Here is a 282,817-nt window from a genome sequence, read left to right on the forward strand (position 1 = left end):
TCATCTGTCAGATGAATGTGAGGAGCTATCCCAGCCCCTAGGTTCCTTCTAAGATCTTAACTCACAAGGTCTTAAGGCACTGCAAAGTCACAAGACCTTGAGATTTTTAAAACCTCAACTTGTACCCCAACCAGAGCTGAGACATCCTAGCCTGGCTGGGACTTGCTTCCAGAAACTGAATGTTGTAAATCAGCAGGTTTCGACGTCTGGCCATATTGGGCTAGGATTTGCTTTATTGGATGGGATTAGTGATTTAGATCCTCCTAGGCAGAGACAGGCTCTGAGGAGCCAGAGGCTGCCCTATGGGAGCAAGGGCTGCCTGGAAAGCTCCCGTGTCCCAGCCCCCCTGGAGCCCAAGCTCAGGACAGCCCGGAGAGAAGAAGTGAGGCTGTGAATCTGTTGGGATCATTCCATTTCCTGCCCTGATGGAAGAATGAGATAGGAACAAGATAGACTGTGGAAATGAGGGAAGGAGGCAGTTTCCACGTGTATGTCAGAACCACCCTGGAGAGCCGGAAACCCTTGCTCTCTGGCCGGTGCTGTTGCTTGGAACTGAAAGGTCCATTTCCAAAATGACACCCAGCACAAAGGGTCTTCAGCCCAGGACACCAATAAGCACTAGAAGCAGCCACTGCTCGCTTTTGTCACGGGCCTCTAAGTGGGCAGGAAGGATCAAGTCGAGGGAACCGTTTGGAGGGACAGCGTCAGACCTAGGTGACTGGTCACTAGAGGTGAAGGATGGAGGGTGGGACAGCAGAAACGCAGAAGGGCATGGCCTGCGCGGTTCAGCCATGGGGCTCTATGGTTTTAAAGTGCAGCAGGATGGACTAGTTGATTCAACTCAGTCAGTGGGACTTGAGTGCTACATGCTTGGGCCACACAGAGGTGACATTCCACCTGCTTGTTGGGGAGCCTTGGAGGCAGTCTGCTTCAGAGGCTCCAGTGGAGGTCAACAGTGTCCTGGAAGAACAAGAGAGAGAGAGATGGATGGTGATTCAGGACACCTGGCTGGTCCCCATGCTGGGGATGGTGTTTCCTGAGCAGGCTTTGAAGGGTGTGAGAAAGGGCATTCTAGAACAGTGGGTTCTGCAGTTAGCAAGTGTGCAGCCCCGACTGCTTAGGCTGTGTTCTGGAAACCCCAGTAGGTTTACAATGGGAAGTACTCGGCGGGGAGGGAGTGTAGGGGCATGAGTGGTGGAAGACCCCATCTGGGCTCTATCACGGCGGCCTTGCGTGCCTGGCCGGGGAGATTATGTTTTATGTCAGATGTAGTCGTAGCTGTGGAAGGTTTTAGGGCATCGGAGAAGTCTGAACTCCTTTGGGTTTGGGAAGAGGGTTAATGAGTCTGTTGGAAAGAATCTGTAGGATCCTAGGAGTTAGACAGACATGACTCTGAATCTCAGGCTTTTCCAATGACAGCCGGGTGACTTTGGCTAGACCACTTAATCATGAAGAGCCTCAGTATCCCCTGTTGTGAAAGGCCGAGAGTAGAGCTTCCCTCGCAGCAAGGTTTCTCAGCCACAGCACTGTTAATCTTTGGGCCAATGAGCCTTTGTCCTGGGGGCTGCCCTGTGCGTTGTAGGGTGTTGAACAGCATCCCCAGCCTCCATCCCCAAGCTGTGCTAGGCGGAATGTCTCCAGACACTGTCAATACCCAGAACTGCCCCGAAGCAAGAACCACTGCCTTACAGGGTGGTTGGAGGATCGGACACAACCTGAGTGAAGGGCCTAGTACAGAGCCAGGTGGCAAGGGTGCTGAGCTGCTGAGCACACTGTCGGCAGAGGGGAGGCCCCTTGGGAGTCTCACTGTCATAGTCCAGGTGAAACCAGTTAGGAGAGAAGGACGACCCAGCTGGACACGTCTAGGGGTGTGCCCCACAGGGTCTGCCCACCAACAGAAGGAGGAGCATAGGAACCTCCCAAGGTCCTAAACCTGGGTAGCTGGGAGGGCAGAGGTTTGACCCACAGGAGAGGGACCAGTTTAGGATGAAAAGCTGTGGCCTGGCCCCCTTGAGCCCAGGCTGCAGGTGGTCATCGAGGGCACTGCCCAGAGCAGCAGGAGGTGTGGAGCCCAGGGGAGCTGTGTCTGCCAGAGACTGGGGACCTCTGCCCTTCCTTGTGGTTCCTACACCCCCTGAAGCCCAAAGGCTGATTGAACACAAGGCCGCACATGGGGCCTGGAGGAGGAAACTCAAGTGTAGGGCACAAGAGGGAATAAAGGACAATTAGTGGATCTGGTGACCAGACATCCCCAGCTTCTGAGGGAAAGCCACTCAAAGAACCTTGTGGGAACCAGAGCTGCCAGCAATGGATTTTCCTCTTGGGCTGTTCTGTAGCAGATAAGCCAGCACCCCACTGTCCTCAGGCTACCAGAGCCCAGGGCATGCTCCCTGGCATCCCCCGAGGCCATGACATGGGGCAGATGCTGGTGGGCCTGTGGTCCTTGGTGGGGTCTGCTGGTCCTACCCCAGGGGCCCACGGAGGGGAGGCATGTGTGTGTTTTAGGGGGGCACAGGAGGTAAGCTGGTACATCTTTCCTGCCATAGGAGAAGGTCTTCAAGAGCGTGAGAGTTCTGAGTGCAGCTGCTTGTACGGCTAGGTGGCATGTTTCGGTACCTAAAACCTGTTCCCTAAGAAATAACAAACCACCCGTCGGACATCCCCCTTCCTCCCTCCCACAACTTCAAAAGAGAACTTAAAAAAAAAAAAAAAAAGAGAGAAACACCTGAGAGACCAAATAGAGGCCTTACGCCCTCACCAACCCTGTGCCCTGGAGGAGAGAATCCCGTCCTGCATCATCTTCCGCCGGGAGCGCCCGCTCTCAGGAGCGAGCTGGCGTGGCCGCGCAGGGGAGCGTGTGTCTGTGTGTGATGTGCCTTCATGCGTCACTCTATTTATGTTGTTCGCAGCCCAACGGTAGCGGCCAGGGCAAAGTCCCGGGGTCATTTTTGCTACCACCGCCGCCTCCAGTGGCCAGACCTGTGCCCCTTCCTATGCCTGATTCCAAATCCACCAGCACTGCCCCAGACGGCGCCGCCTTGACTCCTCCATCACCTTGTAAGTGGACGATGAAACCGAAACCACAACGCCCAGCGTCCCCAGCCCATCCAAACAGTCTCCACTGCAAAAAGAAAAGCCCCCTCCCTCACTGCCAAAGCCCCCCAACCCAGAGTGCCACGGAGCCTCCCACCCAGACAAGAGCAGAGCTGAGCCCCCCAACCACGGCCTCCTGGGCCTTAGTTGCACCAGCCAGCACCCCACTAGCCCCCCTGCCCGCCCGCTGCTCCCAGCTGGGGCCCCTGGCCCAGGCCCCTTCCGGGGGGCGGGAGAGGGAGCACAGTGGGGCACACAGGCCAGGGGTGCTGGCCAGGGGGGGAGGGGGGAGGGGAGGCACAGCCATGCCATCTTCATGCCTAATTGCTGTTTTTTCATTTTTTGTTTTTTCGTTTTTTGATTTTTTTGTTGTTTCGTTGTGCCCCCCCCCCCACACCAAGAAAATTAAATGTGACCACAAGGCGACGCCACCACCATCCCCTTTTTGCCTTTGCCCCCCTCACCTCCATTCTGGGTCCCTCAGGCCTCTAAAGGTGCAGCAGGCCAGCCCCCGATCCCCTCCCTTCAGCCTTCAGTCTCACATTTGGTTTCTCGTTGTTCCTCTTTTTTTTTCCCCCCCCTTCCCATCCCTCTCCCTTCCCTCAATTTCTTCCCCAGGTTGGATGTTCCAAGGACAAGGAAGGGCTCTGGGCCTTGGCTTACTTCATCTCTTTCTCTCTCTCTCTTTCTTTTTTTTTTTTTTTTTTAAACCGATGACAAATTTTGTCAAAGGGAAGAGAAAAATCTGAGTTGAGAGGCCCAAGCTAGACCCGACGACGCTTGAAGGACAGGAGAGGCGGAGGGTGGGCGGCGTGCCGTCTGTGGGACTGTGGGTGGGGGGTGGGCAGCGCTTCGGGCGCTCTGGGGGCTGGCAGGCCGTGGGCCAGGACTTCGGGACAGCGGCGGAAGGGGTGGCCCATCTCACCACTTTTCTTCGTCTCGCGCTCTCTGTCTCACCTTCTTTTTTCTTGGTTTGAGTTCTTTTCCCCTGTCCATCCTCTTCATGCCATCTTCTCATCTGCATTCGCCACAAGACACGAAGTCATGGTCATGGTCATTGGAGGTGGGCAGGGTGGGAGAGGGGGAGCCAGGCTGCGGGGTGGCTGGGGGCCACTTATGGACAGAATCTGGTGAGCACGGGGTCCCTGGGGTGTATCTGGTGCAGGGGGTGGTGGGGTGGGGGCTCCCAGTTAGCTGTGACACTCCTCGTCCTCTCTGGGGGCATCCTTCCTCCTGGGGGTGCAGCGCCAGTCCCCTCCCATAGGGCTCCAGCCAGACAACCCAAGAAGAGCTCCTGGGTATTTGGCCCATTTGCCCCCCAGACCCTAGAACCGTTGCCCCGGTGCCCAAGCCCTGGGCCTTTGCCAGGCCCTCTGGCCTCCTCCTCGTCTTGTACCTCGGGTCCCAGGGAACAGCAGGACCATAGGACCTGGCTCATCCATCGAAGGAGGAGGATGTGTGCCGGGCCTGAGCCTTGCCACCCCTGTGCCTGAGCCAGCAGCCAGCACCCAGACCCCTCTCTGACCCTGACCCACCCAGCTCAGCCCTCTGTTGGGACCCTTCAGGTTTCCCAAACCACCGGCCCCGTCCTTGGGTCCAGAGTGGTAAGTGGTGTAGCACCCAACTAGGCACCCCAGTTGGAGGGGTGGCCTGGCTGAGATGGCCTTCTCCAAGCAGGATGGGGCCGGTCTGCCAGAACTCCCGCCCTCCCCGGCTCCCTCTTCTCCAGACCCAAGAGGGCCGGTAGGAAAGCGAGGGTATTTGCTTCGGGTGCTCTGGGATGAGGGGTATCCCTGGCCCTGCCTAGTGCCTGTTTAGGGGACAGAAGTGGGCCCATGGGGCCTCAGCTATAGCCTCCAGGGCCATGAAAGAGGATGCCTGGCTGCAACGGAGTGCCAGGGGTGGGGGACTGTGTGCTCCTGGTCCAGTGAGAGGAGGAGGGGGCCCCTCGGGCCTGTCCTTCCCACTGCCAGCTTAAGCCCAGGCAACGTGGTCTAACCTAGTCTCTCCCTCTCTCAGCAGTCCCAAAGGGCAGTGCTTGGGCAGGCTCCAAGTCCTCACGGGGTCTCTCCCTCTCTCCCCTGCTCCCCACAGCATTCGCAACGACAGGCGCCTCCTCTGCCAACCGGTTTGTCAGCATCGGACCCCGGGACGGCAACTTTCTGAACATCCCACAGCAGTCTCAGGTAGGAGGCCCTGCCCACCAGGTGGATGCAGGCAGGGGTGGGGGCATCTTGGTGTCCGGGAGGAGGCAGGGATCCTTGGGGCAGTCCGGGAGAAGAGGCTGGGGCAGGGCTGGAAGGCTCAGGCTTTTGCATGCCCAGCTGAGCCTGCCTCCCCAGGCAGCCCCCAGGCCCCCTGGCTAATCAGCTAATTGGATAATTAGCTCTGACAGCCCTGGCCCTGGGGAAGGCAGCCAAGGACCCAAGGCTAGAGGCGCTCTGGGCCAGGCCTGGTGGAAGCAAAGATGGAAGCAGGAGGCTCCATCCGGAGGAGGACAGGGTCTGCCTTGTTGCTCTCCTTTTGCTCCGGCTGGATGCCCTAGCCCCTGGCCCTCCCCTCTTCCTTGGTTTTGGGTGGGCTGGGTTGGGGGTGGAGGAGGGACAGAAGCGGCCTGGTGGGCCATGTGCCCAGAGACTCTGGCACTGAGGGTAAGGCAGGGCTCAAAGCCGCCCTGGAGGGGCGGCTCCCCCACGTCCTGTGAATCCTGTTAGAGGGGAGGCCAGGCTGCTGGAGCCCCCAGTCCTGCTGCCATCTGCCCCCAGTTCCCACAAGGAAATGCCACCCCTCCAGCCCTCCTGCTGGAGGCCCCTGGACCTGGTTTTGCACAGGCATCTTTGCACACACATGCACGCAGGCCCTCTCCTCCCTGTGCCTGTCCCCAAGAGGCTGGGAATAGCCTGTAGAGCCCAGGGCTCTCAGGGCACAGGGACCAGCCTCCGGAGCAGGGCAGAGGCAGCTTTTACAGTATGAGGCTTCTGGGGAATGGAGGGGAGGGGAGCATGCAAATATCTTTTTCTTTTGCACATTTTACAAAAACACACCCTGTGAGCCCAGGGCCTTGGAGGCTTCCTCAGCCCTGGGAACACCTCTTTCAGCTTCTGCTCCCTCTTTGCTCTGAGGCCCAAGTCCAAAGAAAGTTGGTGGATGGAAGTTTTGTGTGTGTGGATTAAGGTTTTGTTTTTTTCCCTTTTCCTTTCCCTCCCTAAAAAAAAAAAAAAAAAAAAAAAAAAGCCAAAAAACTTTGTCAAACTTCAAACTTCAGAGCTCCCTAGTGGCAAGGAGGGGAGGGGAGGAGAACTTCAACCCCCTCCAGCTTCCCACCCCCTTTCCCCAGAGTCACGTCTGACCCGTCTGGTTTCCAGGAGCAACCAGACATGATGTAACACCCAGATGAACTTGAACTTGGGGGTGTTGAGAAGAAAAACAATGGCTCCGAGCAGGGGCTGGAGCCAGCCCCCTCCGCTCTGTGCCAGGGAGGCCAAGAGAGCCCTGCTGGTAGAGGGCAGGAGGGGGTGCCAGAGGAAGGGACAGCAGGAGGGCCTCCCCTCCTGGCTCTGGGCTGGCACCAGGCGGCAGGGCTCTGGTGCCCCTGCCTGCCCACCCTCCCTCCCGCTGTCCGCCCTGCAGCTCTGACTGTATATGCGCTTGCTCACTCTCGGGGACCACTGCCATGAGCCCTCCCCATTCACCCCATTTCCGCTTCCACATGCTTTCCCTTCTTCACTTTCTCTGCTCACTTTGCTTGGATGTTGGGGCCAACTCAGAATCTGAGGCAAGTTTGGGAAACAGTTTTTCTTCCCCTTGTTCCTACAAGGAGCCTTGGGCCGGGGCCCTGAGCAGGCAGGTGTGTCTGGGGATGGGGGTTGGGGGGCCGGAGTCGGACAAGCCGAGCGAGCGGGGAGCCCTCGGGCCTGGGGGCAGGCAGGCGGCTGCGGCGGGCGCAGGGGGTCCAGTGGGGGGCGGTTTCCACAGTAACCAGTGACTTTAGCTGATCTCTGGAGCACCAGATGGAGAGAGAACAATAGAACGAGGGAAGAAAAGAGAATTTTACCAATTTTGTCATTCCCTGGGCAGCGTTTTTTACTTAGTTTTAATCAATTTTGGACCTGGCTCAGGAAGCAGGGAGGGGTGAGCAGAAAAAGCCGCTCCGTGCTTGCCAGCAGATCCCCCATCTCTGGGACCCGTGGGGAGGCACTGGGGAGTCCCGTCGGAGTTGTCTTTGTCCCTGACTCCAGGCCTGAAACCAGAGTCTTCCTCCTCTGAGGGGAGGGCCCCTCAATCTGAGCACGTCCCCCCGCCCCCCGCCACTGTGCAGCTCAGGAGACCCCAACGGGGCCAGTCTGGGGCCTTGGCTTGGCCTGCCAAGGACATCGAGGCCAAGCAAGTCCTCCCTGCGCTGGTTGTCCCCGGCCTCTTTTCCCTCACAGGAAGGGGGAGGGGCAGGCTCGCAGCCAGGGTGATGGTGTAAGGGTTCTGGTGTAGTCTCCCCTCGGGAAGGTGTGTGTGTGGGGGGGTGTCCCAGAGAACACTAACACCCGAGCCTGCAGGGACAGGGGGCTCACCCGGGCAGCTTCCCTGTTCCTCCGGCCAGGACCGAAGCCTGGGAGCTGGCGGCTGAACCAGCCCTCCCCCAGCCACTCTGAGAATGCCTCAGGCCCAGGTTTCCCCCACACCTTGCTAGGCCCCCATGAGCCTCCATTTGGCCTAAAATCAGTCGATGGGGTTGAACTTCGGGCAGGTGCTCCAGGAGCTCCATCAAAGGAGGGCAGGTCTCCTCTCTGCATGTTGTCCAGTACATGGCAGGAAGTGTAGTATCTCTGCCCACCCAGTAAATGCTAGCAGTGCCCCCAGTCATTGTGGCAACCCCAAACCCCCGTGTTTCCAAATGCCCTCCATCTGCCCTCCTCCATATCCAGTGTGGTAGCCACTGGCCACATGTGGCTGTTTAAAGTAAATAACTAGAGAAAAATTTAGTCCCTTGGTCACACTAGCCATATTTCAAGAGCTTAGAAGCCATGCGTTGTTAGTGGCTACTGCATTGGACAGCACAAATAGAGAATATTTCCGTTGTCCCAGAAGGTTCTAGATGATCTCCGAGGCCCTGTCTTTCTTCTTTTTTCCAGTTTCATTGAGATATAATTGACATACAGCATTGTATAAGTTTAAAGTGTACAACGTAATGACTTGACTTACATACATCACGAAATGACTGCCACGATAGGTTTAGTAAACATCTATGATCTCATATAACCAAGGCCCTTTCTAACTCTAAAGCTTGATGTCTCCATCTCACGGTGGACCATGGCCTGCGGTTCCAAACCAGAGCCTGAGGGCTGTAGGCATAATCTGTGTGACCAAGACAAGTGTTTCAAATATTGGAAAAATTTCACATGAAATTGTCTGGACTTTCAAGCTTCTTTTTTTTTTTTTTTTCAAATTAATAAATTAATTTATTTTTGGCCGTACCACATGGCATGTGGGATCTTAGTTCCCCGACCAGGGATCGAACCCGCACCCCCTGCATTGGAAGCTCAGAGTCTTAACCATTGGACGGCCAGGGAAGCCCCTCAAGCTTCTTTTGAAAATTTGGCTGATCTAGCCACCCTAGGCCCTGACCCTGATGTGGCAGCCTTGGCCACAGCCTTGGAAAGGTGCTGGTGTCCTGGTCACCACAGACCCTGCCTCCCTGTGAACACGCCACACATAGCAGTTAGGAGCATTGAGTCTGAGCTGCCCCCTGCATTTGAGTCCCAGCTTGGCCCTGTGGGCTGTGTGGCCTTGGGCAGTTCAGCCACCCTCTCTTCACCTGGCTTCTGTGCAGGGTTGGAGTAAGGATAGAATGAGTCCGCACCAGGTGCATGCTCTGTAGTTAGCTCTGCTTGGCCTCTGCAGATCTGAGTCTGTGACCCTGAGCCGGAGAGAGGCCCCAAGATGCATTTTCAGGGACCACCCACCACCATTTTGCCCCGAGGGTACCACCAGACATACCCAGGCACTGTAGACCATAGAGGAGAACCCCCCTGCCCCGCCCCTTGGCCATGAGGTGGGGCCAGAGCCTTTTGTGGAGGGTTCTGCCAGGCAGCCCAGTTCCCAGGGGTCCACCCTAGGTGTGTTTTGTACTGAGTGGCTGCCAGAGCCTGTTTGTGGGAAGGCGGCGCCCCCTGCTGGCACCCTGAGGGAAGCGATGCCCACCCGAGGGAGCCTCAGGTCTTCCACAGGGCGTGGTGCCCAGGAGGGTAGAAGATCAAGCCCACTGGGCTACTGATCCCTTCCCCCAGGCCTGGTACTGCTAGGGACTGAAGCCATGTGGTACCCACCCCTCCCCAGACTTTCAGGCTGTGGGACCTTAGCTGAGCTATGCAGATGGGAATTTCTGCTTTTAATCCAAAGAGACAGAAAGAAAACTCAGCAAGAAGCTGGACTACCCCCCACGCCACTCCCCAAACCCCTCTGGGGACAAAAGCTGTAGCCTGGCATCCTCCCCCACCCTCCAGGACCCACACAAAAACCTAAACAATTGGAAACATGGCCAGATCCCAGGTCTGTGCTTGTGCCAGTGCCAGCCACGGGGGTTTACCCGCTGGGCACAGTACCCACGAGAAGGCCAGCTGGACTCTAGCACCGGAGGCAGGGTCTCCTGGGGTGTCAGGATCCCCATAGGAGGGACCGACAGAGTGGGGATGTACCTCTGCACGAGGTGTTGGTGTCCTTGGCTCTGCTGGAGCTGGACCCTCCAGGGGCCTCAGGAACCAGCCTGGAGTCACAGGACCAGGTGGGAGCAAGAAGGGACCTGCCCCTGCTATTCTCAATATCGCCTCTTTTTTCGTCCCATTTCAGTCCTGGTTCCTCTGATAAGATCGACAAAAGAAATGGCAAAATGAAAAGAAGAGGTTCCTCAAAAGGGGGGAGAAGAAATTTTGAGACGTGGAAAAAAATCCCCCAGCCCAGCCCAGCCCCACCGAAAAGCAAAAATTAGACGTCGTCAGCCACTCAGCCCTTCTCTCCTCCAGCCCGGGGACCCCTGCAGGCCCCCAGAAGCAGCTCAGTTCTCGGAGAGCCTCAGAAGAGGTCTCGGTGGAGCTGTGCACCAGCAGCCAAGCAGAAAGAAACATGCAAAACGGACTCTGTCAAGTAGAGGACAGAAAGAAAGGATGCAGAACTGCCTTCCTCCCCCCACATCCCGTCCCGGCCTTCTGGGGAAGGAGCAAAATCCCCAAACAAAGCAACCAGCACAATTCTGAAGGGGCCTGTCCCCCACCCTCACCCTTCCTAGGGGAACCCCACCCTCGACTAGGGCCGGAGCTTCACTAGGGAGCTCAGAGGACCAGCTTGTAAAGATGATGGGGTGCAGATCCAGAGGGCTCTCCCCTCCAGACTCCACCCCCTCCCTCCCTCACTGCCTTTGCCTCTGGCTTCTTCCCCCAGCTGCTCTGGACCGGGTGAGGCAGGGTAGCCTCGCGATGTCCCTCTGCCCCACCCTCGGGCTAGAAGCCCCCCAACCCCGGCTGGGCAGGGGGCATCTCCCGGAGCTAGTTTTGTGCTCCCAGAATGGAGGGTGTTCTACCACCCGACCCTGAGCTGCAGGGGCAGTTCCCCGGGCCCCAAACCCCTCTGTACAGTCCATAGGAAAAGGTCGGAATGCTCTAGACAGCCCATCCCAGCCTGGGACAGGTCCCCTCTTCCCTCCCTCCCAAGGCAGGCCAGGAAGGTCACCGTCCTGACATGCTACACGTGAGGGGAGGTGGGCCCCAGGTTGCCCCCACACCCCAGCCCCGCATGCAGGTGCCCTCGCTCCGCCCCATCGGTCCCTGCCCCTGCCCCTACGCAGACAGCCCTGCTGTGGCCGGGCCGGAGAGTGGAGCAGAAAGGGGACCCCGGAGTCGAGCGAGGAGGACGAGGCAGCCGCCGCTGCCGTTGGCTAAACCGCCACCCGCGCTAGGTAGGCGTCCTGCTTGCCGACTTTCAGTTCCTTTGGAGGGTGTTGGGTGTCGTCCTTTTTCAAAAGTGTTTTGGAGCTTTCTCTGCCTCCCCTTTCCCCCACGCCACCCCCATGGCCACTTCTCTCTGGATTTCAGCTGTAATGTCTTTACTCTTTATTTAGGGGTGGGGCATTCATTGTTTCGGTCTTTTGCTGTTGCAATTGGGAACTCCTCCATTTGAGCAACTTGGGAACAATTTGGTAACACACCACAAGAAGTAGCTCTCCCCTACCACCACCACCACAGCCCCCTCCTCCCCTAAGGGATGGTTGGGGGCCTGTCCAGAGGGTCTTCAGAAGCCCCCCTGGGAGGGAGGGGAGCAAGAGCACGCCCAGCCCGCCTCCAGGGTGTGACTTGGCCCCTCTGGCTTGTCTTTCTGTGCCTTACTCCCTCCTCCCTGCATCTTGGCCCCCTTCTGGAGTCCTTGTGCCTCTCTCTCTCTCTTTCTCTCTCCTTCTTAACTGTATGAAAACACAAAGCACAGGTCAGGATCCTCTGAAAGTCAATCAACCCAACGTTGCACCACATAGGGGTGGGTTATGGGCTTTATTTATTGTGAATCTAGTTTGTGAGGCTGTGGCCCCAAGCAAAGGGAGGGAAGGAGGGGAGGGAGGTGGCTGGAGACGAGAGGAGAGCTCTTACCTGGGGCAAAAGGGGCCAGCTTGAGTGGTGCCTCCTCCCCAGCTGGAAGCCACAAGGTGGCTGGCCCCAGGGGTGGCTTTTGTTGGAAGTTGAGCGAAGCCCCTCCCCCATCCGCGTGCAGCCCTCGAGGAGGACCGGGTCTGAGAAGCAGGGGATAGGGGAATCTGCGGGAGCCTGGGGGTCGTGGGGAGTAGGGCGGGGGGTGGGGGGCCGGGTGGGCCGGGCGTGACGCGCGGTCAAAGTGCAATGATTTTTCAGTTTGGTTGGCTAAACAGGGTCAGAGCTGAGAGGGGAGCAGAAGGGACCCCTGCCCCCCTGCCCGGCCGCACACGCCCCTTCCCTCGAAGACAATCGGGGCCGCGGGCGCGGTGGGTCCTCGGGGGCGGGGGTCTGCGGGGCGCCCGCCCAGGCGAGGTCGGAAGCTGCAGGCCAGCTGGGCCGGGGCGGGAGCGCGCCCTGCAGGGCTGCCGGGGTGGGCACGGGGGTTGGGGGCCGCTCCTTTCCTAAGTGTTGTTGTGAGGGGCAGGCGAGGGGCGACGAGGGCGACAGGAGATGTGGGGACGTGTTAGAAGAGAAAAAACCCACAAAAAATATATATGGGGGAAATGAACTTTTTTTTTTTTTCATTGAACCAAGTGCAATGCATCAGAGAGTTTTCCTATCTTTGTATGTTAAGAGATTAAGAAAAAAAATTCTATTTTTGTTGTAATGTCCTCGCGGCTCTGGGGACGCTAAAAGAACCGGGCCTGCCCCGCCTTGTGCGGGGGTAACGAAAGCTGAGTGTTTTTTCCTTTTTTTTTTTTTTTTTGTTTTTTTTTTTTTTTTTTAAGTCGTTTTCCTGCGTTGACGAGGATGATCTGGGGTTTTTATTTGTTTCGTCGTTCGTTCTCGGTTTCGGTGGGAGGGCTGAAGGAAACGTTCACATTTTAGAATTGAAAAATAAAAAAACAACACCTCGACATTAAAAAACCAACACAAGATCAAAAAGGAAAAGGACGAGAGAAAATTATTTTAAAGATAATTCAACATAAAAACCCTGGTGCTTCTTACATTATAAAGTACGTTTTAAAAAACCCACAAACTATTATACATAAGTTTATGAATCAATTAAATATCCTGCACTTGTTAGGAACACGCATATCCCTTCTTTGTTGAGTTTAACGGAACGGGACAGCGGCGTGCGCCCGGCGGCGGGCTGCTCTGGCCGCGGGTCTCCCCGGGCGCCCCCTCCCCGGGGCCCAGCGCCCCCTCCTCGCCCCATCCCCGTCCGGGCCCGGGGGCGCGGCGGCGGGTCCCCAGCCCCTCCCCCGCAGAGGTCAATGCCAACGAACAAACGTCCCCTCCCTCCCTCTCCAACCCGAGCGTCCTTCTTTGAGCCAGACGCCAACTTGACCCTCACCAGCATTATCAGGAGCGCGCTCAGCAAGTTGGTAGTTTCTCCCCTCCCCCGCCCCCCACCGCTTCCCCGGCGCCCGCGACTCAACATCACCCTCCCACCCCCACCCCGGTCACCCTCCGGGGAGTACGGGGAAGGCTCGACGCTCCAGGACAGGACCAGCCAAGCTGACAGGTCGATTCGCCCAGGCCCGCGCACGCACGCACGCACGCACACGGCCCCGCACACAGCCCCATCCTTACCCTGCAACCAACCCCGTCGACTGCCTTACACACCCGCCCCCGCGCTGGCCGGCCGACCTAGTGCCTTGTTCTCACCCCCGTGCTGGCGGAGCGGACGCCGCGCTCTGGGTCCCAGAGGGGCCGGGTGGCTCAGACGACCCACCACTTCCCCACCCCGACCGTGCTGAACGGACACCCCCCCCCCCGACACACACACACACGAGAGAAAATAAAGGAGCAATAAAGTCACGAGAACTTTCGTCCCCCAATCGAGAGCCCGAGGGGCACCCCAGCCCCGCCTCTGCTCCCACCCACCCACCCTTGGGGCGCCCCCCTCCCCCCGCAAGCCAGCCTGGGCCAGCCCCGCTTCGGCCCCGGGAGATCCGTGCGCCCGACCAGCACCAGCATCGCGGACCGCAAAGGCCGCCCGTCCCGTCAAACAAGTTTCTTCTTAGGCTAAGAAACGCAGTATATACGAGTATCTCTATATATAGTACTAATGGATTTGGTGTGCTTCCCCCTTAGCGTCCCCGTCCCTCCGCTCCTCTTCCTTCAGCCTGGTCTCCCCTTCTCTGCCCTCCACCCCCGTCTCTGCACTGAGATACATAAGAAACAAGGGTAGTTTACTGTCTGTTTTGTTTTCTGGGTTTTCAGTGTCCTAGCGGAATGCAAGTAGGCAGCCAGCCCGTACGTTCCCTCTCCGCCCCGCCCCACCCCAACCCGCCCCCGTCACTGCGCTTCTGTTATACCATCTTTGCCTGACTCTCTCCGGCTTCTCCATTGAATGGCTAATGTGTATGTGAAATAAAGAAATAAAGAAAAACAAAAGCAAGAGCGCCTGAGCCTTCGCTAACGCGATCGTGCGGGACAGTTTCGGGATCGGTGGGGTGGGGCCGCCGCATGGATTCTGCGCCTCCTCCCGCCAGGCCGGCGGCCGCCACCGTCGAGGAGCGCGTATCTCTTGGTCTCCGGGAGGGGGCGCCGGTGAGAAAGGAGTAGGCTCTCCGGTCCCTCCCCACCTCCCTCGGTGACCCCAGCACGTAAAAATGCGGCACCACTTGGGTCCGATGACCGCTCCGATGACGTGTTGGTTCCCGGGCCTCTCCCCCGGGAGGGGTACGCGGACAAGGCCACTTCCAGCGGGCGGTGGGCGATAAAAGGGTCTGCAGGGCCCCTGGGGGCGACGGTCGCCCTTCCAGACCCCCGGGCCCTTTCCCCTGTAGGGGACTCTTCACTGGTCCTTCTTCGGGGGAGTTATCTCCAGAGCAGGCGCTGAGCGTCGTCCGCCCCTTCCTGGACGGCCCTGGGCTGAGTTCCCAGTGCCCTTCGGCTCAGAGGCGACACCGTGGAGGTCATCGCACCTCCGGACTCACAGCCGCTTTTTCTGTCTTGATGGGTCGGCCTGCCCCACCGGGGCTGCCATCGGGGCCGCCTGGGGGCGCGGGCTGCGGGCGCGCCACCACCTCGGCCTTGCGACAAGGCCCGCGGCGGGCGCCGTCGTCCAGGGCTCGGTGCGCCGGCCGTTTGCGGGGCCCTGGAGGGGCGGAGCCTGCGGCCAGAGCCGCTGCCTGGTCGCGCAGCAGCCGCACCAGGAAGCCAATGTATTTCATGGCCAGGCGGAGCACCTCGTTCTTGCTCAGCTTCCGGTCGGGCGGGTGCGTTGGCAGCAGTTTCCTGAGCTCGGCGAAGGCGCCGTTCACGTTCTGCTGCCGCCAGCGCTCCCGACTGTTGGTGAACACGCGCCGGGCCACCTTCTGGGGCTGGTGCCCTGAGGACAGGAGTGGCAGGGTTGGCGCCATGGCCCGGGGGAGGCAGGCACCCCCACCTGCCCTTACTCCAGACTCCCAGCACCCTCATGGGACTTCATCCCCGGCGGGGAGCTGGGCCTTTCTCCACCCAAGGGATACACACGTAGGATCCACGTGTAGCCCTCCTGCCAGTTAGCAGCCCCCGCAGCCCCACCTCTAAGCTGCCTAGACAAGGACTATCACAGGCCCAAGCTACAGACAACTGAAGCCTTCTGTACCTCTGTCTACACCTTGATGTTAAGGGCTGGAATTCTCTAGGGAATGTGGCTGCCGGTCCGGGGAGCTGTCCCTATGGCTCTCATTCTCATTCTGAGAGTTTCTCTCCCAGTGATTGTGGTGCCGTTCATGTCTCAGGTGGCCTTGTGAACTCCTGGCATATCTAAATGGCTGTGGTGTGTGATCATTGCCGTGTGGTTGTGTGGCTAATTCCTGTGTGGCCATGGACCTCAGTGGCTGTGGTTGCGGTCCTGTGACTCTCTCTCTTGTGTGGCTGTTTCCTGTGTGCCTGCGCATGTGCGTGGCTGTCATTTTGAAGCCCCCATGCCATGCTGTGTCTTGCCGCGACCCTTTGTGGCTCGTTGGGTGGCTGTGCTTGTGTGGAACTGGCCATTTTTCTGGGGTTTTGCATGTGGGTGTAACCTGCCTGAGTCCTGAGCCCCTGTGTGGGCTGTCCTGTGTATGTCTGTGTGCGATGTCACATAACCTTTCCCTGCGGAAGGCTATGTGGCAGACGTGGGCCCCAGCAGAGGTGGCTGGGCGAACACAAACCCATACTCACCCTCAGCCAGCTCCAGCTCACAATGGCTTGGTCTCCGCTTCAGCCGGCTGCTAGGGAAGATGCTGAAAGGTCCTGCCGGCCCAATGTAGAGGCTGTAAGGGGTCGTGGGTCACTAATGCCTTGTGGGTAAGGACCCTGACCCCGGATTCCCCCCAGGCCCCAGTCCCCCACTGACCTGTTGAGGAAGGGGTGAGGGTGGTAATGCAGGGCCAGGGGCGCTGGGGCGGTTCCCAGGGTGGAGAGTTGCAGCAGCGGGGGACGGAGGGTGCTTAGTTCCGTGGTGGCCATGGCTGCCCCTGGGGGCCTGGTGTGGCCCAGGCTGATCACTGGCACGCCAGGGGGCAGCCTGGGTGGCGAGGAGCCTCTGTGGCCCACCTCCTCCACCTTTGGGGGCCCAGGCGAGGCGGGCTTTGGGGGCGGGGCAGGCACTGGGCTGGGGGCACACACCATCTTGGCCTTCTCGGTCATGGTGGGGCCCACCTCTGCCTGGGCCTCGGGCGGGCACATGGACCCCGAGGGGGTGCTCACCTGTGGGAGGAAGGAAGCCAGCGGGGAGGGGGGAATCAGAAGCCACCCCCCACCCTTAGCCCAACAGAGCCCTCAAATGGGGGGAAGACTGGAGGGGGTGGCAGTTCAGTGGGCAAAGGCAGATGCAGGGTGGGCCCAGAAACTACCAGGACATGGGAGGGGGTCCAACACAAGGACAGGAGGTGCCCACTGAGGTGCTGGGCAGCACTGAGCTCAGCAATGCTGCTTCTGAGCTGTCTGTGACCCATGAGGCCTTAGTTGTAGAGCCCCTGAGCAAATTTCCCTTCTTCCAGAATCCCCTCTCGCCTGGAGCCTGGAGGGAAGGGCAAGGCAGGGAGCCCATGATGGACCCTTTGACCACAGGGTGCCCCTGTAACCCTCAGATCTGATCCCAAGACCCTTCATGGACACCATGGACCTTGGAATCCCTCCACGATTAACTGACCCTTCACTGATCACTGCCCCCTGGCTGACCATGTGGCCCTCAGCTATAACCCTGAGGCTCTTCCCATTGTCTCCATGTCAGACTCTGAAAGTCCTCCATAATCACTCCAGTGACCACGCCCCCACCCGCTGAAAATGTCCCCTGTGACCCCACTGCTGACATTGACTCCAGATGCTAACCCTACTGCCCAGCACAGTCATGCCCCAATCCTCCCTCTGGCTCTTGTGTCCTCCCCACCCCCCATCAGTATCCACCCCTTTGCACCCTGCTTCCATATCCCTGTTCACTCTTGGCCTCATGGCCTGGCGTGTCCCAGCAATGTCTGGGATTCCTGGCCCCTCTGCCCTGTCTTCCCTAGCTAGGCCTAGTCTCTCACTTAGTGGGCCCCCTAGATGAATGAAGGAAGGAATGAATGAATGAATGTAGGCGGGTCCGGGATCCCCCAATTTCAGGCCCACGCCACTCTTACCCCAGCACTGCTCCGGATGCCTGCTGATGGCCGTGACTCTGTCCTTCAGGTCCAGGATGTGGTTCCGACTTCAGGCAAGGCACCGCCGCCCGCTCGGGCCTCTGCGCTGCGTGCTGCTGGCGGCCGGAGGCCCTGTCTGGGCCGCAGCATCAGGCCGCCCCGCTTCCTTGGCTCCCAAGGGCCACCGCGGCGGCGGTGGCAACAGGGTAGGTCCCTCCAGGGAAAGTGAGCAGCTCCGGGCCGCCTGCCCTCTCCCCGCCCCTGGCGGCCGGGTTTCCTCCCTCTCACCCCTGGCGCAGCGGGCCGGAGGATGCTGGGCCAGTGCAGATAAGGGCCTGGCTGCCTGGCCGCGCCTGATAAGGAGCCGGGCTGACCCCGGAGGAAACCAGCGGGCGGGGATCTCCTAGCGCGGGCCTCAAGTCCCCGCCCCCAGCCGGCACATGCAGGACTGACTGTCACCCCTCAAGGCCTCACCTTCCATCCCCCCAGGCACTGAAGGATCCCAGCCAGGGTGCACACCCCTAGGAGTGAGGTGCCCAGTTGCATGCAGAAGGGACACTGAGGCAGGGATGGATGCAGTGGTCCCTATGTCACTTGGGTCTGTCCTCCAGCTTTGAATACCCCTTGCTGTGTCCGTGCTGATGGGGGTGGAGGAGAGCTCTTTCCGGCCCTGCTGGGGCCTCGTGACCCAGGGGCCCCCTTCTCCTCTCCTCACCCTGCCTGGTTCCTCTTTCTACGGAGTGCCTCCCCGCCTTTCTGCCAACCCCACCCTGGAGTGGGGCACTGACTGGAGGGCAGTTCTGACAGTTTGGCCTTGGGTGTCCAGCCTAAGCAGGTGTCTTGCCCCCCCCCCCCCGGTGCACTATCCACACCACCTTTCCAGGCCCAGGAGGGTGAGGGGAAGTACCACAGCTGGGGGAGATTTCCTCCCATGCCAGAGCTGGCAGAACCTTCTAATAGGTGCCTCCCCAGCAGGTCCCCACAATCCTGGGCCTCCACGTCACAGGATCACATAGCCCCAACTCAGAGGTCCTTGGCCCTCATCCCACAGTGGGGTCCACTTCAGGGTGGACAGTGATAAAGAGGCATTGGGTAAATATCTTGGAATGGTGGTAAAGCTCAAGTTCCTGCTGGGCCTCACAAAGGGAGGGGTGCTGGGTACCACAACATAAGCAGTGACACTGTCAACATAACACTGTCCCTTATCCCCAGCAACCTCCCACCAGGTCAGTCGTACTTTGCCCAGTGCATATCTGGGCGACTGCAGGAGCCCCAGGCAGGCCCTCAGCTGCCCCCCAGCACCGAACTATCGCCCCCCGACTCAGGAATCAGGTGAAGCCCAGGACCCCACAAGCAACCTTCCTACTGTCCCAGGGAAGCAAGAGTACAGTTCTAAACATACGAGTTAACTCTGGTATCCCTACAAGGTGGGTTCTGGAATTAGGTTCATTTTACAGATGGGGATGAAGCAAGGTAAAGGGTGCTTGCAGGGTCCCACAGCTACCACGTGGCAGGGTGGGGATTCTGCCCCAGGCCTCTTCATTAACGCTGCCACCCGCCCCTGCCCTGGGGGGAGGGGTTGCAGCAGGCTGCCGGGTGCCTCAGTGTGCGAGCCCGAGGGGCCGCAGGGCAGGAAGCACCTGGTCTGGAGCGGATGCATGAGGCGCCTGGTTCCGGTCCGGCTTCCGCCACCGGGGCCCTGGCGGGAACTGGGCCAGAGAAACCAGGCGGCGAGGTGGCGGCGGCGGGGGCGCGAGTCCATAAGCGGGCGCGGGGTCTAGAACACCAGCCTGCGCGCGTGCCTGCGTCCAGGGGGCGCGCCCACGCTGGGAGGATGGGAGGAAGGGGAAGGGGGTAAAGGTCCCTGCGGGCGTGAGCGCACGGCTGCCGCCCCGTGGCCACCTCGGGAACGGCAGGCGCCAGCAAATGGGTGGCTAAGCACCTTGCAGGAAGACGATCAGCTCCCCACCTCTCCAATGCAGACAGAACACTCCCGTCAGAAACAATGACAACACTTCATTCGGGCAGGGACAAACACAGCCCAGATGCACAGAGCTCCCCAAGGGAGTCAAACCAGATGGACAGAGGAACAGATCCCAGACAAGCAGCTGAAGAGATGGACAGAGCCCCTCCAGCAGATGGACAGACACACCACAGGCAGCCTCCCCATTCAGACAAATGACAGTCAGGGGAAGGTGAAAAGTCTTTATTGGCTCAGTCTTCGCCTGGACCAGCAGCAGCCCCAGGCCCAAGGGGGTTCTGATCGGGGGCCTCTGGACAGTCAGTGGGGGTGGCTTCAGCAGTGGCCTTGGGTGTCAGGGGGCTATGCGAGTAGCAGCACTGCTCCCCACGCTGGCAGGTGCCCTGGTGGGAGTATGATGGGTGTGAATGAACCGTGGCCCGGAGCTCAGCAGCCTCTGCTGGGTTCCCTCCCTGGATGGGGAGCTCACTCCCACACACTTGCCTGGCCCCAGTTCTCCCAGCCCTGCCTGCCCATTGGCCCAGCCCTGTTGCCAGGAGGCGAACCCATGTGTGCTTCAGTAGGGGCTGGGGGGGCCCCTCACCTCCTTGAACCTCTTGCAGGGAAATGTCTTGAGCTGGGCAGCCCGCTGGGCCAGGTCCTCCTCCGGCTCCTTTCGCTTATTCTGGAGTAGCTTGCGTCTCTCTTCCACAGCTTCGCCTGCCGCCTTGCCTCTGCGTAGGGAGACGAGTAGCGGAGGCTCCGTCTGGCCTCTGTGCCCACTCCCCTCCAGCCAAACCCCACCCCCAACCCACTCTCACTCACCGTGGCCGGGCGCGGGGCCGGGGACCCCAGTTGGCCTCGGGGTTGGCCTGGAAGCGCTTGAGTCCTCGCTGGCGGGAGCTGGGGTTGGCATCGTCCCGGATGGTGAAGTTGGCCTGCAGCCTAGGGAAATGAGGGTGGGGGCTGAAGGGCATCTACCAGGCAGGCAGGCACACACCGCCCAGGCCACCTGCCCACCTCAGTGTAGCTCGACGTACTTTGGGAAAACTGTGTCTGCAGACGTCAGGTTTCTATCATTCATTTAATAAACATTTATCAAGTGCCTACGGTGTGCCTAAAGTCTGCTGCCAGTAAAGCTGACATTCTAATGCACAAGAGAGGCAAGCAATGGGGCAAATCACAAATCAGTAAATTATAATGTGTGAGGGCATGAGATTAAGAGTTTTGGGGAAAAGAGCACGGTAGAGGGAATGGGGAGTCTGGGAGCCATGCAGAGGCCCTGAGGAGGGGCTGTGCCTGGTGAGTTTGGGTGAGGAGGCCAGTGTGGAGTTGGGGGGGCGGGTGGTGGACGAATGAGGGCAGGGAGGTGAGGGGGAGATGGTGCAGGGCCTGCAGATAGAATTGTTTCTAGTGAGTCAGGTGGGAGCCACGGAGGGTTCTGAGCAGAGGAGGGACGGGATCTGACTTGTGCTCACAGGTGCCCTCTGGCTGCTGCGGGGGGAACAGGATGTGGGGGGAGGAGAGCTGCGGGACCAGGGTGAAGGCCACTGCACTGGTCCAGCTGAGCAGTACTGGGGCCAGAATAGGGTGAAGGCAGAAGGGGAGGGAGAGAAGTGGATGGATTCTGGATCTCACTTGAAGAATGAGCATGTGTCTGTGAGGAGAAGGGTCTGTGTCGTCTACTTCCCGTGCCTGCGGGCAGCCGTATCCATGCCATGCCCCTACCTGGGCTCCACACTGAGAATGCGGAATGCCGGACTGGTCTCTGACAGGCGCTCCCGTTTCACCGGACACTCCTTCTCCTGGGAGGCAAAGGTCAGAGGTCAGAGGATGCTGGCACTGACCGTCCCCTGCCTTCCCAATTCCATCTGGTCAGGCCTGGCCTCACCCAGCAGCGCATGATGTCCCAGAGGACCGAGGAGGGAGCGTCCGTCTTCACGGCATTCTTACAGGCGTGGGAGAGGGAGACCCGGAAGCCAGCATGGAGGAGGGCAGACCTGGGGAGCGGGAGGGATTGTGAGGGGGAGGGGAAGGCTGGACCCCAAGGTCGGTGCTGACCTGTGAGTGTGACCCTTGTTTCACAGACTGGCGTGGCTGCACGTCTCCTGGTGACTGCATTGCCTGCATAATGCCGACCACCTTCACAGTAAGACTATCCCCGTGGCCAGGGCTCATGGCTTCCAAGAGCTGTTCTAAGCTCTTGTGCATGAGAAGCCCTAGACCGGGGTTATGTTTGACCTCCATTTTATAGGGGACTCCAGTCCAAGAGGGAGCCGACTTGCCCAAGAGCACCCGGGGGTCAGGCAGAGGCTCCACCCTGCGCCCAGCCTCACCTCAGCTGCAGGAGCCTGGGCGTGCTGCAGCGGATGGTGCTGCTCAGCTGGTCCAGCGTGTAGTAGAGAGGTACATCCAGGAGCTCCTGCGAGAGAGGACGGGATGGGTGTGGGGCGGACCGAGGCACGATGGCTGGGCACCCGCGGGGCCTCCTCCCGGTCACGGCGCGGTCCCCACCTCAGCGACGACGCTCAGGACCCCACGGATCCGCTCGGCGGTGTGGAAGCGGCCAGGGTTGGTGCTCACAGCCTCTAGGACACGGCCCACGAAGTCTAGGTCATGGAGGGGCTCCGCCCACATGGGGCCACCAAGCTATGGACACACAGGGACCAGATAAGCAGGGATCAGGACAGCCAGGACCCCCGCCTCCCCCCTGGCCTTTCCCCCCCGCACCCCCGCCCAGCCCCACCTGGTGTCGCTGCCCACAGTGCTCACACTCTGGGGCCACGGGGGGGCCGCAGGCTGCAGAGAACTTGACCCTGCACAGAGAGGGGTGAGGTCGGGGGTGGTGACCCTGGCTGGGATGCCCCCTTCGCCTTCCTCCCCAGCTCTCCCTTGCTCACCGGCCACCGGAGGCTCCCGATGCCTTCCCAAGGCGCTGGAGGTGGAACGCCCCGCAGCCCACACACTGGAACACCAGCGCCTGCTTGCTGTGGGAGACCAGGGTGGCCACCAGTTCCTGGAATTGCCACCGCACCCCAACTCTTCCCTCAGGCTGACTGGGTCCCCTTTGGGCTCCCCAGGGCAGCCTTCCCTCCCCCCACCCCGGGAAAGGCCCCGTGACCTCCCTCATCCATCACCCTTCCCTGCCCCAGGCTAACCTGGCCGAGGCCTTGACCTTGGCCTGGCCGGTGAAGACGCGAACGAAAATGCGCACGTAGAAGTCGGCACTGATGCTGAGCAGGGGCACCACGAAGCGCTGGTAGCAGTTGGCGTGGAGGTCCAGGCTGTGCAGGACAATCCTCAGGGCCTGGCGTGGGGGGCGGGTGCCAGCCATCAGTCCTGCCCCCGCCGCCACCTCCCCTACAGGGAGCCACACAAGGTGCTCGCAAGTACAGGGTCAGGGCCGGCTCCCCGGGTTCTCAGCCCAGCCCTGAGTGACCCTGGGCAAGTGAGAGCCTCAGTTCCCTCATCTATGAAATCACACCCGTCTGTCTCTTTAAGGCCCTGGCACTAAATGATTAAGGAAGGGACTTCCCTGGCGGTCCAGTGGTTAAGACTCCGTGCTCCCAGTGCGGTGGGCATGGGTTCCATCCCTGGTCGGGGAACTAAGATCCCACGTGCCGTGCAGCACGCCGCCCCCCCCGCCCCAAAATGATTAAGGAAAGCACAGGCCCAGTAAACCAAACCTCTTCCAACTAGCATTCTCAGCATGCCCCATGCTGTGTGATGTGGCACAAGGACCTGCATTCCTCTGGGCAGGATACTGGGTGCTGCGAACTACTGGGGCCTTCTCCTTGCCAGAGGCTGCAGTAAGACTCTGACACGGGAAAGGAGGCAGCATTTTCCAGACTGACCTGACAACAAGGTCCTTAAGGAACAAGGACAAGAGCCCTCCTTTCCCAGCCCCTCAACATAGCCAACCCGACCTTCTTGAATCCCCATAGCAACCTGGTGGGGTCTGGGTCATCATCATACCCATTTCACAGATGCAAAAACAGAGGCCCAGAAAAGGTGAAGTCACTTGCCCAAAGCCACCAGCAAAACTAGGACCTGAACCCAGAGCCAAATGCAAACCTGGAAAAACTGCCTTTAAAAAATAATTTTGTGGGCTTCCCTGGTGGCGCAATGGTTGAGAGTCCGCCTGCCGATGTAGGGCACACAGGTTCGTGCCCCGGTCCGGGAAGATCCCACATGCCGCGGAGCAGCTGGGCCCGTGAGCCATGGCCGCTGAGCCTGCGTGTCCGGAGCCTGTGCTCCACAACGGGAGAGGCCACAACAGTGAGAGGCCCGCGTACCGCAAAAAAAAAAAAAAAAATTTTGTGGACAACCCTGATGGCACAATGGTTAAGAATCTGCCTGCCAATGCAGGAGGCAAGGGTTTGATCCCTGGTCCAGGAGGATCCCACATGCTGCGGAGCAACTAAACCCGTGCACCACAACTACTGAGCCTGCACTCTAGAGACTGCGTGCCACAACTACTGAGCCCATGTGCTGCAACTACTGAAGCCCATGCGCCTAGAGCCCGTGTTTGACAACAAGAGAAGCCACCACGATGAGAAGCCGCGCACCACAACAAAGAGTAGCCCCGGGTCGCCGCAACTAGGGAAAGCCCGCGCACAGCAATGAAGACCCAAAGCAGCCAATAAATAAATAAATAAATAAGAAGCATAAAATTAGAGATAATAATAATAATTTTGTGGGAGTTCCCTGGTGGTCTAGTGGTTAGGATTCCAGGCTTTCACTGCTATGGCCTGGGTTTACTCCCAGGTTGGGCAACTGAGATCCTGTAGGTCATGCAGTGCGGCAAAAAAAAAAAAAAAAAAAAAAAAAAAAAAAGAAAATTGCAAAATTGTTGAAGTAGAAAATACTAGAAAGAATAATGTAATCACCCACTCTTATCCTGGGCAAAACTACTGCCCCACCCCACCCCCAGAGGACCATATTTGGCAGCCATGCTCTCAGGAACTATGCGGGTTAAAGAACGTGCTTGTTGGGACCTCCCTGGTGGCACAGTGGCTGAGACTCCGTGCTCCCAATGCAGGAAGCCCGGGGTCGATTCCTGGTCAGGGAACTAGATCCCACATGCGTGCCGCAACTCAGAGTTCGCATGCCACAGCTAAGGAGCCCGCCTGCTGCAACTAAGACCCAGCACAACCAAAAAAATAAATAAATAGATAAATATTTTTAAAAAAACAAAGAACATGCTTGTCATCGAAATCCTGGGATGGATCTGGCCAAGCAGGTCTGGGGGTGGGAGGAGAGTTGGGAGGCCCCTCACCATCTCGTGGCAGGCCCGGCTCTTGAGGGCCATGGCCCCGTACTTGCTGTAGCACGTCTCCCCACTGTTCCCCGCCAGCACTGCCATGTCTGTGCAGGTCACACACAGCAGCCCTGTGGGGAGGGACCCGGCAGTGAGGACCCTCCAACACCCCAAGCCCTGCTCAGTACATAACCCCCCCCAACCCAACCCCACCCCGCCCTTGCATGAGGCTGGCCTCACCTCCTTCACTCACAGCCTGCACAGCTGCATCCAGGAAGGGGGCGGGGCTGCCATAGGGGTCCAGGTCAATGACATCAAACCGCTCCGACGCCTTCTGATGCTGGTACATCAGCATCCTAGGAGCGAGAGGGTCAGGTCCTCAATCCCCTGCACCAGGGACCCGTGCTGTCCCCTACACACGTTCACTCACACAATGTGATGGTTTTGGCCTGGACTTGGGGGCCAGCTGCACGGCTTCAGATCCTGGCTTATCCATCTGCTAACTATATTAACTTTTCCTTCTTGGGTCTGTCTACCTATCCAACAGCGGCAATAATAATAGGGAATTCCCTGGCGGTCCAGTGGTTAGGACTCCGTGTTTTCACTGCCGAGGGCCTGTGTTCAATCCCTGGTCGGGGAACTAAGATCCCATAAGCCATGCAGCGCGGCCAAAAAAAAAAAAAAAAAAAAAACCCAAAAACAGAAAAACAAGATGGCAATAATAGCCAATACTGATGCAGCACATATTTACCTGACACTGTTTCAAGCGGTTTATAAATGTATTAACTCATCTAATCACACAATCTTCCACAGATTTGAAACTATTGTTGTTCTTTGCAGGTGAGAAAATGCAAATGCTCCTGACCGTGTAAGTGTAATTTATAACTGCAACCCTTCCTTCATCCATCCCTTGTACCCTGTTATTTCACCCCTGCCTCCAGCACTTCTCACCTCTAGTTTACTACACAGTTAATTTATTTGTCATGATTATTGGTTATCATCTGTGTTTCCTATTAGATTCTTTTTTTTTTAAAAAAAAGATTTATTTACTTATTTATTTTTGGCTGCGTCGGGTCTCTGTTGTGGCACGCGGGCTCTTCGTTGGTGCGCGGGCTTCTCTCTAGTTGTGGTGTGAGTGTTTTCTCTCCTCTACTTGTGGCACGCGGGTCGCAGAGTGTGTGGGCTCTGTAGTCTGCGGCATGCGGGCTCTAGTTGAGGCGCGCGAGCTCAGTAGTTGTGGTGCGTGGCCTTAGTTGCCCCGCGGCATGTGGGATCTTAGTTCCCTGACCAGGGATCGAACCCGCGTCCCCTGCGTTGTAAGGTGGATTCTTTGCCACTGGACCACCAGGGAAGTCCCCCTATTAGATTCTAATATGGTCAAGAAAGCAAACATTTTTAATTCATTTATTTTCTGTAAAGGGTCAGGTAGTAAGTATTTTAGGCTTTTTGCGAGACATATGGTCCCTATCACATATTCTTCTTTTTCTAAACCTTTAAAAATGTGAAAAACATTCTTAGATGGCAGGCCATAAAAAAACAGGCGTGGGCCTCGCAGGCTGCAGTTTGCTGACCCCTGCATTATGAACTCCACAAGGTCAGGGATTTTGTCTGTATTGTTTACCCTACCGATGCAGTCCTGACAGGTAGAATGGCTCCTGGGGACTTCCCTAGTGGTGCGGTGGTTAAGAATCCACCTGCCAATGCAGGGGACATGGGTTCGAGCCCTGGTCCAGGAATATCCCACATGCTGCGGAGCCACCAAGCCCGTGCGCCACAACTGCTAAGCCTGTGCTCTAGAGCCCTCGAGCCACAACTACTGGGCCCACGTGACACAACTACTGAAGCCTGCGTGCCTAGAACTCGTGCTCCACAACAAAAGAAGCCACCGCAATGAGAAGCCCGTGCGCCATGACCAAGAGTAGCCCCCGCTCACCGCAACTAGAGAAAGTCCACGCGCAGCAACGAAGACCCAACACAGCCAAAAATAAATAAATAAATTTATTTTTTTAAAGAAAGAATGAAAAAAAAAAAAAGAAAGAATGGTGCCTGGCACTGGATATACACTGGTTCACTTGATTGAATAAAAGTACAAGAAGTTGAGTCTAAAATGGAGACCATAACGGTACTTATTTCCACCTCGGAGCACAAGCCACACAGGTATAATCAGTAACCCCTATAACATACAGCAACCCCTATAAAACTACTGTCCTTGTTTTATAGACAAGGAAACTCGGGCTCTAAGAGGCTAAGGCCACTCCCCCAAGGTCACAGAGCAAGATTATGACACAGCCAGGATTTGACCCCAGGGACCTCTGTTCCAGAAAGCACCTTCAGCAGCTAGCCTCTACTGCCCAGCACCTACCGGGCATCCGCCTGGCTGGGCTGTACAAGGTGGGCCACATCGTTGAGCTGCACATTACGGCGCATGAGATCCACGGCTCGGGCAGAGGCATCATTGGCAACCACGGATCGGAGCCCAGGCACCTCTAGCGCAAAGCGAATGGAACGGAGGCCGGAGGCTGCCAGGCCTTCCAGCACTCGCAGGCCTTCCTGTTGGAGTAAGCAGGGAGCCCCACTCACATCCATGCCTCCATCCTCTGCTGGGCGGCAAGGAGCCCCCCCTCCCAGCTCCTATCCCTCTTCCCCTCCAGGAGCCTTCCTTCTTTTACCACCCACCGGACTCCAGGGCTGCTACCTCCCACGTTCAGGCCCCACCTCGCAGATATCCCGCACGGCAGCTGTTCGAGGTTGGTCTCCCGGGGCCAGGTTTGCACCCTCTTTCACTTCAGCCTTGTCGTCCTCTTGCTCCGACAAGTCCACGACCACCTTTTGCAAATCCTTCTCACCTGGCACCTTGACTGCAGCCATCCAGACGCACGAGTTAGGGGATATAAAAGCGCCATCTGAGAAACCTCCCCCAACTCTTCAGAATACAGAAGATTCAGGGAAGAAAATCTTCCCCGAAGTCCCTGGAGAAAGGCAGAGGAGCAGAGCCCAGGGCCTGCTACACGGCTGGAGTCTTTCTGGAAGGTAAGGGAGAGAAGGGGCGGGGCAACGAGAGAGCCCTGCGTGACACCCCTGCCCACCAGGAGCCTGGACCTCTACTCACTCTGGATTCCTTTGGCCCCAAGCTGAATGCGAGCAAACTCGGTAATCACAGCACATCTGCGGGAAACGGAGAGTCAGCTCACACCCCTTCATCCTCATAGACCCACTGCCCTCTGCCAAGCTGACCCCGGACTCTGCTCACGTCAGGTCCCGGTTGAACTCCTGCACTGGGTTGTAGAAAACTTCGTTTGCGCTGGGGAAGACGATCTTGGCGGCCCCCTCAGTGACCGTCGTCTCCTGAACCTCAGGTGGGCGCTCTTCTCCGCAGGGCTCGGTGCCATTCTCCGTTGCCGCTGGATTTGGCGGCCCTTGGGGCTGCCCCTCCATAAACCGGGCTCTAGAGAAGCTGCGGGCGGAGCGGAGACTCAGGCTTAGCCACAGAACGATCCTCGCACGGGACATCCGCGGGCGCCTCTGCCCGCCAAGCCTAGTTCGGAGGGCGGGGGAGAGAATAGCCAAAGCATCAGAGAGCTGCTTTCCTGGCCGGATGGCCTACACAAGTGTAAAGTAGGGACTAAGGAAACCCTGTGACCTCAGTAAATTGACACCACCCCCCGTCTTTGGAGGACTGTCCCTGAGAAGCCGGAAGGCCTCGAGCGGGCCCACCCATGCTCCGGATCCCTCCCCGCGTCGCCCAGGCCCCCCTCACCTTCTCCTGCGGCACCGAAAACCAAATCGGTCTCGGTGCACGTTTCCCCAGATTAGGACCTGGGCGCCGCCATGTTGGCACAGTGGGAGGGCAGATCATGTGACAGAGTTTAGTCAATCATTGATGCTACCTATAGTGGGCAGCTGGGATCAAAATGCACGGCGGAAAGCGCTGAAAGTGTTGTGTGACGGCCTTAATCACTGCGGCTCCCCTGGGAGGGGATACCACACTAGCCCCATTTCACGGATGAGGAAGGTGAGACTCAGAAAAGGGGCGGTAAGCGGAGAAATCCAACACCTTTTGATCGCCTCCCGTGTGCTGGGTTTTGTAAACACAGTATGTCAGGGCACCCTGCGGGAATAACTCAGACTCTGAAATCAGATTTCCTGCGTTTGAATCCCAGTCCTACCACATGCTCTTGACAAGTTACTTAAACTCTCTGGGCTTCACTTTCCTTACCTGTTAAATAAGAGCCCTAGCTTCCAAGATAGAGCAGAGATTAAACGACAGAATGCCTGGAAAATGTGCAAAGTAGGCGCTCTCACATAGCAAACCCTCAGAAGGTTCTAACCGGTGTAGGAAAGGAGACCGTAGTGTCGGTACTGACTGGTTCCAGCCCCAGCTTGCCTTCCTACTTGTTCTTAATGCTCTCTGCTTATATTTCCCCATTTGCAAAATGGGCAGAAATCTTTAACGTTCGTTATTGAGTTGTGATGAGAATTAAACGAGTTAGTGCAGGTAGAATGCTTAGAATGGAATCTGGCGTCGCATAAGCATAGGACAAGTGTTAACTTTTATTGTTTCTTCTTGGGCCCGGTTTTGAATCCTGGCACCCGCCACCACTTCCTTGCTGTGTGACCTGGAGCAGGTTTCTTCATCTCTCTGTGCCTCCCTTTCTTATTTTCTATAAAGTGTGTGTGTGTGTGTGTTTATAAAATAATTCCTACCTAAAGATACTACTGTGAAGTTTAAACGAGATAATCCCGTAAAGAACCTAAAACAGTTCCTGGCATAATAAACAGCAGATATTATTGTTTGCGTTTTTACAGGAAACTAAAGTTCCGAAAGGCAGAGCGACTTGTTTAAGGTCGCGGGACTAGATGGTGGCGAGGTCGGGACTCGAACTCTGCCGCAGAGCCAAGGTCCAGACGGGGATTCCGAGGGGCCGAGGGAAGAGACTGAGAGAAGGGGCGCGTTCGGCGCTCGGCTGGCCTAGCCTCGGGGGCGGGCACCGGGGGCGGTGCGTGGGCGGGGCCACGGCCGCTCCTCCCCGGCCCGGCGGCGGCGGCGGCGCGCCTTGCGCTCGCTCGGCGCTCGGCTGGGGCGGCCTGGCCCACAATGAATGGCCGCCGCGGCTGCCGCTGCTGCTGAAGCGGAGGCCGCGGAGGCCGCGGAGGCGGACGCCGAGGCCCCGGCGCAGGGGGGCGCGCCCCGGGCCCAGGCTCGGCCCCAGCCGCCGCTGCGGAGCTCGCCGGGAGCCCCCGGAGCGCGGCCACGGCGCAGGTGAGGCGGCCCGCCCCAGGCCCGGTTCCGGCCTCCTTTCGCCGGGACGGCCGGAGGGCATCCGAGGTCCGGCTAAGGGTTGAGGGGGGAGGACATGGGGGCCTCCTCCGACCGGGGAGGAACCTGGTTAGCAGCTTGCACTGTGCCCCGGCCCGAGTGCGGAGAGTCCCGGTCCCCGCGAGCGGCCTTGAGCGTCCAGCCCCGGGCCGGGCCGCGGAGCTTGGGGGCGTCGGGATCAGGCCCAGACCTCCTCCTGTCATTCCACGCGAGAGGGGAGCGAGACCAGGCCCGGGCAGGTGCAGGGGTAGCTGGGGGCCGGGAAGTTGGAGGGAGGGCCGGTGGAGGAAAAGTGAGGAGGCGCCGGGGAGACCGGAGGGGGAGGGGGAGGAGGAGTCGGGCTTTGGGCCGGCCGAATGGGGGAGGAGGGGAGAGTGGCTTGGCCGGAGGGAAACGGCCCCGAGGGGGGGGCGGGGAGGGGCCGGGCTGGCAGGTACAGTCGGGGCGCTGGAGGAGGTGGGTCAGGTTACAGGCCTGGGGGCGGTTGAGGAGAAGCCCAGGATGTGGGGCAGGGTGGGTGTGGGCGGAGTTAGTTCTAGTGGGGGCGGTTAGGAGATCCCTGAAATGTTTGCAGGGGTCACATGAGGTTTCAGTTCGGAGAGTGGGGAGGGGGTGGCGAGGACGTGATACGGAGGCGATCAGGTAGGTTGAGGAACTACTGTAGGAGCTTTGGGAGTCCGGGGGAGGCAGAGCCTTTGCGCTAAGTAGGCTAGTGGGGATGTGGGAGCAGGTCCGGAGAAACTAGTGTGATCAAAAGGCAAGTGCCAAGGTGCACCCCCTCCCCCCTTCCCCGTCCAGGCGTTAGCTTGGGGCCAAATCTGAGGGGTTTCTTCTTTCTCACACCTCATCCCTGCCTGTCTCAGGCTCTGGGTCCCGACATACCCTTTGGGCAAGCCTCTGCTGGCTGCTCCAAGGTGCTAGCCCGCCCACCTGGGCGTTTGTGTGGGCAGCTTGGGAAATCGTCTGGAACACCTAGCTCGGGCATCTTGTTTACCACCCTTTTGTCCACGCCCACCCCATATATATGTAGGGAGGCAGCCCAGCCCCTGTTATCTGAGTATCTTAGGGTCCTAAGATTCTTTCTCCACTTTTTGTGACCAGAGCCTTGAGGCTCAAGCCTAGGGGTTGGGACCTCACTACCTTTCAGGCACCAGCTCTCCGCAGGTGAGTTACTGGGAGGTGAGCATATAAAGCTCTGTTCATTGTGTCTTGAAGGCTCCTGATGGGGGGAAGGCAGGTCACCAAGAAAGGGATCAAACCAGGCACCTACACCCTGGCCCAGGCCTTTGGTGCTCCGGGTCCCAGGGCTCTGCCTCTGCGGTGCTCTTCCTGGGGCAGGCCCTGTGCTGAGCTTGCTGGTTAGATGAGCTCATTGATTGCTCACCACCACCAGGTCAACTTAGGCCTTCTTCATGGTACTGGGGAGGAAGCCGCGACCCCATGACTTGTCCCAGGTCCCACAGCTAGACAGTGGCCGACTGGGATTGACTGATCCTCCGCCCCAGCCCGCAGTCTCCTGGAGCTGGCCTTTTAGGGGCGTGACTGGAAGAGCCCACTGTTCTGGATTCCCTGGTGGGAATTCTCTGTCCAGGACTTTTCTCTTGCCCATCCCTTGCGGACAGTTTTGCTGGTGTCCCAGGGAGCCAGATCAGTGGAAGCTTTTTTCCCAGAGGCAAGGTCATCCCTGTTATAATGGGAGCCAAGAGGTCAGGGGTCACAGAGCTGTGGGCTGGCAGAGGGAGGTGGTTATGAGGATGGAACCTGGCTCTGGAGCTGGATTTTTGCTTTTTTTCCTGGTTTATCTTTCCCTCTGTTTGGTCCCCAGTCAGACCACCCCTGCTTTTGTTCCTTCTCTCTGGGCTAACTGCAAAGCTGTTACCAATGTGTCCTGGGAACGTTGACTTGGGAGCCTCAGTACCTGAAGCAGGAACCACAAACTGCTGGGTCGAGTGGTATCAGCTAGATCTGGGTTTAATGATGGCTTGTCACCTCATTCCCTCCCTTCCCCCAATCTCCTTGTAGTTCCTAGAACTGCCCCCACCTGGGCTCGGCCCTCCTCCCCTCTTTGGCTGGCCTCCTGGTTTTGGGAGGGGTAGAAACTGGGCCAGCAGCCCCATGTAAAGAAGCCTTCCCCCTGCCTGGTTGGGCTGAGGCTGGCTGCCGTGGCGCAGCCTGGGGCCTCGGCCGGGGCTCCGGGCTGGGTACTTAGGATTGGGCACAGCTGCCTCCAGTCATAGAGCTGGAACGGGGGCAGAGACTGGTAGGAGTTGGCCGCTGTGTGTGATGGCAGAGAAGGGGGCAGTGAGTCCGAGCCTGTGCCTGGAGCTGGAGAAAGCACTCTTAATAATTGCTTTTCTGTGAGGATTTAGGGTGCCCAGACCTGGGGCGCCAGAGGAGGCCAAAATAGCCTGGCAGGCAAGAGCAACAAGTTAAGGGACCCTTGGGACAGTTTGATTTCACATGGGTGCCAACTCCCTGCTGGGTCCCGGGGAGCAGCCCTGAAAAGCAGCTCCTAGAACTGCTCTCAGCAACTTCTAGTGAAGGTTAGACAAAGGTTTGTCTGAAGGTGACTGACCTCAGACAAACAAATGATCAAGCTCATTTCTGATATCCCCGCGTTCATGAATATAGTAAAACCAAGTGAAGTGATGGTGCTGGGGTGGGTGGAAAGCATTAGATTTGGGTGGTCAGGGAAGGCTTCCAGGCGAGCTGAGCTCTGAATAATAAGAGATCAGCCTGCTGGTGGGGGAGCTGCGGCAGGGAGGGGCGAATGTTCTAGGCAGACAGGACAACACATTGAAAGCCTTTATTTAGCATGTGCCAGGCTCCTGCTAAGTGCTCTAAACATTTTGTCTTCATGAGGGAAGGACTGAAGGGTGACCCTAGCGTGGAGATAAGAGACCCTTAGTGCCGTTCCCAGAAAAGAAGCGTCTGATCTCAGGGTGTCCTGGATCCCCCCATCACCCCCAGATGCAAGTCCAGACCCCTTGGCCTACATCCAAGGCCTTCTAAAATCTGTTGCCCCGGCCAAGCAGTGGGGAGCCCCAGCAGGTTCTTGCACAGGGCTGCAAGGAAATGAGTTTCGGTCAGTTTGGCAGGACCCGTCATGGAGGTCAGCCTGGAGGCATGGGGTTTGGAGAGGGTTGCGGGTTGGTCCAGGAAAGTCTGACCCGGCTCATCAGTGTCACTGCCAGAGACTGTGGTGGAGGAGGGCCTGCCAGGTTCAGGTGGGGCTTGCAGCATTTGAGGCAAAGGTGAGCCAGCCTTGAAGACACGGAGGTGGTGTTTGCACCAGCCTCTGCTCCTTCTCTTGGGTCCTCCCTGCCTCTCATCACTCCCATCCCTTTCCTGGGTGTCACGCTGCTCTGAGCACTTTCACCCATTTGTAAATCACTTAAGCCTATGCCTAGCATGAGCACGCAGGCCCGCCTCCCTGCCTCTGCTCCTGGGTCCCCTTGGGCAAGAGTGTCATCCCTCTGTCTCCTCCTGAAGAGCCTTCTGAGCCACAGAGGCTGTGAGGTGGGACTGAACAGGTGGCTGTCTCGTTGTGTCCAGTATCTGGTTGTGATCATTGCCCCTGTCTCCTCAGGATAGACAGGATGTGAAGGTCTCAGCATCCTTAGAGATCCGAGGGCCCTCTGTGAGGACCGTGACTGAATTAAGCAGAGGGTGGGTAAAGGTGAGCAAACATGGTGTAGTGGAGAGTCAGATTCCACTGTTAGTGCCACCTTGCTCAGCCAGGAGACCCTGGGCAAACGCTGTGGCCTTGGCGCCTCAGTTTAAGTATTTGATAAGTGGGGACAAGCAGGCATACCTGCACTGCAGTGGTTCTCAACCAGGGGTGATTCTGCCCCCCTCAAGGGATGCTTGGGAAATGTCTGGAGACATTTTTGGTTGTCACAGCTGTCACAGTAGAGGCCAGGAATGCCCCTCAGTATCATATGATGTACAGGGCAGCCTCCACGATAGCGGATGATCTGGCCCCAGTGGCAACAGGGCCTCAGTTGGGGCTCCCCGCTGCGTGGTTATTGGGAGGGTCATGTGAGACGTTGGTGTCTGGGGTGTGATCAGCTGGTGCTGGGAAGGCAGTGCAGGGAGCCCTCAGTAAGTATGGCCTGATAGCTCATGAAATGGCCTAAGGTTCTGGGAGATGGTGAGCGGTATAAGATGCCTCTGCTGCTGTCAGGGAGTTTGCAGTCCTGTGAGGGGCTAGGGGGACAGACAGAAGGGGGAACATAACTAATAATAGCAGCTGAGCACTGACTGCAAAGTCAGCACCAGCCTACCTACCTGTGTTACCTTAAGGTGGTTTAATCCTCAAAACAGCCTTGTGAGGCGGCTGCTTGTTTTATAGTTGGGAAAGACTGACGTGGGGGGTGGTAAGCACTAGTACAGATAAATGTTTTCTGGGAGCGTAGAGGAAGGAAAGCGTAATTCTAAGCGGGGAAGCTTTGTAAGGGATATTTGAGCCTAGTAAAACAGGATTCTGATTCTTTTGTCCTGCCAAGGCCCTGCAGGGTCTCCAAGCACATCTCCACGACCCATCCCCAGTAACGCCCAGCCTCCTTTGTGTTAGCCTCCCCAAGGTCACCTCAGGGCCTTTGCACTTCCCTCCACCCTTTGTGCAGCTGCTGCCCTGCCCCCTTGTCCTTGGGTGTGGAGGCACACCGGGAGTATGAGGTAACTCACAAAGGTGGGCTTGAGGTCAGAGTGGGAAGGGGGTGGGGCCTGGCTGGGTTCTCTTAGGAGCTGCTGCAGGCAGAAGCCAGATTGCTGAGGACTTCGAGGAGAGAGTGGGAGGAGGGAGGGAGGAGAGGCAGCAGGCTGGATTGCTCTTTCCCGGAGGTGGCAGTGAGGGGAGGAAGAGTAGAGAGTAGCTGGGGGAGGCTGGGGGAAAGAAGAAGGCTTCAGGGGGAGCGGGAATAGCAGCACCTAGAACCCTTGGGCTGGGGCCTCAGGTGGGCAGCAGACCCCAACTCGGGTCTCGGCTTCCCTTCTCAGCTCTGGTTTCTCAGTTTTCCCAGTCATGAAATGGGTCTAACTGTGGTGGCCGCCTGCCACAGGGAGCAGCAGGGCCATGCGGAGGATGAGTGCAGCCTGGGCCAGCCATGATCAGGGAGCCCCAACTGCCATTATCTCCTGATTCTTGGACAGGAGCCACGTGGCCTGGATGCCATCCTGGGCCTTGCTCTCCTCATCTGTAAAATGGCAGGAAGACTCATTTCTTCCTCAGAAACTGGTGAGAGGAATAGCTGAGCCCTCGTCGGGTGCTGGTGCACAGTAGGGGCAACTTCCATGCCACCAACCATTGCTAATCCTGTCACCCACTGTGGAGTTAACAGGAGCTTTTCAGGGAAAAAGAAAATGAATTAAATGTGCATGTACCTTAAAAAGATCTGTACAATCGGGTATCGCCTTGTTCTTCACTAGCTAATGTTTGCCTAAACTACCTTCCAGTTCGGCTCCTGCAGAGGGTCCAAATGGCTTTGGGCCAGGAATGCACTCCGAGCAGCCTGGGGGGTGTGCCACTTTCCTGCCCCCAGTTGTCACTCTGACCTCATGCTGAGCTGGGTGAAGGATTGTGGGACTTTCCAGGGGCCTCTGTCCTTCTTACGCTTGGAGTTAGTGGGTTCCCTTAACCAGCTTACATGTCAATGGGCAGCTCACCACTTCCCTGGAAAGTCAGCCAGAAAAGACAGTCCTTGGTGAGGCAGACATAGATCTGCCCCCCAGCCACTGCTGGCTGGGGTACTCGGAGCTCCTTCAAAGAGCTGGCAGTTTCCACCCCTAGGAATTGCACTGCAACACAAGCACCTCCGTTTCAAGCCTGCCGCACCCTAGCGGGATCCGGCAGTAGGACAGCAGTCAGTGGGAATCCCAAGTTCAGTTACATTGAGCCCCAAGTGGGACCCTGACTGCAGGCTAGCCACCTGCTATGGCTGCCAGAGGAGGGTGTCTGTCTGAGCAGCACCCTCTGCGTTGGCCCCGGCGGCCCCCACTGCGGTGCGGGTGGCACCCCTGCCCAGCCTCAGAGACCTCTTCCAAGTCCCACTCTGTTCTAGTCACAGTGCGACTAAAAGGGGAGTGTAGTTGGAAGTAACAAATCATTCATTCATTCCGCTAACAACGATTGTGCGACCACTGTGTGCCTGTCTAGTTGGGGGCAGGGGACATAGTAGTGTGAACCAGACAGGCAGTCGCCCTGCCGTGGTGGAGCTGACACAAAGCCAAGGACACATCTAGTTGGTAGATGGTGGGAAGTGCCAAGGAGGAAAAATGAAGCAGAAGTGGCCGGAGGAATTGGGGTTGGCAAAGGCTGTCTTTGGAAATCTGAGATAGGTGATCAGGGGTGTGACCTGATAGGTGATGAAGGGCTGTGACCATCTTGGGGCCTGCCTTGTAAGAGGTCTGAGAGCAGGCAGTCCTTACTGTGCAGGACCCCCATACACATCGTAGGGGCCCAGGTGGTGAGAACTGGTTTTGAAGAAATCGGAGGTGTGAATCCTAGGCTCTTCACCCAAGCAAGGAGGGCTAGATAGAGCCTGTGTGCACTGCAGCCAGAGCAGGCTTGAGGGGAGAAGGGCTCGGCTGAGGACGCATTGTGTGGGCATCTGGGGTATGTGCAAGTCTGCCGTCCAAGGGGAGGTCCAGGCCAGGGGCTCCATGAGGGAGCTGTGGGGTGAGTAGATGGTGTTTGTTTGGTTTTGGCCACGGCATGCAGGATCTTCCCTGACCAGGGATCAAACCTGTGCCCCCTGCATTGGGAGCATGAAGTCTTAACTTCCCTGGATCTCCAGGGAAGTCCAAGTAGATGGTGTTTTGAGCCTGTCTTAGTCCGCTTGGGTCGCCATAACAAAATACCATAGACTGGGCAGCTTAAACAACAGACATTTTCTCACAGTTCTGGGGGCTGGAAGTCTAAGATGCCAGCGCAGTCAGGTTCTGGTTGGATTCTAGTGTGCTCATGTGGCCCTTAGTGTCTGCGCTTGGAGAGAGAAAGAGAACTCTCTCTTCCTCTTCTTATAAGGACAAAGAGTTCTGTTGCATTAGGGCCCGACCTTTATGACCTCATTTAACCTTAATTACCTTCAAATAAGACCCTGTCTCCAAATACAGCCACACGGGGGATTAGGACTTCAACTTAGAAATTGGGGTGGGCGACACAATTTAGTCCACATCAGAGCCCTGAGACTGGGTGTGATCCCCCAAGGAGAGAAGCAGACTAAAGACTGAGCCCAGAGCCAGCTTTGCCTTCCTCCAGTTTCTGGAAGGGCCGTGCCTGCTTCTCCCTTGGGGCTCTGCACACCTTCCTTGTTCCTTGAGGGCCACGCTCCCAGCCCACCACTGCCCCATTAGATCACCCCCCACCTCCACCCCCTTGTGCCCCCCAGATCTCAGCTCCAGTGTCCCCTCCTCCGGGTGAGGTCAGAGGCGCAGACCTGCAGCTCGTTGATCCGTGTGACCCTGGATGAATGGTCATGTCTCTTCCTGGACCATGAGCTCCGGAGGCAGGGCCTTGTCTTAGTGGTGGCCTGCCTCAGGCTCTGGGCACTTCCTGCCCCAGGCAAGGCGCTTGGCAAATATTTGTTGAGTGACTGTTGAGAGGTCATGGAAACCCTGTGTCGTGCCCTTGCGTCTCGTCAGGAAACCCACTCTCTTCCGGGGCCAGGAGTAGTGATGGAAGGGTCCCCTTGGCCTTGTGTGGGTCTGGGGGCCGCCCCTTCCCTCCAGGGGGATCTGGGCACCCCAGAAGATGTGCCGGCTCATGTGCCAAGTTGTGAGGAGAGAGAATTCAAATACGGTTTTCTGCCCCTGGGGAGATTATAGTCAAGTGGGATTTAATGTTCTCAGAGGTAAGCATAAGGGCCCTGTGGCTTGGGGGTTGCGGGGAGTGCCGAAGAGGGCATCTTCTCCAGTCTGGTGAGTTCTCAGAGCACGGGGCAGCTGAGGGTGAATGAGGAAGATGCGGGTAGTGGGAGGAGAAGGGCGCTCCGGGCAGGGTGCACAGCTTGGGTAAAGGTCTGGCTGAGGGGAACCGTGCAGTACAGGCGAGGGGCTCGGGCTGGTGAGGACAGAACTGTTGGCTGGTTTAGAGAACCGCACCGCCCCCCACCCCCACCCCGGCTCTCCATCCTACCACTTCCCAACCAGCAGGTGACCCAGGCCGAGCGCCAGCTGCTTTCGACCTGTTTCCTCTGGAAGCCTGATCTGGCTCCATGGCTCCTCCCTCACAGCTGGTGTAGGTGAGGGGCAGGACCACCGGCCATTGTTCTTCTGAGTCTGGCAGCCTGGATTGGTGCCACGATCCAGGGGTGGGTCTCTAGTGGTCTCCAGTGGCCTCTTCCACCTCCCCCCACCCCATACCCTGTCCTACTTACAGGGGCAGCGAGGCAGACCTAGCACCCCACTCCCTGTCACTGCAGAGGGTGCGTGCCTGTGCACGGATTGCATCAGCCTTTTGCACAAGTTGTGCCCCCGCCCCCCGCCGCCATTGCTAGTTGAAGGCTTCAAAGCCCTGGGTGCTGGGCTCTGAGGCCCCATGGGGTTCACGAGGCCTGGGGACCCCAGACTGAATGTCAGGTTGGCTCTCGCCCTCGGGAGCCCTCCTCCTTGCATCTCTTTTCCCTCCTGTTGAGAACCTTATCGCCCCCATGCTGAGCGCTCACCACAAAGCCATCCTGCACCAATTCCCGGTGAGGGGTCAGACCCTGAAGTCCAACTGCTTGGGACAGGGCAGGGCGGTGCTGTGATCACCACCCACAAAGTGGGGCCCTGCTAGCCTTCACTGTGGAGTGCTGTGAGCACTTTGGTAGCCTTCCGGAAATGCGTGCAACAGTGTCCGTCACACCGAGCACAGTTAGGAGGACACTTTGCAACGCCCTCCGTAGCCCCAGAAGCATCCACACCCGTATGTGTACTGCCTCAGCCCCCTCCCCCCGTTCCCCCATGCTTCCCCACCCCCACCCCGCAGCTGCCATTTCCCAGACAGGAGCAGTCTATTCCTGCCTTGGTACACTATCTGACACGTTTACAAATATTTATTGACCGCCTCTCTCTGTTCTGATGAGCTAATCATGAGCAAATCTGCCAGCATGCCTGCCCCCTCTGGAGCTGACAGTCTCCTTGCGGAGTACCTACCTACACAACTTTTTTTTGACTGCGCTATGCAGCATGCAGGATCTTAGTTCTCCAACCAGGGATCGAACACGTGCCCCCTGCAGTAGAAGCATGGAGTCTTAACCACTCGACTGCTAGGGAAGTCCCCTGTATACAACTTTTAAAACAATACCGTCTCCCGTAGAGGCTCATTCCTGAGTCACTCACCCGCTTCTCTCTGTCCCCGCCACTGATGCTGGGAATTCTCCCAAAGCTGGTCTGGGCCCAGTCTCCCTTGCTCCGGGCTTCCCATTGCTCACTCTCAGACATTCATCCTCACCAGGCCAGGGCCCACCTGTCCCACACCCTGTGCCGCTTTCCAGCCACACTGGCTCCTTCCTGCCCAGGACTGTTGGTTGCTCTCTCCATCTCCCCATCTTTACCTCGCTCACTCAGTGACACACTCACCCCAACTAAAATCACGCCCTGTGGCTCCTCACTAGACAGTGAGCTACATGTGGGCACAACCAGTCCTCTTCAGGGCTATGTCCCCAGCACCTTGCAGTCCATCGGGTGGGTTGGATGTATACCTCCCCATTTTACACATAAACAAACTGAAGCACAGAGAGGTGAGCGGCTGGCCTGAGGTCATGCAGCTTCAGAGTGGGGCTAGCAGCAGAACCCAGGTCTGAGGGACTCTAGCTCCACCGCATGCATGTCCTGCCTTGGTCCTCCCCCTTGGGGTGTAAGCCTTCCAAGCCAGGGGTCTAGAGCACCCCTCCAGGGACTAGGGGCCAGGCAGCCTCTTCCTTGGCTGCCTCGGCCCTGGTCACTTGGGCCCTAGTACCCGGGGGGTCTTCTGTTTGGCAGCCTGGGGAGGCGGGTCAGGGCTACCAGGGCCCTGGAGGAGGCTCTCTGGGCTCTATCCTTTGCCTCCTCTTGGTGCCTCAGTTTCCCCTACCGCCTCATTCAGAGGCCCAGCTCTGAATGAGGCGGTAGGGGAAACTGAAGCACCAGCTCCTAGCCTGTCCGGCCCTTAGTTTGACCTCCTGGGACGTGCATGCTGCCGTCTAATTAGGATTTCCCTGTCTCTGCCTCCCCCTCCTGATTGCCTTTTTGTTTTTCGCGGTGGCGACAATGATTTTGATGAGGAAGAGGAGGGTACAGCAGAGGGGAATCATGGATTTCAGTGCCCAGACAGATCTGGGGGAGCCAGGACTCACCCTTGCCCTGAAGTGCACCTCTGAGCCCATGGGCGCATGGCCCCTTGTGTTCCTCCAGGTAGCCCTTTCTGAATGAACCTGGGTAGGGCCCAAGTCTTCACTGCATCCCCAATCCTCAGCCCATCGAGGCAGCTTAGAATAGACTGGTTAAAGAAAAAAAACTGAAAGATGCATGAGAGCTAACATGGGAGTGAGAGATGAACAGCTGGGGGCTCTAGTTAGTTCCTGCCTCAGGGCCTTTGCACACACTCTTCACCTTTTTCCTCTTTCTTCTCACCAGCCTGACACTCTGCTCAGGCCTCTCTTCTCACCCATACCTGCCCATTCAGGATGACTGCCCTCCACAACTACAGAATGGCAGGGGACTCAGTTTTACCAATGGGGGCACTTGTAAAGCCATATCTTCCCTCAGAGCCCTTTTATGATTGCCCCCAGAGCATCAGACATGCTGTCCTCACCCGACCAGTTCTTCCTCCTGGGTTGGAACATGCACTGATGGAATAGGCTCTGATGCAGAAGGTCACACGTTTGAGAGGTGCCAGGGCCCCCCAGGTGGTACTTCACAGGTCAGGATGGGGGTGGGCTCCCTGAGCAGGATCTCATGCAGTTCCTTAAATTCACATTTCTTTCTCCACCCACCCCTCAAGCACTTTGGGGTGAATTGTTTGTGTTGTGATTTCACACACTTTATTTTTTTATTTTATTTTATTTTTTAAAATTTATTTATTTTATTTTTGGCTGCGTTGGGTCTTTGTTGCTGTGCGCAGGCTTTCTCTAGTTGAGGCGAGCGGTGGCTTCTCTTGTTGCAGAGCCTGGGCTCTAGGCGCGCAGGCCTCAGTAGTTGTGGTGCACGGGCTTAGTTGCTCCGTGGCATGTGGGATCTTCATGGACCAGGGCTTGAGCCCGTGTCTCCTGCACTGGCAGGCAGGTTCTTAATCACTGCGCTACCAGGGAAGTCCCACACACTTTATTTTAAATATTATTTACTTTTGTAAATAGGCAATACATTCACCAGGTTCAAAATTTAAAAGACCCTAAGATGGAATTCCCTGGCAGTCCAGCGGTTAGGACTCTGAGCTTTCACTGCCAAGGGCCTGGGTTCAATCCCTGGTCAGGGAACTAAGATCCCACAAGCCGTGTAGTGTGGCCAAAAAAAAAAAAAAAAAAAACCCTAAGAATGTACATGGTAAGTCTCATCCCCAGTTCTACACAGAGGACATTAGTCTTATGGTTTCTTTCTTCCTTTTACAGCTTTACTGAGATGCATATACCAAGCAGTTCACCCGTTTAAAGTGTACAGGTTCAGGAGTTTTTAGTATATTCAGAGTTGTGCATCCATCACCACGATTTCTGAACATTTTTCACGAGGGCAAGAAGAAACCCTGCACCTGTTGCTCACACTCCCCTAATCCTCCAAGCACCCCCAGCCCAGGCAACCACTCATCTGCTTTCTGTCTCTTATCGATTTGCCTGTTCTGGACGTTTCATATAAATGGGATTGTATAATATGTGGTCTTTTCGGCTGGCTTCTTGCATTTAGCATAATGTTTTCAGGGTTTATCCAAGTTGTAGCATGTAGCAGTAGTGCATTCCTCTTTATGACTGAGTAGTATTCCATTGTGGATTGACCATATTTTGTTTATCCATTCATCAGTTGATGGACATTTGGGTTGTTTCCACCTTTTGCCTATTGTGAACAGTGCTGCTGTAAACATTCACGTACAGGTGTATGTGTGGATATATGTTTTCATTTCTCAGGAATAATTCCTAGAAGTGGAATTGCTGGGTCATATGGCAACTTCATGTTTAACCATTTGAGGAACGGTTTTCCACAGCAGCTGCACCATTTCACATTCCCACCAGCAGTGTAGGAGGGTTCCGGTTCATTTCTCATCCTCACCAATACTTATCTTTCTTATTCTAGCCAGCCTAGTGGGTGTGGAATGGTGTCTCATCGTGGTTTGGATTTGCATTACCCTGATGACTAGTGATGTTCTCATGCAGTTTCAGGGTTTCTCGAGTGGTCATTCAGTCATTCAGCAAATGGTGATTGAGGGTCACGTGCTCAGCACTGCAAACGCAGTGTGAAAAATCGGATGACTCTGCCTTCTTGGTGTCTCTATGCCTGTTACCCTATGTGTGTAGTGCTAGTGGTGGTTAATGCTCACGGGGGGCTCACTGTGTTATCTCATTTAATATTCAAGCACAGACGTGTAAGTATGCTTTTGCCTTCCTTTCTGCAAAGGGACGGCATAGGCCACCCCGGCCTATAGCTGACTTAGCTGATTTGACAGTCTGTCACAGAGGAAAGGCCATGCTGGGACAGGAGTGGGCGGCACCTGTGATTCTTACAGTCGTGGCAAATTCCACCACGTGGATGTCCACGCTCCCGTGTGTCTCCCTGCAGCGGGCTGAGTCTGCCATCTGACCCTGTCCCTCCGTCTCTCCCTGTCCCCTGTGCAGCTGCCGCCGCCATGGCCCAGACCCTGCAGATGGAGATCCCGAACTTCGGCAACAGCATTCTGGAGTGCCTCAACGAGCAGCGGCTGCAGGGCCTGTACTGTGATGTCTCGGTGGTGGTCAAGGGCCATGCCTTCAAGGCCCACCGGGCCGTGCTGGCCGCCAGCAGCTCCTACTTCCGGGACCTGTTCAACAGCAGCCGGAGTGCGGTGGTGGAGCTGCCGGCGGCTGTGCAGCCCCAGTCCTTCCAGCAGATCCTCAGCTTCTGCTACACGGGCCGGCTGAGCATGAACATGGGCGACCAGTTCCTGCTCATGTACACAGCGGGCTTCCTGCAGATCCAGGAGATCATGGAGAAGGGCACAGAGTTCTTCCTCAAGGTGAGCTCCCCCAGCTGTGACTCCCAGGGCCTGCACGCCGAGGAGGCCCCCTCGTCCGAGCCCCAGAGCCCTGTGGCGCAGACGTCGAGCTGGCCGGCCTGCGGCACCCCACTGCCCCTCGTGTCTCGCGTCAAGACAGAGCAGCAGGAGTCGGACTCTGTGCAGTGCACGCCCGTGGCCAAGAGGCTGTGGGACAGCAGCCAGAAGGAGGCCGGCGGTGGCAGCAGTGGCAACGGCAGCCGCAAGATGGCCAAGTTCTCCACGCCGGACCTGGCCGCCAACCGGCCGCCCCAGCAGGCCCCGGTGGTGGCGGCAGCACAGCCCACCGGAGTGGCGGGGGGGCCCGGGGCCGGGCAGCCGGCGGGGGGCGTGGCAGCAGCGGCAGGCGGAGTGGTGAGTGGGCCCAGCACGTCGGAGCGGACCAGCCCGGGCACCTCAAGCGCTTACACCAGCGACAGCCCCGGCTCTTACCACGAGGAAGATGAGGAGGAGGACGCAGGCGAGGAGGGCACAGACGAGCAGTACCGGCAGATCTGCAATATGTACACCATGTATAGCATGATGAACGTCGGCCAGACCGGTGAGGTGCCCCACCACAACCCCAAGCCTGGCCCCTCGCCCCCGCCCCCGGCCCCGCCCCCAACACACCAATTTCGCCCCCGACAGCCGAGAAGGTGGAGGCCCTCCCTGAGCAGGTGGCCCCCGAGTCCCGGAACCGCATCCGAGTGCGGCAAGATCTGGCGTCTCTCCCTGCTGAGCTCATCAACCAGATCGGCAACCGCTGCCACCCCAAGCTCTACGATGAGGGTGACCCCTCTGAGAAGCTGGAGCTGGTAACAGGTGGGCTGGCCTCACTTGCTCCCTGAATTCCCCCCTCCCCCACCTTGGGCCTCGATGCCCTCTGGGCCAGCAGCCTGCAGCACAGTGCTTAGGAGCCAGGCTCAAGGTACAACCCCAGCCCTGCCGCCCACTGGCTGTGTCCTGGGGCAGCTGACACCTCTTTGCATTGATACAAATCAAAGACTGGCTTGTAGCTTTCCACCCCGGAGGCTGGTGTAAGTGTGGGCCAGCATTGTTGGGAGTAGATCAGTGGCTTCATAGCGTGGTTTGAGGGTTGATCAACACGGTGGTTAAGAATTTGGCCCTCGGACTCAGGGTGTCAGGGTGCGAGCATCTGCTGCCTGTTCTTTCTGATGCTGGTGGTTTTGTGGGCAAGGGCCCCGGCACGTTGGGAGCCCCGTGGACGGTGGCGCCACAGTCTCGGTCCTTTCCTGAGTGTTGAGGAGGACGCCCTAAGTTGAGTGGTTGGGGCGGGGGGCGGGGGGTGGGTGGGGGCTGGGCCGGGGGCGGGGGTTGGGCGAGGGGGGGACATGGCGGTTTGCCCCCCCCACCCTTCCCCCTCGCGCCCCCCCCCCCCCCCACCCCAGGCACCAACGTGTATATCACCAGGGCGCAGCTCATGAACTGCCACGTCAGCGCAGGCACGCGGCACAAGGTCCTGCTGCGGCGCCTCCTGGCCTCCTTCTTTGACCGGTGAGGCCCATGCCAGAGCCCCGATGTGGGGGAGGACGGGGTGCCCCATGCCCCCACCACCACCACCACAGGGGGCCTGACTCCCCTCCCCCATATCCCTCGCCCAGGAACACGCTGGCCAATAGCTGTGGCACCGGCATCCGCTCTTCCAGTAACAACCCCAGCCGCAAACCGCTGGATAGCCGCGTCCTGCACGCTGTCAAGTGTAAGTGTCCACCTTTCTGGAGTCGGGATTGGGGGATGGAGGTCTGGGGCGGGCAGGTGGTCCTTTTCTCTGGTGTTGGCCCTGATGGATGGGTAGGTAGGGTTTGGTATTAAGAAGGATTCTGAGGTTCAGTCTGGGCTTGTTGGGAAGAGGGCTGTGATTGGTTAGAGAGTTCTTGGTTAGAGATTTCTTGAGGGGGTGGGTAGGACACTGAAGGAAAGCCATGAAGCCTATGGGAGGGGGGGTCTCAAACTTATCCTGGTCATCAGAGTGATGAAGTGGCCAGGCCTCAGCCAGTTGTCAGGAGGGAAGTCTAGGTTTTCAAGTGGAATCTCCCAGTTTCTGAATTCTGGCGAATGACCCACATTTTTCAAGAGCACTGGGCCATCCCGCATCAAATCCACACATCCCATACGCATGGCCAAGCTCTGTCAGTCCTGGGCCCACTGATGTGGTGTAGCGTGCTGTCCGCAAGCTCCAAGGGGGGCGTTCAGGGGTGCCATGGTTCCGGGGGGGGTTCAGGAGCAGCGTGGGGGCTGAGTGCCTGTTGGGAGGGTGGGAGGCCCAGGCCACGCTCGGCATGAGCTACCCATTCTGCCCGCACAGACTACTGCCAGAACTTTGCTCCCAACTTCAAGGAGAGCGAGATGAACGCCATCGCAGCCGACATGTGCACCAATGCCCGCCGCGTTGTGAGGAAGAGCTGGATCCCCAAGGTCAAGCCGCTTATGGCCGAGGGTGACGCGTACACCACCTTCATCAGCTACACGGGCAAGATAGAGCCGGACATGATGGGTGTGGAGCACGGCTTCGAGACGGCCAGCCATGACGGCGAGGCCGGCCCCTCGGCCGAGGAGGCCCTCCAGTAACCCCCATCGGACCCTCCCACGGGGCTGTCACACTCCCCCTCCTGTCACACCCGCCCACCATCTTGGTCACGAGCTACTGTCTGTCCTTCCCCAGGACCCGCGGGGGGCACTGCATGCTCCTGGCCCCTCTGCCTCCGCGTCCCACCCCCTGACCCCAATCCGATCAGGGATCCGGGCTGGGAGAGGACGGCAGGTGGTGCGAGGTCTGCGTTGCCTTCTCTAGCACACACTCGTGCACAGTCGGGGGGCTCTTGCTCCCCCTCTCCTAACCCCTAGCAACTGTCTCCCCACTCACCAGGCCAGGCACAGGGAGGGGCTGGCCTGGGGGGCTTGGGAAGACCCCCTTCCCAGGCGCTGGGCCACCTAGCCGGAGCATTCCTCAGCCTCCGCCCCCCACTGCAGCCCCTTGGGGACTCACAGGGGCCCCGGGTTCTCAGGACCCCTCCCGCCACCACCTCCCAGTGCTTCCACGTTTCCAAAAGCGCCTTCCTGTCTCCCTTGTCTGTCCCTGCGCCTGGGGGCTGGGGTAGGCGAGGCCGTGAGGACTGCCCGTTTTACAGCTGAGGAAACTGAGGCTCAGAGAAACTCCATGACCGACCTAAGGTGGCGGGCGGTGGCAGGCCCAGCGCCCTTCTCTTCCCCCACCTGTGCTCAGCCTCTCTTGCCGCCACCAGCCCCCTGGGGCCTGAGAGGGGCAAGTCCTGAGAGGGGGCCCTTGGGGGCAGACCGAGGGTCTCTGAGAATAGGAGAGGTTTCCGGGGCTCGCAGAAGCGTATGGGTGTGCGTGTGTGTGTGTGCGCGTGCGTGTGTAGAAGTTTTGCTTTTAAACAGATGAAGACGTGAGAGGCAGTAGGACCAGGGGTGGAACCCAGGGGAGCAGGCTGGGGGGTGCTGCTGCCTTTCCCTCCCTTCCCCCACCCCCACCCCCCACGGCAGGGCTCCCAGCCCCCACCCCCTGTACATACTTTTTAAAACATTTTTTTAGCTAATGAAATATTGAAGTATAAGATTCCTTTTATTTTTCAAACCAACGGGACCGTGTCTGATGTCCCCTTCGGTCCTCGGGGCTGTGGAAGGCAGGACGGAGTGGGGAGCCAGGGGCAGGCTGAATGTGCGCGTGTGTGTGGATTGGGGGCGCGCGTTGCCGAGGGGGGTGCCCCCCAGGCCCCGCTCTGCCTGGGCTCCCGTGGGTCTGGCCGGCTCACACTTAACCCCAGGGCCTCCCCCCAAGGGCTACATTGCAAGGGTGTCCCTGGTTTGTCCGGTTGGCTGAGTCCAGCTCCTGGCAGGGCCGGGTCCGCTTCATGGTTAAAGATTGTTTGCAGAATCTTCTTTTACCATTCCTCTCTTTCTATCCTTGGCCTAGCTCCACGAGTGGTTTTGTGTTTTTTTTTTGAGTTCTACATGTAAACTCGGAGGGTTCTTTTTGTTTTTTTAACTCCCCCCCCCCCCCGCACCCCTCCCCACACATGCTGGGTGTCCGTTTCTTTGCAATTTCACATTTTTGTCTCTAGCCCTGGTTCTCACCGCCTCTGTCTCCCCCGCAGTCTGACTAGCCCGTTGCTCCCAGCAGCCTCTCTCTTTCCAAAGGCAAGGGGATTACAGGAGGTGGGGTGGTGGCCAGCTGGACCACTGGGATCTGACCTGGAGGCCTGCCCGCCCCCCCCAGGCACCCCTGCCAGCCTGCGGGGAGCGGGTCCTTCCTGACATCTGCTTGCTGCCAGGGGCCGGGGGGTGGGGGTGGGAGTGGGGGTGGGGTCAGACCAGCGGGGCCCTGGCGCTCTGCTTTCCTGGCCCAGCCCCAGTACCTTAGCCCTCAGCCGGTCCGAGTGCGTGGGGGGGAGTCGACAGCCCCAGCTAAAGCACAAGCACCTTAGTCGCACTTCCTCTGCCCCCTCATCCCGGCCTCGACACCCCACCCCAGCGTAGATCCCAAAGCACAACATCCTGGCACTCGGCAAGCTGCCGGGCCGACCAAGGCCGAGGGTGGGCTGGGGCTCCAGCCAGACCCCAAAGGAAGCAGGAGTCCCCGGGCGCTCCCCTCCTTCCAGGCCTCAGCGGGGGCCAGCTCTCTGGGACTGGGGTCTTCTCCCTCCCCACCCCCTTGTCCTGGGCAGGCCCTTGTCCAGCCCCTCCTCGCCTTGTCCTCGCGTGGGGCTTGCCCCGTCCCTCCTCCGAGCCCCTGCAGCACTGGGTTGGGTGGCAGAGCCCTCTTGTTTCAGGGACTCCAGGAGGTGCCCCTGGCTCCCTGGACTGTGTGTATAGGTCTGGGGAGGGGGCGGGGGAGAGGGGCTGGGCAGGGGCGCAGGGGAGGAAACTCCTCACCAGGAGAGCCAAAGACAGGGTTGTGCCTTACCCCAGGAGCCGCCCCTGCGCCCTCCCGCCCTGCCCTCCCCGTTCTTGGGCGGCCTGCTGCTTTTCCTGCTTTCCCTTCCCCTGGCCCTGCCCTGCCCTGAGCTGCATGGACCCCACAACCCCCCCCCCCCCCCCGGGCCGCCCGGAAGGAACATGAATGGAGGATCACCGACCAACGCAAAAAAGACTATGGGGGCCCCCCTCCACCTCCCCCGGCCGCCCATTCACCCACGTCTCTTTCACGCAGGACAGACCACCCGCCCTGTCCGCGTGGAGTGCCAACACCCTCCCTGCCCTGGGCCGAGCCCCTCCTCCCCGGGCCCATAAGTGAGATTGCACATTAACTACTGTAAGAAGAGGAGCCGCACTGGGAAATGTGAACCATGAGAATATCAGTGATACTGATGAGGAGAATAAACTAAACGCCTTTGTAACAGCCCTGCTGCAAGCTGCTCACTGGGGGCGCGGGGTGGTGGGCCCCCCTCCTTCCGCAGAGCGACATCCCCATTCCCCAGGGCTTCACACTGACAAATGCAGTGGGGGCCCGGCTTGGGGTGTGCTCAGAACGGCCATGCCAAACGTCATGCCTCAGAATGTCGGCCTGAGGGGAGGGCCCTCTTTAGGTGGGAAAACAGCTTCCAGCAGCTTCCAGGTTGCCCCAGTATGTACAAACAACACCCTCCCTAGGCTCTTCCTTCACACGTGTGGGCCCTAAATCCTGCATGGGCGTCCCACGGGAGCCCCTCCAAAGCTAGAAGGCCAGCTGCTCCATGGAATTATCTGTATTACAGATCCACTTGCTGCCCTTCCATGGTATTTGACACTCCCAGCCCCAGAAACGTGTCCTGAACGTAAGCCCACACCCTTCGCCCCGTCCCGAGCCACTGCGTCTGGAAGGAGCACTAAAGTCGGGATGGCAAGCCTAAAATCAGCCGGTGGTTGTTTAAAATACCTGGAAGAGGGACTTCCCTGGTGGTCCAGTGGTTAAGACTCTGCGCTTCCACTGCAGGTGGCACGGGTTGGTCAGGGAACTAAGATCCCACATGCTGTGCAGGGTGGCCAAAAAACAAAAAGAACTGGAAGAGCTGTAGGGCCCTGAGGATATGAGTGGGAAAATGTTCTAACAACCGAAACAGGAAAGATGCAACGTGCCCTAGGGTCCCATTGATTCAGAGGTATCTCAAGCAGTGTGGGAAGACTACTGACAGACCTTAGGGATTCCATCAAATCAAAAGATCTTTGCTGGGGAGGTGGACAAGGGGTTTCATCTCCGCCCAGTCCAGGTCTCACCACCCCATGATGATTGGAGGGAGCTCCAGACTTCCTTGGGGCAGATGATTGAGGGTGACTCAATTCACAGGGTGACTTGGGCATGCTTCAGTAAGACCAGCCCCCTCTGGAGTCCTGAAGCCCAGCTTCAACCAACAGAAAGCAGGGGTTTGGGGGAGCCAACAGCAGCATCAACAAAAATCCTCAGGTGACTCTGGTCCAGAGTCACTTCAAGTAACAGGAAGTCTGCCTGTCTTAACATGTAGGCAAGCCCAGGTAGGTGGAAACACTGTCAGACTCCCAGAAGCACATCTTTTTAACCCCAGGAAGACTTAGAACCAAGTGTAGAATGGATCAAGACAACCTGAACCACAGCATTAGTGGTAGTGGTTTTGCATTTAAAAAATAAGTGTGTGTGTGGGGGGGGGGAGAGCAGAATTCCCTGGCGGTCCAGTGGTTAGGGCTCTACGCTTCCACTGCAGGCGGCCTGGGTTCGATCCCTGATCGGGGAATTAAGATCCCAAAAGCCACATGGTGCGACCAAAAAAAAATAATCTGAACATATTTGGTTCTCTTTGACAAATCAGCCTAATGGAATGACAGACATCCTTGTCAGAGCACTTTACAATGTATAAATGAGTGACTGAGAAGGGTGGGCCTGATGCCTGATTACATAATGCTCAAGACGGAAACATGTAAGACAATAAGTTAAGATTCACAGCACTTACAAGTTTACCTGGCTTATAGGAATCATTTCTCCTACTCAGGAAGGCTCTATGGCAAAGCCCTTAAATTTACAAATGCTTTCTTGTTAGAGTGACCAGGTGTACGAGGGAGCCTAGTGGTACTCAGAGGCCCCTTGGAAGTGACAGCTCAGTTCCACAGCTAAGGGACTCACCTACCTACCTTAGACAAAGAACAAGCAAAAGACGTTTAGGCTGAACTTCAAAAGCTCAAGAAGAATCAGTGTTTGGAATTTCGATGGTAATAAAATTATCCATCATGAAATCCAAGAAATAAACCAGAACAGTCTTTTCTGCACCAAATATCAACCATTGAAATCCTTAACACACACATGCACACTTCGCCCCAGCGTGTGCAAGCAGGGGGCTTAGAACAGGAGCTCCCATTCAGGGACAGCCACAAGTTCAGATCGACACATCATACGATACAAATGTATATAACAAAGGCTGGGATTTTATTTCCAAGTTGACACATGTAGAAGGCACACGGGCAAAGCGATGGCTTTGGGGCACGGGAAGGAGAGATGGGGAGGGGCGTGTCTGAGGTCCCCCTACCTCCACCACCCCCTAAGCGCACTTGAGACAGAACCAGTGGTGGGGGCTCCCACCCAGGGCCATGAGGGTCCTACTGGCTCTGGATGAAGCCTTGGGACAGCTCCCCAGGCATGATCCCCCTCCTCCCAGGCGGCAAGGCTCTGCTGAGCCCCCCAGCTGGAGGGACCAGCTTCCTGGGGAGGACCAGGATCAGAGAGAGAAGAACAGGATGAGGGCCAGGAGAAGCACCCCCAGCAGCACCACAATGGCACACCACTGTCGGCGGTCTGGGAGCAAGAGGGTCAGAGTTCACAGAGGGGAGGCAGCACCACCCACAACCCCCTCCCCCCACTGCCGAATTCCCCCCCCCCCCCCCCCCCCCCGCCCCCCCCCCCCCCCCCACCTCCACGGGACTCACCACTGGTCATGTGGGATACTTTGGCCATCTTCCTGAGGACCCCATCCATCCGGGACTGGGTGTGGTCCATCTCATGAGCAAAGGTGTCCAGCATACTGCCGAGATCAGGAGGTAATCAGCCCCTGGAGGGTCTGTGCACACCAGTGCAGCCAGCCAAGGGTTCCTGGCCCACCCCTGGGGTCCTGGCCTCACATGCCCTGCTCATTTAGCTCCTCCCCGACGCGGCCGGACATGTGTTTCAGAACCTGGATACTCCCAGACACCATTTCCAGTTGTTGGTCCTGCTGGTCCATGATCAGCTGCAGGTTGGAGGGGTGGGAACTGCGGTCGGCAGGGAGCCCTGAGCTGCCTGAAGGCTCCTCCAGCCCGGGGCCTCCAGCCACCCACACACACCTGCTGTGTGGCCTGCTGCTCTTCAATGTAGCGAGAGGTGGTTGAGACCACACTGGCGTCCAGCAAGTCGCTGGTTGACTTCAGGGTGGCTGGCTTGCCTGTCAGCATCTGTGGAGGCCAAGACCACAGGCTCAGGGAGGGTCGCCCACTCACGGCAGAGACAGACAAGGTTTGTGGCAAATTTAGATGGTGGTTTGTCAGGAAGGCAGTCTCTGGAGTGGGACGGCCTGGGTTCCTCAGAGCCACCACTTACTAGCAAGGTGACCCCGAGGCCATATCACTTGACTTCCCTGTGCCTCAGTTTCCTCATCTGTAAAATGGGGAGAGCTATAATTCCTGTTTCCTGAGGATGGAATAAGGATTTAATGAATTAATCCAGGGAGAACACTTATTATCCTATAAACACATGTATTTAAGAATTGAACTTTAATACCCAAAGCAGCACACATGGAAGGCATGTGGACCCTGCTATAGGACTCCAAGCTGCTGCAGACCTCAGCCCTCCACCCTCCCAGACCCCATGTGGGTTTAATGGGTGAGGCTGCTGTTTACAACATGCAAGAACGAACACACAACACAGAGGAAAAAGGTGTACAGACAGAGGCAGCAGAGAGAATGCGCACAAAAGGCATGAGTGGGTACACACGTGGGGCACGCACACCCACAGAGGAAAATGGTGTGCATGCACAAGGCAGGTGGGGATCCACTCAGAGGTCAAGTTCAGAGAGGTCAAGTGCATACACAGATTAAAAAGGTAAGCATCAAATCCTGAAAACAGTAACACAGAGAGCTAAAAAAAAAAAAAAAAAGAAAGGAGATAGGCCACCCACCCCCCCCGACAGGAAACCAGTATAGACCCACAGGAGAAGGCAGAAGAGATTATACACACAGAAGGAGCTCACATCCAGAAAGAGCAGGCGGGTAGACAGCATGGAGACAACTGTGCACAGAGATGAGCACTGACACAGAGGGTGGCTTGCACTCCAAGGGGAGGGTCACCCCGAGAGACAGGGGGTGAGGATACTGGGTCGGGATGCCTTTACCTCTCTATTATTCCTCTCCATGAAGGCTATGGCTGCGGGGCTGACCATATGGTCCTTCATTTCCTAGGGGTAAGGACAGCATCAGAGAGTAATGATACCCCAACCTCCCCACCCTCACCCCACTGGAAACTCTCTTCACCTGGACTGCTTCCCGCATCCTCTCCACAAACACCTTTCTCTCCTGCAGGTCTCCAGCTGGGAGCTTGAACTTGCCTGGGTTGGCTTCCACTATGCGTAAGCCGCGAGTCAAGAGTCAAGGCCAGAGCCCGACAGAACGCCCTCCTCTGCCTCAAAGCCCTCAAACACCTCCTAGGTGTCCAGCCTCCCCGAGGGCTGGCTCCCACGGCCCACTGCCACTACAATGGGTTCTCCCATGCCGCCCTCCAACCCCCCCCCCCCCCCCCCAGGATATCGATGGTCTCCTCCAGGTCCTCGAGGTCCCACTCGATGCTGCGCAGGCCATTCCGCAGCTCATTGGTCGTCCAGTCCAGCTCCTCGCGTCCGACCGCCGCGCCCTCATGCAGAAGCTCGCACCACCGCTGGTAAAGCCCGCGGGCCGTGTTCACCGCCTTCTGCACCTCGCTGCGGGCAGGGGCACAGCGGGCGCGGCTGGGGGCAGGCGGTCCTCCCTCCCACCACTGCGCCCCCAAACGAGCTGGGGACTCAGGAGACCCTCATATCCCACTGCGTACCCCTCCCACACGGCCACGGGGCGATCCCGACGGCGGTGCCCAGAATGCCTGACATGCTCCGTATGGCACGCGGGCACTGGCTGGCAGGGGGACAGCACACCCTCTGTCCTCCCCCATCGCTGTCACTCACCCTCGGACTACAAAAAACGGATCTTCGAGCGACATGTCACGCCCCTCACCCGCCCGAAGGCAAGCCCCCTCCCCTCTCGGCCTGGGAAGCTGGTTCCCTCCAAGAGGTGCAAAACGAGCCGTCACCCCCGCCCCCGTCACGTGACCACTGCCATCATTGAGAGCTGGGCCGCCAGGAGAGAAAGAGAGGCCTTGGCAGCCCGAAGTGCGGAAACATCCGCTCTCTCTTTCGCCATCTTGGTTGTGGGCAGAGACGGCTTCCTGTCTGCACGTACCGCCCCTTCGCGTCCTGGTCCCCGGAGGTGTCCTAGTTCCGTCTGGCTGGGTTCGACTCAGAGCTCCAAATCCCTCGGTTCGAGACCCAACCTCTCGGATTGTTGCTGCGCAACCTGTTTCCCTTCCGGGCAATGTAAATAATAATAGTCTCCTTTAAATCAGGAGAGATTATGGCTGGGGAAGGGGCTCAATCTGTAGATCATCTTCATGGGCTCCCTGAGCCTGCACCTAGATCCTGTCCTAGGAGATGGGAGATGAGAGATGGTCCCAGCCCAGGGTCGGGAGTGGCAGGTTTGGTAAGGAGTATTGGGAGAGGTGGTATCCCCACCTTCCCGCGGGGGCAGGGTGAAGTGTGGGGAGTTCTGCTGGACTCTCTCCTCCTCTTTTTTCCTGCGGAGGAGGGACGCCTCGAGATCGCCCTAGGGCGGGTTGGCCGCGAGTGGGGGCCCGGAGATGCTTCTGGGGGGTGAGGTCTTTCTGGGTGCGAGCCTGGGGGTGCGGGAGTGGGTGTGGTGGTGGCTCTGAGGATGGTCTGCAGGGAAATCCTCTGCTTGTGAGGAGGGGTCAGGAATGTCTGGAGAGGGACTCATAGGGTCGCCACCTGTGTGACAGAGCCCTTCTGTGTAGGGTCTCCGGGAAAGCACTTTTTTTATGGGGGCGGGAGGCAGCTGTCGGCTGAGTGGGGTCCTGATCTCTGGAGCGGGATGTCTGAAGAAGTCCTCGGAGGGTCGCCCCCGTTGTGTGTCAGAGATAGCGTCTGGGCTGGGGATGTCATTGTGGAGTTTCGTGGGGGGGGGGAGGATGGCGGTGTCCTCAGCAGGTTGCCGTAGTATGTGGCAGGATCGTTGAATGGGGACAGTTTTGGGAGAAGTCTTTTAGAAGAGAGAATAATTGTTGTTTTCATGTGCCGGGGTTGGGAGTGGGGGACATGAGCATGCTCCAAATGTGAACGAGAAGAGCAATTTTTTGGCGGAGGGGCAGGAATACATGAGAGGGGGCCTGGCAGGGTGTCCATGGGGGGGAGGGGCGGGGACAGGAATGTAGTGGTCCTCAGGGAGTAGCTGCTTGTGTTGGCAAGGTCTTTGTGTAGGTCTCTGGGAGATGGCGTCAGTGTGAGCCCTGAGGTGGCCCCTACCTGCCGGCAGGGGGCTTTCCGGAGGGGCGTCACACCTTCCTGGACTCCGGAGGGAAGGAAGCGAAAGTTTCTTCTCGCTCTCCGCGGGCCCACCCCTGGACGCCGCTCCTGAAAGCGGGGGCTCCAACCAGCTCTAGCGGCTGGGAGAGGGAGAGCGGAGGGGGCCTGCCAGGAGGGTAAGGCACCACCCACGCCCGCCCGCTGGCCCGGAAAAAGCCGGCTGAAGTCTTGTATAGAGATCCTGGCCCCAGTCCTTATATGGGCAGCCGGAAGCGGCTAGCGCGCATGCCCTACGTCATTACTTCCAAATATAGTTGTGGAAGTCTGGCAGATCTAGTGGCGGGAAGGTTCGCGCACCAGTGCGGGGGTGTGTGTGTGTGTGTGGCGGGGGAAGCCTCCCCTTAAAGGGCCCGCACCACGAGTGAATGGAGCTGTTCGAACAATTCTGCATTTTCTGAGGAACTGGAATTAGGTTTTCTTGGAACTGTAGTGCGTAGCGGAAGGTGGGGCCGATGTTTTCTATCTATCTGCTCTATCAGTGCGTGGCTCAGTTTCTAGGTCCTATCCCAACTCCGCCTCCCGGGAAGCAGAGGCGGAGAACGTCTGCGTCGTTTGGGGGACCGCAGCCACATGTTCACTCGGGCTGTGTTGCGGCCGGGTCCTCCGCCTTACGAGCTCCACGCCCATCGTGGATTTCGTGCCAACGGAAACTGGGGTGGCGGAGGGGGGATGCTCAAAGAGGAGCGCAGAGATGGCAGCCTGGGCTGCGCTTGTGTCTGCAGACGTCCGCCGCCCGTGTAGTGGGCAACTTTGCCCTAGAGCCAGCCAGCGTGTCCCGCTTTCTTAACTGCTTCCAAACGAGGGGAGTGACGGGGGCTGGCGGACGCTGGAGAGACAGGAGAGCTTCAGGTTCCAGTGGTCCCCTTTCACCGCCGTGGCTCATTTATTCGTTTAGCAAATATTGGACGAGTCATTCTGCCTCGGTTTCCTCACCTGAAGAAATAAGATATAACTACCCTCCGCGGAGTGGAGGTGAGAGATCAATGAGATGTTTGTGAAAGGAAAGCCTTTAGCGCCTGGCACGTAGTAAGAGCTTAGTAAGTGTAAGCATCGTTATTGATTAAAAAAAACAAAAACAAGACATTAATTAGGCGCCTGGTAGATGCTAGGCACAGTTCCCACGGGGGATCAAACAAGACATTAATTAGGCGCCTGGTAGATGCTAGGCACAGTTCCCACGGGGGATGTATCAGTTAGAACCCAAGTCTTCCCGGGTGCGAAGGGAAACGTGCTGCCTACGACCCGCAGGGGTCTCCAGATGCAACCCTTGGGTGGACCCTGAGCCCCACCCACGGCGCCTGTCCCCTGGGCCCGCGCGCGGGTGCAGTGGGGGGCCCTGAAGAAGCAGACCACCCCGAGAGCTCAGCTTGGGCTGGGGAACGCTCCTCCTCACACGGGTTCGAGTCCCTTTTCTTTGCTCGGTAAATTCCACCCTGTCGCTTTAAGGAGTCTTTCGCCTCAGAGCTGTGGAAAGCCCGGATGCGACTTTCTGATTGGGCGGGGCGTCTCAGTGACTTCACTTGAGGTACAAAAGGGCCCGGGTGGCGGGCGCCGGGGTAGAGCGTCCTGGCAGCGTCTCGGCGTGGGTTGGCTTGTACAGAGAGGCGTGAACGAGCGCCTTGTCCAGTGTGCACCTGCCACCTGCCCTGCCCAGCCGCGTGTCCCCGCCGCCTTTGCCCCTCAGTCAAGCAGCTATGGAAGTGCAGAAGGAGGCGCAACGCATCATGACCCTGTCGGTGTGGAAGATGTACCATTCGCGCATGCAGCGCGGTGGCCTGCGGCTGCACCGGAGTCTGCAGCTGTCGCTGGTCATGCGCAGCGCCCGGGAGCTCTACCTCTCGGCCAAGGTGGAAGCCCAGGAGCCCGAGGTGCCCTTGCCGCCCGCCCGCTCCCCTGACCCTTGCCTGCACCCGCCGCGGGAAGCGGAAGCCGCAGCAGAGGTAGCGCCCTGCGACGGTGAGCAGCCCTCTCCGGAACCCATGGACACGCAGGAGACACCAAGAGCGGAGGAGACCCCTGCCCGCAGTGCCCAGCGCCCCGCCAAAGTCAGCCGCAAGCGGCGGAGCTGCAGCCTGAGCGACGGTGGGGACGCTGCACTGGTCCCGAGTAAGAAAGCCCGCCTAGAAGAAGAGGAGGAGGAGGAAAGGCACTCTTCGGACGTCCTTGATCGCCTGCAGCCCCCTCCGGCGCAAGCGGAGGGCGCATTCCCCAACCTGGCGCGTGTCCTGCAGAGGCGCTTCTCCGGCCTCCTGAACTGCAGCCCCGCCGCGCCCCCGACGGCGCCGCCGGCGTGCGAGGCGAAGCCGGCTTGCCGCCCGGCGGACAATATGCTGAACGTGCTGGTGCGGGCCGTGGTGGCCTTCTGAGGGTCCGTGAGCGGCGCTACCAGAGCCCAGAGCGCGGGCCGAACCGTCGGCCAGAGTGAGCAGACCCAAGGCGAGGCCCACCCCCGGGGGAGCGCCCGTGGAAACCGTGGAGAGGGGCAGCCGCCCTGGCTGCCGAGATGCCCTGAGAGGGACTCTACCCACGGGGTGCCGTCGCCACCTGTGTGCAGCGGCGACACCAAGAAACCTGAGCCGGGGGCGCGGGCGTCTTCCCCCAGACCTGCCGCGCCCACAGGTGCTGTCTTAACGGACTGGGATATGGACCTTACGCTCTCCTTCTGGGACTTGGAGAAGGGAGCTTTGGTTCTTTAAACTCCTCAGGGTCGTACTTTATTTTTTACTGGGGGCTGTGCTGCCCTTTCAAGGTTTTTCAATAGTTGGTGTTTGCGTTTCCAACCTCAGAGAATTCCAGGCACTTCCCTTCCCCCTCCAGTGACATACTTGTGCAAGCGGTCATCGTTGCGTCATGGGCAGACGTGGGGAGCTTCCTGTTGTCTTGCGTGGGTGTGAGGCCTGGGAGGAGGATCTGGGGTGTGGACGCCCAGGGGAATGGGAGGAGGGCGGCCTGAGTCACTTCGCCTCCGCGTGGTGTGGGTTATTGCCCCGAGCCCCTACGCCTTCGGGGGCAGAGGGCAGATCAAATTTCAGGTTAAAATTTTTCTCATCTGGTGTGTGAGAGGTGGGAATATGTTGACAGTCTCAAGCTTGAGCCTCCCTCAGACCTACAGACACAATCAACCCAGACGTTCCTGGTATGAATCACGGAAATGGGGGGAGGGGGTTGTTCAGAGCGCTGTAAAGCTGAGCTGGGATCAGTTGCTGGTGAGACTGGGCCAGTTTTGGGGGAGGGGGGGTTCTGTTTACCTTTACTGTGGTGGATTCTGTTAACTCCATCTGTCTGGCCTTTTTGCTAGAAATGCCAGATAGGAAAATAAAGACCATTTGAAGAAAAAGTCTGTGGAGCCCGTCTGGTTTTCTTCCCTGGTGGGGGAGGGGCAGGGTTAAGGGGTCAGGAGCTGGCTGGCGGCTTGCTGGGGCCCCAGAAACCGGTCTGACCGGCTACCACGTGGGCAGAGTGGGCGGGAAGGGGCCGGGCGCCTTTTCTTTGCCAGAGCACTGAGTGCTGATTGCCTGGTGCTCTGACCTTTCCTTAACCCTCTCACGTTTGGGGGTTCCTTGGACATTCTCCTGTATTTCTGGCTGGGTCAGAGTGCTTTCCGAGTTCAGACGTTTGGGGGATACTTTGGGTACTGTGCCCGCAGCAGAGTCGGGGGACCACACCTCCTTTGGAGACTTGAAGGATGTCTCCCAACAGTCCTCCCTCCCCCCCCCCCACTTGATTAACTGAATCAGCAGGGATCCCACAACTGGGGTGGAACTGAGGTGAGCTTTGGAGCACACTTTATGCCCAGTTCCAGTCCCTGGCGGTATAACTGTGGTTCAGGCTAGGAGGTGTGCTCCCAGCCTCAGTTTCCTCATCTGCAAAGTGGGCCTCAACAGCTTCCCTGCGAGGCTGTGGGTTTAGAAATTCCCGTGGGAGCGCTTGTTTGCTTTGGCCCCACCCCATCCCCAGGTTAGCCCCCCAGAGAGGAGGAACCCCTCACAATTTCCCCAGTGCTGGTTTAGGAGAGCGGCTGTAGATGTTGCACTGAGGCTGGGGGGTGGGGGGTGGGGGCTGTTGGGAGGACAAAGGAGCCGCAGGTGCGGGCGGTGAGGGCGGCGGGAGGCGCCGGGAAAGCTCCCGCCCCGCCTCCAGACAGCAGGCTCCGCCACGGCTGGCCTCCCGAGACCCGGGGGACCTGACCTCGAGGGTTGAGGGAGGAGGGCGCGGGGGAGGGGAGGCCCCGCCCCCGAATGCCCGCCCCTGGCTCCCCTCCTGCGTCGTTCACTCATCGCACTCCCTCCTCCCTGCCTCCCTCAGGGCCCCTCAGGGGAATCTCGCCTCCACCGCAGCCCGTTTCCCTCCCGGGAAATGTGAAAGACTTTAGTGCCTCCCACTCGGGGGACCGACCCACAGCTCCGCAGTGGGATGCTGGGGGACTGGAGCCCCACACCCCTCGCGGTAGCTCAATGCGTCCGCTTGGGGTCAACTCCCTCGAGAACCTGGCCCGGCCCCGGGAAGTCCCTGGCGGCTGGGGAGGGGCATCTCTGCGCATCCTGTCGCAGGAACCGCCGGGCGCTTCCTTCCACGGGAAGCTGCTTGGCCGACCCCCGCCCCCGCCCGGGCCGCCTGGGGGTTTCCGGTACTCGGTCACTGGGGGCTGAGGGCTGGAGGTGATGCTGTGGGAGACAGGCTAAGTGCCCCTCACATACATCCGCTTAACGTATACCCTTCCCCAAGACCCCATTTCACCCATCAGAAGAGACAAAATTGAAAATTTGTCACAACAGTCGACACTGATGAGCCATGGACTTTCCACGCCATTACATGGCATTGGATTATTGAGACAAGCCCTCTGGGGAATAATCGATTGGACAATAGCTGTGAAAACTAAAACTGTCACAGATCTCATAGCCCGTGGATCCCCACGGAACCTCAGGCCTGGAAAAAGAGGTTCCAGAAGGGTATTCACTACAGCATTGTCCAAAATTGGCACAAATTGGGGACTTCCTTGGTGGCGCAGTGGTTAAGAATCCTCCTGCCAATGCAGGGGACATGAGTTCGAGCCCTGGTCCAGAAAGATCCCACATGCTACGGAGCCACTAAGCCCATGTGCTACAACTACTGAGCCTGCACTCTAGAGCCTGTGAGCCACAACTACTGAGCCCGCGAGCCACAACTACTGAAGCCTGCGTGCCTAGAGCCCGTGCTCTGCCACAAGAGAAAGCACCACAATGAGAAGGCTGCTAACCGCAACTAGAGAAAGCCCGCTCGCAGCAATGAAGAACCAACACAGCCAAAAATAAATAAATTTATAAAAAAGCACATACAGCAGATATTCACTACTATATATAAAATAAACAGCAAGGACCTACTGTATGGCACAGGAAACTATATTCATATCTTGTAATAACCTATAATGGAAAAGAATTTGAAAAAGAATATATATCTAGGGACTTCCCTGGCGGTCCAGTGGTTAAGACTTCGCCTTCCAATTCAGGGGATGTGGGTTCGATCCCTGGTTGGAGAGCTAAGATCCCACATGCCTCAGGGCCAAAAAAACCCCCATAAAACAGAAGAAATATTGTAACAAATTCAATGAAGACTTAAAAAAAAAAAGGTCCATCTATCTATGTCTATATATATCTCTGAATCACTTTGCTGTACACCTGAAACAAACACAACATGGTAAATCAACTATACTTCAATTTAAAAAAAGTTGTTTGTTTTGAAAAAAATAATAAAAGCACATACAGCAATCAAGTACACGTATATGTATGGGAAAGTGTGTACAGACACTGTGCTAAGCCCAGAGAGCTGGAAGAATGGTTCCTCATCCAGTAGCTCAGTGTGAACGAGAGCTCCCCTCCCAGCTTGAGTCTGGTCTAATGCTAATGATTTGACAGGGTTGATTCTTCCTGCTTTCAGGCCCCCACACTCACACTCCCACCTCACCTGTGGTTCCTGCCTCAGGCCCTGGGTCCATCTCTGTCTATACTCACCCTTAGGTAGGCTTATTCAGTCTTAAGGCCCTAACTGCTACCTCTATGCTGACTCCCAAATTTTGCTCTCCATCCTGGACCTCCCCCCAACCTCCAGACTTGTCTGGCCAAGTCCTCTCTCTCTGTCTCCCCTTGAGGCTCTAAGGTATTCCAAACCTAGCAGGACCTAAAAAGGATTCTTGCTGCTTCCTGCCAGCCTTTCACCGGAGGAGGAATCTTCCTTGACTTCCTTTTTCTCCTTCCTTCATACCCTGTCCAGTCGCAGGTGCTGTCAACTTGACTATTCATCCCACTCCAAGCTTTTCCCCATCCTCATGGCTCCCACCTTGCTGTGAGCTGCCTTCACCTCTCACCTGGGTGAGGGCAGTGGCTTCCTCCCTGCCCTTGACGCCCACAGTCTATTCTATGCAGCAGCTGCACTGATCTTATAAAAATGCAAACAGGATCATTTCACTATCCCAGCTTTCCTCTGCTTCATCTACACTGGCCTCCTTTTTGCTTGGAGAACAGGACAGGTGTGTTCCAACCCCAGGACCTTTGCACCTGCTGTTCCTTCTGCCTGCAATGCTCTTCTCCCAGACATCCACAAGTCCATCCTCACTTTCTGCTGAAATGTCACCTCCCTGGGGAGGCCTTCTTTGGCTACCTGATCTAAAATAGCACCCCACTCTGCTACCTACTCCTTTACCCTGTTCAGCCTTCTTTAGAGCACTGCTCACCTCCTGAAAGGATGTATTTAAGTTCTATTTAGCATCCATGGCCCCATATAAATGTCAATTCCATGAATGCCCAGCCCAGTCCTGAGTAAGTGAATGAGGTTGGCTGGGGTAAGCAGGTGCTAAACGCTTAATATTTATTATCTCATTAATCAGTGGCTTCCCATGGCTCTTAGAATTGAATTTCCCAAACTTCAGGCAGTTGAGGGTCAGGATTTTTGTCATATCTGCTAACAACAGTACTATTATTTAAGTAATAGATATTTTAAACTTAACCCACTTGTCAATCACTCACCATACTTAGAAGGTAACAGTGTATAAAAGTTACAATTAAAATGAAACACTGTCATAAGACCCTGCTGAAACAGTAGCCAATGTTAGGTTCCAGACAGCTTCCTTTGTTACAAAGGAAGATTAGAAAGGTTAAAGACACATTATTGCCAAAGACGATCCTTAGACTAGCTGAAAAGGGAGAGACTCTGAGGGATTCGTTACATTATTTAAATAACATTGAATCACTTTGCCCACTGTCCCAGAGTTAGGAAAATTCTGCTTCTGGAAGAGGGACAAAACCCCTACGACTGTCTGAAAGACTCTGCTTGATCTGTGCCCAGCCCATCTCTGGCTAATCTTGCATCATTCTCTGGCCACACTGATCTGCTTTTTGTTCCTTATATTTCCACAATCTTTCCAGCCACAGGGCCTTTGTATATGCTATTATCTGCTAAGAGTCTTTTCTCTTCCCTATTTACCTAGTTAAGTCAGCTTAGCTCAAGGGCAAATCATCAGGGAACTTACCTTTCTGCCCTCCGTTTTTAGCCTAAGACCCCTATATTTATTGCTGTTCTGATCAGGAACTACTTTGTAGTAGTAGTAGTAGTAGTAGTAGTAATAGTAGTGGTAGTGGTAGTGGTGGTAGCAGTAGTATTTATCACAACTGCAATGTTACATTTCTTTCTGGGTCTGTCTCCTTTTCTAGCTTGTGGCCTCCATCAGGGCAGAGATGAATCTAGTAGATGCTTACTAAGTGTTTTTTGTGAGTGAATGATGTATTTGCTACTTTCCTTTGAGGTCGGTCCTTTTAATGTCCACTTTTCACAGACTGGGAAACCGAGGTCCAGAGAAGATTGTCCTGCAGGAGAGCAAATACGGGACAGGTCTAGTGGTGTCCCCCCCCACCATCAAGATATTCGCTCACCACGCCCACCCCCACCCCCGCCTCCTCCACTGTGTGGGACCCAAGGAACAGATGCCCCAGTTCGGACTCCGCTGAGCTGGGAAAGGGCCGGTCCACAGGTCGAGACCAGCCCAGAAGCGGCTCCCAGGCCGGCTTACCCGGTTTCAGGAACCTGAGAGACGTCCACCCGCCCGCGGCGGTAAAACGCAGGCCTCGTCCAGATTGCTAGTGGCGCAGGGCGGGGACTTGATCTAGGCTGGGAAATTTAAGTCCGAGGCTGGGCCCTCTGGGTGGGTAACGTAGCCAGGGCGCGGGGCGGGGTTATCTGGGTGTCAATCACAGACGGGGGGCGGGATATGCAAATTTACCCGCTTTGCACTCCTTTCTGGGCCCCGCCCCCGCGCGCTGCACCGAGCTAAGTACTTCCTAGAGCTCCAGGTGTTGGTCTGTGACCCCGGCTCCGCCCCCTCGCCCCCAAACTGGTCCCTTCCGGATTCCGCCCAGACCTTCGGCGCTTGCCTCCCCCTCCCGCCCCAGCGCGCCCTGCGGTTGTAGGGGCGGGGTTTAGGTGCGGGGCGGGGTTTAGGCGCCGAGCAGGAAGGCAGAGGTCGAGCAGGGGGTTCCTGGGGCTGGGCGTCGGCTCGGAATCAGGTAAATGGCATAGAAAAGCTGAAGGGAAATGGGGGTTGCCAGAGTTTGAGGCTCATGCTACCCGCCCTTGGCGTGGGGGCTGCTGAAACCCTCCCCCCATGTATGTTTAGGGGAGCCCAGAACCCCACACCGGTGTCTAGGGGAACCCAGAACCTCCACAGCAGTGTGTAGTGGAGCTCAGATCCGCACACCTGTGTTCGGGGGAGCCCAGACCTTCCCCACCTGTGTCCGGGACTGCTCTCACTAGGGTATTTCATATCTGTTTTCTGAGGCTCAGCCTAGAGGGGTGTTTTGCCCACCTGTGTCCGGGGAGCTAAGGTCACCCCAAATTTGTGTCCAGGCGAGCTGAGCCTAGGGCCTAAGGCCCTCCACCTTATGTCCAGGCCCGAACCCTCTCCAAGGCCAGCTCCCTGCCTGCCCCTTTCTTGCAGCCCCTCTCAGCAGAAATTCCCCTGGGTCCCTACCTCGCCGCCCCTCCCTGCCCTTTTAGTTCTCGCTGCCTTCCAGCCTCCTGGCCCAATCGGCTTCAGATCAGCGCCCCCTCCCCAGCACATTGTTGACTCTCACTTAAGAAGTTATCTCAGCGTTCAGTCTCGCCACCCTCCCTCCTGTACCTAGGTAGCTACCCGGGGGCCCCCTGGGGTCCTGCCTTCTCCGCCCACCCCCACTGGCACCAATTAATTTCCCCCTCAACCTGTCCACTCACATCTGGTTGCCAGCTGCTCACCCTCACCCTGCTTGCCCCCCAGGGTCTCCCAGGGAATTGCTCGCAGCTCTCTGCCTCCTTTGGCCCCCCAAATCCAGGCCACCCCGCCAAAGCACAGCACCCACTCCCCAGCCCCCCGCAATCCGAGTCTGCTAATCAGAAAAAGCCGGCGGTTAGTGCCTGCAAGAGAGATGTGAAATCAGACGGAGGAGGGGTGCGGTGTGAAACTTTCTAACCCAGAGATGCTGGGGGTGGGAGGGGTGGGGGGCAAATGGGTGGAGGGAGGCAGAAGCTTAAGTTGTACTTAAAGAATTGAGATCAAAGCCTTCCGGCTTCCAGATGGGGACTGTGGGGGAGGGCTGCACCATCCCCCCGCCAGGGGCGGATGAGGCTGAGCCCCCCTTCCTCGGAAACCCCCCGAGACTCTGCGGTGACAGCTGTGCCCCAGCCCGCGCCCGGCGGGTTTCCTTTTCCTGTGCTGGCTCTCCTGACTGGCTGGCCTGCAGTATGGCGACACCGGCCCGGCCCTTTTGAAGGAGCTCCCTGGAGGGTCTTCCTGGACGAGGGGGAGGGGGCCAGCTGGAGAACAATGGGCTTCTGTGGCTGCAGGACGCCAGGCACTTCCTGTTAACTCTTCACTCGGGGCCCAGCTGCAGAGGGGGGAGCAAGGCGAGGGGAATGACAAAACCAGCAAATGCACAGCTTTTTCTCTTGTTCCACGACTTGTTTGTGAAAGTACCTGGAAATGGTGAGATGAATGCAGACCTTGTCCTCCTCAATGGAGTCACAGGGCCTGTTTCTTTTCCCCTCTGTTGCTGAGGGTTGTACCATCAGGGGACGGGGCATGGCTAGAAATCCCGGGATCTCTGGGGCTGGGCTGGGCTGGGCCGGGCAGGGGACTCAGGTGTCCCAGGTGAGTCCAAAGTACAGCTATGTTTGCCAAGCACGGTTGATCTAACTGTCCTGCCGGGCGAGCTGGAGGTTGCGCTCCCCCTGAGCCATTCCCTTGGTAGTCTGGGCCTCAGTTTCCCTCAGTTTGGGAAGTTCTCCCAAGGGATTGAGCAGAGCACAGGGTGGTCCTAGGGGGCCAGGGTGAGCTGAGCGGGGAGTCTTGGAAATGCTCTGCTCTTCCTTGGAGCCCTGGAAAGACATGTTGGGGAATTAGCCGCTGTGTTAATTGAGGCTTCGTGCAAAGTCCTGTGTGTTTACAGAGCTAACCTGAGAAGCACCCTCAGAAGATTCTGTGAGACTCTGAAGGGCCCCTGAAGACTCAGCATTCAACCCCAGGGGCTGCCGGTTAGAGACCAGATCACATGCCCTGTTCTTAGAAGAGACAGTGTATTTATACTTACTGCCAGCCAGGTGCTTTGCTGGGCTCGTTCCACATATTCACTTAGTTAACCCCGCCCCAAGCCTGGGTCAGAATTAAAGTAGGCGCTTTCACTAGCACCATTTTACGGATGAGGGAGTTGAGGCACAGAGAAGACGTGTCTACTAAAACAGAGTCCATTGTTTTTCTTTCTCTCCTGGATTTGGGGGCAGAGGATGGGGTGGGTGGGTAGCGATCTTTCTCCAGACCAGTGGACTTTTGCTTGTGTATACCCAGCACCTTATCATAGATAAGGAAAGAGAGCTCAGGGTGGTGAGATCCATGGTCCAGGTCCTCTGGCCACCACCGGGCGTCCTTTTCTCTCGTGCATCCTGGGCTAGCCACCCACTAGCTTCGCCCACCAGCTTCCTCCTTCAGCGTTTGCAGACCCACTTGCTGGGTGATTCTGTACTGTCTTTTCTCCTGTTTCCTCTGGTGAAAACATCCCCAGAGGCCAATCTGTGCGTGCTCAGCCCAGGGGCTTGATGAGGACAAAGTTGGGTTTGGGTTTTAGTTTTTGTTGCTTTTTGTTTTGGGTGATCATTATTAACTGAGCAAATCCAAACCGCCCACACTGCTAGACCAGAAAGGCTGCTGCTGGGCCCCCTTGCAGGTGTCTGGAACAAGAAATGGCTCACTGCTTCACCCTTTAGACCCGGTGGTGGGGCGAGGGAAGGCTGGGAGGGCCATCAGAGGCCACCTGCCATGTTAGGGGTGTGTTAGAGGCCGCAGGAGTCTGGGCCTCAGCCCATGGGCCCCAGGCCAGCCCACTGCCAACCAGCCTCCACCTGAGTACCGCCCCCCCCACCCCGCCTCCACCGCCACTCCGCTCCCCTGCTGTGGCCCGCCCTTCCGGAATGAAACTTGTCCTGGCTTGGAGCCACCAGGAAGGCCAAAGCAAGCCTGCAATTACTGCCGGGGCCCTGCCGGCTGTGGCTCGGAGGCTCAGCATGGGGCGGGGGTGGAGCTCCTCCCCGTCGGGCCGTGTGCCTGGAGTGGTGGTTCAAGTCTGCAGCTTCTACCCCCAGGTAGTTCCCTGCTGGCTTCTGGCTACCCAGGGATATTGTCTTGTAAACAGGTACTCGGATTTTCAAAGTACTCTCCTGTTGTTTGGGACAAGGCATTACCTTCCGAGAGGGGTGGGTATGAAACCAGTTCCTTTTTTTTTTTTCCCATGCCCTGGGGCTTGCTGGATCCTAGTTCCCCGACCAGGGATCGAACCCGTGCCCCCTGCAGTGGAAGCACGGAGTCCTAACCACTGGCCTGCCAGGGAATTCCCTCTGAGGGAGAAACTGAGGCTGTGAGAAGGGGCTTACCCCAGGATCTCCAGAACCTTCCTTTTAGGAAGGGGGGGCTTCCCCTCTCCTGGCTTTGCGTCTCTGGCTGCTGCTGCGGAGATGAGGCTACGGAGGAGGGAATGTGCAAGAGAGGGCCTCTGGGGACTGCAGTCAGCGGGCACTAATGTGTCTGTCTCTGCAGCCTGGGCGTCCTTCTGTCTCCCGTGACCCCCCTCCCTTATCCCCAGGCTTGTCCCTTTTTCTCACGACTTTCTGGACATCTGTGGGCGGTGCATACTTGTTGCCCAATCTCCCAGTGATTCCACTGTGGCTAAAGCCAGCTCTGTCCCTGGAGGCTGGAACCAGGGTGCACCCCCAGGGCCACATGTCCCAAGCTTGGACCTGGGTTTCTGGTCAGACTGGGCGAGTGGGCAGGCAGGCTGGGTCTTCTCGGCTCTGGGAAATTCTCTGCCCACCCTCTGAATGGCCCAGGTTCCCTCTGATTGTCCTGGATTACCCTAGTGTACCTGTCCCTGCTCTTGGTGAATCTCCCTCCTTGCAGCTACCCTATATGTTCTAGAAAGCTAGGGAAGGATCCTCAGAACCATCGTCCTGCCAGCCACCCACCAGATGGGCCAGGTCTCAGGCATGCTCCCTGCTCTGTGCTCAAGGCCAGCATGATTCTTCCCCCAAACCTTCTCCAATTCATATCGCAACAGAGCCCGTCCTGTCCCGTTGCCATGGCATCTGTGGTACCCAGAAGCCAGATGGTCTTATGTTCCCTAATGCCCCTTCCAGGCTCAGGCACTTCTGAGCTCTGTGAGAGTTTACTCTGTACCCCTAAATCCCCCCCACCACACCGAGGCTGTGTGCCCCAGTAGTCTCCCCCCATGACTCTGAGACAGGTAGTGATAGCACTTGTCTGAATTTCGGATTTGAACTCGGGTCTGTGGGAGCCTTGGAGCCTAAGGTCTTAAGAATGACAATCATCATAGCAGCTGTTGCTTCCTAGTGAGGCACTTTACCTATGGAGTCCTCAACGCAAAGATTTATTACCTTATCCTCATTTCACATTGTTGAAACTGAGGCCCAGGGAGGCTGGATAGCTTGCCTGCTCTATATAGTCTTTACAGCGAAAAAGTGCACGGGCCTCTCACTGTTGTGGCCTCTCCTGCTGCGGAGCACAGGCTCCGGATGCGCAGGCTCAGCGGCCACGGCTCACAGGCCCAGCCTCTCTGCGGCATGTGGGATCTTCCCAGACCGGGGCACGAACCCGTGTCCGCTGCATCGGCAGGCGGACTCTCAACCACTGCGCCACCAGGGAAGCCCAGTGCCAGTTTCTTGACTCTTGACATTTGGGGCTGGATCGTTCTCTGTTGGGGGTGGGAGCTCTGCCTTGTGCATCTCAGGATGTTGAGCTGTAGTCCTGGCCTCCATCCACTAGTGTTACCTGAAAACTGGGATCACCTCTAGGAGGGTGTCAAGGTAAAGATTGGGAGAAGGAAGGATTTATTATTTGCAGCAGGTAAGGAGAATACCAGAGATCTTTCCTAAAGCAGTGTCTCTCTGAACAGCAAAACTGGGGAAGTTTTAAGTAAGGGTACGTGTATATTTAGGACGGGGCTTGAGCAGAGGAGAATTCAACATAGAATTGGGGCAAAGGTAGATGGAGTCCAAGCTTTACTTGATTGAAGTCAGAAGGGTCAACAACATCATTCTATCCTCCACCCGGGTCGGGGCCTTAGTTTCTGCAGAACTCAAAGACCTGTATCAGATTGTTATGTATATCCCTTCAGGAGGAGCTAGGTCTCTATTTTATTGCTGAAATATTGTTTCTTGACTACTTTTCCTGTGTTCCTGCATTCCCTCGCTTCCCTTAAGGTCACTGATTACTGAGACCCGTTCAAGGGCAAGCGTGGTGGCCAGGCTTAGATCACAAAGTGGCTTAGGCCAGAAATGGCTTCACTTATGTCAAGAAAGCCATGTCTGGTTCTCTTTCTTTGGGGACCCCCTACCCTATCTACTTACACTAGGTATCAGAGCGCCTCTTCCTACAGTCATGGCAACAAATAATGTCCCCAGATGTGGCTTTAATTTGGTGTGGGGTGTGGGGCAGCCTCACCACCTGCCTTTGACTGCCCTGACTCTCCACATAGGTGCCCGCCTGAAAAATCTCTGTGTGTGTGTGTGTGTGTGTGTGTGTGTGTCTTTTCCCCAAAACAGGCATGGAGTTCTGGGGATGGAGGTGATTGGTAGGTTCTGGCATCTTAGGGAGGGGTCAGTGGGGCTGTCATTCTAGGCCATGTCCCCTTTTCCTGGTGGGAGGCATGCAGGTTCCCCAGGCCCTGGCAGGTGGAGACAGGCAGCCCTTTTCTTCCTTCCTGGTTCCCAGGGGTGGGTGATAGTGGCAGAGGCAACCCAGGAGCCAGAGGGTATGGGGAGCCACGACCTGGCCTCCGGATTTACTGGGCGGGTGCCCGGGTGTGTGCTCTGAGACCCAAGGGCCCTTGTGGGTGTGGAGGAAAAACCAGAGGCTAAAGTAGGTCTCCCCCACCTGCCTGCCTGCCACCCTTACATCCCACCCAGCCCTGGCTCCAGGCCAGCAACTGCCAGGATAGTGACTCAGAGCTGCAGAGCCCAGGAGAGAAATAGAATGCAGGGTGGAGTGTCCCCCTCATCCTCAACCTTCCCAGCATCCCCGTTAAGACCAGGACCCTTGAGGGGTCTGCATTTTACTCTCCCTGCGTGACACTGCCATCCCCCTTCCCAGCCCCCCACAGTGGGATTTTTTTTTTTTCTTGGCACCATGCTACGGCAGGAAGACAGAAATGAGTGTGGGGCATGGAATGTCTGAGGTTGCAATGTATTTAGGCCAGGATGAGAGAGAGTGTGTGCTGGGGAGCGGTCCATAAAAACTAACCACCCTATAGTTTGGGCTGCTCTCACCTTTCGAAACAGACCCCATTCTGTCTATGGGTTGTGTATCTCTCTCAATAAATCTCCTTACCTGTCACTTTGCCTCTTGCTGAACTCCTTCTGCGATGAGATGTAAAGAATAAGTCCTGAGACCGGGTGTGCTATTTCAATTAAAAGACAGTGGGTTTGAGTGTCAGCCTGTGGGTTCAAGTCCCAGTCTGAGTTCTGGCCGAGTTCGAGTCTCATCTGAGGTGCGTTTGGGTTCGAGTCCCAGTCTGAGTTGTGCAGTTTCACGATAAGGGATAGAGTGGAGTTGTGACAGAGACCCACCCCCCTCCCAACCCGGACATATTTCCTGAACTGCCTCTTGCTTGCTGGTATCTGGATTGTACAGATGGGGGCCTTTCCATCAGGGTCGGGGAGACAGGCAATATTTGATACTCAAGTGCACTGGTAAGCTCAGAAAAAAGAAAATACAATGGGGTTACAAGAGAAGGAGAGAGTGCTGGGGGGAGAGCGGAGTGGTGGCTAATTTAGAAAGATGGTCAGTGGCACAGTTGAATGTTCTTCCCATCCCAGGCCTGGAAGGGAGGTCTACGTGTGTTGCTGCAAAGACCCCCTCATCTGGTCTCTGCCAACCTGTTCCTCCTGGGCAGCCGGGGGCCCCGGGAGTGCTTAGCGGATTTCTGGCTTCTGACTGTGGCCATGATGAAGTGACCTGGTGTCCCAGGGGTCAGGGCAGTGTCTCAGGGCAGTTTAACTTGGGGATTTGGAAGGTGCTTGATGTGGAGGGGGGAAGAGAAGAGGGAAGCTGTCCCCAGCTGTCACCTGCCACCCTGCTTATAGCCACTCTGTGCTGACGGCCAGATGCAAGTCAGTGCCAGACTCCTATACATTTCCTTTTTTTTTTTTTTGATAATAACTTGGACTTTATTAAAATTAATGCTGGGGGAAAGGCAGTGTTAAGAGAAAAAAGACCAGCTACAGATTAGGAGAAAATGTTTGCAAAACAAGCATTTGATAAGTGACTGATATCCAAAACATACAAAACCAGAACAAAACAACACAAAACCAAAACCAAAACCAAAACAGAAAAACCCTCTTAAAACTCCACAATGTAAAACAACAATAAGATACCACTACACATGTATTAGAATGGCCACAACTGGGAACGCTGACAGCATGGAATGCTGGTGAGGATGCAGAGCAAGAGGAATTCTCATTCACTGAGTCCTGTACATTTCTTCCTGACCCTTTCCACATAAGCTTGTCAAAGGGCTCATCCTGCCCTGTCTGCTTCCTCTGCCCCTTTCTCCTGGGTTACTCCCACCCTGGCATTTGTAGTGTGGGCCTGGCAGGGAGTGGGCCTTGCAGGATGGTGGACACACATGACCTAGGGCACGTTGTGGGGGGATGCTGCCTCTACCCCACAGGCTGGCCTCACCTTCTGGGCAGCTGTCTCGGGGGAACCCCAGCACCCTGTTCCTTCTGTTCGTTAAAGCTGGACTTTGAAGGTTGAGACCTTTCCAGAAAACCACTTGGGTCCCTAGAGTTCAGGAAGGAGGAGCCTACATTCCTCTCCATTTTTCTGGGCTCACCGGACCACCGTCCCATCGCAGCTGCTGCATTTAAGGCCGTCACCCTAGCCAGTCAACTTCTCTTAACAAAAACTGCAGTGCTCCCAGGAAAGTTTCATCTAAATCTTGATTCATTGCTTCATTCCACACACCTCTAATGAGCTCATCCTGCAAACCATCGAAGACTGGGTGCAGAATTGGCCCGCCACTGGGATGTCTTTGCTATATCGTTAAGTAAAAAAGCAAGTCGTCATCCCCCAAATAATTGAAAACATTCATACAAATCCTTTTACACACATGTTCATAGCAGCACTGTTTACCATCGCCAAAAGGTGGAAACAATTGTCCATCAATGGATGAAGGGATTAACAAAAAGTGGTCCATCCATATGATGGAATATTTTATTCAGCCTTAAAAAGAATGAAGCACTGATACATGCTACAACATGGACGAACCTCAAAAACATTAAGCTCAGTGAAAGAAAAGGTCACGTATTGTATGACTTTGTTTTATATGAAATTTATGGAATAGGCAAATCCAGAGACAGAAAGTAGATGAGTGGTTGCCAGGAGCTGGGAAGAGGGGATAAGGAGTGACTGCATAATGTACCTGAAGTCTCCTTGTGGGGTGATGAAAATATTATGGAACTGGATAAGATGGTTGCAAAACATTGTGAATGTACATGGACCCCAGTGTTGATAGCAGCACTATTTACAATAGCCAAGACATGGAAGCAACCTAAATGTCCATCCACAGATGAATGGACAAAGAAGATGTGGTACATATATACAATGGAATATTACTCAGCCATAAAAAAGAATGAAATAATGCCATTTGCAGCAACATGGATGGACCTAGAGATTATCATACTAAGTGAAGTAAGTCAGACAGAGAAAGACAAATACCATATAATATTACTTATATATGGAATCTAAAATATGACACAAATGAACGTATCTACAAAACAGAAACAGACAGACACAGAGAACAGACTTGTGGTTGCCAAGGGGGATGGGGGTGTGGAGGAGGGATGGATTGGGAGTTTGGGATTAGCAGATGCAAACTATTATATATAAAATGGATAAACAACAAGGTCCTACTATATAGCACAGGGAACTATATGCAATATCCTGTGATAAACCGTAATGGAAAAGAATATGAAAAAGAATGTGTATATATATATATATATATAACTGAATCACTTTGCTGTACAGCAGAAATTAACACAACATTGTAAATCAACTATACTTCAAAAAAATGTGAATGTACTAAATGCCACCAAATCGTAGAGTTTATTACTTTTTAAAAAAAATTTATTTATTTTTGGCTGCGTTGGGTCTTCGTTGCTGCGTGTGGGCTTTCTCTAGTTGCAGCGAGCTGGGGCTACTCTTCACTGCGGTGTGCGGGCTTCTCATTGTGGTGGCTTATCTTGTTGCGGAGCACAGGCCCTAGAGCGCAGACTCAGTAGTTGTGGCGCACGGGCTTAGTTGCTCCGTGGCATGGGGGATCTTTCTGGACCAGGGATCACACCTGTGTACCCTGCATTGGCAGGCGGATTCTTAACCACTGTGCCACCAAGGAAGTCCCTGTACAGTTTAGAATGATGGCTACTGGTTGGGAATTCTCTGGCAGTCAAAAAAAAAAGAAGAAAAAAAAAATAAAGAAGGAAAGAAAGAAAGGAAATGGTTCCTAGTTAATTTTATGTTCTGTGAATTTTACCTCAACTTAAAAAAAAAAAAAAAAAAGCAAGTCACCAAAGGTAAGTATTGCATGCTTCTGCTTTGTCTTTAAATAAAAGGACTTACAAGGCTGTGGGGTGGGAGGCAGTGCCATCCAGGAGTGAAGGAAAGAGGCTGCCCAGTATCAGTCCCCTTCTCCTACCAGTCCTCAAGGCTTTGCGCCTCCCAGCCAAGTCTGCACAAGTGGATGTGGCCTCCGGTCTGTGGGAAGGGTGGCTGCTTTGTGCCTGGCCATCGGAGGGGCTCAGGAACAGTGAACTCTCAGGATGGTGGTGAGAACAGAGTCCCAATATAGACCAGATGGCTAACAGTGGTCACCCAGGCAGGAAGGCACTGGGTGGCCACATTGTTCATGAGCCCATTGGGTCAACACAGGGGTGGCTGGGGAAAGAGGCCAGTTGTTATCCACAGACTCCTATCCATTTGATTATTAAAATCCTCTTCTGCTAAGGCCACCCTTCAGTGAATGTCTTAGTCTGTTCAGGCTTCTCTAACAGACATACCATAGACTGGGTGTCTTATAAACAGCTATTTATTTCTCACAGTTTTGAAGGCTGGAAGTCCAAGATCAAGGTGCTGGCAGATGTGGTGTCTGGTGAGAGCTAACTTCCTGGTTCATAGATGGCATCTTCTTGCTGTGTCCTCACATGGCAGAAGGGACCAGGGAGCTCTCCGGGGTCTCTTTATAAGGACACTGAATCTCATTCAGGAGGGACCCACCCTCATGATCTAATTCCCTTCCAAAGACCCCACCTTCTAATACCATCACCTTGGGGGGTAGGATTTTAACATATGAATTTGTTTGGGGGGGGACACAAACAATCAGAACATAGCAGTGAGCATTGACATGGGATACCTCACACTTATTGCCCATTCAGAGAAGCCTGTTTGCAGATCTCTTCCCCAGACTTCATCATGAATTTTCCAATCATCTTCTTTTCAAGTCCCTGATCCTCCAGCCAAACCACTGGCTCCAGCCTCCGAATCAGCATAAGATCACACATCTGGCCATTTCTCCTTCCAGGTAAAATGAACAACAAAACCTGGTGCACTGCTCACAGTTCTGCCCACTGGGATTCCCTTCACTACTGTCCTTCAGGGGTGTCCCAGAGAGGGGCTGTAGTGCTGCAGCTGTTCAGTTTCAGGGGGTGTCTGCAGATCATGCAGAACCATCTGTAAACCAGGCCTGAATTCTTTTCCTTAACTGATGGTAGGGACCTCCCCAGGAAGCCATAGGTGCAGCATGAGAGAGAGCAGGTAGCAGGGCTCTGTACCATGTGACCTTTTGCTTAAACAGTGCAGTTTTATATTACCCCTATAATAATTTTTGAAAACCTGCATACTCACTACTGTGGTCTGACTGTTTGTGTCTCCCCCCACCCCCAATGTGTATGTTGAAATCCTACCCCCCAAGGTGATAGTATTAGGAGGTGGGGCCTTTGGAAGGGAATTAGGTCATGAGGGTGGGTCCCTCATGAATAGGATTAGTGCCCTTATAAAGATAACCAAGACTCCCTGATATACACTATTAGAAGCGACAGATGTGGGGCAAGAGATCGTGCTAGAACCATCCACAGCATGGTGGCTAAATGCAGTCTGCTGTCTGTTTCTGCACAGCCTGTGAGTTAAGAATGGCCTTTTCTTTTCCTTCCTTCCTCCCTCCCTCCCTCTTCCTTCCTTCCTTCCTTTCTTTCTTTCTTTTTCCTTTCTTTCTCTTTTCCTTCCTTCCTCCCTCCCTCCCTCCCTCCCTCTCTCTCTCTTCCCTCCCTCCTTCCCTCCCTCCCTCCCTCCCTCCCTCCCTCCCTTCCTTCCTTCCTTCCTTCCTTCCTACCTTCCTTCCTTCCTTCTTTCATTTTTGACCATGCCTCACGGCATGCAGTATCTTAGTTCCCTGACCAGGGATTGAGCCCATGCCCCCTGCAGTGGAAGCATGGAGTCTTAACCACTGGACCGCCAGGGAAGTCCCCAGGCCTTTTCATTTATAAATGGCTGGAAAAAATTTTCACGACTTGAAAATTATCTGCAATTCAAATTTTAGTGTCCAAGGGATTGGGGGGATAGAACAGATGTTGTTGAAGGGCATAAACTTGCAATGAGTAGTAAATAAGTCCTAGAGTTCCACAGATGCACAGAAGAGTAAATATAGACAACAGTCTTGTATTATAATCATCAGACTTGCTAAGAGACTAGCAATTTAATTATTCCCACCACTAAAAAGAAATAATGATGTAACGTCATAGAGGTGCTTATTATGGATACAATGGCAATCATATTACAATATCTAAATCAGTTACAATATATAAATGTGTCAACTGTTGGACACCTTAAATTTACACAGTGTTATATGGCAAATATATTTCAATTAAAGTCAGAGTTCATAAATAAAGTTTTATTGACACACAGCTGTGCTCATTCATTTACCTATTATCTAGGGCTGCTTTTACACTACGAGGCAGAGTTGAGTCATCGCAACAGAGACTGCCTGGCCCTCAGAGCAGAAAATATTTCCTGTCTGGCCCTTTCCAGATGTTTGCAGACCCCTGCTCTAAGGAGCCTAAGACCTGAATGTTACCTGATGCTGACTCGGGGCTTCCTGGGATGTTTCCTGGTTGGCACAGCAAAGAGGTGGGTGGGAGTTGGAGTTGGAGGGGAGTGAGGACATGCAGAAGACTCTGATGATTAACACTGGGGAGGGGACGATGAGGATTCCCCCGGGTGGAGGGGACACTTGAGCCTTCAATGTGGAGTGGGATTGAGCACTGAGATGGGCAGGCTGGTGGGGGCACAGCAGGAGCAGAGACAGGAAGGCCAGACCTGTCTCAAGTAATGGCCTCACCCTGGGCTGATGGATGGGATAGAACCATCCCATTAACCACCCGCCATCTAACCAGTCACAGGGTCCCATCTCCTGTCTCCGTGTTTCTCCCTTCCCTCTGTTTTTCCCTGCCCCGCCCTGGTGCCATCGTCTGTCATTGCCTTGGGTTCCGGGATGTGCCCCACCTCCCTTCTCTGGTCTCCCTGCCCCAATCATCTCTTTTCTCAGCGTAGCCAGTGAACTTTCCTTTCCTTTCCTTTTTTTTTTTTTTAAATTGAGGCAAAATAAATAACATAAAATACCATTTTTTTATTTTTCTTTTTGGCTTGCGCCATGTGGCTTGCAAGATTTTTTTTTTTTTTTTTGCGGTACACGGGGCTCACTGTTGTGACCTCTCCCGTTGCAGAGCACAGGCTCCGGATGCGCAGGCTCAGAGGCCATGGCTCACGGGCCCCAGCCGCTCCGTGGCATGTGGGATCCTCCCGGACCGGGGCACGAACCCGTGTCTCCTGCATCGGCAGGCGGACTCTCAACCACTGCGCCACCAGGGAAGCCATTGCAAGATCTTAATTCCCTGACCAGATATTGAACTCAGGCCCCCAGCAGTGAAAGTGCCAAGTCCTAACCACTGGCCTGTCAGGGGATTCCAAACCATTTTATTATTTATTTATCTATTTACGTTTTTATTTTTCGGCCATGCTGCGCAGCTTGCAGGATCTTAGTTCCCTCGACTAGGGATATTATTTTTCCTCCACCAGGGACTGAACCCGAGCCCTCCACAGTGAAAGCGTGGAGTCCTAACCACCTGACCGCCAGGGAATTCCCCAAACCATTTTAAAGTGTACAGTTCCCTGGCATTTAGGACGTTCACAATGTTGTGCAATTATCACCACCACCCATCTCCAGAACATTTCCATCACCTCAAGAAACACTGTACCCATTAGCCGCCATACCCATTCCACCTCCCCTAGCCCATGGCAACCACCAATCGTCGTTTTCTGTTTCTATGGATTTCCCTCTTCTGGACACTTCATATCAATGGAATCATACACTATGTAGTCTTTTGTGTCTAGCGTCTTCCAGTTAGTTTGTTTTTGAGATTCATCCACGTTGTAGTATGTATCGAAACTTTGATCAGTTTCTGAATGAACACTCGATTGTATGGATATACCACAATTTGTTTATCCATTCATTTGCTGATGGACATGTGGGTTGTTTTCACCTTAACCCATGACATAAATACACCTAACATAAACTTTACCATTTTGATAATTTTTTAAACTTTTTTAAATTGTGGTAAAATGTACATAAGATTTACCATTTTAACCGTTTTTAAGTGAAAGTTTAGTGGTTTTACATACATTTACATATTGTCACCCAACCATCACCGCCATCCATCTCTGGAACTTTTTCATCATTCCAAACTGAAACTCTGTCCCTGGGAATTCCCTGGTGGTCCAGTGGTTAAGACTCCATGCTTCCACTGCAAGGGGCACGGGTTCAATCCCTGGTTGGGGAACTAAGGTCCTGCAAGCCGTGAAATGCTGCCAAACAAACAAAAAAACCCCACCAACCAACCAACAACCAACAACAAACAAACAAAAAAACCCAAACCAGGGCTTCCCTGGTGGCACAGTTGTTGAGAGTCCGCCTGCCGATGCAGCGGACACGGATTCGTGCCCGGGTCCGGGAAGATCCCACATGCCGCAGAGCGGCTGGGCCCGAGCCATGGCTGCTGAGCCTGCGTGTCCGGAGCCTGTGCTCCGCAACGGGAGAGGCCACAACAGTGAGAGGCCCGCAAACCACACACACACAAAAAAAAAACAAAAAAAAACCCCAAACCAAACTCTGTCCCCATTAAACAATAACTCCTCACTCCCCTCACACCAGCACCTGGTAACCACTGTTCTTTCTCTCTCTAAGTCAGTGAGTTTTTACAAATGGAAGTCTGAGCACGCCAGCTCTCCTGAGCCTTCAGAGGCTCCCTTCTGTTCTCAGAATAAAGACCAAGTAGTCCCAAGGAGGATGTACATGGCACCTTGGTCTTCTCAATTTGCTCCTACTCAGAACTTCTTTCCCTGCGTGGAATGTCCCCACCCCTCCCCCTTCTCCCACTAGACCCTTGTCCTTCAGGCCTTGTGTATATTTTCCCTTCCCCTTCTGAGGAAGGTCAGCCTCTCTGCAGTGCTCTGGGCTGTTCCTTCACAGCACACATCCCAGTTGTCATTCATTATTTCCCTGCTTTTTCTTTTTGGTTTGTCGATGTAGTTTTGTCGATGTGCCCTTTGCCTCCTCCATCTGACTGGGAGTCCGTGAGGATGTGACAGTGCCCATCTTACTCTCCACCGTGCATTCTCAGCTCCTGACCTGCGCCTGGCACCTAATCGGTGCCCTATGTACAGTTGAAGGACTGGCAGAAAGTCCCCGCAAGGGAAGGGGGGATGGGCTGTGGCAGGAGGTGGACATCTCGAGCTCCGGATGGTGTGGGGAGCTTGGGCTGCAGGTGGGCTGCATGAGCAGAGAGCCCAGGGAAAGGGGGGCGCTGGCTGGTTGGGGGCTGCAGTTACCCTGATGGAGGAGGGAGGGTCTGCCCAAGTGAAGCAGTGGGTGTGGAGAGCTGGGCGACTGGGCACAAGTGCAAGCTGGAAGCGTGATCAGGTGGAGGTGAGGCTGAGGGACAGGTGAATGATGCTGTTGCATGGGTGGCTGTCCTGCATGCACATTCAGAGCCTGGGGAGGCCAGCCTGGGGCTGGAGCCCTGCTAAGGGCTGGCAGCCTGTGTCCCACAGTGTCCATGTGTCCCCCCACCCCCCCCCCCCCCCCCAGGTATGCTCCTGGAGCGGGCTTGACCTGCCTCAGCTGGAGGCATCTGCACAATCTGCAATTTCCAGCACCCAGTTCCGGCCAAGGAGAGGGACCTTTATAAAGTCAGACTTGGCTTTCCCCCAACTGGCTGGCCTCCTTATCCCTGATTCTAAATGCCAGCTTGTCACAGTGTGTCTGCACGCAAGCAGGAGCCTTCATCTCTAGGGGCGGTGGTTGGGGGGATGTTTGCTGTGCTAGGGGCAGCATGGGGGTGGTATCTCTTAACAAGCTGGTGGCCATTTCCCACCCTTCCACCCGCCCCATGGTTCTTTTTATAGCTCACATTTACAGAAAGCCTAAACATCTGAGCCTGGGCCTCGTGACAGCAGGCTGTTTGAGGCTGCAAGGGAAGGGGCGAGAAGGCAGAGAGGCGGGGGTGTCTGAGCCCAGCGTGGAGGACGGCTGGCTGGGTCAGGGGCGGCTGCTGGCTTCCTTCCATCAGCCCCAGAGTCTCAGATGGTGCTGAGCTATATTTAAAGGCTGCTTTCTCTGCCTCCACTGATGAATGAGTCAGAAGGAGGGCTGGTGTGGCCCCAAGGCTTGGCCGGGTCCACCCTGAGAAGCTGGGAGCAAACTCCTCAAGAAATAATCCTGTAGCAGCCCCAACAGGGTCCCTACTGACCTGGCATCTCCTTGTTCAGGCCACCCTCCCCATCCCTGCCCCAGCTGTGCACCAGGTGAGAAGCCCAATGAATGACCCCTGACTTAGGGGTACCCACAGGCAGCTGAGGACCAGTGATGGCTCCCTGGGCTTATGCAGTGGCCTCTGTAGCCAGGTAACTCCTGCAGGATTCCCAAGGCATCCTCTTCCTCTGGACGTGCACTGTTATGTTTTCTTGCTTTTATAGCATCACCATGTGCCACTGTGGTTGGCACTGCATGCACACACAGTGCCAGGTAGCCCCGAGGCGCCTGCACACACATGTCCTCCTTACCTTACTCCTATTTTATTGATTAGAAGGCTGAGTCCAGGGTTGGGATGTATCTTAGTCCATCTGGGTTGCTATAACAAAATGCCATAGACCAGAAGGCTTATAAACAACAGACATTTATTCTTTACAGTTCTGGAGGCTGGAACATCCAAGACCAAGGTGCCATCAGGTCTGGTGTCCAGTGAGGGCTTCGTGGTTCACAGATGGTGTCATTTTGCTGTGTCCTCACATGGCAGAAAGGGCAAGTGAGTGCTCTGGGTTTCCTTTGATAAGGGCACTAATACCACTCATGAGGGCTCCACCCTCATGAGCTGATCACCCCAAAGGCCCCACCTCTTAATACCATCACATTTTCTTTTTAAATTGGAGTATAGTTGCTTTACAATATTGTGTTAATTTATACTGTACAGAAAAGTGAAGCTATACGTATACATATATCCCCTCTTTTTTGGATTTCCTTCTCATTTAGGTCATCACAGAGCATTGAGTAGAGTTCTCTGTGCTATACAGTAGGTTCTCATTAGTTATCTATTTTATACATAGTATCAATAGTGTGTATATGTCAATCCCAATCTCCCAATTCATCCCACCCCCCCTTCCCCCTTGGTATCCATACATTTGTTCTCTATGTCTGTGTCTATATTTCTGCTTTGTAAATAAGATCATCTATACTAATTTTTTCAGATTCCACATATATGCCTTAGTATATGATGTTTGTTTTTCTCTTTCTGACTTAATTCACTCTGATGACAGTCTCTAGGTCCATCTATGTCTCTACAAATGACCCAATTTTGTTCCTTTTTATGTCTGAGTAATATTCCATTGTATATATGTACTGCATCTTCTTTATCCATTCCTCTGTTGCTTCCGTGTCCTGGCTATTGTAAATAGTGCTGCAATGAACATTGGGGTGCATGTGTCTTTTTGAATTATGCTTTTCTCTGGGTGTATGCCCAGTAGCGGGATTGCTGGATCATATGGTAGTTCTATTTTTAGTTTTTTAAAAATACTGTTTTCCATAGTGGCTATATCAATTTACATTCCTACCAGCAATGCATGAGGGTTCCCTTTTCTCCACACTCTCTCCAGCATTTATTGTTTGTAGATTTTTTGATGATGGCCATTCTGACTGTTGTGAGGGGATACCTCATTTTTGATTTGCATTTCTCTAATAATTAGTGATGTTGAGCATCTTTTCATGTGTTTGTTGGCCATCTGTATGTCTTCTTTGGAGAAATGTCTTTTAGGTCTTCTGCCCATTTTTTGATTGGACTGTTTGTTATTTTGATATTAAGCTGCACGAGCTGTTTATATATTTTGGAGATTAATCCTTTGTCAGTTGCTTCATCCGCCCTCATGACCTGATCACCCCAAAGGCCCCACCTCCTAATACCATCACATTGATAGTTAGGGCTTCAACATATGAATTTTGTGGGAGCACAAACATTCAGACCATAGCAGGATGTGTGTGTATGTGTGTAGGTGGCAGAGCAGGGATCGGAGGATGGTCTGTCTAACCCTACCATGCAGATGTCACCTACTTACCCCAGTGCTGAGGCCCACAGATGAGTGAGATCCTGCACTTGGACACTAGTGGGCAGTGGTGGGGGTGACCCCCCCTTCCCCTGCCAGGCACAACAGAGCTGGAGAATGATGTCAGGAGCGTGAGATAGACCTGTGCTGTCCAGGATGGTCGCCAGGAGCCACACGTGGCTATCGAGTGCTTGAAAGGTGCTGATCTGACTGGAGATGTGCTCTGAGTGAAAAACACATGCTGGGTTTCAAAAACTCAGCACGAAAAAACAATGTAAAAGATCACAATAATATTCATATTGGTTACATATTGAAATGATTATATTTTGGCTATGTTGTATTATTATTATTATTATTTTTTTTTGTGGTACGCGGGCCTCTCACTGTTGCGGCCTCTCCCTTAGCGGAGCACAGGCTCCGGACGCGCAGGCTCAGCGGCCGGGGCTCACGGGCCCAGCCGCTCCGCGGCACGTGGGATCTTCCCAGACCGGGGCACGAACCCGTGTCCCCTGCATCGGCAGGCGGACTCTCAACCACTGCGCCACCAGGGAAGCCCTATGTTGTATTATTAAATAAACATATCACTCAAAATAATTTCCAGGACTTCCCTGGTGGCACAGTGGTTAAGTATCGCCTGCCAATGAAGGGGGCACGGGTTCGAGCCCTGGTCCGGAAAGATCCCACATGCCGTGGAGCAACTTAGCCCGTGTACCACAACTACTGAGCCTGCGCTCTAGAGCCCGCGAGCCACAACTACCGAGCCCGCGTGCCACAACTACTGGAGGTCGCGTGCCTAGAGCCTGTGCTCTGCAACAAGAGAAGCCACCGCAATAAGAAGCCCACGAATCGCAATGAAGAGTAGCCCCCACTCGCCACAAGTAGAGAAAGCCCGTGCGCAGCAGCAAAGACCCAACGCAGCCAAAAGTAAATAAATTAAAAAAAAATAATAAATAAAAAAACAAGGAATGGAGTTGTGACACATGTTATGACATGGGTGAACCTTGAAAACATTATGCTGAGTGAAAGAAGCCAGATTGAAAGGTCACATATTGTGTAATCCCATTTATGTGAAATGTCCAGAAGGGGCAAATCCACAGAGATAGAAAGTAGATTAGTGGTGGCCAGGGGCTGAGGAAGGGAGATTGGAGAGTGACTGCTAATGGGGATGGATTTTATCTTGGGGTGATAAAAATATATTGAAATTAGCTAGAGGTGGTGGTTGCACAACATTGTGAAGGTACTAAATGCTGAAGAATTGTCCACTTTAAAGTGTTAATTTCATATTATGTGAATCTCGAATCTCTCTGCAATTTTAAAAAAACTAAAAAACTTCACTTGTTCCATTTTTACTTCCTTTAATGTGGTGACTAGAAAACCCAAGTGTGACTCATTTTAAATTGCCGTTGGACATGGCTGGTCTAGATCACCGTGCCTTCAGGGGAATCAAATCACACCTGTACTCTCTGCTCAGGGGGTGAAAACCCCCAGGACCACTGCTGACCTGGAGCAGGGCAGGGAAGAGCTATAGTCCTGGGGGCTGAGGAGAGGGGGAAGGGAGCTGTGACTGTCCATCCCTGTCCACCAGGGGACTTTTTTTTTTTTTTTTTTTTTGCGGTACGCGGGCCTCTCACTGCTAGGGTCTCTCCCGTCGCGGAGCACAGGCTCCGGACGCGCAGGCCCAGAGGCCATGGCTCACGGGCCCAGCCGCTCCGCGGCACGCGGGATCCTCCCAGACCGGGGCATGAACCCCCGTCCCCTGCATCGGCAGGCGGACTCGCAACCACTGCGCCACCAGGGAAGCCCCACCAGGGGACTTTTGATGTATTTTTCAGATAGTGAGGCACATGACCTTGCTCTCCCTGGCTGGCCAGAGGAATGGAGGACTGAGGTTGGTGCAATACTCTGAACCACCTTGAACTTTTGACACCTGAAGTTCAAAGACCTGGAGACTGTTCCTGTTGCTTGGTGGTTTGGTGGTTTATACCCCCAGCAGTCCTGGTGGGCAGGGAGGTGTCACCTGGGAGTGGGTTTAGGATGACATGACAGCAGAACCAGAAAAGAGGGCACAGCATGGAGGAGACAAGAGGTAACTAGGTTCCAACCGGCAGGGTCATGTCATGTCCAGGGCTGACTGGAGGGAAACCAAGGGGATGAGGGTTCAAGGTCTACCCTTTTCCACCCATGTGACCTTGGGCAAAGGATCGAACATTTCTAGACTCTCAACTTTTTATCTGAAAGTGCCTCCCTCATTTCCTCCTATCCAGTCCCTCCTCTCACAGCGCTCCCAGAAGCATCTCTTCTGGCTTCCCTCTCCAGTGGGCTCTTCCTGCGAAAAGTGGAGCCAGAAACTTAGCGGCTCACAGGGTCTTCAGCTTCAGCCAGCTTTAGCTGGCTTGGATACTGGGTCCCCCTGAACCATCTGCTCCGTTCTGAGTAGTCGTTAGAAAGTTCTTTCAATAGAGCGCCCTGCCGTTTACTTGCGTGATGTCCCGCAGGTCCTCTTTCTGACCTTGGAGCAGGGAGTAGGGGCGCTCTCACGCTCTCTTCTGGCTCCACTTCCGCGTTCGCGGACCGCCCCCCCCCACCCCGCTCCTAGTTACAGCGGTCACGCGCTCGGCCATTCCCCATCTGGCCTCTAGGTGGCGCTGCCTGCCTGCTTGGTGCACCTTGACTGGTCCAGCCTGTGCAACCTCAGCTCAACCAACGCCTCCTGGGCGCTCCCACGGACCAGGAGCTGAGGACATGTCCTTGAACAAGACCCAGGCCTTGGTTTGGGGGGGAACACAGTCTCATTTGGTTGTCCAGTGGATTGATTATTATTAGGTAGTCTTTGATTGACCTGGGAGATCTGGAGATCAGAGAAAGCACTTTTTGCAGGAGAAGGCGTCTGGATGCCTTTAAAAACTGTTTCCTGATTACAAAAGCGATCGTGTGTATTTGTAGAATTAATTAAGAACAGTACCAAAGTCTGCACTCCCTCCATTGAGGGCCTTCCCCACCCTCTTCAGAGATAAACAAAACGGTCCACAGCTGGCTGTGTACGTCTCTGGATCATTTTCTACTGAGCAAATGGGGTCTTGGAGGATACTTCCTCGATGGTGAATTCTTTCTCCTGTTTAAGAGCTGGAGCAGGGTGGATGAGGGGGAGGGTGTGGGGAGGAGCTGGGCCTGTGGGGAATTGTCTGCGAGGTGGGGAGGAAGGTGGGAGCTCTGGGCAGCTTGCAGGGCCCGAGGTGGTGGGCCTGATGGGGAGATTGCAGGAGGGCCCGGGCCTCCATTCTGAACAGGGACAGGAGACCCCATGAAAAATGGGTGGCATTTTTGGCAGATGGGGCTATCATGGCAGATCGAGGGCAGGGGTGGGATGATTTTGGTTCTGTGTCCATCCCCTCTACAGACTCTCCTCCAGCCAGCAGCCCACCTCCCCCCCCCCCCCCCCCTTTTTTTTTTTTTTGTGTTCCGCGGGCCTCTCACTGTTGTGGTCCCTCCCGTTGCGGAGCACAGGCTCCGGACGCGCAGGCTCAGCGGCCATGGCTCACGGGCCCAGCCGCTCCGCGGCATGTGGGATCTTCCTGGACCGGGGCACGAACACATGTCCCCTGCATCGGCAGGCGGACTCTCAATGACTGCGCCACCAGGGAAGCCCCATAAGTTTGTTTTCTACATCTGTGACTCAATTTCTGTTTTGTAAATAGGTTCATTTGTACCAATTAAAAATTTTTATTTATTTATTTTTTTGGCTGCATTGGGTCTTCATTGCTGCACGTGGGCTTTCTCTACTTGCGACGAGCAGGGGCTACTCTTCGTTGCGGTGCACGGGCTTCTCACTGCGGTAGCTTCTCTTGCTGTGGAGCACGGGCCTCTAGGCACTCAGGCTTCATTAGTTGCAGCGTGCAGGCTTCAGTAGTTGCAGCACGCAGACTCAGTAGTTGTGCCTTGTGGGCTCTGGAGCGCGTGTTCAGTAGTTGTGGCATATGGGCTCAGTTGCTCTGTGGCATGTGGGATCTTCCTGGACCAGAGCTCGAACCGGTGTCCCCTGCATTGGCAGGCAGATTCTTAACCACTGCGCCACCAGGGAAGTCCCTGTACCATTGTTTTAGATTCCTCATACAAGTGATATCATATGATATTTGTCTTTCTCTGTCTGACTTACTTCACTCAGTCTGACAATCTCTAAGTCCATCCATGTCGCTGCAAATGGCATTATTTCATTCTTTTTTATGGCTGAGCAATATTCCATTGTATATACCTACCACACCTTTGTTGTCCACTCTTCTGTTGATGGACATTTAGGTTGCTTCCGTGTGCTGGCTATTGTAAATAGTGCTGCAATGAACATTGGGGCAGCAGCCCTCTTCTGCTCATCCTCTGCAGCATCCCCACCAGGCCTTCAGCAGGTGTTTGGCTTAGTCTGTTCAGGTGCTAAGAATATCATGGACTCGTGGCTTATAAACAACATTCATTTACTTCTTGCAGTTCCAGAGGCTAGGAGTCCGAGATCAATTGGATCCAGTGAGAACCCACTTCTTGGTTCATAGATGGCTCTCTTCTCTCTGTGTCTTCGCATGGGGGTCTCTCTGAGGTCTCTTTTATAAGGGCACTAATCCCATTCATGAGGGCTCCACCCTCATGACCTAACCACCTCCCAAAGCCCCACCTTTTAATACTATTACATTGGAGATTAGGTTTTAACAGATAACTTTGGGGGGACACAAACGTTCAATCTATAGCATCAGCCAGCATTGGCAAGGGAGTGGGTGACTCCTGATCATAGTAACTGTGTACAGGAGACACAGGCTCAGGGTGAAGTCAGCTCCTGTAGGACACACAATGGGTGAGAGAACCAGGGGTCAAACGCTTCCTTGTCTGGCTGTGTCCCACACTTTGTTCATTCACGAGCACCATCTCAGGTTTTCCAAATCTACTTTACTGCTTGTATTACTGTCACTGGTTGAATAGTATCCTTCTGGAATCCATGTCCACCTAGAACCTCAGAATGGGACTGGGATGTTTCCTGACATCGAACGTGTGGGTTTTTTTCCCCATGCTAAACCAATTCTCTGACACTAACTGGATGTCCAACAAATCATTTAGTACTGACACTATTTTCCTGGAGCTAACATCACAAGTTAAAGGGCTCAGTCCCACAGAGCACCCTCACTTCAGACACAAGTCCCAAGTCTCGGGCCACCTGTACTTCTGACCCACTGGCTCTAAATCAGGGGTTCCCAAGACCCCCTTCTCAGGTTCGTTAATTTGCTAGCATGGCTCACAGAACTCAGGAAGGCATTTTTGATGTTTACTGGTTTATCATAAAGAAATGAACAGCCAGATGAAGAGGTTTACAGGGCAAGACCTGGGAGGGTCCTGAGAGCAGAAGCTTCTGTCCCCATGGAGCTGGGCTGTGCCACTCGCTGGGCATGGGGATGCTTTTGCCAACTCAGAAGCTCTCCATACGTCTCCAGCCCCGACTCCCCAAACCCTTTTTCCTTTGTTAAAATGTTAGATAAGTCCCTGAGTCTAATTGCTCTCTGAGTTTCACTACTTTTCTGTGAACTTCCATGCATGTAAATATTAATAAAAATTGTGTACCTTTTCTTCCATGAATCTGTCATTTGTTGGTTTAATTCACAGACCCTAGTCACTGAATCTAAGGAGGTAGAGGAAAAGTTTTGCCTCCTTGACACAGTAGTGGGCCCCCATTTTACAGACAGGACTTGAGGCTCAGGTAGCAATTGGAGGCTGTGGATTGTAGGGAAGGGGCAGTGATTCCTTGAAGCCCCAAGGACACATCTGAAATGGAGCCTGGATTTTTTGGATCTCTATGAAGGGAGCTGCCCAGGGCATTTGTGCGGCATGCCTTGCTCTCAGAGTTTCTGTTTCCTTGCCCCTTCTTCAGCCTTCCATAGGATGCAGCTCAGATCAGGGACCAAAGGGATGTGAGACCACAGCCTAAGCCCCACTCTGCCTCTTCATCCTCTAATCCTCCCACTTTGTGTCTCCTGGGCAACTTACACTCGCTCCAGCCTAAATGTGTGGGCTGTGGACGCCTGAGGTTCAGCCTCCCAGCATTCATCCAGAGCCTTGCCCTTTGGGTCCAGAGGTGTGGGGGGCTTGGGCAGTGGGTCTCATTCCCTGGTGGACAGGTGGCTGCAGCTTCCCTGGCTCCTGAGGGAATTGCATGCATCTACCTGTTCCTGAATTGCCCCAGCACCCCAGGAGGGGGACCTTTGCCAGAGACCAGCCTTGCCTTGGGCAGGCAGCTGGTCTAGAAGTCTGCGGGGGTTGTGACTGGGCAAGCTGCCTGGTTAGGAAGCTAAAACCCTCTTTAGTTTCTTATTCCACTGGTCTCTTCTTAGGTGCCATTATTATAGGGGGAGCTCTGCCCGTCCTGCCGTTTGGAGCCCCTTAGCCTTCTCTAGCCGAGTTCAGCTCAAGGCTTGGGGTCTGGAGCAAGTCCTTCTGGAACTTTCTTCTTTGATGTTATAGTAATAATGGCCATAGCAAAAAATCGCTTACTATGGGCCAGATATCATTTGTTCTGAGAACAGCAGTTCTCAAAGGGGTCCAGAAACTTGGGGGTTACTGAGACCCTTCCAGGGGGACCCATCAGGCTGAATTATTTTTTTTTTGGCTGTGCTCCACGGCATGCGGGATCTTAGTTCCCCGACCAGGGATCAAACCCATGCCTCCTGCAGTGGAAGTGTGGAGTCCTAACCAGTGGACTGCCAGGGAATTCCCATGAACTATTTTTATAATATTAAGATGTCCTTTGCCTCTCTCACTTTCATTCTCTCACAGGTGTATGGTGGAGTTTCCAGGGGAGATTGGCTATTGCAACAGGTGGAATGCAGAATCAGATATGAGAATCCAGCTGCTTTCTGTTCAGTCAACATTAATGGGAGGCAAACATGTAAAACAATGCCTCTCTTTTTATGGCATGTTTTTGTTTTGAATGTGATTATTTTTCATTAAAAATGTTATTCGTTATCATTAGTAGGTTTATTGTTGATTGTAATTGAAAAGCTAATAAATAAGATGAATGGATAAAGAAGATGTGGCACATATATACAATGGAATATTACTCAGCCATAAAAAGGAACGAAATTGGGTTATTGTAATGAGGTGGATGGACCTAGAGTCTGTCATACAGAGTGAAGTAAGTCAGAAAGAGAAAAACAAATATCATATGTTAACACATACATACGGAATCTAAAAAAAATGGTACTGATGAACCTAGTGGCAGGGCAGGAATAAAGACACAGACGTAGAGAACGGACTTGAGGACACTGGGGGGAAGGGGAAGCTGGAACGAAGTGAGAGAGTGACATGGACATATATACACTACCAAACGTAAAATGGATTGCTAGTGGGAAGCAGCAGCATAGCACAGCTCAATGCTTTGTGACGACCTAAGGGGGTGAGATAGGGAGGGTGGGAGGGAAGCTCAGGAGGGAGGGGATATATGTATACATATAGCTGATTCACTTTGTTGTACAGCAGAAACTAACACAACATTGTAAAGCAATTATACTTCAATAAAGATGTAAAAAAAAGAAAGCTAATAAATAGTTTAAAAAAGTCTCAGTTTAAATTTCTAAATGGCAAATATCGGTAGCTATAACCCATATAAACAGATACGCTTTGGGATCCTCAATATATTTTTTAAAGAATGGAAAGGGGTGCTGGACTTCCCTGGTGGCGCAGTGCTTAAGGATCTGCCTGCCAATGCAGGGGACATGGGTTTGATCCCTGGTCTGGGAAGATCCCACATACCGCGGAGCAACTAAGCCGGTTCACCGAAACTACTGAAACCCACGTGCTCTAGGGCCCCGTGCTCCACAACAAGAGAAGCCACCGCAATGAGAAGCCCGTGCACCCCAAAAAAGAGTAGCCCCTGCTTGCAGCAACTAGAGAAAGCCCACATGCAGCAACGAAGAACGCAGCCAAAAAAAGAAAAAAAAAAAAAAAAAAAAGAAAAAAAAGAAAGAAAAGAAAGGGGTGCTGAGACAAACATTTGAGAACTGCTGATGTAGAAGAGTGGTCCAATCCAGCCCTATGCCTGTTTTTATAAATAAAGTTTTATTGGAACACAGCCACACCCACTCGTTAACATAAGGCTGCTTTTCTGGTGCAATGTCAGAGTGGAAGAGTTGAGATAGAGGCCATTTGGGCAACAAAGTTGAAAATATTTACTCTCTGTTCCTTCAAAATAAGAAGTTTGCTGATGACTGACGTAGAATAATGCATTTAATCATCACAAACAGTTCTATTACTAGTTCCCACTTACAGATGGGAAAAACAGAGGCACAGACAGGTTAAGTCATTTTCTTAAGGTCACACAGCCAGGGGCTTGGTACCCCTTCTTCTGGTACCCCAGTGTTCCTTGAGAACGATCCCTCTCTCCTTATCTGCGGGTTTTCTGCAATTCTCTGAAGCCCCTTCTTGGGAGAAGCGGGAGCTGCCTTTTCAGACCAAAGAAAGGCCTTTCACCTCAACTTGAACACGGGGTATAACTGGCCTTTTGCTCGCCTGAGTCATTAGTCTGACCTCCTAATTTTACTAACTACAGTTCTGTGGCTATAGACTATATTCACAGAACCATTCACAGAATAGGCAGGGAGGTGAGGCCCTGGGGGTGGGGGCAGCGGGGTTGGGGGGTCCTCTACCACCTTCATCTTTGGGGCCAGCTTCTGGAAGCCTGGAGTGGGACTGTCTCAGCAGGCGCATTGTGGCCTGATGGAAAGACATGTTGGGTGGGGCTGAAGGTGGAGGGAGGGCAGACTGTCAATCCCCTCATAAGAAGCCCATCCCCACCTCTACCTCTGATATGCTGCCTTCACCTTGAACCGGCCATGACCATCTTTTGCCACCTATGGGCTGCTCTGAACTCTGATCTCTAGGATTCCCCAATGACTGCGGGTAACTTAGGGGCATCTCAAGAAAGTCTGTGAAATGGGATACAGCTTGGGGTGGAGCCCATCAGAAGCAGCTTCTTGGGTGCAGGTAGGTGGGGTGAGAGTGCCAGAGGCCTCAGGAAGGGCTCACCTCCCACTGGGGGAAAACTCCCTGGGCACAGGGTGTCTGAGCTGGGTTTCCAGGTACCTCCTCCAGGGTGCTTCCAATAGGAGTTTTGCTAATATGTGGGGCCTCAAATGTACTCACTGGGGTCTCACTTGCCAGATCATGTAGGATGGTCATCCAGGAAGGCTTATCATCCAGGATGGTTGCTTTAGGTACAACCTGGCCTGCAGAAGCAGCAGCAGGCAGACTGTGGAACCCCCGGAGGGCTGCGGGTAGAGGCATGGGCTGGTCAGTGTCTTTTTTTTTTTTTTTTTTTTGTGGTACACGGGCCTCTCATTGTTGTGGCCTCTCCCGTTGGGGAGCACAGGCTCCGGACGCGCAGGCTCAGCAGCCATGGCTCACGGGCCCAGCCGCTCCGCGGCATGTGGGATCTTTCCGGACCGGGGCACGAACCCATGTCCCCTGCATCGGCAGGCGGACTCTCAACCACTGCGCCACCAGGGAAGCCCTGGTCAGTGTCTTTGGCTTTAACTTTCTTGCAAAGAGTGCTGGCTGGGGAGCTACAGCTTTCTCATCCTTAGCCACTTTCAAAGCGCCTCCTTCCATGGTTTCCCCAAAGAGACCTGGGGAGTACTTTGCAGAGAATATAAAGACCATTCCAATCCAGAAGCCCTTTGATTCAACTTTTTTTTATTATTTTTTTTTTCTTTTTGAATGTCATGCAATAATTCACAGTCCCAAGCCCACAGTTTTCAAACAAGGTAGGAAAAAGGAAAAAAGAAGCAAAGGAAATCGGTGGTGTTTTTTTTTTTTTCTTTTTTCTTTTGTTATTTCAAGCAGGACCAAATGTCAGAAAAAAATGCTTCTTTTCTCAATCATTAATTTTTTTGTCCTTTTAAAATCGTTTATTTTTTTTAAATTGATTTCTGCAGGCAGTTATAGTAGGGTTTGGTATAACCAGCAAGCACTCCTGTGTGTGTCTGAGAACGTGTGTGGGGTATGAGTGTGTCTGGTGGAGGTCTGTGTGGGACGCTGGGTTTCCTCTTCGCTTCCGGCTTCTCGCCACACACGGGCCACCAGCTCGCGTTCACCAGGGAAAGGAAAGATTCAGTTGAGATGATAAAACTCATCAATAGAGGCAATTTTTTTCTCCCCGTTTTTCTTTTAAAAATGTTTTTTTTTTTTTTTTTTTAATTTCCATTTTCCCCAAGGTTCTCCAAAAATGGCTGAGTTAATTAGAATCCCTTGGCTGTGTGGTTTGTCTGCCCCCGAGGGACCCCGTCGTGGGGGGTCGGGGCTGGGTGGGGGGCGCAGTAGCAGCCCAGGAGCGGCTTGTCCGGCTGAGGGTCTTTGCGGGACACCCTGGTGTGTCCTGGCCCTGGGGACTCCCTCCAGAGGCCGGGGCCGTCCAGCTGGTCCTCTCCTGGGCCCTCCCGGGCCTCCCCCCGTGTGCTGGGCAGGTGGCAGCGAGGTGGCCCCGCGGCCGGTGCGGCTCCTCCCCGGGGGGGCGTGTGCGTGGGGTGCGTGGGGGGGGCCGGGCGGGCGCGGGTGCCACCTCGCCCGGGCTTAGCACCAGTCGTCGTCGTCGGTCTCGCTGTAGGTTTCGTGCAGGCCTTTCCGGGAGCCCGGCCCACGGGGCCTCGCCAGTCCGTGGGCCGGGTAGTAGCCGTTGGGGAGTCGCCGGCCGTGCCTGGAAGGCGAGGCGCAGGCCGGGCCAGCGGCCCGGGGAGTCCTGGGCGAGCACGCGTGGCGCGCGGGGGGCGGCGCGTCGTAGGCGGCGACCCGGGGCTCCTCCCCGCCGCCGCCGCCGCCGCCGCCGCCGCCGCCGCCGCTGCCCAGGCCGTCGGGCTCGTCGTAGTCGGAGCCCCGGTAGTAACCGTGGTGCCGGGGGACCGGGGGCCCCTCGGTCGCGTGCGCGCCGGACGCCGGCCACCGCGCCCCGCCGTGGCGACACGCTCTGGGGGACTCGCTCCTGGCCATGCCCGGGACCCGCCGCTCCATCGTTGGCGAGCGGCTGCTGCCGTGGCCCCCCGTGGGCGGCCGCTCCCCGGCCAGGGGCTCAGCCGCGGGGCCCGGGTACCTCCGCGGGCCGCTGGGGGCCGCCCGGCTTGGCCGCACCGCCGGCTGCTGCTGCTGCTGCTGTTGCTGCGGGGGACCCGAGCCGCCGGCCTTACGGATCACGGGGGAATAGGACACGTGTGGCCGGGGGGTGGAGGGGGTCTGGGGGAGCTGGCGGCGTCCCCGCCGCGGAGTGCTGGTACCAGATGTTGAGGGGGCTGGGCTTCCACTTACGGAACTACTGCCCTACACGAAAATTGAAACAAAGGAAATCAAAAAAAAAGATACACCAAAATCAACCAGGAGACGGGAGGAGACACAGAGGACGGGAGGGTGAGGACCGAAGGAAAACCAAAGGACAGGAGAGGCACCGGGAGGAGAGGGGGACACAGGACATTCGAATGGAAAAAAAAAGGAGAAAAGCAACAGCCACAGGGAGGATGAGGGCAGGAAGAGGCGAGGAGGACGAGGGTGGGGGGGGGGAGTGGGAGAGACAAGGAGGGAGGGGGAAGTCGAAAACCAACACAACAAAGTGAAAAGAGAAATGAGAAATGGAGTTTTGTAAGTTTGGGGGTTAAAATAGCAGAAGTTTAAAAAATTACTCACAGGCGTCCAGAGGACAGAAATCATAATCGAAACAACAACAGAAAAAAAACGGAAGCCGGGTTAAAGGAAAGCAAAAGGCAGCGGGGCAGCCAGCATGGTCATGAGTTGTAAAGACTACGCTGGCCAGAAACTCAAAACGTGATCCACAACCAAAGAGGAAGCAGCTGCGGGCAGGGAGAGGGTGGCAGGCGGGCAGGGAGGCTGGGGGTGCAGAGTGGGGAGCCAGAGTGGCAGGGGGCAGTGTTCACCCCTGCCCGAGCCCAACCCCCTGGCTTGGGGAGCCCACTCCATGGTGGACAGGGTCAGAGGTCACAGCAGCAGTGGGGACCCTGCCCAGAGTGGCTGTAGGGTGTAGGCCCCCTCCTCTCCCGGGTCCCAGGGGCTCGGCTCAGGGGTACCTCCTGCCACACCCACCTGCCGGTGTGCCATGTGCTCTCGGCCCTCACTGGGTGAGCGGGACCAGCGCTGGTCCCGGGCCCGGGTCCGGCCGTGGTCAGGCCGCTCCTGGGCGTAGCGCTCCTTGTCTGGGGGCGGGGGGTGATGGTGGTGGTGGTGGTGATGGTGCTGCCGATGCTTCCGGTCCTTGGGCCGGCCCCGCTCCTGGTCTCGTTCCTTTGATGGCAGGTCCCCAGACTGGGTGGTCATGCTCAGGTCTGTCCCCAAGCCTGGGCCAGACGGGGTCAGACAGATAGACAGATGGCTTTGAGGGAGGGGTGGCATGGTCTGTGCACATGGGAGGCTGCCAAGGGGCTCTAGAGAGGGGCACCTTCCCCTGGACCCCCCTGGACCAAGGACGGCCTGGTGGGTGCTGGGAGGGGGGTCGGTCCCCAGGTTCTGAGCAGCAGCTGTTACAGCTTGGTCCCTTTGGTCTCGTCCAAGCCTTTCTGTCTTTTCTCCTTCAGTGTCTACCCCACTCTGCCTTCTGTCCTATCTCCCCTCCTCTGTCCCCTTATACAGCCTCCGGTCCCTGGGCCCTGCAGGGCGACCCACCTGTGTCCACGTCCGTGTAGCGGCCCAAGGAGCGCTCGGAGGCGCGGTGGCTGCGGTCTCTGCGCCGCTGGTGGTGCCGCTGGTTCTCTTCGGGGGGCACCCTCTCCAGGGAGTAGTCGTCCAGGCGCCGGGCCTTGGGGCCCAGCACGGAGGCCGAGCGCTTCATGGGGCTGGTGTCTGAGATGGTCTGGGGGGGACAGGCCGGCAGACGGGGTCAGCGGCTGGCACCAGGGAGTCCCGGTCTGTCCTGCCCCATCGGCCACCAGTGACTGTGGTGTGACCGTCCAGGGCGGGGTCGGGGTGGGGGCGACCGTGGGCCTCAGGTCCTGATCAACCAGAGCTCCAGGACTCCTCTGTCACCCCCCAGGCTCATCCTGGGTTCTGGCCAGGAGGCCCCATTCTATACACCTCCTGCTGGGACAGGCAGGCCGACCGAAGGGCAGAGCTTCCCCCATTCCAAGTGCAAAGCTGGGAGCCCCGGGCCGGCGCTCGCCCTGCCTGCTCTCCAGGGCGGGTGAGGAGCCTCTGCCTCTCCTCGCTGTCAGGCCTACACGCCCAGGGCCAGGCACCCAGCTCACCGTCCTCCTTGGCCAACTGGGCCTGGACTTCTCTGACCACCTGAGTCTGGCCTCCGTAAGGAGCCCTTGAGGGGCTGCCCTGGCATTTGAGGCCCCGAGGGACCTGCTCTCCTCATCCTTGGCCTGCAGCCTGGGGGCCTGCATGTGCTGCACCCACTGGGTCCAGCTGGGTTCTCTGTGGCTCGGAGAGGAGAGGAGGAAGACGGGGCAGACATTGCCCAGGGCCCGGCCCAGCTAAGGGGGCAGCGGTACTGCCTGAGGAAAGAGTTTTAAGGAACACAGGGCTGCGGGACCAGAGGTTCAGGGGTGGTGTTAGGGGAAAGAGCCCCTGAGAAAGTGGGCCAGGCAGGGCTGCAGGTCAGACTCCTTGGAACGTTGGACCCCCTGGCTTGGGGGCTCTGAAGAGAAGGGGGTGGTGGAGGGGGAGGGAGGAGGGGGGCAGGGCAGGGTCACTCCTCCAGGGCACACGTGGGGCACACAGAGAACACAACACATGAGGATGGGGCTCCACAGGGGGGAAGGGGGAGGGGGTGCAGTCTGCAAAGAAAGGGTGGGGTCCGAGGACAGGGAGAGATGACAGGACTCCCACGAGGGGGGGTGGGCGGGAAGAGGGGGCCGGAGCCCAGCTGGGCGGCGGGCGGGCGCGGTACATACACTGAGGTTATTCCCACGTGGCCGGCCCCTTCTCCTCTGTCACAGCCCCACGGGATGGTGCACACAGAAAAAACAGAAAGAAGGAAATAAATATAAAAGCTGAGAGGGAGAGTGGAGAGGTGGTAGATGGAAGAGATGCCAGGGCCGGGGAGAGGAACCTGAGGGGGAGGAGAAGGGGGAGGGAGTGAGAGGTTAAAGTCCCCGGTGGTGTGTGGGCGACCCCAGGCCCAGCCGGCAGTCCTCCCATGAGCACAGAGGAGACAGACAGGAGACACCACAGACAGATGGCAAAGGCACGAGACCGACAGATGGGACGGCGTGGCTGCAGGCCCCTGGCCCTGAGCTTTGCCTCATGCAATGTGCCCCAGCCTTGGCTCTGCTGACACTCAAAGCTTTGGGGAGGGGTGGCCGTCGGCTGGCTTGTCCCACCCGTCTCCTGGGGCCCAGCAGCTCAGTCCTGCTGGGTGGGTGGGTGGGTGGGAGTGGGGGCCCGTCAGGATGGGGCTGGGTAGCCACATGCAGGGTGAGTGCCTCCCGCCCAAGTTCCCAGCAGTCAGAGGCCAGGCCCCTGGGTGACCCTGGCCCAGCCAGGCACAGCACAGCCTCCCACCCCGTGCAGATGTCACGGCACAGCACACGGGCAGCCCGCCACCGTCAGACATGCCGCCCCGCCTCTCAGGCTGGGTGGGCAGCCAGCCATGCTTCTGGCTCTGGCCCCTCTGGCCCCATGGGCCTGGGGCAGTGGGACACCCCCCCCCCCAACCCCCCGCCCACCCGAGCCCTGCAGCTGGGTAAAGCAGCCACACGCAGGCACACATCGGGCGCGCACACACCTGCTCCTCCCCAGCGGCCCCCACAGAGACCAGACAGAGAGACGAACCCCAGCTGCCCCCGGGCCCACCCCAGACTCCGCCACCAGGTCCTAGGACCCACCAAGTTCCCCAGAGCGTGCGTGTATACGAGCACACACACCCGGGTATGTGCGAGCGCGTGTGCGGAGCGTGCGTGTATACGAGCACACACACCCGGGTATGCGCGAGCGTGTGTGCGTGTGCGTATGTGTGTGCATGAGTGTATGTTCTTGATTGCTCTCACTTGGGCCAGACACACCACCTCCCACACCCCCTCTGCAACCTCCACGTCCTGCTGCCTCAAGTACCCCCAAACGGGGCAGAGACAGACCACCTGGCGGTGGCCACGGTACCCTGCCCCAGGGGAACCCCCCCCCCTCTCAGCCCTCCGTCAAGGAGGAGCTAAGAGGACCAGGGCCTCCAGGGGCTCCAGGTGTGGCCTGTAGGGGCAGTGGGGCCTGCACACTGCTGCCGAGGGTGCAGGACGCCCGCCCAGCCCTGGGTCCCTGGGCTCCATGGGGAAGCAGAGATTCCAGAGGCCAAGTGCAGCCCCCAGCGTGGTGGGTGAAAGCCCTCACCTGGTTCTCGGCGGGGAGGCGGGGCATGGAGGTGGCCCGGGCCTGGCCCTCCATGGGGAGGTAGTGCTCACTGTCGGAGTAGCCGTCTCTGCCCATCTCTCGCATCTCCACAGACTGCGGGGCAGATGGCGAGGCCGGGTGAGCCCCAGGGCCTGACACGTGGACCCCGGGGGTGGCCCGGTGTGTGCGGAGCTGCAGGTGGGGGGGCCCAGACCCCTCCTTCTTGTCCTGCCCGGGCCTGGGAGCCATGGGGGCGTGGGGGGCTATGGAGGCACCTGAGAGTTGGGCTGGCTATTGGGCATGTCCGTGGGGGGTCCTCGCTCCGGGCTCCACGTGCCCGTCTTCTGGAACATCTCCTGGGCCCGCTGGGTCACCCAGGATGGGCTTTCCTTCATGCCGCTTTCGTGAGCTATCCTGTGTGGGGCACAGAGACCAGGGTGGTGGTGGGCACTCCGGGGGCTTTCACACCCGACCGGCACCCCCGTTCCCCTGCCTCCTGGCCAGAGGGACACTCACAGGCCTCCTCCTGGGTCCAGCTGGGTGGAGGGGAGGGCATTCTGGCCGGGCGCCCCCTCCTGTGTTGGAGATGGGGGTTCCATGCGCTGGAACATGAGAGGTGTCCGGTTCTGGGGAAGCAGAGAGCAGTGTGTGTGCACAGGGGACAGGTGGAGGAGGGCGCCCCAGGCTCAGGCTCTGGTCAGGGCTGCAGCGGTGAGGCTATGCTTAGCCCACCCCTGGGGTGAAATCCCAGGAGTCATTCTTGACATGCCCCCCCACCCCAAAACGCACACACACTCAAGTCTGATCCATCAGCTAGTCCTCAAGACTCTTCCTTCCAAATCCATCCATAACTGGATCACTTCTTACCACTCCACAGCCCACATCCTGGTCCGGCCTCATCAGTTCCGGCCTGGACCAGTGCAGTTGCCTCCTCTCAGGTCTCCCAGCTCCAGCCCTTACCCCCCACGGCCACTAGAGGGCACCTGGGAACACCTGCATGAAGTCACTTCCCTCCTCTACTGAGGAGCCCCCATGGCTCCCACATCACTCTGAGCAAAAGTCAAAGGCCCACTAGGCCCTGCATAATCTGTCCTGTCACCTCCCCACCCTTGTCTCCTCCCACTGCCTCTTGCACACTCTGTTCCACCATATCGACTTCCTTGCTGTTCCCTGAACTCAAACTCATGGTCCTGCCTCAGGGCCTTTGCACTGGCTGTGCCCTCTGCCTGAAACACTCTCCCCCTAGGTATCTGCCTGGCTCCCTCTCCTCTTCCTTCAAGTCTTTCCTCAGATGTCACTTCCTCAGCGAGGCCTCCGCTGACTACCCCTTTCAAATCACATTCCCTCCCCTGCCCCCGATTTTTCCCATGGTACTTAGCATTTTCTGCAATGCTATGTAATTTAATCGTCTGTCATTGTTGGCATTCCCCCAACTGGAAAGTCTGCTCCACAGGGATTCTGGTCTGCTTTGCTCACAGATGCACCCCCAGAGCTGAGAACCATGCCCGGCACACAGTAGGTGTCCAATGAGTGTTGATGGAGCAGATGAGTTAATCCAGGCTACGTCTCCTTGGCACTGTCCTACGTCTCAGTGACCTGCCTTGGAGCCTGGCCTCATCCCACTGCTCTGGTTGGTCCTCATGGTGACAAGGAAGCCACTGTCTCCCAGCCTGGATGCCCCCAGAGCGATGGACATAGCAGGGCAGGGCCATCAGGGCTGGGGCCATACCTGCTCCTCGCGCATGGCCTGCAGCTTCTTGGCCTTGCTTTGCCGGTAGTACTCCATGATCATCATGGCTGCATAGATCTTCCCCACCGTCAGGTCCGTGGCTGGGGGCACAGGGTGAGCTCACTGTGGGTGGGGGCCCCTGTGTGCACCAGCCCTGCCGTCCCTGGACCTCCTTTTTCCCTCCCCCTCCGTCCTGGTGGGACAGAGCCTGAGGCCAGGCCGGGCCTGGCTCTTACACTTGTGAGGGGTGACCAGCAGGTCCAGCGTCTTCTGGGACAGGTTGGGCCAGATGGCCATCATCTCCTTCCGCAGCTCAGCGTCCATCTGTTGTTTGTCGGCTCCGCCTGTGGGTGGGCACAGAGAGGCATCAGCCGGCCTCTGGGGCAGCCGCAAAGCCAGTGGTTCCTGTTGACCCAAGCTCTGGGGTCCTGGTTCCCAGCGGGCCTGACCCAGAGAAGTATAGTCCTCAGCAGGGCCAGGGCCTTCGAAAGACCATGCGGGGGACAGTCCAGCTTCCTGAGGGGCCAACCTGGTTCCCACTTACCAGCTGCGTGACCTGGGTGTTAGTCTATTGTGCCGTGCCTCAGTTTCCCCATCTTCAAAATGGGGGTGACGGCAATACTACCCGCCTCACTGCGTTGTTTGAAGATCAAAATAGTTAATGTACAGCATTAGGACGGTGTCTGCTGTAGGGAGCCTGGGGTAAGCCTCAGGGAGCAGTCCTGATAGAGGACGTTCTCCCTCTACCGAGTATCCCCTCCTGTGAATGTTGACCTTGGACAGAGCCAAGCCCTGGCCCCTCACTCCAGCCATGGTGGTCATTAAGGTTCTTTAGCAGCCATTCCTGGTCCCTCCTGCCCGAGTGCACGGGAGTGTGGCCCTTCCTGGCCCCTGGGGTTGACCAGGGCCATGGGATGAGTTCTTGCCCGTAAGGTGTGAGCAGGGTGAGGCCCCGCTTTGGGCATTAAATGGGCAGTGCAGGCCCCTCCTGAGTTCTCATTCCCTCTGTCGCAGCGGCTGGTAATGTTGGGGACAGTGGTTGCCCCCTCACGCCTGGTCCCTGAGTGACTGACGCACAGAAGCCCCTGCTGACCCCGGAAGTTCCCACATAATGGAAGTGGGAAGCGAATCTTTGTTGGTTCAGGACCTTGGGGCTGTTTGTTACAGAGCACATCCTCATCCATTCTAACTGATACACCAGCTTGGCCCTTGCTTCTACTCCTGTTTCACAGCCCCAAACGGGGGCTATTCTAAACATTTACCAGCTGGTAGGAGAGGGACATTGATGACAGAGCTAGAGCAAGGGCCTGAAGGATCCCTGCTGGACCAAATATTAACCCTGTGGTTGCTGGATTATGGGAGGAGATCTAGGGGAAGGGCAGGAGCCGGCTGCCAGCCAGTAGAGAACTACTGCAGTGTTTAACAACCATCCATGGGGGCCTGTGGCTGAGTAGCTGGACCGCCCAGACAGCCTCAACATCCCCCTTTGCCTCCATTCCCTGTCCACCTCTTGTCGCCCAGCATCTGCCGTCTTTGTCCCTCCTTCTCCCACTCCTCCATTTCCTGGGCCCAGCCCGGAGCTCCCTCTGGAACCCCTGCCCAGCTTCTCCTTCTCAGCAGATGTGGGTCAAAGCACAGACATCTGCCAGGCACTCCGTGGACCTTTCACTCATCTTCCCCCGTGTGACTCTGGAGACGGATGTCTTTATTTTGAGAAAAATCCTTCAGAAGGGCGTTTTTGCAAGTCAAGCTCAGATCCTGTTCCAGAGTGATGATATGGAGGCGGTGGGGAGCTGAACTGCCTGGACCAGTGTAATCGCTTCTGCCAGGTCGCCTTGCTCCTCCCACAGCCACCAGAGGGCGCCCAGGGACACCTGCATCAGTCACCTGCCTCGTCTGCTCAGAGCCCTTCAAGGCTCTCACCTCACCCAGGGTGATCCCCCGAGTCCACAAGGCCCTGCATGATCCGCCCTCATCTCCTCTACTTTCCCCCTTGCTCACTCTGTTCCAACCACACCAACCTCCTCGTTGCTCAGCAAACACGCCAAGCACCGTCCTGCCTCAGGGTCTTTGCATGGGTTGTTTCCTCTGCCAGGATGGTTCTTTCTACAAATATCTATGTGGTTCCCTCCCTCACCTCCTTCAGGTCCCTGCCCAAACCCTTTATCAAAGAGGTCTTCTAGCTGCCTCCCAACCTAAAACAGCTGCCCCTCCTTCGATGCCCTTTTCCTGCTTTATTTCTCTGGTCTTTTATCATCTCATGCTATTGTTCACCACATCACCACTAGGGGGCACGGTCCACGGTCTGGTCTCTCTTTTCGCTGCTGGTGGTTGCAGGGTCTAATGATACAAGGGACTGTGGTCACTGGAGCCGACCTGCATGGGTGTAGGGGTGATTGGTGGGCCTGGACACAGGTTGGGAAGTTGTGGAAGATCCTTGGGAAAATCATCTGTGTAGCTGGGTTCTCAACATACTTGACACCAACCTATGACAGTTTTATTTTTTTCCTCTAGGGAAGCAGTTGGAATTAATAGCTAAGTCTCGTGTCCACTGTAGCTAAGTGAGGTGCCTGGGGTCTCTGTGGGTCCTTCTCAGAGACACGGGAAGGGAAACAAGAGAACATGACATTCTTGTGAAAAGTCACTTTCTCCTTACAGCTTACATGTTTCCTGTTTCTAGTGAAGAAAAGGAAGATACCTATTGTTATGAACTGAATTGTGTCCCCCCCCCCCCCCGCCAGATTCATGTTGAAGCCCTAACCCCCAGTGTAACGGCATTTGGAGATGAGGTCTTTAAGGAAGTAACTAAAGTTACATGAGGTCATGAGGGTGGTCCCTGATTCAATAGGACTGGTGTCCTTATAAGAAGAGAGAGATAGACACCAGGGATGCACATGCACAAAGGGAAGGCCATGTGAGGACACAGCAAGAAGGCGGCCACCTGCAAGCTGAGGAGAGAGGCCTCAGGAGAAACCAAACCCTCTGGCACCTGAATCTTGGACATCCAGTCTCCAGAACTGTGAGGAAATAAATTTCTGTTGTTTATGCACTCAGCCTCTGATATTTTGTTATGGTGGCCAGAGCTGATTAAGATACCTGATCTTGGCATCTGAATTAGGTAAGGCCAAGGTTTCTCACCCTGTCAGCACTGTCGACACTTGAGGCTCCATCATTCTTGGTTGTGGGGTCGTCCTGTGCATTGCAGGACTTACACTTACCCCAGTCCTGACAACAAAGCCTGTCCCCAGACACTCCCAGGTGTCCCCTGGTGGATAAAACTGCTTCCAGTTGAGAACCACCTTAGACTCTTTCTGCTTTAATTCACTGGGAGATCTTGCATTCAGGACTGTCGTTCACATTTAAAGAAAGGGAAAGTCCTTAGGGGATTTCAAGGTGGCCCTCCCCTGGGGTCATGAGATCTGCTCAAGGCCACATCTCAGGTTCACTCCTCCTCCAGGTACAGAATTGTTAACACCGGGGTTCCCAGGGACAGAGGGCTCCCTGGTATTCAGGCATCAGTCCCCCACAAACCAGCTGTGTCCCAGAGTTTATCGTCCGAAGGGTCCTCCCCTCTCCCACATCACTCTGCACCCCTCTGGTGAACGTTCTCTGTTGCAGAGTCTGTTCCGTGCACGCTGAGACATTCAAGCAGATACACACCAGATACCGTGAGCACCAGCCCTCTCCCAGTTGCGACAACCCAAACTGTCTCCAGACATTGCCAATGTCCTCTGGGGGCAGAATTATGCCTGGCTGAGAACCCCTGACTTAGGGTTTAACCCCTGACCTGGATCCACAACCTCTGACCCTGCTCTTTCTTTTCCATAACATGTCCCGCTTTTGAACACGTTACATATCTACTTATTTATCATTGACTGTTTATTTGTTGCCTCTTTCCCCACAGCCCCACAAGGGCCAGAGGTTCGTCTGTCTTTCACTGCCCCATCCCACGTGCCAAGGACAGAGCCAGGCACACAGCGGGTGCCCAGTGGATGTTCTCATTCAATGAGCTGATAATGCAGGCAGGTCAGAGCCCTTCAGCTCCCACCAGGCCACCCCAGAACCTTCCAGGCCATTGCAGAACCCACCTCCAGACAGAGCCTGGTCTTTGAGGGTATTAAAGGACGAGACGGTGGCCTTTTGGCTGGTCAGCCACGTGGAGCCCTGAAGGAGAGTCCAGGCTGGCCCGGGCTCAGGGAATGCTGGACAGCTGTGGAGATTCTGCTACTGGCTGGCTGAGGCCTGTCTCTTCTCCACACAACCCTCCACTGCTGTCCACAGCTGTTAGCACGCAGGCGGCACAGTGTTTATAAAGCTCTCCCTGCAGGCTCTCAGCAGAAGCCAGAACGTTAGCTTGAGGCTGGGGAGTTTTAAAAAAACTTTTATTTTATATTGTAGTCTTTTTTTTTTGTCCACGCCGAGTGGCTTGTGGGATCCCCAACCAGGGATCAAACCCCAGGGCCCTGGCAGTGAGAGCGTCAAGTCTTAACCACTGGAGCAACAGAGAATTCCCTGGAGTAGTTGATTAACAATGTTGTGTTAGTTTCAGATATACAGCAAAGTGATTCAGTTATACATATACATGTATCTATTCTTTTTCAAGTTCTTTTCCCAATTAGGTTATCACAGAGTATTGAGCAGAGTTCCCTGTGCTATGTTGTTGGTTATCAATTTTTAATATAGCAGTGTGTATATGTCAGTGAGGCTGGGGATTTTGGATTTTGATGTGTTAACTGGGTTTACGTTCGTTCAGGTAGGTGGCTGGCTCTGTCCTCATCACCTTCTGGTTGGGGTGGGGAACAGGAAGGCAGTGGGGGATGAAGGGACACAGCCCAAGCCCCTCGGGGGAGGTTTCAGGGATCCAGACACAACGTCTAGAAGAAAAAGAAACATGACGACAGAGGATTTTTTCCCCAGGCAAGAATGAGATCCTTCTGGGAGGAGAGAACAGAGGGGTGAGTGGGAAGGAGAAACAGACAGAGAAGAGGAAGGACAGACACAGAAGGGACACAGATAAGACAGATAAGGAGACACAGAAGGAGACACAGAAGGAGACAGATAAGCAGAGGGACCTGCTCTCTTTCTCTCCCAGCTAAGATGGGCCTCACAATTTTTGAAGAATCGCTGAGGTTAACCCACTCCTCCATGTTACCCCCTGCCTGCTGGAAAGGAACTCAGTGTGTTTAGAAGCAAATTCAGTGTTGAAAAAAAGTGTGTTGTACTCTCAGCTGGCCTGAGACGTGATTCTGTTGAAATGGCTGTGATTGTCAGCACTGTCAGAACTGTTGTCCCCAAGCTCTCGGCTGAACTTCCTTGACTCCAGAGCTGTGCCCCATGGAACTTTGGGAGGTGAGAGGACGGGGAGGGGTCCCTGGCTCACAGATGCTGGGGGCGTGACCCTCTGGGAGCTGAGTAGGGTCTGGGGTATGAGTGACAATGACAGCCAAGTGGCAGGCACATCCCCGGAGTCCTTGAAATCCTCACGTGGGGAATCTGGTGAGTGTCCTAAAGGCTGGACTTGCTAAAGTCCACAGAAGGGGTTCTTTTTTTTAATATATATGTTTGTTTTATTTTTGGCTGCGTTGGGTCTTTGTTGCTGCGTGCAGGCTTTCTCTAGTTGTGGTGAGTGGGGGCTACTCTTCGTTGTGGTGCATGGGCTTCTTGTTGCGGTGGCTTCTCTTGTTGCGGAGCACGGGCTCTAGAGCACAGGCTCAGTAGTTGTGGCTCACGGGCTTAGTTGCTCCGCGGCATGTGGGATCTTCCCGGACCAGGGCTTGAACCCATGTCCCCTGCATTGGCAGGCGGATTCTTAACCACTGCACCACCAGGGAAGTCCCACAGAAGGGGTTCTGTGCCATAAGAGACAACTCAGCAGGTCTGGGTTGTCCAAACCTTGCACATTCCAAAGGAATGACTGGTTCTTTTTTTTTTTTTTTTTTTGTGGTACGCGGACCTCTCACTGTTGTGGCCTCTCCCGCTGCGGAGCACAGGCTCCGGACGCGCAGGCTCAGCGGCCATGGCTCACGGGCCCAGCCGCTCCGCGGCACGTGGGATCCTCCCGGACCGGGGCACGAACCCGTGTCTCCTGCATCGGCAGGCGGACTCTCAACCACTGCGCCACCAGGGAAGCCCCAGGAATGCCTGGTTCTTGACCAGCTCCTGGAAGATAATGTCTAAGTCCTAGAGTGTCCTGCCTGATAAGAGTGTTTTTGTTTACCTAGGGGCCTTGGGCCAGGCCAGATGGTTTATCCTAGCAATGTGATTTATGGTGGAGGCCTTGAGTCACGTGGTATCAGCGTGACCTATAGAGGGGCTGGAGGCTGAGCAACTAAGGTCAGCCAGGCTTACAACGACCAACTCCCAATAAACACGCTAGACACCAAAGTTCAGGTGGGCTTGGATGGCTGGCAACACTGCATACATGTTGTTACACATCATTGCTGGGAGAAGTAAGCAGTGTGCATGTGACGCCACTGGAAGGGAGTGGGAGCTCCCTCTTGGTCTCTCCCGGACCCTGCTTCATGTGCCTGTTTCCTTTGCAGATCTTAATCTGTATCGTTTTGCTGTAATAAGCCATAACGGTTAGCAAAACAGTTCTGAGTCCTTCTAGCGAATCACTGAGCCCAGGTCTTGGGTTATCTTCAGACCCCTGAACACAGGTCCCCAGAGGGAAACAGCAGCTGGGATTCAAAGGCATTATGTACCAAGAGTAGGTGCACTGTTAGACCCATTTTACAGAACTGTGGCAGGCAGAAATCTAAAGTTGCTCCTTCTTTCCCAGCAAAATTCTGGTTATTCAATCAAATGCTTGGGACTTCCCTGGTGGTGCAGTGGTTAAGAATCCGCCTGCCAATGCAGGGGACACGGGTTCAATCCCTGGTCTGGGAAGATCCCACATGCCACGGAGCAACTAAGCCACAACTACTGAGCCTGCGTGCTACGACTACTGAAGCTTGCATGCTCTAGAACCTGCGTGCCAAAACTACTGAGCCCCCATGCTGCAACTACTGAAGCCTGTGTGCTGCAACTACTGAGCCCACGTGCTGTAACTACTGAAGCCCGTTTGCCTAGAGCCCATGCTCCGCCACAGGAGAAGCCGCCACAATGAGTAGCCCACGCACTGCAATGAAGAGTAGCCCCCACTCGCTGCAACTAGAGAAAGCCCACAGGCAGCAACGAAGACCCAACGCAGCCAAAAAAAAAAAAAAAATTAAATCAAATACTAGTCTAGGGACTGCTATGAAAGGACTCTGCAAATGTAATTAAAGTCCCAAGTCAGCTGACTGTAAGCTGATCTGGGTGGGTCTGACCTAATCAGGTGATCCCTCTAAAAGCAGACCATTTTCTTTTCTTTCTTTTTTTTTTTTTTTGCGGTACGCGGGCCTCTCACTGTTGTGGCCTCTCCTGTTGCAGAGCACAGGCTCCGGACGCGCAGGCTCAGCGGCCATGGCTCACGGGCCCAGCCGCTCCGCGGCATGTGGGGTCTTCCTGGACCGGGGCACGAACCCGTGTCCCCTGCATTGGCAGGCAGACTCTTAACCACTGTGCCACCAGGGAAGCCCCAGACCATTTTCTTGGCAGCAGAAGAAGTTAGAGCGATTTGGAGCACATAAAGAATTAGATACATCCCTGGGAGCTAAGTGTAACCTCTGGCTAAAAGCCAGAAATGAAACAGGGACCTCAGTCCTACAGCCACAAGGAACTGAATTCTGCTAACATCTAAAGGAGCTTTGGAGTAAATTTTTCCTTGGAACTTCCAGAGAAGCTCTAGAGAAGGTGGCCTTGCCACCTTGATTTTGGCCTTGTGAGACCCTGAACGGAGAGCCCAGTTGAGTCCACCTGGACTTCTGACCTACCTAACTGTGAGCTAATAAGTAGGTGTGTTTTAAGCTGTTAAATTTGTGGTCGTTTGTTACACAGCATAGCTAGCTAATACATGCGCTGAGGCTCAGAGAGGGTGAAGTCTTTTGCCAAGGTTTACAGTTGAGGACAGGGAAGGTGGGTGGGCAAGGTAAGTCCACTTTCCCACGTGATTACAAGATAGCTGCTGCCCACACTTCTGCCTCCTCACCTCCCTGGGTTGGAACCTCCACCAGCTTCAACCATGCTGATGAGCAAACAGTCTGGGGCAGGCAGTGCCACAACGTGGACAGAACCTGGGCCCCCGCTGGTCATGTGACAGATGCTTGGCGAGTCTGGACCACTTGCCTCTGACTTGTTGCATGAGAAAGAAACTTACACTGTGTGGAGACAAGTGGCACTTACGCTGTCCCCTGAGTCTCGGCCTCACTCCTGATTCTCTCTCACTCCATTTGGGGGCACCTCTGCTCTCTCTACCTTCATCTGCATGTTTCCTGGCTCTCATAATGTCTGTCCTCAACGTGCCCCGCCCCTTCACTGGGCACTGTCCCACTGGAAGCTGCTGGTCTCCTTCCCCGAATGTCCCCACTCCGAGCAATTTCCAGTCTTGTCTCCTTCTCCCCCTCTTCTCCCCAGGGCCCTGGAAAGAACATGTGTCCCTAAAGTGCAGTCTTCCTTCCTCATAGCCTCCCAGGGGCTTCAGCTGGGTGGAGTCCTGGCCTCTCTCTTCAGCCCCTGATTCCCAACCCTCTTCTGGACGATGGACACAGCCCTCCACCAGTTACTCTCCCAACTTCCTTCTCACTGGTGACGCATGTGCTGCTCTCTCTCCCTGCTGTCCCGTCAGCTGTCAAGTCACATCCACTCTACCGCCAGGCCTCAGAAACCCACTCCAGGCAGGAGGACCATGACCCCCTCCGCCAGAGCTGCCCTGGTCAAAGTGACCAGTGGTGACCCGGCACAGGATCCGCTAGTCACTCTTGGTCCTCATCTTCCTTAGCTGCTGGGCAGCACCTGACACACTGGCGACGCCTTGTAAGAGCCTGAGTTGCCTTGGTCTCCACCCACCTGCCTGGCCACCTTTAATGCTGGGGTGGCCCCAAGCTCAGTCTTCGGGGGTCTGTCCATCCACTCATCCCCTTGGAGAGCTCGTCCAGTCTCCTGGCTTAAAAGCTGCCAGCATCTGACGCCTCCTGACGCTACATCTTCAACACAGCCAGGAAGACTCATCCCCTCACTTCCTTCAGAACCTTCTCGGGGGGCCTCCACCAGAAGTGTAAGTTGGAGAGCCTCCTGCCTAGCCACCATCTTCATGTGTCACCTCCAACACCAACCTCCTGCCCTCCCTTTGCCCCAAACCTGCCCCTGCCATCTCTTCTGTCTCAGGGCACGGCAGCTCCACCCTTCACGCACCGGGGCCCCAGCCCCTGGGGGTGGCCTCGTTGCCTCTTTCCCTCACACCCCACATTCCATGCATGAGCATCTGGTCCTCCTGACTCCCAGGAAATATCCAGAATCTGAATATTCCATATCCCCTCCTTCCGAGCCGCCATCCTGTGTTCACATGAGTTATATCAGGCCTCCTCCTAGCTTCTCTCCACTGTGGTTAGAAGGAGTAGGTGCCTCGTCTGCTCTCGAGGCTGCTTGGTACCCCCATGAGTAGAGCGCAAGTCAGTTCAACGTAGCCCCCGGTGGGGGGAGGGGCTCTGCACCCGCCGGTCCCTCTGTCTGGAGCGCTTCCCCCCCAGGTATCCACGTGACTCCTTCACAACCTCGCTGGGGAGGCCTCCCCCCCGCTGGAAGTGTAACCTGCATTCTCCAGGTTTAGAGCGGCGTCTGGCACACAGGAGGGAAGCTCTCAGGATTTGCTGAGCAGGCGAATGGCTCAGCCCTCCGAGGCCCTGGCTCCGCCCACCCTGCCCCACCTCTCTGCTCCCGTCCCTGCCCTTACCCTTGGCGATCTTGATATCCAGGGCTGTGCGGATCAGAGCCATGAGGGTAGAATTGAAGTGCACGGTGTTGTCATCGGCAACAGGCAGATCCATCCGCAGGAGCCTCTACAGAAAACCAAAGGCAAGGGCAGTCATTCCCAGGCACCCCTCCCGGATCCCGTGAGCCAGACCCACCCTACCCAGGGAGCCCCAGGAAGAACTCTGAAGGCAGCGGCTAGGGTGCCCCCCACCCTCAGGTTACCTGTCCCGGTGTTCCATTTCCTGATTGCCCTCGCTGGCTCCCTCAGGGAGGGCACTGGGGGCTCTCCTATGCTGCGGAGCCCCTGCCCGTTCCTCGCCCGCCTGCTGGACCCTAGGGCTGGCATTTCCAGGGTTGGCCCACATCCTTGCCCTGCCCCAGAGTTCTTCTGGACAGCTCCGTTCCATTCTGACCCCAAAGAAGAAGAGTACAAGCCAGATCGCAGCAGACATGCAGCAGCCAGGCAGAGGGGTCCATTGCCGCAGCCGCCGGGGGCGCCGCTGGCTCTCCACCCCCAACCCCTGGCTCGGCCCAGACCAGACCAGATGGCCACAGGCCGCATCATTCCTCCGAGAAGCGGCAGGCAGGCGACTCCCCCTGCTGATGGGGCGGGCCCCTCGCGCAGCACATGCAGCGAGGCCATGACACACAGAACAGCGGACAGGGGCGCATGCAGACGGAATCTCGAGACTCATTCATAGCTCCGTGGAAAGTGTATCTCAGGGGCATTTCCGGATCTTGGCTCTCTGTGCAATGGCAGGGGGAAGGGGTGAGGGAGGTGTTCCCATGGCCCAGGGAAGAAAAGATTCCCTGTATCCCAGGCAGGGGCTCTGTCCCCCATGCTTGGTGGCGTGGGAGAGGATGCTGGGCTAGCGTGCACCAGCCCAGGCTGAGGTGGCACGGAGATGGAGACTGATGTTCACTAGAGGATTCAGACACGGGTCAGCAGGAAACACAGAGTTGGAGATGGCAAAGGGGATGGCAGACTCAGAGCCGAGCACAAGAGATGGGTTGAGGCAGGGTGGGGAGGGAGATGGTAGACAGAGAAACACATACACACTGGGCCACTGTGCACAGCTGTGCAGGCTGTGCACTGCACAAAGGGCTCCCCATCTTAGAAATCATGGACTTGTGTATTTAAATGACAACTTCCCAGCTGATAGTGGAAAAGTGTCTTGCTCTCCCCACACTGGTGGATTCCAATTGTTTTCCCACAAAGTGTTCTGTGCAAAGGACGTTCATTTCAAATGTGCACAAAGGTGCCTTACGGACCCGTGGCAGCCCTGCACAGAGACCAGGAAGGGAAGGGCACTCTCTCCCTCTCTCTTGCACACGCTCACACACACACCCACACTCGGCCAAGGAGAGACCAAGAGAAGGACAAAAGAAAATTAGAGAAGCGACAGGTACATGGTAGTAAGGCTGGTGGGGCCATCTCCTGGTCTCGCCTGGGAAGAAGGAGTTCATGGAGGGAAGAGGACGAGGAATGAGGTTGTGGGGAGGTGGTTACATGAGGCAGGAAGAAATGGGATGGACAGAGGGGAGGGAGGACTCTTGTAGACAGAGGAGGCCAAGGTGGATGGGTGAATGGAATGATGGGACCATTTTTTTTGGGGGGGGAGGGGCTGACTGTAAAGGTCATCTCTGAACTTCTAGTGGATGAGTTAGGGGGAACAGAGCATCTGTCCTTGGGTGCCAAGGGAGATTCCGGGACGGGGTCTAGAGGGGTGGCCCGGCCCAGCCGCCTGGCGGCTCCTTCAGACAGCATGCACCACCCCCCCGGTCGGCCATGGTGCCTGCCCGCCCCAGGCCCCCGCCAAGGCAGCGTGCATGGCCTGCGTCAGGGTGCCACGGTCCAGGGGTCCAGCTGCGGCCCGCCTGCCCACTCTGGAACAATGGAGAGGCATGTTGGGGTGTCTTGGAGGGAGATGGGTGGCTTAAGGACAGGAAGACTGGGGAAGCAACTCCAGGGGGGAGGCGGGGGAGGAGAGGCTCTGGGTGCTCCCCGGGAAATCTTGGATCCCCCAAGGCCCTAGGTCAGAGATCAGCTTCAGGTGTGTGTGTGTGACCGTGAGACCTGGGGGCTCAAGATACAAAAGATGGGGTCCAAGCCCCTCCCTGCAAGGCACCTGCCCAGGTCTGGGCATGGGGGCCGCTCTGGGCTCATTGGCGACCCCCACCTCCCAAAGGGTGTCCAATTTGGTTCCTGGGGGACCAGGTGCGAGGGGACCTGGGGCTCCCCTCACCCTCCCCCCGGCGTGTCGGCCATAATAGAGTCTCAAAACACCAAGACACACTGATCAGAAAGGACGGACACAGTATACTGCTTAGAATCAAGGGATGGTCATGATTCATTTACTCAAGGAGGAAAGGGGAAAAAAAGGAAAAAAGAAAAAGAAAAAAAAGAACAGTAATGCTGGAAAAAGAGACTCGGCTGGTTGTTCCTGGTCAGCACTGAAAAATCCCCAGTGCCCGGACATTGGTGGTCGGCAAGGGTTAGACTACCTTGTAAGCTACTCTGGCCGGACACTTCTTCCCCAGACCCAGGGGCGGAGACATGTGTCTCAGCATCTGATACATGTCCGGGTAAGGCATGCGGCCCCTGGCAGCACCGAAAACAAAAACGGGGGTGGGAACGGAGAACCAAAAGAAGGGTGGGTGGAGGGAGGGGAAGAAAAGGAAGGAAAAAAAAAAAAAAAAAAAAAAAAAAAAAAAAAAAACCAAAAAAGCAAAACAAAAAAATCACACGAGCCGAAAAAATAGAGAGAGAAAGATGCAGAGAATGATAAAATAGGTATTTCAAATAAATGGAAAAGAGGAGGGAAAAAATGGAAGAGGTAATTAAAAAAAAGATTATTTCACTGCTTACGAGCAGGGAGAGAGAGAGAGAGAAGAGAAAAGTCAGATTCACTTTTGACTCTGGGCTATGGTTCTGGTGGAATGTGGACGGAAGTGGGGGCTTCTCACTTGGAAGCAACGCTTTGGTTCAGTGTCATTTAAAAAACTGGGTCAAGTTCTCTGGTTTGGCTGAGGCTGGTCTCTGAGGGGGCCTAGATGGGGAAGAGGGGCCAGGGCAGTGGAAGGAGGGCTGGGGGCTTTGGGAGGTGAAGGGTGGAGGAGGGGAGAGTGGAGGAGATGGTGGTGGGGGGGTCAATGCAAAGTTACAGTCCCCCCGGATGTGTCTGATTTGGGGTGCCGTTGAGACCCCGGGATGGGCAGCTTCAGCTAAGAGCAAGCAGAAATGGCTGAAGGGAACGGAGAGATATATGTTCCATGCTTCGTCAAGTCTATGTGACTGCATTCTGTTGGCTAAGTTTTCTAGTTTAGTGCAAAAGAGAGAGATGGCTCTGTTTTTTAGATTATATATAAATATATATATATATATATATGAAATATATATATTGAAGAACCCCAAGCCACACTCATTCCATGGATGCTAGCAGGTTTTAGTGGAAATCAAACCTTGCAAGCAACCCTATGAGGACATTTCTTGCCTAAGCCGAGAGGGGGAGATATTACGCGCAATAAACTGTACATATCCTTATAATGAATCCGACCGCTGAAAGGAGAAGAGAGGGGATTAGTGGAGGCACGGGGTTAAGCTGCGTTCACACTGGCTCCCCGTGCACACAGTGAGGTCATGATGCCAGGGGCTGGGGACCCCCTGGCTTAGAGTAGGGGAGATGTGGGATGAGTGAAGGTCCCTGAGATGTTCCCAGACACTCACAGACCCTGGGGCAGAGGGTTTCATTTGGAGTGGGTTGGGAGCTCTGGGCTGGGGGAACCTCCCCCAGGGCTCTCTGTGTCTCCCTCTTCCACAATCTGGATGGGCTACACTGGGGGCTGGGGGGGCTCGTGGAATAGAGGACAGGGGGACAGCATCCAACTGCTGTGACCTAAAATCAAAAGAGGAAGAGTTAGGAACCAGCTGAAAGTCAAGCCCCAGCCCCGCAGCTCACCCCAGCCTCTTGGTCTCATGGAGGGTTGTCCGGGGCTGAAAGAATGGCAAGGATCGACTCCACCCCACCTTCTTCGTGAGGCTCCCCTCTAGTGTTCAGGCTGCTGAGGGCCCCCATTTAATGCTTTCTCAGGCCCCAAGCTCAGCCTGAACTAGAATCCTCAGTTTGTGGTTGGTGGGCTCTGAGCATCAGGATGGCACCTCTGAGCATCCTGCAAGGGCTTGGCGTTGAGCGGGCACTCAATACACTTGAGCAGGGTGGAAACCACCCTTGGAAACCATCACCTGTCAACCAGGAGGGGGCACTCTTGTGCCTACGGAGATGGGAGAGCTCACTCCCTTCGTGACCATGAAGATGCAAGGACCACCAAGGTTCTGTGCCCTCTCCCCTGGCCTTGTGCGACCACCTGCTCCAGGGTCCTGGGATCGCAATGGGAGCTGGGTTCCACCACTCTGATCTTGCAGCCAATTCTGTCTGCCAAGGGTACTAAACCAGCCCTTCTCCCCATACTGCCAGGAGAAATGAGGCTGAGAGGCCTCTGGCTTCCTTCCTGGGGCCTGGATAACTTGTCCTCACCATCTGGAAGCCTCACAGTGGCGGGGGCAGGAGAGACTCATAGGAGGTGAACTCATGGTGGATCCCCTCCCTTGTCTCCCAGAAAACCTGGGGTTTGGGCAGCAGTGGTACCCAAATCATTTAATCCAGGATGTGTGAGGGTGCTGATTCTCATCTTTTTTTTTTTCTAGACGGATCCTCCTGAAATCCCTGCTGGCTCTCCAGGGAGCCAACACCCCAAGGTCTGGATCCTGACCTAGACTGTGCTCCAGTGCCACAGAAAGGTGGGTGATGTGGCTGGAGGATTTGGGGTGACTGCTTACCACGCTGCGGGGTCGTACTCGGCCCAGACACGCACGTACTCATCCAGGTGGTGGGGACCCAGGATGGAGGAATCTCGGGTGAGGTACTCAAAGTTGTCCATGATGACAGCAACAAAAAGGTTCAGCATCTGTGGGGACCCCAGGGGCCAAGATGGGGTGGGGGAGAGGGAGACACATCCAAACACATATACACAGAGGCCCAGAGGGAGAGAGGGAGGGAGATAAAAATGGGAAAAGGTAGTCAGAGAAAGAGATGGGGGAGATAGAGGAAAGACACATGCCCACAGAAGGAGCCCAGAGACAGAGAGATGGAGAAATGGAGATGGGGGAGAGAGACAGAGACAGAGATAAAGATGGAGACAGAGAAAGATACAAAGAGATAAAGACCAACAGTGATGGACAGAGACAATCAGAGAGAGAGGTAGAGAGGCTGTGTTAAATAGAGGCCAACACCAAGGGGACCACCATGGCCCCAGATCCTCCCACACCTGATCCCCAATGGGCCAGAACCCTGTCATGTTTCCATCCTCAGCATAAAGTAAGCACTCAGCAAATATTTCTTCGATGGATGGATGGATGAATTTTCCTGCATTTGTCTACATCTTGTAGCACCTTGTCATGTGCTCTTCTAGCCTTTAGCACATGGGGTGCTTGCATCAGTCTTGCCTTCAGGCCTTAGTAAATGTTGCTCCCTCAGTGGACATCATTTTTCTCCCTTTGGATAATAGCATCTGGGGAAACCCCTGCCCTTATACTTAGATGCTGTTGTTGGGTGTGGCTGGCTTCACAGGTGGTGGTCACATGACCTTGTGATTGGTTAGGGAGGGGCACATTACCCAAGGTGGCCAATGAGAGCCTTCCTTGGGATTTTTGCTGGCACTCTGGCAGCCATCTTTCCTTTATAGGGAGAAAGTTTGAGAATAAAGCCAGTGTGAAGGAGGACAGCAAAAAGGACAGGGTCTGCTATTGCCTGGATCCAGTCTCATTTGGACTTTTCAGTTATATCAGTTAGTGAACTGCATATTTCACTTGTCAGTTTCGGTTGAATTTCTGTTACTTGCAACCAATTTGATCAATACATGGTCTAAGCCCTGCCCACAGTCCCTGAGGGCCACTCTTTGAAATCTTCCTTCCTTCAGTCTGAGTCTCCCCTATCAAAGCACATATCAGATTGTATTGCTACTGTCTCCTGACTTGTCTGCCCAACACCCCTGCAAACTGAGAGAAATATGTTCTCTCCCTATATCCCCAGGGCCTAGTATAAGGCCCGGCACACAGTAGGTATTAAGCAAATGTGTAGAAGTAAGCATAGTAGGTGTTAATAAATGACCTGTAATTCTAGGTGTCCCTAACTTTCGTGACTCTGTTTCTTTTATATACATCGTTATTGGAGTATAATTGCTTCACAGTGCTGTGCTAGGTTCTGTTGTACGACAAAGTGAATCAGCCATATGCATATATATATCCCCATATCCCCTCCCTCTTGAGCTTCCCTTCCACCCTCCTTATCTCACCCTCCTAGGTGGTCACAAAGCACCGAGCTGATCTCCCTGGCTATGCAGCTGCTTCCCACTAGCTATCTATTTTACATTTGGTAGTGTATATATGTCCATGCTACTCTCACTTCGCCCCAGCTTCCCCTCCCCGCCGTGTCCTCAAGCCCCTTCTCTATGTCTGCTAGTGACTCTATTTTTAATTCATCATTTTGTGATATTGATTGAGCACCTGCTGTGGGCCAGTCACTGTCCTAGGTGTTGGGGATGCAGCAGTGAACTAAACAAAAATTCCTGCCTAGGAAGGGCTGATGATCAAGGGTTGTAGATATCTTCTAGGGTGCCTGCCCTTCCCAGATGGGATGTAGTATAAGACTGTGTCAAGTCTTATACTACAAGGGTGGTCATTTGACCAGGAGCTAGGATGGCCCATTCAGACTCTCTTCTGGGAATTTGGAACTGGGCAAGGGACCGTCTAGGTCAATGGCTGTTGACATTAGACTTGGAAGGTGTGTTGCTGTGAGACTTAGGCTGCAAGTCTCTCAGTGTGAGACCGACTGCTGGTCTGAAGAGGGTGGATGTGTTGGGCTTTGGCTGACGGACGCTGGTCCTTGGGTTGAGTTCTGAAAATAACATCTTCCACACTCCCTGGGCAGCTTACATCCTGCCAGTAGGAGCCATGGTTAGGGGGCCAGCCTGGGGAGGAGAGAGAAGGAGGAGAGGAGCTTCCTTCTGCTTCCCACGTGGGTCTGTGCTGTGGGTTGAACTGTGTGCCCCCAAAAGATATGTTCAAATCCTGGCCCCCTGTGCCTGTGAATGTGACCTTGTTTGAAAAAAAGGGTCAAGTTAAGATGAGATCATACTGGATTAAGGTCGGCTAAATTCAATATGACTGCTGTCCTCATAAGAGGGAAATCTGGACACAGACACACACGGAGAAGACCATGTGATGACAGAGGCAGTGATTGGAGTGATGCTGCCACAGACTAAGGAACACCACCTGTGGCCACCAGAAGCTGGAAGAGGCCAGGAAGGATCCTATCCTAGAGGCTCTGGAGGGATCATGACCCTGCCAACACTGTGGTCAGACTCTTAGCCTCCAGAACTGTGAGAGGATACATTTTGGTTGTTTTAAGCCACCACGTTTGTGGTTCTTTGTGACAGCAGCCACAGGAAACTGTCTTCAGTTGTCCAGGGGCAGCAGACAGCTAGGGTGCCAGCACTCCCTCAGGGGTTCCAGGGGCAGCTGGGTTGGTTAGTAACACCTTCTTTTCCTTTTAATACCCCAGCCCTGGCCTTCCTGCAGTTGTTAATCCCTGGTGACTTCAGTGTTCTCTGTTTGCTCTTTCAAGCCTGTGTAGCCAGTGCCTATATTAAATCCCCTCTGCTTGAAATACTTAGATAGTTCTTCTGACTGTGCTCAAACTGCTCCAGGAAGAGTGGAGAACAAAAAACATTTGCTGAGATGAGGGCCCAGAGAGAGTGAGAGAGGAAGAGAGAGCAGGATGGAGGTTCCTGATAGATATAGTCATTCCTCCTTGTTTCAATCCTGCAGTGCTATATAGTCTCTGGTCCTAGGAGGGTCCTCGTCTTGACAAACTTATCTTTTACTAGTGAAAACCCATTCAATTTTTTTGCAAAGCCCCACAGCTCCCAGAGAATGTTTATGTGGCTGACTTTTTCCTGCCTCCTGATCGTACAGAGGAAGGCACCCACCTTTCAGAGGACAGATGGGAGTCTCCCACAGCTCAGCTAGATGGGTCCTGGGGCCAGCTCTGAGCTCCATTAGTTTTTCCCTCAGCATACCCAGTGGGTCTCAGATGGGGGAGATTCTGCTCCCTCCCCCAGGGGACACTTGATAATGGCTGGAGACATTTTTGGTTGTCACAACTGGGAGGGTAGTGGGGCATGTGCTACTGGCATCTAGTGGATCAAGGCCAGGGATACTGTCAAACATCCTAGCATGCACAGAACAACCTCCATCAGAGAATGACGCAGATCCCGATGTCAACAGTGTCGAGGGTGAGGAACAGTGGTTAACCTAATCCTGGGCTGGCCCAGGCTTGGAGGGAGAAAGTGTGCAACACAGCCACATTCTATAGCATCCACACCCCTGAGAGGGAGCCAGGTCTAGGGAGCCCACCCACACATGTCCACAGACTCACCAGAAATGAGCAGAGGAAGATGAAGGAAACGAAGTAAAAATAGGCAAATTCATTGCCGCACTCATGAGTCAGGATGCCAGAGTTCTTATCACAGGGTTTACCGCTGAGGCAGGAAAGCATGATGTTGTGCCAAGCCTCTCCAGTGGCACTCCTGAGGACAGAGAGGGGGCATCAGGGACCTGGGCACCCATCTCTGGGCACCAGCACCACCACCCCCTGCCCCCCAAGGGAGGCAGAGCATTGAGGTTAAACACTTAAGCTCTGGAGCTGGACTGGTGTTGGTTCAAGTCCCAGGTAAATCACTTTTTTCCTCTTGGAGCTCAGAGAGGGGGATTCTCATCCTTGGCTGCTGTGTATTAAAGCCCAAGGAGAATGTTTTTTAAAAATGCTGATGCCAATGGCCCACTCCCACAGACTTGGATTTAACTGGTTTGGGATGTGGCCTGGAGACATAGGTATGTTTCAAAAGCTTCCCTCTCTCTAGGTGATTGTCATTTCTTATTTCTTTCTCAGGTTACTCTGCTCCAGGCACACTGGTCTCCTTGCTGTCCTCCAACATGAGAGCTATGCTCCTGCCTCAGGGCCTTTGCACTTGCTGTACCCTCTACCCTTCCCCAGATATCCACATGGCTCCCTCTCTCAACTATTTCTCTCAAATATCACCCTCCTCAAGGGAGGTGTGACCTATCAGCCTTCCTTTTTTTTTTTTTTTTCAGTTGTTACTTGAGAAAAAAATTTCGTTTGACAAAAATATACATAAATTTAATAATTTTAAGCATTTAAGTGTATAATTCAATGGCAATAAGCACATTTACAGTGCCATGCAACCGTCACCGCTATCCACCTCCAGAACCTTTTGATCATCCCAAACTGAAAAATTGTACCCCATTAAACAATAACTCCCTCTTATTCCCCTCTCCCAGCCCCTGACAATATGGATTCTAGTATTTTCCCCTAAGAATTTGCCCATTTTGGGTACCTCATGTGAGTGGAATCACACATTATTTGTTCTTTTGTGCCTCTGTGTCCCTCTTAATCTTGAATTTTATCTCCTTCTAGAATCCGCTATAATCTGATTATTGATTGTCTGCCTCCCCCATGGGAATAGAAGCACCCAGAGGGCAGAGAATGTTGTCTCCGTTTTGTTCCCAGTACTTACAGCAGCGCCTGGCACACAATAGGTGCTCAATAAACCTCTGATGAATGAATGAAGGAACCCTAAGTGCAGCCAGGATTAAGAATCAAGCCTCAGAGTCTATAAGCCTTTTTCCTCATCTGTCAGGTGTGGTTGCCAAGACTCTCTAGACGGGATGCTCAGGAGGATTCAGTGAGATAATGCCTGAAAATGCCTTCATGTTTACGTCCCAGGGCCTTCAGCTCCTGCCCGGCCAGGGTCCCTTGGCCCCCCACGCCCACTCCAAACCTCAGTGGAACAGAAGGTTGAGGGCATGCCCCCCCCCACCACCAGAAGAGAAGGATGAAAGTGTGCCCCCCTCTCACCGGAAGAGAAGCATGAGGGCCTGGAAGAAGGTCCGGAAGTTATTGTGCTCAGTGATTTGGAATTCATCCTCGTCACTGTCCTCATCCTCTACGTCGATGCCGATGTTGCCAAACACCTGGGGAATTAGATGGTGATGACTAGGGGTGGCCACGCCCCCTAGTGGCTCCGGGAAAACTCCACTCAACCTTCAGGGCTGCCTCTCTGAACTGGGCTCCCTTAACCCACCCCCACCTAAGGGCGGTGGCCCTCCTTGGGAGTGCTCTGGGAACGTTAGGGGGGCTGGCACGCACCTGCATCCCAATGATGGCGTAGATGAAGAAAAGCATGGCAATCAGCAGACAGACATAGGGCAGGGCCTGGTGGGAAGGAAGGCAATTAAGAATAGTGCTGGGGGCCCCTTATCCACACTGTTTCCTTCATTTGTCCCAGTTCTCCACCCCCATGGGGTGGCTGCATGCTGTGCCCCAGTGGTGTCAGGGTTGGTGGGCCTCTTTGGTGGCTCTGGCAGATTCCCCTTGGAGCTCTCACGACACACCAGGGCAGGAAGTTAGACAAGACCCCTGCCTATAACACATTCTCAGCGAGGTGTATCATAGAGGCATTTCCCCCTGGTCTATAGATTCAGCCAGAGCAGGTCAGGGTGGGGGGATCCTGATTTTTCTTCTCAGCCCTGGGCTGGAGGCAGGGCCAGGGGCTCACCTTGAAGGACTGCACAAAGGTCCAGAGAAGAATCCGGATGGTGTAACCCTGACGGAGGAGTTTGATGAGCCGGGCCGCTCGGAAGAGGCGCAGGAAGCTCAGGTTGATGAAGTTATTCTGGGGAGACGGAGAAAGAGGGGTGACCATCCACCCACCCCCAGGGGCTCAGAGCTGTCACCACTCACAGAGGCCCCTACATGAAGCCAACCAACAGGAAAAAGCAAGCCAGACCCCAAATAAGGAGCGAGAGGAGAGAAAGCACTATTAATGCAATGGTGCGGAGGAAAAAACTCGAAAAAAACGAAGTGGGGTGTGGGGAAGAGAAAGGGTGAGAAGGGAGGAAAAGGCATCAACTCAAAGGCATAAACCCTCCCTGCCAGCCCCACCCTCAACGGGGAAAGGAAAGAAAAAGGAAGGAAGAGAAAGGAATGTGGGTGGGTCGGGTCGGGGAAGAAATAACAAAAGAACAAGGAAAAGAAAATATATCCGAGTCATCCAATCAGGAAAAAAATCCGAGATGGTTTTTGTTTCTCCCAACAACCAAATGCACTGAGACAATAGGACACAAGCGGGTCAAGTCGCCGAATCCATCACACGTGTACGATGCACAAACACCAGGGAGGGGTGGGGGCAGTCAGCACGCTCAGGCCTGGTGGACATGTGTGGGTTCCGAGGGCATGTTACGCTCCGGGCCAGAAATGCATCTGTCGTGGGACTCGCCGGGCACCCTGCCCTGCCCTGCTGAGCTGCCCACCCTCTCCTGCCCGCCCTGACCTCACCCCACGGCCAAGAGGAGCAGTGGCTCAAGCCAATTGGAGAAGCGGAAGAGCATCTTTTCTTACCCCCTTGGCGAGCGGGAATGGGGAGGACGGGAGGGAGCTGGGGCTGTTCGGCTGCAGGGCGAGTCCTCGCTGCCCGCTGAGTCGGAGAAGATGCATTTGGGGCCCTTTCCCCCCTTTCAGGGATGGCTTCTCAGCTTCTGGAGCTGGGTGGAGTAGCACGGGACCAGGCCTGCAGGAAGCAGGAAGTACGCAGCGCCCGTGGGTGGGTGAGCACGCCATCAGCCCGGGCCCACCGAGGGGCCGGTGCTGGGGGCCGGGAGGTGGGGCTGTCCCTGCCCCCAGGACCTCCCTGGGTGGACCCTGCCTCTGCTCAAAGGCCCCCTATCTAGTCACTGCCTCTACCTCCTCCCTCCCGAGCCAGAAGAACCCCAGGTAGGGGTAGGGGTGGGGAGACAGCGATGGAGACGGTGGGTCTTACGTGACTGTCCAGGGGCTTGTCTGCTGGGGCCTCTGGTGGGGTACTGGAGGCTAGAAGTCACGAATGGGCCAAATCTGGCCAACGAAACTATGTTGTGGGGCCTGAGCCATTTTCCTTTAGAAATTAAAAATAGCTCCTAGTGTTTAAAAGTCAGATTTTGCCCCCACATCTGGCTTTCAGGCAACCCTGAGGCTGCCTCCACGGGTAGCAGCTACTTGAGGCACAGATGTGGCTGCCCGCCGTGAAGCGGGCCACGTCTCCTCCAGTTTGCCAAGGTTCCCACATACTAGAAACGGAACCGGTTTCCTGGCTTACGGCATCTGCTTTGTCCCCAGAGGCATCTGAGTTTGAGACTCCTGCTTCAGGTAGGCATGGAAACCACCACTGATTGGTGGGTTGGAGGCAAAGGGGCCTTAAGGGGACTTGGAGGAGTGCTAGATACAGGCCACGTAGCAACGTTGAAACTGGCCTAGCTCTCACCCAGCAAAGGGCACAGGGGTGATCGTACAGGTTGCCCCAACAGTCACAGCACCACTGTCGGTCTCAAGCGTTTGGACAGTGAATTATATGGGCATCCTGTTTGGTGGTTCCTGAGGGCTTCCCAGCCACTGGATCTAGCCAGCTCTGACCTGGGAGCTGAGAGACACAGAGAGGGGTGTCAAGGAATTTCTGAGGTTGGCAGGAGGCCTCTGGGTTTTCTGGAAAAGTCTAGGGTGCTCTCTGGGACACATCAGTTGACCCTTAGGCCTCTAGGATGGGGGAGGGGTGTGGGGATCCTACCCTGACCACATTTGGGCCTAACCACTGTGAGAATCTCTCAAGCACCTCGAATCAACCCCCAGACTCAGCTTGGGTGACAGTCACCCTCCGTGCCCTGTTGACCTGACTCCCAGCCCTGCTTGGCCACCCAGCTCCATCTGGGGACAGGGCCGATGGCCCAGGTGTCCCCAGTCCCCTCCCGTCCATCCCCAGAGTACAAGCCATCCCTTCATGGGGCGGGGCATAACATGTGGACTCATGCAAAGTCAGGCGGGCCCTGGAAGCAGCCTCTGGGGGCTCGGGGCAGAGCGGGGCGGTAGGGACTGCTACCATGCAGGAGAAAGAAGGGGGGTTTGCAGGGAGACGCGTGCAGAGAGCATGCTGCCCTTCTTGGGGCCAGGGAGACAGGAGACACACGGGGGAAGTAGGGGTGGAAATGAAAGAGGTGACAGGGCAGGGGAAGGTTCTAGTCTGCCCTCATCCCCCCCCCATCTCTTCCTGGGTTTGCATAGAGTCCTTCAAGTGCTCCTAGGACTTCTGACTTTCTTCCTAGCTTCCATCTTTTTGTCCACAGCCAGGAAGGAATAGCTGTCCTCTCCTCCAACCCTGCCCAGTGCTTCCTGGTTCTAGGCTGAAGGGGAGTGATGTGGGCCTTGGAAGGCTTGCTGTGTTCAGGGGTGCGAGTACTCAGAAGGACATGGAGACCACCCTCCTGAGGGCTCCAGAGAAGTCCTGCACTCGCAGACCCCACCTCCAGCCCAGATGTTGCCTCTGCACTCCAGACCCATTAACCCACTGCCCACCTGACTTCTTCTGGGGTGCCCTTCAGGGCACTTCAAGCCCACTGTGCCCACACTTGTGCTATTCCCCTAACCTGGCCCTCTCCTGGCATTCCCTAACTTCCATCTCCCAGTTCAAGCCAGACTCAAGTCCTCCAGGCACCTCTCTCCCCCCCGAACCCAGACCCAACCCTTCTCCAGGTCCTGGAGAGATCCCTGCTCAGATGGCCAGTCCTCACGTTGCTCCTGCTTCCTCTGCTGTCATCTCTCCTTGGGATTCCTGGTGCTCACTTCCAGCCCAGCCTGCCGCCTACCCACTCCCTGCTCTGCAGCTGCAGGGTCCGGTCTAACCGCACCTCCGATCACGCCTCCCCTGCTTCAAATCCTCCCAGGCTCCCACAACAAGGCCCCAAGGTCCTGTCCCCTTCTGCCGTCTTCACTTTCTCTGGGTCAGCCTTCCTCTGCTCTTTGCTCCAGCCACACCCTCTCACTGGCAGACCCTGACCCCTGTGTGCTCCGACCTGCCACAGGACTTTTGCACCTGCTATCCCGGGCCTCAAATGCCCTTTTCTCCCCCTCTCCACCTTGTTCACGCTGCTCATCCTTCAGCTTGCAACACAGTTACAATTTCAAGTGGGTTTCAGGGGTTATTTGACCAATGCCTGCCTCCCCCCGCCTGACTGTAGGTGACACAGGGGGTGGGGACAGTGATGGTGTCCCCTTCTGCCCAACCCTCCATCTGTGGCACCGAATTGGGGCTCATTAAATGTTTGGTGGATGAATGTCTTGTGTATGGCTAGCAGGGGAGGGATCCCGGTGCAAAGATGCCATTGCGGGTCCTTCAAAGGGGCTCAGAGGATGGTGGGGGAGGGGCAGAGGCAGGTGGGAGTAAGGAGTAAGAGAGTAAGGAGTGTGCAAGTGTGCAGAGAGCCGAATAAGTGAGGCGAGGGAGGGATGGACACGGTGCATCCAGGGTGTGGGTGTGGGTTTGCAGGGTGGATGGATATAACAGAAGGGAGGGATAGTGTGTGCATGTGTGTGTGTGTGTGTGTGTGTCAGGGGGTGGGGGAGGATCAAGAGAGGGAGATTGCAAGAGCAAAAAAAGAGAAAGGGAGACAGAGAGACAGAGACAGAGAGAAAGAGGGAATGAGAGTCAGAGACTGAACAGGAAAGAGGAGAGAGCACGTGTGTTTAGTGACCGTGTCTGGGTGGGGGGCGGGGAACAGGAGTGCATGCAGATCAGGGCTCCAGGAGAGGGCGTCAGCCGGCCGGTCCATCTGGAAGCAGCCAGACCTGAGTCCCGGCCGTTCAGCCAGAACCGGTTCTGGCCATTCTGAGTCCCCCTCATTTGAGCGTCTTTGCCTGCACCTTGCAAGGCCCTCAGACCTCCTCCATCGGACTTGGAGATTTACGTCGCTGCTGGTCAAGCCCGAAGAGCTCGTGGGTTTGGAATGGGGTGAGGACTGTTGGAGCTTTCCTGGGGCCCCGGGATCCATGGAGTTAACCAGGGACAGGAGTGGTGTGAGAGAGTGCCTGATGGCTCTGAGTACAGGGCTGTGTGTAAGGAATGGGGTGGGAGACTCAGCCAGCCAACCTGTCCTGTTGGAGGTGTTGCATGGGGCAAACCCATCCTTTTCTCTGCAGAAGACACAAGCCAACCCAAACAGAAAACCCTAATTCAGAACCCAATACCAACCAGAGGAAGAGAGGTTGCAGGAACAAGGAGGGGGGGCAGGTCGGGAGGGTTTGGAGAGATGGACAGACATACGGGGGTGGGGATAGGGGAGTGCATCAGGCAGTCCAAGTTTAGAAAGCCCAGGGCGTGACATGCAGTGCTGATGCGAGAAGATGCGTTCACAGTTAATGTAAGGCATTTAGACTTCAGAAAGAAGTAAGACCAACCGGATTCTAGATGCAGATGTTGAAGATGGAAGGGGAGCAGGCGGGCAGGGGCAGTTGGGGAGGCGTGTTCAGCGTTTTTTAGGTTGATTTGTAACCAGTGCCAAAAAAACCAATGGGTTTCGGTTCCCGGGCGGGGAGTGGGGGTGGTGGTGGTGGGTTGGGAGATAGTCATTGGTGTATGAACACACAGACCACGTCATGGATGAACAAATGAATTTCATAGTGCATTTTGATTGGATGAGTTTTTCAGACGGCGTTGTGCCAATATACAGTTTAAAGAGCAGGCATGAAAAGAGACAAGACAAGAAACACAGTCATTATCCATCGCACGCAGGGCAAACCCACGTCACCCCAGCCACTTGTGGGTGGCAGCTGAGGCCCGGTGGGCCTCACACCCTCTCCCCCTCCCCCGAAACCCTGGGGCCTTGCCCTCCCTATGGTCTGGCTCCCCTCGCCTCAGCCTGGCTGAGCTCTGTCTGGCCTCAGACTCAGTGGGCTTACCTGGGAGGCAGAAAGGGGCTGCTGAAGGCTCCTTGCCTAGCAGGGCAAACCTTCCCCACCTCCAGGTCAGGTGTTTATCCTCCTAAAAGGGTCCAAATGCCCACCCTCTAGCTTTCCCGCCAAATGATTATAATTCAGGGCTGAGGGGCTGCCTAACAAACTGCAATCCAAGTACATGCACAGTCATAACAGCAACAGCAATAATAATCACCACTATTCGTGAACTAATTCCTGGCAGGTTCTGTGCCAAGCACTTTACGTCAATCGCTCTGATTTGCTCAAAGTTGCCATCTCTTGCCCTGGAATGTCAGCCTCCTGGGGGCAGGCTGTTTTGTCTGTTTTGCTCTGTTCCCGGCACCTCTAACAATGCCTGGCATACAGCAGGTGCTTAATGCATGCTTCTATGACTGCATGAATGAATGTGAGGCTTGCAAGGGTCTGATGAGGTTGGTTATGAAGGTTAGTCCCAAATACAGGACGAGAAGAGGGAATACAAGTTACCCGGGGTCAAACAGCTCATAGGGGAGGGCTGTTTGACTACTGCAACAGTCCTGATATCCCTGAAGTGGATTCCGTGCCCCATTCTCCTGCCCTCCCATATCTTGCAGCCAGGAGAAAAAGCCGTTGGGGTCCAGTCCTACAGATCTCTTACTGGCAACTAGAGCTTCGATCAACTTCCTCTACCTGCCCGACTGGGGTGGTGGGTCACCCTTCTCACCTCTTGACCCAGAGGGATATTGGTTCAAAGCCGTCTTGTCTTCAGCTGTATGGCAAGATACTTTGACTGCCAGGAAGCTCCAGATCTCTTAGAAACTTAGGACAGAAGATGAGGTCTAAGCTCTGGCCCTCTGCCAGGGGACAGTGGCCAGGTGGGGGCAACCCCAATGGGGATAGCCCACAGCTGGGCATGACCTCTCTAGAGGAAGGTGTCAGGGGCGAGACGGGGGAAGGGGGAACTTCTGGTTCACTGAAGATGAAGGCAAAGAATTGTGGCCAAGATACCACTCGGGTGGGGGTATGGGGGATGCGTCAGAGAATGGCCCCTCTTCTGCATAGCTTCCCAATCCTATCAGGCTTCCAGGATAGAAGAGTGGGCCAATTGATCCCTTTGCTGCTGGGGGCTCAGTTAGGGACACCCCAGGGAACACCAGTGTGCCCTCAGGAGTCACCAGGTCTGGCTGCACGACTTGAAGTAGGTCCCTCATTCTCCTCAGCATTGAGCGTCAGTTTCCTCATCTGTGAAATGGGGCAACACCCTCTTCTTCGGGCCCCACCCCACCCAGATCTATCCTCTGCCCTCCTCTGCCTGTTCTGAGCATCATCCTGGCTCTCTGGCCTTCTGGCTCCTTTCTGGCCGGTCTTGGCCAATGGAAGTGGCTGGCAGGAAATAGAGGGTGGGAGGAGAGCAAGATAGGGGTGTTTCTCCCCCGATGCTGCATGCCAGCTTTGGCGCTGTCTCTGGCAGGAGCTCTGTCCCTCCATGTTCACAGCTCCCACCAGGCGGCCCCTCTCTGAGTTCGGCACCTGGGCAGGTAACAGCTCCCCACGGTGGTTGGGCGCTGGGCCCCTTCCCCTCCACTCTGTGACTAGTCTCTGCTTTGGGGTCCCTTCAGTGGAACCCTCTAAAGGAATTCTTCTTTATGCTGAGCCCCCGACCTGTACTACGAGCCAATCCACGTAAAGCGCTTGGCACAGTGCCTGGCCGTCCCTGTCAGCTTTTATTATCGTTGTTATGACAAGGTTGTTACCACCCCTGGCCCTTGGCTCTGACCCTCTGCCCTTTTGCTTCGCCTGTGAGGACCTCCTATCCTCCCCACAGCCTCCTGAGGGCCCTCAAGCCTAGGCTCACTGGCAAATGGCCAGGGAGGGGGTGTGAGGCAGGAGCTCTGGGACCTGTGTCTTCCAGACGATGTGGCCCTGTGAGGGGCCACCACGGCGAGGTCCAGAGACCTGCCCCCCTCCACGTTGGGAACCTCCCAGGCCTGGGGATAGAGGAAGACACATGTCCCAGGGACCCTCCTAAGGTCCTGGGAATCGTGTCCCCCCGTTAACCCAAGGGCCGTGGCTCCCTCCTCCCCGTGAGCCAGAACGTGGTTAGTTCAAGCAGAATGGACTTGAAGCTGGTTCCCTCTGGGCCCCCAACACTGTGTGGTGTTTGGGGGGTGGGGCTCAGCCTTGGGATCCTTTAAGTGTCTCAGTTTTCTCAATGAGCTCATCCACATTATTGAATCATAAGTCGGTAGCCAAGAGGCAGGGAAGTTCACGTTGCAGCGCTAGCCCCAGGGCGGTGGTTTCGGACATCCCCGTCTCCCCATGTCACCCTCTTGAGGGGCTGCCCTTGCTCCCAGGGGCCCCAATTCTCCCTCTTTGGTCATGGTCAAGCGCTGGCTTGAGCCAGCTGTGGCTGTCGGGACCCACTGCTTCTTGATGACCTCTTCCTCGCCCCTCCCAGCCCAGCCAGGAACTGCCCAGAGAGAAGCCGGCGGGAAACTTACCCCAAACTCGGTCACCAGGATGTCGGTGATGCTGCCCAGAACAGTCACAAAGTCGAAGATGTTCCAGGCATCGCGGAAATAATTCTAGAACGGGGACCCACAAAATAGAGATGCCAACATAGGGCTCCATGGCTGACCCCCAAGTCCAGCCTGGGGGGCCCGTTAGGGGCACAGCTGCAGACCAGTCAAGTGCCCGGGACAGTTACAGTCGTTCAAACAGCAAAATGTTGCTGGATGGGCTTCTCAGTATCATCTGTTCTGAGTCCCCCCTCCCTGGGACCCCCAAGCCTTCCCACGGCTCGCTTGACCCCAGAGGGGGGTCTCCGGGTGCCGCGTCAGCTCTATTGTGGGGGAGGGCTGCCTTTCTGGGCTGTGCCCTGTTTCTCCAACAGTTCCAAGGGCTCTCTGAGACCTCAGATGCTTCCTAAATGACGTCACTGGGATCCTCACGAAGACTCTCGGAAGGAAGGTTTATCACCCATTTTATACAAGGCGACTGGGGCTCAGAGAGCAAAGATGCTCACCTCAGGCAGCACAGAGGTGAAGAGTCAGGATTTGAACCCAGGTCTGGGCAAGCCCAGAGTCTATGGACAGGACCCTGCTGAATCAAGACCGTGCTTATAGCACCCTTGCTAAGACAGCAGCCTCTGGGTTCACGTGCCAGCTCTGCTACCATCCAGCTGTGTGGCTGTGGGTCAGTGACTTAACCTCTCTGTGCCTCCATTTCCTAATCTGGAGAAGGGGGATAGGAACAAGGGTGCAGAGGCCTTCTGGGCATACACGAGGCTACACTTCCTGGCCCCCTTGTGGTTAGATAAGGTTGTGTATCTAGTTACAGCCGATGGGTTGTGAACAGAGGCAGCATGAGTCACTTTCTGGCCAGCGCGGGACCCGCCAGAACTCTCTTAACCCTGGACCTGGTGACCAGTAATGTTCCAGATGACGGCTGCTCAGTGAGCCCGGGTCTCTGAGTAAACCCTTTGTTGACTGGAGCAACAAAGCTGTGTTTGTTACCACAGCTTAACTTGAGCTATCCTGACTGGTATATCCCTGGGCTGGGTTCTGGCTCAAGTGGGACACACAGGTATAGCATGCTGTTGTTAAAATACTGAAATATTGGGACTTCCTGGTGACGCGGTGGTTAAGACTCCACGCTCCCAATGCAGGGGGCCTGGGTTCAATTCCTGGTCAGGGAATTAGATCCAACATGCATGCCGCAACTAAGAGTTTGCATGCCACAACTAAGGAGCCTGCCTGCCACAACTAAGACCCAGTGCAACCAAATAAATCCATAAATATTAAAAAAAAATACTGAAATATTTCACAGTTTGAGCCCACAACGAGGAGCACCCCTGCCTGGATCTAAGGGTCTGGTTCAAATAGACGGCCCTTCCCTCAAGGCTTGGTGGGACCCAGGCTAAACACAGGCCTTCCCAGCAACCTCACAAAAGCAGAGGCCAGCTCGGGGCTTGGGCCCCATTATGAGCAGTCATCTTCTCCCCTGAGTATCTGACCCGGCGGCAGCCCCTCTGCCTCACAGAGAAGGACACAGGCTTTGCATCTGTGCTTCCCAGGATCAAATTCTTTCAGCACGTAGGAATCAAATGTCCTGGGAGTTGGACTGCTTGGGCCTCAGGGCCCTCTTCCGGAAGATAAAGGTATAACAACAATCTGATAATGAATGTGAGTCACTGACTGTGGGGTTCGGTATATAGTAGGTGCTCAATAAATGGATGTTGTTTTATGGTTGTCTAAAAGGAGTTCAGGTTCCACTGGCACTTTTGGTATTTTAACAGGTGCGGCTGGGGCCCTACCCATATCCTCTCATATTTTGACTGTGTACCTTTGTTACTCTGCCCAGGGGCTTTCTCTAGCTGCATAAGGGAATTAACAGCTCCTCTGGGAGCAGCCCTCGACTATGACTGATGGGCACTGGAGGATAAATACTCCAGCTCCCCACCATGGGTGACATGACCTGAGTAAGTGCTCTCTGCTGCACCCCAGAGGTCCTCCGTGGAACTGCATCCCAGTTATACCCATAGGGAAGCTGCTCACCAACACACCCTGTGCGGGCTGCCTTCCCTTCTCTGTCTCACACCCTCTTTCCCCTTCGGGGCTTCCTGGAGTCACCTCCCAGATAAATTCCTTGCATTCAAGTTTGTCTCAGGCTCTACCTCTAGGGGAGCACAAACGAGGACAACTTTATAGGTGTTGTGTTTGGCTACAGGCCTCAAGCCCCTGGATAGCCCCCCTATCATTTAAACTCCACATGGGGAACTTGGGGCTTCATGTAAAACTGAAGGGGGAGGCATAGTGCAGAACCCTGCAGGATTGTCAGGGGTGGAGGAGATGGAGTCCCAGCCCCTGGCAGAATGCATCACTTCACCACCAGAACATTGACTGGGAATGAAAAAAAATTACAAGACAGCTGCATTGGGCAGGGCTTGTGCCTGGGCTCATGCTCACACCCCCCTCAGCCCTGGGAGGCTGGATGTGTCGTTCTCCCATCTTGTAGATGTATACGTAGGAGCAAATAGGCCAAGTGCCTTGCTTGCGGTCACATAGCTAGAAAGGGTCTGAGGCAGGATTCATACCCAGGCATGGGTACTCGAGAGCCTGAGTTCTTCCCGGTACATGTTCTGTGACCTGTTCTGGGTCACACAGCCCATAGGTGGCATCCCCAGGACTGGAACTCTGAGTTGGTGCAATTGCCCTGACGGCAGGGTGCCTCCCCATGCCTGGCTGGTCCTCAGTGCAGGGCCCAATGGCCCAGCCTGTATGTTGGGTTCCCCTGGGTGTCCTCATGAAAAATACAGATTCAGGGGCTTCCCTGGTGGCGCAGTGGTTGAAAGTCTGCCTGCCAGTGCAGGGGACGTGGGTTCGAGCCCTGGTCTGGGAGGATCCCACGTGCCGTGGAGCAACTGGGCCCGTGAGCCTCAACTACAGAGCCTGCACGTCTGGGGCCTGTGCTCCGCAACGAGAGGCCGCGACAGTGAGAGGCCCGCGCACCGCGATGAAGAGTGGCCCCTGCTCGCCACAACTGGAGAAAGCCCTCGCACAGAAACGAAGACCCAACACAGCCAAAAATAATAAATAAATTAATTAATTAAAAAAAAAAGCTGATGCGGCCACCGATAAAATAAAAATAAATTAAAAAAAATACAGATTCAGGGGCTCCCACCCCACCAAATGAATAAGGATCTCCTGAGGTGGGTCTGGGGCATCATTCAACTTTAAATGCTTCTGATGGGTTGCAGGCTTGGTAGCCACTGCTTTGGAGGAGAAAGGTCAGGTGATGAACTTTATTGGAACACTTTCTGGTATTTATTGAGTGCTCGCAACATGTCAGGCTTGGACCTTCAGTCTCCAGACACACATTATGTGCATTTGGTGTTTGCAAGAGCTCTTTCGAGGGAGAGGCAGAGGATGGGCCTTTCTTGCAAAGGAGGAGAGAGAGGTGAGGTGACATAGCCTGGATATGATTGGACTCGAGGTCTCTCTGGTGCCAAAGCCGACAGCTTTCACCACCTTGGGAAGCCGAGGTATGACCCCAGTCTCGGTCTGACACCACGGGCTGTAGGTCATTCTCTTCAGAGAGGTGGGCTAAGCGTATCCTCACGTCCTTCACAGTCAGGCCTCTGTATCCGCGGGTCCCACATCTGTGGATTCAACCAATTGCCAATCACATTGGTTGACTCCGTGGATGCAGACCCTGTGGATATGGAGGCCTGACTTACCTGCAACCTCTGGGATGCGATATGAGAACATCTGATTTTTATCAGTGACACAGATCATATTGGTAATCCTGCGGGGGTTTGCTGTCTACTTTCAGGATGGAAGGAAAAGCAAAAGTCCAGTTAGCAGCTGGTGAAAAGTAAAGACGGAATTTTTTTCACCTCTTACTTCCTGGGCTCCCTCACCCCACCCTACATCCATAGATCCCTTAGGGGGTCAATGGGCCTCGGGTGAAGACGCTTGCATTAGTGGGAGGCGAAATCAAGTTAGTAGGTCATGAACTGCATTAAAAAAGGAGGGGCGTGACTTCCCTGGTGGTCCAGTGGTTAAGACTCTGCGTTTCCACTGCAGGGGGTGTGGGTTTGATCCCTGGTCGGGGAACTAAGATCCCCACATGCTGTGCGGCCGGGGAGGAAAAAAAAAGTGGCGGGGGGGACATGGAATGAAGGAGATAGACAACTTCAGCGTATAGGGCATGTGCTAAGGGGAGATACAGATTCTGTGAATATTTCATTTTGGTTGTCTGTTTGTACGTCTGAGTACTGGGCTCCACTGCAAAATGTATTTCTTACTGCGATTGTGGCTAGAACAGTTTGAATGCTATGGACTTGCCTGTCTGAATCTCAGTTTCCTTATCTGCAAAATGAATCATTACCTGTCTCATCGCATCATTTAATCATCGATATGTGCCTGACACAGAGTTTGGAATCTGTGCACATTGGAGGGATGCTCAAGTCACCATGGGGGTCGGGGGCAGAGGGACCAGGTGGGGAGACCACCACCCAGCACCCAGTGCCCCTCTGGGCTTTCCCTTAACCCACAGCTCTAGCTCCAAGGCTGGACTTACCAGAATCCCAAAAGCCATGACTTTGAGAACACATTCCAGAGAGAAGAGGGAAGTGAAGACAATGTTGAATACCCTCAGGGCATTTTCATAAGCAACAGAGGCCCCGTAGAACTAGAGAAGAAAGGAAGTAGAGCAGTGGGGTCAGTGGGCACAGTGTCGAGGACCAGGGCTGGGGTGGCTTCGTGGCTGCCCTTTCCCCGGGGCAGGCAGGACTCGGACACTTGGTTTCCCTATTGATGTACTGTGGAGCCAGCCCGGGCCCCAGGCAAGCTCTTCACTGGCTGGGCTACTCTTTTCAGGTCAAAACAAAAATTCCTTTCTTGAGTCCTATCTTAGCAGCTGAGATCGCGGGAGAGCCTGGCCCTATCGATGGGCCTCCTGATGGGATGCAGGATGTCTACAGCATCCTCTTTGCAGTCATTTCTTTTTTTCTTTCCAGATGTCTTTTTAAATTATTACCTGCACACTCCTATGAGACCACTTCCCAGACCAAGACGTAGAACATTTCCAGCACCCTTCCCAAAAGTTTTCTTGCACCCCTTCCCAGTTGATAGCCCCCGCCCCCCGCCAGAGGTAACCGCTCTTCTGACTCCTTATGACTCTTGCCCACACTAATCAGATTTGAACCGATAACCTTTACATCTAACTACCAGGTTACAGGAAATCCAGCAGATGGAGGAAACCAATGCACCCAGAGGTGGGACAGTTTTCATTCAGCTCATCTGGTTTCCTCAAAAAGTTAACAGCGCGGGGTGGTGGGTGGGGTGGGGGAGGGTCAGAGGACAGAGATTTAAAAACGAAAAACTGGAGACCGTGTGTAGCCATTTAGATCTTGACTCAAAATACAACTCACTGTAAAAGACGTTTTGGGGACAATTCAATACGGATCTTACGGTGTTAACACTAAGCTTGTCAGGCATAAGCACATGTAGGAAAATGTTCTGATTACTTTGGAAAGCGCACTGAAGAATTTAAGTGTGAAATAGTGTGGTGTCTATCATTTAAAACACTTTAAAAAATAGATGAAGTGTCCAGAATAGGTACATCCGTAGAACACAGATTAGTGGTTGCCAGGGGCTGGGGGAAGGGGGATAGGGAGTCACTGGTAATGGGGATGGGTTTCCTTTTGGGGTGATGGAAATGTTCCGGAAACAGATAGGGGTGGTGGTTGCACAGCATCGTCAATGTACCAAATGCCACTGAATTGTACACTTTAAAGGGTTAACGGTAGGTTATGTGAATTTCATCTCAATTTTTAAAAAATGAGAAAAAAAAAATAGATGAAGCAAACGTAGCAGAATGTTCCAGATGGGTAACTCTGGGTGATGGAGACTGGGTATTCACAAGCGCCTGGATACTCAGGATGTGGTCCAGGGACCTGCAGCATCCGCATCACCGAGATGCTGGTTAGAACTGTGGAGTCCCAGACCCACCCAGACCTGCTGAACCAGAATCTGCATTTTCACAAGATGCCCAGCTGATCTGTGAGCAGTTTGAGAAGGGCTGTGCTGTTCTATCTTTCTGTCTTCTGTTTGTTTGAAACTGTTACGTTCCTAACAATGAAAAGACAAAGCACTTGCTTATGGAGATGAATTTTCAGGTGAATACAGGCACCGCTTTTTTACCAATTCAAAAAATCAACAGCTAAATTTGTTGAGTGTTTTTAAGAATTGAGAAATGTGCTAACGTCTTTGCAGAAGCTTTCTTATTCAATCCTAATCCCCACAGGGGGCAAGGAACGTGCTATTATTATCCTTCCCATTTTATTGACAGGGAAACTGAGGCCCTGAGATGCCACTGGTCACTAGTGCAAGGTTAAATGGTGAATTAAATGGCAGAGCTGGGCTCACATTCAGGCTTTTGGTCTTCAAAGCACAGGGTGAGAGGTTTTGACTTTTCACCCTGAAGAGGCTCCACGGCCCCGAGGCTCGCAGGGTCTTTACCTGCTCTTCCCTCCTCATTTCTTTCATCAAACATTTATCAAGGGGCTCTTGTTCCCTCTGAGTTAGGCCCTCTCTGAGCCCCTGAAATTCAGGGGTGATCAGTACTTGTCTGGCCCCTCGGAGCTCACAGGCAGGTGGTAGACTATCAGGCAACCCAACACTGATATCGTGGCACGTGAGATAACAGACAGGATGCTTGCAAACACCTCATGCGGTCCTGGGAGGTCAGGGAAGGCTTCCTAGAGGAAGGGCTCTGCAGGGGCAGCTGGAAGGGGCTGGCCAGACAAAGTGGTGGGAACCGTGTGTCAGGCAGAGGGCACAGCAGGAACAGGGGCTTGCTGGTGACACAGAGTGCCGTCTGCCTGGGAAACTCGTAGCCGGTTCTGTTTTGCGTGGGGCAGGGGCGCGGTGCGGATTAAGCGGTGCCTGGGGGGAGGGGGGACTCACCTTCATCATGAGCACGATGGTGTTGAGGGCGATCATGGCCATGATGGTGTACTCGAAAGGCGGGGACACCACGAACTGCCACATACGGTACTGGAAACTCTGCTTGTTCTGGGGCATATGTCGGGTCAGGGGTTTAGCGCTGATGGCGAAGTCAATGCAGGCCCTCTGCGGGACAGAGCACAGCGGTGTGAGGGCCTGAGGCAGGAGAGAGGCGGCTGGACACCCAGCACCCCCCATCTCATTCGATGCAGCTCTTCTGCACGTCTGCCTGGATGTCTGCCTCTCTTGCCCACCCCACACCCCCCATAAGCTCCTCGCCGTGAATGTTTTCTTGTGCTGACACTCCCCCATGATCTCATTGAATCCCCTTAGCAAACATGACCAATGGGTACTATCAGTAGCCCGCACTTTGCAGGTGAGGAAAATAAAGGCTCAGAGAGGTTAAGCCTGACGTGGCACAGCTGCCTAGTGGGCGAACCTTGAATTTCAACCAGAGTCTGACATTGAAGCCTAACCATTCTTTTTAAAAATTTTATTGACGTATAGTTGATTTAAAATGCTGTGTTAATTTCTGCTATCCAGCAAAGCAATTCAGTTGCTTTTTTCATATTTTTTTCTATTATGGTTTATCACAGGATATTCAGTATAGTTCTCTGTGCTATACAGTAGGACCTTGTTGTTTATCCATCCTATATATAATAGGATTCCTCTGCTAATCCCAAACTCCCAATCCTTCCCTCCGCACCCCACCCCCGGCTCTTGGCAGCCACAAGTCTGTTCTCTATGTCAATGAGTCTGTTTCTGTTTCATAGATACATTCATTTGTGTCATCTTTTAGATTCCACATAAAGTGATACCATATGGTATTTGTCTTTCTCCTTCTGACTTGCTTCGCTTAGTATGATAATCTCTAGGTCCATCCACGTTGTGAAGCTTAACCATTCTTTCTTACCGACTATTTTGCTTCTCCTTCTCTTTGAGGGAAGGAGACAGGGAGGAATAAAAATTATTTAGTCTTAGAGGCCAACAAAGCAGAGGAAGAATGCATTCTAGGTCCTCCACCTAGCTTGGATGATTCTAGAGAAGCAAAGGGTCACGCGTATACTCTCTGGTGGACTGGATTTTCATTCGTAAATATTCACCACCCCTCCCTGGGGGAGATTATACTTCCCTGCCCCACTGACATCAGACATGTGACTAGCTCTGGCTAATGAAATGTGAGAAGTGACACATGTCACTTCAGGGCACAAGCCACAAGACTTGGACCATGGTTTGCCATTCTCTCTTTTTTATCTGAAGCATCTTAAAGGGGAACCAGAATAAAGATGACATGGAGCAGAGCCACCTGGACATGCAGTCCAATTCCTTTGTGGATATCTGGCATTGAGATGTGAGGGCTGCTTGTTACCGTATCATAACCTAGTCCAAACTGACTGATACATACACAACTTCTCTCTGATGTGTTTTCCTCTGGAAACCCCATGAAGGGCTGCCCTTCATGCAGGCTGGATTCTGCTCGGAGAATGCTGCTGTTCCCTCCCCAGATGCCCGCAGAAGCTGGTTCCTCTGTATGTGTGCATGTGTGATGGGGGGGGGGGTGTCAGTTTTTAAGTGGGGATGTAAGTGGGAAGTGGTACCTCATTTTTCTCCAGGCTGTATTCCTCCATCATTTTGTCCCCCTGCTCCTGGAAGGTGATGATGATCAAGGCCACAAAGATATTGACAAAGAAGAAGGGGAACACCACAAAGTAGACAACGTAGAAGATGGACATCTCCATGCGGTACCCAGGGCTGGGACCCTGGTTCTCAAAGGTGGCATCCACGGAGTGCTTGAGGACCCTGTGAGGACCGGGGTGGGGAGAGGGGGGAAAGTGAGACAGGGGAACAGAAATGGAGGAAAATATTAAGAGGAAACAGAAAAGAAATGAAGAGTCGTCACTGATTTCTGACTGCAGTCACCGTGGTTACTTTATGAAGCTGTAATCTTCCCACCTCTTTTGCCTGTGGGGAGTGTTGACAGCAATGTCAGTTACTTCTACTGCCCTGTATGGAGGGCCTGTTACGTGCCAGAAATGATGTTCAACATTTTATTCATTTTCTCAGCAACCTTCTCAGGGAGGTTATTACCGGCTCCGTTTTGCACACAAGGAAACTGAGGTTCGGCTGTAGATCACCCACTCAGATGTGGCCAAGGTGGGATTTGAAACTAGGTTTGTGGTGATGAATGGGAGTGAGTAGGGGGTCACGGAGGTGGGCGTGTGTGTGTGTGTGTGTGTGAATATTTAAGCACAGGTGGTCGTGGGAGCCGAGGAGGGGTAATGAGGATGCACCTGGAAGTGGGTGTGTGCACGGCTGCTCTGTACCTTTGCACACATCACTCACTGCTCCAGCGCTCTGCCTCTAAGGGGCACCATTCATCCTGCAGACCTGATAGATTTGTGTATTAATGGTGACAGCTTTTTGGCAGGTGGCCATAAAGTGCCTTTTTGGAGCAAGATCATTAAGTACATTGCAACGCTTTTCTGACAGATGGAAGTCAAGTCTGTTGAGGAAGGGGTGTCTTTAAAAAATTCGCTCAAAGGTGCCTGAAGGGCTAGCGCCGGCCCCGCGCATGTGGATACTGAGCGTGTGCATGGGTGATCAGACAGGCGTGTGTCGGTTGGGGTGTTTGCTGAGCGAGGGAGGGAGGTGAGGATGCTGAAGGTACCCACTGGAATCTACCAAACCTTCAACCTGCATGCAGCCGAGACCTCTGGAGACACTTGCCAGGGGCACAAATTCAGCGGGTGTCAAACCCCTCAGTAATCGAGATAAATAATATTTCACTGTAATATTTAGTATTGCCTGCAACATGTTAAAAAGTCACAAGAAATGCCCCAAAGCCCCTGATGAACAAAATCTCAAAAATTTGAAATTTGAGGCCTTCCTTAGCAATCCAGGGGTTGAGACTCATGCTTCCAATTCGGGGGGCACAGGTTTGATCTCTGGTTGGGGAACTAAGATCCCACATGCCACGCACCGTGGCCAACCCCCCCCTCCGCAAAAAAAAACACCCCCCAAACAAAAAAAAACTTAAAAAAGAATTAAAGTTTGGACTTGCACAAGTCAGTCTCACCCGTGTCACCCCAGTCTTAGCCCTGTCTGGGATAGATTGGTCCTGTGGTCAAACCGACTTGGAAAATGCCAGGTTCCCAGGCCCTGGCTTGGAGGTTTTTGTTCGCCAGCACCGGAAGGGTTAAGAGGATGCGACCGCATGTGTACGTACATGCGGCCTTTCCGTAAATTAGAAACGGTGCCTGTTCTGGGAGCACACAGCCCCGTACACTCAAGGGGTTGGCAAGCCAAGCGACCGCTGGATTTCTGCCCCGAGAAGCCCAACCACACCACATACGGCCGACACTGTTCTGCTGACGTCTTGCATCTTGCATTGTCCCCACTTCTGGAAGCCAGGAGCAAACCCCTCCCTCCCTCAGACCTTTCTCAGCACTGGACCCTTTCTTGGACCCTTTCCTCTCCTGCTCACTGGAGGGCCCCCGAGCTCCTCCTGGGGGGCTTTCTGACTGGACCACTTACTGTGGCCAGCCTTCTCCCGTGGACACGGTGAAGAGGGTCAGCAGAGCCCATAGCACGTTGTCATAATGGAACTCATACTTCTTCCACTCTCGGTCCCGCGCCTTCACCTCGTTCTTCTCATAGAGGAGGTACTTGCCACTGTCACAGAAAGTGGTGACCATTAGTAAATGGAGGGACGCCCGTATTTGGCCACCAGACAGACGGGAAAGGGGGAGGAAGAGGGGCTCACCAGCCCATGCTGCTTCCCACAGCCCAGGAAGCCCGTTTCTCCCTGGAGCTCGTGTGCATTCATTTGGAGGTAAATCCACAGATGATGCCACAGCCCTGTGTCCAGTGGGAGAGCCAACTCAGAACCTTGTATCCTTTTCCAACTGGAACACTTCTAGACCCAAGGGTGGGAGCCTCAGGCTTGGGGGGGGGAAGTTGAGAGCAGGGAGGGAGACAGGCACATTTCTGGGTTCATCAGGCCAAGGGGGGCAGCCGCTCGCTCTTCCTTCTCAGGGTAGGAAACAAAGGTTAGCCCCAGACTCCTAGCCCAATGCCCGGGATCCTTCCAAATCCAGGAACCAGCCACCAGAATAACCACCGGCTGCCCTTTGGTGCATAGTAATTGTTGATACTAGTGACAAAAGCAATACTGACTGAGCGCTTGGTCAGTGAGAGGCGCAGCACTTTCCTGGACTGAGTCCAGAACTTTCCATCATGAGGATGACCCAAAGATGGGGGGGATTTCAGATCCACAGTCCCTTAGCCACAATTCCAAACTCCAGAGAGCTCTGAAAACCAAACATTTTTTCCTAATCCGGCGGTTGGCAAGTTCCAGCCTGCAGACCAGATCTGGATCTGGCCCACAAGCTAAGCAATGGTTGTTTACAGTTTTAAATGGTTGAAACTAAAAGAATTCATTCATGACAGATAAAAATGATAAGCAATTCAAGCTTTAGTTTCCAGAAAGAAAGTTTGATTGGAACACAACCATGCCTATTGTCCGCGGCTGCTTTGGAGTTGCATTAGGTGCAACGGAAAGTGTATGCAAAGTCAAAGACAGTTACTCTCTGGCCCTTGACAGACAAAGTCTGCCCATCTCTGATCTAACGCGTTTGGCAACAAAACCTGACCCAATTGCATGTGAGTCTCTTTGGACTTGTTATTTATCCCGTTTGGTGCAAATAGTTGTATGTTCCCAGGCAGAAATATTGCATTTGATCACAGGGCTGCCTTAATTTAACTGTGTTGTGTGCTGTGTGGGACATGCACCCCAGAGTATTTCTAAAAATCTCAAAGTATTCTGAATTTTGAAACACATCTGCCTATAAAGGTTTCATACAAGGGAACCGAGATGTGTATTAATATCCCCTACTTGACAAAGGTGGCAACTCAAAAGTTAAGCAACCAGCTTATGGCTCATCCTGAAGTCATGGGTCAGAGGCTCCTATTCCAAAACTGTCTTTCTTTCTACTTACAGATTCAAGCTGGTTGTAATCGGGTCACCCCCAACGCCCAACACCTCAGTTTCCAAGCCCAGGATGAAATGGAGAGGACCCTATGGTCCTTCCCCCTCCACGTCCTTAGCCTGCCTTTTGTCTATGCAAAAACTTTAGCCAAAGAATGAGTTTAATTAGAAAAGTGAGAAAATGCAGAAGCAAAGGAAAACAGTCAAAGGAGACCAAATAATAATAGTTTAGTCACTAAGCATAGTCAAGGACCTTTAGTTCCTTCTCAAGAGCTATAGATAATATTCTGAGCCATATCCTTTGATCTGTCTCATAGATACTGAAACCCCACCAGGTAGAAGAAGTCAACTACATGATGACCAGACTGTAGCCATGACAAAAGCTGCCACAATTCTGAGAATTGGCCTCAAGGAAATGGGAAAAATCTGACCCTGGAACTGAAGATTGACTGTACTTTTTAAAACAATCAAGATGACGCTGATCAGACCACCACATGACCAATTTTAAGATGACTGTCAGGGCTTCCCTGGTGGTGCAGTGGTTAAGGATCCGCCTGCCAATACAGGGGACACGGGTTCGAGCCCTGGTCCGGGAAGATCCCACATGCCGTGGAGCAACTAAGCCCGTGAGCCACAACTACTGAGCCTGCGCTCTAGAGCCCACGTGCCAAAACCACTGAAGCCCACGCGCCTAGAGCCCGTGCTCCGCAACAAGAGAAGCCACGGCAATGAGAAGCCCGCGCACCGCAACGAAGAGTAGCCCCCGCTCGCCGCAACTAGGGAAAGCCACGCACAGCAACGAAGACCCAACACAGCCAAAGATAAATGAATAAAATAAATAAATTAAAAAAAAAAAAAACAGTTGACTGTCACAGTTGACCGTGCTGTTTCTACATGTAGCTCCCTCTCTCCATCTATAAAAACTTTTGTCCACTGGTTGTCAGCGCGGGGGGAAGTTGGCCTCTGGACGAGAGTCTGCCCTCCCTGCACCCCCCCCCCCCCCGCCCCGCCCGCAGTTGCTGGCAAAATAAAGCAAACGTTCCTTTCTACCAACTTTGCCTCTTTAGTGGCTTTTGAGCGGCGAGCAGCCGGACCCCACTTTCGGTTACAAAGAGACTGGTGCATCTGGCCGCCCCCTACCTGCCAGCCCCCATGGGGATGCCTAGGAGAGCCAAGACTCACCGGCAATCTTTCTCAAACTCCTTGGACTCATCGGTGCAGTGGAAGAACTTGCCCTTGAACAGCTGCACGGCCACCACGGCAAAGATGAACATGAAGAGCATGTAGACGATAAGGATGTTGAAGACGTTCTTGAGTGAGTTCACAACGCAGTCAAACACGGCCTGGCGGGTGGGGTGGAAGGGACAGCGTGAGGGGCTGGGAACAAGCATGGCCTCCACCTCCAGCCGCTCATCACACCCAAGTATTGTCATTAGTCCTATTTTACGGGCAAGGACGTGATCCAAGTTCCTCGGTTAAGGCCACGCGGTTCTGAGAAATGTTGGGGCTCGGCCCGATTCTGAGTTTTTATGCATCGAAACCCCCCCAATTTTAAGCCCTGGGAAATGGGGCCGCTTCTCCGAGCTTCTCCAAGGTAAGCTCATGGCTCTTCAGGGCAAGAGGAAAGGTCCTCGATGGAGATGTCATTTCCTGTTCATTCTGTGTCCCTGCTTCACGTCACTCCCCTCCCCATAATCTGGAGTTGTGGTCCCCTCCCTTTTGCCCACTGATCACTTGGGGGCGCTCTGGATTTGCGAGCTGACTTCACGTGCCCTGCGTAAGATGGAATCCTTCCGTCCTCCTCTAGAGAAGGCAGGGGTCCCAGTCTGCCGGCTTCCCCTGGGGGAGAGAGTGCATAGCTTTCATGGGGCTTTCAAAGGGGGCTGTGACCCAGAAAATGGCAAAGAGCCCCTGAACCGACTACTTCTGGGTTCCACATATCTCAATGCAAGCAAGCTTTCCCGTCCAGAGGGCGGCCACATTTCCTCTTTGAATATTTATCAACAAAAAGGGGGCATTCGAATCATTATTTCCCAAATCATGGGGGAGGGCACACCACCGGTGATATCAGACGTACTTTTAGGTCCTACAGGAGCCCAAGACCAAGTAACACTGAATCACGTGGTAGCAAAGTTATTTTCTCTCTAATGCTTTCAATCCTCTTGAGTGAAGGAGAAAGTCTTCCTTAGTTGTTACTGTGTTAACACCTAACATTTATACTTTTCCTTTTTTTTTTGGCCGCGCCATGCGGCATGCAGGATCTTAGGTCCCTGGCCAGGGATGGACCCTGTGCCCCCTGCATTGGGAACACAGGGAAGTCCCTGTACTTTTCCTTTTTAACCAAGAAAGAGCAAGTATCCATGCTCAAAGCCTTTGTCAGGCAATTATTTTGGGGTAGATTTTAATAACAGTTATCTTATATTTTGAACAGATATTTAGTTTTACCTTCTGTTAACAGTGGGTTTTGGTTTTCCAACTTAAGAAACTTGACAAGCATTTCCTTTTAAAATAAATCCACTCAGGTAAAAAATAAAGTGACTTAAAGCAACGTATTAAGAAAGAAATAATACAGGTGCTCCTCAGGTGCATCATAAATTGAAAAGGGGTGTTTGAATGACTAGATTTCATTTCCTTCCTTCCTTTTTTTTTTTTTTTTTAAACAACAAGCTTTTGGGAAATTCTGGTTCATGCTATTTTTTTCAAGTTTCATTTATTTATTTATTTATTTATTTATTTGCGGTACGCGGGCCTCTCACTGTTGTGGCCTCTCCCGTTGCGGAGCACAGGCTCCGGACGCGCAGGCTCAGTGGCCATGGCTCACGGGCCCAGCCGCTCTGCGGCATGTGGGATCCTCCCGGACCGGGGCACGAACCCGTGTCCCCTGCATCGGCAGGCGGACTCTCAACCACTGCGCCACCAGGGAAGCCCCTATTTATTTTTTAAAATTGAAGTATAGTTGCTTTACACTGTTGTGTTAGTTTCTGCTGTACAGCAAAGTGAATCAGCCATACGTATACATATATCCCGTCTTTTTTGGATTTCCTTCCCATTTAGGTCATCACAGAGCACCGAGTAGAGTTCCCTGTGCTAAACAGTAGGTTCTTATTAGTTATCTATTTTATACGTAGTAGTGTATATATGTCAATCCCAATCTCCCAGTCCATCCCACCCCGCCCCCCCCTTTCCCCCTTGGTATCCATACGCTTGTTCTCTATATGTCTGTCTCTATTTCTGCTTTGCAAATAGTTCATCTACACTATTTTTTCTAGATACCACATATATGCATTAATATACAATATTTGTTTTTCTCTTTCTGACTTACTTCATGCTATTTTGGAACAGGAGATATTGGACCCTAGAATAGGCAGGGGAAAAGTTAAAGGTTATGTGGGACCAGAAACCTAGTTTCCTGCTTCCCAGAATAGGGTTATGCCCTGTTTTATCCACATGATGCCTTCATGGGAATTAAGAAAAGGGATCTCAACTTTGCAAGAGACATTTCATATATTGGAAAATTACCATGATATACAGATTTTGTTCCATTAACTCACTTTACTGCCATCTACTGGAGAGTTGTAGTAATAAGTATATCCATATATAATGGCTGTGCTGTTAGCAGCATCCCTTTCAACGTAGTGTCCTTGAGCAGTGTGAAACCTGCTCAACTGTACGTGGCAACCCTGATAGATCTTCCACATACCCCAATCTCACCTTGAGCTTTGGCAACCGCTTGATGGTTTTAAGAGGTCGTAGCACCCGAAGGACTCGGAGGGATTTAATCGTGTTGATGTCCTTTCCTTTGCTATTGCCACTGTGGAGGGATGTTAGAATGGGGAGAAGGGAAAAGAGGGAGCCAAGGTCAGGCTGGGTGGTGGGTGGTCCACAGCCCCAAGTGGCCCCACCCTCCCAGGCTTAGGAGTCTGGGGTGGGCCTGGCATAGCCATGTCCTTCCCGGAGAAGAGTAGTCAGCTCCCCTGCTACATCTGGGCTCAAGAGCTAGTGAGTAGATGGCCCTTTGTGGTTTTGGTCTCAGGGTTTGTTGCGGGCCCTGGCTGAGCCTGTACAGCTGCATGGGGTGGCTCTTGGATCCAGCATGAGGAAGTTGGCTGCCCCCTGTGTGCTCTCTTTGGAGGTGGTCTTAGTGAGCTTTTAGAAAATGGGATTCCTCCCTCTTCCAACAGGATGTAGGAAATGCTTAAAGTGGCCTTTAAACCAGAGCTCCCTTCCCCCACCCCCTGCCCCAATATTCCCTGAGCCCACAGGAGCGGAAGGAACCAGAACATCAGATGTCGAATCTCTGCCTCATTCTTTCAGGGTATCTGAGCTCAGACTGCTGCATAGGGGTTCAGTCCAGGGTCTACTGGGCCTGAGTCTTAGCACTGCAGATGTCATGACACCCTTAGCCAACCATGATTCAAGCGCCCCCAAAAGGAAGGCATTGGGTGTGGCCATCAAAGGCTTGTGATTAATGGAACTCACCACCCACCCAGCTGCCCAAGCCAGAAACCCAACACTCGTGTTCAGCTTCCTGCCCTCCATCCTCATCCCCAATGGGTGACCCTCCTACACATGGCACCATCATAGGTCAGACCCCATCATCCACCTCCCCACTTCCCCCCCCCCCCCACTCCCTGTCTCTCTCTTCTTCCATCTTTTCTGCACACAGTGGCCAAAACCAATGACCATGTCACTCTCCTACTCCGACTCCTTCTGGAGCAGCTGAATTCCTAGAAGTGCAAACCCCTAGCTCGGCATTCAAGGCTCTTAGGAATCGAGTCCAACTTACCTTTCTGTTTGCATTCCCATTGATTACTACACAACCCAAGCCCCAGCCACATTCTTTCACTTCTGTTCCCTCTGCTAGAAATGCCCTTCCTCCACTTCTTCATTCACAGAACGATGCAGCCCTCAAAGGCCAAGGTAAATGTCCCTTCATCTGACAGCCTCCACTGACTGCCTCTGGGCTCTGCCAGGCCCCAGTGCTGTTTCAGAATCACCTTTGTTCCTGTCATTGGCTTCTGGCTTTAGACAGAAAACTCTTCAAAGGTGAAACTGTGATTTCTTCTCCTATGTGTTCATTTTCCCTTTAACCTTGGTTCTTGTCTCTGCCCCCAGCATGTGCCTGGTGTGTAGTTTCAGGACACATGTGACTGGATCCGGATCAGAGGTCTTTGGGGGCCAGTTAGCAAACATCTCCCTACAGTTCCCTTGGGTCATGAGTAGAGCTGCCCCAGAGACACCCACCGTGGTGTGCCCAGGTACAAAAATATTCTTCGTGACATTTGCTTTTTTTAGGGTTCCTTTTTCTCATCTTTCAGAGAAAAGAGAATTGGACTTTAACCTGCCAGCCACAACCGTGCTCCAGGATTCAGCAGTCTGAACATGGGATTTTCTTTTCTAAACCAAAGTCATCAATCATTAGTATCTCAAGGCTGTGCACCCAAAGTATGAGACACACATCAGGAGAGTCACTGAGATATTTTCAGGCAGATCACGAACACAATTAAGGAACGGGATCACACAGGGAAACAGCTATGTTTTCTTCATGTTATCTTTCAGGCCTCCCGTTGTGGTCAGAGAGGAAGTTTCTGCTATGTGTTCATAGGTCTTTAATGCCTCCCTAACACGAATTTCCCTTTTAACAAAGAACCCAGCTTGAATGTAACAACTTGTCACGCAACTGTTTCATTCTTGTTGGATTCACTTTTGCAGTTGCCTGTTCTAACTGAGGTTAACAATACTGGTTGTAAGGGGATGGCATAAAGTGTTCTAGCAAAACTAAAATGAAGTTTAGACTATGTGTTGGTGGAAAAAACGTCAAGGAAGTGGACATCTAGGTTGTATGTGGAACGGGCTAAAATCTTCATGGGCCAAACTGCTAACATTTGGGAACACACCTCCTGGGGCACATCTACTCATCTAAAAATGACTCCACGGGCATTCTGGGGGTCTCTCTCCTAGGAGGCATTTCTCCCTGGGGAGAGGCTGAGAACAATCCTGTTTGTTGAGACACCGAGGAGAGTGTTCCTGGCAGTTTGGCCCCTGAGCACGCAGGAATGGCTTGACCAAGGTGTTCTTACAGAAAACAACCCGATTTTCAAATCACTTTGCTGAGAGTGTAGATCTCCTGTTGGGGGTGGGGGGTTACTTACTCCTCTTCAAGCCCAAGCCCTGGTTGTTTGGACTGTCCACGCTTCTCCCATCTGGGAAGCTGGACATTCACTCCCCTGATAACTCCCCATCCGGCTCGTCTGCCCTATTGAAATAAGACCATGGGGAGACCCCCTTCCACGCCCTTTATGTTCTCTTCCAAGAACTGGGCTAAATGGTGGGTCCTGATGAGAGGCAGTGGCCAAGACCCCTCCAGGCTCCTGCCCCTTGGGGAGCAGGCTGAGGGGACTCTGGTCACTGCAGGCGACAGGACGGTGGCAATGACACAAGGCTACAGAAGCAGGCCCAGAACCAGTGCGGCTGCATCAGAGCACAGAGAACGAGACAGAACGAGAGAGAGAGAGAGAGAGAGAGAGAGAGAGAGAGAGAGAGAGAGAGAGGCACTTTACCGTGTACTGCTCCTGGTGACGTGGCGTCGGAGGGAGAGACAGATCGTAAGCGGCCTCAGAAGAAAGAACACAGAACACACACATACGTGCACACACACCTGGGCACTCCCCTGCCCTGCCTGGGCACCAGGAGGGGCCGCCTTAGGCTCGTGGCCCTGGATGGTATCCATCCTTCCATCTGGAAGACGCTTGTTCCGTCCCCTGCCTTTGGCTGGCCCCCGGCACTGCCCAACAGCACCAAGACAGCCCAATTTCCAAGTAGCAGGACAGCCCCAAATTATCAACTACCAAAGGCAAATTCGCCACTGAAGGTCCCTGCCAAGAGCTGGAGAAAAACCCTTTTTTTAGAAATTTTTAGAATGTCTTTTTTTTGGCCACGCCTCGCAGTACGCGGGATCTTAGTTCCCCGACCGCGGCCCCTGCATCAGAAGTATGGAGTCTTAACCACTGGACTGCCAGGGAAGTCGTTTAGAATGTCTTGCAGGGGGTGAGCTTTGGAGTTAGGGGGACCTGGGTTTGACTCCCAGCACTGCCCTTAATTATCGTTCTCATCTGTAAAACAGACCTTTGGGGGGGCTGATGCTTGATACCCAGTAACTACGGCTTTGGCTTTACCCCCTAAGTTATGAAGGAGAAGGGGGGCAGCTAAGAGTTCCAATTTGGGATGAAATTAAGGGGCAACTCTCAAGAGCCTTCTGGAAAAATGTGGGCCTGGGGGAAGCTCTCTGCATCTGGCAGTGGCCCCTTGTACAACTCATCTTTGGAATCAAGGGTCAGTCTCATTTTGACCCTCCAACCATGACTGGAGATCAAGGTGCAAGAAACTTGATTGCCATGAGAACAGTGGAAGCCCTACTGCCAAGCAGGTTCTCTACATAATATCCCACCTGCCACCCCCTTTTGAAGTTAGTGACGTTTCTAAAAACATAATGGGTCTTACAAATATTCCCAACTGGATTTTTCCCCCCCCGCTACCTTTCGCTTTACCTCAGTGGCTTTCAAAGCTTAACATATCTAGGAATTGTTGCATAGATAGAATTGTATAGATTCTCCTTTTTGGATTATTGAGGAATTTTTCAGTGACAGTGATTTCTGCCCAGCCTGATGGATGATGTTAGGTGTAATATGTGAGGCTTCTGAATGTCACTGCATCTGTCTGTGGCAAGGTGGTACCATTATACCCATTTTCCAGATGAGGAAGCTGAGGCTCAGAGAGGGAAAGTGACTTGTCCAAGGTCACACAGCCGGGGGAAGTGGCAGACTGAGACTCAAACCCAGGTTTGTGTGTCTTGCACGCGAATCTTCTTTCGATTTCATTACACACACACAAAAGAATGCCTTCACGGGTAGGGGCTGTTTTGAGGATGGGATAAAAAAAAAAAAGGCAGCCCGGGGGCTCCTTCTTTGGCTTCCTGGCAGTTGGGTTCCTGAGCACGCAGGAGTGGCTTGATCAAGGTGCTCTGCCAGCCGTGCGGGCCCGCTTTGAGGGAGGAGTGGCAGCCCCAGATGGACTCTTGGCAGTGAGGGCAGGGTCATGATTTGCCAGCTGCTGAGAAAGGTCAGTTGGCTACCCCGTTGCATGGGCACAGAGCGTGATGTCAAGTGTGGTGACTCATGAAATGGTGTGTTAATGGTGGTCGCATGGACACAGCACACAGTCAGTAGATGGAGCAGGACACACGCACACAGATATTTGGGGGAGGTGCAGGAGGGGTGGAAACCATCGGGAGAGCTTCGACACATCCCTTGGAGGACCACGGGGATCATTTCCCCACGTCCGAGACGGGGCCACAGTCACAGCACTGCCGAATCCTTGCCTCCTCATTCTGCTGACTTGTGAAAGTCTCCATGTTCAGTGCTGGGAGATGGGCAGCAACCCTCAATCTGACAGCTGACTGCCCTCCACAATCTCTCTGGTCGTCAGTTTCCTCATGTACAAAAAGGTAATAATAAGAGAACTTCCTGCGTGGGGTTGTAAAGATTAAGTAAATGGAAGCTGTTACTATCATTACCCAGTCAGGTTTGTCAAAGTTACGGGGAAACTGAGGCACAGAGAGGTTCAGGGACTTGCACATCTAGAGAGAAACCGGACAGCCTTGCTGGAACCTTTTCCTAACACCATCAGGTTCCTTTAACACTTGTTGGGGTTCTCAACCTTGTCTATGAGGAGACAGGCACATAGGACAGATAATGTGAGTTAAAAGAACAGAAAGAAAAGAAGCAAAGGACTCTGGGATTGGACACTCAAGTGGAGACTCTCAGAGCAACACCTACTCCTGCCAATGTGACCTCCGTCTGGTAACAAGGAAAGACAATAAGGAAAGTCCTTGTAGGGCGAGAGACCTTCTCAGGTAAGAGAGGCCAGAAACCTGAAGGCAGAGGGAGGACTCTGAAACTTTTCTGGGGAAAAATGTAGCAGCCTGGGTGTGGGGCCCCTTCTCTGGCTTTCTGGCAGATTGGCCTAAGGCATGCAGGTGCATGCCAGTTGTGCCTGGCCTGTGGCCCTGCCCTGGAAGAGGAGTGGCAGTGACAGATAGGTTCTTGGAAGTGAGGTGGGGAGGGTGTGGCAGGGGTGGGGTCTCAGGGTCTACCTCTTCCATCCCTGTGACCATCACATAAAAGCGCTCCCCGGGTGGTCAGCTCTTCTAAAACCCCAAGAGAGTCCCCAACACTTGTCAGGACCCCACTGGCAAAATCTCACACACCCCAGTTCCTGCAAGGTCCACGAGCTCACTGGGACTCCTAGGGATGACCTGAAATCCCTGTCCAGACCCTTTCCTCGCATAGGAATTGAAAAAAACAATTGGAAACGGGGATTTTCAATGGCATTAACTGGCTGGCTTCATGCCTGTAGCAACTTCATAAAACCAGCTTCACAGGTTGACTCTACAAATACGCTGCTAAATTTCTCTGAGCTGGAGGTTCATTTTGAATATGCCCTTGTATAACTTTATATTTAAAACAAAAACTCAAAGATTAAAAAACAAAATCAGCTCCCTGTGGCAGATTCTTTGGCAGATGCAAAGAACCATTTTGCTCGATTCTGGGTGGAAAAACAATTTTGTTTTCGCAGATTAGGTTTGCTTAAAGTTGAGCCTAATTGCAGCTCCAGGGGAACTGTGGCCCATCGTCGCAAAAGCTCTACGGTTTGAAAGGCTTGTTCCCAGGTCTTTCGAAGGCCACACTTTTCCCAAATCGGGAGGCCAAATGAGGGATGGAGATGGGACAGGGCAACAGTGGGGGCCCCCTCTTCAGCACTGAAGCTTGTTGGCTCCCACAGAGGTCTGGAAGGAAAGTGTCAAGGATGAACTGATGGGCAGCAGACACTACCTCTATTGTACTACACCCAGTGGTGGCCACGGAGGGCAAAACCCACCACCCAGAGCACAGCTGGCAAAGGGGGGTGTTGTGTGTGGAGAGATAGATGTGGTCTCTTTCTGAGCTCTGGGGGACCTGGGGGCTGCTGGGCAGACGTCATCCTGGAGGGCTGGAGGAAGTGTGGGAGGGATGCTTGCCTGCACTTGCCTTCCCTGGACATGAAGACCACCCCAGGTCAGAACATGGTGGGGACTGGGTTTTTGATGCCAGAGCAAATGGCAGAGTGTCTGCCTTCTCCAGGCCATGGGGCCCAGGTTAGGCAGAAGGTCAAGGCGAAGGACAGGATGGAGGGGAGAGAGAGAGAAAAGAGTCTGGAGGAGAGGGAGAGGGAGAAGGAGAGGGGAAGGGGGAGGGGAGACGGGAGGAGGGAGGGGAAGGGGAGGTGGAGAGAGAGAGAGAGAGACAGAGAGGGAGTCAGAGAGGGAAGGAGAGAGAAAAGGGGAAAGATAAAGAAGGAGAAAGACAGAAACAGGAGCAAGGGAGGGAAGGGGATTTGAGATGGATTCACTCCAGGATGAGGGCAGTCAAATGTTTTGGCTTTTCAGAATCGAAACTTTCTCAGGACCTAGCATGGTGCCTGACTGACACCTTGTAGAAGTTGCTCACATAACTGATGGACAGAGGGAGGAGCATAGTTCATTACATTCTCATATACACAGTGTATTACCTTTTAGAATCTTTTTTGGGGAAAGAAATTTGTGCTACCTTGATAAGAAACAAATTGTATCTTGTTTGTATTTTATACATCTCCTAATTCCAATGAGGTAGGTTTTTTTTTTCATTTTTTATTAGTCAGCATTCTGTGAAATTTCTGTGTTAAATCCTGTGCTCACTTACCTATTGAGGTTCAGTGCTTCTTATTGATTTGTAATTGCTTTTTATATCTGAAGGCCATGGATACCTCGTCTTATTTGTGGTAATCTTTCTCCTCTAATTTCCTGTGCACTTTGATTGTTATTAGTATTAAACCTACAGGACATCTTAATGAAAATGTAGCCAAACTTCTTGAAGTTTTGAGATGATCTCTTCCATCGTTCTAATGATCAAATACTCAATTACTTAAAAAAGTGGGAGAGAGAGGAGGAAGAGTGGAAGAGGGACAGAGGAAGAAAGAGAGAAAAGGAGAGGGGGTGGAAAAGAGCAGACACAGAAAGAGGAGGAGAAAGTAGAAGACAAAGAGAAAGGGGGTGGGAAGTCTGGCCAGAGTCAGAAATACATTCAGCTTCCTGACCTTCATGGTACATCTCCACCAGCTCAGAGGCATCCAGAAACTCTGGAGATTTCTTGCTCTTCTGACACAACTTGATCTCATTGTGTTCCCAGGGGAGGATCTGAGAATGGCCCAGTTTAGCCCTTAAATTGGAAACGGGCCACCACACTGGCCTCCTGAAAAACCAAGTCCTCATTGTTTGGTCAGGTGGGCCATTCAAGGGCTCTTCCAGGTCTGCTGAGAAGGGGCCCAGGAGGCAGAGGCAAAGGGGAAGCCCCTGATTTCTCATTGTGTAGGTGAGGTGGGTCTGAATCCCTTTGAGACTTTTCTTTCTGGGGATGGTCCACTGTGATGGGCACAGACAGGGTCCCTAAGAAGATTTGTTTCTGGATTAGGGGCTGATTAGGGTTTTTCCATCCTGCCCCAAGCGTCTACAAGTTGAGGAATGTACTGCTAAGTTTGCTACCAGGGCCCTAAGAGCTAATGGCTACTCAGCCCTCGGACGCCATCTTGGAATCGCATCTTGGAACGGCTACTAAGCCTTTGGGCGCCATCTTGGAATGACTGCTGAGCCCTCAGGTGCCATCTTAAAAGGGCTGCCCAGAATTCGGGTGCCATGTTGGAATGGCTGCTCAGAACCCAGCTGCCATTTTGACATGGCTGCCCAGAATTTGGGCACCATCTTGGAGCTGCATGATGAGGCATGACCTTTCAGAGTGTCCTAGGACTGCCAGGAGAAGTTCATGACACACAAGGGGAGTCATCAGGTCTATAACTACAGGGCCTTCGGGCACAGGGTGGGGATCCAAATTCTCATGCACATTCGTTTCCTGATTGTCTTTTGAGGGGCTCCCCAAAGAGACAGTGGCTTGGGCAGAGCTTGTAGAGCAGAAGGAAGATGAGATGTCCCGGTGGGGCTAGTCTACGGAAAGCAGCAGAGCAAGGGGTCGGTGGCATGGCTGTGTGAGGAGGTAGAAGGTGGGAGGCCTTCTCCTTCTTCCTCCGTGGTGGCCATCATGCAAAAGCCAATCGAAGCTCTTCCCGGTGGCATGCGGATGCCTCCCACCACCCTGGAGCCCACTCTCCCCTTCTCTACACCCCGAGAATACGTCCCCTGATTCAATGGGCTGGGGACGGAGGGACGAAGAGGCAGGAGGAGTCCTCGAGAGGACACTTACGTGAAGGCAAAGGCCACCAGGGCCCCACTGACCACTATGAAGTCGAGAATGTTCCAGAGGTCACGGAAGTAGGCACCCTGGTGCAGGACGAGCCCCAGGTCGATCATCTATGGGAGGAGAAGAGACAGCACTCTGACCCCTCATCCCCACCCTGGGGACCAAGATCCACCCTTTAGCCTCAGGAGGAGGGGCAACAGGAGGGGGCATGGTAGTCAGTGGGACCACCTCATCCTGAAGGGCTGGGACAGTGGCCAGAGGACCTGGGGGAGGAGTGAGAGCCCCTGCCCAAGGCACCTTCCCACCTTGTGAAAGGTAGTTCTGACTTGCTGGTTCTTAGGTCAAAACCTTGGGATCCCCCTGGGTTCCTCACCCCACATCAGATACATTAGCAAACCCTTTTGGTCTGCCTTCCAAACCTTCCAAGAATCTGCCGACTTTTCACCACCTTCTCTGCCACCACCCTGGGCTGGTCCCCATTATCTCCTGCCTGGACCAGTGCAATCGCCTGCTCCCAGTTCTCTTGGGTCCCACCCACCCTGCTCCCCCTCTCAAGCCTGCCCTCCCAGAGAGGCTAGAGGGTGGCTGTGAACACCTGAGTCCAATCATGTCCCTCTGCTCAGAACCTTCCATGGCTCCCACCTCACTTGGGATAAAAGCCTAAGTCCTCCCTGTGGCCCCCAAGTTCCTGCATGGTTCGTCCCTCCCTGCTCATCTCCCTGACCTCATTTCCCCACCCTCCTCTCTCACTCCTTCTGGATGCACCAGTTTCCTTGATGTTCCTCAAACACACCAAGCATTTCTAATCTCTGGGGTGAGGCTCCTGCACCAGGGTGGCATTCTTGAGGGTGCAGAATCCTGTGGAGCCCTGGCACTCACCTTGATCACCATCTCAAAGGTAAAGACGCCTGTAAAAACGTAGTCAAAATATCGCAGTACCTGCAGGGGATAAAAGCAAGGGAGCAGCCGATCACTGGCTTGCTCCAGCAGAGCCCCCCGTGCACCTATCCTTGGTCCACTGGGGTGTGTGGCCTCCAACAAAGTCCCCAGGGAGCAGAATCTCCATCCACATGAGGAAATGCTGCATCCATGTACAGTTGGGCAGGCCGTGCACTACCCAAGGGCCTCCTCCCACTGTCTCAGGGCAGATTTGTATGTTGTGACTGAAACTGTCCAGCAGATGGCAGCAAAGTCCTAGCAAAAAAATCACTCTACCAGGCTGGTCTGCTTACCAAAGGAAAGGGCGCCTTTTTTATCTGCCCAAAGCACTATATGGACTAGAGGTGGCCCCAGGGAAGTTCAGGGAGGACTGCATCTCTGTGGGTGACAGGTCTGATCCCCCAGTGCCTCTGACCTGCTGGGTCTCCTGGGTGAGTAACTGTTCCCACACAGGATTTCCTAAACATGATTAGCCGTCCAGGACAGACACTGGGGACAAACCTCACTGTGGTGCCCAACTCCCTCCCCACTCCGGGGCCACACACTCAGCAGGGTGGGTTGATTCTCCCTCACCCCACCACTTTACACAAGTGGTTTCTGTCTGGACGGGCAACATCCTGCACTCTGGCCCCTTTCCTGGCCATGCCATAGCACATCCATGGTGTGACCCTGGCATGAGGATGTTGAGTGTGCTGGCACAGTGCCCAGCACGTGGTAAGCGCAGGGGACTGACTTCATCAGATTTGCCTTGGAGAAGTAAGGGCTGGTAATTACTAAGGATGGCCACCAGAGGGCGCCTGCGAGCACTCAAGTCAGGTCACCCACCACCCTCGTCTCTGCTCGAGAACCCCTCTGTGGCTCACACCGCACTCGGGTAAAAGCCAAAGTCCTCCTCGTGGCCTCCAAGGCCCTGCACAATCTGCCTGGCCACCTCCTTGCCCTCATCTTGTCCTACTCTCCCCCTTGCTCACTCTGATTCTGCCACCCTGGATGTTCTCACCTCAGGGCCTTTGCACAGGCTGTTCCCTCTGCCTGGAATGCTCTTCCCCATGTTCCAACTGATTCCCTCTCTCTCCTCCTTTATGACTTGGCTCAAATATCACTTTCTCAGTGAGGCCTTCCCTGACTGCCTGTTTAAAATTCCACCAAGTCTACCCCTTCCCCCATATCCCTCATCCCTAGCACTTATCACATCCTGACACACTATTTGTTATAGTTATTAATAATCTCACTGTCCACCTCCCCAACCTGAAAGTCAACCTCACAAGGGCAGGGATGTTTATCTGTCCCTGTGGCATCTCCAGCTTATAGTACAGGGCCAGGCATACTCAAGAAATGTTTGCTGAATGAATGCATGAATAGCTGTGGCTGCACTGGGTCCTGCAGGAGCTGGGATCTGTGATCTGTGTGGTCACCACTCACATTCTCATTATGTGTGGTGCTTGAAGGGCCATTGGAGACCAGAGCGGCCAGGATGGCTAACTTCCTGGGATGTGCAGCAAGGGGCTGGAAGGTTCTGGGAAGGCTGAAGGGATGGTGGTGGGAGAGCATTTCAGGTGCACCGGGCAGAGGGCACAGCATGGATAAAGGCCTGGTGCTCTGTGAGCTCTGAGATGGCAGGGACTGTCTCATACCCTGTCAATCCTTGATGTTTAGCTCAGCACGTGGCACACAGTAGTTGCTCATTAATTAATTACTAAATAAAGCAATAAATGGAAGGAAAGGAGGAAAGAAGGAAGGAAAGGAGGTGGGGGGAAAGGCAGGCCAGGTGGTCAGCTGAATCCAATTCTGGAGAGCTTAATAAGTGGAGCAAGAGGAAATCAAAAGACCAAGAAATTAGGTTCAACCGTATCTAACATGTAGATCTTTTGGACCTCTACAAAAGGCAATTTTCTGTGGCTCAGAAATTTGGAATCCAAAAAGGTTCTCAGTCTCATTTATCACAGGGAAATGCTAATCAAAGTCCCAATGAGATTCCACACCCACCAGGTTGGCTAAATGAGAGAGCTGACAGCACCAAGTGTGGGCAAGACCGTGGAGCAGTGGGAGCCTTGTACGTTGCTGGTGCGAGTAAACATTCTGGCTGCATCTTCGGGGCCAACCTCATGTAAATTCTATGTATGATCCAGAAGCTCCGTTTCTGGTTTTAGACCCTGGAGAAAGTCAAGCCCAGGGGCCCCATGGTGGGGGTAGGGGATGCCGTGACAGCATTCTAAACTGCAGACAATCCAAACGTGTGTCAAATGGAAGATGCGTAAACAGATGATGGCATGGAGTGGAATATTCAACAGCAACGGAAAAGAATGACTGTCACTACCAGCATCAGTACATGCTCATCTCATGGTGGACACGATTTTGGGTGACAGAGAGATGCATAGAATGTATCCCATCTGTTCAGTGTTAGAAACAGGCAAAAAAATTCTAGTGTTTAAGGAGGCACGTACAGGTGGGACAATCAGAGCAGCTAAGAAACGCTCCTTCCAGAAGTGGGGATTTTGATACCTCTAAGGGAGGGTTTTTCAGGTACTGTTGACAATAGGGGTCAGGTCATTCTCTGTGGTGAGGCTGCCCTGTGCGCTGCAGGGTGATGAACAGTGTCCCTGGTCCCCACCCTCTCGATGCCAGTAGCACCCCTCCACCTGTCCCAACTCACAACACCCAAACGTGTCTGAAGACCTTGTTCCCACTTGTGGACCGAGCTCCAGAGGGAAGGGATGGGGGCGATCGAAGAGGCGCCTGTGGTCACGCTCAGTTTTGTTCTACTTCTTGGCTTGGGTGGTGCTCACGTGGGGGAGTGCACTAGATAAATGAATGGATCATACGTGTTCTGTGCACTTTTCTGAGGCCTGTTCTAGATCAGCTGATAAAAAGAACTCGGGAGGGGGCCCGGGGTATCAGCTGCTTTACCATGCTCTTGAAGAGAGAGGGCTTTTAGAAAGAAAATTATTATTATTTTTTCGGCTGCGCGGCATGTGGGATCTCAGCTCCCCAACCAGGGATCAAACCCGTGCCCCCTGCAGTGGAAGTGTGGAGTCTTAACCACTGGACAGCCAGGGAAGCCCAGAAGAGGGAGGGCTTTGAGGAGAGATGTTTCAACTGTGAGATGGAGCAATGGGGATGGGGCAGGGGAACCAGAGCTCTGCAAACACTCCATGGGGGCTGGTCTGAGCCCTGCCAGGGGTTCTCTACAATCCCAGGAGCTGCAGTGGTCCCCCTGGACCCCCCATGCCCATCTCCTCCTTGCCAGAGACAAAACCTGCTCCAGTCTCCTAGAGCCAGCAGGGGGTTTGCGGATCCCTCCTGGGACGCCCCTTCCCCAAGCCTGGCTCCCTGGGTCCTTAGTTGAAACCAGGCAGCAGGAGATAACAGAGTGCAGCCTCAGCCCTGCCCTGGTACCAGTTTCCTTCAGGAGGCTTGTTCTAATTATTTCCTTCCATCTCCCCCATCGGGTCCCCAGGGGGCCTGGCAGGCCTGTGAAGGAAGGGAAAGTGCAAAGTAAGCTGAGGACGGGCTTGATTCATGGGACGTGCCAGCCTCGCCAAGGCTCCTAACCTACTTAGCGAGGGCAGCAGGGCCTGACTCCCAGAGGAAGATGGCTCGCGTGGGGGCTGATGGGGGTAGAGGAAGGAGCTGGGGAAGGAGGCGCTGACACCAGTCCGGCCTCTGTTATGCCCTGGCCTGCTGGTGCCTTGGTTTCCCCTCTCAACCACGGCACACATTCATTCCTGCATGGCAGGACTTAAGGGGGAACATGAGCACAGAAGGCGTTTGATAAATGGTGACAGTTGAGGGAAGCAGCGGGAGATCTAGTGGGGGCAGAATTGGAATTCTGCCGTGTGACCCTGGACAGGTCACTAAACCTCCCTGAGCCTCAGTTTCCTCATCTGTCCAATGGGGATACCCCAAGCACCTGGGGTCGTGCCTGGGACACGGCAAGTGCTCAACTGACAGGGGCTGTTAGCAGACCTTGGGCCCCCAAACGGAGAGCTTTTTAGCTCTCCCCAAAGCTCAAAGTTTAGGAGGTGCCTCTGAGTCAAAATAATCCTTTCTTTCAAAGCTTCACATCAAAACAAAAAGGTCCATGTGGTGAGACCTGACTGCAGAGGAGATGCCTCCGGGGCACCCTCTGTCTCAGTACCCGCCACATTCCATGCAGAGCTTGTACACCTCCACATCCTGCCAGACTCACTCCCCCCACCAGGGATTCCAGCACTTTTCAGCCCCTCTCGGCCACCTCTTCCCCACCAGGCACACAGAACCACAGTCGCAAGGAACATCCTTCCTCAAGAAGAGAATCAGAGCTTCCCCTCCCAACCAGTGGCCACAAGGGCTGTGCCCAGGGGTACGCCCAACATTTCTTCCACCCTAGCTATCAGCTTTTATGATGCAGGAGAAAGTGGCCTGTGACAGAGTAGCTGGGCTGGAAGGAACCTGCTGGGTGGGACTCACATTGTTTCGCGGTGCGTTGGGCTGCACGGGGTCCTCGGCCGCCAGGGCGATGCTGCTCATGGCAATGACCATGAGGATGCACATCTCAAAGTAGCGCAGGTTCAGGATGTAATGGCACAGGCGGCGAAGGCTGTTGGGGACAGGGAGGCGTGCAGAGGTCCACTCAGACCACAGGCTATTGAGCCCCTTCCTCTGTCATCTCCTTATGTCACCTACCGCTATCTGAGATCTCTAACTCCCAAGGTCCCACACCCAACAGAGTAACAAGCTCCTTCATCTGGGGACCCTCCTGGGGCAGGGGAGCCCTCAGCGAGGGAAGATATCCCCATCTCTGTTTATAAGTTCCCATCACTTCCAAACCACCCTCTTGGAACATCTTAACTCACAGGCTGGGTTGAAGAAATATTGTCCTTGATTCTGTAGGAGATGAAAAGCTTTTTATGCATAAAATGTCACATGGTCAAACAAAATTGGGAAATTCTGGGTTAAGTAGATTTCCTTTTTTTTTTTTCATTAGTTGAGTGACCTTAGGCAAGTTATTGTACCTCAGTGCCCTCGTCGGTGAAATGACCATAACAACAGTGCCTAGCTCACAAGAATGTGAGGATCAAAAGAGTTAATATAGGCCTGGTATATGGTAGGGGCTCCAAAAAGTTAGTTAACCTAAATTATGAATTGCAGGCCTTATCAGAGTCTTTAATATGCTAATGAGATAATAATGAAATAATTAACCTCAAGTGGAGCTAATAATGATAAATATGTCATGAGATTGTATGAATGGCTGCAGGGCTGAGTGGCTAAGAACAAGGATGCTGGAGTCGAGTCTGTCTGGGCTCTCCCACTTGCTTGCTGTGTGACTTCGGGCAGGTGACTTCATCTCTCTGGACCTCAGTTTCTTCATCTGTCCAATGGGGATAAGCAAAGTACCAACCCCTATAGGGTTATTATGAGAAAATTTTTTTATTTGTAAAGTATTCAGAAGAGGGCCTGGTGCTAAGTGCCACATAAGAATTTCTTTATTAAAATAGATAATGTCCACCACATAAAAAAGTAAATGCACAGGGTGAGCTCCAAGGGGCAGGTTAGAGAAAGCAGTTTCCTCTGCAGCTTATTTGACATGATTCTCCTTTGCCAAGAAGCATTTTGAGGGACCAGGGTTTCAAAAAATACCCTTTGGAAAAATGCAATTCTAAAACAACCTCTGAGCCACCAAGACATACATGCGATAAATTTCTCCCCTAAATAATCTAGCCTCCTCAAGGATGCCCAAGACAGAGGGCCATGAACTCAGAGATCATCTACCCAAAATCCAAATCCTTGTAGAGCAGAGCTCAGGGACCAGGGCTGCCATGTACAATTGTACAGGTTGTGCACTGCACAAGGAAGCCATTTCTAAGGGACACCTCTCATATCACAGACAGTGTAGATATTTATGACAGTGGTTTTTAGTTGGTGGCAGGAGGGGGTCTTTTCCAACAAAATCAGTACTTTACGATAAGTTTCTATCTTATATGACTTAAGAAAGGGACATCATTTTTTTAATTTGCTCAAAGGTCTCCTATGGACTAATGGTCTTAGAGGCAACTCTCCCCCACTACCCTTTGTCTGGGTCTGCCCTCTGTCCTGACTTCCACTGCCCCAGTGGGAGCCCTGGGCCCCCTGCCCTGGCTGTGGGTCATACTCACGGGTTGGTCGTAGAGAGGATAAACATGGAGCTGTAGGGGGGCATGGGCTTGGGGCCGTCTTCCCCGGGGTCGTCTTCCTCCTCCTCTTTCTTCTCTTCCTCCTTTTTTGGCAGTGGGTCTGGGTTGGCGTTTTTGTTCACTGTTGGGACAAGAACCAACACAGGGCTCCCTCCACGATTTCCCACAAACCTCTGGTCTCCTGCCTGCTCTCCAGAGCAGGCAATAAGCAGCTGACACAAAGCGCCTACTATGTGCCAGGCACCCTGTTATGCCATTTAATCCTCACCTGACCCTATGAGGTTGGCACTTTATGATCCCCACTTTACAGATGAGGAAACTGAGGCACAGAGAGGTGAAGTGGCTTGCCTGAGGTCACATGGCTGGGATGTGGCAAAGCTGGGATTTGAACCCGGGTAGCCTGGCCCCAGAGTGCTTGCTCTCAACCACTCTACAGCCTTGAGTCTGCTGGGACCCTCACGGGAAACTAACATAGACCTACCCCCAGCCTATGATGACCTTTCTATTGTCACTTGGAGGCAGGTGGGGTGAGTACCAAGAGCCCCACTTTACAGATGGGAATACTGAGCCCCTCCCATAGTCAAACTGCAGGGTTTCCCCCCATTAACACCCCTCTCCTGAGTGGGGTGAGGCACCATCCTCCTGAGCATTGATCCTGCAGCCTAGCCACTCTATGGGTCCGTGGACAGGCTGAGCCTTGCTGAGCCTCAGTTTTTTCATCTGTGAAATGGGCACAAGGACAAGATCCGCCTTGTAGGACTGTGGCAAGCATTTATAGAGCAAACTCATGGACAGCTTTTGCATAGAACTGGGCTACCATTATCATCTTAAAAATAATAAGCTCAGGGTAATTTCCGAATTCCTGGTGCTTCTCAGATCTTACAAGGGGGAGTTTGGGGGTGGGAGGCAAAAACAGCCAATCCCTCAAGGTCCTAGACCTGCGCTGTCCAGCATCTGAAACGTGGCTAGTCCAAACTGCGGCATGCAGTGTAAAAACACGCCAGATTTCCAAGACTGAGTATGAGAAAAAGAATGTAAGGTAGCTCGTTAATAATGTAGAAGGTATTGATGACACATTGACATGTTAACACTCTGGATACAAATCAATAGTATTTTGGGTTAAATACGATTTAACTATTAAAGTTCAATTCACCTATTTCTTCTTTATTTTTAAAATCACTCCTTCCTTCCTTCCTTCTTCCCTCTTCCCTCCCTCCTTTTCTCCTTTCGTCCCTTCTTTCTTTCTTTTAACATGGCTACTACAAAGTTTAATAAATAAATAAATTAATTATTTTGGCCGCACCACTCGGCTTGCGGGATCTTAGTTCCCCAACCAGGGATCGAATCCGTGCCCCCTGCAGTGGAAGCATGGAGTCCTAACCGCTGGACCGCCAGGGAACTCCCCTAGAAAGTTTAACATTACATAGGCGGCCTGTGTCACATTTCTTTTGGACAGCGCCGGCCTAAAGAATCATCTGACTCCCCCAGATTTCCATCAGAGGAATCCGTTGACTCCTCAAATATGGGGGCCCCCTGGCTCCCCTGTGGGAATTTGGGATGCAGGAAATGTTGCTAACCTATCGTGTACTTGCCAGGCATCGTATGCATATTATCTCATTTAATTCTCCCAGCAGCCCTGTGGGGGCAGGAACTATGTCTCTACCCATTTTCCAGATGAAGCAACTGAGGCCAGAGAGGTGGAGTCACTGTCCAGAGTCACCCAACGGAGCCTCTGGGGACTGAGCCCAGGAGGCCGGCTCACGTGTGAGATTGGAGCTCATACCTTGGACGACGGTGTGATTGAGGGGGCGCGGGCAGGCCGGGGGGATGTCCACCGTGGTGTGGTCGGGTTTCCTGGCAGTCTTAGCTGAGGTGGTCTGGGTGCTGCTGGGGTTGGTGACGATAAGGCTGTTCTCGGGGGTCTTGGGGGGGCCGGGGTTGGACGGGTTCCCCGGGTTGTTGGGTGTCCGGCGGCTGGAAGCGTTCTGGGGGTTGGCGGCCGTGGCAGGTGGGGCAGGCGCGGGGCTGGGGTCGGTGCTGTTCGCCATCTTGGCCGGGCTCTGGGGCAAGCCGGCGTGGCCGAGGCTGTCGTGGGGACTGGCTGACTCCGCGGTGGCTAGCTTGTTGTTCTTCATGTTGTCAATATCCTCGGCCAGGGGTGGGTCTTGGCGGCCCAGGTCCTGCTGGATCGGTCGGGTGGTGGACAGGTTGGGGCCCGACACGGGGACCCCGGAGCCCTGGTTCTCTCTGTGGCAGGCAGGCCAATGAAAAAGAACCCATAAGTGAGTTAGAACATAGAGGGGATGTCTCCAGATCCTGCCTAAGATTCCACCATTCGAGGTACAAGTTGGCGGTCGAGGGGCCGTGTCCTGAAAACTCTCCGGTGCCTGGTCTGTTCTTGTTACGGATCAAGACCCCGTGGCAGTGTAAGTGCCCACCCTCCCAGGTTTCAGTGTGGTGCTTCTCCTGCCAGGAGGGCTGCTTCCTAAGAGATGAGGCTACTCCTTCATGGAGAAATCAGAAAGGAAAAGAACTTTCTGCCAGAGCCCGCATGTCTCCAACCCAAACCTCCCTGACCCTGCCTATGTGTCTCCCATTAGCTCTGAGGCAGGACAGGGACACACAGTGTCTCCAGGAGTGGCTAACGCAGACACAGGGACACCATCTCTTTAGGGGTGGAATTGCCTCATGGATTTATCTTTTTGTTTTGTTTTTTGGCCACGCCACGTGGCTTGTGGGATCTTAGTTCCCTGACCAGGGACTGAACCCTGGCCCTCGGCAGTGAAAGCGTGGAGTCCTAACCACTGGACCGCCAGGGAACTCCCTGCCTCATGGTTTTAAATGCTTGTAGTAAGTATGCCCCTTCCCAATATTCCAGTTAGGGAAAGCAGGTCATATACATACATTAACATAATAAAAATAACAATAGAAATAATAACAGCAGACATTTCAGTAACACACTTGCCTTGTAATAACCCCTTCGTCCTTAGCCCTAAGAGGGATAATTACTAGCACCGTTTTACAGATGAGAAAACTGAAGCTCAGAGAGGTTAAGTCTCTTGCCAAGGCTACGCAGCCAGTAAATGAACAAGGTAATTTCTCACAGGGATACAAGTGTGGTGGGCAAAGCATTCCAGGCAGGGGGAACAGCCAGTGCAAAGGCCATGAGGTGGGGATAAGCTTGTTGAGTTTCAGGTGGCTGGTATGGCTGAAGGTGGAGAGTGGGAAAGATGAGGTGGGTAGTGGTTTGGTGCCTCAGTGACTCAAATAATTACCACCATGCAGATGGACATGAGGAGAAAAGAGTCTGAGTGCTCAATGCATTTGGAGGAGAGGAAAAAGTTAAAGGTCCTTGCTTAGCTTTTCCGACCTCAATGCCCACTGAAACATCAGCTCCGCAAGGCAAGGGGTTTATTTTTGTCTGTCTTGTTCACAGCTGTGATTTCAGTGCCCAGAACAGGGCCTGGCACATGGCAAATGCCTGGTCACTTCTTTTTTTTTTTTTTTTTTGCGGTATGCGGGCCTCTCACTGCTGTGGCCTCTCCCTTTGTGGAGCACAGGCTCCGGACGTGCAGGCTCAGCAGCCATGGCTCATGGGCCCAGCCGCTCCGCAGCACGTGGGATCCTCCCGGACCGGGGTACGAACCCGCGTCCCCTGCATCGGCAGGCGGACTCTCAACCACTGCGCCACCAGGGAAGCCCACCTGGTCACTTCTTGTCAAATGATAAATGAGTGTCCCCATTTTTCAGATAAGGACACTGAGGCCCAGGAGAAGTCCCACAGGCCTAGACTTGCCATCAACCCCTGCCTTCTCCCATCCGCACACTCACCGCCAGCTTGTCAGAGACCCCCAGGAGCCCTGGCTCTGGTGAGGGTGGCTACAGGCCCTGCTCACTCTGTCTTCGGCTGGTCCCAGCTCTGCCTGCCTGGGCATGGATCTGTGTGGACCTGACGCCCAGTTTGTTCTGTTTGCCTTCAGACACCCCTTCTGGACCCTCGATCTTCAGATAAGAGGCTCCATTCTTCCCCTGTCCCTGGGCACTGGCCCTGGCAAAGTCTGTTTCCCGGAAACACCAGGGCATCTGTAGTTTATAATCTCAATGACTCCTCTCTCCAGAGGGTTCTGCAGTCCAAGACTTACCCCTCTGGTTCTTCTTAAAGGCATCCCCCAATTCTGTACCCCATACCCTCCACACCTCCTCATAAGAGCTCACACATACCGAGTACTTGCTGTGTGCCAGCCTTGACACGTCAGCTCATCTAATCCTTAGAATAACCACAGGGAGTGGGTAGTACTGTTATTCCCTTTTTATAGATGAGCAAAACCAAGGCCCAGAAACATGAAGGGCCTTGCCCAAGGCCACACAGTCAGTTGCTGGCAGAGGCAGCTTGGACCCAGACCACATGGCTCCAGCACCCATACTACCCCCCACCTGACGCTGCAGCTCTCTTACTAAGCAGTTGGAGATCTCCCAGGAGGCTCAGCCCCCAGCTGCTGGGTGCAGGCAACCCTTGGCACTCACTGTAACCTCCAATAGTGTGAGCCAGCCTCTCTTCTATTTTAACTCATTAACTTCTGGGACAATCTTATGAGGCCTGAATTGTTACTGCTCCCATTACACAGAGGAGGAAACTGAGGCCCGGAGAGGGTGAGTTAGGCATACTAGAAAATGGTTTAGTGGGACTTTCCTGGGGGTGCAGTGGATAAGACCCCACACTCCCAATGCAGGGGGCCTGGGTTCAATTCCTGGTCAGGGAACTAGATCCCACACGCATGCCGCAACTAAGAGTTTGCATGCCATAAATAAGGAACCCGTGAGCCACAACTAAGGAGCCCACCTGCCGCAACTAAGGAGCCCATGTGCCACAACTAAGGAGCCTCCCTGCTGCAACCAAATAAATAAATAAAAATTAAAAAAAGAAAATGGCTTTTTCAGGCTGTTGCCATCACACACTCACTCAAGAGACCAGAAGTGAGCAAAAGACAGCCCTCAGCTTGTATCTATTCATCGAACACCCAGGAGATTAGGTACAATCGCAGGAACCAAAGCCTCTGGACAGCATAGACTTGCTTCCTGCGGCCCAATCTGTAACCCTAAATCTACCTAACACTTAAAAATTTAAAATAAGCTGGGCTCTGTAAATCAACTATACTTCAAATAAAAAATAATAATAATTTAAAAAAAAGAGAAAAAGCTGGCCTCCCCTGGAGGCCCTTCCACTGGCTAAGTCACCAGTACCCTCTTTCTTGTTTTATTTTTGCATTTTAACTTGCAAAAGTCCATGGTGTTTTTAGCAAGCAGAAGAGAGATGAGGTAATTTATTTTCAGGCTTGTGTCCCTGAGGCCGCAGAGGGAGAAGGGCAGGTCCAGGCAAATGCCTCACTTCTCAGTCATGTGAGCAGGTCCTAGATTGACAGACTGACCTGGGTTTGAGTCTCACCAATGCCACTTACTAGCTGTGGGATCCTCTGTAGCTTGATTAACCTCCCCAAGCCTCAGTTTCCTCATCTTTATTTATTTATTTTTTAAATCTTAGTAGAGTTTCTTCAATTTAAAAAAAAAATATTTATTTATTTGTTTGGTTGCACCAGGTCTTAGTTGCAGCAGGCAGGCTCACTTAGTTGCAGCTCGCAGTCTCCTTAGTTGTGGCATGTGAACTCTTAGTTGTAGCATGCATGTGGGCATCTAGCTCCCTGACCAGGGATTGAACCCAGGCCCCCTGCATTGGGAATGTGGAGTCTTATCCACTGCGCCACCAGGGAAGTCCCAGTTTCCTCATCTTTGAATTGGGGATAATAGTAGTAGAACCTTCTCTATAACATAGAGACTAAAGTGAAGATCCTGGAACTTATTTGCTATGTGACCACCGGTGATTTACTCAGCCTGTTTCTCAGCCATAACATGGGGATGATAACCTCGCTGAGTTCCTGTGAAGAATAAATGTGTGAATGAGCTGAGAGCTAGAGCATTGCTCGCAGGCCTGGAAACCTAATGGAATTTGCTCTGTTGGATTTAGAACTTGCTGGGGACCAGAGACGTTTTATTCCTTCCAATTTCCCCCTTTTGGAATAGGAATGTCTTTTTTGTGCTTGTCCCACCTTTGTGTTTTGGAAGCAGATAATTTGTTTTCTAGTTTTCAGGTCCACAGATGGAAGAAAATTTTGCCCCCACATGGATCATACCTAGAGTCTTACCAGTACTGGAGTGAGATGATGAGATTTGGAATTTTTGAGCTGATGATGGGGTAAGGCTTCTGGGGATGCTGAGATGGGGTGAATGTATTTTGCTCATGTACCTCAGATGAAAACCTGGCTGGGAATATTTTCTCATCATTTTGTCTATTCTTTTAAGCAGAGCTCTACCAAAAAGCAGGCTCAGCGAAGTTATCATTTCAAAGAGAATCTGAATCTTTGGGTCACCATCTAGAGAGACTGTACTAAATAACACAGCAGTTGAGATCACGGCGTACGTTTTGTTAGAGGGACAGTCTCACACGTGGACCGAGAGCCCCTTGTTCGGATGGAAAGGGGATCTGAGGGTCTCTGCTTTGTCTTGCTTTTGTTTCTTCTGCTGGCTCTGTTTGCAGCGGAGTTTTAACAAGCTCAGCCTGCAGAGGCCTAGCGTCCATCTCCAGGAAGTTTTATTTCCAAGTGTCTCCAAGGAGAACTCAAAAGCGGCAGAAAACTTTGAAGTCAGGCCCCCTTCCCCCTTCCCTCTTGGGGATCTGCCATCATCTGCCCGGAATAGGCAGTTGATTGCGTAATGCCTGTCCTGCACTGCATCCCTTTGCCAGCTAATCACTTCAGCATCCCTCTGCCAAGGGCTACGGACATCTTGCCTGGGGCATGCTCAGGTCCCTCAATTCAGAGGATGCTGCTTGTGTCCCCACTATCCTTAGGACCTGTACATATTAACTCATTTAATCCCCACAACAATCACCATCTGAGGTGCTATTAGGATCAGGCCCATTTTACAGATGAGGAAGGTGATGCCCAGAGAGGCAAAGGCACTTGCCCGTTGTTATCCAGCTGGGAAAGGGCTGCGTTGGACTCTGGCCCTAGAGATCTTAAGCTACAGCACCACTCAGTGAAGAAAATGGGGCAATGGATGAGTTGGTGTGCATGGAATGGAGGTGCTGAGACTGGCTAAGGCAAATTGGGGGTGCTGTAAGAATCAGGGTATTAAAGGATGAAGCCTCTCCTCTCCACCCCTTGCTGGATAAACTGTGAGGCTCAGAAGTCCAGTATCTCTCTGATTGATCCTTTTGGGGAGTAGGTTGTCTTGGTGATGGGAGCAGGTGGAACTAGTATGCAAATAGCTGAGATATTAATTCTAGGGTGGTGCAGGCCCTGCAGGTCTCCTCAGTCAAACCTAGCAGGAGGCACTGCCCAGCTATCAGGGAGTGGTGGATGCCCTGCAATCCACAGATTTTTACTGGGAGTCAGAGAAAGCTTCATCCTCACTTTGGTGCCCCTGGGGTGACACTGGGCTCAGCCACCTGGTGTGGGAGATCAGGGGTTAGCGACTGTTTAACGATACAAAACAGAGTGTGCTCCACCCCCTTTTTCCTGGGGTGAGCCAGTGAAAGCTTCGGGGGTGGGGGACACGTAAACCTAGGAAAACTGAAGCGGAAGAGATTAAGGCGGACATGGTGGGGGAAGACAGGGGAAATAGAAAGAAAACAATTATATTTAGTATCAATGGTCTGGAGAATCAAAACACAGAGTGTGTCTAGGGAGAGGCCTAAGGAAGGACAAGAGGAGAAATGTGCGAGGCAGGCCTGTTAAGGGCCACTGGCTTTGTCATAATACAGAACTGAAATGTCTTTTTAGTATGTTATGTTCTTTTTTTTTTTTTTTTTTTTTGCGTTACGCGGGCCTCTCACTGTTGTGGCCTCTCCTGTTGCGGAGCACAGGCTCCGGATGTGCAGGCTCAGCGGCCATGGCTCACGGGCCTGGCCGCTCCGCGGCACGTGGGATCTTCCCGGACCGGGGCACGAACCCGTGTCCCCTGCATCGGCAGGCGGACTCTCAACCACTGCGCCACCAGGGAAGCCCTAACACATCTATTAATAAAGGAGTGAGCAGTACCCTCCTCGTGCAGATTTGGGGGTGGAAGTGGGGAAGGTCCTTTGTTCCTCTGGAGAGGAGGGGGAGCAGGGGCCACCTGTGGAATTCAGGAAAGCTGGGTTCTTATCACACTACTGCTATCAGCTGGCTGGCTGCCCTTGAGGAAATCCCTTTCCCTCTCTGGGCCTCAGTTTCCCCATCTGTAAAAAGAAGGAGCTTGAATGGATAATCCAAAGGCTATGGATCTAAAGTTTTGTTTTCTAGTCTATGATGAAAGTGTCTTAATAGTAATAGTGAAAATAATAATAGTAATAACTAAAACTTATCGAATGCCTATTACTACTGCTACTGTGAAAAATAGTTAACATTTACTGAGTACTGAATGATAATAATATTCATACTAATAATAGCTAATACTGCATACTTATTATAAGTCAGGCACCCTTTAAAGCATTTTGCATGTATTAACTCATTTGAACCTTATACCTACCCTAGGAGGCAGGTAGCATTCTTATTCCCACTTTACAGTTGGAGAAACGGAGGCCCAGAGAGAGGAAGTGACAGGCTGCAAGTCACACAGCTGGGAAGTGATGGGGCAGCAGTGTGACCTCTGGCTCCAGAATCCTTGCCCTTCACTACCAGGCTGAGCTGCCTTTCTGCCCCTGTCATCCTTCCTCCTTCAATGATAGGAGTAGATATAATACAAGGATGATAACAACAGTAACATTAGTAGTATTAAAATAATAGCACCAGGAGACTTGCCTGGTGGTCCAGTGGTTAGGATTCCTCACTTCCACTGAGAGGGGTTGGATCCCTAGTCGAGGAACTAAGATCCAGCATGCCACGTGGCATGGCCCCCCCCCCCAAAATAGCACCAGTGATCCACTGGTTCTTAATTATGGGAGTCCTGTGCTAAACACTTCATTCCACATAAAATCCCTTCAGTGGCCTCCCATTTCCCTGGGAGGGCTCCAGGCTCTGCTGACCTATTACACTCCCTTCAATTTCTTTGTCTGCCCCTCTCTCCTCACCCTCCAAATGGCAAACTGGCCTTCTGTTCTACCTTAGGGCCTTTACACATGCTGTTCTTAGCCTAGAACACTATTCCCTTCTCAGAAACAATGATTTTCAGGGGGCTGTTGTGGAGCTATGTGGAGACCTAACGCCATAATAATTGGGGGCATTGTGGGCATTTAGGAAATGGGAGGCAGGTATATAAGTATCTTACCATGTGCAGGGCAGTCCCACCGAGGAAGAATTATCCTTTCTCCTTCATGACTCTCTAATGTCCCTCACACAGGTGAAAACTCTGCTTGTAATGATCTGAGTCTTTTGTTTCGACCTAACTCTGCTTCATGTATCAGCATAAAGTATTTTTTGCATGTTTTAAATATACATCACATCTTCCCAGAATGCAAGTACTGGACAAATTAAAGGAAGAGCAGACTCTATTCCGTACGGAACTTCACCATTTTGGAACATCTCACCACTGATGGTAACTCCCTCGTGTTATTCGAGTAGCTTGCATCCTGAGTCAGCTGGCATCTGTACCTGTCTCATTCATTGTGATTTTGTGTATAGGTGTCTGCATCAGAATTGCTTCACTCTGTCTTCTAGGGTCTCCTTACTCAAAGTGTGGTCCCTGGACCATCACTGGCTCCTTAGAAATGCAGAACCTCAGGCTGCACCTGAGACCTACTGAATTAGAATCTGTATTTTCACAAGATCCCTGGGGATTCGTGCACCCATTCAATTTTGAGAAGTGCTAGCTTAGTGCATATGGCATGTAACAGAAGCATTTAAACACATCATTAAAAATTAATATGGGGCTTCCCTGGTGGTGCAGTGGTTAAGAATCCGCCTGCCAATGCAGGGGACACGAGTTCGAGCCCTGGTCCAGGAAGATCCCACATGCCACGGAGCAACTAAGCCCGTGCGCCACAACTACTGAGCCTGTGCTCTAGTGCCCGCGAGCCACAACTACTGAGCCCGTGTGCCACAACTACTGAAGCCTGCGTGCCTACAGCCCATGCTCTGCAACAAGAGAAGCCACCACAATGAGAAGCCCAAGGACGGCAATGAAGAGCAGCCCCCGCTCGCTGCAACTAGAGAAAGCCCGCACACAGCAACGAAGACCCAATGCAGCCAAAAATAAAAAAAAAAAAAAAAAATCTTAAAAAAATTTTTAAAAAAAATAATAAAAAATAAAATAACTTAAAAAAAAGACCCAATGCAGCCAAAAATTAAAAAAAAAAATTAATATGGTGCTGATGCATGTAAATGTAATCATTATGTTGTACACCTTACACTCATACCATGCTGCCCGTCGATTATACCTCAATAAAAGTGGAAGAAAAAAAAAGAATACCTAATGCCAAAAAAAGAAAACACAAAAAACTTACAAGAGGGTTTTTTTAAAAAAAGAAAAAAAAAAAAATCAAAAGGATGCCCTAGTGGCGGGTGATATATAATAAAAGAAGAATAAGAGATCAACTATACTCCAATAAAAATTAAAGAAAAAAGAAGAAGACTAAGAGGACGTTAATTAATGAAAGAACGCATGTAAGTTGTTTGGGCTCCTAAATGTACAATCACTGTAGGATTTTCTAAGGAGTGTTACAAAATATTGTTATGAAGAACAGGGTGTCATTTCTGACTGGGTGAGGTGCTGGCCTGGAAGATGCGGCCCAAAGCCTTGAACGCTGCTCTTCATTCAGTTCTGAGGGCCCAGAGTGGCTTTTCAAAACCCCCAGGAATAGCATCAGGTGAAAAATGATTGACTCGATGACAGCTAAAAAGGGTCTAAATTTCCCAAGCACTTACTATGTGTCAGCTGCTCTTTCAGGCCCTTTGCATATATTACATCATTTAATTCGAGCAATGACCAAATTAGACCCCACTATCTCCATTTTACAGATTGTGAAAACTGAGGCCCAGAGACATGAGGTCCCTGCCGAAGGCCACACAGCAAGCACATGGAAGAGCTGTATAATTCTGGGGGAAAGTTCTTGTAGAGTTTCCCTGAGACGTACAAGGGCTTGATAGTTTGCAGCTTCTGGCGCCAGATGACCTGGGTTCAAGGCCACTTATTAGATGTGTTACCTTGGGCAAGTCAGCTCCAACTCTTAGCTTCCCCATCTGTGAAACGGCGCCATGACAATGAGGGGGCTGTCAAGAAGCTGAAATAAGTGGCTCAGGAGGGTACCAGGTATCCAGCAGGTGCCACTTTGCCTCATCTTATCATTTCTACTATTGTCATCGCTTCCACTTACTTCCTCCTCCGGTGCCTGCGTTCCCTGTCCTCCCTGCGTGCGTCCCCGTCGTAGGCGGGCGGAGGGCCAAGCCGGTGCCGCCTCCTCCGCTCGCCGCCGTCTGGGCCCTCGCCTTCGCCGCCCCGGGCCGGCCGGCTGCCCTCACGGTGCCGGGACCTCCGATCGGCCTTGTCCTCTGGGCCCTCGTCGCCCGGCCTGCGGTGCGCCCGGTGCCTGCGGGGCTCCCCGTCGGCCCCAGTGCGCGGGGACCCGCTGCGGCTTTCCCGGCTGCACCCCTGCCGGTGGGCGTGCCTCCGGTGCGGGTCGCAGACTTTGCCCCGCTCCGCCTCGCCCTCCCAGAACCCCGGCTGCTCCAGGCCGCCCTCCCGGGCGTGGTGGTCCGACTCGCGGCCGTAAGGCCCCTCCCGGCTCAGCTCGGCCTCCTGGCTGCCCGCCCAGGGCCTCCGGGTGTCCAGGCCCACGGAGCCGCAGGGGTCCCGGGCCCGGTCGTGGTAGCGGGCCTGTTTTCTCAGGAAGTCCTCGGCTCGCTGCTGCCCGAGGCGCTGGTCCACCGTGGGCTCGGCCGCCCGGCTCTTATTGGTGTTGTTGTTGCGGTTCTCCTGGGGATCGACCACCAGCGGCCGGTCCAGGTGGGTCTTCATGTCGGGCCGTAGGTGCCGGGCGTAGGAGGCTTTCCAGCGCTCGTCCGGGTCCATCTCGTTGTATAGCGCCTCCCGGCTGGCCAGCAGGTTCTGCTTCCGCATCTCGCTTGTCCGCTGCTCCCACACGGACTTGGCGGGCTTCTGGTTCTTCTGTTGTTCCTTCCTGCAACGGAAGGGCGCAGGGGTTAGGGCACTACTGGGCATTGTGGCCTGCATGGACCTCTCGGGCTAACAGGCATCTCAGCCCAGGTGGGCATCTCGGTCCAGTGGGTATCTCCACCCTGGTGGGTGTCTTGTCCCAGGTGGGCATTTCTGCCCAGGTGGGTACCTTGGCCCAGATGGGCATCTTGACCAAAGTGGGCATCTCTGTCAAGGTGGGTATCATGGCCTGGCTGGGTATCCCTGCCTAACTAGGTGTCTCAACCTGTGTGGAAAACTCAACCTGGCCGGATGTCTCGTCCTTACAGGCGTCTTGGCCCAGATGGGCGTCTCGTTCCAGTAAGGTATCCTGGCCTGGCTGGGCATTTCGGTCTAATGGGGGTCTCAGCCCAGGTGTATGTCCCCACTGACCTCTCTATTCCTCTTCAAATTTTCGCACATGGCCTCTGGGGGCTGTCCTGATGTTCAAAATATTTTAACCTCTGAGACAGCCAATCATAATGGGCACTGATCTGGAGCAGGTTCTGGAAGCCCTGACATGGGCGCTTGGGAGCTTGGGACAGTGCCTGTCTATCCACTGGTGCAAAACACCAGTGGGGTCATGGCTGGGAGTGCTGGCTGGGCTGAAGCCCTGCCTGGAGCACACAGATGTTTCCAGGGGTTCTATGTGTATTGATAGTTTTATACAGACCATCAGCTTCTATAGGCTTGCCTGTCTGAGCATGTACCTTCCTGGGCTCCCCTTCCACAGCCATCTCCTTGCACTTTGAGAAAGAAAGCCCCCTCCCCATTGTCCCATTATGCACCGCCCCACAGTATGCAAAATCCCAGGACTACCCAGCAAAGGTGCAATTCAGAATATCTGTGTGAACGAATCTTTAATCAAGACACCTTAACTCTTACCACCTTAACACCTCTGATCCACCAGCAAATTCTGTCCACTCTGCCTTCATGATCTGTCTAGAATTCAGCTACATCCATGACTTGTTCAGTCACCACCCTGATCCAGCCCCCACTATCTCTTTTGCAGGGAACAATGCAGTCTTCTCCCCTGATAGCATCCAAAGGGTACCTGTGACCACCTGAGTCCCTATCCCTCCTCAGCTCAAGAACCCTCCATGTCTCCCACCTGGCTCAGAGCAAAATTCTAAGTCCTGCCTACAGCCCACAAGGCCCTGCATGATCTGCTCATCACCTCTCTGCCCTCACCTCCCCCCACTCGCCCCCTTCACTCACTCTACTTCAGTCACACTGGCCTCCTTCATGTTCCCTAAACACACCAGGCATGTTCCTGCCTTAGGGCCTTTGTACATGCTGATCCCATTGCCAGCGATGCTCTTCACTCAGACCCTCACAGAGCTCCTCCCTCACCTTCTTCGGGCTTTGTCACCTTCTCAGTGAGACCTTCCCTGACAACTTTACTTAAAGTCGTAACTCTCACCACCCCTAGCCCTTCCTATAAACCTCAACCTCTTGTTAACGCTGTATTCCCATCAGCTAGAACAGTGCCTGGCACAGAGTACCTGCTTAATTAATTATTTCTTGAGTGAAAGTGGGTGGGAGGGCAGAAGCACCTCTTCCCAAAGCTCAACCCAGTCAGGGACTGCTCCCTGCCCCCAAATTCTTGACTGGGAGGGTGCAGAGGTTGAGGACCCCAGAGAGCATACCGGTGTTGGGGGCACTTACACAGCTATGGACATGTTGGCTGCAGACAGAGGACTCACTTCTGCCACCTCCTTGGCTTTCTGGAGGGCGAGTTTCTGGTTGGCTGCCTCTTCTTCTTCTTGTTCATCCTAAAAGTCACATGCGATCCCTGTTCACAAAACAGGAACTGGGCCTTGGGTCCTCACCTCTGACCCTATTGTTAACCAGGGGCAACATTTCAGATATTTACAAACAGGTGTGGCCTGGGTGTCAACCAAACAGAGCCGAGGCCCAGCGATTGGAAAGGATGCCCGTCAGTTAAGTATACTGCTATCCCCTTTATGTACAGGCTCAATATCTAGCTCATTATTAACCCTATTTTAACACACAGTCAGAAGAAAAGGAGAAAGACTCCCTGCGCTTCCCACAATGGAAATTTTTCTGTACTCTGTCTCAATGAGCTGGAAATTAATGCAAAGATTTTCCTTTCACTCTACTTCCTGGGCCATTTAAGCTCTCTGAACCAAGACTTTTAAAGAACACTGACAAGCCCCCACGTGCAGAAAAATCTGGCATCCCACAGCCCATCCCATGCACTGCCAACAGCCTCCAGAAGGGGAATCAGGAGAGGAACTTATATTCTCAGCCAGTTAGGTTCAGAGAGGAGGAGGATGGGGGAAGATGTTTTAAAAATACACACAGAAAAAGACGTTTTGGGGCTTTAAATCCTTCTTCAGCCTTCATGCGGGGCCTCATTCGTAAAACAGAAAAGCCAACAAAGAAAAAGCAAAGAAAAAGAAACAAGAAAGAAATGGCCAGAGATGAACCCACCAATAAAAAAGGTCATGCGGTGGCAGGGCACCTCTCCCACCGTGCTGAGATGTCTGGGGCAAGAAGCAACCTTACCACCTCAGTAATGGTCAGATCAGGACACTGTCTGTCAGTGACAACACAGGGGTGGGACCCCGCTGGCCACCCTGCTCTCCCAAGGCCTCCCCCCCTCCTGGCATCACACCCAGCATTTCTCAGAGATGAGTCCCTGGACCACCTGCCTAAGAAACACTGCAAATGCAGATTCCCAGGTCTCCTGAAGAATCTGGGCTGGGCCCTGGAATCTGCATTTTCAATAAGCTCCCAGTTGAGTCTGAAACACGCTCAAGTTTAACCAACGTTGCATGTGGTTAGAAGCACAAGTTCTGGACCCATCTGGATTCAAATCTCAGCTCTTTCACTTTCTGCTTACCTTGGACGAGTCTCTTAACTTCTCTGTGCCTCACAATCTTCATCTAAAATTTCAACTCTCCTCGACTTTCCCCACTTCGTTTTGCTCTTTAGTACTTATCACCATCTGACAAGTTTTTTTCTCATCTATCTCTCCCCCTAGAATATCAACGAGGGCAGGGATTTGTCTATTTTGTTCCCTGCCATGTCCCTGCCTCCTAGACCCCGTTCACGGTAGATTCTCAGTAAAGGCTTTTCCTTTTTAATTTCAATTTTAATTGATTAGTTTATTTTTGGCCACACCATGGCTTGTGGGATCTTAGTTCCGTGACCAGGGACCGAACCCAGGGCCCTGGCAGTGGGAGTGCCGAGTCCTAACCACTGGACCACCAGGGAATTCCCAAATGCTTTTCAATGAATGACAAAATCTGTAAAAGGGGGATCAGAGAATTTGCCTCCTAGGTTTTCTGTGAGGGTTAAATGAGATAAAAACCTACTACTACTATATATAAAATAGATAAACAATAAGGTCCTACTGTATAGCACAGGGAACTATAGTCAATATCTTATAATAAATTATAATGGAAAAAATAGGAAAAAGAATTATATATATGTATAACTGAATCACTTTGCTGTACACCAGAAACTAAAACAAGATTATAAATCAACTATACGTCAATAAAAAAATTAAAAAAAACCCCAACCACGTCAGGGGCTTAGTGGGGTCCCTGCCACATATTAAATGCCTGAGAAATGCTTGTGGAATAAATGAAGGAAAGAATGAGGGTCTGGAAGACACATCACAGGAGATGAGCTTTCTCCTTCCCCTTCTCCCACCCTCCTGAGGTATCTCCTCCCCCATGATGGCCCTTGAGGATGGGGTCTTGGAACCTGGATGAGATCATGGCTGGAACAGCCCCTGAAGCACTGACGCCAGCCAGCTCCGTGGTGGTCAGGACTGTGGCTGTGTGCTTGGGGTGGCGGAGACTTCCGTTTCCCCCAGTCGGAACTGGGCCCAGGAAAGTCTCTCTCCCTCCTGCCAAGGCTGGCAGATGGAGGGTTGGCAAAGTCTGCTCGGTTCAGTTCAGTTCCCTGAACATGGCCTGAACACCTCGTGGCACTGGGGATGGGGCTGTGAAGCTGAGGCAGGTCCCAGGCCTGGATCTCTTAGGCTGAATGCTTCTGCACACATTCTTTTAATGTGATGAGGCTGCTGGCGAAAGGCTTAGGTCAGACGACCGCTAGCTCCTAAGATGCCTTTGTTAAATTGCAAAAAGGTGCCCAGCTTCATTCGTGCAGTGCACAACCTGTACAACCGTTCCCAGCTGCTGCTCTGCTTGTGGGCTATCCCAGGGGTATGAGCTGTGTTACTGAAAGCAATATTGCCCCCTCTGTGACTGGCTGAGGTGGACCTGAGTCCCAGGGAGTCGAAGGCTGCCCTACGGGGCATCTGGCACCAGGTTTTGTCCAGATAATCCAATATCACTGACCATGAATGAAAACTGGACTTCTCCTCCCATGGATGGTTCTCACCACCCATCCCCCAATTCCCTTCTGATCTCATTTCCTGTACTCTTCTCTCTTTTCTATTCTTTGAGGGGTCACACCTCTGCTCTTTCAGTTCCTACATATGTGGTAAGGTCATAACCCTCCGGGCCCCAGTTTTCCCATCTGTGAAATGAGCATAGCGGTAACTCCCTATCTCTTATGCTTTCTGGTGTCTGGCATACAAGAGGGGCAATCACATTTTCCTTGGTTGTTGTTATTTTTATTTTTATCATTACCTGCTCAGCTGGGGCTCAAATGAAAGCCGGCAGGGCGTGTGGGTAGACAACTTAGGTTCTGGAACTTGCCAAGTCTGCGTTCGAATCCTAGCCTTCCCTTTACCAGCTCTGTAAAAGGTGGGCTCTAGGTCCAGGTGCCTGCTCATGCCAAGTGACTTACAAAGGCTCCCTCTATCGAGCACTTCCTGTGTGTCAAGAACTGTACCGAGCACCTGACATGTATAGCATGAAGCTCTAAACAGTAGCAGATATCATCATCCCATCTGAGGCCAGGGATTTTGCCTTTCTGAGCCTCAGTTCCCCCTTCCGCAAAAGGGAGATAACAGCAATGCCTGGAACCATGAGCACGTATAATTCTTTACTGCTACCACTCAGCAATGAAGTCCAGCCGACTCCCAAGCTCACAGGGACACACACTGAACCTCAGGACCTTGTCTGGGTTATTCTCCATCTGTCCCCTCCTTTCGGGTTTAGTGCCTGCTATCCTAGAGGCTGCCGCATTCCTTGGAAGTCCCTTGACACTGCCCACTCCTTACAAATGGGCACTCTGGTGGAGTTTGCCTTCTGTTTCCTGTAGAAACCCTGCTGCCTTAGCCCCCCTCCTTTGCTGCAGAATCCACTTTATTATGGACCGTCTATTTTGGGGGTGGGGGAGGAGGCACTTTCTCCCTGGTACAGTGCATCCAGGGCATAAGCTCTGACCCTAGCCCCTACCCCCACCTGGCACGGTCCTGATCTGCCATGAGCAGGTGGTAACTTTGCCACAGCAACATTCTCCCACCAACTCCACCTTGGTGAGCTCCTGGGCGTTGGCCAAATTATCCACTGCGATGGCCAAGAACACGTTCAGGAGGGTGTCTGCAAACGTCGGAGTCAGGGAAAGCATCGCCACTTGGACCTTGATATCTGGGACTCCTGAATTCCCCCCCTTGTGCCCCCCAATCTGCTCTCCCTGAGGCCCGGGCACGTCCCCATTTCCCCACACAGAGGATACAGTTCCCAAAGAGCGTCAGCACGATGAAGTAGATGGAGAACACCATGCCGCCCTGCACACCCCCCTGAGACTTGATGCCGTCGTACATGACCTCATTCCAGTCTTCGCCCGTCAGGATCTGAAAGGGGAGGGAGAAACACACAGCCAACCCCCTCTCAACCTTGGGCCCCTCGGAGATGCAGCTGTGGAGCCGGAACCTGCCGTGTGGGCCCCTCCTTGGTCCTTGTCTCTGGGTGGGGAGGGTCTCATCTGTTTGCAAGAGGAAAGGGCTGTCCCTGCATTGAGGGGCTCTCAGCCTGTTCTAGGAAAAAGTGACCCTGCAGGAGTCACAATCTTTCTGTAACTCCATCTTCCCTGATGTGATAAGGGGATTTTGCTATAGGCTGAGTTGTACTCCCTAAATTCATACGTTGAAGCTCTAAACCCTTGTGTGATGGTATTTGGAGATGGGAGGGAATTAGGATTAGACGAAGACATGACAGTGGGGCCCTCATGAGGGGATTAGTGCCTTTATAAGAAAAGACACCAGAGAACTTGGTCTCTCTCTCTCTCTCCCTGCCATGTGAGAGAGAAGTGAGAAGGCGGCCGTCTGCAAGCCAGGAAGAGAGTCCTCACCAGGAACCAACCCTGCATGCACCCCGATTGTGGACCTCCAGCCTCCAGAACTGTGAGAAATACATTTCTCTTGCCATATATTCACTGGTACTTCTGGACTGCTGTGTCTGGGGGTGGTGATGGTGGTGGTACTGGTGACCAGAGGAAGCCTCAGGTAAAGGGACACAGGTGCTGGCAAACAGAAGTTGTGCAGATGCATATGGGAAGGGCTATGTATGTAGCATCCACACAATTGTTAAAAAATATCCAACTTCCCTCCTTTGTATTATTTCCATGAGGATAAAGTAAATGTGAAAGAACTCCCAAAACATTAATCTGTTAATGCAGGGTTTTTTAGCCTTGGTACTACTGACATTTGGGACTTCCTCCCGTCCTGTGCACTGTAGGGTGTTGACCGGCATCCTTGGCCTCTATCCATTAGATGCCAGTAACATGCCCCCACACCCCCAGCTGTGACAACCCAAAATGTTTTCAGATACTACTAGGTGACCTTGGGGGACAGACTCCCTCTTGGGCAAGAACCCTTGTGCTGAAGATATATAGATGGTGATTACTATGAATAATCATTTATGTGAGGGCTCAGAACTTTATGGATGGCTTCCCTTTCCAAGCCCCTGTCTAGGGGTCTCATTTAGAAATTACCTCTCCCCCAGGAGAAGAGAGGAGTGAAGTCACATTTTCCATAAACTCTCTGTCCCCTAAAGAGACAGAACCCACATGGAAAGGCTCTGGAAGTCCCAGCTAGGCCAGTTCCAAACCTCAGGGTATGTGCCTACATGGGTACAGAAATTGGTTTGGGGAGACCACCCAGGGTCAATCTGTTTGCCTTGGAATATGGGATCGGGGTGTCTTCCAATCTGGGGGAGGATGGTGTATTATCCATGTCTATTACTTTCTATATTCTGATGCTTTGACATATGTGGGAGGCCTTGTTGACCCTGGAGGGAGTCAGGACTAGCTAATTCTTAGAGATAGTAACCACCTTGCCTGTGAATGTGCTTTTCAAATGCAAACCAACCAATTCAGAGCCCACACTCCCAACCACCTCCACTACTGGGCTCTTACAATCAGGGCCAACCTTCTCCTGTCAGAATCAGCCCAGGGTCAGGTACCAGACAACTCAGGACAGCGCCAGGGCCTGATGAAATTATTTAAACTAGCCAATCCTAAGCCTGCTTAACGTGCCTTGCCCATTTCTTCCTGTGGAAACCACAATAAAGGCTCCTGCCCACGTTCCCCGCTCCCTCTGCCTCCTGACGAACTCTGGTGCTTCCCTGTATGTCCCTGCATTCATGGGGCTGGCTGAAGGTTGTACCTGAAATACCGTCATTATTGCTGCTGGAAAGGTGTCGAAGTTGGTAGGAGGAGTCCCTTCATCAAAATTAAACCTGCAGAGAGGACACAGACATGTTGGTCCCACCTCAGGTGTCCTGAGGGCTTGGCTCAGTACCTTGTATCCAGGGCAGTATCTCTGTCCCCTAAAAGGACACCCTGCGTGGTACCCCGGGCCCCGCCCATCTGGGTGAGTGCACTGGGCATCCAGGCCACGAGGAGGGCAGACTGTGCGATGCAGGTGGGCCTGGGTCTCTGGAGGCACTGAGCAAGGTGCCTGGGGGTGGGAGGCCCTGGGCTGGACCCCAGGGAAGCAGACGTCGGAGAATCCGCTGAGCACTCACTGTCCACCAAAGAGTTGCATTCCCAGAAGGGCAAAGACGACGATGAACAGGAAAAGGAGGAACAACAGGCTGATGATGGATTTCATGGAGTTGAGAAGAGAGACGACCAGGTTCCTGAGAGATGCCCAGTACCTGCCAACAGAGGCCAGGGTTTGGGGGGGTGGGGTGGGGGTCAGGCTGGGCCAGGGCGGCAGCAGCTAAGCCCACCTTCCCAACATGGTGGAGGTGGCCCCACCCTGGCCCCCACCCCCATTCCCATCGGGATGCCAGGGAACCCCAAAGACTTACTTTGTGACTTTGAAAATACGCAATAACCTGAGGGCTCGTAACACACTGATTCCAAAGGATGTGCCGGGTTTTATGACGGCCCAGATGACCTCAAAGATGCTTCCGATGATGACCTAGAACAGAGGACCCGGTCTTATGTCCAGGCTCCTTGCAAACGTGCCCTGGGTCTGAACCTTGCAGGAACCCAATCCAACTCCCACCCTCAAACAGAATCAGGGTGAGGGTCTCAGACCCCTCTCACCCCTTCTCTTTTTTAACTTATTAAGAGCTGATGAGCACAAAGAATTCATGAAACACATAATTACAAAGCGAATGCCCACGAAACCACCACCTATGTCGAGAAATAAGACATGTCAGCAGCCTGAAAGCCTCCAGGGACCCCTAGACATTAGCCACCTCCTTGAATTTTATGCTAACCGTTTCCTTTAACCATTTGCATTTAAAAAATTGAGGCGGAATTCACATAACATAAAATTAACCAGAAAGGTTCACTCAAAATAGGGCACAATGCAGTGGCCTTTAGTACATTCACCATGTTGTATAAACATCACCCCCCTCTAGTTCCGAAACATTTCCATCACCCCCCCAAGAAGACCCCGGACCCATTAGCAACCACTTCCCATCCCCCTCTTCCCAGCCCCTGGCAACCACTAATCTACTTCCTGTCACTGGAGATTTGCCTGTTCTGGACATTTCCTATAAATGGAATTATGTAATATGTGACCTTTTATTTTATGTCTGGCTTCTTTCGCTTATCATCATGTTTTCGAGGTCTCTGCCTTTTGAAAGCATTCAAGGTTCCTCTGTAATCCGTATAGCTTAGTTTCACCCATCTGAACTTTCATGAGCAGAATCATGCCGTATGGACTGGTTTTGTCAGTGCCTTGCTTCCTTCTGTGCAGTATTAGGTAGCTGATGGGTGTGGCTGTTTTTGCTTGCCTCTCATTGGTGCAGAGAATTTCATGATGTGGCTAGGCCACAACTTTATCAACTCTATTGCGAAGGAATATTTGGGTCGTTTGGTCTGGGACTAGCGAGGCTGCTCAGGACATTCTTGTATGTGTCTCCTGGGCATCTGTGTGAGTTTCTCTAGGATGAATCCCTAGCCGTGGAATCGCCAGGTCAATCCTACTTTCCAAAAAGGGTCCACAAATTTCCCCTCCCACTAGCAGTGGTCGAGGAGGGCTCTAGGGGCTCTGTATCCTTGCTGAAGCTGGGATTGTCCTTTCATTCCTTTTGCATTCAGCAGAGTCTCTCATATCCAGGGGTGATCCTATTTCTCTCTTTTGGATGTCCCCAGGTGTCAGCCATTCTAAGCTAGAGCTGGAGAACTGAAATCCTTAGAAACCAGACCACTTACCCCACAATCAAAACAGTTGAAGGAAGAGTGGAAGTAAGGCCGCGTCCCAAGCCCGTACATTTTTATAAACATTTCGGACATAAAGAGTCCTAAGAAAATGAATTCTGCATAGTCTAGAAGGGAGAGGGGGGAAAACAGAGGAGGTTAGATCTGTGGAGGGGAGGTTCCAGATGGTTCTGACATTCCTGTTAATTGCAACCCTGGCTGGTGGGTTCCTGGGTGCTTACTATATATTTTTTTAAAAAGTTAATTAATTAATTAAAAAAAATTTAAATTGAAGTATAGTTGATTTATAATGTTTCAGGTATACAGCAAAGTGATTTAGTTATATATACATATATATATATTCTTTTTCATATTCTTTTCCATTATGGGTTATTACAAGATATTGAATATAGTTCCCTGTGTTATACAGTAGGTCTTTGTTGTTTATTTTATGCATCTTACTATGTTTTTAAAATGAATAAATGAATGAATTAACTAACTGACTAACAGCTAACTGACTAATTGGATAACTAACAAAGTGGTTCCATGATGCCAGCATGTCATAATCTAAGAATTATGACTAAACCACTTTTATATGTCTGACTTCCAAAGGAATAAGAGAAACAGAAATCATGGCAGTGTCCTATTTGTCATCCTTGTGTTGGCGACTTAGTTGGAGGCCACAGGCAACTAACCTAAGGCATGGCTTTTCTCTGAACCTTGAAAACTCATTTACGTCCCTTGGAAATCCTGTCTTGCTGATGTCTGAAAGCCGTGAGGCAAGACAAAGCCTTTTGGTTTTTTGATGAGAAAGCATAATGGTGCAAATACCCTGGGGAGAGGTAACTCATGGTTATTGGTTTGCTCCAGCAAAGAAATGTTTAATAGCAGTCCCTTTTCTGAGACGGCTTTCTTGGTGGGGTAGGAAGTTGAGGGGTCAGGAAGGGCATGAGTAGTCACCTACTGGAGGGGAAGGAGAGGTAAGGAGGAATTCTGAGGGGAGGAAAGCATACAGAAAGGGAAGACAGAGGACCCAAACCTCCAAGAATTCCATTTTGGTCACATAGCTAACTCTGTTTGAAGGTCAAGGGTATTTGTTATATCATTCTTTTTTTTTAGTGGTGTAAGATTTTTTTCTAGTTCTTTGTGATTTCACTTTCTTTTTCTTTTTTTTTGGCTGTACCGCGCAGCTTGTGGGATCTTAGCTCCCCAATCAGGCGTTGAACCCGGGCCCTCGGCAGTGAAACCGCAGAGTCCTAACCACTGGACCACCAGGGAATTCCCTGTTATATCATTCTTTTAAGAGGTGGTTTGAACTGACTGTTAAGGTCTTTCCCACTCATTCCTGATGGAAACTTTCCCTTAGTTTTAGGACTCCAGGGAGCTCCTAGTGTCTGAGGGAAACTCTAGGGTCTCCAGGGCCCCTGAGACCAAAATGTCAGCAAGGGAAATCTGTCCATAACATCTGGTGTATTCCAAAAACCACCAGAAGAAACTCTGGGACAACTTAAGAGTTTCCAAGATACTTGTTCCCCAGTTACCATGGAAATATGATAGCTGGTGATGCACAAGACCTGAGAGAATTACTTATCTGTAGCACTAGGGGATCTGGAAGAACTTACAGGGTCATCAAATCCAATTTCCACCAAGTACAGAAGAGGAATTTGAGACCCAGAGAAACAACTACACTTCATTGATTCCAAGACACATATTTTTGTTCACATTTTGACATCTCCGAAACTGGGGTGTATCTTAAAATTGGCATGTCCTAGTTTAGATGGCAGCATTGTTTTATTTCTTAGTGGCACATAAAATAAAAATAAAAGAGTGCCTTATAATTGAAGATGTGTTTGATTGATGGACAATGGTAAGAGCTTGTCCAAGGTCACACGGAGAGTTAGGGGCAGGGCAGGCATCAAGAACCCAGGTTACCTGGTAATCAGGGCAGGGATGTACCATCAGATACAGCTTGGACTCTGGGTTCAAATCCTGGCTACATCACTAACTAGCTGTGTGACTCTGGGCAAGTTGCTTAACCTCTCTGTGTTGCAGTTTTCTCAACTGGAAATTGATAATTAAAGGACGTTTACAGACACAGAGGCCCCAGGCAGGAAGTCCCAACCCCCTGTTCCTGAACCAGGACAGACAGAGCAAGGTGATTAGTGGGGAGAATATGGGAGATTAAAAATAGGCTATCAGAGGAGGTTAAGACAAAAAGTAAATAGTCCTCATTTATAAGTGACTCCAGGGGGACTAAATGCAATTACTAAGGTTGGAACTAGGTCAGGGCTCTCGGAAGGAGAACTGGCCCCTGGGGAATGTCCTGGGGGGGGGGCGTTCAGCCAACGTGACTGGGAACAATGAGGGTTGCAAGGAGACAATGACATGGACCAGGCTCTCAGGCCTCTCTAGGCTGAAGACTCAACTTCTCCAACGGTTGTCTGGGTTAATCTGAACCAGGTCAGAAGGGTAGAGAATCTACAGACCTAAGTCAGACAAGCCAGTAGATGTAGGAGGAGGGCAACCAGCAGGAAAACAGGTTTTGGGGAGTCCTCATTCGGGGCCCATAAGCCAGAGCCAAGGTATCCACTTGCCTTCCTTACTGTCCAGCCATTACTCTTGTTGATTCCTAAGAGCTCTTTACTTTTTAAATCCTGCTCAGAGGTCTCCCCACCTTTCACTGCTTCTTTTCCCCCAACCTGGTCATCAGTTTTGATACTATCTCATATTAATTCCTGAAATCTGGGAATAGGCCCAGAAGGGCAAAGCCTTGGAAATCCTGGTACTCACTGAGGGAGCAAGATGTTTTCACACTTGTTAGAGAGTATCTTCTAGGAATGAATCCCAGACATAAGGAAGTCAAAAAGGACAGGAGATGAAAGGGGAAAGAAGCAGAAGGTTTGAAAGAAAAGGGAAGAAGCAGAGAGTCAGAAATGAGAATAGAAAATGGGTACAACACACAGGTCACTTTTTTTATCTCTAATGTGCCCCCATCTCTCAACCATAAGTTATTTGATTCCCAGAGATGCACCTAGAAATCACATGTATGTTTCTGTCTCTATCTGGCTATCTTGCAGTCTCCGACTCTCTCTGTCTCTCTTCCAATGCACCCCTATGTGGCTTTCTTAGAAAGTGATCATGGAAGTCTCTGGTGGCCTAAAGTCCAGCGTCCAGCTCAGGCCCAAAGAAATAGGGTTCTGTCATGGTTGCAGTGGCAACATCAGCCCCAAGTTGAGTGGTAGACATGGCCAAATGAAAGGACAAAGTCAATGAGGACCAAAGAAGGAACACATACCATCAGAGAAAGAGAACTGGAAAAAGGGTGTGAGGAAGGGATCAGGGAGCCAGTGGGGGTGGGGCCAGGAGGTACTCACAGAGGAAGTCGGAGAGCCACTCGGGCTGGTTGTAATGAACGATAGCGACACACAGCGTGTTGAGGGCTACCAGACTGAGCACAGTCCAGTAGAAGGCCTGAGTTTTGACCATGCGGCGGATGTAGAAACGCATCCTCCTCTCCTTTTTGTGAAAAAAGGTTGAGTTCTCCAGCTTGGCACTTTTAATGCTGGCTCGGGCGAAGGGAGACCCTGCCAGGGAAAGGATGGAGAATGTCAAGGTGTTCCTGCAGAGGAAATTAGCCAATGCATGGCCCAGGCACGGATTGCGGCCAGGGAATCCATTCGCCTCCCAAGCAAGGAAGCCCCTGGGAACCATCATGACCTATGGGCTTAGCTTTCCAGAGATGGAGCTTATGAGAAGGGGATGCCCCTGAAAATAACAGTATTGGAAATAACCAATGATTGCTCAGGATGTCAACGGGGAGGCTGATGGCTCTTCATCGCTGGAGCCAACTTTCTGTATCTTCCTCTTCTGGCCATGTCTGATGACTCTGGGGGGGTCATGCCACAGGGTGGGATAAGGTAGACGCCTCTGCTCAGGACTCCCAGTGCAGAGGCAGGTAGCAGAACTCCATGGACCATACTTGGAAAGCCTCCAGGAGGAGGTGTGGATAGGATCCTAGTTTTCCATGGATATGTCACTTTAGAAATAATCACCAAAGAATGAGCCAGCTGTGCCCACTGCCTACGTATATTTTTGCTCCTAAGCATTTACAAGGTACCTACTGTGCCAGGCTCTGTCCCAGGTGTTCCAGATACACGTTAACAGAGTCCTGCACTCTTGGGACTGATACTCCAGCGGGGGAGACGGAGAGCAAGCATACTATAATCAATAGTAAATTAATAGTGTGATGGGGGACTTCCCTGGTGGTCCAGTGGCTAAGGCTCCACACTCCCAATGCAGGGGGCCCGGCTATGTTCCCTGATCAGGGAACCAGATCCCACATGCTGCAACTAGGAGTTCACATGCCACAACTAAAGATCCTGCGTGCTGCAAATAAGACCTGGCACAGCCAAATAAATAAATAAATATTAAAAAAATAGTGTGATGGAAGGTGAAAGGTGCTTTGGAAAAAAGAGAAAGTAGAGCAAAATAAGGGGACTGGGGCCCCCAGGAGGGACCACTGGGCAGGCGGCAGTACTAAATCAAGTGGTTAAGGTGAAGGGGTTGGCCTGAGTTACCTTAGTATCTTAGGTACCTTATGCAGAGGAGATAGCAAGTGCAAAGGCCCTGAGGCAGGAATGTGCCTGCCTGACATACTGTGGGAGCAGCATAAAGAGAACAGTGTGGCTGGAGTGGAGTGGTTCAGGTGGGAAAAGGGAAGAGGTGAGGGCAGGGAGGAGACTGGGCAGATTGTGAAGGGCCTTGGGGGCTGTGGGGAGAACTTGGGCTTCTGTTTTGAGCGAGGTGGGAGCCATGGAGGGTTTGAGCAGAGGAGGGACGTGAGCTGACTGGGGTTCACAGGTGCCTCCTGGCTGCTGTGGGGGGCAAAGACTGTGGAAGGCAAGGGCAGGAGCAGGGAGGAGGTGACTGCTCTAGTCCAGGCAAATGATAATGGGGCTACCACTCCATAGTGGCTGAGAAGGAAGAAGAGTGGGCAGATTTGGGATGTATTGTTTAAGGTAGATTTCGACATTTGCTGATGGACCAAGTGTGGGTGGAAGAGAGAGGGAGAAGCCAAGGTTTTTGGCCTGAGCCCCGGGAGGGATAGGAGGGAGGTTCAGAGCTCAGTTTTGGATAGATTGATTTTACCTTCTAAAATACCTCCTCTTGTGGGACTTCCCTGGTGGCGCAGTGGAAAAGAATCCGCCTGCCAATGCAGGGGACACAGGTTCGAGCCCTGGTCTGGGAAGATCCCACATGCCGCGGAGCAACTAAGCCCGTGCGCCACAATTACTGAAGCCCGTGTGCCCAGAGCCCGTGCTCCGCAACAAGAGAAGCCACCGCGATGAGAAGCCCGCACACCACAACGAAGAGCAGCCCCTGCTCGCTGCAACTAGAGAAAGCCCGCGCGCAGCAACGAAGACCCAACACAGCCAAAAATAAATTAAAAAAAAAATCAAAACTTCCTCTTGAAAATCTTCCATTGCATTCATTTGTTTATTGTTCTTCATTGGTTCATTCATTCTTTCATTTATTCATTAGTGTGCTCATTCGTTCATTTATTTGTGCATTCATTCATTCGTTCACTCATTGGTATGTCATTCATTCATTTATTCTTTCTTTCATCATTTGTCCATTCATTAGTGCATCCATGAATTCACCAATTTGTTGCTTCATTCATCATTTATTCACACATTCATTCATCCATCCACCCATCCATTATTCATTCGTTCATTCATCCATCCATCCATTCATTCATTTGTTCATTTATACGTTCATCTATCAAGCACTTCATCAACCTCATCACACCAGCCAGGCATGGGACACGTAAAACATCTCTCAGGATGCCACTTCCTATTAGCAGAATTCTAAACAGAGGCTGGGAGTTGGCACCCCAGGGGCCATACTGGTTCATCCTGGGTTTGTGAAATTTAAAATTACTGGTCTACATTTAAAAACTGGGAGATTTTCCATAAAAGTATGGATTTCAGCTTCTCATGAATGAAAATAACAGCTGACATGTTTTGAACATTTAGAAGGCACTGCGGGGGATGCATTTTACACAGTAAGCTCCTCGTCACAACCTTAGGAAGTAGGGACCGTCATTAACACCATTTTACACCCTGAGCAAACAGAGACTGAGGGGAGTCCAGTAACTGGCTAAGAAGTGTTGCGTTAGTTCAGAGCCTGTGCTCTCGGCCACCATGCTGCACTCACTCCTGGAACATGTGGCCGTGAGGAAGGGACCACATTCCTGCCCAGCAGCAGTTGGCCGGGTCCAGTGGCTGGATCCTCCCCTCATGTCCATCACCTGACTGACCCCATGGGCACTGGGAACCCTAGGGTGGCTCTTCACACCCCTCCCCAGTTGGGACATTTCTAGTCCTTATGGCTCCCAAAGATGTGCCCAGACCCACAGGCATCCACAAGCCTTGGCAATCACACCAGGCAGGAGGTCCCTTACCCCAGCTCCTGCTGGAGCCACATGGAAACCCGGCTCCATCGCCAACAGGCGAGTGACCTTGGGCAGATGACCTCGGACAAGTCACCTTGCATCCTGGGACTCCAGTGCCTTCCACCTCACAGGGCCGTTGGGAGAAATCAATGAGTTAATATCCCCTAGCATGACGCTGACACATCATGCTTATTGGTAAGATTAAAATCTCTTACTACAACCCTAAGAGCTGAAATCAAGACCCGTTCACATACCAACGCCTGGAGGAAGTCTTTCCTGATCACAGGGCCTGGAGACACATCCCACAATAGGCATCCCACTCAACAGGAATGGAGAGGAAAGTGAATATTAACTAAACACCTATTGCATGCCAGGCCGTGTGCCAGCTCTGTACTGTCTCCTCTATTTATTGCATTTCGTACTTGCTCTGACCCATGCTCCCTTTTTCTATACACTCTTGTCTATACTTTTCCTCTGTGGTCTGGAACTGTAATTGCAGGCAATCCTTAGATTTAAAAAATAATTTTAATAAGCTATTTTATGAAACCCCATATATCTAAGATATCAATTTCAATGTGGAATCGATATAGAAATATATTAAAGAGATATTTTACACTCTTTTTTTTTTTTGTACTATGTATTCCAAATCTAATGTGTTAGCATGAAGCACATTTCAGTTCAGATCAGCTACATTCAAGGAGTCAAGAGCCAGAGGCGACCAGTCCTAGTCAGGAATGTTCCACGGTGAGGACAGCAGTATGGCACTACCAAGGCTGAATCTTGGGATTTGGGGCAATTTATAGGCTCTTCAATTTCTCTGTTTAAATTGAAGTAGGTGCTTCCCAAATTGTGGGTTGAACTGTCCTTCAAAGAGATGTGTGGAAGTCCCTAACCCCTGGTACCCGTGAATATGACTTTAGTTGGAAATAGGGTCTTTGGAGATGACATCAAGTTAAGATGAGGTCAGACTCGATTGGAGTGAGCCCTAGATCCAATGACTGGTATCCTTATAAGAGGAGAAGAGACACGGAGACACACAGGAAAAGACCATGTGACGACAGAGGCAGAAATTGGAGGCAAGTAAGAGCCAAAGAGAGCCCAGGATTGCCGACAACACCAGAAGCGGAGAGAAAAGCGTGGGGGCAGATTCTCCCCTAAAGTCTTCAGAGGCAGCACGGCCCTGCCAACATCTTGATCTCCGTTTGGACTTCTGGCCTCCAGAGCTGTGAGAGAATACACTTCTGTTGTTTTAAGCCACCCAGTTCGTGGTACTCTGTGACAGCAGCCCTAGCAAACGAATACAGCCCACACTGAGCTTATACCCTTAAAACCATCTAAATGGAATCTGATTTTCCTAAAGAACCTGTGTTGTGATGGCAGATTCCATCCATGGCTCAGTTTTTCCTAACAATGACTCAAGGTCCATATTTCAACAGTCAGTTGATCAACTCTACACGAGACCGTTTTGTAATGTGTTTATCAAATGAGCTGACAGCACAGTAGAATCATCAGTTACATAAAGCTGCATTTACTAGGGTACAACATGAGGGCAAATGTTACACAGTTCCTGCCTGACTTTGAAACACATTATTATTATTATTATCATTTTACGTAAATAAATAAAGGTAGAGGCATTTCCTTGTCAGAACCCTGGAATTTCAGAGGTCTCTTTCAGGATTGTTTAGGAAGCCCCTGCTAGCATAGGGGCCCCTTCCTGCGGGTTTTTGATCTACCAGGCAAGGGAGCTGGCTTTAGCTGGGTTTGCCTGGAGCAAACCTGTCCTGGGAGAACAAGCCACCGGCCTGTGTCTTGGATCCATCTACAAAGTTGAAAGTCACCTTCTTTCTTAACAGAGGTGCTATGGGACAGTGTTGGCACTTATTCAGTGTGACAGCTTTCAACTTCGGTTTATCATCTTCCTTTTATCACACATTTATCAAATGTCAGCCTTGAATCTGGGTTCTCCAAGTAGCAAGTTTTCTTATGTCAGCCGCAAATTCGAGCCCCAGGGTCTCCCACAGACAAACCCTCTGTGAATCTATCATGGCTTCCTGGATCATCCCCACTCCCCCCCGCGTTAGGAGCTGAACCGTGTCCCACAGATTCATATGTTGAAGTTCTAACCAACCCCCACCCTGCCCCCGGGATCTCAGAATGTGACTGTATTTGGAGAGAGGGCCTTTCAAGAGGTAATTAAATTAAAATGAGATCATTAGGGTGGGCCTCAATCCTCTATGACTGGCGTCCTTATAAGAAGAGGAGATCAGGACACAGACACACATGGAGGAAAGACCACACACATGGAGGAAAGACCACGTGAAGATACAGAGGAAAACAACCATCTATGAACCAAGGAGAAAGGCCACACCAGAAACCAACCCTGCCAACACCTTGATCTTGGACTTCCAGCCTCCAGGACTATGAGAAAGTAAGTTTGAGAAAGTATGAGAAAGTAAGTTTCTGTTTTGAAAAAAGAAGTCACCCAGTCTGTGCTATTTTATTATGGTGAACTTCTGTGAGGTCACTCCCTCACTTCTGTGAGGTCACTCCTGCCTAGCTGGCACACGTATTATGGTGAACGCAGTGAACTAATAACACTCTCCCCATCGCACGTGAAGCCCAGTTAAAAAACACCTCCTTCACGAAGCTTTCTTTGCTTTTCCACCAGACAAATTCCTTCCTGCCTTGTATAGCTATTAGACTCCTTATAATTAGTCTCTGTTGCTTTTAAGTAACTTTAAACTTACCTAATTATTTTTCTGATTTCAAAAGTAATGCCTGTCACTAATCCATCCATTCCAGGAACAATGTCATGGAGAAAGTGAAAATCCTTTGCAATCCCTCCAGTTTCTACATCTTTAAGTACCTCTCACACTTGTTAATTTTGTTTTAAAAATGGGACCACACATTTTACATTTTGTTGTACAACTTGCTTTTTTTCACCAAAAAATATATTTCAGACATCTTTCCATGCCATAGCAACTCCATTCTTTTTCCTGGCAGCAGAGTATTCAATTGTATATAAATACTATAATTACTTTAACCATCTCCCTATTTGGGGGCACACGGGTTGTTTCTGGTTTTTACTTTTTTGAGTACCAGAAAACAGTGCTGCTGAGAAGAGGTTGGTACATAGATCTTTTGCATATGTGAAGAAATGTTTTGAAGCAGAAATTCTAGGTCAAAGAATATAAACATCAATAATTAAATAATGCCAAACCATACATCACAAACACTGCAACCTACATTCCTGACAATGGCATATGGCTATGCCCACTTCTCCTCATCGTTGGCAACACTGGGTGGTATCACTTTTTCATCTTTTTTAGAAGGACTGATGAAAAATAATATCTCCCTGTTAATTAAGAACAGGTACCCAATCTTATCCATAGAGGAGATCTTGGGTACCCTATTTTTTTCAGTGCCTGACATTTAATAAATGTGGTATAGACAAAAAATATTTGCCTATCAAAATATAACAAAACATATTAGAAGAATGGAAGCAACCTAAAGGGGAAAAGATGTTGGACAGATGTAATGGATCAAATTCACAGAGCATTGATGGGGCATTCCAATGCCTGAATTTGCTGGAAGGAGAGAAACAGATGTATCCACAAGTGGAAATAGGACTTGTTCATCATTACGAGGAAAAGAGTGTGTGGGCTAGAAATTAAAAATGCAAATGAAAACAAGCTTTAAGGTATCATTACAAACCGACTTATCTGGGAAAGGAAATTAAACGGGTAATAGGCAATGGCCGGTGTGGGAGAATCCGTGAGTGTCTGAATGCTTGGCAGGTTTATAAATGGGTTCAGTGTTTTTGAAACTCAGAATGGCTCTGTGAATAATGAGTTGAAAACCTGTTAACATCTTTGATCCTATAATTATCCCCAAGGAAATCCACCCAAAGGGTGGGGGGAGTCATTGTACGTAAATGTTCCCAGCAGTGCTCCTCGTAAGGGCAAAAATTGGAAACAACTCAAACACCATATAATAAAGCCACGCTGAGCAAACCATAGTATAGCCACCCTCTGGAGTGTGGGACAGTGACGGAAATCATTTTGAAACTCAGCAGTAAGCTTATAAGCTAGAAGTGAATGAGAAAAGCAGAGTATGAAGTAGTTGGTTCTTGGGGATTAGAAACACGCGTATATTTTTATTTTTATTTTTTGGCCGTGCCTCAAGGCTTGTGGGATCTTAGCTCCCCGACCGAAGATCGAACCCGTGCACCCTGCAGTGGAAGCGCCGAGTCCTAACCACTGCACCGCCAGGGAAGTCCCAGAAACAGGTGTATATTTTGAATTCCCTCCTCCCTCCCTCCTTCTCTCATCCTTGCCTCTATGCTCCATATACCCCATCAGCCTTAATGCCTTCCCCGCTCAGAGTCTTGTCTTATTTCCTCTGCCTGGAAGCTCCCCCACCCACTCTTCATAACTGGAATTTTTATTTTATTTTATTTTTGCTGTACTCATGCAGCTCTCGGGATCTTCGTTCCTGCACCAAGGATTGAACCCATACCCTGGGCAGTGAAAGCGCAGAGTCCTAACCACTGGACTGCCAGGGAATTCCCTTCATAATCGGAATTTTAAAAAACCCATTTCAAAAGATAGTAGAGTCTCCTTGGGAAAGATCGAAAGCAACACAGTCTCAAACAAGAGGGGTGACAAGGAAAGAAGTCAATGTCCTCTCCCACCTCAAACGCTGCCCTTGGAGATAACCAACAGCAACAGCCTGAGCACAGCCTTCTCTCTGCTGTCACTGCCATGGTGAACTCCTACCCACCCTTCAGTTCTCATTGTCAGTGTCACCTCCTCTGAGAAGCCCTCCCTGACCACACTCCACTCTTCCAGAGCAGGCTGAGCGCGGGGCATCTCCTCTGAAGCGCTGTTATCATGACAGGTTTATTTGTGTAATGACCTGTTTAATATCTATTTTCTGCCCTGGACGGCAAGATCCACATGGGTGGGGATTTGGTCTCTGTCTTGTTCACAACTGGGCACCTAATAAATGTAGCCCCTCAATGAGAACTAATGAACAATAATAATATTATTCATAAATAATTAATGGATAATAATATTAGCCAATATCATGGGGACCTTATTCTCTGCCACATGTTGTTCTAAATGCTCCATGTGGATTATTCTTCTTCTTCTTTTGGCCGCGCCACGCGGCATGTGGGATCTTAGTTCCCCGACCGGGGACGGAACCTGTGCTCCCTGCAGTGGAAGCGCGGAGTCTTAACCACGGGACTGTCAGGGGGAGTCCCTATATGTAGATTACTTAGTTTTATTTCTCCTCCCAATAATATGCAAAGACGTGCTCTGTTGTTATTCTCATAATCATGTCATCTGCCCCCGGACACAGGTGGGAAGAAGCAGAATCAAGACCCAGATCTAGGCAGCCCGGTGCCCCAAGCTCTCACACTCCATCTCAAGGGCGATCAGTAATAAACGACTGCCAGGCGGCAGCAGGAGGACTTACCCACGGAGGCAATATCGGCCAGCTGGTCCTCAGCTTCCTCGGGGTTGAGCAGGTCTGTCTTGCTTTTCTTTATGGTGGCTCTCCGCAGAGCTCCAACAATGGAAACATGGCAAGAGAAAAAGACGTTACCCTTTTTGCCACAAAAATGACATCGACTGAGTGTGTCCTTGGGTGCTGGGCTCTACCAGGGACTTTCTATGTGTGGTTGGATCTTACCCGCGTGGCGGTCTGGTTTGGTGGAAAGTAAGAGCGTGCGCATTTCACAGATGTGGAGACAGAGGCTTAGGGAGGGTACGTGACTTTGCCCAAGGGGTAAAAATGAGAACCAAGTCCCGTTCAGTGTGACTCGAAGTCTGGGCTCTCAGCTATCATTTTCCCTCTAGGAGCCCTGGGATTGGATATGTAGTGACTCCTATGAAAACAGCCCACCCCTTACCCTTTAGCACACTTGCTAGGTGGGCTGGGACTGTGGAAGCCCTTCCTCATTATTTAGGTTCTCCACCCCCAAGAGCTCGCCAGGGGACAGTGAGTACAGGCATATACTTCCAATAAAGTGATTCAGACACCCCCAAGGGTAATCTCTTTCCCTCCCCACAAAATCCATTTTGTAACCTACTGGGATAGGGCCCCAGCTCCTTTCCTTCCTTTTCACTCCTGGTCTCTTCAATCCAAAGTCATTGCTCTGTCTAGACAACTTTCTAACATGTGAGACAACTGTCCTTAATAGTAAGCTGGATTCTTGGTGAAATTATTATTATTATTATTATTTTTTTGCAGTACACAGGCCTATCACTGTTGTGGCCTCTCCCGTTGCGGAGCACAGGCTCTGGACGCGCAGGCTCAGCGGCCATGGCTCACGGGCCCAGCCGCTCCGCGGCACATGGGATCTTCCCGGACTGGGGCACGAACCCGTGTCCCCTGCATTGGCAGGCGGACTCTCAACCACTGCGCCACCAGGGAAGCCCTGAAATTATTATTATTATTTTTTTAATTTAATTCATTTTATTTTTGGCTGTGCTGTGTGGCTTGCGGGATCCTAGTTCCCCAACCACGGATTGAACCCGGGCCACTGCAGTGAAAGCGCCAAGTCCTAACCACTGGACTGCCAGGGAATTCCCATTGGTGAAATTATTATTATTTATTTTACTTAGTGAACACAAGTGGGGCTGACCCCGAGCCAGACGCTGTCCTATGCATTCTATTTGCAATGATTAATATAATCCTCATAAACGATCAGCTAAGGTAGGTATGATTATTATCATGCCCATTTGACAGATGGGGAAAATGGAGGCACAAAGCAGAGGTAGCTGGGCACATGGTCAAAGCAGAAAGGGCAGGCAAGAAAGGGAAACCCCGTGTTAAGGTCCTGAAATTCCTCGAGGAAGCAGATTCCCACCATTCCCGTTATCTTCCTGAGCCTGACCTGGTCTTGTGCTTGTTCTTGGCATACCTGGGCCCTGAACATCCATTCCCTGGAAGCCCCTCAGAATGGAGTAGCCTGTCCCCCCAGCCTCGGCTCCTCCTGTGTCCCCTGGGACCCACCCCCACCCCTGGAGCCAGGTTCAGAGCAGTTACCATCAAAGGGATGCCTCTGCTCCCCGTCGGTCTCATCCTCGGCGAGGATCACCTCTTCTGAAGAGGAAGAGCACATAGTTAAGCTCCAGCGTCTGGAGGACTCTCCTGGGGATGGGTTCCCTTGGACCAGGAAGGAGAAGGGTCCTCGTGGCCATTCTACTCTCCCCTTGCTGAGTGACAACTCAATCAGCCAGAAATGTGCTGCTCACTTGCTTCTGACTCCCAGCCCCACTTCAACGATGGTCCTAAAGCCAACATCATCCCTACCTCCTTCAAAATAAAAACCAACCTCCTTACCATAGCCTATAAGATCTTGCCTGATTTGGCCCCCATCATCTCTCTGTCCTCCTTTTCTCCCACTCTCCACCTCACGCTGCTCCAGCCACACACAGCTTCCCTGCTATGACTCAACTCTACTCCTACCCCTGGGCCTTTGCACTTGCTGTTCCCTCTGCCTGGAAAGCTCTTCCCCTAGACATCCACATGGCTTCCTTTTTCACTTCCTTCAGGTCTCGGCTCAGAGGTCACCTCCTCAGAGAGACCCCCTCTGATCACCCTTCCTTCTCTGACTGTTTTCTGCCTCCTACTCCGTTTTATTTTTCCTCTCAGCATTTGGCAACATCCAACATTATATGTATTTGGTTATTTTCTCCTCTCTCACTAGACTATCAGAGTCCTGCAGGCAGAGACCAAATCTCAGTGCCTAGAGCAGTGCCTGGCACACAGCAGGTGTCCCATAAGTGTTTAACTAGCTGAACAAATAAACATGGACCTACTGTATGGGAGGCACTGCTCTTCTTAGGTTGACTTAGCTGGGATTACCTTAGAGACTCCTCAAACAGCCTTATGAGGTAGGTACTATCATTATCTCTGTTTAACAGGCAGGGAAACTGAGGCACAGGGAGGTGCGCTGCATTGCTAGGAGGTGGCAGAGTTGGGATCTAACCCAATGTCTGATTTTAAAGCTCTTAAGTGTTATGTATGTCATATCCTGGCTTCATCCCGCTGGATTCCTGTTGCTAAAAACGGGAACTAGCAGTCCAGATCCTCTTTCTCCTCCCATCATGACCCTTCCCTCATCCATCTCCAAACTGCACGCATGACTCTCTGTGTGCTCCGTGGCCTGGGATTTCAATTCCTGAGCCCCAGGATGAAAGGGCCTCACCTGCTTTCGAGATCCACTCCATGTACCCATTGAGTTCTCGTTCAATCTGCTGCTGTCGCCTCAGCTTCAAAAAAGCCCGCCGGTTCTCTACCCGCTCCCTTTCTTTGGCAAACTCCCTGAAGAAGCACAGAAGAGTCAGGTCTGGCCGTTTTAGAAATTTTAGGGAGTCTCTGTGTGTGTATGTTTGGGGATTCAGAATCCCTGGAGGGCAGTGCCTTTCAACAAGAGGAATCAGGTCTTCTGACAGAAGATCAGAATATTACAGGAGTGGGTATTTCTGCCAGCTTCCCACATGTCCCAACAACGGCACCCAGTTAGAGAAAAACAAAACAAAACCGTAAACCATGCCATGCCAACCACTGCTGGCTACATACCCCATTCTCATTCTCTGTACTCCTGGCTAAAGAATAGTTGCGTCCCTCTCTTAAATTACGTAAATGACACATGAGCTGAAGATTTCTGCAGCAGCCTCACTTCTGTGATATAGGACTTTTCCAGTTTCCCTTCTTCCTCTTCCTGTCTGGAATGTGAGATGCCTATCTTGTGAGCATGAAGCAGCTATCCTGAGACCATGAAGCATCCATGAGACTGGAAGTCTCCAAAAGGATGTCAGAGTGGAAAGCTAGAAGACGCTGGGGTCCATCATGGCACCATGGAGCCACCAAACCAGTCCCCAGACTTCTTGTAGTGAGAAAAATGAAACTCACTTACGGTTAAGCCAGAAAAACAATCTTGGGGGTAGGGGACAATGTGTGTCATGAAAATGCATCGTTGATTGTATGCTACGATTTTATATTTGGAAAATAGGGGAGGGGGGAAACCCAACCTATTGTTTCTTTAACACAGTGTAAATTATAGAAATTAAAGCTCTATAGACTTTTCTTGTGTTTTGGGTTGTGGGCCTGAAAATTTTGAGAAAACCTTCCAAGTGAGAGGTCTAAATTACAAAGAGGCTTCCCGCCCCCTGGGTGGAGGTAGCTCAGTGCCAGCAGCAAAGCTTGGTGAGTGAAGGCTGGGCTGGATTTCACCTCCCATGAGTCCCTTCACTGGGTGCCTCCAGCAGTGCACAACTTATGCACCTGTACATGGCTTGCTGATAACTGTCTAATAACCCAAAGCAATAGAAGAGGCCTATTCTCTGCCTGGAGAATGATGGCCTCTTCCTGGGAAAAAGATGGTGAGGGGGAGTGGGATGGGGGGAGTAGCAGAGACTTACCCAGACAGCACACCCAGCACGAGGTTCAGCATAAAAAAGGAGCCGATGATGATGAGGGGGATGAAGTACAACCAGTTCCAAGTGTTCCCTGAGGCATCGTTGCTCTATGGGGGGGGGGTGAGGAAGGAAAGCAGGTGAGCACTGAGTGGGACTCAGGTATGACCTGACAGGTGAAGGAAGGGGGAACTCTTGTTCTCCTGGGACTCTGTCCTCGAATGTCCTTGGCCTGTGGAGTCCTAGAGCTCTGGTAGCCCAGAGAGGGAGAGAGAGCACAGGATCAACCAGTGGGGGAGACTCCAGAGGTACCACTAGAAGGACAAAGCCCCCTCCTAATCATGTCGTCCTCACAGGACCAGAAACCAGCATGAAACTCAGGAGGACTCCACAGATCAAACTCCAGGAGGAGAAGGTAAAAAAGCTCATTGAAATGTAGAAATGAACCCCCAGTTCCCTCCCTTCTCCCCCAAACAGTCATGATGGCAGGGTCTGATAATCAGGTTAAGTCACCAAGCCAGACGGCAGGGCCGTGAACCTTTTCCTTAAGTGTCTCCCTCCTCTATTGCCTGCAGCCTCAATGTCAACCACAGAAAAATTCCCAGAAATGCCCAGATCAATTTTCAAGGGGAAGAAGTCCACAAATAGAACATTCTTCTCTGGGAGAACAGAACACTGTGCCAATAAGTGAGAGGAGGGGAAGAAAATCAAGAATAGAGAAAGAAAGAAAGAAAAAAAAACCCCAGCACTTAAAGAGTACTTATTTGTGCTGGACACTCCTCTAAGCATATTACCTACATTGGCTTATTTACTCGTTTAATTCCCATGATGTCCCTATGTTATTGTCATGCACTGAGGAAACAGGCCCAGAAAGACAAAATTGCCAGCATGAGGTCACAGAGCTAGACAGTGGTGGACATGGGATTTGAACCAGGGGGCCAGGACCCAGAGCCTGTGGACTTAATCTCTGTGCTGGGGAAGGCTTCTGGTGGTTCATCAGCTCTATGGCATCTGGGGAAGGGGGGGGGGGGGGGGGGGGGGGGGCAAATGTGGCTTTAAAAGCTCACCTTTAAAAGCACTTTCAGTGCTACCGCTGCCCTGCAGAAAGGCTGAAATGAGAACAACTGACACTGGTGCTGTGAATCTGTGGAGGAACTGGAACTGTCTCATGCTGCCAATGGGAGGGTAACATGGTGTATGAGTTTCTTGTGGCTGCTGTAATAAAGAACCACCAAGTGGGTGGCTTAAAACAACAGAAATTTATTGGTTCGCAGTTCTGGAGGCTAGAAATCCAAGATCAGGGTAGCAGCAGTGTTGGTTCCTTCCAGAGGCTCTGAGGGAGAATATGCCTCTCCCCTGGTATCTGGGGGTTTGCTGACAATCTTTGGTGGTTCTTTGGCTTGTAGGTGCATCACCCTGGTTTCTGCCTTCATCAACACATGACTTTCTTCCTGAGTGCATGTCTTTCTCTGTGTCCAAATTTCCCCTTTCTATAGGGACACCAGTCATATTGGATTAGGGCCCATCCTAATGACCTTATCTTAACTAATTACTCCTGCAATGATCCCATTTCCAAATAAAGTCACATTCTGAGGTACTAGGAGTTAGGGCTTCAACATGTGCATTTTGGAAGGGACACAATTCAATCCATAATACATGGTACAACCACTTTGAAAAATGGGTTGGGAATTTCTACTAAAATTAAATCATGCACCTTCACTATGTCATGAACATTACATTCTGGGGATGTTATCCAACAGAAATGTGAACCTGTGTATGCCAAAGACATATGCAAGAATGTTCATAGTGGTGATCTTCATAACAGTTTCAAACTGGAAACAAACTGAACCCTTCTCAACAGGAGGGAAGATAAATGGAATGTTGTGCAATGAACGACTGCCATCCACCACATGAAACTTTACAGACTTGGCATCAAGCAAAAGAAGCCAGACAGAAAAGAGCATATATGTAAGATTCCATTCATGCAAAATACAAAAAACAGGCAAATGAGTTGATGATGTTTCAGGTCCAGATGGAGTATCCTTTGGGGAGGGTAGTGACTCTGGAGGGAACATGAGGGGGACCTTCTGGGGCTGAGAAGGTTCTGTTTCCTGATCGATCTGGGTGCTGGTTACACATGTGTGTTCAGTTTGTAAAAATTCATCAGATGTGATCTGTGAAGTGTCCTATATGTGTATTTTACTTGAACCAAGAAAAAGTTTTTTGTTTTTGTTTTTAAAGAAAGTCAACTTTACCTTAAAAAGCAAGGAAATTCTGACACATGCTACAACATGGATGAACCTTGAGGACATTATGCTAAATGAAATAAGCCAGACACAAAAGGACGAAAACTGTATGATTCCACTTATATGAGGTTCCCAGAGTTGTCAAGTTCACAGAGACAGAAAGTAGAATGGTGGGCAGGGGCTGGGGGAGGGGGACGGAGGGTTAGTGTTTAACGGGGACAGAGTTACAGTTTTGCAAGATGAAAAAGTTCTGGAGATGGATGGTGGTGACAGCTGCACAACAAAGTGAATGCACTTAATGCCAATGAACTGGACAGCTAAAAATGGTTTAGATGGTAAATGTTAGGTTATGTTTATTTTACCACAATAATTAAAAAAAAAGAAAACAAACCAACCCAAAAAGCCAACTTCCATGATGGACACAGACAGGTTCAGGGGACAATGAATATGCCAGTCCCCTGCTCACACCCTTGTTCTAACAGAGTTCCAATGCTTTGCTTCTTGGAGGTTCTGGAAGAAAGAAAAGGGTCAGCAGAACAGGGGTGGACAGAAGGCAGGACCGGCTTTGTGTGTTCCCCTCTGATGCTGCTGCTGTGGCTGAGACCTTTTCGCTACCATTTCTTAGGGCTAACTATAGCCCAGGGAAAGCCTGCACCGGCCAACAGAAGAAAAAAGTCTGGCTATCTCAGGAAGCAGGTTTGGGATGGAGACGGAGCAGTGGGTGGGTGGGGGAAGAGGGGCAGGACTGAACGGGGAGAAATGGCTGAGGCCCTTGGTACCAAGGCAGCCCCTCCACCCCAGGATCTGCCCACACCCCAGCTCCCTGATATGCTTAGAACCACCTGGCCCCATGATGCTGCCCGGCATAAAAGACACTCACAGTGCCAGGTCCTCAGCCTACTTGAGCTCATTTAATCCTCTCACAAAAGGTGGTATGTGATCCTCCCCATCTTCCCGGGTGAGGAAACTGAGGCACATAGAGGTAAAGTTCCCATGCCCAAGGTCCCTGTCGTGGGCTGCATTGTACCCCCCACTAAAAGATATGTTGAGGGACTTTGCTGGAGGTCCAGTGGTTAAGACTCCATGCTCTCAATGCAGGGGGCACAGATTCAATCCCTGGTCAGGGAACTATGATCCCACATGCTGCATGGCACGCCCCACCCCCCAAAAAAAGATAGGTTGAAATCCTAACCTCCAGTACCTTTCAATGTGACCCTATTTGGAAACAGGGTCTTTGCAGCTGCCATTAAGTTAAGAAGAAGTCACAATCGTGGGCCCTAGTCCACTATGACTGGTGTCCTTTTAAGAAGAAGAAGTAACAGGTGAAGACAGGGACACACAGGGGAGAGGACAGCCATGTGACAATGGAGGCAGAGATTGGAGGGACACGGCTGCAAGTCAAGGAGTGCTGAGGGCTGACAGTCACCACCAGAAGTCAGGAAGAGGCAACAAAGAATTCTACCCAGAGTCTCAGAGGGAGTATAACCCTGCTGACACCTTGATTTTGGACTCTGACCTCTAGAACTGTGAGAGAATACATTTTTGTCGTTTTAAGCCATCCAGTTGTGGTACTTGGTGATGTCAGCCACAGACAAAGAACACAGTAACTGAGCTACTAAATGGTAGAGGTGGCACCTCCTGACCCCATCACTTTCAGGCCCTGCTCTCCTGTCATTCTCCCCCTGGATCACTCCAGCCACATGGCCTTCCTATAGCTCCTCAAACGCACGAAGCACAGTCCCACCTCAGGGCCTTTGCATCTATTGCTTACTCTGCCTGGAATGCTCTTCCCCCAATTTCCTACATGGCTCCCTCACCTCCTTCAGATCTCTGCTCAAAGGCCACTTTCTCGGGCAGGGTTTCCCTGATGGCCTTTTACAGTTGCACCTTCATTTCTAATCTCATTTCCTGCTCTATTTTTCCCTTAGTGCATCTCCTCCTCTATACTTATTTCTCCTGCTCATTGTTTGTCTCCCCACAGTCAATTCCATATGGAGCAGAGACATTGTGCTTTTTTCCCACTGCTATATTCCCTATCACAATGCCAGGCATGCATGCAGTGTCCAAAAAATGTTTGTTGAATGACTGAATGAGAGGTGGCTCCCCACACAGCCCACATCCTCCACCCCAAGCTGTGCTCCCTTCTCCCTCCTCTCTCCTCCCTTCTCCCTCCTCTCTCCTCCCTTCTCCCTCCTCTCTCCTTCTTCCTCCCTTGTCTTGATTTTCCCTCCCTGGGGATTGGGGTTCTGTTGCCTGATTTTAGAGATGCTTGTTCTCTTTCCAATCTAGCCCAAATGACTCAGTTCCATGCTGTGGATCCAACAACTCACAGAGAAGAAGCTGGCAGAGGGTTGGGTGCAGTTTTTGATCAGTAGGTGGGCTTCCTGGGGTTTGCTCAGGAGAAAAATATTTCCCAAGCCGAAAGACTGGAGCTTCCTTGGCCGTTCTGTGATAGCACAGAATGTGGGGGACATCAACCTCCCATCCCGGGTCTTACATCCTTTGGCAGTTCAGGTTAAGCGTGGGTGTGCTCATGAGTCTGGATGTGGGGAGGAGGGAAATTGCTTGCTTGTCAAAGTCATTAACACCAGAAAGATACACTTGCAAGATTGCCTTGTCTTTCTTCCCAAGGCTCAAAGAGTTCCACTGCCTGCAACGCTATTCTTCATTAGTGCTGTCACTAAATATTTCCTGAGATACGGCAAGATGGCCCATCCCTGTCTCCCTGTGGTTGGCTGAGGGTCATATGATGAGTGCTGGCCAATGAGGAGCGAGTGGAAATACCTAAGTCACTTTTGGACCAGAGCACTGAACTGCCAGTGTGGGACCCTCCAGGGCTTTCTTTCCTCTTGGAATACCAACTGGTAATGTTCTAGGTGCTGGTTGCTCCATTAGCTAGGTCCCAAGTGACTCTGCTGAGTATAGCTCCCTTCTTCCTCACTGCCAACCTGCACTGGACATGTAGCATGAACCAGAAAAGACATTTGTTGTTAAAATCACAGTGACGTTGGAGAATGTTTGTTACCGCAGCATAACCTAGATTTCCTGATTGATACACCCAGATATTTCCTTGGTTCACTCCTTTATCTCCTTTAGATTTCTCTCAAATATCACTTTCTCATTTACTTTTATATGGCTCTCAGGAGGCAGATGGGGGACAAGAATGTTTCCTGTATATCTGACAGAGAAATTAAGGTTCAAGATTACAATGAGCTGGTTGTCCTCTGAGCCTCTGTTTGGAGACAATTTCCCCTACATCTTGACTTGGTTGATTCCCTCTCATCACTCAGCCTTTCATTCTACTGTGCCCCCTCTCGGAGAAGCCTTCCAGCCAAAAAGGGCTTGCCCCTCCTCACAGCACAGACAGAACTCTCATTCACTTCCAAGCAGGTTTTGCTTTCTGAATCATTTTGTCAATATATGCATTTGCATTTGAAGTCCCTGTGGGCGGATTGTTTAAATAATAACAATGGCAGGGAAATGTATTTATCCCAAGTCCCAATGATCAGGCTGTTTCCCTGGGAAATGAAGAGGCAGGTGGGACAACAACGGTCACTTTAGTAGAGCCCGTTTGAGCTGACAACCAACACCCCTTGATTCCCAGAATCTCCAGAATTCTCCAATGGGGAAACTGAGGCTGAGGGAGATGATCTGCCTGGCTCACACAGGGTGCGGATGGCACAGCTGGGGCTAGACCCAGCATTCTGGCTTGTATCCCTCAGATTTTTTTTTCTACCTCACTCCCTCACTGCACTTACATAGTACTTTCTGTTTATAACAATTGGCCCATGAGAGCCTTAAAGGAGAGGGAAAATACTGATTCACCCCCACACTGTTGGTACCTAGCAGGATGCCTGGCGCTTAGCAAGCATTCGATACTCATCAAACAATGGCTGAGTCTCAGTAAAACCCTGAAGTGCCTTCTGTTTTATGGCTTATTTTCCTCTAATTTTTTTGAGCATGGTTCAGTCAGAAAAAGTACAGAAGATGTAAAAAAAACAACAAACCTCGGCTCAAGAGAACACCCAACTCCCCAGCATAAGGGATAAAAATGGGGTGGATTTGACTGTGAAACAGCCAAAGCCCCACAGTGGCCATGAGGGAGGTCGTACGTCTGTCCCAGTTTGTCCCTGTTATTAAATCATGCGACGCCTGTTAATTATTTTTTGAGTTCTCCTTTCCCCATTCACTCTCAAAATTATCCTGGTTTGGGCAGCGAATTATATGGTCTTTCTGCCTCTGAGGTCTCCTGTCACCTCCCCTGGCCTCTTCAGCTCCCTTGTTCACCCTCACTCCCTCACTTCCAGCCACATGGGCTCCTCACAAATGTCAGAACCACTCCTGCCTTAGGGCCTTTGCACTGGCTGTCCTATCCACCTGGGTCTTTCTTGCCTGACATACCTACATGGCTGTCCCTCACCTCTTTCAGGTCTTATTAGAAGAACGTCAACCTCTCACCTTGAGGATCCACAGCCCCTCTACTGCTTTTTCACCTGAGCTTTCATCACCCTCTTCCACAGGAGTGGACAAACGACCACCCATGCATGCCACCTGTTTTCGTAAATTAAGGTTTGTGGGCACACAGCCAAGCCCATTCATTATGTATCATCCCTGTGGATGCTTCTGTGCCACGAAAGCAGATTGAGTAGTTGTGACAGAGACGGCATGGCCCACAAAGCCTAAAATATTTAAGATTCTGCCATATATATAAAATTTTCTTAATTATCTTGTTGGCTGCCTGCTTCTCCCACCAAAACGTCAACTCCCCCCAAACAGGGATTTTTTGTCTCTTCCATTTGCTGCATATCCTTGGTGCCTAGAACGTTGCCTTCATGCAGTACACATTCAATGACTGTTAGTTGAATGAATGTGTGATCTAAAGTCCCCCAGATCTGATGCTTTGATGTTGGCCAAAATAAACATCTATGAATTATACAAGGGCTTAGGTCAAAGATCAGTTTCAACCATTAGTGACCATTTGTCAAGGGACTTGCATTTATAATCATCAACTAAGCACAGTTTTACCATTTTCTTAATTGCCATTAAGTGAGGAATAGAAAGAGAGAGTAAGAGAAACACACAGAGAAAAGCACAGAGAGGTGGGGGAGAGAGAGGAATAAAGAGGCGAAGAAAGGAAAGGAGGAGAGAGAAAGAGAGAGAGACAGGAAGAAACAGAGAGAGACAGAGAGACCAAGAATTAAGAGACACAAAGACAGAGACGGGAAAAAAACAGAGAAGGTGAGAATCATAGAGAGAGGGAGGGAGTGTAACGGTTAGTGCCCAGTGCTGGGTTCAAATCCTGACTTCACTACCCTTGACTAGGGGATCTTGGCAGGTCACTGCATCCCTGTGAGCCTCAGTTTCCTCATCTGGAAGATGGACCTAAAAATATTTCCCCTCATGAGGTTGTTTTATGGATCAGTTGATGATACAAGGAGGATGTAGGGATGCAGCAGGCTCTCAGCGAATGGTGTACAGGTCCTGCCAGGGCCCCAGACTCTTCCTCTCCCCACCCTGGTAGCAACTAAGAGAGGGCAAGTCCCATCGCCCACACTGCACCCCCAGGCCGTTTTGGCTCATTCAGTGAGAAGCATGTTGGGTATGTCCTCTGTGTGGGGTGGAGGTGATTTCTGATTTTTTTTTTTTTGTTTTTGAGTCACGCATGCACATATGGTGAGGGGGTCCTTGTGAAATAAGGCTGCCTGTTGCTCAAGCAATATACAGAGCCACCAACTTTTGTCTCCAGCAAGTGGCTCCAGTGCAGCCCTCCTGGGCTTCCCCATGCCGCCCCCTTGAGCTCAGAGAGCCAGTCCTCCATCCTGTTTGCCATGGGAGGTAGCAAATAGCAGATGCTGAGGGAACTGGTGTTGAGTCAGAGCTGGATTCCAACCTTAGCTCCCTGTGTGTGGCCTTGGCCCTCAGTTTCCTCATCTGTAAAATGGGACTATTTAAGGTTCTACCTTAGAAGGTTACCATCAAGGAGTCACAGGCTGGTGCACAGAGAAACATCCAGAATAGTGCGGTACAGAGGAAATAGCTGATAGCCCATTAGGATTCCAGAAGGCTGCCCACATCCAATGTGGGCCCCAGGCCCAGGAATGGGCACAGGAGCCCTCTGGGTCCTTCAGAGGTCCAGGACAAGGGTAGAGCTCAGCTCTGTTGACTGAGGCTCATTTTATGGCGGTTAGACATGACTCGGACCACACTTCTGGCAGAGAATTTCAATATACTTGCCTTTGTGGTCTTTGGGCTTGGATAAGCACTCACCCCACTACAAAATCATAATGTGGGCAGGTCCACCATGCCCAGGGATGCCTCAATGCCCCATCTTCAAGGATCCCTGGTCTTCTAGAGCAGAGTTTCTCCACAGTGGCACTCTTGACATTTTGGATTGGGTAACTTGTGGTGGGGGCTGAGCCAGACACGGACAGCGAGAATTTCAGTTACTTGCTAACCTCCTCGGAGGGTTTTCCTAGCCAAGCAACCACAGAAATCACTGTGAGATTCCCTCAGGCTCAACTGGGATGGGAATCCTTGGGGAGTCTGTGAATTTGCATGGAAAAAAGTTAATCCTTCACTTCCCCTAATTTCCACCAGAAAGTGGGGCATTTTCTTCCATTACCAGGGGAGGCAGCAAACTGCAACAGTGTGGGCAGAACCGGTGATGCCCCTCACCCACAGAAATCACATGTCGTTCCCAGATATCCCACAAAATCTTTTAGCTTCAACACTCCCATGAAATTATGGGGGTCATCTGACTCATTGCCAGGTCCTGTTGGCAATGTGTTACAAACACTAAAATGACGTCACCCATCTGTTTTTAACAATATTTTTATAACAATTTCAGTACATTTGTCTTCCTTCACCATCTCCAGTCTTTTCATTTATTAGACTTTAAAAATCATTACACTGACAAAGGGGTCTGTGGCTCAACAAGGTTTAAAATTCTTTCAGGTGGATTCTCTTTGCTTCCAGTCTTCCATCTTTCTGCCCCAGACTTTGTGAGAGTTTTAAGAAGTTCCTCCTTTGAAAATCAACTGCCCTCCTTCCCGCCCACCCTTCCTCTCTCCCTCCCTCTTTTTCCCCTCTCTCAACCCCCCACCCCTCTCCCCCTCTCCACCAATATCTATTTCTCTGGGTTCAGCTCAGAGCACAGGGAAGAGGAATGCAGAGCTCGCAGGCTGGTACTGCCATTTCCTGTCTGGCCACCTCCGGCAACTTTCTCAACCAGAGTCTTATTTGTAACATGGGTGACAGTAATCTCTCCTTCACCAGTTATTTATAGACTTTATTTGGGTTTGCCCCCTTTTCAGGATCCCATGCAGGATCCATCATTTCATTTAGTCCTCACACCTCCTTAGGCTCCTCTGGTCTGGGTCAGTTTCTCAGTCTTTCCTTGTTTGTCACGACCTTGACTGTCTTGAAGAGAACTGCTCAGGTATCCTGCAGAACGCCCTCCAATCTGGGTTTGTCTGATGTTTTGCCTACGATTATGGGGTTATGAGTCTTTGAGAAGAAAACCCCGGAGGTGAGGTTCCCTCCTCATCATGTCAAATCAAAGATCCTATGATCACACATCCACTGGGATGTCAACATTTGTCACTTGGTTAAGGTGGTGTCTTCTAGGTTTCTCCACTGTGAAATGATATATGTCCTTTCCTTATGTTATTCTTTAGAAGTGAGTCACTAAGTCCAGCCCATCCTCAAACTGGGGGTGGGGGAAAGATTAAACTCCATTCTTGGAGGGGGACTGTCTATATATACTAAATGGAATTCTTTTGTAGGGAAGATTTGTCTCTTCTTCACTTATTTTGTTTATTTAATAATAAAGCAATAAAATGACCATTTATTATTGTTATGTCAATCAATAAGTAATTTATATATTTTGACGTGGACTCTCTCTGGACAGGTAATATAAGATAAAAACACCCAGCATACAATGGGCACCCAGAAAATGCTCTTTTTCCTGTCCTTCCTCCCCATCTCCTGGTCTACGAGTAACCAAAAATCTTTTTCCTCCTAAACTCTTAGCAAGACAAGTTTAAATGCACTCCCTGATTATAAAAGTAAATTACGAAACTACTATACATAAAATAGATAAGCAACAAGGATTTACTGTATAGCACAGGGAATTGTATTCAATATTTTGTAATAACCTAAAATGGAATATAATCTGCAAAAAAATAACTGAATTACTAGGCTATACATCTGAAACTAACGCAATATTGTAAATCAACTATCCTTCAATTAAAAAAAAAGAGGATAAAAGTAAATTGTGCTCATTGTAGAAAATTTTGACAATATAGAGAAGTATCAAGAAGATAAAGATTCCCAAATCCCACTACCTAAAGGCCATCTTGGTACAGCGGACTCCAGCCTTTTTTCCTTATATTTTCAAAATTACACACTTGAGATTATAAGGACTGAATGGTGTCCCTTCTCCAACCCGATTCATGTGTTGAAGCCCTAATCCCCGATGTAATGGCATTTGGAGATGGGGCCTTTGGGAGGTGATTAGGGTTACAGGAGGTCATGAGAGTGGGGCCCGCATGATGAGATTAGTGTCCTTGTAAAAGTCACTAATCCCAGAGAGCTTGCTCTCTCTCTCTCTCTGCCCTCACCATGTGAGGACACAGTGAGAAGGCAGCCGTCTGCAAGCCAGGAAGACAGCCCTCACCAGAACCGGACCACGCTGACACCCTGATCTCAGACTTCCAGCCTCCAGAACTGTGAGAAAGTACATTTCTGCTGTCTAAGCTGCCCAGTCTATGGTGTTTTGTAATGTCAGCCGGAGGTGACTAAGACATAAGCCTTATCTCACCTGGATTCTTTTTTTAAAATCAGTCCCCCCGCCACTTGTCATTATATGGTGAGCATTTCCCCGCATCCTTAAATATTCTCCCAACAGATGATTTTTAATGACATGATACTCCATCATATGGAGGGACCATACGGTATTTAACCAGTTGCTTCCAGTTTTGTTCTATTTTTACAAATAACGCTGGGGTGCACATCCCGATATAAATCTTCGACAGTGGTGCTGATTAGTTAAGGTTAGGCTTTTTCTAAAAGGCACTTTAACCAGGAAGCCAAGTGGGAAAGAAAAGAGACAAATTGAAAAGGGAAAAACCTGGACGGGGCCCCAGCACACCGTGTAGGCGAGCTGCTGTTCCCTTTGCCAAGAACGCTCTTCCCCCAAACATCTGCCTGGCTCTCTCCATCTCTGTGGAAATGTCACCTCCTCTGAGGAGCCTTCCCTCATTGCCTGACCTAAACTAGCCCCCACACCCCAACACCTGACCTTTTATCCTGCTGTTGTCCTCATAGGATGACACAGGTCATGTCACCACGTCCCACATTATGTATTTGCTTAACGTCTATCTTCCACTTTCTGAGTAGTTTATTATTTATAATGTTTATTGGTCACATCTGTCTCCCCTACAAGGATGGGGATTTTTGTCTCTCTTCTTCATTGTGTTGTCCCTGATCACCTGATCATTTCCCGGCACACAGTAGGCACTCAATAAGTAATTATGGAATAAACAAATGGATTTCAATGATACTGAGAAAAGAAATGAGATGTTGGGATCATAAAGCACTGCCCACCCAGCTGGACGACATCCATCTGGCATCTGTGCCTGTGGATTCTAAGATGCTTGGAGCAGGTGCTTCTGGACTCTTCCCATGGATCTCACCTGATAGTGGATGTGGATAGTGGATAGTGGTCATGCTCACGGGCTTGGCTCTAGCACAAGCATAAAAGGACAGATAGTCCAGACACTGGGCCTGCCTGTGGCTGGATGGAGCTAAGGGAGTCCTAGGGCAGGCCTTGCAAATGGCAGAGCACAAGGGCAGGACCCAAATGAGTCTGGAAAAGCAATAGCTCTGTCCTTGTCAGCAGAAACTCAAAGATGCCACTTAGCCCCTGCCCTTAGCAATGAGTTGTCCTAGTGGTCGTGTTTCAGGGTCGGGGGGAGGTTGTCTTAATTTAGGAAGCCCCAGACAAGGGTTCAGGTGCAAGCACTTCATTTGGGAGATGTTATGAACTGAATTACGTCCCCACCACCCCTGCCCCACCAAGATCTGTTGAAGTCCTAACTTCCAGGACCTCAGAATGTGACCTTATTTAGAAATGGGGTTGCTGCAGATGTAATTAGTTAAGATGACGTTGTACTGGAGTAGGGTGGGCCCTAAGCCAATACGACCAGGGTCCTTATAAGAATATGGCCATATGAAGATGGGGTATTCGAGTGGACAACAGATAATCTATAAGTCAAAGAATGCCAAGGATTGCTGGCAGCCACCAGAAGCTGGAAGAGACAAGGAAGTATTCTCCCCGAGAGCCTCTGGAGGGAGCCTGGCCCTGCTGACACCTTCTGGCCTCCATACTGTGAGGTAATAAATGTCTGTTGTTTTAAGCCACCCGGTTTGTGGTAATTTATCACTGCTCTAGGCTCGCATCAGGCTCAAATCCTTGCTCCCTGGGTTTCCACCCAAAGCATGACTGTGGGATGTAAGTGCATGGAAAGTTCTAGAAGGCTACTCTGAGTTAGTGGCAGTTACCAGTGGGGTGAGAGTGGCACATAAAGGGGGACCCAATGGTTCACTCCACTTCTTCAGGCGCTGCTGGAGTTTTCACACTGAAAAATTCATTTACATTTTTAAAAGGAGTGCCCTTTGGGGTGGAAAATTTGGCCTACAAATTTGGACCATGCACTGTTCTAAATCTTCACATATATTCACCTCACTCAGTCCTTGTGCCCTGTGAGGTAGGACTGTGCTTCTCCTCATTTTGCACACATGGAAATGGAGGCACAGAGAGCCCAAGTGACTTGTCCAAGGTTGCACAGCAAGGAAGTGGTGGAGTCGGGAGGGGAACCCAAGCAGCCTGATGCCTGACTCTGTTCTCTCAACTGTTTCCCCCGAGTTTGCTTCCCCCAAGGTGATTCAGCTCTAAGCTTCCAGGGCAAATATCCCCTAAGATGATGGTGCTTACAACTATAGAACCCTCTGGAAATTCGTGTCCCTGCTCACACTTCCTCATCCACCACTGAGCTCATCTCCATTGTCTTCCTATGAACCTTGGACCCTTTTTCTGGATGTCCAATCCCATGATATAACCTGTTTCCATGTTCACACTTTACTTAGCTCCTGTTCTCCACCCCCACTCTCTGCCTAAGTTTCCTTACCTTCCTGTCTCCCAGTTCTGTTTCACTCCCAGGAGGGTTCATTTCCCTCTGAAGCCTCCTCTTGCAATAGCCTTGTAAAGAAAAAAAAACCTAGGGACTTCCCTGGTGGTGCAGTGGTTAAGAATCTGCCTGCCAGTGCAGGGGACACGGGTTTGAGCCCTGGTCCGGGAAGATCTCACATGCTGCGGAACAACTAAGCCTGTGCGCCACAACTACTGAGCCTGCGCTCTAGAGCCCGCGAGCCACAACTACTGAAGCCCGCATGCCTAGAGCCCATGCTCCGCAACGAGGGAAGCCACCGCGATGAGAAGCCCACGCACCGCAACGAAGAGTAGCTCCAGCTCGCCACAACTAGAGAAAGCCTGCACGCAGCAACGAAGACCTGATGCAGCCAAAAATAAATAAATAAATAGAATAAAAAAAAAAAGAACAGAAAAAAACCTAGAGCCCAAGCAAGCTTTGGCCAACTGGGTGTAGCCTTTAGCCCAAGCTCTTTGCAGGTCAGGGCCAAGAAAGAGCCTGAGCATCTCAAATCTGCTGTCTGTTCCTAGAGATGCTATGCAGGATGGAAGGGGGGGGGCAGGTAGGAGTGTACATCTTTTCTGACCTGAACTTAACATTTTCAAGACCTAGGACAAGAGTACCAACTGAGGCCCATATATATGTGTAAATATTTAAAAGCTCCTAAATAAAATGTGCTGTATGTGTCTCCTTTACAAACACACCTTCATAAGCACTTGGAAGGTCAGTCTGGAATTTAGAATCTGGATGTCTGCACTGGATAATGGCGTGGGGACAGGCTTCCCTGCCCCTTGACCATGGCCTGCCACCTGGAGGCAGGGGAGGGGGTGCTCCACACACACATGCATGGACACACCACCTTGCATGTCCAAACTGCAGCCACATCTGTGCCAACAGCCACCCCAAGGACACCCTTGGCCCTCAGGGGATACAAATGGGTGGTGTAGTCAGAGAACAGACCCATGGAAGAATCTCATGCAAGTCCATGGAATCTGGGCTTGGGGAGGGAATTCTAGGATCTAAGATGACTCAAAATGTGATCTAGAAAGTGGAGTGGTGGTGGCACTAGCTCCTGGTAGACATTTCCTGTCAGCCCCATAGGGAGGGGCATGGCTGGAGGAGGGCCAGTGAGGGCTCCAGTGCAGAGCCCCTTTGCATAGGTGCTCAAGGACACTTCTCTATCTCTCATCTATGTTGGTTTTTAACTTACACAACCTTTACATATTCAAAAATCTAAAATTATATTTAAAAACTTGTGCAATTAAAAATTATTCAGCATCTGTGTGCCCTCTAGATCTCGATCTCCCGAGGGCCCTTCTCTACTTAGAGTTCTGAGGACAACACTCCCATATCCTCAAAGGACTGAGCCTCAGGCCGGCTCTCCTGGGGCCGTGTTGAGTTGTCCTTCGGCTGCCTCCCCGGCTCAGGTTCCCTCCACTGCAGCCTCAGGAGTTGGCTGGTCCTGGCTCTCCACGACCCCTTGTCACTTACGTTGTAGAGGAGGTCAGTCCACCCTTCCATGGTGATGCACTGGAAAACAGTCAGCACTGCAAATAGGATGTTGTCGAACTGAGTGATCCCATTGTTGGGCCCTTCCCAGTAGGGCTGACATTTGGTCCCATTGGGGCAGGTGCGGGCAGGTTCCTCTGTCCCACACGGAGCTGGAGACTCACCCTGAATGTCATCTATGAAAGGGAAGGGGAGAAAAATCAGGGGAAAGGGCCAGCAAAACCAGCTCTGAGAAACAGGAGCCAGCGAAGATTCAATGCTGTTGAAGAAAAATGGCCATTGAGATGAATTTATCAGTCTTTTTCCAAAAAGCAAAGTGTTTGGCTTTGTTGACCTATTCATTGTTTTCCATTTCATTAATTTCTTCTCTAAGTGTTGTTCCTTTTTTCTTCTTTTCCTCGACTTTTGGGATGAGTTAATGTTCCTTAAGGCTATAAACTACTCTTTAAATGCAGCTTTAACTGCATCTCACAAATTCTGTCATGCATTAGTATCATTATTGTTCAAGTAAAATAGTTAGCAATTTCCATTATTATTTCTTCTTTGACTCATGGATAACCAGGAAGCACTAAAAATTTGTCATGTATCTACAAAAATAGAATAATATAATGAATTCCCCTGTACCTATCATCAATTTCAACATTTATCAACTCAGGGCTAATCTTGTTTCATCCACATCCCCTCCCTGTACTAAAATATTTTACCTTGCCACTAAAATATTCTTAAAGCAAATCTCAGACATCCTACCATTGCATCCACAAATAAGAAGCATGTCTCCTAATTTCCAAAAACTTCGATTTCCAGCTTAATTGCGCTGTGGTCAGAGGATATGTTTTGTATTATTCTGCCCTTTGAAATCTGTCGACATGCACTTTAAGGTCCCCAATACAGTCAGTTTTGGTAACTGTGCTGTGTGCATTTTTGAGCTGGTTGGGGGCAGTGTTCTCTAGACTTCCATTAGGACAAATTTGTCAATTGTGTTGTGTTATTCTTCTGTAGCCTGACTCATTTTTTTTTCTTGAGATGTATTGGGCTCAGGGAGCTGTTCTGGGGGAGTTAGGGGAGCACAGAATATCCCAGGCTTTTCCCCATTGGACCAGAGCCGCGGATATGAGGGAATTCTATCCAGTGAACGATACTTTTGAAGGTTTTCAGAGAGTGACACTGTCCGACAAAAAATCAAACAGCTGAGTGTGTAAACTCAAGCTCCCACAAAACAAAAATATATCTCAATGTGATATATTTATATATAGGCTATATATAGCCTACATACAGGCTTTGCAGCCCATCCTTAACCTCCACTTAGTAAGCAACAGAGTGAAGTAAACCAACATAGAATGCATGAATCTTATTGGCCTTTGAAACTCCGGTTAAATAGAAACTCTAGGTCCTGCAAAATGACATTTACCACCTCAGAAGGGACACCTACTACTCAAGAAGCGATGACACATCGGCCACTATTTTAAGTTGTGGGAAACCCTTTCCCCACTCAGGCCAGATTTGGTACCGGGGCTATTATTTAATGAATACAGATTGGAAGGCAGAATCTTTTAAACATAAGGCTCAGGGCAAGGGGGAAAATTCCATGGGCTCCTGTAATGAATGAGAACCATTGTTTGTTGGGAAGGTCACCTCTGTCCAAAACCTTCTCCATTTCCACCTTGTGTCCAAGTCTGGCTCAATACCTATCCACCAATGGGCCCCACCCCCCGCCACCCGCCCCCGGGTTAGCCCAGTGAACACTGGTCCCTTTCTTTCCTCAGGGCTACAAGAGCTCCCGAATGTTCACACTTGGTGAGGAGACAAAAAGCAGCATCAACGTGCATTGCTATGGACTCGTTGCAGACAAGGGGTCTTGTTTCCTCAAACTATTTTGGAAGCTCTTGGAAAGGAGGACGCTTCCACTTCTCCTTGGCATTTCTCTGGGTGTTTAGCGCAGTGCTGGGCACACAGGAACCGGGTTCCTGATGATAAGGAGAACCTGTCTGCAAGGGAAAACCTGTCTGTCTTCAGCAGCTTTGCCTAGTGGTGTTCTTCATTGCGACCCGCTCCCCCCAACCCCCCACCTGCCCCCTCATCACGAAACACTCTGAGGGCTGCTTCTAGAAAAGCAACCATCCAGAGAGTCTGAGGAATTTGATTATAAATATATTTTAAAATTAACCTGCTGCCTGGGTGTCTGTTTATATCTGTCTCTTACTCACATGCCTTATATTTTTAATTGCGAGCTTTTCAGTCATCCTCCCTAAATCAAGGCCTCCTACCCTCCGGTTGCCCCACCCACATCTGTCCCCTTAAAACCTCAATTCAGACTCAAGCCAGTCCTCTGTCCCCTTTGCTGGAGAGAGAGAGAGAGAGAGAAAACAACAACAACAACAACAAGAAACCTAGGATCCAGGAATCCTGGTTTCTCTATCTTCGGCTGATTTTTCCGAGGGGCCCTGCCCTGTATCTCTCCCTCTAGCATTTCTGCCTGGGTGACGAGGCCAGGAGCAGAAATAGCTCTGCCTCAATTAACACCTTCTTCATCGGGGAAAGAAATAATTAGGACATCCCATATTGAGCAAACTTCACAAGCCCAGGAGAGAAGGAGACGGGAGGAGCAAGAAAAAGGAGGCAATGAAAGCATCTCAAATAAACCCTCCTTACTGGGTTTTGCTACCCTCTGGGAGGTCTGGGGAGAGGGCTCTGCTACCCAGGGGTCATCGGGAAGAGAAGGTGGATGGGAAACCACTCCCGGTCAGAATCTTCTTCCTAATAAGACAGGCCTGAAATCTCTTTCCCTTCCCAATGGGCTCCCCTCTGGGCTTTAACTGTCTCAGTTCACAGTTTCTTTGACGCACGACTAGCGCTGTCATTCAGCCGGTCCACACTGAGGCGGCCCGTGGTCCAAATATTGAAATACAGGCTTCCCTCCTATTTGATTTCATTTGGTTCTTGGTCAGAGAGCAAGTAGCTAGGTTTGGATAGCAGGGGATTTAATCAAAGATGTATCTGGAAGCTATCGGGTCCTTGAATGTGTGGATAGCATTGGACAACCACGTTGCCCCACTGCTGATTCAGAGATGAGCACCGGGGCTGTGCCTCCTGGCCCTCCTGGATTTTCTCCTGCGCCCACCCTGCTTTCTTGATCCAGCAGCTAAGGGGTTGACACTGGCATAGTGCCGGGAGCGGATGAGCCAAGATCCTGCTTGCGCTCTGGTTCTGACTGGCTGGTGCCAAGACTCCCAGCGGGATGTCTTTATGGCACATTCGGGGGAGACCAGAAGCCATCCTCGACTCTCTCCTCCAGGGTAAGGAGGCTTTGGAACTCAGCATGCGTTAGGGTCTGGGGTCGCTGCAAGGTAACTAGGCAGAGGCTGTGGGCACTGCGCCTATATCCTGCTGTCATTTGCCCCTACATGCGCCCACCGAAAACACCTTTGATACGTGCTCCAGCCCAGTGTCAGGGCAGCCAGCAGTGCCGGGGCCTTAATGCCCTCCCAGGGGGCAGTCCTTGCCAATGTCGGACAGAAGTTGGTGGATAAGTAGCCAGCTCCCTCGCCCCACGTGTGGGGTGGCTCTGAGCGTGACGTACGTTGTTTCCCCGAGGTGCCCAATGGAACTGAGGTCTGGTTGCCGAAGATGGTAACCTACTTGATAACACCCCCTTTACTAGATGTTTTCCCTTCCCTGTCTCACTTCTCCACTCCTCTGATGGTGCTTCCTGGGATCACTTCCCAAATGAACCACTCACCCCGAGATAGCTTCTCGGGGACCCCCATGCAATGCCCCAGCGACAACCAAGATCTCGGGGACTGTTTCACCCCCTGCCTTGCCTGCAGTGCTTTCGGGAGGAGGTTCTCCCAGCTTCCAGGAGAAAGAAGCAAACCCCTGTAGATCCCTTGCAGGAGCTTATCCCTACGGGAGAAAAGAAAGGGGAGGAAGGTTGGGAAAAAAATATGCTGCTGCTCGGACCTACCTGTGCCCTCTTCAAAGCAGGTGGTATGAAATTTTCCCATATAAAATTCTAACCCTATGATTGCAAAAATAAGGATTGCAAAAAATAGGAGGAGGCCGATCTGCAGCAGGGGGATCATTGCCTTCATGATCGACTTCAGGACGACTTGTAAACCTGGGGAAACACACAGAGAGAGGCCCCACAGGCCCGTGAGAAGGCACCCCCAAATCCCACCCCCAAGATGCCTCCTGAGGGAACCCAGAGCATGCAGGAGGCTGGGGACTGGGCGATAGTGAGGGAAGATAGATGGAAGACACAGAGGCTGCTCGTTATAATAATAGGAACAATTCCTCCTAATATTTTAGAGCACTTTCTTTTTTGGTTTTTTTTTTTGGCCGCGCCGTGCGGCTTGTGGGATCTTAGTTCCCCAAGCAGGGACTGAACCCGGGACTACGGCAGTGAAAGCTCGGAGTCCTAACCACTGGACCGCCAGGGAATTCCCCACTTTTTATCTTTAAAATATTTTTAAAAGTATTGGACATAGGCTGTCCCATTTGATGACCTTTTGGGCAAGAAAGAGGTGGAAATTCATGGCTTTCTGAGCCCCGTTCTTGGGTGTCGGGTGGCTTTCACCCAGAGCGGGGTGACTTTTTCTAACTTCTTTCCACCAAGAGAGGGCGTCTTTTCCTAATTCATACAGAGGCGCCATATACGCTAGTTGCAGCTCTGCCTGGGAAAGCAGTCAATGTCCTAGTTTCAACCCTGAGAAACCAGACATTATTTCATTGGCTTTTAGCAACAATCCCATGAGGCAGGCACACGTGTAAAATTATCCCCATTTTACAGAGGTGGGAAGCAAAGCTCAGCGGATGTCATGATTCACCTTAGGGCATGATAAATAACAGGGCCAGGATTTGAATCCAGGTCAGAATGATGTCAAATCCTCTGTTTGTAACCACCGTTCTGTATGTTTAGGAAAGTCTATGGTTAAAATGAGGATTCAAACATATAGCTTGGGTCTTGCTTCTCGATGAGAAGAACTTCCCATGGCCCACGATTAGCACCTCCTGATGGGTGGAGACCCCAGGGGGACTACGCTACTCCAAGGGGTCCAAAATGTAAGGGTGATTGATGCCCGTGGCAGAGTGGCTAAGGCTCTGGACACTGTCTGAAGTTGATGTCCAGGCCAGATCTCCTTTGCTGTTGGTGGACCCTCCCTCCAGCTGCTGTGGGCATTTGCTGCTGACGGCTCCCAGATGCTCCTCTTTTCATAGTATTGCCCTTGGTTATCCAAAGCTCCTCACCTGGGAGGCTATCGCTTCCCCACCTCCCACCCCCAATAACTGACCACAGGAGTACAAAAGACCAGCCTGTTGCCTCAAGTGGGAAACAACTCTGACGCTATTCACACTCCAGAGCTCCCTGCAGGATCCGGCTGAGACGGCATCCTTGTTCAGATTCTTCTGCTACCCCGTCCTGCTGCCCTCATTCTCTCTCTCCTGACAGCACTCCTTCAATAAAGCAAGTGCATCTGAACACCTATCTAAATCTGCTTCTAGGGAAGTTCCCATTCTGAACCTTGGTTTCTTCGTCTGTAAATGGGGATTAGAATAGCACCTCCCTCTCAGGATTAGATGAGAAGGTTCATACCTAGCAAAGTCCCTGGCACATCATAGGTGGTCATTAGACAAAAATTCTTATTAGTATTAGCTTTGGGATGGCCCTTGATTCAATACGACATAGGCACCCACTGGAATCTTGCAGACACCTGAGTAGAAATGCCTTCTCTCTAACAAAAAGACCCTGCTGGTGGTTATGTAGAAAATCTTACTCTTTAAATCTGGATGGCAAGGAACCTGAAGAACGAAGCTAATGAAACGTAAAACGGTGGTAATAACAGAACCTACTTCACAGGCTTGTTGTGAGGATTAATGAGTTAAAAACATGTCACATACTTAGAACAGTGCCTGGTACACAGTAAGTGCTTATGAATAAAAATTAATAGTACAGGGAGATCATAGTAAGTGCTTATAAATAAAAAATAATAGCACAGGGAGATCAGCTCGGTGCTTTGTGACCACCTAGAGGGGGAGGATAGGAAGGGTGGGAGGGGGAGGCAGGAGGGAGGGGATATAGGGATATATGTATGCATATAGCTGATTCACTTTGTTATACAGCAGAAACTAACACAACATTGTAAAGCAATTATACTCCAATAACGATGTTAAAAAAATAGAAATTATTATTATTATTATTACTACTACTACTACTGAGGCAGTAGGACAGAAAATGTTTAGCCCTGTTTTTTTTTTTTTTTTTTTTTTCCCAGCTGAACCTAATCCTGACCCTGTATCGTGCAGCCACCCCCAAAGGATCTGGAGTAGAAGCATCCCTGGAGGATGAGGGTATAGACTTTGGAGCTCATTGCCGTCAAGCTTTAAGAACTCAGGTGAGTCATTTGACCTTTCTGAGCCTCCACCTTTTCATCTGTGAAATGGGTTCACTGGGTGATTGTGAGGATGAACTAAGATAACACCCAAAAAGCTCTTTCTGCTGTGCCCGGTACACAGCAGGCGCTCAATGAATGGTAACGGTCATTGCCACCAGTATTCCCAGGCTTGGGGTCAGACTGGCTAACTCCTAATTCTGCCATTCTCAGCCCCGTGACTTTGCTCAAATTATTCAGCCGCCCTGAGCTTCAGTTTCCCCATCTGTAAAATGGAGATATCAGCATTATCGACTTCACAGGGTTGTGAGTATGAGGACCTGGGTGGCGCTTACCATGGCTCCTGATAGAGAAATGCTCAATAAATGGGTGCTGTGGTGATGGGCGAGGCTCCTGGCTGGCTTTCAGGAGCTCATCCAGACCTGCAGCCGGATGCCTGGTGGGGAGTCCCCTGAGGGACTTCCCCAAAGTGGAGGCCGCCCTGACCCAGGCTGGGGAAGCACCCAAGGGTTCGTGGGACACGCTACGCAGAGCGGAAACCAAGGGCTCGCGGGACCCCTGAGCAGACCCCTGGTCACGGTTGGAAACTCACGCACTTGGGATTCCAGACACCAGCTTGAGCGGCCGCAGCACTCGAACTGCCCTCAGCGTTCTTAGGTCAAACTCCGTCCCAACTGTTGCCAAGATGCTGGAAGAAAGAAGCCAGAACAGAAAGCAGAAGGTGGGTTTCAGGGTCAGACAGGTGGGCGGGGGTTCAATGTGGTGGTGTATTGGCTGGGTGACCACAGGCAGGTGACTTGACATGGCTGGGCTTCAGTTTTGTCACCTGTAAAACAGTGTTAATAGTACCTGTTTCACAGGATAAAAGATGATTTACGAAGACCCCAGATAGGTGTATGGTCGATGATACTCAGTAAACATCCGGCTGAGAAGAACAGAAGCTTCCTGTGGCACCTGGTCGGGGGGGACTTTCAGTGTATTTTACAACTCACAATCAGGATGGATCCTGGGGAGGCTGGGAGGCCCTGGGGGAAGGACCCGGGGAGTGGCAGATCCTTTGGGGCTCGGGTCCCTTTATCAACTGGCAAGAAAGCAGTTTAGTGTTAAGATCCCAGCCAGCATGGGTTCAAATCTCAGCTCTGCCACTTCCCAGCTGGGTGACCTTGAGCAAGTTACTTCCCCTCTCCATGCCTCAGTTCCCCCTTTTGTAAAACAGGGATCACAACAGTACCTACACATCAAAGGGGTGTGAGGATTAAGTGAATTGATACATGTGAGGTGTTTGGCATTGTGCCCAGAACACAGGAAGTGTACTAAGCTACTCAAACAACCCAAACAATGGGTGTAGCCCTGCTGGGGTGGACCAGCTGACATCAGCTCCAGAAGGGGGCTACAGACCCCGAACCTCAGGGCAAAAAGTCACTCCTGCAAATACAGGTGAGTAATAATCACGGTGATAGGTGAGAGGACCCTCCCTTAGAAAGACCCCCCGTAAAGATCCCATCCTAAGACCTCATTTGTAAAAAGTATTGCTGGTGAGAAAAGGGGTCCCAGAGACCCTCCTCAACCCAAGGAACCCCCAGACGCGTTTCCTGAATAAGAAATGTAGTAGGAACCATCATGGGACTATGCCACAGAAGACGCTGTTGTTGGAGCCTCACATGATGGGCAAGAAATGCTGAAAAACAGAGGGCTCTGTGGTTAAGAGGAGGGAGACCACGCAGATAATTTGGGGGTGTCTTCAGTTTTGTCCGGGGATCTGGATCTTATGACTTTTACTTTGAACAACCATATCTGCATCTGTGAATACCCAGTATCTACATCTCTTTGTCTTTTTAAAAAATAAATTTATTTATTTATTTATTTTTGGCTGCGTTGGGTCTTCGTTGCTGTGCGTGGGCTTTCTCTAGTTGCGGTGAGCAGGGGCTACTCCTTGTTGTGGTGCACGGGCTTCTCCTTGCGGTGGCTTCTCTTGTTGTGGAGCGTGGGCTCTAGGCGTGCGGGCTTCAGTAGTTGCGGCACATGGGCTCAGTAGTTGTGGCACGTGGGCTCAGTAGTTGTGGCTCGCGGGCTCTAGAGCGCAGGCTCAGTAGTTGTGGCACATGGGCTTAGCTGCTCTGCGGCATGTGGGATCTTCTCGGACCAGGGCTCGAACCTGTGTCCCCTGCACTGGCAGGCAGATTCTTAACCACTGCGCCACCAGGGAAGTCCCATCTTTGTCTTTTTTTTAATTTAATTTTTATTTTATATTGGAGTATAGTTGACTTGCAATGTTGTGTTAGCTTCAGGTGTACAGCAAAGTGATTCAGTTATACATATACATACATCCACTCTTTTTCAGATTCTTTTCCCATAGAGATTATTATAGAATATTGAGTAGAGTTCCCTGTGCTATACAGTAGGTCCTTGGTGATTTTCTATTTTATATATAGTACATCTCTTTGTCTTTGAGACAACCAGTATCTGCATCTGTAAATAACCAATATTGGCACGCCTTTGTCTCAGGACTTTCTTTGAAGCTGAGACAGGCCCAGGGAGTGAATTCCCCTGTGAGAGCAGCCCTCCACCAAAGATTGCTGGGAGTAGGTGGATGAATTCCCCAGCTCCCTTGCCCCTCCTCCCAGATCCTCTGAGGTGTGAGCTCTACACAGGCTCCCAGAGAGGCTGAGCCCAGCTGCCCGCAGTGGGTAACCTGCTCGACCCTTCCTTCTTCCTTGTCTCCCCACCCTTGCCCCCCACCCGCACTCCTGGAGTCGCTTCCCAGATGAGCTACTTGCATCGGAATCCTTGTTTCATGGTCAATATGGTGCCACGGCACACCAAACTAAGACAGGGGTGTTCCCAGCTATTCCTAGAGCAGAGACGGGTCTATTACGTTGGGCTGACCTCCTTTTCCACCATCAACAAATGCATATCTGAACACGTCCTGTGTGCTGGGCAAAGCAATACCTGAGGTCCTCCTTGCCCCATGGAGCTGATGTGGGAGAAAAATGTTTAACCAGAAAAGGCACACAGAGAATGAATCCGTCACAGGTGTCATGCGTTCTTAGAGAGAGCAGGGGAAAACCACTGCTCTGAGGGCCCACAGCAGGTAGCGTTAACTCGTCTGGGACCCAGGGAGGACCCCGTCTCAAGCTGAGGGCTCATGGGAGAGGAGGAGGAATCTGGTCCGTGGGGGAAGAACTTTCCAGGCTGACGGAATGGCAGAGACGAAGAGCCTGGGGTGGGAAGGAGCTCGGCAAATTCAAAGAATGAGATGGTGCCTGGTGGGGATTTGGATGGTGCCACGAAGCTGAAGTATAGGTGGGGGCCATGCCATGCAACCCCAAAGAACTTTTCATTCATTTAATTCTATTTTTCTTCTCCTCTCCCAACTTTCCGATATTCACTGGCATTCCTAAAACTCCATCCTATAGATCACCAGTCTATTTCACTTTCTTCCTTCTTGGCAGATAAAAGCCATTGGTGAGGGCATGCACAGTAAAATGACAAGCATTTGTGGAGTTTTCATTCACTCACTTCACAAACATTAACTGGGCACCTACCATGTGCCAGGCCCTGTCTAGGTCCTGGGGACACGAGTCATAGGAATCCCTGTTTGCATGGGGGAGGCTGAGAATAAACGCAGTAAATATGCCAGATGTCAGGGTGATGAGTACAAGGGAGAAAAGCAGTGCAGAGAAGGGGGTGCACTGGTAGCGTGGGGCAGGGTGAGGGGAGTGATGACACACGTATCGGTTGGTAAAGGCCAACTGCTCTTTCCTGCCTGGCAGGGAAGTAGTTCAGAGCTAAGGATGTTCAGACCAGCATTGCCCAGTAGAACTTTAAGAAGAGCCATGTGTTGGACATAGAGAACAGACTGGTGGTTGCCAAGGGGGAGGGGGTGGGGGAGGGATGGAGTGGGAGGCTGGGGTTAGCAGATGTAAGCTTTTATATATAGAATGGATGAACAACAAGGTCCTACTGTACAGCACGGAGAACTATATTCAATATCCTATGACAAACCATAATGGAAAAGAATATAAAAAAAGAGAATGTATATATATGTAGAAGTGAATCACTTTGCTGTATAGCAGAAATTAACACAACATTGCACATCAACTATCCTTCCATTAAAAACAGAAAAGAAAAAAGGAAAACAAAAAAAGGAAAAAACAAGAAGAGCCGTGGGTGAAATTAAAAATTTTCCAGTAGCCACATTAAGAGTCAAAAGAAACAGGTAAAATTAACTTTAATAAATATAGTTTCTTTCACCTGGTGTATCAGAAGCATCATTTCGACAGGCAATCAATATGAAAGACTCTTCTCAAGACATTCTATCCATTCTTCCCTTCGGAGCACGTCTTTGAAAGCTTGGTGCACATTCTACACTTATGGTACATCTCAGCTCAGGTGCTCAATGGCCACACGTGGCCAGTGGTGAATGGACCACACAGCTCAGTTATGGAGAAAGAGTCAGTGGGATAACGATGTGACGTGAGCCACAGGAATATGTCAGAGGAAAACTCTAGGCAGAGGGACATTCAGTGCAAAGGTACATGTGAGGAACAGCAAGGAGGCTAGTTGGCCGGAACTGAGTAAGCCAGGGTGACAGTGGGAGGAGATGAGGCCTGGGGGGTGATGGGGCAGATGGCGCGGGGCCTTGTGGGCCACGGTGAGGACTTTGGCTTTTGCTCCGAGTGAAGTAGGAGTCATGGAGGGTTCTGAGCACTGAAGAGACATGATCTGACTTGTATTAAAATAAGACCCCGGGGCTTCCCTGGTGGCGCAGTGGTTGAGAGTCCACCTGCCGATGCAGGGGACGCGGGTTCGTGCCCCGGTCCGGGAAGATCCCACATGCCGCGGAGCGGCTGGGCCCGTGAGCCATGGCCGCTGAGCCTGCGCGTCCGGAGCCTGTGCTCCGCAACGGGAGAGGCCACAACAGTGAGAGGCCCGCGTACTGAAAAAAAAAAAAAAAAAAGACCCCTCTGGGGGTCAAGGCCAGAAGCTGGGAGACTAGTGGGGAGGTGATGGCCCTGGTCCAGGTGAGAGATGATGGGTTTAGACCCGGTCGTACTGGACACAAGGATAAAGCTGAGATGAACTCAGCTCTGCCCTTAGATGACTATCCAGTAAGTGGGTGAGAGATTCAAGTTCTTTTAGCTCCAGGGCTGTAGGAGGCAGGAACGAGGAGGAAATGAATACAGACAGGAGGGCTGGGGACAGCATGATTTTGGAGCCCAAGTCTGAAGAGGCCGCACAGCACAAAATGTTACAAAATCTTAGACCTGGAGTTAAACCCTGACCCTGAATTTTCTCATTACATAGCCTTTGCCCTAACTTCTCTGAGCCTCTGAAATGCAGACAATCCAACCTCCCGCCTGCCCAGTGCAATCTTAGCTGGCACCCAAAGTGTACTATCTCCCGACCCCCTCCCTGGATGGATGACAAGGATTTAGGAGGAGAACAGGAGGAGGGGGAAGGCTTCTCAGGCCGAGAATGTCCTACAGAGGCAGAAGGCTTCCCTCAGGATACGTGGTGGGGGGAAACCGGAGGCAGAGAAGGTGGGTCTTGTCGTGTGGACAGTAGGGTCATGTAAGGTTTTAGAGCAGGGGAGGGATGTGATTAGGGTTAGCGTGAGGAAGACAAGCCTGACAGCTGAAAGGACAGATTGGTGGTGATGGAGGGAGGAATTAGGAGGCAGCCACAAGAGTCGACCAGCGTAATGAGGGCTAGAACTAGGACAAAGGCAGTGGGAGTACAAAGGAGGCCCCGATTTATATATAGCTGCCATTGACTGCTGTGCACCAGGAAACATGCCTGGGCTCATCAAGTCCTCCCTGCATCCCAGCAGGATGAGTCCCATTTTACAGAGGAGGAAACTGAAGCCCAGATAAGTTACTAATGCATGGAGGTCCACACCACCAAGTAAGAATGTGAACCCAGGACCCCAGGACTCCTGAACCCCAGTTTTCTACCTCACATGGCTTGTGGGATGGGGTGGGGGCAATGGTGGGAAAGAAAGGGAAGGGAAGAATGGCTTTCTGATTATGACTGGAACACCAAGTGGTCCATTTATACAACCAGGGTTTATTGAGTACCTGCTATGCACCAGCCACTCAGGTAGGACCTGAGGATGCCACCATGAACAAAGTGACAATGGGTCAAAAAGGATCCTGCTGTGATTTATGTCATAGAGTGTTCTGCCTATGTTTTCCCCTAAGAGTTTGATACTTTCTGGCCTTACATTTAGGTCTTTAATCCATTTTGAGCTTATTTTTGTGTATGGTGTTAGGGAGTGATCTAATCTCATACCTTTACATGTACCTGTCTAGTTTTCCCAGCACCACTTATTGAAGAGGCTGTCCTTTCTCCACTGTACATTCCTGCTTCCTTTATCAAAGATAAAGTGACCGTATGTGCGTGGGTTTATCTCTGGGCTTTCTATCCTGGGAACATATGTATATGTATAACTGATTCACTTTGTTATAAAGCAGAAACTAACACACCATTGTAAAGCAATTATACTCCAATAAAGATGTAAAAAAAATAAAAATTAAAATTAAAAAAAAAAGTGACAATGGGAAAATATACGGTATGTCAGATAGTGTGAAGCACTATGGAGAACAATACGGCAGCTACCAGGGCTTCCAATGGAAGGATGGAGCATGTGGTGGGAGAGAGGGATTAAGACTGGGCTACCTGAAGGATGGAGTTGTCAACTGAGATGGGGATGATGGAGGAAGGGGGTGGTTTGGAGGAAGGTCAAGAGCTGGATGGTGGACACGTTAAGTTTGGGAAGCCAGTTTTCTGTAATTCCCTCATTAAAACCTTCCAGTGGCTTCTATCAGGCTTAGAATAAAATCCAAACTGTAGCATGACCATAAGACCTTGTGTGACTTTACTCCCACTGAATGCTCTGTGCTATACTCCAAGCACTTTGGCTTTCTGTTCTTCCAATGGGAAAACCTCTTTTCCACCATGGAAATGATATGTTGGCCATCTCTTCTACTTCAAACACTTGCTCCATCCCGTCAACTCTCTCCCTCTTTTCTTAGCTGGCCCTCTTCAAATCCTTCAGATTGCAGCTCAAATTTTTCTTCTCAGAGAGGATTTCCATGTCCCCTCCAGATAAAGAGAACCTTCACTCTCTGGAATTATATTGTTTATTAAGTTGTATATATTATTCACCTCCTCTTCTAGAATATCAGCTCCAGGAGGTCAGAGACATTTTTTTATTGGGGTATAGTTGTTTTACAATGTTGTGTTAGTTTCTACTGTAGAGCAAAGTGGAGTTCCCTGTGCTATACAGCAGGTTCTCATTACTTATCTATTTTATACATATTAGTGTATATATGTCAATCCCAATCTCCCAATTCATCCCACTCCCTTGGTGTCCATATATTTGTTCTCTACGACTGTGCAGAGACTTTTTTTTGGTAGTACCTGCAGCACCTTTCATGACGCAGCAGGTACTCAATGCATGTTTGGTGAATGTGTCAGGAGTGGTCGAGGGTCAAGTAAGAATGTGATATCTGGTAGACCAGATATCCCAGGGTAGATAGATAAAATGAAAAAAGCCAAGAATCCCCAATGGAATGTTGGGGAGGGGCAAAAAAAAAAAAAAAAGAGACAAGTAGAGGAAAGATATTGGTGAAAAAGAGGGAGAAGTCACAGAGGCAGGAGGAGACCTGGCAGAAGAGTGTCATCTCTGAGGGTCAAGTTCAAAAGCGTTTCAAGAAAGGAGAGGTCATTGGTCTCCAGGGCAGCACAGAAATGAATGAGATGCAAGGGATGAAAAGCATCCGTTACACACTGGGGAGTCTCGCCATGGTTGATGGCTGGAGAGAACAAGAGGAGAGGAACTGGAAACAAGAGCCTGGGTATGAGAAGAGAGTCTTTTTAGGGTGGAAGAGAACTGAGTATGTTTATGTGTCAAGAGAGAAAAGTCGATAATGTATCCCTTGGCCTTTAGAGCCATGCTGCCTGATACAGTAACCATTAGCTACATATAGTTATTTAAATATACATTTATAACTAAATTAGACATTCAGTTCCTCAGTCACACTAGTCACACTTACACATAACTATTTAAATTAGTCACACTTACACATAACTATTTAAATATATTATTAATTTAATTTAAATTAAATGAGAACTTCAGTTCCTCAGTCGACTTTTAAGCGCTTCACAGCCACATGTGGACAGTCGCATACAGAGAACATTTCCATCATTGTAGAAAGTTCCATTGGATGGTGTTGTTCTAGCATGTATCCCCACTAGGGCAGGAATTTTCATCTGTTTTGCTCACAGCTGTATCCCCAGGACCTAAAACTGTGCCTGGCATAGAGTAGGTGCTCAATAAATGTTTGTTGAATGAATGAATGAATAAATAATGAAGTGAAATGTAGGAAAGCATAGTGATAACTAATAGACTATATTCCAGAAGAGATGGAAGGCTGTGTAGATGACAGGACTTGTCTTAAACTAGGAAAAAATCAGGGAAGACACAGATGGTTGTCTACTCGATAGACAATCCCACCCCCTCCCTTGCTAATGGAGCCCACCTTCCATCAAAGAGGCAGAAAATACCCAATAGTCTCTCCCAGGATTCCTTGCAATGGGAGCATGGGTCACATGACCCAGTCTTGTGCTTAACAGGATCTGAGTGAAAGTCTGCTGGGTGCTTCTGGGAAAGAGTTTCCCTTCTTTGAGAAGAGTCACAGGGCAGGAGACAGCCCTTCCTCTTCTTTGGCCAGATGCTTTTGTGCCTACACAAGATGGCTGGGTAGACATCTTGGAACTGTGAGTAGTAAAGGTTACCAAGAAAAGTCCTTACACTGAAGATGGCAGAGTGGAAAGATGGAAAGGATTCCTTGGAGACACTGCTGAGCTGCAGAACCAACACTGCAACCAAGCTCCCAGCCTGCAGACTTCTTGTAATGTGGATAACAAACACTCTTCCTAGCAGTTAAGAGCCAGAGAGCCCTGGTTCAAATCCCAGTTCTGCCAATCACTAGCTGTGTGGCCTTGGGAAAGATACTCAACTTCTCTGTGCCTCAGTTTCCTGAGCTGTAGAATGGGGATGATCATAGTTCTTCCCTTTATAGGTGTGGGAATTTAGGTGATATGCTTAGCACTGTGCTTGGAATTCAGTCAGTTCTATATACATGTTTGCTATCATCATCATCATCATCATTTAAATTTTTATTTTGTTACTTGCCCCTAAGTTATACCAGAACTGACTGATCAAGGAACCAACATTCATTGAGTTTATTCTCTTTGCCGGGTATATGCTAATGGCCTTACATACTGAGGTCCCATTTTATGCCTCAGCATCTTTACCAGGTGAATGCTCTACACTCAGTTCATTGACAGGGGAACCGAGACACTGAGAGGTTAACTACTTGCCTACAGTCACACAGCTAACATGTGGTGCCTGTGTCCTGAGTCTGGCTTTGCTACACCTAGGGAGCCTAGGGCCCAGCGAGAGCCCCAGACTGCTGCCCCTGGTTAACTCCACCACACCCACTTACCCTCTCCTGGGACCTCAGCCAATTTTATACCTCCACTAACTTAAGTGTAAGAAGGAGCTAGATTTTTCTCTAGCTGGCTGGAAATCAGAATGTCAATAAATATTTGCAGAGGAGCAACTACTATGTGCCAGGTGGCTGAGGAGGGGAACATGTGCAAAGGCCCTGGGGCTGGAGAGACCTTATGGTGAAGAGTGAAGTTACCAGATGAGAGGGAGGGGCAGGGGACAGGAGAATGAGAAGGAGATGTTAGCGTGGTTGGAAAGCAGGGGAGAGGAGGGGGGATGTCGTCAAACCCCTGACCTCTGGTTAGAAGAAGCACCTGCCCACACTATTTACAATAGCCAAGACATGGAAGCAACCTAAATGTCCATCGACAGATGCATGGATTAAGAAGATGTGGAATATATACACAATGGAATATTACTCAGCCATAAAAAAAGAATGAAATAATGCCATTTGCAGCAACATGGATGGACCCAGAGATTATCACACTAACTGAAGTAAGCCAGACAGAGAAAGACAAATATCATATGACAATATGATATCACTTATATGTGGAATCTAAAAAATGATACAAATAAACTTATTTACAAATCATAAATAGATCCACAGACACAGAAAACAAACTTACGGTTACCAAAGAGGAAAGGAAGGAGAAGGATATATTAGGAGTTTGGGATTAACATATACACACTATATATATAAAATAGATAAACAACAAGGACCTACAGTATAGCACAGGGAACTATACTCAGTGTTTTGTAATAACCTATAAGGGAAAAGAATCTGAAAAAGAATCCATATATGTGTGTGTGTGTGTGTATATATATATATATATATATGTAAGAATGCATATACATACATATATGTGTATAACTGATTCACTTTACTGTACCCCTGAAACTAACACAACACTGTAAATCAACTATACTTCTATAAAAAAATTTTTTTTAATTAAAAAAAGAAGCACCTGCCCTCATAGATCTGGGTCCAATCTTCCTGAGATGAGTATTTAGGAGCATAACTACTGCCCGTACAGTCTATATTCTTGCCATTCATAGATTTTTCAAATCTTCTTCAAGTTCATTCCTGTATCACCTAGATTTTAGCTTCTCTTGGGAAAACTATTTCTAAAATTCCTTTTTTAAACCCTGAATTGCAGAGAGTTGAGATAATCACTTTTTCAGTTCATGGCAGAGCTTCGCCTTTGGTCTGTGCAATACCCCTCTCTTGTTTGTTCGTTCGTTCATTCATCATTCATTCCTTTTTATCTCCATATTCTACTTTCATTCTTTTTCCCTGAGACTGATATGTCTAATTTTGTCTTATTGGAGTGCATTCTTGTAAAACGTGTTTTATTTTGAGTGCATATATTTTAAATTTACACGAATGGCATGAAGTTAGGAATATTCTGTTGTTCTCTGTTTTCAGCCAATGAAAACAGAACAGCAGACGTGCATTCTGGGGCTCTCACTGGTCCCCAGGCTCCCTAGGTGCAGCCGCCACATCCCACCTCCCCATCCCCCAGGGACAGACACCAGGCGGCCTCCAGATCCTCTTCCACAGATGGCGATGGAGTGAATATGCCCATACTCAATCCTTACAGACCCGGTGAAAGTCTCCGTGAGATGGGTGGCTGGGAGCATAACTGTTGGTGGGTCTGGACTTAACTGGACTAGGCACTGCCGATGACCCTCCAGAGTGGCCACGCCCCCAGGAGTGGGGAGGATCTTCCTCTGTCCCCAAATCCCACTAACCCTTGACTTAACCACCTTTCTAATTTTTTCCACTCTAAGAGGCATGCAGAGATACTCACTGTTCTCATTTTCATCTTTCTGATTACAAGTGATTTTGAGTACCATGTCACCTACTGATTAGCTTTTCAGACTTCTCTTCCCTAACCTGTCTGATCCCAGTTTTTGCCTGCTTTCCTCTTGGGGTTGCTGTGTTATTTTTGGTTTTGGTTATTATTATTAGTTTTATTGAAGTATAGTCGATTTACAATGTTGTGTTAATTTCTGCTGTACAGCAAAGTGATTCAGTATATATATATATTCTTTTTCATATTTTTTTCCATTATGGTTTATTAAAGGATATTGAATATAGTTCCCTGTGCTATACAGTAGTACCTTGTTGTTTACTCAGTCTACGTATAATAGTTTGCATCTTCTAGTCCCAAACTCCCAGTGCAACCCCCCCCCGATCCCCCCACTTGGCAGGAGTTGCTGTGTTATTGTTGTTGACTATTCCCCCCTATAATCTTGATCAGTGCTGCCCAATATGGTAGCCATCGGCTGCATGTGGATACTGAGCTCCCGAAACATGGCCAGTGTGAGTGAGAAGCTGAGTTTTAAATTGTATTTACTTTTAATTCATTTCCATTAAAAGTAGTCACACGTCATAGAGAACACGTTTGTGGCTGCCAAAGGAGAGAGGGGGTAGCAGAGGGATGGATTAGGAGTTTGGGATTAGCAGGTGCAAACTATTATATATAGAATGGATAAACAACAAGGTACTACTGTATAGCACAGGGAACTGTATTCAAGATCCTCTAATAAACCATAATGGAAAAGAAAAAAATAGTCACATGTGCCTAGGGGTCCCATAATGAACGGCTGTGAGCTATTTATCCCTGGTCACTTTTTTTCTACCATCCATCCTATGCACTATTTACGAACACTACTTTAGTTCTTACCACAAGTCAGGTGTTATTTTAAATGATTATAAATATTAACTCATTTCAAACTCCTAACAGCCCATAGGTAGATGCTATTCTCTCCATTTTATCGATGAGAAAACTGAGGCACAGAGAGGTGGAGTAACTTGCTCAAGGATTTGTAGGACATTGTACAGCTAGGATCTGGATGTGGGAACCAAAGTGTCCCCATTATGTCCTTATTTGAACAGAACATCTTAGTTTTCATATAATCAAGTTTTTTGTTTGTTTGTTTTGCTTTAGAGTTTGTGCTTTTAAATTTGAGAAGTCCTTCCCCCTCCCTGGGTGGCACAGATATTCTCCTGCCTTTTCTCCCTTAATGTGAAGTTCTTACCACTCACACAATGTCCTCTCAAGTGCCTTAACATTTGCATGGAACAGTTCTTCCTCTTATTTGTCTTTATTTGAAGTAGAGGATGGCACAAAAGGGCACGTTTCTATTTTGGGTGATTCCTGAAGCTGTGTTAAAGTGCAGTGTTTTCTTAAATAAAAAGGAGCAGAAGCAGATGCAAAAGTCCCAGAAGGTGCAAGGTAAGTGATTCTAGAAAAGACGAGGGCCACAGAGGGGTGGGTTTGCTGGGGACAAAAAGGGGATAGATGTTGAGTGAAGGTCTGTGGATTTGGAGATGAGCAGGTCGTGGTGGGCCTCCTGAAGGGCCTTATCGCATTGCATTGCTGATTGCAAGGCTGAAGGAGGCGGGGGAAGAGGAACCTCTCCTTGAGAGACTGAGATGAGAAGAGGGGGGAAGAGAATGTGGCAACTTGAGGGAGGTGGGGGCAGAGTGTCTTCCAAATAGAGGAGATCTGTCCAAGTTTGCAAGCAAAGAGCATTGTGTCCCCGGAGAAGGAGAGCCTGAAGATCCAAACGAGATATCTGATGGAGTAAAGTTCTCAAGGAAATGGATAACTACGTTTTCAATTTAATTCCCAGACATTTAGTGGGCACCTCCTACAGGAGAGGCACTTGTGGAGCAAAATAAAAACAAAAGCTAAACTCTCGTCCGCAGCTGGTGGGCATTGCAATTGGTTCCACCACTTGGGAAAATTGTTAGGCAGTTTCTGCCAAAGGTAAACAGATTCCACCCCATGACCCAGAAATTCCACCCAGGAATACCTCCCATAGAAATGGGAGCTGTGGTCACTGAATGACAAGTAGGAGTGTCAACAGTACTTTTTTCTGTAATAGCCCCAGAGTGGAAAGTATCCAAATGCCTATCACCAGCATAGTAGATAAACAGCCATGAGAATGAATGACCTACAGCTACAGCTACAACATGGATGGATCCCACACATACAATGTCAAGGGAAAGAAGCCAATGAGAGCACACCTTATGATCCCATGTGTTTACAGTTCAAGAATAAGCAAGATCATCTGCCAGGGCGGGTGGGGGCTGGGAGCTGAGGCTCGGGCTTCGGAGGTCGGAGTCCAGGGAGAGGACTGGGGTTGGCAGCATGAACACAGCCTGAAGGGGGCTAGTGTGCCACAGCTAGCCGGGAGGGAGTCTGGGAAAAAGTCTGGAACTGCCTAAGAGGCAAGAGACCATTGTTTCGGGGTGCGTGAGGAGAGGGGATTCAGAGCACCACCTAAACGAGCGCCACAGAGAGGCGCCAGCTGTGGCTATCAGCACGAACCCCAGAGACGGGCATGAGACGCTAAGGCTGCTGCTGCTGCCACCAAGAAGCCTGTGTGCGAGCACAGGTCACTATCCACACCTCCCCTCCTGGGAACCTGTGCAGCCTGTCATGGCCAGGGTCCTGTGATCCAGGGACAACTTCCCCAGGAGAACACACGTCATGCCTCAGGCTGGTGCAACGTCATGCAGGACTCTGCCACCAAAGGCTCGCCCTGCATCCGTAGCCCTCCCTCCCCCCTGGCCTGAGTGAGCCAGAGGCCCCGAATCAGCTGCTCCTTTAACTCCGTCCTGTCTGGGCAGGGAACAGAGGCCCTCAGGTGACCTACATGCAGAGGCGGGGCCAAATCCAAAGCTGAACCCCAGGAGCCGTGCGAACAAAGAAGAGAAAGGGAAATCTCTCCCAGCAGCCTCAGGAGCAGCGGATTAAATCTCCACAATCAACTTGATGTACCCTGCAGCTGTGGAATACCTGAAGAGACAATGAATAAACGCCCAAAATTGAGGCAGTGGACTTTGGGAGCAGCTGTAGACTTGGAGTTTGCTTTCTGCATCTGATTTGTTTCTAGTTTTATGTTTATCTTAGTTTAGTATTTAGAGCTTATTATCACTGGTAGATTCGTTTATTGATTTGGTTGCTCTCTGCCTTTTTAAAAAATATATATACATATTTTTTCCTTTTTCTCTTTTTCTGAGTGTGTATGTGTACGCTTCTTTGTGTGATTTTGTCTGTATAGCTTTGCTTTTACCATTTGTCCTAGGATTCTGTCTGTCCTTCTTTTTTTTTTTTTTATAGTTTTTAGCACTTGTTATCATTGGTAGATATGTTTTTTGCTTTGGTTGCTCTTTTCTATCTTCCTTATTTTTAAATTACTTAAAAAATTTTTAATAATATTTTAATTTTTTAAATTTTAATAACTTATTTTATTTTAATTATTATTTTTCTTTATTTTTTTCCCCTCCTTTTTCTTCTGGGCCGCATGGCTGACAGGGTCTTGGTGCTCTGGCAGGTGTCAGGCCTGAGCCTCTGAGGCGGGAGAGCCAAGTCCAGGACATTGGTCCACCAGAGACCTCCCAGCCCCATGTAATATCAAATGGTGAAAGCTCTACCAGAGATCTCCATCTCAATGCTAAGATCCAGCTTCACCTGACAACCAGCAAGCTACAGTGCTGGACACCCTATGCCAAACAACTAGCAAGACAGGAACACAACCCCACCCATTAGCAGAGAGGCTGCCTGAAATCATAAGTTCACACACACCCCAAAACACACCACTGGATGCAGTCCTGTCCACCAGAAAGACAAGATCCAGCCTCATCCACCAGAACACAGGCACCAGTCCTCTCTACCAGGAAGCCTACACAACACACTGAACCAACCTTACCCACTGGGGGCGGACACCAAAAACAATGGGAACTACGAACCTGCAGTCTGAGAAAAGGAGACCCCAAACACAGTAAGTTAAGCAAAATGAGAAGACAGAGAAACACACAGCAGATGAAGGAGCAAGGCAAAAACCCAGCAGACCAAACAAATGAAGAGGAAATAGGCAGTCTACCTGAAAAAGAATTCAGAGTAATGATTGTAAAGATGATCCAAAATCTTGGAAACAGAATGGAGAAAATACAAGAAATGTTTAACAAGGACCTAGAAAAATGAAAGAGAAAACAAACAATGATGAGCAACACAATAAATGAAATTAAAAATTCTCTAGAAGGAATCAATAGCAGAAAAACTGAGGCAGAAGAACGGATAAGTGACCTGGAAGATAAAATAGTGGAAATAACTACTGCAGAGCAGAATAAAGAAAAAGAATGAAAAGAATTGAGGACAGTCTCAGAGACCTCTGAGACAACACTAAACACAGCAACATTCGAATTATAGGGGTCCCAGAAGAAGAAGAGAAAAAAAAAAGCACTGAGAAAATATTTGAAGAGATTATACTTGAAAACTTCCCTAATATGGGAAAGGAAATAGTCAACCAAATCCAGGAAGTGCAGAGAGTCCCATACAGGATAAATCCAAGGAGAAATGCCAAGACACATATTAATCAAACTATCAAAAATTAAATACAAAGAAAAAATATTAAAAGCAGCAAGGGAAAAGCAACAAATAACATACAAGGGAATCCCCATAAGGTTAACAGCTGATCTTTCAACAGAAACTCTGCGAGCCAGAAGGGACTGGCAGACATATGTAAAGTGATGAAAAGGAAAAATTTACAACCAAGATTACTCTACCCAGCAAGGATCTCATTCAGATTCGACGGAGAACTTAAAACCTTTACAGACAAGCAAAAGCTAAGAGAATTCAGCACCACCAAACCAGCTTTACAACAAATGCTAAAGGAACTTCTCTAGGCAGGAAACACATGAGAAGGAAAAGATCTACAAAAACGAACACAAAACAACTAAGGAAATGGTAATAGGAACTTACATATCGATAATTACCTTAAATGTATATGGATTAAATGCTCCAACCAAAAGACATAGACTGGCTGAATGGATACAAAAACAAGACCCATATATATGCTGTCTACAAGAGACCCACTTCCGACCTAGGGACACATACAGACTGAAAGTGAGGGGATGGAAAAAGATATTCCATGAAAATGGAAATCAAAAGAAAGCTGGAGTAGCAATTCTCCTATCAGATAAAATAGACTTTAAAATAAAGTTTATTACAAGAGACAAAGAAGGACACTACATAATGATCAAGGGATCAATCCAGGAAGAAGATATAACAATTTTAAACATTTATGCACCCAACATAGGAGCACCTCCATACATAAGGCAAATGCCAACAGCCATAAAAGGGGAAATCGACAGTAACACAATCAGAGTAGGGGACTTTTTAACACCCCACTTTCACCAATGGACAGATCATCCAAAATGAAAATAAATAAACTTATTAAAAGCAACTATATGCCCAAAAAATGGACGACCTGGAAGAAATGGACAAATTCTTAGAAAAGCACAACCTTCTGAGACTGAACCAGGAAGAAATAGAAAATATAAACAGACCAATCACAAGCACTGAAGTTGAGACTGTGATTACAAATCTTCCAACAAACAAAAGCCCAGGACCAGATGGCTTCCCAGGCAAATTCTATCAAACATTTAGAGAAGAGCTAACATCTATCCTTCTTATACTCTTCCAAAATATAACAGAGGGAGGAAGACTCTCAAACTCATTCTACGAGACCACCATCACCCTGATACCAAAACCAGACAAAGATATCACAAAGAAAGAAAACTACAGGCCAATATCACTGATGAAGATAGATGCAAAAGTCCTCAACAAAACACTAGCAAACAGAATCCAACAGCACATTAAAAGGATTATACAACCATGATCAAGTGGGGTTTATCCCAGTAATGCAAGGATTCTTCAATATACACAAATCAATCAATGTGATACACCATATTAACAAATTGAAGGATAAAATCATATGATAATCTCAACAGATGCAGAAAAAGCTTTCAACAAAATTCAACACACATTAATGATACAAGCTCTCCAGAAAGTAGGCATAGAGGGAACCTACCTCAACATAATAAAGGCCATATATGACAAACCCACAGCCAACATTGTTCTCAGTGGTGAAAAACTGAAACCATTTCCACTAAGATAGGAACAAGACAAGGTTTCCCACTCTCACCACTATTATTCAACATAGATTTGGATTTTTTAGCCAGAGCAATTAGAGATGAAAAAGAAATAAAAGAAATCCAAATCGGAAAAGAAGAAGTATAGCGGTCACTGTTTGCAGATGACATGATACTAAATATAGAGAATCCTAAAGATGCTACCAGAAAACTACTAGAGCTAATCAATGAATTTGGTAGAGTAGCAGGATACAAAATTAATGTACAGAAATCTCTTGCATTCCTATACACTAATGATGAAAAATCTGAAAGAGAAATTAAGGAAACACTCCCATTTAGCATTGCAATAAAAAGAATAAAATACCTAGGAATAAGCCTAACTAAGGAGACAAAAGACCTGTATGCAGAAAACTATAAGCCACTGATGAAAGAAATTAAAGACGGTACAAATGATGGAGAGATATACCATGTTCTTGGATTGGAAGAATCAACATTGTGAAAATGATTCTACTACCCAAAGCAATCTACAAGTTCAATGCAATCTCTATCAAACTACCAATGGCATTTTTCACAGAACTCGAACAAAAAATTCCACAATTTGTATGGAAACACAAAAGACCCCGAATAGCCAAAGCAACCTTGAGAGAGAAAAACAGAGCTGGAGGAATCAGGCTCCCAGCCTTCAGACTACACTAAAAAGCTACAGTAATCAAGACAGTATGGTACTGGCACAAAAACAGAAATATAGATCACTGGAACAGGATAGAAAGCCCAGAGATAAACCCACACACAGATGGTCACCTTGTTTTTGATAAAGAAGTCAAGAATACACAATGGAGAAAAGACAGCCCCTTCAATAAGTGGTGCTGGGAAACCCGGACAGCTACACATAAAAGAACACTCCCTAACACCATACACAAAAATAAATTCAAAGTGGATTAAAGACCTAAATGTAAGGCCAGACACTATAAAACTCTTAGAGGAAAACATAGGCAGAACACTCTATGACATAAATCACAGGAAGATCCTTTCTGACCCACCTCCTAGAGAAATGGAAATAAAAACAAAAATAAACAAATGAGACCTAATGAAACTTAAAAGCTTTTGCACAGCAAAGGGAAGCATAAGCAAGACGAAAAGGCAATCCTCAGAATGGGAGAAAATATTTGCCAACGAAGCAACTGACAAAGGATTAATCTCCAAAATTTAGAAGCAGCTCATGCAGCTCAATATCAAAAGAACAAACAACCCAATCCAAAAATGGGCAGAAGACCTAAATAGACATTTCTCCAAAGAAGACATACAGATTGCCAACAAACACATGAAAGAATGCTCAACATCACTAATCATTAGAGAAATGCAAATCAAAAGTACAATGAGGTATCAGCTCACATCAGTCAGAATGACCATCATTAAAGTCTACAAACAATAAATGCTGGAGAGGGTGTGGAGAAAAGGGAAACCTCTTGCACTGTTGGTGGGAATGTAAATTGATACAGCCACTATGGAGAACAGTATGGAGGTTCCTTAAAAAACTACAAATAGAACTACCATATGACCCAGCAATCCCACTACTGGGCATATACCCTGAGAAAACCATAATTCAAAAAGAGTCATGTACCACAATGTTCACTGCAGCTCTCCTTACAGGAGCCAGGACATGGAAACAACCTAAGTGTCCACTGACAGATGAATGGATAAAGAAGTTGTGGCACATCTATACAATGGAATATTACTCAGCCATAAAAAGAAACGAAATTGAGTTATTTGTAGTGAGATGGATGGACCTAGAGACTGTCATACAGAGTGAAGTAAGTCAGAAAGAGAAAAACAAATACCGTATGCTAACACATATATATGGAATCTAAAAAAAAAAAAAAATGTCATGAAGAACCTAGGGGCAGGACGGGAATAAAGACACAGACCTACTAGAGAATGGACTTGAGGAAACGGGGAGGGGGAAGGGTAAACTGGGACAAAGTGAAAGAGTGTAATGGACATATATACACTACCAAATGTAAAATAGATAGCTAGGGCTTCCCTGGTGGCGCAGTGGTTGAGAGTCTGCCTGCCGATGCAGGGACACGGGTTCGTGCCCCGGTCCGGGAAGATCTCACATGCCGCGGAGCGGCTAGGCCCGTGAGCCATGGCCGCTGAGCCTGTGCGTCCGGAGCCTGTACTCTGCAACGGGAGAGGCCACAACAGTGATAGGCCCGAGTACAGAAAAAAAAAAAAAAAAAGCCAGGGGGAAGCAGCTTCATAGCACAGGGAAGTCGGTTTGGGGCTTGGTGGCCCCCCAGGGGGGGGGGAGGGGGGGGGGGGGAGGGAGACCCAAGAGGGACGAGATATGGGGATATATGTATAGCTGATTCGCTTTGTTATACAGCAGCAACTAACACAAAATTGTAAAGCAATTATACTGCAGTAAAGGTGTTAAAAAAAAAAAAGAAGAAGCAAGAATAATCTATGCTGTACCATAGCAGGATGGGGTTACTGGCAACTGGAGGTGAACAAGAGGGTTTCTGGGGCTTAAGGATGTTCTGTTTCTTGAATTGTGTGCTGGTTACATGAGTACGTTCGGTTGTTGAAAATTATTCAAACTGTATTCATATACATGTGATTTTCTCTTTGTACGTTCTACTTCTAAATATAAAGCTAAAACCCACAGATTGAGAAAGAAGCTAACATTTGTTCAGTGCTCGCTGTGGGTCAGGTGGTGTGCATTATTTTATCCAATCCTCACGACGACCCTATGAGGTAGGGTAGAAAGAATCTGGTATACGTTCCAGATTAGAGAGGTTAAATCAGTGCTCCAAGCTCACACAGCCAGTACATGGCTGAGCTGGGTTTTGATCCCCTGTTCCATTCATTCTAACTACTCTGCCATACGTCCCAGGCTTGGGAAAGTGATGGGACATGGACATCTCTGAGACAGAGGAGAAAAAGGAAACAAAAAAGAGACGATGATGCCAGGAAAATGGAAAGGAAGGGAGTTCATAAAAGTGACTACCAACACCTCAAGAAAAAGTTGGCAAGATCCCAAGGAATCATGGAAAGGTGGGAAGAAGATGTGGGGTGAATTTAATAAGGCGTTGACTAATGATGAAGAAGCATTGAGGGATACTGAAGATCCAGCCAAAGGGACACCGTGCAGGAAAGGTTTTCTTGTGCCGTTCTGGCCTCAGTGATCACTTCCCAACATGGCAACAATGAACACTTTATACAGTCTTACTTTTCCAGAGCCCCGTTCATGGGCATCATCATCATGGAAGATGAGCTGACACCCACTTCGATGATGGGCAAACTGAGGTTGCAAGAAGCCAAGTGTCTTCTCTGAGATCACACACTGGTTAAGTTTCAGAGCTGACCCTGAACTGAAGCTTTCTGACTCTACTCTGCCCCAAGGGGTAAAGCCTCTATCCCAGCAAAGCTGCTCATTCAACCTCCCTGCTTCTCCCTCCGCTCCTTTATCTAGAGAATCTCCTCCCCACCGATCTACACTCTGCCCCGCTTCAAAACTGCCTCTTTCATTGTCCAGTCTCACCCCTGACTCCCTTCTATTCCATCTCATAACCTGCAGGGCCTCAGGTTACATCAGAGCCATGCCAGCCCATGAAACTTTCTGTGAACATTTCAGGAACATTCTATTCTGAGCTATCCAATATGGCAGCCAACAGCCATGAATTAAAATGTGACTAAGCAACTAAATTTTTCGTTTGATTTAATTTTCATTGATTTACATTTATATTTAAGTAGCCATGTGTAGCTAGTGGCTACTCTGCTGTATCGTGCAGTTCGATAGTCGCATTATAGAGTGCATTACATCATCAGGGGCACGTAGTTGGTCACACACTGGTGTGTGCTGATTATTCCCCGTTTGCCCCCCAGATCCATTCTCTAGCTTGCTCTTGCCCTGCCAAGGTCAGCCCTGGGGACTATATCTCCCAGAATACTTGGTTCTGGTTCCTGTTGGGTTGGCCAGTGGGAGGCACCGGTAGAAGATGAGGGAGAGAGGTTGGAGTATTTCCTCCGTACCCTTTCCCTGGTTCTGAGCCTAGTCCTCCCTGTGTGGCTCTGCCTTTATGGGGTTCCAGGAGTGTAGGGACAGCAATGACTTCCTTCACGGGATCTCAACATCCATGACCTGTTTCCTCGACCTGCCCTCACCTCTTAGGGAGTTTCTTCATGACACGCTTTTCATCTGAAACCACTTGGTGGGTGGATTCTGTTTCCTGTGGGGACCTTGACTGATGAAAGGGGGAATGGCTGACCATGAAGCCTGCCCATCTATCTGATGGTTCCTAAATGCCCCAGTTTCTGAGACAAAGGTCTCTGGAGAGGCAGGATTCAATTCTAGGTTTCCTCACCTCAGGAGGCAGGAATACTCTGCTGCCTTTTCCAAATCAGATTTCAAACTAGGGGCAAGACATTCTGCCAGGTTCCTGCTTCACCCCATTTTAAGGCAAGAACAAGTCCTCAGGGCAGGAAGTCCAAGAAACAGGGGAGGTGGGTGGAAGAAGATAGGGGCGTCTCTTAAAGCTGCCCTAAGGTAGGACTTGTAAGGAGGTGACACGGATCAAAGTGTGGAGCGTGGCTGTCGTGAAGACCTGCAGCAGAGACTGCTTTTTGTTTCTTCTTCCCGGGCACTTAGCTAGATTCCATTTCCCAGCCTTGCAGGTAGGTGCCTCAGTTTCCTCACTGGGAGAATGGAGAATTCTATAAAAGCTTTTTCTTCTTACGGACAGCGGCAGGATTAAATGTGACCATTCATGAAAAGTGCTGAGCGTACCGCCTGATGCCTAGTAAGCCCTCAGGAAGTAGCGGTCACGGTGATCTGAACTTCTCTCCTTCCCCCGGCAAACCAAAAGCTTTGAAACCACCCCTGCTATCGACTCTGACAAATTTCAGGCCCCAAGGTATCGGGAGCCGGGGAGGGGAGAATCAGAGCTTGAGGCTGGGATTAGAGCCAAAGACCAACTCAGGAAAGGCTATCACATTCCCATGATCCTTTTGCTGTCCCAGGAGGGCTCGACACCCCGTTTCTCATTCTGACCTCAGACTAACTCTGCAGGAATTAGCCCTGCTGCTTTGGGGCTCAGATCAGCTGCTTCTGGATCCGGGAGTTCCACTGGGGACCCAGAATTTGGAGGGCCTGGTGGAGTCCTCAGGAGTAACAGAGGGAACAAACTGTAGTTTAATTAAGGGCATCCCACATTTTGTGGGGGTTATTCTTATGAATATAACCAGCCTGGAGGTATGGGTGATTGGACACATGCCTTAGAACCGATTGGGTTTTTCTCCTTCATTAATTAAAATGTGAATCACAGCTGACTCACTGAAGAAGGAAAACAGTCAATGAACAATTCCGACTTCCTCTCTCCTTCCTTGCTTGGAGAGATGAGTCAGCAGATGTCCGGATCCAAAAATGAGAAGGAAAAAAAAAAAAAGAAAGCAGAAGAGACGCAGGGCTTGGAGAGCAAGCAGCAAAATGAACCTGAGTCAGTTTATTCTTTGTCTTAGAAGAATGTCCCCAAATTCCCGTCCCAAGGCCAAGCAGCCAAACCCTCTAGTGAGCCTGCCTGTGTTTCTCATTTTTACACAGACCTACAGGCACCCTGAGTTCTAAACAAGCCCTGACAATCTCCTTTCTTGCTTTCTTAGGCAAAGGCAGGCTCCTCACCATGCCAAGACCACCTCACATCTCCATCCTTCTGCTTCATTTTGCCCACAAAGCCCAAGCTCCCCTGTGAATTCGTACATCATGATCACGTTTCATAAACTAACGGAAGACTGGGGAGCCATGTTGCCCCAGGTCAATAGGAAAGGGCCATGGGGAGCAAGATTAGAAGATTCCAGAAGTGGGGGGACCTTTCAGGATCAGGGCAGCCATGGAGCCTAACGGCTAAAAACATGGCACCTGGAGCCCGGCAGGGTCTAAATCCTGGCTCTGCATAGCCCTGGGAGAGTTAGTCCATCTTTCTGAGCCTCAGTTTCCTCATCTATGAAACGGGGATAGTAAAGAAACCTACTCACAGTAGGATATTAAGTAAGCACCCATTAGAAGTTAGCAATGATACTATTCATTAGAGAAAAATAATCCAGCGATTCCTGCTTTACCCGGAAGGTCAGTAGGATGCACAGTGGTTGGCACACATACTCAAGCAGGTGTGCGTGTGTGTGTGCATGCAATTTCCCCAGTAACAATGCCTGATCACACATAACATCCCACACTTCACTTTTGATTTCTGCATCATGAATTTTCAAGAGGATTATTTTCATTTTCAATTCCCAGGGGTTTCACCAATTACCCCTGTCTTGATACTTTGATATTCAAACCACTCTCTTAATTTTCAAGAGCGTATGGTGTCTTTGTCCTTGTCAATTTTCAACTAGATGAACAATGATCGGGTCCCATCTGTTAAATGTCTCCCATCCAAGTACTAACCAGGCCCAACCCTGTTTAGCTTCCGAGATCTGGTGCGTTCAGGGTGGTGTGGTCGTAGATTGTCTGTTAATGACTTAGGGTGTGATTTCAGGGGTTTGCTACCGTCCTGCTCGTGGACTTTATGAAATCCTGCATTTAAAAAATAAGGTTGGCAATTTGAAAGTCACTCTGCCTTGGACTTGCACTATATTGTAGGATAATATTTAACAATCTAGAACAGTGGTTCTCAATCAGGGGCAATTTCAGCTCCCTGGGGACGTTTGGAAATATCTGGAGACATTTTGATGATACAACTGGGGGGTGCTACTACTGGGGTCTAGTGGGTGGTGGTCAGGGATGCTGTTACACATCCTACAATGAACAAGACAGAAAGAACGATATGGTCCTAAATGTCAACTGTGTTGCTGCTGAGAAAACTCTGATCTAGAACCTTATTAATAAGAATGAGGACCCAAAGGACCACAGCTGCTCTGGGGTGAGATATTTGAATCGGGACTCATTTTTTACAAGTGGTCAGTTCCTTCCTGACCAAAAAGTGGATTATGCCAATGTTTGGACTTCTCTGCCTCCAACTAGCATAATGAATTTGTGCTAAGCTTGGGGCTTTGCAGACAGACTGACTGGATTCCAATTCCAGCTCTGCCACTTCCTAGCTGTGTGACCTTGGGTAAGTTACTTAACTACTCTGGGCTTCAGTTTTACTGTCTATAAAGGGTGGCTAATAATAGTGATCACTGAACAGTAATGTGACATGAGATGAGTTGATAGTACAGTGCGTGGTATACAGTGAGTTGGAGGATGGGTGGGAAGTGAACTAAATCCCTGGTACAAACGTGGTGCCAATCTGCCCAATTAAGATGTACATTCCCGGGCTTCCCTGGTGGCGCAGTGGTTGAGAATCTGCCTGCTAATGTAGGGGACATGGGTTCGAGCCCTGGTCTGGGAGGATCACACATGCTGCGGAGCAACTAGGCCCGTGAGCCACAACTACTGAGCCTGCACGTCTGGAGCCTGTGCTCCGCAATGGGAGAGGCCACAACAGTGAGTGGCCCGCGCACTGCGATGAAGAGTGGTCCCCACTTGCCACAACTAGAGAAAGCCCTCACACAGAAACGAAGACCCAACACAGAAACAATAAATAAATAAATTAATAAACTCCTACCCCCAACATTTTCTTTAAAAAAAAAAAAAAAAAAAGACTTACATTCCCCTTCCATAGGGTGGCTGGGAAATGGCTGCCTAGCCAGAAACTACATTTCCCAGCCTTCTTTGAATCTAGGTGGGGCCATGTGACTAAATTCTGGCCAATGGAATGTGAGCAGAAGTGAGGTTCACCACTTCCTGGCCTAGCCTGTAAATACCTCCCACTGCACTCTCCCTTTCGCCCACTTGCTGGCTGGATGTGGACTCTTAGGGTAACCTTAGAAGCCACATGTTGAAGAAGGCAGAGACTCCATCAGCCTTGATGGAGTCTGCATGGAGCAGAAACATACTTGCACCTCCTACCCTTCCACCCCATCCTATCCTTCCACCCCATCCTATCCTTCCACCCCATCCTATCCCTCACAAGTTGTACTTTAGTAGTTTATTTCTCACTCACGTATACTCTTAAGCCAAAGATATTTGGTTCTATTTGTTATAGCAGCTGGTGTTAACTAACACAGCCTCTTCCCTCATCACTGCCTTTTCTCTACCTACCAGCAAATATCATCATCTCCCCACCATCTGACCAGCTTCAAGATGACTCTGGAATCCTTTCCTTCATACCTTCCCTATGGCCAGGCAGGTAAGCTGGAGAGAAAGCCCCTACTCCCAGTGGAGGTGGAGAAGGGGGATGGGTTCCCCAGGCTAGGATCTTAGTAAATATATTATATGAGATACAGGAACAACAAGGAACCCAAGGGTCCTGCTTCCTCAACCAAGTTTTGGATCTCAGGCCAATTCATGGGAGCAAGTGAAACTTCCCCCAAATGAAATTCAAACTCATATTAGTACCACTGAATGGCAGTAATAGATGCCAACACCCTGGTAGTCTGCTCAAATGACCTTCCCTATGAAGCCTACCCTGACCATCCCATTGAATACTGCATCCCGGACCCCTACTCAACATTCTTAACTTTCTTTACCCAATTTTACTGTTTTTCCCATGGCAACCCCTCCTTTTAGCACACCACTGTTATAGTATATGCCCCCCGTGAAGATCATAAGAGTGATGAGGTCTCCGCATCACCTAAAACAGTGCCTGGCACATAATAGGTGTTCAATAAATCAATTGATAGATGATAGATAGATAGATAATATATAGATAGGTGTTGATGTAAGTGCTTGCCCTGTGCCTGGAACATTCTAGGAGCTTCACACATACGAACTCATTTTAAGGCTCACAACAGTTTGACAAAGTGTAGATTATAATCACCCCCATTTTACAGATGAAAAAACAGGTTCAGAGAAGGCTCTCAGCCAGGAAGTGAGAGAGCCAGAATCTGAACCCAGATCATTTCGGTCTAGGTCTTCTGTGATTTGCTTTGTTTGAGCCCATGTCACAGAGTCAACTAATCCTGGATGAGCATGAGGGGAACCTAAAGCAGAGCTGTTTATTTATTTTAGTTTGAAAAATATATGATGTGTGAACATGGCTAGGCTCACAAAATTGTAATTGGGGACCATTACAAGGGTGGAGAAGTACGTGTGATCAATCTTGGCCCCTCCACTCACCAGCTGTGTGACCTTAGGGCAGTAACTTAACCTCTCTGTGCCTCAGTCTTATCATCTATGAAATGGGTTGTTGGGAGGACAAAAATACATTAATATTTGTAAAGTGCACAGAACAGGTTCATAGTCACACGCACACACGGACACACAAATGTGCACATATTCACACACAAACATAGAAAGGTTAATAGTAAGTTTCAAGTAAGCTATACAAGTGTCCATTAAAGAAAGAATTATCACAGTTCCCACCTGAGGCTCGGAGAAGTGGGGCAGGCCACCTGAGAGCAGAGCCGATCTCTGCCCTGTGTTCAGCTGCATGCCACCTGGGGAAATGTATGGAGTCAAAAGAACTAAGTAATGGTGGCCCTCTGATGGGATGACTCCTGCTAATTTTAAGGACAAGTTTCTCGGTGCTGACTCTTGAGCTAATTGTTGCCTTTTAAATAACAGCACCAGGTATGTGCTTACAGGCTTCCACTGGGAAGATGTCCTCTCTCGAGAAAGCTGAAAGTGGCAAGCAGTCCAGGCTGCCCAAACAGGACAGGAAATGGTCCAGAGCAGAGCAGAGGTGGGCAGGGAGAGAACACATGAGGGACCTATCTTTTGTGTCCTTCAGTTCCTTCAGGCCAAAGGAACTGGTGTTGGCTTAGATATCATCCAAGCCCAGCGATGTTTCCAGCCTGCAAAGCACATGCAGCTCCAAAGTGGTTTCAAGAAAGGAGCTAACGAATCCCCAGGGATGTGTCATTGACCCTGAACATGGTCACCTTGATGGGAAATGTGTGGAGTTCCATTCCAAGAAAATTGGCAAAATGGTGAGGCGGGGAACGAGAGGCCCTCAGTAATAGTGATGATGATAAAGATGAAGATGATAAAGAAGATAATGAGGAGGATGATATAATCATTATTAATGGTCTCTAATATTTATCGAGCATTTACAGGGAGCCAGGAGCTGTTCTAAGAGCTCTACATGGATTATTTCAATTAATTATCTACATAATTCTAGGAAGTAGGAGTATTATTATCCCCATTGAATAGATGAAAACAAATTAGGCTCAGAGAGGTTCGGGAACCTGTTCCAAGTCACACAGCTTGCAAGAGGGGGAACTGGTTGGAACCTAGGTGATGGTCTGGTAACATAGCATCCTCATGATCCTTACCGTGATAATGATGTTCTGTATATTTTACAACCCCCTGAGGTTGGCTATTATGGACCTCATTTTACAGATGAGGAAACTGAGGCACAGAGAGGCTGGCTGACTTGCTCAGGGTCACACAGCCAGGAGGTGACAGAGCCAGGATTCATCCACGCTGCCTTTCTGTTTCAATGCCCACATTAACACCACTGGATGGATGTTCTTTCCTCAAGCCAGCTTTATGAAGCAGAGAACCTGACCCCCCACATTAGTGGGACAGCTTCAATTCAGGATTTGAGCAGGACAAGAAGCTGATACACTTGATACCCACTGCCTGACTTCAGAGTGGGGCTGCTCAGCTTCACCAGAGGCTTCCACATCCATTCTGCTCTTTGATACTGTGCTGGGTGGAGAGGGTGGGCAGGCATCCTCATACCAAGGCAGGGGGCGTCCTTCACATACACTTGTATCCTGGCCACACACTTCAGCCAGAGTGATCCGAAATAAAAATCTGATCACATCCACCCCTTGTCTAAATCCTTACGTGGTTCCCTTGTACTTTCACGATAAATGCCCAAACCCTCAAAACACGGCTTGACCTTCTGTAGATTCTTCTCTGGCCACTTTCCTCTCCCAGAACACAAGCATGAGTACACACACCCACATACATGCTCACACACGTGCACATACAATCACATGCAAACGCCCACTGTGAGCTTGTATGTGCGCACATGCATGCGTACACACACACACACGTGCACATGCACAGAGCTTCTGTTACACTTTTCTTTTTCTGCATAAATCCTGCATCCAGACTGTCTGGTTTTGAATCCCAGCTCTGCCACTTGGGCAAGTCACTTAAATTCTCTGTGCCTCACTTTCCTCAACAGTAAAATATTTTGCTCAACCATGTTTTTCTAAAATCTAGGAGCATCTGGCACACAGTACAACTTAATAACTGCCATGGACTGAATGTGTCCCTCCAAGATTTGTATGTTAAATCCTAATGCCCAATGTGATGGTATTTGGAGGTGGGGGCCCTTGGGAGCTGATGAGGTCATGAAGGTGGGGCTCTCATGAATGGGATTAGTGCCCTTATAAGACACCTCAGAGAGCTCACTTGCCCTGTGTGAAGATACAGTGAAAAGACAGTCATTTATGAGCCAGGAAATGGGTGCTCAACAGACACTAAATCTGCTGTCACCTTGATCTTGGACTTCCCAGCCTCCCAAACTATGAGAAATAAATGTCTGTGGTTTATAAGCCACCCTGTCTATGGTATTCTGTTATAGCCTGAACAGACAAGGGCAACGACTATTTTCTGTTTGGTTTTGTGGAAGATTATAAACATGTGGTCTGTGATTCAGAAAAGCATAGAGCATTTACTGTGGAAAGTAAGTTTTCTCTGGACACCCACTTCCAAGTCACTCAGGGTCCCTCTACAGAGGCAAACACAATTATTAGTTTCTTATGGAATCTTTCAGAAATAGTTCATGCATTTACAAGCAAATTGTAACTGCTATATGTACCAGGAGGAAACTTGCTCTTTTCACTCGACAATATAACTTGGATACAGAGATTCCTATTTCCCCATCTGTAAAATAGGAATATGACAAGATCTACCTTACAAGCTTATTATAGAATTAAGGAGTTGATAGGCATTTTAGAACAGTATTTAGAATGGTGCCTTTTATACAGTAGGTGCTCTGTAAGTGCTAAGCTCTCAATGGTACCCAGAGATCTGTTTCTTCCTTTTTTAATGCCTTCATAGAATTCCGTGGGATGGATGTACCATAATTTGATAATTCCCTACTGAGTTATTGGATACTTGAGTTATTTCTAGCCCTTTGCTATAACAATAAATATGGTTGAACAAGGAAAAGAACCAATGAATGAAGAAATAAATGAAGAAATGCACTTCGAGTAGGATAAAAAGATCTTGAGTGAGCTTCAGCGACTCAAAGCTCTTCAAAGGTATCTTCATAGGCACTGAATCCTCGGCTTTTACAAATTGCTTCCAAGTGGTACTAAGGGTATACGTTCAGCATCACCAGTGTGTTCAGATGATGCCACTGTACATGTGGTATTAATGTCAGTTCCTTGATGGAGAACTGGTCTACCCACTGAGAGAACCCTTGTACATGTAAGGTAAGCTGGTCCAGTTTATCAACTGTTCTTGCCCCAAAGAATGTAGTTAGTGTCTCTTCCATCAACTCATGGCTTTTGAGGCTATTGTTGGTTCCTAAAGAGAAGATAGTAGTTGGTCAAAGGAGGACCAGTTTGGCCCAGGGAGGGAGTCATGTGGTGAGGGAACAGCCCCAACCTGGGGTGTCCTTGAGGGATTTGAAGGAGACCTCGTGAGCTTGGGTTGAGTTGCAGGATGAAGGGTGAAGAAGAAGTGGGAGGGAGAGGGGAGGAATGAGGTGGATCGTGAGCTTTATTAAAATGTATTTTTGTAACTCCAAGTTGAAAATAGGCACACCGACTTCATGCTGACTGATCCATCTTGATGACATATCCCTACTAGTGGGGGCCTTTCCATTCAGCACATCTCCGTGGCAACAGACCACTTCTTCACGCTATCACCCAGGGTTACCTTGCTTGGCTCATTCATGATTGTTGCCATGGAGACGGACCCATTGATACAATCTTGATTCTTTGGAACTTTGCTCTCTTGAAAGAGAGTGTTGGCTTTGGGAGTATGGATGGGACCATGATAGGAAGTGGGGTGAAGAGGGTTCTAAGATGTGTTGTGGGGAGGGCAAAAGGCAAAATCCAGCAAGAGGAAGATGAGGTGGTGGGAGACGGGGGAGAAGAATAGATAAGCATCCTTCCTGATTTTGACTTGCTGGTCCTAACAATCTCACGTGTGTATGTCCGATGTCTTCTACTGGACAGGAAATAGAAATACCGCAGGTGCTTAGCTGTGCCTTTGTTGGCAGCTATACCCCAAACCCCAGCACAGTGCCTGATACAGAGTAAACATCCTACAAATAATTACTGAACATACTTGAATTTGTTGCTCATGAACCTGTCCTTGATAAATCGTAAGAAAATAGAGCATTAGAATAGAACTTCTGCAAGCACCCACCACTACATTTACTCCCCACCTTCCAGCCCATATAGTGCCTTCCCTTATATTTCTATAGATGACTTGTATATGCTTCCATCTAAAACAAAACATTCCACTTGTACCCCAAATGCCATCCCCTCCCAGCGGCTGAGAGATGTCCCTCCTGCCAACCCTCTCCTTTTTCTCCAGCATCATCATGTTTTTCCTCCCTACTGGGTTATTCCCATCAGCATAAAATCTGCTGTTAGCGCTCCAATCTTAAAAAAGAAATCTTTCAATTCCACTTTCCCCACCAGCTAACACCCTTTTTCCCCACTCCACCCTTCACAGCAAAAACTCTTTTTAAAAGAACTGATAACAACAAGGTCCTATTGTAGAGCACAGGGAACTATATTCAATATCCTGTAATAAACTATAGTGGAAAAGAATATGAAAAAGAATATATATATATATATATATATATATAACTGAATCACTTTGCTGTATACCAGAAACTAACACAACATTGTAAATCAACTATATTTCAAAAAAAAAAAAACTGTTAGTAATCCCTCCTATAGCCTTTTGCCTCAACCTCTCCTTCAAGCAACAGTGGCTAGGACCACCAAAGACCTCCATGCTGCTAAATCTAACAGCTGATTCTCATTCCTCTTTTGAGTAAACCCACTGGCATCAGTGACACTATCAATCATTCACTCCTGGACTTCCCTGGCAGTCCAGTGGTTAGGACTAGGTGCTTCCACTGCAGGGGGCACGGGTTCAATCCCTGGTCGGGGAACTAACATCCCACGTGCCTCGTGGCTTGGCCAAAAACAAAAAAAAATCATTCCCTCCTACTGTACTAAATGCCTTCACACACAGCGTCCAGGTCGCATACTCCTTTCATTTGCTCCATCTCAGTCTCCTTTGCTAGATCCTCCTCATCTTCCCCCCTCTTTAATGATGGAGAGCCAACCCCAGGCTCAGTCCTTGGTGCCCTTTTACATCCACTCCCTTAGCCACTTTCGTGGCTATAAATAACCTCCGAAGGCTGATGACTCCCACATTTGTACTTCCAGCCCTGTCTTTTCTTCTTAACTTCAGACTCCGAATACTCAATGGCCAACACAACATCTCTACTCAGACACGTAAAACAGCATGTCCAAAGCTGAGCTCCTAACCTACCCCTGACCCCGTCCCCTTCCCATCTTAGTCGATGGTAAATCCATCCTTCCAGTCACCTCCCAAATAATGTCTCTGCTTCCATACACCCTTCAGTCTGTCCTTTTTTTAAACTGAAGTATAGCTGATTTATAATGTTGTGTTAATTTCAGGTTTACAGCAAAGTGATTCAGTTATACATACATATATATCTATTCTTTTTCAGATTCTTTGTCCTTATAGGCTATTACAAAATACTGAGTATTGTTCTCCCTTCAGTCTATTCTTTTTTCACGGGACCAGCCACTCCGCAGCATGTGGGATCTTCCCGGACCAGGGCACGAACCCGTGTCCCCTGCATCGGCAGGCGGACTCGCAACCACTGTGCCACCAGGGAAGCCTCCCTTCAGTCTATTCTTGACACTGAAGCAGTCAGTATAATCCTTTTACTTCCTCAGTCAGGACTTCCATGACCATCCTGTTTATTTTTTTCTTTTTTGGCTGTGCCACGCAGCTTGTGGGATCTTAGTTCCCCAACCAGAGACTGAACCCGGGCCCTCAGCAGTGAGAGCGCAGAGTTCTAACCACTGGACTACCAGGGAACTCCCATGACCATCTTGTTTAAAATTGCACCCCCGCCCCAGCATTCCCTCTGCTCCTTCCTGGCTTTAGTTTTCTCTATAGCACTCACCACGATTTACTTACTATATATTTTATTTATTAAGTTTATTGTCTGTGGTCTGTCTCCCCTCTTTTAGACTATCAGCTTCATGAGTTCTGGAAATTTGTATTGTGTTCCTGGTACCTAGAAAATTGCCTTGCACATAGCAGATGCTCAATAAATGTTTGCTGACTGACTGAATAAAGGAGGAGGATAATGAGAAGGAAGTCTAGTGAGCTGGGCCAGGGCCACACAAGGTGGCCACAACAAAGAGTTTGTCTTTTGTCCTAAGGTTAGTGAGTTCAAACTGGTTTCCACAGAGGCGCCTTAGGGGTTAACTCATGGCAAGGGGGAGTGGGGTGTGGGGCAGCAGGTGGAACTTTCTGGAAAGTCCTTTTCTGCTTCAAAGCTTCATTTTTATTGCTTTACATATTGGGATTCAAATAACATTACAGAAGTTTAGTTAATAGTAATGTACTTATGTCAATTTCTTAGTTTTGACAAGAGTACTGTGGTCATATAAGCTTGGTAACATTAGGGGAAATTGGGTGAGGGGTATACGGGAACTTTATTATCTTTGCAAGCTTTCTATAAGTCTAAAATTGTTCTAAAATTAAGAAGTTTATTTCAAGGTAAGATTTATTTGGTAGAAAGGGTTCCATTGCTTTAAAATGGTTTGAAGACAACTGTTTAGATGTCTAAAGTGGGAAGTGACATGATTTGACTTAAATATTAGATGAGGATGGTTTAGTTAGAACTTCGGAAAGTGGGTTAGAAGGAGTGGATGTTGGAGGTGAAAGCCCAACGGGATGTTGACCACAGGTTCAGGTGGTCCAGGTGAAGGATGATAAACCCTGAACTAAGGAAGGGCAGGGGATGGAGAAAAATAGATACATGCCTCTGAGAGACATTCAGGAGGTGGGCTCAACAGATATGGTGATTATGTGGATAAGAGGAGGGAGGGATAGAAAGAAGGCAATGATGGCTTCTAAGATCCTGTTTGGGTGAGTGAGGCAGACATGGTGTCATTGAGTAGGAGGGGGCTGGAGAACAGGCTTGAGTTTTCACTGATTTGGGGTTGCTTAGATATTTAGCCATGGAGCTCCTAGAGAAAATTGAGTACAGGCTTGGTGGTGAGAGGCTCAGCATAGACTGGATGTTCTCCAATTTCCATGTTCTTGTCTGTCCAGGCACACTGCTAGATTATATTTCCCAGCACCCCTTGCATCAAAACAGGGTCATAAGACTAAATCTTGCCAATGGGATGGGAGAGGAAGTGATGTAAGGCACACCCAGGCCAGGTTCCTGAAACTAGCTGCAAGATCCTCCATGTTCTCTCTCTTCTCCCGTCCAGTGTCCAATTGTAGATGATCTAGTGGAGGACTCGAGGATGGCAGAACCACAAGAAGGATGGAGCCTGGGTCCCTGCATGACTGTGTGAAGCAGAGCCCAACCTCCCCCTTTTAATCGAACTGTGACGTGTGCAAGGACTAATCCTTCAAGCCACTGAGATTCGGGAGTGGTTTGTTACAGCAATTAGCCTATCCTAATACAGCATCTTAAGCACACAGGTGATAGCTCAGTTTAGTTCAGTTAATTGAGCACCTACTATGTGTCAGCCATTTTTCTCAGTATCAGGGATACAGATATAAATAGAAATGTGATATGCTCTCTTTCCTTTCAAAATACTGTATTAAAGGTTATACTAATAATAGCTAACACTATTCCATTAATTGTTTCGTTTAATCTTTCAAAGGACTTTTTGAGGAAGCTACTGTTATTTATTTCCACTCTACAGAAGAGGAAACTGAGGCACAAAGAGGCTTGTAACGTGCCCAAAGACACACAGGTAGTAAACGGCAGAGCTGGGATTTGAACCCAGGCAGCCTAGTTTCAGAATATGGGCTCTTAACTTCTGCTGTATGTATGTATGTACCACTTGCTTTGGGAGCATGATGAAGGGAACAGAGCTCAGCTTGGGGGAGTGGAGATGACTCCTAGATGAACAAGTGGGAAGGGTGATTTAGGAGGCTGACTCAACATGAGCAAAGGCTTGGAAGTATGAGAAGGCTGCATGTATAGTGGTTCCACTGGAACTGGGATAATGCAAGAAGTGAGCAGTGGGATTTCTCAGGGTATATACCCCAAGAAAACCATAATTCACAAAGAGTCATGTACCACAATGTTCATTGCAGCTCTATTTACAATACCCAGGACATGGAAGCAAACTAAGTGTCCATCGACAAATGAATGGATAAAGAAGATGTGGCACATATATACAATGGAATATTACTCAGCCATAAAAAGAAACGAAATTGAGTTATTTGTAGTGAGGTGGATGGACCTAGAGTCTGTCATATAGCGTGAAGTAAGTCAGAAAGAGAAAAACAAATACCGTATGCTAACACATATATATGGAATCTAAAAAAAAAAAAAAAAAAAAAAAAGAATGGTTCTGAAGAACCTAGGGGCAGGACAGGAATAAAGACACAGACATAGAGAATGGACTTGAGGACACGGGGAGGGGGAAGGGGAAGCTGGGACGAAGTGAGAAATGGCATGGACATATGTACACTACCAAATGTAAAACAGATAGCTAGTGGGAAGCAGCTGCATAGCACAGGGAGATCAGCTCGGTGCTTTGTGACAGCCTAGAGGGGTGGGTTAGGGAGGGTGGGAGGGAGACACAAGAGGGAGGAGATATGGGGATATATGTATACATATAGCTAATTCACTTTGTTATACAGCAGAAACTAACACACCATTGTAAAGCAATTATACTCCAATCAAGATGTTAAAAAAAGAGACATATACTGTATGGTTCCACTGATATGCAGTCCATAGGGTAGTCAGATGAATAGAGACATAAAGTAGAATGGTAAGTGCCAGGGGCTGGAGGAGGCGACATGGGCGTATTTGTTTAATAGGGACAGAATTTCAATTTGGGAAGATGAAAAAGTTTTAGAGATGGTTGGTGGTGATGGCTGCAAAGTAATATGAATGTATTTAATGCCACTGAACTGTACACTTAAAAATGGTTAAAATGTTAAATTTTATGTCTTGGATATTTTACTGCAATTTGAAAAAAGCAAAAGAAAAATTTAATTCACATACGGCTAGCAGAGACCGAGACCGAACTGGACAAGCGCAACTCTAAGAATGTTTCCAAGGATGGCTTTGATGACCACCTCAAAGCTCACAGTCTTTCGAAAGAGACCACCATCCCTTCCTTGAGGAGGCAGCCTGATGTTCCAGGAGGTGGCAGCCAGGTGTCCAGGTGAGAAAGCAACTGACAAGAACTTGCTGGACTTTGGCAGTCGGCCAGTTGCCAATCTGTCAGCTTGTATCCGGAGGGCTGGAGGAGAAGTGTTGCATTTACTGTGCAGCTCTCTGCTGCCACACACGCTTGGTGTCCAGGTGCCAGAGGGTTTCCACTCCACTGGACAGAAACAGGGAGGAAAAGCTGTCACGCCTGAGTTTCTGCATGCCCAGCAGCTGTGGTGACAGCAGGAGAGAGTGGCCAAGGGCTGAGAGTGGGAGTGCCTGGCTCCCCAAATGGAACAGTCCACCCGAGTCCACTGTAGAGGCAGCAAGGCAGGTTTCAATCAACCAGCAGCAGAGTCTCTGCCTCCTGTTTAGCTCTGCATGCAAGTGCCTGGCTTTCTAGGGGCGAACTGGTGAGGGTTTCTCTGATAAAACCAGCACAAGAAGTTAAATGAGATCCAGGCCATCTTAGATCAAGATGCAGATCCCCATCCCCAGCTCTGTCATGGGCTCTCCTGGCCGCATGTTCTTTTTCTTCCTGGCTCTTAGCATAGCAGAAGCTCAAAAAGTATTTGGGACAACACTTATAAGGTGGTTTGAGCACACATCTATAGTCAGATCATACAGGTTTGAATCTTGGCTCTGCCACTTACTGTGTGTCCTTGGGGGAGTTACTTAACCCCTCTGTGCCTTGATTTCTCTGTGGTTTTATACACAGAGACAGTGAAATCAGTTGTTGCAGGTAAAGTCTGTAGAAGAGATTGGCATGTCACAAGTGGAATGAACCCCCCCAGGCTGGGGGTGGGATGCTCCAGGTATTAAATACAAGATGGGTCCTCAGAGGTCTGAAGTCGAATTCTAAAGTGCACTGTGGGTGTGCTGGGCTGAATAGCGAACCCCCCTCCCAAAAAGTAGGTCCACGTCCTAATCCCTGGAATCTGCGAATGTAACCTTATTTGGAAAAAGGGTCTTTTCAGATGTGATTAAATTAAGGATTTGAGAGGAGGAGCTTATTTCTGGGTTATATGGGTGGGTCCTAAATGCAGTCACATGCATCTTAAAAAATTTATTTATTTATTTATTTGGCTGCATCGGGTCTTAGTTGTGGGATCTTCGTTGAGGCACGTGGGATCTTTCTTTGTGGCGCATGGGCTCCTCATTGCAGCGTGCGGGCTACTCTCGGTTGTGGCGTACAGGTTTTTCATTTTCCTCTTCTCTAGTTGTGGTATGCAGCTGCCAGGGCACGTGGGCTCTGTAGTTGTGGTGTGCGAGTTCCAGAGCGTGTGGGCACTGTTGTTTGTGGCACGCGGGCTCTCCAGTTGAGGCGCATGAGCTCAGTAGTTGTGGCACCTGGGTTTAGTTGCCTCACAGCACGTGGGATCTTTGTTCCCTGACCAGGGATCAAACCCGCACCCCCTGCATTGGCAGGCGGGTTCTTTACCACTGGACCACCAGGAAAGTCCCACATGCATCCTTATAAGAGGGAGGAAAAGGGAGTTTTGAGAGAGAAGAGGAGGAGGACATGTGACCACAAAGATTGGACTATGTGGTCACAAGCCAAGCAACACTTAGAGCTACCAGAAGCTGGATGAGACAAGGAAGGGACTCTCCCCTAGAGCCTTCAGAGGAAGCACAGCCCTGCCAAAACCTTGGTTTCAGACTTCTAGCCTCCAGAACTGTGAGAAAATAAATTTTTGGGTTTCAAGCCACCAAGTTTGGGGTGCTTTGTAACACAGCCCTAGGAAACCAATACAAGCAGAGAAAGATGAGGTGACATGCCCCCAACTCTGTCAGTTTATTTTGAAGCAGCTTCGTATCAGATAGATCCTGTTTGACAATTTGATTCAATAAATATGGTGTTAGCCATTGGATGCCCGCCAAAATCCATCCTTCCCCTCGCTATCTTCTACAGCTATGGAATTTCAGCCAGGCCCTCGGCTTCCCAGCAAAACCACATTTCCCAGCATCCCTGGCAGCTAGGTGTGATCACACGACTAAGTTTCCACCAACAGTATGTGAGCAGAAGTACAGCGCCACTTCCTGGTCTGAGACTTAAGAGATTGGGATATCCCCTCCATCCCCGCTTCTGCCTTCATAAGGCCAGTCAGTTTTGATTGTGCGAATGATGCTAACCCCCTTGGCAGCAAGAAGAGGGTAGGAACCTGGATGCCTGAATGACTTTGTGGAACAGAGCTCCCCTGTCAACCTGCATGGCTCATCTTGGAGCTATTATAGGAGGGAGAAATAAAATTCTTTATTGTTTTAAGTCACTGATTTTTTGAGGTCTCTTATTATGGCAACATAGCTTTACCACATAATATAACAAATATTGATTATATACCTAAGATGTTCCAGGCACTGGAGATGTGACAATGGACTGAACAGGGAGGGTTCTGCTCTCATGGGGCTCACAGTCTAGTGGGAGGAAAGCAGCCTGTGAAAATCTCAGTGATAATATAACAGAACAAGGGCACTCTCAGAGCATAAGGAAGTTTCTTAATACAAATTTGGAGGGTCAGTGAAAGATTTTTGGAGGAAATGGTGCCTATTCTGAGACCTGAAGGCAAAAAGAGAAAGAGTATTTCAAGAAAAAAGGATGAATACTGCTGAGGCTGCCCAGTGGGAGAAAGCACAGAACACTAAAGGATCTTAAAGAAGGGAGATGCAGCTAGAGACGAGAGATGACCCTGGTGAGGTGGGCAAAGACCAGATGATACAGGATTTCAAACGCCCTGCGAAGAGCAATGGATCACCTTGGGAGGACTTCACGAGAAGAATGACTTGGTTAGATTTCTATTTTATGCAGTAAAGGGTTAACTCAGCAGGGCTGGGGGTGTCTGAACCATGCAGATTCCAAAGAAAGGACTCTGCCTCCTGACTGAATCCTAGGAAATAACCTCTGGAATATCCTGCCTGGTAAGAGTGTCTTTGTATACCTGGGGTCTTGGGGCCTGCCAGGTAGTTTACACTAATAATGTGATTTATGGTGAATGCCTATCTGTGTTCACCTGGGCCCTGGGCCATGCTGTATGTGTTGGATCTCTGGAAGTGCTGGCGACTAAGCAGTTAAAGTCAGTCACATGGGTGTTCCGTGCCTATGTGATCGAACCCCAGTAGCACCTCTGGATGCCAAGGGGAGCACCAGATACTGCCCTTGGTTGACAATACATCATGCCTGTTGTTACATGGTGTCGCTGGGAGAACTGAGCACTGTCTTCACAACTCCACTGGGAGGGGACAACTGGAAGCTTGTGCCTGGTCTCTCCTAGATTCTGCCCTAAGCACCTTTTGCTTTGCACAATTTCATCTGTATCCTTTCCCTGTAATAAACTGTAACCGTGAGTATCACAGCTTTCTTGCGAGTCCTTCTAACAAATCATCAAACCTGAAGGTGGTCTTGGGGACCCATCACACATGGTCTTACAATCTTAAAGACGCTTCAGACCAATGAGATTACTGTTCTAGTTGCATCTCAAGAGGAGGCAATGCCAGTTGACACATTTTAGAAGTCCTGCCTGTTCGCCTGGCACAGGGCTTTAGTGAATTCAGAAATAGACAAAACTGGTCCCTGTCTGCAAGTAGCTCAGAAGATAGAGGGCAAGACAGAAAGGATGTTGAGTTCTTTCATGGCAGAATATGTGATGGAGGGCTAGTGGGTTTATTTCTTCTTTAACTTCTAGCCAGGAATGGGAAAAGTAGCAGCTCCCAGCTCATGGATTAAGTTGATGGAGCTGTGTGTGTGTGTGTGTGTGTGTGTGTGTGTGTGTGTGTGCTGTGTATCTCAGGGTGAGGAGGAAGTAAAACGGAGCAGCCAATGCTGCCTGAGCCAGGAGTGAGCCCCAGAGAGAATTTTCTTTCAGAAACTCCACCAGGAGCAATGCAGCATTCTGGGTACTCAGAGCTACTCCAAGAAACAAATGAGGCTCCTGTCCAATGTTGGCTAAAATCTGAAATACCACCCAAGGGAATCTGCATCACACCCTCTGACTCTACCCCACAGCACCCTCGCCCTGCCATCCAGGGAATGCCCCTAACCAAGACCTGTTCTCCATTCCCTTTCGCACCATCCTCAGAAACAATGAAACTGGCCAACACACGTCAAGCACTAGATGCCCTCCTATTTTATATAATCCACATGACAGACCTCCATTTCTGGTAATACGACAACCTGGGCAATCAGACTGATCCTCTTACCGAAAACAGTCATAAATCCTGCATAAAATCCTAAGACTCTTCTAGTCAAAGAACTCAAGTCTGGACAATTTAGTAGGTAATTATCAGTCCTACGTTTAAGTGAAATCAGGGACCTCCAGGAGGTAGGCAGAGCATCAAAGCCACACTTGCTCTGAGGGCATCTGCTTAACTCAGAGAACTGCTACTTGAATTTTCATGGCTTCCTGGGGAGCAGGGATATAAGGTAAAGCCCAGGGCCCACCTAAGATAGAGAGCCTCAAAAGGAGCACCCCCCGAATTAGGACAGGACCCCAAAAGGCTACTGTTTCAGGGTAAGAAACCTGGAGTAAATTTACTCCATCCTGCCATTTCAAAAGAATTTGAGGAAAGTTACTTTGGCACTTAGCTGAGAAGGAGAAAAATAAAAGCCTTTAGAAATGATCACAAGCTGGCCCTTGCAAACACTGGCACCCTAAATTCTCAACACATAGGTGGTCCCAAAGTTTAAGGTGACCCTGGGACATGAGTGCCCCAGGCACCTGGATAAAGTAAATGCAAATCTTCCAGGGAAGATACACCTTCATTTCAGGCCTCAAAGAATTCCCTCCAACAATGTCCCAAAGAAAATGAGCATTTCACAATCAAGAATAATAAAACACTCAAGGAAGCAAGAGACAGCAGGAAAAAAGCCAAAAAGAATTTAAATACTTAAGTTATTAGACACTGATTATAAGATAATTCTTTGCATATTATGTTTAAGGAAATATAAGATGTGCTTGGAAATACCTATACAGTAATTCTCAAGTGGCAATGAGTCTGTGCCCCCCCCAAGGACATTTAGCAATATCTGAAGACATTTTTGGTTGTCACTACTGGGGAGGGGGTGCTACTGGCATGTACCGGGTGGAGGCTAGGGATGTTGCTCAACACCCTACAGTGCACAGGATGGCCCCCTAAGAGTAAAGTATTATCTAGCCCAAAACGTCAATAGTGCCAAAGTTGAGAAATCCTGCCATAGGGAAACAATAAATGCTGGAGAGGGTGTGGAGAAAAGGGAACCCTCTTGCACTGTTGGTGGGAATGTAAATGGATACAGCCACTATGGAGAACCGTATGGAGGTTCCTTAAAAAACTAAAAACAGAACTACCATACGACCCAGAAATCCCACTACTGGGCATATACCCTGAGAAAACCATAATTCAAAAAGAGTCATGTACCACAATGTTCATTGCAGCTCTATTTACAATAGCCAGGACATGGAAGCAACCTAAGTGTCCACTGACAGATGAATGGATAAAGAAGATGTGGCACATATATACAATGGAATATTACTCAGCCATAAAAAGAAACGAAATTGAGTTATTTGTAGTGAGGTGGATGGACCTAGAGTCTGTCATACAGAGTGACGTAAGTCAGAAAGAGAAAAGCAAATACCGTATGCTAACACATATATATGGAATCTAAAAAAAAAAAAGGTCATGAAGAATCTAGGGGCAAGACGGGAATAAAGATGCAGACCTACTAGAGAATGGACTTGAGGAAACGGGGAGGGGGAAGGGTAAACTGGGACAAAGTGAGAGAGTGGCATGGACATATATACACTACCAAATGTAAAATAGATAGCTAGTGGGAAGCAGCCGCATAGCACAGGGAGGCCAGCTCAATGCTTTGTGACCACCTAGAGGGGTGGGATAGGCAGGGTGGGAGGGAGGGAGACGCAAGAGGGAGGGGATATGGGGATATATGTATATGTATAACTGATTCACTTTGTTATAAAGCAGAAACTAAAACACCATTGTAAAGCAATTATACTCCAATAAAGATGTTTAAAAAAAGAAAAAAGGGAAACAAATTTACTACAAAATATGAGGCAGGTTGAAAGGGACCAGATGGAACTCATAGAAGTGAAAATTTTAATACTCGGAATTAAAAAACTTAATGGGCATGGTTAACAGCAGATTAGACACAGCTAAAGAGGGAATCGGTAAACCGGTGAGAGGCAGGTCCAGTTATCCTCCTCACTGGACAAATGGGTAGACTGAGGCACACAGAGAACCAGCATCTTGCTTGCTGGGAGGAAGTAAGCTGAAAATTGGCATCTGCTTAACTCGAGATCCATGCTCTTAGCTACTCAGCTGTTCTATTTAAACCCAAGAGAATGGTTTCCTCTCCCTGCCTGTGTCTCTGAATTTCTTTCCCATTTGCTATTTTCTCTGGCAAAATATTTTGAGGAAAATAGAATTTGTCTAAAATGCCTGACAGAAGAAAGACACATTGTGTTGCATTAGTATGCAGGCAACAATGCCTAAGGAAAAAAGCACAGCAATTTCCATCTCTAAAGCATTTACCTTCCGTTAAATAATCATGTCCCACAGTTTACAGCAAAGGGACTTGGAGTGTTTATCGTTACACAGAAGCAGAGAAAATGGAATAAATGCACCTATAAAAGCTTCCCCGCTATGAGCCACTGGAGCCTCAGTTGCAGGGTCCAAGGCCACCCCAAATTTGCGACTCCAGAGTCCTCAGCTGCAAGATCTTGAGCAAACTATTTAAGTTCTCTGGGCTTCAGTTTCTCTCTCCATAAAATGGGGATCATTGAGAACAAGCCCATCGGATTGTTGCCAGGGTCCAATGAGGTGTGTGTGAAGGGCACAGCACATAGCAATAGCCCAATGTGACTAAAGATTATTTTTATCAGAGGGGCAGGAAAGCACAGTGGTAAAGAACACAGACTCTGCGACCACTCTCCCGGGTTTGGGTCACTAGCTGTGTGACCTTGGGCAAGTTACTTAATCTCTCTGTGCCTCACATTCCTCACATATAAAATATGGATGATAACAACTCTTACCTTATAGGACCTTTGTGAAGATTAAATGAGCTAATATTCGAAAAGGGCTCAGAACAGTGCCTGGCTCATAGTAAGTGCTAGTTGTTATTCTTACCACAATTTAAGAGAATTATAATAATTGAAGAGAATTATTAGGCTGATGTAGCAGTGTAGCTAGGCTGAAGTTCACTAGGGCAGGAAAGATATCTCTCTTAATGACCACTGTATTCTCAGGGCCTGGCACATAGTAGGAACTCAGTAAGCAATTTTTGAATTAATAGAAAATTTCCCCCTTTACCTGCCAATATATCCCCAAACATAACAAAACCACCACTACCATTTGCTGAGAATTTCCCTTGGAGCTTCTTACGGAGGAAGTTATTTAGTTCAGTGCCTCAGTTTCCCTGCTCATAAATGGAAGATCGTAAGGGCGTCTTTCTCAGAGAATTACCATCAAGATAACGTGGGTGAAATGCCTCACACAGCCAAGTCTCCATAAATGCAGTCATCTCTATTCCACTTGTCGACTAACACCGACGGTCGCCATGATCCTGAGGTTCACACCTTGGGACTTACTTACCACCCCCCTGTGTTGGGTCTTGGTCCCCTTCCGGTTAGCTTTACTTTCCCTAGGCTAACTTATTCAGCAGCTCCTCCCCCACGAGGCCTCCGACACTGTGTGTGTGTGTGTGTGTGTGTGTGTGTGTGTGCGCGCGCGCGCGCGTGCGCGCACATGCCACGCCTGCGCTTGCGCGCGAGCACGCGCGCACCCCTCCGCCCCCCTTCTCTCAGCCTCTTCAGCCCCTAAAATTAGCTCCATCTCCAGCCCGTGTCCCCAGCGCGTCTGTCCTGGTTTCTCTCTGGGCTCGCAGCCACTTGTGATATTGTGTCTCAGATGCCACACGCTGCCTTCCTGATACCACAGCCATTTCCTGAAGCAGGGGGGTATTTTGAGATACAGGAGCGGGTGGGGTGGGGAGGGAGGGATTTCACACATCTTCCTCCTGGTTTGTTTAAAAAAAGCTGACACAAGAGCTGTCGCCCCCCGCCCCCCGCCCGCAACTGTAACCCTCACCCCTATTTCTAGTTTCAAAATGTCCCAGGAAAGCTTTAGCTAATGAGACCTCCAGGGCCCCGGTGATTAAAAATCTTGATTTTTAAAAAAAAAATGGAAGAACAATGATCCAGCAATTTTACTTCTGGGTATATACCCAAAAGAATTGAAAGCAGGGACTTAAATAGATCCTTGCACAACCAATGTCCATTGCAGCATTATTTGTAATAACCAAAAGGTGGAAGCAACCCAAGTGTCCATTAATGGATGACTGAATAAACAAAATGTGGTCCATCCAGACAATGGAATATTATTCCGCCTTAAAAAGGAAAGACATTCTGACACATGGTACGACATGGATGAATTGAGGACATTACCCTCAGTGAAATAAGCCAGTCAAAAAAGGACAAATACTGTATGATTCCACTCATAGGAGGTCCCTAGAGGAGTCAAATTCATAGAAACAGAAAGTAGAATGGTGGGTGCCAGGGGCTGGGGGAGGGGGACTGGGGAGTTAGTGTTTCATGGGGACAGAGTTTCAGTTTGGGAAGATGACAAAGTTCTGGGGATAGATGGTGGTGACGGTCGCATGACAATGCGAACGTCCTTAATGCCACCGAACAGTACACTTAAAAATGGTTAAAATGGGATTATCATGCTAAGGGAAGTAAGCCTGACAGAGAAAGACAAATATCATATGATATCACATATATGAGGAATCTAAAAAAATGACACAAATGAACTTATTGACAAAACAGAAAGAGGCTCACAGACTTAGAAAACAAACTTATGGTTACCAAAGGGGAAAGGGGGGTGGGGGAGGGATAAAGCAGGAGTTTGGAATTAACATACACACACTGCTATATATAAAATAGATAAGCAACACAGACCTACTGTATAGCACAGGGAACTCTACTCAATATTTTATAATAACCTATAATGGAAAATAATTTGAAAAAGAATGTATGTATGTATAATCGAATCACTGCTGTACACCTGAAAGTAACACCATGTTGTAAATCAACTATACTTCAATAAGAAAAACTTTTAAATGGTTAACATGGTAAATTTTGTTATATGTATTTTACCACAATGAAAATTTTTAAAGAAAGGAAGAACAGTGAGGCAAGCTGGTCAGGAGGAGACGGAACAGGCTGTGTAGGCGGAGGAGGGCAAGTGCCTTGGACGGTCGGGCAGGGCTGGGCACCCTGCCACCTAATCAGGGCAGGGGCTCAATGACCCCTGGAGCATTTCACTGGGACGATTCATTGCACAAATTATTTATTGAGCACCTATTACGTTGCAGGCCCTGTTCTAGGCTCTGGAACATAGTAGTGAAATAAACAGACAAAAGTCCCCATTTTCGTGGGTCTGATATTCTTGTGGTAGAGATGAATGATAACCAAGATAAAAAATAAATGTGGTCTGGCAGTTGCCCATCAGAGGTGTGGAGGGAAATAAAATGGAGAAAGGGGAGTGTGAGTATCAGGAGAGGGGTGGGACAATAACACTGTTGAAGGACATTTAAGCAAAGACCCAAAGCAAATGAGGAGTCATATGGAGACCTGATGGAGGGAACAGCTCATGCAAAGGCCCTGAGGCTGGATGGTGACTGGTGTGTTTAAGGAACAATGAGGAGGCCCACACGGCTGGAGCTGAGTGAGCGAGTGAGGAGAGTGGGGAAAGGTGAAGGGTGGGAGAGGATGGGACAGAGGATGCAGGGCCTTGTGGGCCATGGGGAGGACTTGGGTTTTTTCTCTGAGGGAGAAGACAGCCACAGAGGGTTCTGAGCAGAGGAGGGACATGGCCTGACTCAGGCGCTCAGAGGCACCCTCAGGCTTCTATGCAGCGGGGTGGGGGGGGGATAGTCTATGGAGGAAAGGGCGAGGGGGAACATTAAGAGACCAGGATATGGGGTCACGGCCAGAGTAGGACTGTGAAGGTGGTGAGAAGCGGGTGGATTTCTGGGTAGATGCTGAAGGAGGAGCCAACAAGATTTGCTAATAGACTGGATGTATGGGTTGAGATAAAGGGAAATAGAGAAAGACCCTGAGGTTTGGGGCCCCAGCACCTGGAATGATGAAGCTGCCTTAATTAAGATGGAGAAGATGGCAGGTTTGGGCAACAATGATCAGAGTTGTTTTGTCAGAGTCATACCAAGTTCAGTACCTCCTATGTCAGGTGAAGAAGATGGACCCCTAGAGATGTGGAAACCGGCTTGTACACAGCCTTGGATCGGGGCCTGAGTGGGGCTAAGGCTGACCTCTATCTGGTTGAGGGGGGCAGGTCATTGACCTCATTCCCGGTGTCTCATGCACAAGCAGGGGTGCTAACGGCCCCAATTTCAGAGTCACTGTGAGGCACCCATGAGTGGATCTAGGCAAAGGGTTTAGATAAGCCCGTGGCACACAACAAGCACACTGTAAATGAGAGAAATTATTATTATTAACAAGAGAACGGTTGCCAGTTGCCGTGTATCCAGCTAAACTCTCTCAGACAGCACTGCCTCCACCAGCTACCGCCCCTTTGGAGCCAAGTTAAGCAGCGGATGTCTGGAAGCAGGGTCTTTACCTCCCTGATTCCCGCATCAGATAATCACCGAATCAAACACCTTCTCTCCATGTATTGCGTGTGGCTATTAAGAGCTTCGATCCCAGGGCCAAGCTTCCTCATGTAAATCCCAATTCCGCAACTTCCTAGCCGTGTGGCTTGGGTCAAGTCCTCTAGCTTTTCTGAGCCTCAGTCTTCTCAACTATAAAATGGGAATGATGACAGTTCACACCCCATGGGGAGACGGGCTGAATGCGCTGATCCTTGTGAAGTCCTCAAAGCAGAGAGCCTGGCCACAGCATGCATCGTATCTGTGGTCACCATCATTACGAATATCTTTATTCACGCTGCAAAACAGGTCTAAGCCCCATTCCTCAGATGAGGAAACTGAGGCTCAGAGAGACAAGAAGGTACCCCAGAGGTCAGCAGAGGAGTGGAGGCGAGTGGGCAGCACCCAAATGCCTGGGTCCCTGCCCTGGCCCTTCCCTTCACTCTTCTCAGGGGGCCCCTCAGCCATTCTGTCCTTGTTTTCCCAGCTGTGAAACGGGGACAATGACAGCACCTACCAAGAGGGATATTCTTGGAGGGTTAAATGAGATAATTTACACCGGCCACAACGGTAAATTCTCAATGAATATCAGTGTTGATTGTAACTGCCGCAGGTCCCACAGCTGGGTGCTGGGGAAGCCCACGTCTGTCTAACTCCGGGATCTGCCTCTTGATCAGTGGGCTTTGCTGTTGAACCTACCGTTTAAAAACATGCTAACCGGGGCTTCCCTGGTGGCACGGTGGTTGAGAGTCCGCCTGCCGATGCAGGGGATACAGGTTCGTGCCCCGGTCCGGGAAGATCCCACATGCCGCGGAGCGGCTGGGCCCGTGAGCCATGGCCGCTGAGCCTGCGCGTCCGGAGCCTGTGCTCCGCAATGGGAGAGGCCACAACAGTGAGAGGCCCGCATACCGCAAAAAAATAAAATAAAATAAAATAAATAAAAACATGCTAACCTTTGCCCACTCCTTTAGAAAGGACTAGAGAATGGGAAATTAGGGGCTTTCCCCCAGCCCGCTATGCTCTCCAGGTCCCCACTGCTCTTGGTGCCCAAGGCTTCCCAGGATTCCCCCCCTGGGTGGCACAGCCCCCGGCACAAGGCCAGGTTGAGAGGGGAACCTTGGCAGCTCCTGTGTCTCTGTTGCTTCACTCCCACTTCAGAGCACAAGACTAAAATCAAGGATATCCCGTTTTCCCCACTGTCTACCCTTCAGCGACGTCTATGCAAACCTACCAAAAGACATGGTTCTCTCTACCACCAGCTATTCATTCATTCATTCATTCATTCACTTATTCTTTTAAGAGATGTTTACTGAGCCCCCATTCTCAGGTTCTGTACTAGGTTCTGGGTTCAGTCTTTGCCTTCCAGAGGAAGAAGGTAGACGATTAACCCAGTAAACAATGGTGAAAGGTTTCACACAGATGCCACCAGATGCCCATAAAGAAGACATTTAAGCTGGCCTCATGGTGGGCATTAGGTGGGGAGGCCAGGAAGGCATTCTGGAGGGAGAGACTATTTACATCAGTAAATAGGTACTTCCTTGAGCCCCATGAGTGCCCCTCGGCACCTCAGCCCCCTCCCCAGTCTCCCGGACCTCCCCATGAAGGGTCCACACTTGGCACAAAAAGAGGGAGCCTCCTTTCTAATTGGTCAGGGCCCATGCCACCCTGGATATTAAACACTTTAAGTATCATGTCTGAGTAAGAAGTAACCAGACACAGAGAACAGAGCATATTGCAGACACAAGCAGTAGCAAGTGCAAAGGTCCTGAGGTGAGTGAGCAGGTACTGCTGACATAGGAGGCAGGCGTCCCTTTTCTTATTTTCTCCCTCTAACATGCGACAGTGGACAGAAGGAAGTCTGGGTCTGCCGTGGGGTGGATCTGCATCCAAAATCCTGGCTCCAGGACCTCCTATTTGTGTGACTTTGGACATGCGGCTTTGCCTCTCTGAGTCTAGTTTTCCTCATCTGTGATAATATTCATGGAGCTGAGGGGAGGTTTGAAGGTGATAAGGTATGTAAGGGGCCTGGCACATAGGAAGTGCTCAATTAATGCCAATTTCCTTCCTTTGAGGTTGACCTCCCCCACTGGTCTGGGTTCTCATAAAGCCAGAATTCCAGGAGGGAAGAGAGGTGGGAGTAGCTACAAAGAAGAAGGCAGAAACCAAAAGAAAGAGTTGGGGTGTGAAGGGGAAGGGATGAACAAAAAGGTCTCCACACGGATGCCCACCAGCCTGGCCTCTGTCCCTCCGAGCCGACAGAATCAGAATGAGGTTTCCATCCAGCTATAATCAGGAGTGAGTGATGTTTAAAAGGAAAAATGAAATCAAAAGCTCCCGTTGACATAGGGAGCTGGGATGCATGGCTGTGAACTACGCCAGTTCAACGTGGCAGGCAAGGGACTTCCCTGGTGGTCCAGTGGTAAAGAATCTGTCTTCCAATGCAGGGGATGTGGGATAGATCCCTGGCCGGGGAACCAAGATCCTACAAGCCGCGGGGCAACTAAGCCCACACGCCACAACTACTGAGCTCGCGCACCTCAAGGAGAGAGCTCGTGCACTTCAGTGAGAGAGCCCGTGTGCTGCAAACTACAGAGCCCAAGTGCTCTGGAGCCGGCCCACCACAACTACAGAGCCCACATGCCCTGGCACCTGCACGCCGCAACTAGAGAGAGAAAACCTGCACGCCGCACCTAAACAGAAGCTCACGCACTCTAACTAGAGAGAAGCCCGCGTGCCGCCATGAAGAGACGCCGCCAAAAACAAACAAACAAACAAACGTGGCAGCCAAGAAATCTTTTCTCTTGCTTCAACCACCCATGAGGGCTCAGAACTCAGATATCAAGTCGAGATTTGATAAAAGCAGAAGGAATCGGAGGAGGCTGTGTAAGCTTCCTCAACTTTAATTCCCAGGTGGCTGCATGACCAGCACTGGGCTCTCAGCAGAGCCTTTGCTGGCATTTTCTCTCCTTTTCACTGTGTGAGTGACATGGTAATAATAACACATCATCCCCATTTCTTGCTAAGAGTCAGGAATGGAAAGGAATGGGGCAGAGGATAGGAATTGGGGCCACAGTGGTCCCAATGAATAACTTCTTGGATATACACCCTTTGCCATGTGATGTATTGCTCTCCCATCAAGAGTTGGGGGGTCTATTGTGCCACCCCTTGAATATGGACTAGGCTCACTGCTTGCGTTGGCCAACAGCGGCCAAATTGAGGGTGTCCATTCCTAGGACTAGCCCTCCAGAGACCTGTGTGCTTCCTCTTTCTCCTAGAACCCTGCTTCTTCCTTGTGAACAAGCTCAAGCTATCCTGTTGGAGGACAAGATTATGTGGAGCAGAGCACAGTGGTCCCAGCCAAGGCCACCCTAGACCAGCCTATAGCCAGCCAACACCCAAACAGGAGAGCCACCCAACTGCCCCACAGCTGACCACAGATGCTTGAATGAGCTCAACTGAGACCAGGTAAAGCACACAGCTGAGTCTCACCAAAACTGTCAACCTGCTTCTTCCCTGCCTTGAGTGTGGACGTGATGCTAGGAGCTCTAGCAGCCATTCTGCAACCATGAGGTAAAGGCCAGGAATATTGCAGAGATGTCAGCCAGTGCCAACCAGTACCCACTCCAGACAGTTTGTAACATGAGAATGAATAAGCCCCTATTTGTTTAAGCCACCATGAGTTGGATTTTCTGTTACATGCCACTGAATGCATCCTAATACATCCTTCAAATGTTTCCCTGTTTCTGGGCTACATAAGACCCCACAATAGGCATAGAGGACCCACACTTATTCCTTTTTCAGGAGTGAACACATGGGCTGCTATACCATCCCCAGTGGAGAGGCTACCCTGCTGATGCAATTCTCACCTCCCAGTGAGAGAGGCCCAGTTTGCTCATTTCTCCCTTCCTGGAACAAATTCTACTCAGTTGTTGCCAGCCAAAGACAATAAAAAATGTTGCTAACTCATCCCTAATCCTGGGTCCTGGATCCCACCTGGACCCTGTTGGGCTCTTCTGCTTCAAATTTCCATGCCTTTAATGCACGCTGACCTCTGCTCTTCTCTGCACAGAAATCCTGTGACCCACTAGGCCAGGAAGGAGAGGGAGTGCCTTGTCTCAGGAATATCGATGGAGCCAAAACTCCCCAAAGGACAAGGGTCAGGCTTTCAACTGCCCTTCATGTATCCCTTCCCTATGGAGCAACTGTTCTCACTTCCTACTTGGGGCCAACAGGGTGAGCCTTAGAGATGAACTGATTCTCCAAATGCTTCACTAGGAAACCTAAGCAGTTGAATGAAAATTCACGGCAGAACTAGGTAAGTGTGGCCAGCAAGGCAGATACTGTGGGTGCCGTGCCTGTGTCCCACACTTCACTGTGACCGTCTATGATTTCCTGGCCACAGAAGCGTGTTCAACCCGAATGTAGGGCAAGCCAGGAGACCCAGAGAGCTCAGAGCCCAGACGGATTCCTGCATCCCAGCTCCCTTACTTCTTTGGTGGGCTAACTCTGAGGGGCATGTTCTACTTGGCCTCCCAAAGTTCTCCAGAGAGATTAAGCAAGTGCTAGTTGCCCACAGCACAAACTTGTTTGCTAATCCAACATTTTTTCCCATTTATTTTTCTTTTCTTTTTTTAAAAAAAATTTTTATTGGAGTATAGTTGACTTACAGTGTTGTGTTAGTTTCAGGTATACAGCAAAGTGCATCAGTTATATATATGTATATACATATATATATATATATACACAGAGTAAGTCCCCTACATACGAACGAGTTCCATTCCGAGAGTGCGTTCGTTAAGTCCAATTTGTTCATAAGTCCAACAAAGTTAGCCTAGGTACCCAACTTTTACAGATAACGCCAGGCACGTGAACTCACTTATGTGACTGGACATGTGAACACACGTTCGCATCTTTGAAAGTTAGCAACTTGAAGGTTTGTATGCAGGGGGCTGAATGTGTGCGTATGTGTGTGTTTATATATGTATATATGTGCATATATATATATCCATTCTTTCTCAGATTCTTTTCCCATATAGGTTATTACAGAGTATTGAGTAGAGTTCCCTGTGCTCTACAGTAGGTCCTTATTAGTTACCTATTTTATATATAGTAGTCTGGATATGTTAATCCCAATCTCCTGCCCCCACGTTTCCCCTTTGGTAACCATACGTTTGATTTTGAGATGTGAGTCTGTTTTACTGGCTGCCTCCTCTTCACTATCGGAGCCCTCTATTCCCCTATCTATGTATCCCGGGATCTCCAAACAAACCACTGGCCCAGGGCTGGTTTAGGTTCTGGGTTGCAAAACCCAGAAACTGACCGGCTGGCTTCGGCATAAAAGGGATTTTTAGGAAGCTCAGATAAACAACAAGAGGCCCGACGAGGGGGCTTGGAAAATGGGCAGGGACAAGGCAGCGAGACCAACCCCATGGCAGCAGGCTGCCATGAAGGAATCCGGAGCCATACTTCATGGTTGAGTCACTTCCTCCGTTTTCAAATTCTTGGGTGAGGAAGCACGGGACTGGTTGAGTTTAACTCACATGGCCTGGCTACCAAGGGGTGGAGAGAGGAAGAATCCCCCGCTTCAACTTTCAACTTGTGAGTATGGGGTCTCATGGTCCAGCAGTATGATACACAAAGGGGGGTTCTCCCCAAATTGGAAGAAGAGGTTGGAATTTGGGTCCCCCACTAATAAGAGCAAATGTTCTCTACAGTTAACTTGCCGGTCTATGGAACTGGGCCTGGAGAAGTAGTAATAATTATTATTATAATTATAGTTATTAGTCTTAAAATAGCTAATATCATTGAGTATCTACTCTCTGCCAGTTTCTAAGTGTTTTACATATATTATCTCATTGAATCCTACCTTATGAGGTAGGTACAATTATTATTCCCATTTCACAGATGAGGAAGCTGAGGTCCAAAGAAGTGCCATATCCCTTCCTCTTTCTTCAGACCATCCATTGGTAAATACCATTCATAAACCCAGTGTACCATGTGTCAGATACTAACTGATTAAACAACTCTACATGGGAGGGAGTATCATTATCCTCTTTTCCAGGTGAAGAAGCTAACATTCAGAGAGGCACAACCACTTGCCCAAGGTCACACAGCTTGTAAACAGTGGAGCTGGGTTTTAAATCTGTTCCAACTCCAAAGCCCATTGTCTTAACCATGGTGTGTGTATACAGGCTGCCCTCTCATTTAGAGTTGCCTGAACAAGAAATAGCTGTGTTGCAGAGCAGTGTTGCAAGTTGAAGACTCTACTACCCGATTACCTTTCAATGTAGGGCTCAGATTTGAAACCATAAGACATATCACTCCCAAGAAGAGGCCAACCAGAGTTGTACCTCAATTTCTGCTGCCCTAGTGGATCTCAAGCGAATTTCCTGTACATCATTGAGTAAAACCGTCCCAAATGTACCCTCCACATTTCATGAAAATCTGTCCAGATGTTTTGGTATGATATAACCAGAACTTTATTTATGAAGAGATACATGATACTATGTGATGCCCATTTTCTTCATCTTTCTAAACATGCCCATAATCTTACACTTCTGATGTAAAATTTTGTTAAGGAGAGGAAAAAGGCCCAGGAAACTGAGCTATTCCCCAGTGAGACCACCTAACCCATCACATCATTGGCATAGATGGTAGGAAAGACCAAATGTTTCTCTCCTTCCTTTCTTTGCCAAACTTCCTGAATGGGTTTGACTTATTGTTTACTTCTCTTTTCAATCAGAATTCCACCGCCAAGATTTCATGCATCCCCAACTTCCCTACAAACAACCCTCTTTTTCTCCCATTTTCAGGCGTACCTCATTTTATTGTTCTGCTTTGGAGATACTGCATTTTTTACAAATTGAAGGTTTGTAGGAACGCTGCATTCAGCAAGTCTATGGGTGTCATTTTTCCAGTAGCATTTGCTCACTTCATGAGCAAGTTCACATTTTGGTAATCCTCACAATATTTCAAGCTTTTTCATTATTAATAATAACATATATATATATATATATATATATATATATATATATATATATTTTTTTTTTTTTTTTTTTGCGGTACGCGGGCCTCTCACTGTTGTGGCCTCTCCCGTTGCAGAGCACAGGCTCCGGACGCGCAGGCTCAGCGGCCATGGCTCACGGGCCCAGCCGCTCCGCGGCATGTGGGATCTTTCCGGGCCGGGGCGCGAACCTGTGTCCCCTGCAACGGCAGGCGGACTCTCAACCACTGCGCCACCAGGGAAACCCCATATATATTATTATTAATATACTTGGTATAGGGATCTGTGATCAGTGATCTTTGTTGTTAGTACTACAACTCGCTAAAGGCTCAGATGATGGTTAGCATGTTTTAGCAATATAATATTATTAAATTAAGGCATGTACATTTTTTAGATATAATGTATTGCATATTTAATAAACTATAAGATAGTGTAAACCTAACTTTTACATGCACTGGGAAACCAAAAAATTCGTGTGACTCGTTTTATTGCGCTACTCACTTTATTGTGGTGACCTGGAACCGAACCCACAATATCTCTGAGGCATGCCTGTACAAAGCCCCAAAGCCCCAGAGGTTTTCTTTTCTCTTCTGTTGCAATCAACATAGCTGACTAAGGCATGTCTCTCTTCCTAACTACCCGTCTACCACATCTTCTGTTTTCTTCTGGGCGCTTCTTTCATCACTGAGGTCCCTAAGTGTGGGTGCCTCTCTGACCCCGTGTTCCTGTCTGTTACATCCTCATGCCTACAGGGCTCAGTCACTCTCAGATTTAACCAACTTTTTGTGGATGACTCAAATCTGGATAGGCCAGTCAAGCTTTAACTTTACCTACATCTGTCTGCAAAGCAATATTTCTGCTTTAATGTCTTGCAGGGACCTCAACATGACTGAAATAAGCTCTTCCCACTAGAAGCGCCCTGTGATCCTGCAACGGCACCACCATTACACCAGCCAATAGTCAGTTGATTGTCATATTCCGGAATGTTCTCTCTCTTGGTGAAATAGACCTTACATCCATCTTTTCCTTCCTATTTCCATTATCCTAAGTGAGTCCCGAATCATCCCAGACTTAGAATCATCTCAGTTCTAGGACTTACTCCATCACAATCAGGAATCTTCCTCCTCTTCCTCCTCTTCCTCCTTTTCCCCCTTTTTTTCCTCCTCCCCCTCCCCCATCCTCTTGACTATATTTTATTGAGCCCCTACTATGTACTAATTATCCCATCTAATCTTCACCTCAGCCCAATGAGGTATTAATATGAGCCTCATTGAACAAATGAGTAAAAGAAGGACTAGGTCGAATAAATCGTTTCCCAAAGTCACACATCTCAGTGGCAGAGCCAGGATTTGAACTCACCTCTCCAAATTGATGTTTTATCTTACATGGGAGAGTTAAGTTATGGTTCTGAAGTCAGTGCACAAGGGAAAAATTGTATATACTCAAAAAAGCCCTTGAAAAACCCTTAAATCACCCATAAGGGACAGTACACATGGTTTTGTGTGTTTAAGCCGGGGCAGTAATAGGTGTGTATAATATGTGATATAAAAGAATGAGAGTAGTATGGCACATGTGACAGACACTGCTAACTATCACAGCCATTTCCTTCTCCTAGCTTTCCTACAGGTAGAGCTAGTCTCCCATAAAATAGCAAAAATGGTAGGTATTCAAGTTTCTGGTCTTTCCTGAAGCTAGAAATGGTCATGTGACCCAGGTATGGCCAATAAGATGTAGAGGGAAGCCTGCTGGGAACTTATAGGAAAGATTTTTCTTCCTAGATTAAAAAGAGAAAAACTTCCAATAAAAGTTTTCTCTTTCTGCCATTATTTTCCTGATTTTGGATGAGGCTGTGAGAGGAGGAGACATGACAGCCATTTCGCAACCTTGAGGCAAGAAAGCATGAAGTAAAAATTCAACACACTGAGGAAGGTGGAGTGGAAGATAGAAGGACACCACTGAGCTAATCCTGGTCCACTGATTTGTGGATTTCTAAGTCAGGTGACAAAAGCCTTTAATGTGAAAGCCCCCTTTAGTTGTCTCTTCTGTTACTTGCAGAAAAAAGCATTCCTAACTGATGTACTGGGATCTATGAAGAACATGTATCATGCTGGTCCCTTGGAAAAAGTTCACTAAATAGAATGACAGGTAGAAATGACCTCACTATTCAAGTATTATATTCTTCCTTTTTCTTCTTATATGTGTGCCAATTACATATCAATGATTTTGTGTAAGTTAAATTTGCATAGGATGCGATTCTGCTACACACTTCCCAGTTTCTGCTTTGAAAACATCCAGGGCTATTTTCTACCAGTATAAACTCCTCAGTCTAGTTTATGAAGACCTCCCAGTCTTATCCCTTCTGTCCATTCAATCTTGTTAATATCCTGTAATCCCTGGAATACCAACATGAAGCAAAAGAAACAGGCACCAGCCACATTTTAGTGCCCAGAGCAGGACTTAAGGGTCTTAGGTTTCCTTCCTGCCTCTGTCCCTGAGGCCAGAGTTTCATATCTTGAAATTCTGTGGGTGGCCCCCAAATGTGCCTGTGAGCAGTGAAAACAAAACAACCCATGGCCTGTGTCTCTACAGTACCACCTAAAAAACTTGACTCCTGAAATCAAAGCTTCTTAGGGCTAAAGGGACTCTTGGGAGTAAAGTATTCAATACTCTTTAGCCCACAACGTTCTCCTAAAGAGGTTTACACGTAGGTGAGTTACACACTTAGAAAATGTACTCCAGCTGCCTGGTTCTGTGCGCAACCACACACAGCAGGCTTGAGAACACACCCCTGCTCAGGCCCTTCCCCTTCTGCACAAACTTGTTCATCTTTGTGCCACTTTATTAATGCAAAGTAGCTAGCAAAGCTGATTTTGAAGGAGTTTTAGTCCATTCAGAGCTATGACACGAAAGATACACCACAACTCCTGGAGCAGGACCAAAACCACGTGTAGGCATATTCCAGCCCCAGTTAGGGCCACACTCCCAAACGCCCTCCAAAACTGCACCATCTCATCTAGACAAGCTGTCATGCATGAGCGCTCAGGCAGAGACTTCTCTGCCTTCAGATCAGTTTCTTTCTCAGTGAAACTTCCCGCAACATTGGTAGGTCATAAGTACCACTGATTCGTTCATTCAGTCACAAACATTTATTAAGCACTTACTTACCGTGTGCCAGGCGCTATTCTAGGCACTGAGGAATACAACCTTGGGCAGAAGAAATGAAATCCCTGCCCTCATGGTACTTGGCCTAGTGGAGAAGATGGGCAAAAAATATCCAGTGTGTCCGAAAGTGCTAAGCGCGTGGAAAAAATCTAAATAGAAGAAAGAGGACAGGAAGCGTTGGGAGAGTGTTGAAATTGTAGACGAGGGGTCAGGGGAGCCTGGAGTAGAAAGTCTTGAAGATAAGGGAACGGATGGAGCAGATATTTGGGGAAAGAGCATAACAGGCAGAAGAACCCGAAGTGCAAAGGCCCTGAGTTTTCAAACTTGTCTGAAGTGTTCAAAAAATAGACAGCAGGAGCCTGGTAGAGCTGAAGCCCAGTGAGCGAGGAGGAGGGTAGGGGGTGATGAGGTTGGGAGGTGATGTGGGTAGATTGTGCAGGTAGGTCCTTGTGGGCCATGCTGAGGACTTTGGATTCTTCACTGAGCAAGACAGAAACCACAGGAGGGATGTGAGCAGAAAAGTGATTTGATCTAATTTAGGTGCTAAAAGGATCCTTCTGGCTGCTTGTGTTGATAACAGGCTGTGGGAAAGGAGGGCAGAAGCAGAGAGCCCTGGGCAGAGGCTGCTCTAACAAGCCAGCCGAGAGATGACGATGGCTCAGCCCAGGGTGGTGGCAGTGGAGGTGGGATAAGTAGTGAATGCATATTAAAGACGGAACCTATAGAATTTGCAGAAGGATTGGCCATGGGGTGTGTGAGAGATGGAGGAGGCATCAAGATTTTTGACCAGAGCTCCTGGAAGGACAGAGCGGCTATGCACTGACAGGCAAAGACAGGGAGGGGCAATACTGGATGATCAGGAGTTTCGTTTTGGACATCTTGAGTGTGAGATGCCGGTGAACTCCTCCCTCAAAGTGGGTACTTTGAGAGAGGTCCAGGCTGGAGGTGTAAGTTTGAGAAACATCAACGTAGAAGGAGGACTTACACCCCTGAGGTTGGATGAGATCACCAAAGGGCTGAATATAACCAGAGAAGTCATGAAAATGGGTTTTTTCTTTTTCCTAAACGACCCCCCCACCAGTTCCCCCTCCCCCCAGTTCTCAGCTTCACCCTTCTACTACACAACCCCACTAAAGGTGAGGGACTTTTGTCTCTGGGTCAGGACCAGGTTCTCAGAGAGAGGAGAGATTGTCCAGCTTCTGCAACCTCTGTCACAACACGGCATCTGCAGGTCCTATAGTTCCTCCCTGCATAAATCAAAGCACAGCGGCTTTTCAGTTGGCAGCCTCCGCCTTGGCCCCAGGCACCCACTTGCTTCCCGTTCCATTGAGATTTCCTCTGCCCGCCAGGCAGCTACCTCCCTGCCTTGGTGAGAAGAGAGAAGTCATTAGCCCTGAAAACTGTAGAAGCCGTGGCCAGATGCCTCTCTAGAGGCAGGCTGGCATTTGTCACAGCAAATTCAAGAGGACAAGACCGTGATCAGTCCCCAAACCTGTGGAGAGATAGATGGCAAAGTCTTCTCCAGTCACACAGGGAAAATGGCCAAGAAGCTCAGTACAGAACAATATTACCTGGCCATCTGGCCCTCACTCAATCTTTCCCCAACCCAGTCGGGGGTGGAGGGAGAAAGGAGGACACCCTTTTTATTTTTTGCCATACGCGGGCCTCTCACTGTTGTGGCCTCTCCCTTTGCGGAGCACAGGCTCCGGACGCACAGGTTCAGCGGCCATGGCTCACTGAGAAAAGTGGCTCAGGTCTTAGCCATCAATCTATGCCAATCTACCATTTCTGGAAATCTGCCCAATTTTTTTCCTGCCACAATGGAGCCCAAGATGGGGGAGAAAAGGAAGGATCCCTCTGACTTCCCTGAAAAACTTGACTTTAGGGAAATAGGACTCAAGAAAATGGATTCTGGATCCAGATCTAACTGAGTTCAAATGCTGGATCTACTATTTATGAGGGGGGTGACACTGGGCAAGTTTTTAAAGTTCTTTGAGCCTCAGTTTCTTCATCTGTGAAATGGGGATAATAATGGGACTTAACTCAGAGGGTTGTAAGAATTGGCTGAGCATATAAACATGTACAGGATATCATGTTATAACTGCCTCGTAAGTTCTAGTTTGTCCATGTTGCCACTGCTGTTAATAACAGGTATTATGTTCATAAGGATACTGGGGTGGATACAGCTCTTTGCCTGAATTTAAGTTAGGCCCAGGGTTATCCTAGATTTAGGGATGTGTCCTAGCACAGCAGTTGAGATCCTGATCTGCCCTTTACTAACTGCGGGACCCTCATCTCTAAAAAAAAGGCTTATGCAACTGAAATGTGATAATGCACGTGAAATTGTTCATATAGTGCTGGCACACAGTAAGTGCTCAATAAACGATAAGAATAACAATCATGGCAGCCAGCATCATTATTATCACTGTCGCTGTTGTTACAAGATGGAGAAAGAAGCTCCTGCTGCTAGGAAGTGAGGTGGTTCCTGATGGAACGTGGTTCAGCAAATATCATGACAACCAAATGCTCTGAACAATAAAAAGATCGATGCTCTCTCAACGATAAAACTCTCTGAATGATAAAAAGCATTTGTGCCACAGTGGGGGATCCTTTTGGTACCAAGAGTGACTGATCCTCTGCTTGGGGAGGGGAGGGATTAATGCAAAGAGACATTAACATAAAATGCAGTTGGCATTTACGGGAGCCGTTCATTGGTCTCAGGAGTTAGAATGCTACTTGTGTTTTATCGTTGTTGTTGTTGTTTGGAATGCCGTTTTTATTTGCAGGCAACTCAGAACAGCTGTGTAGGAGGTAAAGGAAAGAGGGGAAGCTGAGGAATGACTACAAGTGCTGTTCAATTAATCAAAAAGGGAAGAGAGTGCAAACGGTGGGTGACTTTGGCAGAGTCATTTTGACCCTTCTGGTCCTCAGTTTCTTCAACCATCTAAGAAAAAAGGGGGAATTGGAATTACTCTCTGAGGCACCCTATTTCTCTATAAAGGGACCACAGGCTGGGTACTTGGGGGGACAAGAGAAAGAAAGAGAAGGCAAAGTTCTGATGGCAGAACCCAAGGGGTGGCAGTACTTATCTATACCACCCCTACTGCCCCCCAAACTGGGACTCCAAGGCTCCCTGATATGAACATACCTTCTGATTCTGGAAGATTCATGATTATCCACCATCTCGATGTGACCTTGGGCAAATTACTTAGCCTTTCTGTGTCTTAATTCCCTGTGAGTAAAATAAAGGAGTTGGACCTGCCAGAGTCCACTGAGCCCTTACATTCAATGATGCTACAAAAACAAAGCCAACATCTGTTCCCTGATGGTCTCCAAGTACTTGGGTTTTTCCTCATTTCTGTCCTCAACACAAAACTGCCCCAAACCTGGGATGGTACATTGGACCTTCCAAAAAGGAACCTTTGTTTTTTACAGTCACAAAATGTCAGGGTAGGTAAAGACCCAGAGCTTGCCCTTGCCTGCTTTATCTGATGTCAGGGTATCTGTCATAGGCTCCTGGACCGTTTGGCTATTTCTATCAATGCAATGGTCCCCATCTCCTTAAACAGCTTAGAAAATTCCCCAGAACACTCTGATTATCAGAAGTGTTACCACCTTCCAGTTTAGCAAGCATTTATTTTACTGAGCACCTACTATATGCCAGGTATGGTGCTAAGCCCATGAATAAAAAAAAAAAAAAAACAATCATCTTCATTCCTACCCTGGTAGTGTTTGCAGTCACTTTTCTTAACATGTACAAGTGTATTATCTGACCTCTTTGATGTTTACATATATTTGAACATTACAGTAAAAGATCTGTCAGCTCAGAAATATAGCCAAGCTTCTGAAATCTTCCTCTTACACATTTTTAGTTTAATGAACAGAACTTCAAATACAAGGGGAGGATGCTTTAAAAGGGGTTGATCAATTACAAAGTTAGAATTTCTCTGGGGCCCTGAGCTACACAGAGCACACAGAAATCCACGGGTAAGATCTTTTCTACCAAATGTCACACGAAAGAAGGCCAAAACCTTGGTAATCCACGAAAAATGAATGGTGTTTTAATGCTGCGGTTTGCTTCAAAATGTGAGAACACGAGTTAATCAGAAAGTGCACATTCAAGTCATCTTTGTCTCAATGTCAAATTAATACACTTGAGTCCCCTCCCCCAAGAACACGAAATTAAGAGTTTACTGCATTTCCCCACCGCTGACATTGAGCAGAAGGCTAGGTTTGCTGGGCTTTTATTCTTCTCTCCCTGTTTCTAGCTTATAACCCAACAGGAGACTAAACCGCCCCTTGCAGTTTGAAGTAAAAACATTTGAGCTATGTGCCTGATTTGAAGGAGATAGAACCATCAGACAGTAAGGAAGAAGGGTTGATTACTGGAGAAGTAAGAGTAAAGCAAGAGAAGGAAATGTGGGGAAAAACAAAGAAGGAAAGGAGAAGAGGTTAAGAAATGAACAGAATCTACAGTAGTGGCTCCTTGTGGCTTTTGACCCCCTGAGACTCTAATGAAAACTACAGACCAGAAAAATATACAAACACACAACTTTGGCATGCAATTTCAGAGGGTTCATGGATCCCATTACTTCCAACTCTGAAGCTATCTGTCTCAAATGAAGAATTTCTCCTCTAGAGGCCCAGCAGATATCAGGAAACTAGAAAAGAAAAGACCACCTTGTTGTAATCAAGGAGCAGATACAAACATCCAAGTAGCAGACTGACTGACCTATTAAATGGTCGCCTTTCAACTTACTGATCACTTATTGAGACTTACTACATGCTCAACAGTATGTGAGCTTCCCTAGGTGTTTCAAGAACTATGTTATAAAAAGCCAGGTTTTCTTTAAAATTTAATTTAATTGTTTTTTATTGGGGTATAGTTGTTTTACAATGTTGTGTTAGTTTCTACTGTACAGTGAAGTGGAGTTCCCTGTGCTATATAGCAGGTTCTCATTAGTTATCTATTTTATACATAGTAGTGTACATATGTCAGTCCCAATCTCCCAATTCATCCCACCCCTTCCTTCCTCCCTTGGTGTCCATATGTTTGTTCTCTACATCTGTGTCTCTATTTCTGCCTTGCAGACTGGTTCATCTGTACCATTTTTTCTAGATTCCACATATATGTATTAATATACCTTATTTGCTTTTCTCTTTCTGACTTACTTCACTCTGTATGACAGTCTCTAGGTCCATCCACATCTCTACAAATGACCTAATTTAATTCCTTTTTATGGCTGAGTAATATTCCATTGTATATATATACCACATCTTCTTTATCCATTCGTCTGTCGATGGACATTTAGGTTGCTTCCATGACCTGGCTATTGTAAATAGTGCTGCAATGAACACTGGGGTGCATGTGTCTTTAAAAAACCAGGGGTTTGGGGACTTCCCTGGTGGCGCAGTGGTTAAGAATCCGCCTGCCAATGCAAGGGACACGGGTTCGAGCCCTGGTCTGGGAGGATCCCATATGCTGCAGAGCAACTAAGCCCGTGAGCCACAACTACTGAGCCTGTGCTCTAGAACCCACGAGCCACAACTACTGAGCCCGCGTGCCACAACTACTGAAGCCCACATGCCTAGAACCCTGTGCTCTGCAACAAGAGAAGCCCCCGCAATGAGAAGCCCGTGCACTGCAATGAATAGTCCCTGCTCACCACAACTAGAGAAAGCCTGTGCGCAGCAATGAAGACCCAACACAGCCAAAAATTAATTAATTAAAAATACCAAAAAACCCCCCAAACAGGGGTTTTTAAGGCTCCTTCCCACCAGCAAGGTCAAGCCAGTTCCTGTCAACAAAAGTCAGCCCCAGGAAGCATAAATTGGTACAACCACTTTGCAGAGCAATTTGGCAATATCTAGTGAAGCTGGGGATACATACAGTACACAACTCAGCAATTCCACTCCTGGGTATATGCCCTAGAGAAATCCACATGCAAGACTGAGGAGACAGCTTGGTTCAAAATAGCACGAAACTGGAAAAAACTCAAATGGACAAATACATGGTAACTATTCATACCACAGAATACCATGCAGCAGTAAAAATGGATGAATGGGAATTATTCTTGTCAATCAGATTGACCTCATGTTGAATGCTAAAGGCAGTTTGTAGAAGAAAACATTTATAGAGAAACTTAAGGCATGCATAACAACACATATATACTTCTTATATACTTATGTAGTCAAAATGTAAAATAGGTACCATATATGTCTTATATTCTTACATAAAAGTGTAAATACCCAAATGGAAATGATAAACACAAAATTCAGGAAAGTGTTTCTGGATGGAGAGAGAAAGGAATGGGGCCAGGGAAGGGAATGCAGGGACTTACACTGTATTACAAAGGTTTCATTTTTTAAAAAATTGTTATTGGAGTATAGTTGATTTACAATGTTGTGTTAGTTTCAGGTGTACAGCAAAGTGAATCAGCTATACATATACATATATCCACTCTTTTTTAGATTCTTTTCCCATATAGGTCATTACAGAGTATTGAGTAGAGTTCCCTGTGCTATATATAAAGGTTTCTTTTTTTTTTTTTTTTTTTTTTGCGGTACGCGGGCCTCTCACTGTTGTGGCCTCTCCCGTTGCGGAGCACAGGCTCCAGACGCGCAGGCTCAGCGGCCATGGCTCACGGGCCCAGCCGCTCCGCGGCATGTGGGATCTTCCCGGACCGGGGCATGAACCCGCGTCCCCTGCATCGGCAGGCGGACTCTCAACCACTGCGCCACCAGGGAAGCCCGAGACAGACTCTCAACTACTGTAAAGGTTTCATTTTGACGGCAGTTTGCCACCTCACCTCCCTGTTCTCACCTCCTCCACTCTTTCCCTCACCCACTCTGCTCCAGGCACGCTGGCCTCCTCACTGTTCATCAAACACACCAGACACAGTTCAGCCTCAGGGCCTTTGCACTTGCTGTTCTCTCTGCCTGGCACTCTCCTCCTTCAGTCATCCTCATGGCTTTTTCACTCACCTCCTCTAGGTTTTCATTCAAATATCACCTTCCCAATGCAAGTCTTCCCTGGCTTCTAGCCCTCCCGCCCATAATACATTCCATCCCCACTCTGTTTTATTTTTTTCTCTGTAGCCCTCATCAACATCTAACACACTAGATATTTCATTCATTCATGCATTTTGTCTTTCTTCACCCCTAGAATGTCAATTCCACAAGAGGAGGGGCTTTTGTCTGTTTTGTTCACTGCTATGTCCCAGAGCCTGGCCAACATAGTAGTTGCCCAACATAGTAGTTGCCCAGTAAATACTCATTGAATGAATATTTGCATACACAGGCATTTGTTATATTATTCTCTACTTATTTTCGAATGTCTGATTATTTTTATTATACATTTTTTAAACAACAACAACAAAGTCAACCACTGGGCTCTTGCACTGATGAGTTTCCTAGAGAGCGACAAGTGCCCAATGCCATAATATGTCCCAGGAACCTTCCAAGGTCGCAAGCCAAAGAAGTATGGGCACAGCAAACAGAACTCCCTCAGTGAACACCCAAGCCTGCTAGAGCTAGCCCACAGTGCTCGCAACAGACCACTCAGATCTGAATGCCTCTAATGAAACAGCTCAATATGATACAGCCCAATAGGATGCTTCGGTGAGAAGCAACATTGTTTTGAAACAACAGGTATGTTCAAAACTTTAATTGTGAGAGCCCAGCCAACACAGCATGGGTACTAAGACCCATGACATCTACCAAGAGACACAGGACCTGGAGCAGCAACAAACCCTAGAGGAGAAATAGGATCCCACAGAACAGAACTATGACCGCATACAGGAGAACTACGAGAAAGGTCTCCCAATGAACAGGGGTCTTGGAAGAGAAGAAACAGACTTAGCTTGGGAGAGAGGAGTGGGTAAGCAAAGGAGCCAGAAATCATCATAAAATGGTAATGTCTATATTGGGACCTGATAAAGAGTTTGGGGTCTGTGACAAAGATTGGCTGGCTATCCACCAAATCCATTTCTGTTTCCTTCTAAGCTTCCCAGCTTCCCTGCAGCGATGTGTGGGCATGTGACTGAATTTTGGCCAAAGGCATACGAGTGAAAGAGGTTACATGCAGGGTCTCAGCCAGGCCCATACAACCTCCCAAATATCGCCATCCATGCTCGTTTCTCTTCCATGGTTTGATGCAGACAAGCAGACCTGATCTGTGGGTCAAACAACAAGGAACCACAATGTAGCAAGGACCCGGGGGGTCCCTCAAACACTGTGTGGAGGAAAGAAGCCGGCCAACGAGGAACAGCTGTTTTGGTCTTTCAATGAGTAAGAAATAGACTGCTGTTGTGTTTAAATCATTACCTAGTTTTGGAATTTTTGTTGTTGTTGTTATAGCAGCTAGTGTTACCTTATACAGGGTCCTTGGTGGAAAGTGCATACACATTCCCCTTTCAACTATGGTTCACTGTATCAGATCTGAAAACTCCTCAATACTGCAGTAACTGCACCTTACTTAGACTGGTTTTGTCCATAATCCCATCACAATCTCTTGCACCCAGAAGTCCTCAAAAAACATTTACCAACTTAAAATGAAGGCAAGATATCCCCAAGCAAAGCAAAAGAACCACGCGTGCACAACAGTTAAAAACTTGAGTTCTGGAATCACATCATCTCAGGTTCAAATCCCAGCTTCATCGCTTACTAGCCGGGTGATCTAAGGTCCCTCTGTGCTTCAGATTCCTCAACGGTCACATGGGAATATTAATATTTCCTAATTCATTGGGTGGTTGTGAGGATTAAATGAGAGAGCGTACATAAAGCACTTTGGAAGCAGTCAATTCTAATAAGCTATTATTCTAATCGTAACAGAAAGCATCCGCTCTGAGATGCAGCTGAGATGAGGACGTTGCAGGGAAGGAGGCACATGCACATTGAAGAAGACCGTGGGGCCTCAGCCTTCCCGAACCCAGCCTGGACCACATCGACCCTTAGGTTTCCGCAGTCCTCGTAATTCAAGATCATTCTAAGAAACACAGCACAGGCCACTTACCCTGTTAGCACCACCACGAAGTCCATCACATTCCAACCATTCCTCAAGTAAGAGCCTTTATGGAAGGCAAACCCAAGGGCAATGATTTTAATTCCAGCCTCAAAACAAAAAATTCCAATGAAGTATGGTTCTGTGTCATCCTGGAAGGGAGAAAAGGTAAGGTCAGTGTCTTTAGCTTGGCAGAGGGTGGCATGAACAAGGAACCAGCCCACTCAGATAAGTGTACGCACTTCCCCTCACCTCTCCTGACCTTCCAGCACTCACTGCCCTCCACTGCATCCTGCCTGGAGCTACCCTGTCCAAAGGCTTTTGCAAGAAAAACAGAAACATGGAGAAGACACCTCCTTCTTTCCTTTTGGCCAACTTTACACACTAGTTGGACACACAGAATTCTTTGTTCGGATGTGAGCTGTTTAGTAGGGCAGCCACATGTGGCTACTTAAATTTAAATGAATTTAAATG

General features: G+C 50.9%; 7 protein-coding genes and 2 long non-coding RNA genes across 21 annotated transcripts in view; 5 read left to right on the forward strand and 4 right to left on the reverse strand.

Annotated features, from left to right (window-relative positions):
* The window catches only part of NFIX (nuclear factor I X), a 98,173-nt gene extending 84,011 nt beyond the window's left edge, over nucleotides 1–14,162 (forward strand). For 3 of the 8 annotated variants that reach the window (XM_027084923.1, XM_027084924.1, XM_027084931.1), the window contains exons 9-11: nucleotides 2,910–3,057; nucleotides 5,188–5,279; nucleotides 9,934–14,162. In XM_027084923.1, the coding sequence (XP_026940724.1) occupies nucleotides 2,910–3,057; nucleotides 5,188–5,279; nucleotides 9,934–9,948 (255 nt within the window). In that variant the 3' untranslated portion in view covers nucleotides 9,949–14,162. Of the gene's footprint in view, nucleotides 1–2,909; nucleotides 3,058–5,112; nucleotides 5,280–9,933 lie in introns of all 8 variants that reach the window. The other 5 variants (XM_027084927.1, XM_027084929.1, XM_027084926.1 and 2 more) reach the window with 4 other exon arrangements.
* Nucleotides 12,708–18,825, reverse strand: LYL1 (LYL1 basic helix-loop-helix family member). The gene is made up of 4 exons (XM_027084932.1): nucleotides 17,363–18,825; nucleotides 16,096–16,448; nucleotides 15,921–16,012; nucleotides 12,708–15,102 (listed from the first exon to the last, which is right to left on the reverse strand). The coding sequence occupies exons 2-4, from the start codon at nucleotides 16,425–16,427 to the stop codon at nucleotides 14,687–14,689; spliced, it is 840 nt and encodes a 279-aa protein (XP_026940733.1). The 5' UTR covers nucleotides 16,428–16,448; nucleotides 17,363–18,825; the 3' UTR covers nucleotides 12,708–14,686.
* Nucleotides 18,826–19,547: 722 nt separating this feature from the next.
* TRMT1 (tRNA methyltransferase 1) lies at nucleotides 19,548–28,458 on the reverse strand. 2 transcript variants are annotated; one of them, XM_027084918.1, is made up of 17 exons: nucleotides 28,340–28,458; nucleotides 27,833–28,117; nucleotides 27,692–27,747; nucleotides 27,298–27,440; nucleotides 26,945–27,132; nucleotides 24,823–24,938; nucleotides 24,601–24,713; nucleotides 22,481–22,629; nucleotides 22,223–22,309; nucleotides 22,069–22,138; nucleotides 21,837–21,971; nucleotides 21,659–21,744; nucleotides 21,214–21,322; nucleotides 21,051–21,127; nucleotides 20,148–20,267; nucleotides 19,927–20,056; nucleotides 19,548–19,726 (listed from the first exon to the last, which is right to left on the reverse strand). In XM_027084918.1, exons 2-17 carry the CDS (start codon nucleotides 28,090–28,092, stop codon nucleotides 19,577–19,579), a joined length of 1,989 nt encoding a protein of 662 aa, XP_026940719.1. In that variant the 5' UTR covers nucleotides 28,093–28,117; nucleotides 28,340–28,458; the 3' UTR covers nucleotides 19,548–19,576. The 2 variants fall into 2 exon arrangements, 1 of the variants encoding a protein (XP_026940719.1); XR_003428348.1 differs by lacking the exons at nucleotides 19,548–19,726; nucleotides 19,927–20,056 and having other exon boundaries at nucleotides 20,154–20,267; nucleotides 20,961–21,127; nucleotides 28,340–28,442.
* Nucleotides 28,459–28,486: 28 nt separating this feature from the next.
* NACC1 (nucleus accumbens associated 1) lies at nucleotides 28,487–48,459 on the forward strand. 3 transcript variants are annotated; one of them, XM_027084921.1, is made up of 6 exons: nucleotides 28,487–28,594; nucleotides 42,682–43,638; nucleotides 43,725–43,898; nucleotides 44,486–44,591; nucleotides 44,699–44,796; nucleotides 45,403–48,459. In XM_027084921.1, exons 2-6 carry the CDS (start codon nucleotides 42,693–42,695, stop codon nucleotides 45,663–45,665), a joined length of 1,587 nt encoding a protein of 528 aa, XP_026940722.1. In that variant the 5' UTR covers nucleotides 28,487–28,594; nucleotides 42,682–42,692; the 3' UTR covers nucleotides 45,666–48,459. The 3 variants fall into 3 exon arrangements, with proteins under 3 accessions (XP_026940722.1, XP_026940723.1, XP_026940721.1); XM_027084922.1 differs by lacking the exon at nucleotides 28,487–28,594 and adding an exon at nucleotides 29,391–29,481; XM_027084920.1 differs by lacking the exon at nucleotides 28,487–28,594 and adding an exon at nucleotides 29,653–29,842.
* A 2,009-nt stretch (nucleotides 48,460–50,468) lies between these two features.
* Nucleotides 50,469–54,845, reverse strand: STX10 (syntaxin 10). Of its 3 annotated transcripts, XM_027084933.1 has the most exons (9): nucleotides 54,653–54,845; nucleotides 53,243–53,638; nucleotides 52,833–53,002; nucleotides 52,560–52,654; nucleotides 52,421–52,483; nucleotides 51,378–51,485; nucleotides 51,177–51,283; nucleotides 50,985–51,079; nucleotides 50,469–50,853 (listed from the first exon to the last, which is right to left on the reverse strand). In XM_027084933.1, exons 2-9 carry the CDS (start codon nucleotides 53,275–53,277, stop codon nucleotides 50,777–50,779), a joined length of 750 nt encoding a protein of 249 aa, XP_026940734.1. In that variant the 5' UTR covers nucleotides 53,278–53,638; nucleotides 54,653–54,845; the 3' UTR covers nucleotides 50,469–50,776. The 3 variants fall into 3 exon arrangements, with proteins under 3 accessions (XP_026940734.1, XP_026940736.1, XP_026940735.1); XM_027084935.1 differs by lacking the exon at nucleotides 54,653–54,845 and having other exon boundaries at nucleotides 51,181–51,283; nucleotides 53,243–53,504; XM_027084934.1 differs by lacking the exons at nucleotides 52,421–52,483; nucleotides 54,653–54,845 and having other exon boundaries at nucleotides 53,243–53,504.
* Nucleotides 54,846–54,855: 10 nt separating this feature from the next.
* On the forward strand, nucleotides 54,856–58,049 carry IER2 (immediate early response 2). Its single transcript, XM_027084936.1, has one exon. It carries the CDS (start codon nucleotides 56,407–56,409, stop codon nucleotides 57,076–57,078), a length of 672 nt encoding a protein of 223 aa, XP_026940737.1. The 5' UTR covers nucleotides 54,856–56,406; the 3' UTR covers nucleotides 57,079–58,049.
* A 5,144-nt stretch (nucleotides 58,050–63,193) lies between these two features.
* On the forward strand, nucleotides 63,194–87,962 carry LOC113608522 (uncharacterized). Its single transcript, XR_003428351.1, has 2 exons — nucleotides 63,194–63,243; nucleotides 87,774–87,962. It is a non-coding gene; the product is annotated as an uncharacterized LOC113608522 (long non-coding RNA).
* LOC113608521 (uncharacterized) lies at nucleotides 75,130–81,623 on the forward strand. Its single transcript, XR_003428350.1, has 3 exons — nucleotides 75,130–75,452; nucleotides 79,570–79,684; nucleotides 81,574–81,623. It is a non-coding gene; the product is annotated as an uncharacterized LOC113608521 (long non-coding RNA).
* A 2,707-nt stretch (nucleotides 87,963–90,669) lies between the features above and the next one.
* CACNA1A (calcium voltage-gated channel subunit alpha1 A) lies at nucleotides 90,670–217,425 on the reverse strand. The gene is made up of 42 exons (XM_027085850.1): nucleotides 217,218–217,425; nucleotides 210,218–210,411; nucleotides 195,277–195,380; nucleotides 194,061–194,176; nucleotides 192,896–192,952; nucleotides 191,321–191,494; nucleotides 182,760–182,969; nucleotides 179,401–179,513; nucleotides 178,041–178,153; nucleotides 177,753–177,884; nucleotides 177,392–177,464; nucleotides 175,462–175,579; nucleotides 175,258–175,325; nucleotides 171,505–171,611; nucleotides 169,019–169,822; nucleotides 159,458–159,921; nucleotides 157,657–157,795; nucleotides 155,972–156,101; nucleotides 151,463–151,522; nucleotides 150,587–150,693; nucleotides 141,972–142,071; nucleotides 139,443–139,603; nucleotides 136,808–136,945; nucleotides 134,872–135,073; nucleotides 133,235–133,399; nucleotides 130,845–130,955; nucleotides 126,263–126,346; nucleotides 118,567–118,683; nucleotides 118,158–118,223; nucleotides 117,867–117,982; nucleotides 116,367–116,517; nucleotides 112,709–112,836; nucleotides 111,334–111,430; nucleotides 107,852–107,957; nucleotides 98,277–98,384; nucleotides 98,041–98,141; nucleotides 96,828–96,937; nucleotides 96,587–96,725; nucleotides 96,312–96,425; nucleotides 93,651–93,837; nucleotides 93,075–93,325; nucleotides 90,670–92,300 (listed from the first exon to the last, which is right to left on the reverse strand). The coding sequence occupies exons 1-42, from the start codon at nucleotides 217,423–217,425 to the stop codon at nucleotides 91,563–91,565; spliced, it is 6,981 nt and encodes a 2,326-aa protein (XP_026941651.1). The 3' UTR covers nucleotides 90,670–91,562.
* Nucleotides 217,426–282,817: the final 65,392 nt, after the last annotated feature.

This window comes from Aethalodelphis obliquidens, unplaced genomic scaffold (genome assembly GCF_003676395.1).
Source record: "Aethalodelphis obliquidens isolate GAN/ISIS:26980383/991018 unplaced genomic scaffold, ASM367639v1 scaffold53, whole genome shotgun sequence".
Lineage (NCBI taxonomy): Eukaryota > Metazoa > Chordata > Mammalia > Artiodactyla > Delphinidae > Aethalodelphis > Aethalodelphis obliquidens.

Coding starts and splice junctions, on each gene's coding strand:
- LYL1 (XM_027084932.1), bottom strand. CDS start 16,427: ATGTGCCCGCCCGAGGCCCAGGCAGAGGTGGGCCCCACCATGACCGAG. Junction 16,013..16,095: donor CCTCACCCCTTCCTCAACAG/GTCAGTGGGGGA, acceptor GACCCCTTACAG/CCTCTACATTGGGCCGGCAG. Junction 15,103..15,920: donor TGAGCTGGAGCTGGCTGAGG/GTGAGTATGGGT, acceptor TCCTGTCCTCAG/GGCACCAGCCCCAGAAGGTG.
- TRMT1 (XM_027084918.1), bottom strand. CDS start 28,092: ATGTCCCGTGCGAGGATCGTTCTGTGGCTAAGCCTGAGTCTCCGCTCC. Junction 22,310..22,480: donor AAGGTCAAGGCCTCGGCCAG/GTTAGCCTGGGG, acceptor GGTCTCCCACAG/CAAGCAGGCGCTGGTGTTCC. Junction 20,268..21,050: donor ATTCTCAGTGTGGAGCCCAG/GTAGGGGCATGG, acceptor TCATTTCCCTAG/GCTGCAGGCCAACTTCACCA.
- NACC1 (XM_027084921.1), top strand. CDS start 42,693: ATGGCCCAGACCCTGCAGATGGAGATCCCGAACTTCGGCAACAGCATT. Junction 43,899..44,485: donor GAAGCTGGAGCTGGTAACAG/GTGGGCTGGCCT, acceptor CCCCCACCCCAG/GCACCAACGTGTATATCACC. Junction 44,592..44,698: donor CTGGCCTCCTTCTTTGACCG/GTGAGGCCCATG, acceptor TCCCTCGCCCAG/GAACACGCTGGCCAATAGCT.
- STX10 (XM_027084933.1), bottom strand. CDS start 53,277: ATGTCGCTCGAAGATCCGTTTTTTGTAGTCCGAGG. Junction 53,003..53,242: donor CCGTTTTTTGTAGTCCGAGG/GTGAGTGACAGC, acceptor CCCTGCCCGCAG/CGAGGTGCAGAAGGCGGTGA. Junction 50,854..50,984: donor AGTATCCCACATGACCAGTG/GTGAGTCCCGTG, acceptor TCTTGCTCCCAG/ACCGCCGACAGTGGTGTGCC.
- IER2 (XM_027084936.1), top strand. CDS start 56,407: ATGGAAGTGCAGAAGGAGGCGCAACGCATCATGACCCTGTCGGTGTGG.
- CACNA1A (XM_027085850.1), bottom strand. CDS start 217,425: ATGTCAAGTCACCTGCCTGTGGTCACCCAGCCAATACACCACCACATT. Junction 151,523..155,971: donor CCAACGCACCGCGAAACAAT/GTGAGTCCCACC, acceptor TATCCCCTGCAG/GTACTGCGATATTTTGACTA. Junction 93,326..93,650: donor CTACACGGACGTGGACACAG/GTGGGTCGCCCT, acceptor CGTCTGGCCCAG/GCTTGGGGACAGACCTGAGC.